Source organism: Prionailurus bengalensis, chromosome D1 (genome assembly GCF_016509475.1).
Source record: "Prionailurus bengalensis isolate Pbe53 chromosome D1, Fcat_Pben_1.1_paternal_pri, whole genome shotgun sequence".
NCBI lineage: Eukaryota > Metazoa > Chordata > Mammalia > Carnivora > Felidae > Prionailurus > Prionailurus bengalensis.
In genome coordinates, this window is record NC_057346.1 from 105,366,079 (window position 1) to 105,644,390 (window position 278,312).

Genomic DNA, 278,312 nt, shown 5'->3' on the forward strand with positions numbered 1-278,312 from the left:
AGTGAAGTCATACAGAGAAAGACAGATACCATATGTTTTCACTCTCATGTGGATCTTGAGAAACTTAACAGAAGACCATAGGGGAGGGGAGGAGAAAAAAAAAAGCTATTGAATAATCTTAAGTGCCTGGCAATTGCCCTGGCATCTCCCCTTCTGCCAGGTTGCTAAACTCTCTTGACTGCCCCCCTCCTTTTATCTGCAAAGCAGTTTTGTTCTTGGTTACCTTGTCCAGGACTATGTATTTCCTAAAGATCACTAATGTCCTCTCCCATAACAAAGGCCCATTTCCTTTGGCACCTTAAAAGGACCAGCAAGGCCCTCAGAAGGCTAGCCTCTTGTTCCCTTCCCTTCCCATCAAGTCTCCATAACAGAAGGTTGTAAGACTGAGATTTATTTTTCCACGTATAGGAAAAATCACACTCCGTTTAAAAGGCATAGGAAGCTAGAGTAACTTCCCATTGTGAAACCATTTCCACCCCAAGGTACACGCATCTACCCTGAGTGGTGGGAGGGTCTGTGTGGTAAAGGCGAAGAACATGGGGTCCGGATTCAACTATCTGGACCAGCCATCTGCTGGATGGTCTCGGGTCAGTTATTTAAACTCCACAAGCGTCAGCCTGCAAAAAGGAGAATAATAATAGTTCTGGATGGGCCACCGTGCAGTTAAATAAGGCAAGGTTTGAAAAGCACCCCACACAGGGAGCGGTCGGCGAAGCTGTTGTTCAACCACAGCCGATGCCCTCTCAGACCACCGTTGCCACCACACTGGGCTCATGACAGTGAGTGAGCCCGCCATCTACCGTGCCTGCAGAATACCAGTGTCGAAATAAAGGCACACAGTCCACCTCCCTGTCTTCATATTTGAGGTGGAGCATCTTAGAGGTGCGACGCTACCTTTCGAGTCCTCACCCAGGTGACGTTGGGCTTCTAGCTCAAAGCAGTGAAGATGCTGGTGACCTTCCTCCTTCCCTCCAAAGCCCCCGTGCCTAACGAATCCCAAGGGAAGGATGGCAAGCCAACAAGATGTGCCTGTGGGCAAATAAAAGACAAGGAAAGAAATAATACTTCCTGCACATCTCCTATGTGCAAGCTCGACTGCGTGTAAGGTAATGAATGCCAAATGACCCACGCAAGGCATGGATCAGCTCCTGGCGGTCACCCTTAGGAGGACAGGTAGTTTTTCCCGCTGTTCGTGTGAGGAAATAAAGACCTCAAGAAATTAATCACTTACCCACCTCACATGAGTTTCAAGCCAGAACTGAAAAACCAGGTCAGCTCAGTCCTAGAATCTGTATTTATCTCACTTTGCTGCCTTGTCATATGGTACAAGAGAGCTTGTTCTTCCTTCCTGTCACCCTCCCTGTCTCTCTCCCTCCCTCCCCTCTTTCTCTTCTTTCCTTTTCCTTCCCTTCCTTTCCTTTCCTTTCCTTTCCTGTTTCCTTTTTTTCTTTCTTTCTTCCTCTTCCTCCCTCCCTCCCTCTTTCTTCCCTTCCTTCTACTTCCTTTCCTTCCTTCCCTCCTTCTTCCCTTCCTTCCTTCCTTCCTTCCGCCCTTCCTTCCATCCTTCCTTCCTTTCCCCCATGTTGAGTTGGAGGTCCCAGCAGAGGAACCTAGTGTGCATGAGAGAATACGTGTGACCAGAATCATGGAAACCTGGAGACGGGGCCCTAACCTCTGACCTCTTTCTAAACCCCCACTCTTCTGTGCCAGTTCATCATTTCAGGATCCCTCTCAGTGTCAGCCGAAAATCAGCCAAAATCCTCTTACCTGGTAAGTCACCTCCCGACCCGGGCTCTCCCAGCGGGACCTATGGGAGACACACACGGTGGGGAAAGGTTAGCTCACAACCCCCCTCATCCTTGCACTTACTTCCTTTTATAAGGCTTTTTTTTTTATTTACATAGTTTGAGAGAGTGTGTGGGGGGAGGAGGGGCAGAGAGAGAGGGAGAGAGAGAGAGAATCCCAAGCAGGCTCCACACTGCCAGCCCAGAGCCCGATGTGGGGCTCCATCTGTGAGGTGATGACCTGAGCCGAAACCAAACGTCAGACACTCAACCGCCTGAGCCACCCAGACGCCCCTCCTTGTGCTTACTTCTAACCAGACACAGACGCTGTCACATGTGCTCACTCATACTCACACACAGGAGCACGTGAACCTGGCCAGAGTCATGGCAGGAAGGAGTCCAGAGGGTTCAAGGGAAGGAAGGACAACACAGCCCTGAGTGAAGGCATCAGGGTGTGGAGGCAGAGACAGAACAGCATCCGTCCCTCAGAGGCTCGTGCCGGAGGGGGCACAGAAGTCCCGGGGGCTCACGCTCCCCTGCAACAGAGCGGACACTGCCAGTGGCCGTGGCGCACAGAGCGGGCCTCTGGCCCTCTCTGCAGGGAAGCCAGGGGAGGCCCAACCACCCGCTTCCCTCAGGAATCCGGCCAAGCGGTCTCTGCCAATCCCACGAACAAGACTCTGAGGTCCCCTAACAATGGGCCGAGAAAGCGCCTTGGTTCCCCTCGCGGCAGGTTGTCTAGGGTGAGGGGCCTCCGGATGGCCAGGTCCCTGTGCCTCATGAGATCTGGGCATGTCTTTCTGCACATGGCCCAGAATCATGGGACATCAGAGCCTGTCGCATCCCAAGACACTGGGCGGAGCTTCCTACCTATCCCCAGTGGGATAAGCAAGTCGAAGATGGGTAGGTAAACTCGGGGAAACCGCGATTGAGTAGTCCCCTCTCCACAAGATCCGTGATCCTTGTTAAAGGCTCTGAGAAGTCCTACAGCAAAGGCCTGTTTCACTTTGTTCAGCCCAGCTTTTCTCAAAGCTAACTTACACCCACACTTTTTTGCACAGAACATCACTTTACTTGCCACAGAACTGAGGTTCCAGGGATTCACATTAAGAAGCTCGAGTCTCTGTTCATCCCAGCTACAATGATTTTCCTCTCCCACCCTGACCCTCTGTGTCTTCTTCAGCGGAATGGCAGTTTGGGCTTGAACATTGTCAGCGCAATCTGTTCTGTGGTTGGAATCACACTCTTCATCATGGATATGAGTCTCCCTCCCATCTATGCCCGCCCTGACTCTTATCCCTACTATGACACCTGGGGTGTGGTGAGTACCCCTCTGAGCCAACATCCCCCCACAGGTTCAGACTCAGCTACATTTAGAAAATTGTTAGAAGGCCCAAACACGAAGCTTCTTCACACAGCACTACAGCAGAAGGAAGTACCATCAAGAATCAGAAGAATGTTTAAAGTCCCCAACATGTCGCTTTACTGTTGTGTTACTTTAAGCACGTGACTTTTCTCAGCCTTAGTTTCTGCCTTTACAACAGAGTAATCTACCTTATGACATTATGAGGAGAATTAAATGTGACAATAACACACACGTGCCTCTACCTGAATCCTTGCTCACGTTCTCACCTTGCTGCCCATGACTATGGACAAGGGGTCAGCAAAGGTTTTCTGTGAAGGGCCAGAGAATAAATACTTAAGGCTTTGCAAGCCATCTGGTTTCTCTCTCTTTTTTTTTTTTTTAATGTTTGTTTGTTTGTTGAGAGAGGGAGACCCAAGCAGGCTCCAGCTGTCAGCACAGGGCCCAACGTGGGGCTCGATCTCACGACTATGAGATCATGACCTGAGCCAAAATCGAGAGTCAGATGCTTAACCGACTGAGCCACCCAGGTGTCCCAGCCATTTGGTTTCCACGGCAGCTACTCAACCCTGCCCTGTAGTGGGAAAGCAGCCATAGAAAATCCATAAGCATTGAGCATGGATGTGTTCCGATAAAACTTTACCTACAAAAGTAGGCAGCTGCCAGGAGTTGGCCCATGGATCGTAATTTGGCCCATGGACCAACCTGTGCTATGGAACAGGGCTGCCCGGTAGAAATATAATGTGAGCTGTGTGTGTGATTTAAAATTTTCTAGTTGCCGCCTTAAGAAAAAAGAAGAAGGTGGTGCCTGGGTGGCTCGGTCAGTTAATCGTCCGACTTCGGCTCAGGTCATGATCTCACGGTCCATGAGTTCGAGCCCCGCGTCGGGCTGTGTGCTGACAGCTCAGAGCCTGGAGCCTGTTTCAGATTCTGTGTCTCCCTCTCTCTCTGCTCCTCCCCTGTTCATGCTCTGTCTCTCTCTGTCTCAAATATAAATAAACGTTAAAAAAAATTTTTTTTAAACAAAAAAGAAAAAAGAAGAAGAAAACAAAACAAGTGAAAATATCTTAATAATATGTTTTATTTAACCCAATATATCCCAAATGTCATTTCAACATGTAATCCGTGCAAAATGAATATATATATATTAATTTGCTATTTTGCATTCGGGCTACTCGGTCTTTGAAATCCTGGGTGTATTCTGCACTTAGAGCACCTGTCACTTTGGGACCAGCCACATCCCAAGTGCTCAGCAGCCACACGGGACTCGCGGCTACAGGGCTCGTGGCTGCCGGATTGGTGACTGACTGCAGTTACAGAGGGGTCCGCGTAGACGCTGTCTCTGCATCTGCGCAGCCGCCCCTCCTCTCCCTCCCCGCTCACGTGATCCAGGTGTTTTCCTGAAGGATGACCACCCTTCCCTCTAGAGGAGCCCTGGCAGTGAGTGTCAAAGGACCAGGTCTCGTCCACACGCCCTTGACCCTCACACGAGCCTGGTGAGACATTGTCCCCACAAGGCTGAGACGAGGTTAGGGGCCTTCCTCCAAGCCACAGGGACAGTCCACGGCAGAGCCACATTTGGAACACCCCGGCCAGCACTCCTGACCTCTACCCGCTCTGGTTCCAGACCCCCGGAGTGGCGATTTCGGGCGTGCTGCTCACTTTCTGTCTCCTCGAGTTCGGCATTGCCTGTGCATCCTCCCACCTGGGCTGCCAACTGGTCTGCTGTCAGCACAACGTGAGTCCCGAGGTTCCTGGGTGGGAGGGAAGACGCCCGGAAGGGGGCGGAGACCCCAGGGTCACCATGCTTCCCCTTCCGGCCCAGGAGCAGAGAAGTCTCCCAGGGCCTCAAGGCCCCCGCACCTGCCTGGTCCCTCTTGCACCCCTCCCAGCGCCCCTCCTGTGCGCCTGTGTTTTCCAGGTGGGCGTGGTCCTCCCGAATGTCTATATGGCAAACCCAGTGGTCGTCCCAGAACCGGTGAACTTGCCACCGACTTATTCCAACGAGGCCCAGGGCTCCAGATAAGCAAAGCCACAGCTTCTAAAAGCATCTTTCGCTGAGACCAAAAGAAGACCTCCCCGTTCTGGGCTTCTGAAACCCAGGATCCTCCTTCCCTGACAATGTTAGGGAAATGTCTCTCTAACGGGTGTGCATCGTGACTTCGTTCCATTCGGCCTGGTAAATGGTGCAATGACTCTATTAAAAAGGAGACAGAAATTGAAAGTGGATTTTAATGAAGAGATCCTTCCCCAGGGTGTCTACACCTGGGGCCTTGTGTGCTTACCTGTGTGAGCTCATGGTTGGAAAAGCAAATGTCTAGACAACCCAATATTCATTCTTTCAATCATTCATTTGGTGATTAAATATGTCCTGAGCATTTGGTATGTTCAAGGAAGTTTAACATTGGTGAACACAGCAAAGTCCGTGACCTCAGGGAACTTCTGGCCTCACGGAGAGGACAACGTGCAAGCAATTTTCCCTAACACGGGACAGAACGTGGGGACACACAGAGATACAATGGAGGGATATGATTTATTTTATTTTATTTTACTTTATTTTATTTTATTTTATTTTAGAGAGAGCACACGTGAACAAGGGGAGAGGGGCAGAGGGAGAAGGAGAGAGTTTTTAAGTGTATTTATTTTGAGAGAGAGACAGAGAGACCGAGTGGGGGAGGGGCAGAGAGAGGAGGGGGGGAGAGAGAGAGAATCCCAGGCAGGCTCCACACTGATAGTGGGGCTCGAACTCCCATACCATAAGATCATGACCTGAGCTGAAACCAAGAGTCAGACACTAGACCGACTGAGTCACCCAGGCACCCTGAGAGGGATATGATTTATTCTGGCAGTGATGGGGAAAGCAAAGAACAAGTCTGGTCGAGGAAGCAAATTTGAGGGGGGCATTAAAGGAGAGAGCAGGGGTTTCCAGTGCAATAAGGAGCCACACCATTGGGAAGACCTTGGAAGAAAGTGAGCCATGGAAAAAAAAGCTCACAAAAGCTTGGAAAGAAAGCTCACAAAATGATCACTCCTTTTATATGCTATTACCCCGGATGCAACAGTACTCATGAATAAACATTGTCTTCAGGCAATGCTAAGGTATCTTCCAAAATTATGAGGCTCACACACCTTTATTTATAAAGGCAAAGAGAATAATCCAAAGAGAACTGGCTATGTCTAGAACTTCTAGGTTTGCACACATTAATTTAAATATTTATTTAAATATACATGATGGCAGTTGGTTTCGAAAAGGTTAGAACATGATTTTACTCTTGTAAATATATTTAGCCTCTGGCTTTCTCTAAAAAGTTTCTTCTCAGTGGCTTGTTCAGAATTCTTCTGCATCTTCTCTGACAGGGATCCTTGGGATGCCCATCGGCTAATCAGGTTCCAAGGCTGCGGTGTCATTTGCTAGAACTGACCAGGTCTCAGGAAATCATGGACAATCAAAATGTAATACGGGGCATGTAATATCCTGCTTCTAGACCAGCCCTTCACTCATCTGTTCTGTAAGCTGAGATGTTAGTACACTGGGCTCCCCAAAAGGGACTGGCCCAGTTAGATTACTCTTCGAGGTCTGGGTGAGCAGAGCAAGTCTGGCCTTCTTTCTGCCCTCTTCCTTACTGCTGCCTCTCACTGCCCTATCTCATCCCACACCTGCTCCCTCCACAGACCTCAAACCCTCAACCTTGATCTCCCACTCGGTCCTCAGAGTCTCTTTCCTGACTTGTCCGACCTGTGAGTTAACTTAGACACTCCTGACAAGCCTCACCTCCTACATTGTGGGTCATCTTGGAGATAGAATCTTCTCGAGCACCTGGTGCATCTCAGGATATGTAGCACCTGCCACCTGCCACGTGCTGAAACCATTATGGAGCTTGTTGGAGCAGAGCCCTTTTCCCATCCCACCACCTGCCCTGATAATGTGCTGGGAGCTAGACCCCTCATCCCAGACGGCCTTCCACCTGAAGTGACAGCTCACAGCTTCCTGTGGGCAACAAATGTTTATCCTTGCTCTGCACCACGTCATAAGCGGTCCGTCTGCACAATGCCATTCACTCCCAGCCTCCCTAGAGCAACGGAGCATAGAAAATGGAAGAGACCTTGGCCATCTAGCATCATCAGAGCAGCCAGGAGCCCAGACAGGACTGGAACCCAGACTCCAGATGGCCGGTCCAGGGCTCCCTGCAGAAACAGGGACACATCATAGGAAAACAAGGTGATGACAGTCAGAGACACCGTCTCTGCCTCCTCAGCTGGCACCTCCCCCCAACTGGCTTTCTCCCCCAACTCCCTATCCAGTGACAATTTTGCTATCACCAAAGTCACCAATGCCCTCCAGGGGCTTTGTTCCTGTCCTTCTCTTACTTGACCTCTGTAGGATTTGACCCAGCAAACCGCCCTCTCCTTAAAACACTAGGCTAGTTCCACTCCAGCTTCTCCAAATGCCTTCCTCATTCTCCTGCATGAGCTCCTCTCTCTCCTCTTGGGCCTCCAGCATTGCTCTCCAATATGGCACTGCCCTTGGCCCCTTTTCCCAGCCCAGGTACTCAAGCCTGTCTCCTGGGAACTTGAGATCCAGCTCTCGAGTGAGACTGGGATTCAAATGTGTTCATCACTGCACAAAAGCTCTATAAAGTGTTTACACTGCTTTCCAGCCAGGTCTTGAATTGAGGGCTCATCATCCCCCAAAGTGGGATTTCTTATGGAAAAGATCATTCTGTTTCCTAGTTGATATGCCTGCCCCCATCTCCTCCACTGGTAAGTTCAAGTGCTACTTCCCCAGGGAGGCTGTCTTAGGTTCCTAAAGCCTGAAGCCTCCAAAGGAAAAGCAGGCATCTAGAGTGGGAGCAGCGGAGAGGTGCGCAATGTGACCTGGCAGTGATGACGTCCAGGGCTTAACTTCGCGGGCTGTTGGTTTGTTTTGTTGTGTTTTGTGTTTTGTCTTAACTGGAAAAAAAAAAGCCTGGTGTTTGTGTTGCAGTTGAAAAAATATGACTGTGGCTATGTGTCACACTAGCTAATTCACACTTGCGACATTTATAGCCCCTCTCGACCTCCCTAAGAACTTTGCGACCTTCCATTGGGAAAGCGGGCTCACTCTTTGGAAGGTGCATTACAGTGTCAGTATCTGTGTGGGTGTCAAGGAAAGGCACCTGTTTCCCGGGACCCCAGCCCCTGTGCCGTGAGGCAGCCCATACTTCCCTGACATTTCCCTCCCAGGACTCGTGCTGCCCACAGTTTATAGCATCCACGTGGATGTCTCCCTGGGTGCAGACCTAACATCTTCGACAGCTCCCTGCTGTCTTGCCAGGCTCAGGATAAGACATGGGACACAGCAGCTATCACCAGACACTCCCTAGAATGAAGAGTATCCTCTTGCTTCCAGGAAAGAATCCCTTACGTACCCACTCCCTCAGTCATTCAGTGACACGAAGTACCTATTGTATGCTGCGGGCTGGATGGAGCAGAGGTAGTTCCCGCCCTCCTGGAGAGCACACCCCCCCCCCCCCCAGCGCTGGACTGGCAAGTCACATGATCAGTTGAGTGCGGACAGTCATGGGGAAACAGAGTGCTTGTATAGGCATTACTGGAAATGGAGAAGAGGGCAGAATTTCTGCATGGAACGCCCCTCCAAAGAGGAGACGTGAAGGCTAAGAATAACTAGCCACACAGAGAAGGCAGTAAAGACCATTCCAGGCAGGAAGAGGAAGCTGTGTGAAGCCGCTCCTGCGGAAAAGAGCTTGGAGTATCCAGGGAACTGGAAAGAAAGCCAGTGCAGCTGGAACCTAGTGAAGAAGATGGAGAATGTCTCAAGAAGGGGCTGGAAATGCTGGCAGGGGCCACAGAGGGCTTTGGATTTTATTCTAGGGCTAAAAGCCATGGGGTGGTTTATACAAGAGAGTGATGTAATTTGGTTTACAATCTGAAAGACCACCCTGCCTGATTTGTAGGGAAAGGATAGGAGGAGGGTGAAGGAAGGAGGCAGGTGGACCTGGGGGGAGATTTAGTGATAGTCCAGTACAGGGGCTGGCAAAGTAAGGCCTGTGGGAAGGCCAGATCTGGCCCACCAAATGTTTTTGTAAATAAAGTTTTATTGGGACACCAGCCAGGCCCATTGGTTGACTGGCTGCTTCTGTGCTACAACAGAGACCATACAACCTGCAAAGCCTAAAATATTTACTATTGGACCCTTTGCAGAAACATGTGCCCACCCTGGAGATAGATAATGATGATGAGGAGGAGGAGGAGGATCGTCCTTTGTGTGCCAGAATCATTATGTTCCAAGCTATTCTCGTGGTGAGAAAGGATTAGCTGTGACCCACTCACCTTCTGTTGCCCTTGGTAATCAGACTGTTCTGGTGAAATCAATTCAGACGGAAGCTGTAGGCACTCAACCACAGTTCCGGGAAGTGCCTGGGGACACAGGTGCCCATTAACAATCCGCTGAATGCCTGAGCTAGGTAGTGACAGTGGGGACAAAGAGGTAGATTTGGGACATGGCTTGGAGGGGAGACCTCTAGGGCTCATGGACTGTGGGGGGGGGGGGGGGTGAGTGGAATCAGAGGGGAAATTGGGAGCAATGCCAAGGTTTCTGTCTTAGGTAACTGGGTGAAGAGCCACTTACTGAAATGGGGAAGGCTGGAAAAAGTTTCAGGAAAAAACCCAAATTTCAGTAATATTCCCCTCAAAAGCTCATAGGCACATAGCATTCCAGAGGTGACCAAGAACTTAAAGATAATCTCCATTTGATGCTTGAATATCCTCTGTCATTGTCCCCATATGTATAATATCAGCATCACCTGGGAGCCTGTTGGCCCTACCCCAGACATGCTTACTTAGGAATTCTGAGGATGGGGCCCCGCAGTCTGTGCTTCCGCAAGTCTGCCAGATGATCCCAACGCTCACTCAGGTTTGAGACCCTTTGCCCAATAGCATCTTCTCAAATGACTGCTCCTTCTGATTTTGAGCCCCTTATATGGTGGCATATATCATGCTGGTGCCTCCGAAGGCAGCCCATACCGTCCTTAGACAACTCCGCTGAGAAGCTTTGCCAAAGAATAAACTATGTCTAAAATCAAGTAAGACACTCCCCGAGTTGTCACCTGGAAGATAGAAGGATAACTCTCCCCTTTGGAGTTGAGCAACCGGAGTGCTGGATAAGACTCAGTCCCAGCCCATCTATTTCCCACCAAAGCTTCCAGAACACCCAAGTCCCTCACCTTCCCTCGGGCCTCCTCTTCTCCCCACTTCCTGCCCAGGTGAGGCCACTGCCAAGTACCCTTTTTTGTGTCTCATAAAGCTAAATCAGCGACCAGGGGTCAATAGGGAGAGCCTAGACAGATGGAAGGGCAACGAAGGCAGGAACAACAAGTTTAGACTTTGCCCAGGTAAGACACCAATAAAACTCCATAAAGGACTCCCCGTGGGGCCAGTCCAAAGGCTGCCAGAAGTCTTTTACCATCAAAGAGTATCCCTCACCCACTACTACTGAACACGGCACAGGGATGTAGGTGCCCAACAATATCTATGGATAGACTCAGTCTTCTGAAAAAGAAGGAATTGATGTCGAGTCCTTACTATCTACTAAATTGTTCTGCTCCATGCCCTTTCACCTGCATTATCCCATTTCACAAACGATACAGAGGGGCACTGTGTTTTAAGAACAAGAAATCTGAAAATCTGGACCTCAGGAAGGGTCGTTTGCCCACGCCCACACCACTAGTAACTGGGGGAGGTGGATTTGAATCTATGTCCCCTGCCTACAAAGATGTTGCTCTTTGGCCACCTCATCCTGCCATGTCCGCAGTGCTGGCCCCGGAGCAGAAGAGAAGCATGTGGTGATGGTGAAGACAACAGTCACTGTCCTCTGTGTACTAGAATCATGATGTCCCCAGCTACCCGCTCACGGTGGGAATGAATTAGTTCTGACCCACCCATCCTCTTGTGCCCTTGATAATCAGAGCCCCCCCTCCTCCCCGCCCCCGGGGACGGGAGGTAATAAAAAGAGTGGAGTAAATAAATGTCAGCAGGGTGCATCCGCCGATCTCTAATGGGACTCTGTGATTGCTTTCAGCGAATATTAGTCAGCAAAATACGTCCAGGCAGGAAATAAGCCAGATGGCCATAAAGAGGATTTCCTCCACCAACCATCAGCCCCACACAAATGAGGGCAAACCCAATAAGGCAGAGGAGGAGAAGAGAAATATGTCTGCAAGACTCGCCTCTCTGCAACCTCCCTTTCCACTGAGTACAAGGAAACTATGGGGTGTCTGGGAGGCCCAGTCCATTACGCATCCGACTCTTGATCTCAGCTCGGGTCTTGATCTGGGGATCATGAGTTCAAGCCCCACGTTGGGCTCTGCACTGGGTGCGAAGCTTACTCAGAAAAGAAATGGAAACTAGTCCCCCTTCCCCTTGGTAATGGCTTCTTCCACCCTGCCTCAATCACTCACTCTCAGGGTCACACGTGAACCCGGTCAATGCCGACCTCCACCTCCTAGCTTTCCAGCTCACCGCCAAGCCCTGTAGTTCCTGCTCCCGCGGGGCCTGCAGCCCATCAGGCTCCCACCCTCTCACCATCTCCACTCCGTGCTCTCCGTGGCTCAGCTCAGACTCCCCCCATGGCTCAACCATTACAACAGCTCCCAAGTCCCTTGCCCCTCCCACCCCAGTTTGCTCTGCAAAACCCCAACCCTGGTTCAGCCCAACTGGCTGCCTCCCTGGTGCCTGAAAACCCGTCTAGCTATTCTGTTTCCTTCCCTGGTCTGTACTCTCCCGACCTCTAGACGACAACCTTGTATCTTACCTTCTCTCTGCAAACCCCAAGACCTCCTCCCCACTTCGCTCCTAAAGAGCTTGCTTCCCGTTTCCACCAAGTAACTGAATGCCTTCGGAAGAGAATTATAAGCCCTGACCAAAGCCCTCGCTGAAACCACGGCCTGCCTTCCCTCCATTTATTACAGAGAAAATGTCCCAGCCCCCCCCCCACCCCGCCACCTGCTTCCACCTTCCGTTTCACTCTTATCCACATCATCACTTTTCACAAGCTACTCAATTACCCCCCTCAACAACCCCCAGACATGTGATTTCTCCCCTCTGCAAGATGAAACCCTCTCCTGATGCCAGAGCCAGCTAAAGATGCTGCCCTGTTTCTCCATTTCCCCTTACGGGGAAGATTTCAGAACAATTTCTGCAACTCTGTTGTCTGCAGAACAACATGTCTGCATGCCCTTCCCATCCCTCACGAACTGACTCTAGTCGGGGTTTTCCGTCTCTTCACCAAAAACCTCTCTTGTCAAAATCCCCGTGATGCCCACGTGGCTAAATCTGAAGCAGGTTCTCAGTCCTCAGCCTCCCTGACTTATTAGCAGCATTCCATTCCCTCGGCCACGCCCTTCTTTCTCGAGCCTCTCTTCCCTTGGCGTTCAGGACACCACACTCGCCAAGTCTTCTGGGTTTTTCCCACGTGGCCATATGCTCTTTATTAGAATCCTTTTCTTTTCCTGTTTATAATTGTTTTAATGTTTATTTTTGAGAGAGAGAGAGAGAGCATGAGCAGGGGAGGGGCAGAGACAGAGGGAGACACAGAACCCAAAGCAGACTCCAGGCTCAGAGCTGTCAGCACGGAGTCCGACGCAGGGCTCGAACTCATGAACCGCGAGATCATGACCTGAGCCAAAGTCAGACGCTTAACTGAGTAAGCCACCCGGGCGCCCCTAGACATGCCTCTCTTTAAGATCTACCCACATCAGGGCCCCTGGGCGGCTCAGTCAGTTTCGCACCCGACTGTGGCTCAGGTCGTGATCTCACAGCTTGTGGGTTCGAGCCCGCGTCCGGCTCTGTGCTGACAGCTCGGAGCCTGAAGCCTGCTTGGGATTCTGCGTCTCCCTCTCTCTCTCTGCCCCTCCCCTGCCTGCTCTCTGTCTTTCAAAAATAAATACATGTAAAAAAAAAAAAATTCTCTTTTAAAAATCTACCCACATCTGTTTGGGGACTTGGTTTTGTCAGTCCGTGCACCCAAGATTCTTAGAAGCTTCTGAGTCTAGCTGAAGGGGCCCACTGCCACTGTGCAAGTCTTCCAAAGACCCTAACAACAGCTGTATAGACCCCTCCTTGAGGTGATCTTTGTTCTCGGGTCTAGTTTTACTTAGCATATCATTTCTACATTGGAGACCCAGGAAACAAGAGATGATGTGATTTCCTGACCCACCAAATTCCAGGCCCTCTATATCCCTGTAACTGCCACTTGCAAACTGAATAATTCTCCGTCTGATCCCTTTCCTGCAGTACTTGATCATACGCCTCCAGGAGCACCTGGCTGACGTTCCCAATGTCCTGCCTGATGGTCTCCTCAGCCAAATCCAAACGCTGTCACGTGCATTTCTTGTCTTCCAAAACGGGACAGTGTTCCATCACTGCCTACCGTGGGTAACCGTGGATCCAGCCTTCCACGGCAGGGCTCTCACTGTTTCTCCAGACCCCTCTTGCCACCTAGTCCCGAAGACAATGCATGCATTCAATTTTTGTTACCCCACTTCCAGCTACCAACTTCTCTGTCAGTTGGCCCTTGCTACCTGTCAAACAACCCCAAAACTTATGTGGCTCATGATTCTCTGGGTCTGTTGGGCCGATCTCCGGCCTGGGCCAGCTCAGCTGATCCCTACTGTGAGCTCCAAGACTAGCTGGTGGCTAGAGGATCTCAGATGGTCTTACTTGCAGGTCTGGTGGTTGGAAAGCTTGTCTGTCAACAGGGACAACCGGTCCGCTTGTCTCCTTGTCCAGCAGGCGAGCCCGGGTTTCTTTACAAGGCAGCCTCAGTAGTCCAAGGAGCAACAAGACAGAATGAGCCCCAACACGCAAACGCTTTCCAGGTCTCTGCTTGCATCACACTTTTACCACTGTTCCGTTGGCCAAAGAAGGTTACGTGTCCAAGCCCAGCATCCAGGAGGGAAGGTCCACCCAAAGACACGGAAACAGGGAAGGGAAGAATTTGTGCCCATTTGTATAATTTATGCCAGAGGAAGGTGATGGCCTCAGATCCTTTGCCTTTCAGACAATTCCAACCATATTCAGTGCCAACCCAGCCAACAACCCTACCACTGGCCCAGCCAACATTACAGGCCCTGCCAGCCCTTCCTTCCCCAATGACACTCCAGTGGTAAAACACCCCGAAGGTGTAGCTCATTTTGTCCAGCAATAGATGACACAGGTTGCCCATTTCAGCGCCAAGGAGGAGCCATTGTGGCAGAAATCTCCCCTTCTCCTGAAACCACTGTGCCCATGGCCTTAACACCATTGCTGGGCCCAGACAAACAACCATTTTCTCCCTTCTTTATTCCTCAGCTTCATTTCTGTTTGTTATTGATGTCTGTGGGTTTTTTTTTTTTAATTCATAAATAATGTCCCCCGGGCTCTAGGCATCTTTTGACCTTGGTGAACTGCAGGGTGCATTTGCCCCCGGGCTCCTGGTGTGTGCGCACACGGAGGGCTTGGAGGTCCAACTCCGGCCCCTTCCCCAGGCACGCTGTCACCCCCAAGAAGCAGAGGGAGCAGCAGGGGGGGCGCACACTGCGGCCAGCACTCGTGGGGGAATGAGTGGAAGAGGGAAATGGACACACACGCCGCCTGCTGGAGCTCTGGAATCGTGCCCCACCCCCACCCCAAAGGGCGAGCTATTCGATGTGCAAGACATACATGCTAATTTAAAGCACGACTCTTCCTTGACAAGAGGTACCTTTCCCCGTTGGCACAAAGAAGCCTTATGGACTAACAGGGCCCCCGCATGTGCCTTTCACCCCATCGACAGCTGTGGGAGGCGCCCCTTCATCTCTGCCCTCCTCCAGAGCCCTGGCTCTAGTCTACAAGCAGGGACAAGGTCAAGATGCTGGAAACTATATTCCTGGTGCCACGCAGGAGGGCGGCAGGGCTCCTTACAGACTCCAGGATGATTTGCAACTGATGCATCGAGGAGAGGACCCACAAACCTTTCTCTTGCTAACGTGATATCTGCTCCTCAAAGAACTTCAACCAATAATGATGCTCAGGCATTTCTTTTCTACCAGGAGTAAAGAAGAGTGGGCAGCACAATGCGTGGAGAGTCTAAACCCCATCCTATCACACCTGAGAGCCTGGAGCCTCCCAGGCCAGGACTTCTGGGTGACACACTGTTGTCACCAATCACCAGAGGGCCCTGTGACCGCCATGGACCCCTTCGAGTGTGTTTCCAGACACCATTCTAATCCAAGAGCTAGAGGGCTAGGAGGGCAAGTGGGATGGGCACCTAATATGTGTGCGGCACCTACGTTTCACGAAGCTTGGGTATTTAGTCCCCAACAATAATCCAGATAGGTATTCTCAGCCCATTTCACAGGTGAGGAAACAGAGACTCAGAGAAAAATCCTTCTCTGAGCCTCAACCACAGAGCAGTGGACACAAAACAGGCCCACACCCCAGAGCTCTTTCGACCACCCTGTTTTCCAGTTCCTTCTGCTCCCTTTCTTCTCTAAAAGGTTTCAGTTCCCATGTATACCCCACAGGTAGGGAAGCAGCACTGCTGGCCTGAGAGCAGTGCCCGGGCATGGTGCTAGGGAGGGTAGGGGGGAGGAACCCCTGGGGGAATCTATTCTCACTCCACCAGGGAGGAAAACTTGGAGGCGGGGATCCAAAATGCCAGCTCAAGGCTGCACCTTCTTCGTCATCCCTACTCAAGACCTGCACCCCAAGCAGCCCCTGGGCTGCATCCCTGATTCAGAGCACTGCCAGGACAGTGAAAGAGGAGGGGAGGGACACACGACCATGTGCTGGGCACCACGTAGATACTGTCATCTTGTATAGATAGGGGTTCAGTACTTGCCATAGGCCAAGAGTACACCCAGGTGAAAATCCAAATATTTAACAACTGATACACCAATGGCACCAACAAATTTGGATAAGCAAAGGCCCCAGTGATGGAACAGGGTTCTGAAGGCGCACGTCTCTGGCCAGGCATTAGTCCTTTAGTTGTTGGATCAAGAGGAAGTGAGAGGGCCTAACCACTGGACAGATGAGTCTGGAGGTCTCAGGGGCCCATGGTGACAAGAATGAAAGCATTTCCTTATTACAGTAACCAGTATGCTGTGCATCAGTCTCCCCTGGTGCGGCATCATCCCAGGTACAAAATGGACATAACCAACATGGCCCCCATCCTCTTAGAGCTCACCATCCAGCAAGAACTCTTACAATAAAGGAACTCTCTACCCCTGCTGTCTTGTGGAATCCCCAAAACATAACTTACAGATGAGGAAACGGAGGCACAGAGAATAACTCACCCAGAGTCCCACCATGACAAAGTCAGTGGAACGAAGTACAAAGAGCTCCTGATGCTGTGTAGTTTCCTATCAATATATATAGCAATGTTTCAGAATATATAAAGGATTCTCCACACTCAATGGTAAGAAAACAAATACTCAATGGTAAAGAAAACAAATGGTAAAAAAACAAATGGTAAGAAAACAAATCATCCACTTACAAAATGGGCAAAACACTTGAACAGGCACTTAAAGAATATAGAATTGCAAATAAGCAGTTGAAGAGATGTTCAACACAGTCACCACGCCATGATGAGACACCACCACAAGTCTACTAGAATGGACGGAATAAAATATACTGATAATGCCCAGTGCTGATGAGAGTGAGGAGCAACTGGAAATCGCATGCATTGCTGGTGGGAATATAAGTGGCATTGCCACTCTGGAAAACAGTTTGTTGGACTATTACGAAGTTCCATATCATGCTTCCTCTGTGACTCAGCAGTCTCTGTCCTGGGTATTTATCCTAGAGAACGTGAGATTTATTTTCACACAAAATCCTGAACACACATGCTCATAGAAGCTCTATTCAGAATAACCAAAAACTGCAAGTGACACAAATGTGCTTCACTGGATGAGTGCTGGAGCTACCTTATCCGTCCAGTGGAATACCTCTCAGCAATGAAAATGAGCAAGCTGTTGATACACACAGCTTGGATCTCAAAGGCATATCATGAGTTTTGAAAAAGCCCATCCCAAAGGATTGCATCTTGTATGAGCCCATGTATATGACACTCTCAAAGTGGTGAAATTACAGATGGAGAACAGATCAGTGGTTGCAGGGGTTATGGTTAGAAGGAGGCTGAGTGGGGTGCCTGGGTGGCTCAGTCAGTTAAGCTCCGACTTCAGCTCAGGTCATGATCTCATGGTTTGTGGGTTCAAGGCCTGTGTCAGGCTCTGTGCTGACAGCTCAGGGCCTGGAGCCTGCTTCCATTCTGTCTCCCTCTCTCTCTGCCCCTCCCCCACTCATGCACACCTGTGCTCTCTCTCTCTCTCCCTCTCAAAAATAAAGTTAAAACATTTAAAAAAATTGTAGAAGGAGGCTGTAATAATGGCCCAAAAGAGGGAGCATCTTTGTGGCAATGGGACAGTTCTGTGTCCTGATTGTGGTGACAGGGACATGAATCCACACATGTGACCAAATTATATAGAACTATACACCCAAAAAGTGAAGTTAAACACTGGGAAAACCTAAATATTCAAAAGCCAGGCACTTTTCTTCTAATATTAAACAAATTTTGAATTATAAATACAAAAGTAGGGACACCTGGGTGGCTCAGTTGGTTAACCGTCTGACTTCATGATCTCACTGCTCGTGGGTTTGAGCCCCACATCGGGCTCGGAGCCTGGAGCCTGCTTCAGATTATGTGTCTCCCTCTCTCTCTGCCCTCCCCCACTTCAGTCTGTCTCTCTCTCTCTCAAAAATAAACATTTAAAATTTTTTTAAAAGAAAGCAATACAAAAGCATATTTTATTTCTCACCATGAAAAAATAGCTCTCCTCACTGAAAGCCCACTAGAAACAATAGCAACTCAGCTTGATAAATACCCTGATGCTCAGATTGTAGCCTCTAAATATCATTTCCTGCCAAAAAGAAGCGGGGCTGGGGTTCCTGGGTGGCTCAGTCGGTTAAGCATCTGACTCTTGATTTCACCTCAGGTCTTGATCTCACGGTTCATGAGATCAAGCCTCACATTGGGCTCTGTGCTGACAGCGAGACACCTGCTTGGGATTCTCTCTCCCTCTCTGACCCCTCCCTCTCTCTCTGCCCCTCCCCCACTCATGCGTGTACATGCTCTCTCTCTCTCTCTCAAAATAAATAAACTTTTTAAAAATAATAAAATTAATAAGATAAAATAAAAAGAAGCAAGTCTCCTTGAAGAATGGACTAAAGTATAGGAATGCGTTGGACCAGAAAGAGGAAACAGCCAGTGGCCACAGCGATCATCTCAGAAGGATGCCAGAACCAGTTAGAAGGGGCTCCCACTGGCCAAAAAAGGAATAATCTGAAAATCAAGAATAATGACAACAGCAATAAGAATCACAAAACAATGCCTGTGATGAACTGAAATACATGGCCTCCTAGTGGTGGTATTTTTAAAACTGGTCACCTTTATTCCTAGGCATTTTTACGGGGTTTGGTGCAATTGTAAACGGGATCGATTCCTTGATTTCTCTTTCTGCTGTCTCATTAGTGGTGTATAGAAATGCAACTGATTTCTGCACATTAATTTTATGTCCTGCGACTTTGCCAAGTTCATGGATCAGTTCTAGCAGGTTTTGAGAGGAGGCTTTGGGTTTTCCACATAGAATACCATGTCATCTGCAAAGAGTGAAAGTTTGACTTCCTCCTTGCTGATTTGGATGCCTTTTATTTCTTTGTGTTGTCTGATTGCTGAGGCTAGCACATCCAACATTATGTTGGGTAACTGTGGGGAGAGTGGACATCCCTGTCATGTTTCTGACCTTAGGGGAAAAGATCTCAGTTTTTTCCCTATGGAGGATGATATTGGCAGTGCGTCTTTCATATATGGCTTTTATGATCATGAGTATGATCCTTCTATCCCTACTTTCTTGGGGGTTTTCATCAAGAAAGGATGCTATATTTTCTCAAATGCTTTCTCTGCATCTATTGAGAGGATCATGTGGTTCTTATCATTTCTTTTATTAATGTGATGTATCACGTTGATTGATTTGTGGATATTGAACCATCCCTGTAGCCCAGGAATATATCCCACTTGATCGTGGTGAATAATTCTTCTAAATATTTTTGGATCCAGTTTGCTAGTATCTTGTTGAGAACTTTTGCATCCATGTTCATCAAGGAAATTGGTCTATAGTTCTCTTTTTTGGTGGGGTCTGTCTGGTTTTAGAATCAAGGTAATGCTGGCCTCATAGAATGAGTTTGGAAGTTTTCCTTCCATTTCTATTTTTTGGAACATTCTAAAGAATAGGTGTTAACTCTTCTCTAAATGTGTGGTAGAGCAGCACTATCGACAATAGCCAAATTATGGAAAAAGCCCAAATGTCCATGAACCAATGAATGGGTAAAGAAGATGTGGTGTATACACACACACACACACACACACACACACACACAATGGAATACTACTCAGCAAAGAGAATGAAAGTTTGCCATTTGCAAACTTTAACTAATAACTAGAGTTATTATGCTAAGTGAAATAAGCCAGAGAAAAACAAATATATGATTTCACTCATATGTGGAATTTAAGATACAAAACAAATGAACATAAGGAAGGAAAGGAAAAATAACAAAAACAGAGAGGGAGACAAACCAGAAGAGACTCTTAAAGACAGAGAATAAATTGAGGGTTGCTGGTGGGGTGTTGGGAGGGTGGATGGGCTAAAGGAGTGATGGACGTTAAGGAGGACACTTGTTGGGATGAGCACTGGGTGTTATATGTAAGTGATGAATCACTTAATTCTATTCCTGAAATCATTATTACACCACATGCTAACTAACTTGGATTTAAATTTTTTAAAAAAGGGCACCTTTAAAGGTTTCCAAAGGCCACACCCTCTATTCTAAAAACTGGCAAATAACAGGAGAGAATGGAGCATTCCTAAAAGGAAAAGCAAGGGTAGGAATCACTCTGCTAGAGAGCAGGGCTGTCCACAGATCATTAGCGGGGACAACAGCTCCAAGTGGTGGGTGAGGATGGGGTCGGGCTTCACACTGGGCTCAGTCTGGAGCTTCCATTTCTCTTGCTATTTCTAGTTCTTAGAGGGCCAATATAGCTTGTCTGATCCCTGGCCTATGGTCACTGATGTGGGAGATGAAAGAGCCACCATAAAGACAGGAATGGCTTCAGTTAGCTATCACCACAACAGGGCTGTGTAACAAACAACTATGAAACCTCATGGGCGTACCACAAGCAGCATCTATTTTTGCTCACGGGTCTATAGGTCAGCACAGCAGTTCTCCTGATCTGATCCGGGCTTGGCAGAATTCCCAAGTGCGTTTGCATTCAGCTGAGGGTCAGCTACATGGCCCTGCTGACCTTGGCAGCACTCTCTCACACGCATGGGGCCTCAGTGTGGACAACTGGGCAGACTGGCTTTGCAGCCCGGGTCTCATCCTCCAGCAGGCCAGCCTGGACATGTTCTGTGGCAAATGTAAATTTCCAGGACAGAACAGAAGGAGCCAAGGCCTCCTGAGGCCTCAGGTCAGAACCGGCACATGGCCGTGTCTGCCTCTTTCCGTTGGCAGAGGATGCCTCAAGGCAGCCCAGATTCAAGGTTCTGGGAGAACGGACTCCAGTTCTAGCTGCAAGAGGTGTGGATACATGATGCAGTAGAGAACTGGGGCCATTTTTTCAGTCAACTTGTCACACTTCTGTCCCTGGTTTAAGTGAGAGCTGGCCCAGGCTATGCCCTTTGACCATCTCCTGTGCCATCTTGATGCCATATGTCCCGTGTGGTCCTCCTGACTTTGCAGAGGCCTCTAGGGTGATAGTGACACGAACCTGAATCCGGAAACCGATGCACAAATTCTCCGTGCCTGTGCTACTTGAAGACCACCCTGTCCGCACACACGCACGCACACACGCAAACACGCTCACACAACCTCACACACATCCTTATACACTCATAACATTTTCACACACCCATACATTCCCACACTCACGTGTACCCACGTTCAAATGCACAGTCACTTACGCCAATTCACTTACACACATCACGTGTGCTCACACATACACTCATGCATACTATACATGCTCACACGTACACATTCACACACACAGGTTGCAAACATACTCACACATCCATCCCCATGCCCCCACCGGCTCACATACTCGCCCCTCCACTCACACACGCTGCCCCCTGCCGCCGGAAAGCTGTGCACCTGGCCTCTCTGATCTAACGTGGGGCAAGTTCAGCGGAAGGAAGTCCGGCAGCCTCCTGGTGACTCTCAGAGCGTCCCTCCTCGCTGCAGGAGGGTGAAGGCCAGTGTGGATCCCGCTCACGGCTCTGGTGCTAACAGCGGGACCCCAGCAGCCCACTTGCTTCTCTGGGCCTCGGTTTCCCCTTCTGTACACGGAAGGAAGGAACTAAGCGCTCTCCTGGGCGATTCCTCAGCTTCCTCAGCCCCTGCCAGGTGCGTGGAGGGCTCAGAGCCAGGAGGGGCTTGAGAACCTCCCAGAGGCAGCAACTCCCCCAGCAGAGCGGGTTTCCAAGCCCCACGCGAATAGGAAGCCTTTCACAGGAATATGTGTGAACTCAGAAGAGGCGAGCAGAGGCAGCAGGGAGCGAGCGGCGCGGGCAGAGCGGAGGAGGCAGCTCGGTGAGTACCCGAGGCACAGCGGCCAGCTGCCTGGTCCCGGGGGGAGGGGGGGTATACTGGGAAGTGGGGCAGGGGCATCGGATCCCACAGGGATTGAGGAAGAGACCACTGGGCCAAGAATGCTGTGACCGGGGTTCTTACCCCACCTGGCAGTAAGAGGGGGCAGGACAGCTCCCTCCCGGGCCCCATCTGAACTACTGGCCTCCCGCTGACCAGCACCTGCCGGCTCAGGACCCCCAGTGGCGGGTGAAGGAGGGACATCTGTCTGCTCTCCTCAAAGCCAGTCTGAGATGACTCAGGTATCCCCTAGAGACCCTAGGACCTTAATCATCCTTCTGGGGATATGGAGTCTTCCTCTCCGCCCCAAGTGGGGCAGAAAGATGATTCCGACCCAGACATAGGCACCCTGCCCTTTTGCTTCTCCAAGGGAAAGAGAAGGACGTGCAGGGAAACTGAGCTGGAAAGGGGCTTAGGGCAAATATTGTCCGGACCCCCATTCATAGATGGGGGAAGGGAGGCCTACCCAAGGGAAGGGGCTGTCCCCACCCACAGGTCCTCAGGGAGTAGCAGAGCGGGACCCTGCTGAGGGGCCAAGGGGCGGGCGTGGGCCGCTGTGGAGGGTGGAGGGTGTGGGGAGCGGCGAGGCCCGCCCTCCTCCATCACATGTTATGCATCTGCTGGCGTCCTTTGCAGGCCAGTGGGGCAGATCCCGGAGGGCTGGTATTGGAGGAGCCTGGTCGGAGGGGCCCCCCCTTCCCCCCACCCCCACCCCCACCCCCAGCCCCACCCCCACCCCCACCCCGGCAGCCTGATGCCACAGGGTCAGACTTAGAAGGCGCACATTCCTGCCTGGTCGACAGTGGCGGGGTCTGGAAGCAGGGATCTAGACAGGGGAAGCGGACGGGACATCCTTGGAAGCCTAGAGCACCTCCGTTGCCACCAACATCGTAGCCACGCATTTGACGGATGGGGAATCTGAGACCCGGGGAGGTTAAGCAACTTGCCCCAGGTCATGCAGCTGACTGAGCTGTAGAGTGGTCCGGTGGATTCTTCCCGGGTTAACCCTGGGCCCTATGACCTTCACCACTAGGCAGAGAGGCCTCCTCCTAGTTGTGCAGCCCACCCCCCCACCAGATGTGCTCCTGCACATTTTTACCCAAGTCTTCTTCCTCTCGAGCCTCTCTCCTCCAGATGGTAACACCGTTCCATGCTGTTCCAACTGTGAATGAGCAAAGCTGCTTCAGGCTCCTCGTGAATAAAGGTGATGCCCTGAGATGCTCATGAGACAAGTCCTGGCTGCAGGGGAGCGGGGAGGGTCAGTCTATGACTCTGATTGCAGCCAAAGGCAGTGAGGTCCATGAGTTAGTGCGGTCGAAGACTAAGGACATTGGATCAATGCAGGGAAGCCGGTGCAGTCAGTGCCCTCGGGCTCGCTGACGCCACCTGGGGCAACCTCTTGCCCCAATGGTGTGACCCCTAGATCGAGGTGGAGGCCGCAGGGAGTTGGGGAAGAGCAGAGGGTAGAGTCAGAGGGCCTAGGTCTGTGCCCCCACTCGGTTCCCCTTCCAGACCAGGTGACCCCGGGCAAGCCACCTGCTCATCTTCAAAGAGACAGGTAATGACCCCCGCCTCCTGGGTGGAATGTGCTGGGCCGCTGGGCCCCTGCCTATCCCGGAGGGTCCTGGAGAACAGTCCCCAGCCAGGGCACCGTTCACCTCACCCCAAGCTCCAGAGCCGCAGAATCCGAGTGCTGGCAGGGGATTTAGGGACCCAGCATCCCCCGGCCCCATTTTACAGATGGGGAAGCTGAGACTCATGAAGAAAAAGTGACTTGCCCCCGATCAGACACCTCGCTTGATGTCTCTGAGCTCAGTTTCCTTACCAGCAAGATGGGAAGGAGGATAGTATCTAACTCAATAGGTCGTTAACAACAGGAGAAGCTGGACCGGCCCTGTGCTGGGCGCCAGGTGGGGCACCCTGTCTTATAAAAACAGTGACTGTGTCGGGCAGAATCAGGGCAGCCCCGTGGCTTTTCTGGATGCTCTCAGAAGAGACAATCAGCCCCAATTTGCCCACCTGGGGGCACCGGTCTTGTGTCATGGCATGGCTAGATTTAGGGCGCGTGGTCCTCAGCCCGGCACACCGCATGTAACAAGGGGACTTGGTGCATGTGCTTTTCCACCGGCTTCCCCTCCCTCCCCCTCCCCCCAGCTGGGGAACAGCAGGGTCTGGGTAATGGGAAGGAGAGGTGGGGGCAGGGAGACGGGTACCTGACCGCTGCTCTAGTCAGCTGGCTTCACCCTCCCTGACACCGATTCTCTGCAGAGGGGTCTTATGGGATCTATGGAGACACCCCCGTCTCCTGGGAACCCCCCACCCCAGCTCCTCCCTCCGGTCCAAATTGCAGGGGATGCCTATCAGTTTCTCCAAGCCTCCCTAAAGCCGGCAGTCATTCTTGTCTCCAGGTGAACACACAGTGCCCAGATCACTCTAAATGTTCCCTCCCAAATCCTCTCCCAGTCTCCACTCCCCACCTTGCAGATGCAGGTATGACATCATCTAGCAGCTCCTCGGCCCCCTGCTTTTCAAGTCCCCCACCCCAGGCCATCCGTGGCATAGCTCACCCTTAGCATGGTCTCAGCGGAGACCTCTGTTTTAACGTCTCTGACAAATATGCCCAAGGGCGAGGTCCACAGCCTGTCCCTCTCGACCACATCGCTATTTCTGACCCTCCGTGTACCGGTCTGCAAAATGAACTAACACCTACCTCGCAGGGCTATTGTAAAGGTCCATGGCTCCCGTACAGATGACAGTTCTTTACAAACTGTAAAGGGCAGTGCCTACGAGGGGCCAGCACTACCCCTGCTCATTCAGCCACTCGTAACTTGCCTATTGGTGATGTCTAGGTGTCTTCTGCATCTGTCACAGGCAGTCATGTCCTCTGGTGGGCACCTTGTAAACTCCTGGAGGCAGGGGACCATGACTCTCCCTCTTTTCCACCTGCCTGACCTTGGCACACATGCACAGTGTTTAGGCGAGCTGGCTGATTGGTTGGCAAAGAAAGAAGAATTCTCTTTCTGGGTGTCACAGAGCTGGCAGCACGGCCCAGGTGCAGCAGCGGGGTGGCCCCCAGCCTGAGGGTGCCGAGGTGCTGGTCGAGGCTGCAGGGGTGGGTAGAGAGGAGAGATTGCAAGTCTCAGGAGCTATGTGACACATCCCGAGGGTGCCGAGGTGCTGGCCGAGGCTGCAGGGGTGGGTAGAGAGGGGAGCTATGTGATGCGTCTGTGCTCGGGCAGCCCCACCCCGCCCGCCTTCGCACCCGAGACCCTATTTCTGTAGGTGTTTTCTCTTCTCCGGAGGAGGGCGAGGTCTCACCTCCCGCCCCGGAGACGTGTTGTTAATTCCGACTCGCTCCCTTCCGGGGGCTGCTCAGCGCCCAGGAGGAGCCCCAGGGAAGGCTCCTACATGAGCCACAACCTGCCCTGGGTGTCTGGGCAGTGTTCACCGTCCCCGTCCCCAGTGAAGCGACAGTTCCACAGACAAAGCAGTGAGGTTTGTTCCATTGAAACCTTGTGTCTTTCTACCCTAAAATCCTGTCCTTCTCTGCTCTCGGGTGTTCCCGATCCTTTCTAGATGCTGGCTAGAACATGGGTGGTTGCCAGTGAACTGCCTTGGGGAGGCAGAAGGTTGGAGGCTCGCTTGCTCGGTTGTTTTGAACGTGCTTGCTGCTCTGCAGACTCTAAGCATTTTAGAAGCGTCACTCCAGGGAGTGGGGCTCCGGCGCTGGCCCCCTCCCTCTGACAAAGGCAGGGGCCAAACCCAGGAGTGAGCGAGTTCCTCAAAGTCAGAGCTCCTCCTCCAGGGAGGCAGGAGTCCAGGGCCCAGACCAGTTCTTCCACTGAGGTGCTGTGTGACCTTGGGAGACACCCTCACCCTCTCTGAACCTCCATTTCCTCATCTCTAAAACAGCTAATAGCCCAGGACTGTCTCTCCCTTAGAGGAAGAAGAGGGTTCAGTGTTCCATGTTCACACACCACACGGCAAGGACCTGTGGGGCCGGCGGTCCCCCTCGCCCCAGACTCCCATCCTTCCGGGGCCATATCCCTTCAACCTCCCTCCACCAACCTCTCCCGGCACTGGCCCTGCTCCCCACTGCGAGGTGCTGTGAGGGCAGGACGCCAGTCTTGACTCACCTCTGTATTCTCAGCCCCTATATTTGGTGCTCATGATAAATGCTCATTAGCCATCTGTGGGACTGAATGGCAAACTTCTCTTGCTTCTCTTAGACGCTAGGCTCCTTGGAGGACGTGGGCTCTGCGTCTGACCCCCAGTTACATTCATTTCTCGAGAGTGTAACAGTCAGGAGAAGCTAGGTGATGCTGCTGTAACAAACAGCTCCATAAAGGTTTATCTCTGCCTCGTGTTCCTGTCCCCTGGGAGCTCTTCTCTCTGTCGTCCTCACTCAGGGACCCAGGCAGACAGAGCAGCCTCTGTCTGGGATATTGTTAGTCACTGTGACAAAGAGAAAAAGAGCCCTGTGGTATCTTTCTCTGATACCTAAATGCCTCCATCCAGAAGCTGTGTGTGTGTGTATGTCCTTCCAGCCACATTTATTTAACAAAAACAAGTCATGTGGCCACACCAAATATATGGTGCCCAGATTGGAAAAGCTAGAACAACGAGCAAACGGTAACCATGGCTGCCACTAGGGCAGCAACAGGGGGACACGGGCAGGCTTTGGAGACGGGCTAACTTGGACTTGAACGCTGGCTTTGCCATTTAGCAACCTTGTCACCTGGGGCAATCCCTCTACTGCTCAGAGCCCCTGTTGTCTCATCTGTAGAATAAGCCTCCAACAATTATCAAAGCATCCTTCTGAGGATAAGAAATACCACTTATGAAGTGCCTAGAAAAGAGTAAGCCCTCAAAAAAAAAAAAATCTAAGGGCACCTGAGTGGTTCAGTTGCTTAAGCATCTGACTTGTGATTTCTGCTCAGATTATGATCTCACAGTTCGTGAGACCGAGCTCCACACTGGGCTCTGTGCTGACAGCATGGAGCCTGCTTGGGATTCTCTCCCTCCCTCTCTCCCTGCCCCTCCCTGCTCAGGCTCTCTCTCTCTCTCTCTCAAATAAACATTAAAAAAACTTTATTAAAAAATATATCTATTATAAGCTCTTGTTAACCTTGTAGCCAGCAGCGTGAAGCAGGATAGAGCTCCATCACTGTGAATTGGTTTAGAAAGTTCCAGAGACATTCACGATGAGATGGGATCGTACCAACATTGCTTTGAAACGGGAACCCGGAAGGGGCCCCTGACACCCCCACAGCACTTTGCCAATTTCCAAGACTCTCTTATCCATCCATGAAACTCACCATGAAACTCTGAGGCAGGTGCACACCCATCATTATGCCTGTTTCGTAGGCTCGTAGACTGGCTTGGAGCAGTTCAACATCCTGCCCCAACGCACAGCAAATAATATCAACAATAGTTGAAGCAGTAGCCAAAATTTACTGAGCATTTCTTATGCCCGGCACCATGCCAGGCAGTGTTTTGAGAAAGGGTTGGCAACCTGGAGCCCACAGATGAGATCCGGCCCCGTTTGTCTTGGTAAATGCAGTCCGGGCATGTGTGGCCTGTGTCCACTTAGAGCTACTGTGGAAGCCTCAAGATTGCAACAGAGGCCCTGGGGCCCCACAGAGCCCAAAATATTTACGGTCTGACTCCTTACAGACATTTGCCAGCCCCGTTCTAAGCAGTTTTCGTTATCTAGTAATGATCATTTCAGTGTGAGTTTCTAGGAACGAGAGCCCCAGGAGAGTGGGCGCTTTATGGGGAAGTCACAGCATAACCGGTGTGCAGCTCGGTCCTTGCCACCGCACATTGTCACTCCTCCCAGGGTGCGGGGAGCCATGTTCGGAAGCCCTTTCAAAATGACAGATGACTTCCGTCACCCCCTAAACACCGGCAGACGTTTGCCCTGTGTTCCCGCATCTGAGTCCTTGGCGGGGTGCCTCCAGCCGTGGAAAACTTTGCGTAACAGCCTGCGGGTGCTCGTCACTCTGTTTTCTGTGCAGCAGGCCCTACACCGTCCACCGATGTAGGTCGGACGCATCGCAAATAAGTGGCTCAGAGGCTCTCCAGGAGACACACACGTGTTTCGAGCACGGTCACCCCAGGACAGGGAGGCTTGAGCCCTCGTCAGCTGAGCCTTTGCAGAACCACAGAGAATTTGCTGCTTGGTCTATGTGCTGGCTCTCCCCCAGAGAAACGGGTGTGATAGCACTCAGAGCACAGGAAAATAAGGCACTACAAGTAACTTTTCAGGGCGTCTGGGTGGCTCAGTCAATTAAGCATCCAACTGTTGATATCGGCTCAGGTCATGATCTCACAGTTCGTGGGATCGAGCCCTGCATTGGGCTCTGTGCTGACAGCATGCATCCTGCTTGGGATTCTCTCTCTCTCCCTCTCTCTCTGCCCCTCCCCTGCTCGCTCTCTCTCTCTCTCAAAAATAAATGAATAAACATTTTTAAAACATTTTTTAAGAGGTAAAAAAAATTAACTGTTCATTGTGAACTGTTTACATCTATTTTTTTTAATGTATTTCTTTTGAGGGGTTGGAGGGGCAAGAAACAGAGAGAGAGGGAGACAGAGGATCCCAAGCAGGCTCTGAGCTGTCAACACAGAGCCTGACATGGTGCTCGAACCCCTGAACTGTGAGATCATGACCTGACCCAAGGTCAGATGCTTAACTAATGAAGCCACCCAGGTGTCCCCATACATAATATTTAAAAAAAAAACATTTTATGCAAACAGCATTATAACACATCAGTCTAAAAGACGGCTTTAATCAATTTGGTGTGCATTATCTCATCTAATTCATGCCAAACCCTATGAGATTGATCACAGTGGTATTATCCCCACTTTATAGATAAGGAAACGAGGCAAGGGAAGGTGGCCGTCTTGTCCCATGTCTCAAGTAACAAGGGCAGCCAGGATTCAAACGCTGATTTCTGTCTCCTCAGCCTGCACTGAACCAACCGATGCCAATGAGAAGGCTGACTTTTTAATGTCTCCGTGTGATCTGGCAGATTCGTTGGTCGCTCTTCTGTGCCCGAGTAAGATCACCTTCTGACAGCTGGGTGCTTCTCCCCAAAGTGTTCACTCGGGTCAACCACACACAGCGCTTCCATAAGGCATGCGTTTCTCAGCTACATTAATAGCAGTTGTTTGGGTGGCCAGAGAGAAAGCGTCCATGGCCAGAAATGACCCAGGGGCATTACTTACACAAGCTCATGAGCCCGGGCTGAGGGACGGGAAATGGCAGGTGGGTAGATCAGCTCTGCCTCATACTAACTGTGTGTCCTTGGGCAAGTCACTTGCCCTCTCTGGAGAAGAGAGGCGGTTTAAGTACATGGTCCTCCTAAAGGTCCTTTCCCTGCAATACAGCACAGAGACTGAGAGCGGGGCCTCTGGGGTCAGAGACGGGAATTCAAGTCTTGGCCCTGCCTCTCCTAGAGGCCTTGATCTAGGACATCCCTTCACTTCTTGGCGGGCGAAGCTTCGCCAAGGACAGTCGGTGACTCGGGTGCCATCGTCAGGGACCGCAGTGAGCAGGCACGTTGTTTATACACGAAAAGGCTCTCTGCAAACGTGTAACCAGCAGCATCGTCATTCTCTCCCGAGCCTTCGTCGCCCAGGCCGTCCAGCACCATGTCCGCAGCTCCCGCCAGCAACGGCGTGTTTGTCGTCATCCCGCCCAGCGACGCCGGCAGCCTCCGCCCACCTCCAGCCATCCTGTCCAGCCCCTTGTGCCAGCCTCCCGGGGTGATGCAGTTTGAGGAGCCGCCGCTGGGGGCACAGACCCCAAGGGCCACCCAGCCGCCCGACCTGCGGCCCACGGAGACGGAGACGTTCCTGACGGGAGAGCCCAAAGCTTTAGGGGTAAGGAGATACACCCCGCCCCCCCACCCCCCTCCCAGGCCACCTGAGGCCTGTGCACACAGGTGCCGGGAGGGAGCGTCCCAGCACTGGAGCACTCACGGACACCTCAGAAAGGGGCAGGCGGTCCATCTATACTTAGTGAGGACTTGAAGATTCCCCTGTGCACCAGACAGACAGACCCACCCCCCCTGGAGCTCACAGAGACCACACCAACCAAGAAATGGTGAACATGACTCCAAATAGGGTCATTCGGTCAAGAATGACGGATGTGGGAGGGACGACTCTAGTGATGGGGGACAGCCAGGTCTCCGTGGGGAGATGGCAGGGAAGCTACAACCTGGAGGCTGAAGCCACGGGAACACAGGGAGCAAGGGGGAAGGGCTCATCAGGTGGAGGGGGCAGCAGGTGCAAAGGCCCTGAGGTGGGAACGCATGCGGCTTGTTCAAGATGAAATAGAAGGTTAACATGCTGGAATGAGAAGAGGGAGAGGAAGAAGGGAGAGGAGATGGAAGCTGGAGAGGTGGGCAGGGGGCAGCTCCTGCGGGCCCATGAGAGATGTCCCATGAGGTCTTTGCCAATCTCAGATGGCCTTGAGTTGTTGGTCTCCGGGCGGGAAGAAAATATCAAATAGGTAGATAGACGGACAGGCAGAGAGGCAGACATATTCATCCTCATACATACATATATAGTGTCTTCGGTTTGTCCCTTGGCCTCAGTTTCCCCAAATGGAAGATGTAAGCATAGCTGAGGCAATGGCGGTGGTGATGACGGCAGTGATGACAGCTGTCGTCTCCCGGGCACGCACTGAGCATGGAATTTGCAGGCCCTGGCTCCTTAGATTCCCATCACCACCTTGTGAGACGGTGACCATGGCTCCCGTCGGACAGATTAGGAAACAGAGGCTTATCAAGGCTAAGTCACTGGCCCGAGGCCACCCAGCTGCTGCTAAGTGGCATCCTGTACCCCAGGATGGCCTGACCGTACAGTTCTGTTTCCAACCCCACCGCTCTGTAGCACGCAGGAGCTCTGGCTTGAACAAGCTGGAATTCGAGATTCTACGCTAAAGGCTGCACCACGTCTACTGGTGTGCAAAGGGACCAGACACCGTGCACAGAGACGGGGTCATCAGCCCCTGGAATCCCGAAGCCTCAGAGAGACCTGGGAAGCCATGACCTCCAAAAGAATCCAACAAGACAAATCCACATTGCCGGAGAACCCAGAGAGTGGAAACTACGCATGGGTGTTTGGGAGTGTCGCCAGTAGACGAACACCAGCTTTCGAGGTGGCTGGCCAGCCACTTCTGCCCTGGGAGACCCCAGGCAAGTCGCTGGACATCTCTGAGCCTCAGTGTCCTCATCTCCAAATTAGGATAATAACACCGACCTCACCGTGTTGGGATTCGAGGAGGCCACGTCTATAAAACACGCAGCACGTTGCTTAGTGAGGATGGGCATGGGGCCGGAGGTAGCTGGTGTTCCGTGAGCAGTAATGGCAGGGGTGGGAGTGTCCAGGAGCAGGAGAAGAGCCCGCAGAGGACAGCCGGGCTGGCGGCGGGGACCCCGTGCCACATAAGAAAACTGCAAAGACGAAAGATGTGCAGCTGAAGAGAGAACAGGAGAGAATATCCGGGAGGGGGGGTGCCTATAAATATCCAAATCCTTGGCACGCGGAAAGACATGCCTATTCCACGTGATCCCAAGAAAACGTTCCCCAGTCATCTGCTCCCAGTCAGCACTGCCCGTAAACGGACCACAGTGGTTTGCGTGGTGGTGGGCACCTCCCCACTGAGGGTTGGGGGGTGCTATTAACAAGTCAGGAGCTGGAAAGGGCTCCTGAGTTAGGCAGAGGTTGAATTGGGGGGGGGGGTGGCCTTCAACGTCCCTGCTCCGTTCTAGAACTCAATCGTTACCGAAAACGTATGGGGAAAAAAAAAAACGTGGCGGAACTTAGCAGAAGCCCACATGTCCCCTTCCTTGGGAAAACCGTCCTACTTCTGGGAATGGATCAGCTTCGAAAAACCCAAATCCGAGTCCAGATGTCAGCTCCCAGCACACAGCTGGAATGGATCGGTGACAGGCACTGAAATGAGAGAGATGCTCGAGGAGATATTCTCTGCAGGATGCAGGGCGACGAGGAGGGAAAGGGTGAGGCATCCGGTGCAGGGAATCTTGTGCCATTGAAACGAGAGCTCAGAAAACCAGGTAGCAACCCAGCGGTGCCGGACATCCACGGGTCAGAGCACAAAGCAGATGCAGATCTGTAGAAACGCGGCAACAGGCGAGGGGTGGGGGGGGCCCTCAGATGTGGGAGCTGGCTTTCCTCCTTAAGACAGTCCTTGATGGTTGCTATAAGGATGTCTCCTCAAGAGAGCAGAATCGGAGTTTAGTTCCAAGCATCACGGTGGGGGCGGGGGGGGGGGAGTGGAGCGCAGGTTCTCCCCGCGGCCGGCAGGGGGCGGTGTGGAGCCCGCCCTGCTGAGCCGCGCCTGCTCCCGCAGACCGTCCAGATCCTCATCGGCCTCATCCACCTGGGCTTCGGCAGCGTGCTGCTCATGGTGCGCCGCGGCCACGTGGGGATGCTCTTCATCGAAGGCGGCGTCCCCTTCTGGGGAGGAGCCTGCGTGAGTGCCGGGGGGCCATCTGGGGCTCTCCTTTCACCTCCGCACCCGCCCCCTCCCACATTCCCTGGGGCACAGCCGCCCCGGGAGGAAGGGGCCTGAATCTAAATCCAGCTCCTAACTGCAAACCCTACTCCAGGCGCCACTCCTGCCTAGGAAAAGCTCCCAGCCAAGAGCCAAGAGGATGGGACGCAGGGCTAAAGGGCACTAACCACCTGGGTATTACCTGAATGCCAAGCCTCACCCCCAGAAACCCTTCTACTCCCCCTCATGGGTCCCAGCCCCGCAAGAGCTCCGTCCCCTGGGAGTCTGATCAGCTCCGAAACCCCCCCCCACCCCCACCCCAGCCCATTCCTGTGCTCACATCGCGCCCGGCCCGCCTGCCCTTCCACTCCAGCAGAATCAGGGAGCACGTGGCCAGTGGGCAATCTCGAACGTCAAGAGAGCACCTCGGGGTTTACATAGCCCCATCCGAGACCGGAGTCTCCCAGCTGCCCCGGGGAGGGGGTGTGGGCGTGCAGACTTGGGAATGAGGCCAGTGGGGTCTGAATCCCAGCACCACTGTGGGCCACCATGGAGTCACTCAGTCTCCAGGCCTGGCGTCCTCGTCTGAAAAGCATAGTCCTGGCCCTGCCTGTCCTCTAGTTTGAGGAAATCAAAAACTAATGCGAGTAGGAGCTAATTACCAGCAAATGGTGACCATCACTTTGCAACAATTCCCCCTTTAGAGAGAGCCAGATTTGCATGAGATGTGAATGATGTCCCTCGAAAACATGCACCTCACCAGCTACCGCCCTAGTTCCCGGGACAGGCCCCTAGTAACCAGGGGGCACCCTTACAGAGAGATCCCAAGGTTGCTGGCCGGGAGGCAGGGAAGGTGACAGCCAAGGGGCCGCTGCCCTCGCCCTGGTGCCCACGGCCTTGACAGAGCCCAGGCATGGTGTGACCTGCCCCGTGTCCCGGCCGAAGCCTCACCGGGGTCCCCTCGTCTCCACGCAGTTCGTCATCTCAGGGTCCCTCTCCGTGGCAGCCGAGAAGAACCACACCAGCTGCCTCGTAAGTCTGAATGGGGGACCCGGGGCCACGGCTGAGTCCTCTCCACTCTGCCCCTCCTGTCCATTCACTCACTCAACAAACATTCCCTGGGGGCCTGCTGAGTGCCCGGTGCCCGAGGACAGCCGGACAGCACGGACACAGGACAGGAGGAACCAAGCAAGATACACTTTCGACATACAATACAGGGCAGCAAGTGAGGGTCCACAGACAGAGAGCTCGTGGCCCTTCAGAGAAAAGGTCTCTTGGAAGAGGAGGAGGCTAAGGGAGGCCTTGGTGGGCTGGGAGGACTTAGAAATCTGGTGGCAGGAAAAGCATGAGAAGACAAGGAAAAGGCCTGGGCAGGGTTGCTATGGAAACCATGTGTGGCTCCACGAGACCGGGGCAGAGGTCTGGGGAGACAAGTGGAAAGAAATCAGACGGAGAGACACATGGAAAGAAATCAGACGGAGAGACGCGCTTGGTCATCATGGGTAGTGGCTGGGACCCCTCTGCGGGCAATGGGAGGCGATGTGGGCTTTGCAGGGGAGCGCATCCAGCCAGCAGGCTCCAGTCTCAGCACAGCAGGGAAGGCCAAGGCCCTGCCCTCCTGGGGCTTACACTCCAGTGTCTGGTAACAGTTACAGACAGTCTGGTAACAGTTACAGATCTGTAAGTAGTTACAGATTGTGAAAAGTGCCACAAAGAAGCAGGGCAGGGGGCGGGGGGGGGGGGGGGGGGGGGGGGGGGGAATAACCGGTGTCATTCCGCTCAGCCCGGACAGTCTAGGGTCCTGGGGCAGGTGCCACCGAGCTCGCTGTTCAGAGGGAGACAGCCACAGAAGAGCCCGGGGACCAGTATCCCATGAGGAAGAGACTGGCCGTGGGGACAGAAGCCAGGGCAGATTATAAGAGATGAAGGAGGCAGAGAGGGAGGACACAACAGAGAGGGAGAGGGGAGGGAGACGAATCAGGGCCTAAAGGAGACTGTGGGATTTATTTTAAGGGCCTTGATTTAAGGGAGGCCACTGCGAGCAGAAGCAGGGACCCGTTGTCCTATTTGGACTCTCGGGAGCCGTCCGGTGCTGGGCCAGGTGGAGAATGGGTCACAACCGGGCAGGACTGGACTCGGGGACCCTCAGGCTGTGAAGTCCAGGAGCTCAGGGACCTGACTTGTCTCCGCGCTCACAGCGCCTCTGACAGCATCTGGCTGCAGCACATACTCAACAGCACTTGGTTGGATTAATTGACCAATTAGTTGATTTCCCGTGAGGCCACTCAGGGCCCCATGACCTCCTCGATGGCATAAAAAAAGAGAAAAGCAGAAGAAGAGTCAGGGATCTTTGAACCTGAGTGGGTCCCACAGTCCCAATCCCCCGATGTAAGGCCAGGGCAATGCAGCCAGAAGGTTCCAGCTGCTGGGTCAAAAGAGCATCAGGTTTCGGCTGCCGAGGAAGGTGAGCCCTGAGTGACCGTCTGGACCACCCAGACATCCCCTTGACCCGAAGCCCGGGGCCTCTCCGTGAGCAGTTGGCCTACCCTCACCTCAGTACCTGCCCCTAGACTCTCCCCTGCCCCCTGCGCCCTGGGGTCTGCAGTGTGGAATCTCAGGGAAGCGACCCCATCACCCTCCCAGCTGGGCCTCGGTGTCCACAGCAGAGGGCCTCCCTGACTCTTGCTCCTGGGGCAGCTGCACCCGCAGGGCACAGGCCTGGGGGGGCGGGCACCGAGAGGGTAGGCAGGGACCCTGCTGCAGACCCCACCCACGGTGAAAGCGGCAGGGCGACCTTGAGGCGTGGGAGGAGCACCGGAGAAGGGAGAGGGGTCAGAAACGCATGCGTCGCAGGGTGGCCACTGAGCCCTGGCCCAGGGAGGCGGGGGCGGAGGGCTGTTGCCCCTTCCTCTGTCCCTTCTCCTCCTGGCCTCTTCCCTCTGCTCCTCTCCCTCCTGCAGGTGAGAAGCAGCCTGGGGACAAACATTCTCAGCGCCGTGGCAGCCTTTGCGGGGACAGCCATTCTGCTCATGGATTTTGGTGTCACTAACTGGGTGTGTTCTCAGACGCACCCCCCCCCCCACCCCCGGAGTGGAGAGCATGGGAGAGCCACATCCAGGAGGTGGGGGGAGGCGAGAGTGAGCGGCACCCGGAGCCCCAGGGCCCTGGGCCTGGGCGGAGTTTGTCAGTCCCCACAGACCCCATGGGGGCATAGACCCCGTGACCCCATTCCCAAGAACAGGCCTGGGGACACGGAGGGGCAGCCCCCCAGAGGGAAGGGGAGGGCACAGGACGCACGGCAGGAGGCCTGGCTCCAGCTCCAGCTCCAGCTCTGCCAGCCTGGCTGTGGGACCGCGGGCAAGTTACCGTCCCCCTGGGGCCCCTTCCTCCCATAGAGCCCCGGGCTTGCCTTGACTGTGGGTGTGGTCCCCAGGATGTGGGCAGGGGCTATCTGGCCGTGCTTACCATCTTCACCATCCTGGAGTTCTTCATTGCGGTCATTGCCACCCACTTCGGGTGTCAAGCCACCCGCGCTCAAGCCAACACGGTGAGTACCCCACCCCCATCCGCCCACCCCACCCGGGGCCTCTGAGGAGGGCTGTTGGCTGGGAAGGCTCTGCTTCCAGCCTCTTCCTTCTTCCTTCGGGAAAGCAATTGGGAGCGGCAACGAGTCCCTTTTCCTCCCCTCTGCGCCTCCCCGCCACCCCACTCTTGCACATCTGGGGACCCAGCGAAGTCTTTGGGGAGGATGGAACTATTCTCCTCGCGACCACAAGGGGGCGCCAGGACCAAGGGACCAGCGGCTCTGGGAGCCTGGTTGCAGAGCCCGGGGAGGTCCTGGAGGGCAGTGCTGTGCACAGAGGCAGTTCGCAAGCCGTGAGGCACAGACAGGGGCATCACAGAGGGCAGCGCACTTCAGGGGGAGATTAGCTTAGCTTCCCCAAATCTGGAGGACAGTGAAGACAGGAAGGGGGGCGGGTAGGGCGTTGGTGGAGTAAAGGTGGCCTCAGGCGGGAAAGGCAGGCCATAGGGTCGGGGGTGCTGCTTGGGAGGTGGCTTTGTGCAAACTGGGAGGTGAGGCCACTGAAAGGCTTTGCGCGGAGGAGTGTGCGCTCACAGGGAGGGAAACTAATCCGGAGGGTCGGCCTTGAACCTTGAACACCCAAGGGAGGGAGCCGGGGCAGGGGCCGCCCAGGGAGAAAGAACGCCCGAACTTTAGCTCCTAGAGAAAGGCGACTCTTGTCTCTTTTGTTCACTGCTGCACTCCCAACGCCTAATCGGCCCCCGTAAATATTTTTGAAATATTAGTGGAGCCCGTGAGTCAGCCTATTCTTCCCTTACGGAATTCATTACTAGGGCGCTGTTCTCAGAATGACCACAGGGGGGCACTGTTGCAACACCGCCCGGAGGCACCAGAGCCCTCCAGGACTGTCGGGGGTTCTTTCTTTGCAGCCTGTGATTTTCCTGCCCAGCGCCTTCAGCGCTGACTTCAACATCCCCAGCCCCGCAGCCTCTCCGCCCCCCGCCTACGACAATGTGGCATATGTGCCCAAGGAGTCATCCGAGTAGAGGTCACTCCGCCGGTTGGAGTCCAGCCCGTGGGCCCAGCCTTTCCCCCACCCCCACCGCGTTAATCTGGGGGCAGCCCATCCCCCCACCCCCATCCTCACACATCGCGGCACCCAGGTGAAGTGTTCCCCGGGGACGTCTGTCCCACACATCTCCCTCAGTGGCTTCTTTCCTAAAAGAGCTAGTTGATGTCAAGGGTGAGTGTCCCTCACTCAGCTCCCTGGGCCCTGTCACCCTTCTGGAACTGTCCCCATGTGCTGCTCTGCATTTCTCTCGGTTTCCTCGGGGGAATCCCTGGCCTCACTGGCAGACAGGTTCAAGGCTGCCCTCGGGTCTTGGGAAGACCGTTAAGCTCAGGAGCCCAGAATCCTCCAGAAAAGAGGCCACACAGCTGGCTGTGGCCTGACCTCAGGGCTCCAGGCCCCAGGACCAGCTCTCTGCTTTGCAATCATGGCAATGTCATGAGCCTCACTTTTCCCACCTGGAAACTAACGCATTAACTACATGGCATCCGAGGCCCTTCCCAGGGCTCCCCGAAGTCCTGGTCTAAGTCAGGTGATGTCCCCCCAGGCCCCTGGAGAAGCTCATTTTCCTTATGTATTAAATGGAGTCAGGTTTGGGGAGGGTGCAGGGGAGGGCTGAGGCCAGCCCACTGCACCCCAGTCAGCATCCACAGGTGCACAGCCATGGCAGCCCCTCCCCCCCGGGGACCAGAGCTTCCCCTGAAGGTCACTGTGAGCTGAGCTGGGGTCTGAGGCAGAGGACACACCCCTACCAGATGTCAGAGGTCCTGGTGGGTGGCTCGTCTCATCCATACCACAGAGGGAAATAAACAGTGTGGCTTACACTTTGAACTGGTCTCACTGCAATGACTTTTTCTTTTTAACCACAGGGGCTTCGAAGGCTTGTCCCATATTTATCAGAAGATCTGGGTCCCCCTGTCACAGAAAGGGGGCATCTGTGGGAGCTGGGGTCTGGGTGGTACGATCCCGGCACTTGGTCTGGCCCCACCTGAGCCCAGACGAGCAGGCATCCATATCTCCGTTCTACAACTGAGCTAGAAGAGATCGAGTCAAGTGCCCAAGGCCACTGGGCTAGCGAGAGGCAATGGTGGGATTTGAACTAGCTCCCGCTAACGTCGGAGTCCGTGTGTCACCACACGGCTCTCCAGGTCCAAAAGCAAGTGCTTTCCACCAACCCCTGCCCCTCCTGCCTCCTGCTTTTTCATCCCAAAGACGGGTTGGCTGCGTTTCTCGGCACCCACACTTCTTCATCTAACAAACTCCTGCTCCTGCCTCAAGATGCTATTTGACTGTTGCCCCTTCCGTGAGGTCTTCCCAAAGGCAGGCAGTTGGCTGGTGCCGTTCAGCCATCTGCCCCCTTTCAGGAAGCCCCCGGCCCCCAGGTCCTGCGAGTGCAGAGTTGGGGTGGGGTTACAACCAGCTCTGGCTTTCAAAATCCCTAGACCAGATCGGAGGACTCACAGCGGGGAGTTTTGTGCGGTTTAATTTTCCAAGTGTGAAAATTGCAGCGTGCCCCTTCTCTCCCAGCTTGAAAGCCACCCACCCCAAAAGCCTTCAACTACAGGCTTCCTTTCTCTCTTTTTGATGGAGTCTGCTTCCTCCCTTCCCACTCGCTCTGCTGAAATTGTTCTCTCCAAGGCTGCTGCCATGCTTGGTGACCTCCTTGTCACCAAGATCAACGGGCTTTTAAAAAGCCTTGTTTTAATAACGACCGCTCCGTCCATCCCTTAAAATTCACCTCCCCTGGACTCCTCTGGGCACTGCACGCTCTTCGGCAAGTGCTTCTTGAGCACCTGCTGTGTGTCCGGGCTCTGGGGACACCGGGAGTTGGCCAATGTGTCTGCCCTCGTGGCGCTTACGTTGGCTTCCAAATCTGCCTCCCACCCAGACCTCTCCTGTGAGCCAGCTCCAGCATTGGCTTTCCTCCCAGACAAGGAATTTGCAGCCTCTGTTCCAGCTCAAACCATTTTCCCTCCTGGGTCCCCTGTGTCAGTCAGTGCCCAAGGCAGAATCCGAGAGCCATCTTGGTCCCCGCACATTCACCCCCACGTATGATCACCCACACGATTCTCCTGGCTCTTTCCAACTCGGACCCTCCCTCCAGCCTCCTCCCAGCACCTTTGGACCACTGTCATCTCTCACCCACGTTGTGACATCCGTCAGCTGACCTTACAGCCTGTGTCCCCAGCTCTCAGCTGGCTCTGCCCATCTCTAGGCTAGATAACAGCCAGAGGGAATTTTCTAAGGCACAAAAGCCATGGGGTTACTGCCCTGCCACTTGGGGCTCTCCTTTGCCCTGAAGCTAAAGTCCAAGAGTCCCAGGGAGGTTTACAAAGCCCTAGAGACAGAGCCTGCTCCCCTCTCTTGTCTCTCCCCATCCTCCCCTGGCACGTGACCCGCAGCCGTACTGAACCTGGGAGACCCTTCTGCCTGGAGAGCAGTCCCTGCTGGCCCCCCATTCTCCCATCTGTCCCACTGAGCTCCCACCCTCCTTCAGACCTCCGTGTAGACGCCACTTCCTCCAGGAAGCCTTCCCTATCCCCATCCTTCTCTCCCCCGTCTAGGTGAGGTGGCCTCTGCTGGGCTGTTCACACAGCCACACATCCAGGGTCACATCTCGTCCCCGCCAGGCAGCTGCCTGCCTCCCTGACCCTCTTCCCCGCTGGGCTCTATCAGTTTCCTGCAGCTGCTGTAACTAATTTCTACAAACTCAGTGTTTTCAACAACATATTCATCCTCTGGAGGTCAGGAGTCCTGAGGTCAAGGTAATTGGCAAGGCCAAGTGCCTTCTGGAAGCTCTAGGGGAGAATCCGTTTTGCTTGCTTTTTCCAGCTTTCAGGGCCCTGCGGCAACCCTTGGCGGGTGACCCTGGCCTCCACCTTCAAAGCCAGAAGCCCTTCCGGTCGCTCTCACCGACTCAGCTCCTCCTGCCTCCTTCATGGAGGGCCCCTGTGATTACATGGGGTCCACCCGCTAGGCCAGGATGATGCCCCTTCTCAGGACCCTTAACTCAATGGCATCTGCAAAGTCTTTCTACGGTAGCAGGTAACCAAGTCATAGGTTCCAGGATTAGGATGTGTACATTGCCGCGCGGGGGGGGGGGGGGGGGGTCCTATCCTGCCTGTCACAGCCCCCAAGCTCCTCAAGGGCAGGGCAGACTCCCCGCCCCTGCGGGACCTCCAGCCCATAGCAGCGTGACCGGCCCATCCTAAGCGCTCCTTAACGCTTCTGAGAGTGAGTCGGTTAACGCACGACGGTGCGGGGAGGGGGGGACGGGTGTGCCTGTGTGTGTGTGCGTCGCGTGTTTTTGTGACTATGTGGCGAAGCAGAAACCTCTAACCCAGTGAAAAACCGCAGCTTCCAGAAAAACATTCATCCCACGATCAAGGGACTAAAGGTGTGGGTGACGAATCGGTGCAAAGCGGGGACGCACAACACAGGAGGTCACAGGGCACCAACCAGCCTGTAGACGGTGGTGGGTGGGTGTCCCGACAGGAGAAATGGACCTTCCCGAGCCGCTGATGGCCCGGCCTCGCCTCTCGCAGAAAGGCTGTCCAGTCCGGCAGGTCTGAGAGGTGAGTGACCTTGCAGCGGGCGTGACGGCTGGGTGTGAGGGACCCCTGGGAGCGCACGGTGACTCTAATACTCATACACAGCCCCTGACACGGGGCAGGCACGGCTGGAAGCATTTTAATATTCTAACTCATTGAACCCTCTAGCAACGCCTTCCAGAGGTATTGTGATCCCCGCTTTGCAGAGGGAAAAACTGAGGCCCAGAGAGGTCAGATAATTCACCGGAGCTCTCACGGCTACAAAGTGGTAGAATCAGAGGTAACAAGATGCTCCTGACACGATCGGAGAAACTGGAACACTGACCAGACGTTTGACGCTCAGTAGGTAGCAAGGGCTGGGCCAGAGGAGCTCTCTCTGTGCCGCACGGGAGTCGTCGCGAAACCGTACTGCCCAGGGCTCCGCAGGGTCACCGCTCTGAGCTTCAGTGCAGCCCAGTGGGCACCAAAACCTCACATGCTTTAATTGTTTAGTTGTGACACAGGATCGTCGTCTTTTTAAATATTTTTTAATGTTGCTGATTCTGTGTCTCCCTCTCTCTCTGCTCCTGCCCTGTTCGCATTCTGTCTCTGTCTCTCAAAAAGCGAATAAATGTTAAAAATATATATATATATTTAAAAAAAACGGGGTGGGGGGCGCCTGGGTGCCTCAGTCAGTTGGGCGTCCGACTTCATCTCAGGTCATGATCTCACGTTTCGTGAGTTCGAGCCCCGCGTCAGGCTCTGTGCTGACAGCTCGGAGCCTGGCGCCCCAGGATCATAGTGTTTTTAAAGAGTCCTTATCTTTCAGAGATAAATCCTGCCATGTTTACACATGCAGCTGTGGGACCCCAGAGCACTGCTTCCCCGTGGGGAGGAGTGGGGGCAGATGGACAAGGTCAGCTACAAGCCCATGACCGCTGCAACCCAGGCGATGGTATGCGGGCGTTCACTGGACCATTTTCTCTACTTTTGGAAATGTCTGAAATTTTCCAAAGCTGGAAAGTTTTTTTTTAACTTTATTTATTTATTTGGAGGGGGGGAGGTGCAGAGAGAGAGGGAGAGAAAAGAATCCTAAGCAGGTTCTGCACGGTCAGCACACAGCCGAATGAGGGACTCGAATGCACCAGCCGTGAGATCATGACCTGAGCCGAAATCAAGAGTCAGGCACCTAACCGACTGAGCCACCCAGGCCCCCAGAAAGATATTTTAAAAGGCTCAACCGTGACTCTATGAAGATTTACAACCTTCTTCACCCCATCTGTCCCGCGTTGTAAACAGGTTGATTTGCCGAAGGAAATTTGCAGCTGTAAAGAGGGTGCAAGGATTTCTACCTGCCTGGGTTTGGGGGGTGGGGAAGATGCTGACAGCTCACAGGCTGCTGGGCATGAAGCAGAAGGCGGGGCCAGGAGGGAAAAGATCCAAAGTCTAATGTCATAAAGATGTTCTGATGTTCTGGCATTGTCTCTGTGGTGCTGAGTCGGATCCAGAGGGCAGAGCATGGCCGGAAGCTCCCAGTGGAGGTCCCAGGGCCAGGTGAGTGGTCCCCTACAGCAGGAATAAGGAAGGAAGTGTCTTCAGTCAGATTCTATAGAAGCAGAGCCTGAGACAAGGATTTTGTGCAACTGGTTTATGAGGGAGTGCTCTGGGGAGAAGAGCAAAAAGCAGGAGGGGCAGGTGAAACAATCCAAGGACAGATGTGGTTTCAGCTGACCACTGGCTTCAGCCTGATCCCACGCCAGGGGTGCTTGGGAGCACAGGCTTGGTCCTGCCCTGAGGCAAAGGGACTGTCCTCTTATACCCTGTGCCAGTCATTGACTGCAGATTGGGGGAGGGGTGTAACTAAACTCCCAGAGGGGAGCAGTTAGGAGCCCTTAGCACCAGCGATTACAGCAGCTGGCAATGGGTGCCCCACCCCCGGTAAATGGGGAGCGGGGGGCACCAACAGCATTTGCCCCAAAGAGGAACCTACTGCCTAGAACCCATCTGCCACCATTGACCATTAGAGGTGGGAAGGGCTGTAGCTGTTTCCATTCCAATCCCAGAAGCTCTCTCTCCCTCTCTCTCTCTCTTTCTCTCTCTCTCTCCCACACACACACACACACACACACAAATTATGAGAAAACAGAGCCCCAAAGAGGGGAATGGATTTGCCCAAGACCACGCAGGGCCAGTGCTAGAATCCAGGCCTCCTGACTCCACCCTAGAGTGGAGGCCTCCATTTCCTGCTGGCCCCTGGGCTCCTTGCTGGGGACTGTCCCCTTACACCAGCATGCTGTCCTGAAACACTAGGGGAAGCCGGCTTCCAGGAGCTGAAGGAACAAAGGGTACCTCGGCCCTGGTTGGCTTTCCTGGAAACGCCAGGTTGGCTGGGCCTTCGGGGCCTCAGCTGGCTGCGGGACAGGGGAGGGACCAAGGCCATCGCCCCCCTGGGTCTCTGGCTGCCCCCCACCCCCACCCCAATCAGCCCATCTCCACCCAAGCAGCTCTGTACCAGGTTCTGGAGGAATGGGACATAGGGCGGGGGGCGGGGGCGCGGAGAGGGGGGGCAATAGTGTGTAAGCCCTCTAAGGGCTCGTAGCCCACGCCCTCCTCAGAAAGTGGGAACCTCACAGCAGACAGACTGTCCCTCTGGTTCCCCCAAGTCCCGCCCTCAGCACCCCTCCCTCCCGGTGGCAGGACATCCCCACAGCAGACCCCTGTCCCGAGAGAGAGTTGTTTGAAATTGGAAGTGGCACCTAGGGATCGCAGTCCAATCCCCACCCCGACCACACATGTTATGCGCAGGAGAAAACCAAAGCAGGGGCAAAGAAGGCCAAAATCCCCTAGAACCAAATGTTTGCCAGTTTAAGGCCTCTCGGCCCAAAAAGCGTTCCACACAGAACAACTGTAGGGTCCATGGACTACGAGAAAAAAGGTTCCACGGCCAATTCAGTGTGGGAAATGTCCTTAGTGTTAAAATCGGTGCTCCCCTACAAGAATTCTCAGGCCCTCCGCTCTGCTAAAGAGGGCGAAGTCGATAACCAGGATTTCCCAGAATTTCCCTTCTGCTCCTTTTCTGTCCTTGCCTGTGTTCCATGGAATACATCTTGAGAAGGGCTACTCTGCTTCCCTGAACACAACCCCCAAGTGGATATTTGAACCCTTCCCACCGCCACATTCTGGGAAGCGAAAGCCCAGATACGAGGCGCACCTCCGGGGACCGAGGTCTCACGATCTCCCCGGACGACCCAGTCCGGCCGGGGCATCTTCCTTCTTTCGTGCTCCCCAGTGGCGTCCAGGCTCAGCTCTACGTCCCGCCTTCCCCTGGTACACCAGAGAAGTCTAGTCGCAGTGGGTGGCTGACTGGATAGGCCTCTGCCACCAGCTGCACCCCCCACCCCGCGCCCCCACCGGTCCAGCTGGCTCTGTCGGAGGGGCTCTGCCTGAAATGCTGGGAATCGAGAGAACAAATCCCCAGACGTAGCTGGGTCAGGTCACCGAAGAGTCACGTCATGATGTAGTGCATCATGGTGAATCTGGGCTCAGCTGCTGGGATCCCCAGCCTCTCCGCTGAATCGGGAACCAGGCCAACGGAGACATTTGTCAGAGGGCCCAGCAGCCAGGGCAGAGCAGTGGCATCCAACCACACAGAGACCCAAACCTCAGGCGCTTTCTTGCTGTGTGACTTCGGCCAAGTCCTCGGACCTCCCTGAGGCTTTGTGTCTTCGTTTACAGAATGGAGCCAACTTCCCGGGGACTGAGGCACGTCACGTAGCATGGAGCCCGTGCCCCCCGTCTGGCCCTTTGGCCCTTGGACACGGTCCCTTCCTTTCCTCCCCGTCTGGAATTTAGCTATCCGGGCCCCTTGTCCGTCCCAGCCTCCCCAAAGCTCTTTCCCCCTCCTGCTTTCCACACCCCCACGGCAGGAAACCTGCAAAAATGGGGGTGCTCAAGCAGCACCTCCTGACCTCATTCAGTTGGGATTAAAATTGAGAATTAAAATGGAGGGGAAGGCGCCCCCCCTTTCTTTCTACCAAAAAAGAGTAAGAACGGTCCACTTCCGTTACTTGTGAGTCCCATCGGCGTGGAAACCGTCTCCTACCTCGATTTCCATAAACTGCCTCCCCTCCCCTCCGCACCCCACCTCACTCCCGTTCTCCTGGGAAAGACCAGCTTTTCTCACTAAGTCCCCAGGCAGCCCCCAAGCCCCACGTGCCCCAGCATCCATCGGTATACAACATCGTGACTGGGACCCTCAGCAAGTGGTGAATTCAGTCCCCCGCAAGGTTTTCCCTCAACCTCTCTCTCACGCCTCTTAAACCATCCAGAACGTTTCCTTTCATTCACTGAGGCAACAGTGTGTAAACGATTTAAGCGCACGCACTCGGGAGCCAGTCTGCCAGGCTTTGAGTCCCAGTCCAGTCATTTCCTGACTGTGTGACCTTGGGCAAGTGGCTTAACCTCTCTGGGCCTCATCTGCAACATGGAAACAAGCCACAGGACTTCCCCAGAGGTTTGGGACAAGGATGACATCGGATAATGCATGTAAAGTGCTTATCCCACTGCCAAGAATGGAGAAAATGTTTGTAAATGTTGACTCACTGTTAAATATTGACTTCCTGGCTCAGTGTTGACCTATAGCAGGTCCTCAGCAGAAGTTTCTTTCCATCCTCTTTCCCATCAAGAGGAACCACCATCACCAGTTTGGATGTGTTCTGTCTTGCAATGGCTGGGAATTTGACCCTTTCTTCTGCCCCAGAAGGAGCGGTGTCCCTGCAGTGCCACAGAAGCTATAAGCGGCCGGTCCTCCCCATCCCCAGAAGCCAGGTTATTCCAGGTCAAACCAAGTTCAGGGGTTACTGAGCAGGGCAGACTGTTCTGGAAGGCCCTGGCCCGGAGAACAGAGGTGACACTGAGTCTGACCAGACATAAGCCCCAGAAATGAGATGCGTTCTGCCCCAGCCTCTCTCCCTCATCCGCAGCTAAGGTCCTTGGCCCAAGTCCTGGCAGCAGAAGGCTATGGAGTGACCACAACTATTCACAGACCGGAAGTGAGGGAGCTCCCGCCGTGGCAGACCCCCAGCCCAACACAGCCCGGCCAGAGATACCTGCCCCAGGAGCCGAGCCCACTGGGCTTCCTGCCTCCAGCCTGGCACCAGCAGAAGCCCAGGAAGAGGAGCAGCCTTCTCAAGGAGCTGGGCGTGAGTGCCCACTTCCTGGGGCCCTGGAAGTGGGGGAGGGGGACACCCGGGGAGCCCCGAGGAGGGAGGGAGAGAGGAGAGCCTCCAGCTGCCCTGCTTCACACTCCTGCTCGGATTGAAAACTGAAAACGCCACCAAGGGGTGGGAGAGGCTGTCTACACCTGCACCAGCACTGGCTCTGTGTCACTCACAGCAAGTCCTCAACAGAAGTCTCTCCCCTTCCCTTCTCTTCCGTCCCCTCCCCCCACCCCCCCTCACCCCCGCCCTGGGAGGCCCCAGCAGCACCACAGGCGGAGGGACAATTACTGGATTCCCTCTCCAAGGGGCCAGTCCTTCCCCGTAGACCCACCAGTATCCCTTAGAAGGTGGGCAGTGGGCTGGGATCAGCCAGCTGGTGCAGGGCACCAGCGGGACCCCCAGCAGTGGCTGCCTGTTCCCTCCCGCCCCCAGGCTTTCCATGTTGTCATCGCTCTGCTGCACTTGTTCTTTGGGACTTACCTGGTCTCTACTGTCACGGATCTTCACCTGGTGGTGCTGAAGTCTTGGTATCCGTTCTGGGGGGCTGCCTCTGTGAGTAGGTACCAAAACACGGGCCGGATGTGGGGGTCCGTGGGCAGGCCTGGGGGACCCCGGCATTGGGGGCTGGACGTAGGTGGGTCAGAATGAGCTACTGGGGGGGGGGGAGCATGTGCCCACCCCTTTCTCCAGCCTCCCTGCCGCTGCTTCTGTCCTCTCGGCCCCTCCCAGGAGGCCCCTTCAGGCCTGCATCCCAGGGGAGCACTCCCGGGCTGTCTGCACACTCCCCTAACCTGACACGTGCATCGGCAGGAGGGCGAGCACGAGCTGGGGACTTGGGAGGGGTCGGGAGGCGCCAGGCACAGCTGCATCCCCGGTGTGGGGGCTCGGGTGCACAGGGGAGACCAGCATGGCCAGGGCAGGTCCAGGATGGGCCACGTGGTGGGCAGGGGGAGCTCCTTGCCACCAGAGCTCGGCTTTCTCAGACAGTAGCCAGAAGAGAGCAAATTTGTGGGTTTCAGGGGACCCCGACCTCCCTCATGACTGTTGCCAATCTGGCCTGCAGTTTCTCATTTCAGGGATCTTGGTGATAACGACGGACATGGTCTTGAAGACTTATCCGGTGAGTGGAAACAGTGAGGTCACTCCCTCCCGTCCCAGTCCCCAGTCCTCTGTGAAGGGCGTCCGTGTGGAGTACAGATTCGGGAAGCCGTTCTCTGGGATTCGCTGGGAGCAGGCACGAGTCTTCCCGACAGCAGAAGGGTCCCCGGGGCCCCGAGGTCTGCCCCTCCCCCACTGCCCTTCCTGGGCCCCAGTTCTGTCCTCACGTCCGGGCCGTCTGGCCTCACGTCTGCACACCGCAGCCCGACCCGTTGTTCCTCAGTGCAAGTCTGACCCCACCCGTCCGTGGCCGTCCACCTCCTTGGTGCCCAGGACCCCTGCTTGCCTCCAATAGCAGCAAGTCCACGAGGCCTGCGGGCCCTGGCCCGCTTTCTATCTGCTTCTCATCTCCAGAGACACCACCGGCCAGACAGGACTCTGTCCTCCTCTGTGCCACCCTGTCCACGGCCTGAGAACTTTGCCCACTCCGGGTGGCACGTTCTCACCCCGCTTTGGCTCACTCCTGATCATTCTTCAAAACTCAGCCTCCGTGCCCCATCCTCCTGGTAGTCTTTCCCCACCTGCTATGGCTGGCTTCTGCATCCCCACAGCTTGTTGGACTTACCTGTCTTCTCATCTCTCTGCGGTACACTAAGCCGTGGGGTGTCTGAGCACCTTTCTAGGCACAGGTGGGCTGGAGCAGCCCGGGGTGGCCCGAGTGGGCCCAGAGTAAACACCGACACAAGACTGGCCAGATGGACGGACATCGGTGACAGAAGGACCCTTCCTACCCCCTCCTACTTCATGGCCTCAGCCCACCTTCTGCCCCACAAGCCCTGGCCTGGCCCACATTTGTGCTCTTCCGGCCGGGCTGGGCTGGGGCTATCCCCCTGCCTTCTCAAGAGGCATAGATAACAGGGCAGTGTGCTGCCATTTACCCACAGAGGCAGGGGATGCATGGCAAAAACCTGCCATTCCTCCTGGGCTGGGCCCCTTTTGGAACCAGAAGCCTCCCCCTTCCTACGCCTGGGCAGAGGGAGGCTTTACTGCAGGGACGTCCGTCCTGGTACAAGTTGGAGTTTCCATATGTTCACACTCTGTCCATTACAAGGGTTTGCTCTTGATAAGAGGCTCACACCCAAGACGGTGAGGAATGGGGACATTTCAGGGACCGTGGCGGGTGGGGACGGAGGCAGACCCAGAGTGTGTGAGCGTGGGGCACCTTTGGGGCTCCTCCTGCTCTAGCCTATGGAGAGGGGGGGATGGGTAAGGGGCCATTTGGACGTCCAGTGCCCTGACCAGGTGACATATTTGACGCCAGGATGGTCAAAACCAGCTTGGAGAGGGAGACAGTGGTGGGAACATCCCTCTTCGGTACAAAGTCTGTGGGCCGGGAAGCAGCCCTTGGGTTCCCCCAATCCTGTCCCATAGAAGGTGAAAGCCACCTGGGGCCTCCCCGGTGGTCAGCTATCTCAGAAAGTCACATTTAAATGAGGAGCCTCGGGTCCAGAGACAGGCAGAGTCTTTCCTGAGGCCACGGAGCAAGCACCTGGCAGGCCTAGACACAGAGCCTAGATCTGGGTCTCTAACTTTTGGGCGACGGTTGTGACTTTTGCTTGTAGAAGATACTTTGCCTGACAGCACACGGCGTCAGCTTCTTCTGCGTGCTAGCGGGCCTCTTTGTCATTGCCAAAGATCTCTTTCTGGAGAGGACGTTTGATTTCCCGATCTGGACCCCGTACCCCAACAGCACAGTGAGTGCCCCAGCCCCGAGGGTCCCCTGACTCCCAGGAAGGTGCGGCCTTGGGCTTGGCCAGGAGGATGCTTCTGGCTCTCAGGAAACCTTCCAGAGCCCAGGCACCGGAGCTGAAGCCCTCAGCCAATCTGTTCCCACCCCGTCCCTCCTGAGGCACAGGGCAAAGGGGGGATGCTGGCTTCTCACTGGTCTGCGGCAGGGAGCTGCGGGAGGCCTCGGGTCACTGAGTCCGAGCCCACTGTTGCAGGTAGGGGACCTGAGGCCCAGGAGGGAGAGGGGCCCGTGTGAGGCTGAGCAGCAAATTCAGGACCCCCTTCTAGAATGGCCAATTCCCTGGTCAAGGCTCTGTAAACGACATAGCCCCAGTGACCCCACTATGGGTGAGCCTCTCAGCAGCCCTGCAGAGCAGGCTGAGTCTACTTCATTACCCCCGTTTTAGGGGAGTGAACACTGAGGTCCAGAGAGGTTAAATTCGTAGACCGAGGCCACACAGCAAGTGTCAGGGGTGCAGCGAGGCCTCAAAGCTGGGCCTACAACTCCGAGCCCAGGGCCCTTTCAGCACAGCGTGGGGCCCCTGGAGCAGAAGGTGGGCCCGACACTCCACGTGGTGGCTGCCGGCCTCTGGACCAGGTCCCTGACCACGGTGGTGGGGGCTGGTCCTTATCGAGCTCCCCCATGCACACGCATGTGCAGGCACACAGGCAGGCCTACTCACACACACACACACACACACACACACTCCCCATCCACACGCTGGTGCCCTGTGAGATGTCCCAGCTGCTTGGTGGTCCTAAGCCCAGCTCCCCCCACCCGCTCCTTCTCTCTGAGCCTCAGTGTCCCCATCTAAGTGGGGCTGGATGAGATGGCACTTAAGGCCACCTGCGGTGCCACCAGAGGCCCACAAGATTCTCCAGCCCTCCAACATCAGACAAATAAATGCTCGCTGAGGACCTACAGATGCCGGGAGGTGGGGGTAGAGCAGCGCCTAAGAAGGACCCAGTCCGGGCCCCGTGGAGTCCCACCCGCCCTCCCCCAGGCACACCTGGCGGCGGAAGCCCTTGCTGCCCCCTGTTGGCTGGGTCTGACCCCGCCTGCGCCAGCCTGAGGGGTGCAGATACCCAGGAGGCCTCTCTCCGTCTCCCTCTCTCCCCCTCCCCTCCAGGTCTACATCCAGAGGCTGGAGCTGGCTCTGCTCTGCTTCTCCTTCCTGGAGTTCTTCCTGCTGAGCTCCACGGCCGTCACAGTCTGCAGGGCTGGCCGCCGGTCTGCAGAGGTGAGGCCCTCCAGAGACGGGTGGGGACACGAGGTTCAGGAAGGGGCGGGGGCAGGCAGGGGTGTTGCTGAGCATTTACTCAGTGGGGGCCACAGACAGAGGCGGGGCCACAGTCCAGCCGGGGAGACAAGTCCGGGGGGAGCAAAGGCTGATTGAAGGTGAAAATTGCAGAGTCTCTGAGGAGAAAACATCTGTGGGCCAGGGAGCTGTCACAGGGAGATGGCTGGAGGCTGGGCGGGATCTCGACTTGCAGGCAGGGTGGGAGCAGGGACCTCCAGCAGAGAGAAAGTCATGGACACTGGCTTGGGGCCAGGAAGGGGAAGGCCAGGAGAGCTATAGCATGTTGTGGGGTTTGGCTGTGGAGGGAGTAACTGAGGCGGGATGGGGGGGGCGGGGTCCTAGGAGACTGAGCATTTCAAGCTACAGGCAATCCCATTATGAGCACTTTAGAAAAACATGACTTGAAGATTAACACACACACACACACACACACACCCCCAAAAACCCATACCGTGATTTAGCTTAATCTTCTCAACAGCCCTTGGAGGTAGGTAGTTACTTCCCCATTCTTAAGATCAAGAAACTGAGGCTTAGAGAGTTTCCTTCACTTCCTAAGGTCAGTCAGCCCGTAAGGAAATCCAGGAATCAGTCCGAGGTGTGTCCACCCCATGGCCAAGTGCTGGTCCGCCTGCAGGGGGGGACGGCAGAACAGCAGGCTGGGGCCAGGTACATTCTGGAATAGATTAGCTTCGCCCCACGCCAGTGACCCTGACCCTGACCAGAGGTGATTTTCCTAGGCTCATTTCTTTAAAGGAAAAAAGTTCCCATTATAATCTGAACTTTCTGAACACTAAAAACATGTGATCCCGGTGATCCTTCGAGTTCAACACTCGGTCGAACTCGTTCGAACTCATTCGACGAGTGTTTTCTCGTTAGTGCCATCCGTTTTTGGGGTTTTCACCTGGCACAGATAGGATCGTGTGGCCCTGAGCTTTACCAAACCCCCTCTGGTTGTCCCAGTTACTGCCTGGCTGGCTGGCAGGAAGTCTTCTCGTTAAGACATCAGAGAGCTGGAAGGGGCCTTGAGTCACTGAGGCCAACCCCGCCCTACAGGATGGGGACACCGAGGCCCCCTCCCCGGCTGGGGGAATTCACAGTCACCGCTCCCGGATATCAGCATCTGCCGTGTGCTGGGCACTGTGCTAAACACTGCAGGCGACTCTCTTGGTTGCCCATTGCCGTGGCCACAAATTGTCACTAATTCTGCTTACGCATATGGAAGAGGAAGCAGGAGGCTCAGCAGGGTTAAGTGACTCCCCACTGTCACACGCGGTGAGTGGCCAAGCTGGCCCTCCCCCACACGCCTCCGTGCCCCCCTCTGTCTGAGAGAATGGCTCCGGGCACAGGCTTTGCAGCACCCTGGTCACAAACGAGTGGTGAGGACAGGACAGCAGTCACCGGGGACACTGCCAGCGTGGCCCCTGGAACGTGTTCTGGCGAGGAGGGACCCTGGCAAATCAGCTGGCTCAGCCCCATCAGGGAAGCCGAGGGGCAAGTGATTTGCCCAAGGTCACCTGCACACTAGTAACAGGCTCAGAACCAGGGGCCAGTCCCCCTCTCCCTGCTCCCTCCTCGACCACAAGAAGGCGGAGAGAGAGGCACACACTGGTCTTCTGGAAATCCCTTGATCGTCTCTCAAGCCTCGGTTTCCCCATCTTTGGGGGAACCTTGAGCACATAAGCCCGTGGATAAGTGCTTTGTGAATGGCCACTCACTCCCCAACTGTAGCAGCAGGGACGGTGGCTTCTCTTTTGCAGGAAGGTGACTTATCCTTTGCTCCGGACACATCGTCGTGGGGGCTCCGGGGGCCACCGATGAGTCCTCCACCAGCCTATGGGGATGTGACTATGACTTGGGGTGACATGTAAGACGAGCCAGAGCAGAGGTGAGGAGGCCCCGGGCTCCCCAAACTGTCAGAATTCACCGCCTCCCCCCGGGTCCCTTCTCCCTGCACAGTTCCGAAGAGGCGGTTGCCAGAAAGGGGCAAACTGGGCTATTGCTAGAAATGTCTGCCCCGTGCTGGTGGCCGAGGTAGAGGCGGCCCCCATGCCCGCAGGCCCAGAAGGGACCCCTGGGCCCCACCCCCTGTAACATGTCAGCTCCTCAGCTGGACCAGAGCACGGCCAGGTCCTACCCACCCAGGAACAGACCCCAGCCCCCACTCCACCCCTCTACCCTCCCTGTCCGCTGCCCTCCAGTCACTGGCGGACACACGGGGAGCTCGTCCACGGGGGGCCGTGGGGCGAGTCACAGAAGGGAGCCTCAGAGCCCAGGGAGGCCTGGCCTCCAGACTCAACCCACCGTGAGGTCTCTGGGGGAGCGTGGGTCTGAATCCCTGGATCGAGGGTGGGCGCAGCCGGGGCCTCGAGTCGGATGGAAACGGGGCCCAGTTCTCCCCCACAAACGGTTAACGCATCTCCCTGCCTCCCCGGGCCTCAGTGTCTCCCTCCACCTGTACTCTGAGGGAGAGGTAGATGACGGGACCTGGGCCTCGCAGCTGGAAAGCTCAGAGATAGGAGTCAGGTTCAGGATTCCAGCCGTGATATCCAAGGCTGCGAGTGAGGCGTCAGGTCCCAGGTCCACACTGGCTGGCGCCGCGGAGTAAGCCAAGCGAGGGAGAACCGCCTTCTCCGTTCCTGAATGTAGCCTTCCCGGGACAGTCTGTGATTCCTGCGATTTCCGGACTGTATTCTATTCCCCTCATGTTTCCATAAAGTGATTTTTCGCGCATTATCGTCGAGGGGAACTTTGTGTCAGCAACACACAGGAAGCCGATACGTTTCCACGAAAAGAAGCAAAGCACAAAAATGATGGAAACGCTGCAAACATAAGACGAAACTCGCTTGCCACCCCACGCGGTGATCTCAGCACCTGCTTCTCTGCCTCTCGCCACCCCGGCTTCCCTGAGGCTCCACAGACACTGAGTCATCCCCTTGCCTCTGCCTGGACTCTCTTCCCTGGAGAATCACGGCACTCACTCTGCCCAGTAGAGACGGGGCTTCTGACTCTGGGCCACAGCTCGTGTCATTTGCCCCTCCCATCAATCTGTGATGTAGGTTCTGTCACTATCCCCGTGACACGCAGGCTCAGAGATGTTAAGCAGGCTTCCCGAAGGCACCCAGCTGGTAAGCAGTAGAGCCCAGATTCGGACCCGAGCACCCTGACTCCACGCTGACGGCGCCCAGACGTGGCGACAGGATGGCCCCTGCTCTCCAGGAGCGCTACTCTCACTGGTCAGATGAGACGTGCCCGTACGACAGCCACCACAGTCCACACGGCAAAGTCAGCCCTCAAAGTTCACGGGAACCCCGTCTTCCCAGATGGGTCGTTTGCCGTGTGGTAGCCCAGGTTCGCAGCTGTCCGGGATCGCAGTCCTACAAAACCCCAGGGTGCAGCGATGCCCTCGGGGTCCCCGAGCCTCGCTCTGAATATTCCCGGGGTTCAAGGTTGTCTGAATTCTGTCGTCACTTCCCTTGTTGCCGCTCCTGGCTGTCACCTCTGGTCTCAGTTAGTGACTTGCCGGTAACCTCTGGTCTCTGCTTCTGTTCTGCTGCTTCTGCGGGTCACAGCTGGCTTTGGAGCAGAATGTCAAGCGTAAGTCCCTGGCCTTGGACGGAGCATCAGAGGGCCCAAAGCCATGCCGATGTGTGGGACAAACGGTTAGGACAAAGAATCCGAAGAAAAGAACCTCAAAGCCTGGCTGTCTGGAGATCCCGGGTGCAAATTTCCGCTCGGGCGGTCGCTTCCTCTGTGACCTTGACCCGGCCCCATCCCCTTACAGGGCCTCAGTTTCCTCATCTGTAAAATGGGATGTTGTACTGGACCAGTGGTTTCGTTTCAACCAATCTATGAAAAGGAGACTAGAGCAACTCAACTAGGGTGTCAGGTTAGCACGCTTGCTTCCTCTTTCTCCATGTGTATCCGTCTCGTGCATGCACGTCCACACCCAGGCACCCTTGCATCTCCGTGTAAGCCTTTGTGTGGAACCATCCGGAAGTGGCAGACACCAGGACCCTCCGTCCCCAGCTTCTTCTACTGGCATTTCTTCCTGAGAATGTGAGCATTCTGCATAATCACAATAGTATTATCACAGTAAGAAAATTAAAGATGATTCCAGGGTGGGGCGCCTGGCTGGCTCAGTCAGTTAAGCATCCGACTCTTGACCTCGGCCCACGTCGCGGCCTCGCAGCTCGTGACTTCAAACTCCACGTCGGGCTCTGCATTGGTGGCGAGGAGCCTGCTTGGAATTCTGTCTCTCCTTCTCTCTGCCCTTCCCCCTCTTGTTCTCTCTCTCTCTCTCCCTCCCTCTCTTAAAATGAATAAATAAAGATAATTTTTTTTTTTTTAATTCCAGGGCGCCTACATGGCTCAGTCAGTTGAGCGTCTGACTTCGGCTCAGGTCATGATCTCGTGGTTCTCGTGTTCGAGCCCCGCGTCTGGCTCTGTGCCGACAGCCCGGAGCCCGGAGCCTGCTTCGGATTCTGTGTTTCCCTCTTTCTCTGCCCCTCCCCTGCTCACGCTGTCTTGCTCTCTCTCAAAGTAAATAAATTAATTAATAATAAATAAATATATAAATTAACGCAAACAAAGATGCTCTTACTGTCCCCTGTTCTCTCTGGACCTCAGACAGACCTCAGAAGACGTGTCTACCCTTCCCAGGAGGCAGAACAAATGAGGCTACAGACTGGAGGAGAGGAGGGGAAAGGCACGGTTCATTTCTCCAGCAGGTCCTTCTGCCCCCCTCCACCCAGCATGAGAAGCAGTCCCCTTGCTGGCCCGGGGGGAAGTCCAGACTCCCGCTCCTGGCCTTTGACCAGCAGAGGTGCAGGGTCAGGGTGGACAGACAGCCCTGCAGGGTCAGGGTGGACAGCCCTACAAGGTCAGGGCGGATGGACAGCCTGCAGGGTCAGGGCAGACAGCCCTGCATTTAGCCATTGTTCCACTGCTACAGAGCAGAAACCGAGGCCCACGAGTGTGAGGGGCCTGCACCAGGTCCCCGTCTGGCGGGCGTAGGGCGTAGAGCGACACCATCCGGCCCCAACCCCACACTCCTCCCCCCTGCTGTCCCTGCTCTGTGTCCTGTGGCCACCACTGCTCCCTTTCTGTCCCGGCCTCCCGCTTCCACTCCAAATCCTGGAAAAGACTCTTTCTGAGGAGTTCCCAGGGCCGGACCCTTTGTCTCATCTGGCAGAACGTGGCTGAGGGGGCTCTGAGGAGAGGGAAGGGAGGAGGGTGGGAGCAGAGGGCTCCCCAACAGCCACCCTTATCTGGGACCCTCTCACCTGTGATTCCAGAGGACAGGTGAACAGCCCCAGGGGCTGCTTTCTGGAGGGGGAAAGCCTGGAGGAGTATGTCTCACCCACCCTACCCTCACTGGTTGTCTTTGTGGCCGTGGCCGTTAGAGAATCCCTCCAGCCTCCTCTCCTTTCCAGAACCACCTTTCTCCAGCCCCATCAGGTTGCGTCTCCACTCCCCCATCTGGCTCTTTTGCCTGGAAAGTTCCCGGGCTCACCTACTCCCCCATGGAGCCAACCATCCCTCCTCCCCACCAACACACTCCTCGCCCGCCACCGCACGGCTCTCACGGTGGGCCCTTCATGTTTAAGGGTCTCAAAGTCCCAGCCCTCCAGGAGCCAAGTAAGCCGCATAAACGAATAAAGAAAGTGAGTGTTAAGTCACGAGGAACTGGCCGCCAGCAAGAAGGCTTCCCTCCTAAAGCCACTCATTTCCAAGCACTTCATACCCTGTCGGTGACACAAGGCCCAGGAATCAGGGAGTTCCGTCCAGGGCCCCAAATACTTGCCCTTGGTCCGTGCACGTCTTCCCCACCCGCCCACGAGCTCCTGCCTCGCACGGTGTCTTTCATCGTCTGCATAACAACGCAGATGATGAGAACAACAGTGGGCAACCCCCAGTGGGTCTCCGCCGTGCTCTGGGTACAAATTAGAAGCCCTGGAGGGTGACAGCATGGTCGGCAGAGTTACTGAATTTCCAAACTGGCGTCTCAGCTCTCCCGGGAGTCTCTGCTCCGCGGCCTTCCTGGGCACCAGGGTCCGTGCCCTACAGCGACCTGGCCGGGCTCCCTGCTCCCTGGGTGTCCCCAGCCGCATCTCAAACCACACGGGCAGGAGGACTTTATTCTCCTCTGTTTCCATGGCAACAGGAGCCAGAGAGGTGCTCTCTTCCCCCCCCCAACCCCCGCAAGAAACATGCATGGGGTTGACAGCCTCACTCAGAACTCTGACGATACTAATCACTCCAGCTCATCCCCATTATCTTACAAATGGGGAAACTGAGTCCCGGGGAAGGGATTAACTGACCCGTCGTCACCCCACAGAACATTAGTGGCACAGCTGACTTGAACTTTGTGATTAGACTTGAACCCATTATTGTTCCTCCAACAAGCTCTTGGGGCCCAGACACTGGGGCTTATGCGTCCGTCTTTCTTCCTGAGATGACCCAGGAAGGAATTCCCAACAAATTCCTATTCTTTGTGAGCCTTTGTCCCCCTCCCTCAGGTTCCAAACACTCTGTCTTTGTCCATTTCCTCATGGGGGATGCGTGGCCCTCACACGGTGGCTTCTCCTGCCCTGAGACCCTCCCACATCCTCTACCCCATTTATGAACTACCTTCGGGGGCTAATCCTTTCCTAAGATGTCCGTGCTTGGCCAATCTCTCCCTTTTTAAACTGAATCTGGTCGGCTGCTCTTCCGTAGGTGTTAGCCTGACCAGACGGGGGAGGCTGCTGGGATTTTTCCGGCTTTGTATCCCCGGGCATGTGCTGACTTTGTCCTCCTCTCCGGATGTGTCTGGGGAAGGCTGAAGGAGGCCAGAGCTACGTGGCTGGGGTTCGGCTCAGACCCCTCCCCAGCTTCGATGGGCAGAGGGGAGACAGAAGGAATTGATTTGGCACCCAAGGGGCCCCGGGCATGAGGATACACTCCCCGCCCCCCCGCCCCGTACATAGATGAGGAGGCCGAGCATCAGAGGGGTGACATTCCCGGTCACAAAGCAGCATATTTAATGGAACCCCAGTGCAGCCCTTACAACAATCACTGCTTAACTCAGGCGAGCCCCGGAGCCTGGCTAAAAGCTTCCGTCTTAATTCAGCTGCTGCATCAAAAACACTATAGACTGAGTGGCTTAAACTACAGACATTTCTCACAGTTCTGGAGGCTGGAAGTCCAAGATCAAGGCACTGGCAAATTTGGTGTCCTGTGAGAGCCCCCTCCCAGGTTCACAGACTGTCTTCTCACTGTGTCCTCCCATGGCAGAAGGAATAAGGGAGTTTTCTGGGGCCTCTTTCGTAAGTACACTAAACCCATTCGTGAGGGCAGACCACCTCTCAAAGACCCCACTCCCAAATACCAACACATTGGGGGTCAGGGTTCAACATACGAATTTTGGGATACAGTCGATGGAAGGTAAATTCTGCGGAAATACAGAGTCCAGGCAGGACCCCACAAATGTCAGGCATGGAAGTCACACCCACCTGGACGATGGACGCATTTTTTTCCCTGCGTCACTAACAATTATGCTAGGAATGTCTACTTGATCCCAACATGAGACTAAGAATGTCAGTTAGAGTTGGAAGTGGCCTTGGGGCTCGTGAGCTGGTCCAACATCTCCATTTTACAGATGAGAAAACTGAGGCCCATGAGGGGAAGCGTCTTGCCAAAGTCACACAGTAAGTCAGTACCTTCACAGGAAGAAGCTACGTCCCCCCCCCCCCCCAGCTGTTCCTTCTACCGTCACCAGCCAGCTCCCACTGAACTCAGGAGAAATTCCCTTCCGCCAGCTCCAACGCCTGCCTTCCACCCCACGCTGGCACCGCCCACAGCTCCTCCACAGTCATGGCCCCCAGAAGTGGCGAAGGAAGTCTAGGAAAATAATCGTTGCGAAAATAAAAGAGTGAAGGTGGCCATGAGCTTGGAGGAAGGAGAACCCAGGCCTGACCTTTGAGGGGCAACAGCGGCGCCCACAGTAAGCTTGGGGAGGCAGTGAACGTGGGGCTCTGGATGCTTCCAGCAGGTGGAGGGGTGGGGATGCTGGCCTGACCAGCACCTGCCTAGGTCCAGACATGGCCCTGAGCTGATGTGAGACTGTCGAGCGATCGGCAGGCACCCATTTATATTTTTATTTTTATTATTATTTTTTTCAATATATGAAATTTATTGTCAGATTGGTTTCCATACAACACCCAGTGCTCATCCCAAAAGGAGGCACCCATTTATAAAAGGAGGCCCCCTGAGGCAGGTCTACAGGACCCAAGTGGGGACCATACTTTCAAGCCTCAGGAAGGCCCCGCTGGTCCATGCTTCCCGCACATGGTTTGCGTCTAGCAGAAAAAAAGCAGCTAACACGTACGCAGCCAGACCTCATTGGTGCCGCAGAGACACGGCAGGGGCCGAGGGGTGGGTGCGTGGATGCAACCCGCAAGCTGGCCTGAGTGGAAGGATCACCCGAGGGGGTGCTCAAAGCCGGGATTCCCGGGCGCCTCACCTGGAGATGCTGAGGCCCAAAGTGTTGGTTATTTTTAGCAGGCACCCAGCCGAGGGTGGCGGTCAAGCAAGACTGGGCCACAGGGGATGGGAGAAGGGAGAAGGTGGCAGGTTGTGGATGCGGTTGGAGCAGGGGCCGGGCAGCCCGATGGAGCGGGGCCCTTTTTGGAGCAGGGAGAGGCTGCAGGCTCGGTAAGAGAAGGAACCATGCGGCGGGAGGGGAGGAGGCGCCCAGGCTGCCGATGGAGGCCCCCACGGTCAGGGGAAGGCTCCAAGTCTCAGGCCTCCGACTCTGGGGGCCTCCCAGCTCTCCGTTCCTGAGCTCACTCGTAATTTGAGGTGTTTGGGGTTTCTGTTGTTTATTTTTAAGGTCCCCCATTTTTGCAAAGGGAGGCAGCGTGAGCCAGTGGACTGAACACAGGATGTGGGGGTCAGAAGGCATGGGTGCTAGCGTGGGCCCACCCATTTCCGTCCGTCTGACCTGTGATACTCACAGCCCTTCACAACTGGGGGGGGGGGGTGGGGATGGGTAGTAATTAAGCAGGGGCACCCACCTGAGGGAACTAGAGACGTGGTTAACTGGTTAATGAGCCGCAGAGACAGGCGTGAGCTGCAGAGTGGGTGGGGTTATTAACTAGCCTGGCAGAGCAGGAGGGGGAGGGGGAGGGGGAGGGGGAGGGGGAGGGGGAGAGGGAGGGGGAGGGGTGGGGGTGGGAGGGAAGCCCCAAAGCAGGAACAACTCGGGTTCCGTGGCCAGCTGTCCTGCCTCGGAGGCCAGCTCCGGTCCCTATGAACGGTGTGACCCAGGCAAGCTAGTACTGTTTCCCATGAGTGCGACGGAGATGGGGGTTATGGAATTGTGAATGCTCGTTGGTAAGCCTAAGCCTAAGGCAGGTGGTCCCAACCCGGCCCCCTCCTGCTTCACCTGGTCCCTGTACCCGCCCTCCCGGCTCTCATCCTCCAGCCCCAGGCAGCGCCCTCGGGATGTTTTGGCGCCCGCGTGTGTTTGTCCGGGGAATCGTCCGGTGTGCAAGGATTTAATTTACACAAAAGGCATTGTGACGTCTCGCTCGGTTTCTGGCTTTAATTTCCTACTCAGCCCTGTTTAAGATGCATACGTATCGCTCTCTGCAGACAGCCAGACCTCTGCTTTTAACGGCTGCAAGTTGCACACGCGTAAACACCCATGTCTTACCAATGTCCTCTCCTGGCAATGCAGATGGAGAAACTGGGACCCGGGACATGGGGATCCGCTTGGGAATGTTTTGCCGCATCCTTGGATGACACAGGGGTGTGCCCAGGAGCTCCACGGAGAGGATGTCTGAGGCAGCAGGCTCCGAGACCCCAGCTCTAGCTCCCTCCCACGAGCTTGAGGCAGCCCGGCCCCCGGCCCAGCTGCCCTTGGAAGTCAGCGCATCAGGGGTGACAAGCCAGGAGCAACAGCCAGTGATGCCCCCTCCTCCCGAAACCCCAAGGGTGTCAAGGCAGAGCCCGGAGGAGCCTCCCCTGCAGCCTCAGACCCAGGAGACCCCCCCCCCCCCGCCCTGGCAGGAAGGACCTCTTCTTCCGGGGACGGCCAGCCACCTCGGGGGTAAGTGGACCACTCAGTCCCCACAGACCCTCCTCTCTCCAAGGTAGACACGAAACAGCCACTGCCAGTCCCAGCAGCTACGGAGTGGGCAGGAATTGCAGGGCCAAGGGCATGTTCCAGCAGGAAAGTTAGAGCAGCCGGAGAACAAGACAAAACTGCAAGGCTTTCCCTGCATGGCCTCCAGCTTGGGAAAATAACAGGAAGCCTGGGGCTGCCACCGCATCCCGGAGGGTGGCTGCTTGAACCCAGAGCCAGCGGGGTGACCTGCTCCTGGGGCCACTCTGGGGTAAGCAGTCAGCTTCCCTCTGGTTCCCCTTGACTGTCCTTTGCTGATGTCCCACACCTGCAGGCCGTTCTCCCCACCAGGCCTGAGTGGGTCTTGGCCCGTGGTCAGCAAGTGTGGGCTGAGGATGTTTGTCCGGCACTGAGGTCACAGTAGCAGTTGAACCGCACGTTTGAATCCTACATCATCCGGTCACCAGCTGGGAGCTCTGAGCCTCTTTCCAGAATGGAGGCTCCCTCACCTTGTCCGTGGGCAGAGAAGGATAGAAAGAGCGGAGAGAGCCTGGGAGAAGCTACGTCTCTTGGGTGACACTCAGGGATGCAGCATGTCAAGGGCAAGGTCACGGTGCTGCTCCCGGGGTCAAAGAAGCCGAGAACAAGGTCACACCTTGGAACAAATGACCACAAATTTGGGGCAATCAGCCGAGGCAACCCAGCATTCTGGAAGGCGAGGTCGAAACCATCAGGATGCTTACACAGAATGCGGGACACAGCGCGCAAGGAACACGGGCTTTGTGCTTGGGCACAGACAAGGGTGCCTGTCTCCCCGGGTTCTGACAGCTCAGTGAGTTGACGCACAGAGAGTGCTTAGCACGCTCGGAGCCTGGTCCCTTGGAGGCAACCCACTTACTAACTGCTAATCTCCCGCGAAGGAGGACCGGGCTGAATCCCCAAAATGGACCTACCCTAAGGCTTCCAAGAGTTCTACAGACCAGTGGTGCCCAGCTGGGGGTGGGGGGCCCTGGGTCTGCCTCTAACTGGCTGTGTGACCCTTGGTCAGGCATTCCAGGCCTCTGTTTCCCTCACTGCCAAGTCAGGAGGTGGATGAAGAGGTTTGCCTAAGATCCCTTTTGGCAAGTGACATCCGGACAGACGTCTGCTCAGCTCCAGCCACTTAAGTGCTTGAAAGACGAAGCCCCCCCAGAGACCACCGGGGTTTAGCTCACCCCCACCCCCACCCCACAGGCCCTGCAGATCCTTATTGGCTTTCTTCATGTCAGCTGCGGGGTTATCCTGGCTGCGGCCCCAAACCTCGTGGCGTCTCCCACCACTTACTGGCACCTGCTGGCCGGCGGACTGGTGGTAAGTACCCTGGAGATGCTGCCCGGTGGTGGCCAGAGGCAGGCTTTCTGCCGAGCCAGGGAGGGTTACGGGGACCTGGGAATCCTCCTCCCTCCTTGGGCCCTCGGGGGAGAGAGTTTGAGTCTGAAATGGGGTAAGGATTCAGGATGCGGAGCCGTCCTGAGCTCCAGAGGAAGATCTCATTCACCCCACCTCACACCCCGCCCCCTGCAGGGCTGGGTGCTCCCAGGTTGGGAGCTGGGCTTCTGGGTGGTCAGCCAGAGGCTGCCGTTCCCTTGCACGTGGGGTGGCGGGGGAGGGAGCAGGGGACAAGGGTCTCCTGGCCCAGTAGGTTCGGCCCAAGGAAGAAGGAAGGTGAGGTTCCTGAGGTGGGGTGGGGTGGGGGTCCCACATTTGGCACACAAGTCAAGAAATAACAGCCTCTGCGGTGGAAACCCTCCCCCTCCCCAGGATGTAGAGTCAGACACCTGATTTCTAGACCCAGATCTATCACTTGCCAGCCCTGTGACTTAGGCGGAGACAAGGGAACAATCCGCCCTGGTCTCTTCATCTTCCTATTAAGAGACTGGTCCTTCCTTAAAGTGTGATCTACAGACCAGCAGCGCTGGCCATCCCCTTGGGAGGGTGTTAGAGATGCAGAATTTCAGCCCCCCCCCCCCCCCCCCGCCACGACCAACTGAATCAGTCTGCATTTTAACGAGTGCCTAGGCTACCTGTATGCTCATATAGTTGGAGAAGTAGTGGGCGAGGCACCTAGGAGTCTTTACTGGTCACCTTCTAGAATTCTGTCCTACCAAGTTCTGCAGAGCCCGGTGGGAGACCTCCTGCCCTTCTCTGTAGCCATAGCCCTGTCCCTCCCTGTTAATTGGCCACATTGTGATGAGCCATAGACCTCCACCCCCAGGCTAAATCCTTCACAGATGGCAAAGTTTCCAGCGAACTTTCCAGAGCAGGGGTTTTACCGGGAGGCAGAGCCACCGGGATTCCCTGGGACCGTGAATCTTCCCGCCCCTCTCTGCAGGTCTTTATCACAGGAGCGGCCACCCTGATGGCCACGGCAAATTACACGACTCCTAGGATGAGTTTCTCAGCCACCGTCTCTACCTCCGGGTACAAGGCATCCTGGGAAAGCTCCTCGTGGGAACCTTTCCACAGGATGGCGGGGAGGGTGCAGAGGGGGCTTGGTTCTCAAAGCTGCCTGCCTGCCGTGGGACACCTGATTACCCTCCTCCCCTGTGGGGGCCTCCCGCATCTGTGCCTGTCAGTAAATGTCCCAGTCCTCCACGCCTTGCGTACAGCAGAGCCCTTCCCGCGACCGCCATGTTGCCCCTGCTGGGCCAGAACTTCAGAGGACACCACAACGGTGATTTCGAATCGAGGGAAGCGAGATGATGTGTTCATCTCCGGCTGCCAGAATGTATTAGCACAGACCAGGGGTGCTTCAAACAACAGAAATTCATAGCCTCACCATTCTGGAGGCCAGAACCCCCAAATCAAGATGGCGGCAGGATCACGTTCTCTCTGAAGGCTCTGGGGGAGAATCCTTCCTTGCTTCTCCTGAGCTTCTGGGGGTTGTTGGCAGTCCCTGCCCTTCCCCCGCTTACGGCTGCAACCCTTCGCCCCCTGCCCCCTTCATCCCATGACGTACGTCTCTTTCTTTCTGATAAGGACATTAGTCATATTGGTCTAAGGGTCCACCCCAATATAGGAAGACCTCATTTTAACCTGATGACGGCTGCAAAGGCCCTATTTCCAAATGGGTCCCATTCACATCCATAGGAATTCAACCTATCTTTTTGGAGGACACAAACCCACAGCAGACGGCGGGTGGCTCTTATACTGACGCCTGCTCTGGTGGATTACCAGGGTTGATGCGTGCTGTCTGCCATGGCACAGGAAGGAGGGACCATACGTGCGTCATCTGTGCCATTGGCACCAGAGCAGTCAGGACCAGCAGCAGCTCTGGGGGTCTGTGGCCCGTGGGGTCCATGCTCAAAGCAGAAATGTCTTTCCTACCTCCGGTAATCAGCTCCTAGTTCCCCGGGGAAGGTCAACAATTCTCCCCCCGATCAAGAGCCCATGGAGGAAGCCTGTGACTCCCGAAGCATGTGAGGCCAGCACACTCCCTTGCTGGCTGGGCCGTGACAGATGCTCTCTGATCTCCTGCGCAGGTGAAGGTCAGCACAGGGCTGAACCTGGTCAGCTTGCCGTGCGCCTGCCTCGGGATGTGTGCCTTGGTGGTGCAGCTGGCTGCCAGGAGCAGGAACCCCCGGGCGAGTGCCCCGGGCCCAAAAGGTGGAGCAAGTGGAGGGGCCAGGGAAGCAGCACCTGCCCTTTTGCACACCTTCGAACCCCGGAAACGACTCCCCGGAGCTGTCTTCTTATTCCGCACTTACCGAAGTGGGAGCCAGGGGATGCGACTGAATTGCTTTCTCAATGAGCTCGAGGTCACGTACCTACGGAGGGACTGCGGTGGAACCCGACCCCAGATATGCCTGCTCCAGACTTACCGCTAGACCTGCTCTTTTGCTTCGAGTGGTATAAAGAATGCCTGCACGGAGCGAGAGGCTCCAGCCCGTCACCTCCTACGCAGGGCGCCCTCCAGAGAGCATACAGAGCTGGGAAGACGGTGAGGCTGAAGGTAACTGGGCTTCACCAGTGAGCGTCACCCTCTCCCGACTGGGGTCCAGGTCCGATCTGCAGGAGGACACACAAACACATGGTGCGGTCACTACCGTGGCCCCCGATGTGACAAGAATAGGGAGCGAGGACACTGGTCGGAGTCCTTTCTGCTTACGTCCCGGGGGAAGGCCAGGAGGGGCCAGTGCCACTCTTCCCAATGGGGTCCAACACCCCACGTGGGCACGGGAGGGCGGACACACACCGTCCCGTCCACTGCCGCTCTGTCCTGACCACCTCAGCAGCCCTACTGCCCGTGACTCCAGACCTTCCCCCAAACCCCCAAGACTCCACTTCCTGCCCGTGACCTCACGTGCACCTGAATCTTCACATGGCCCCCCTCCGAGCTGTCCTTACCAGTAGAGCCCAAATTGTTCCTCCTACCTCCCACCCCGACCCTTGTTCACTGCTCCCGCCTCCCGTCTTCCTGAGTGCTGAGACCATGGTCCTCCCTCTCTCCCCTTTCACGGCCAGGCATCTCTTCCCATCTCTACCTCCTCACCTCCCACCCGCCCCCCAGCTCTCCTGTGCTCCAACGCCAAATAATCCTAGACGCTCTCCTGTGTATTTTCTTACTTGACCTCTCTATACTTTTTGCTGTGAGAAGTCTGTCTGAGTGGCTGATCTTGTGGAATTTGGAACTGGATGGCTTTAGCTCCCCCACTGTGTGGCTATGTTTTTCTGAACCTCAGTTTCACCCTCTGTGAAATGGGGCTAATAATATTACCGACCTGATAAAGGGATTAGCAGGTGTTCAACGGATGGCTGATGACTGCCACCTCCTTGGAAGCTTGTCTTCCTTTCCCCGTCCCCGTACCAATCTTCAGCCCAGTACCCAGTGCGTGCCCTCCCGGTCAGATCTGCTGGACTGACTCTCAGGACCCGAGCAGGGGTGCAGAAGGGAGAAGGGACAACAAGAACATTGGGGTGGTAGGAGGGGACAGAAGCCTCTCCCCTACACCCAATGTGCAGTGGCCAGGGTGAGCCCCACTGGTCTACACTGGGGGGCTCCTGTGCAGCGGCCAGGGTGAGCCCCTCTGGCTCCATGCTCGGGGATGCTGCTCTGGGGAGTCCCTGAGAACGGAGAAGAGGGCTGGGGAAGAAGATGTCTATAGGAGCTTAAAGGCCAGGGCCACTGTAAAACTGACAGGGGTAGGTAGAGGGGCGACAGCGTGTGGCAAGGCCAGACAGATTGGGGCAGCAGATGCGACGGGAAGAAAGGGCAGAGGGGTGACACCTCCGGGTCCTGGCTGGTGCCTGAAGCTGAGCCTGCCCTGTAGAGGCTGGTGATAAGCTCGTTGCCCTGGCCCCTCACGACCGGCCTTCCAGGGAGCAGGAAAGGGATTCTGTACCATGTCACAGAAGAAAGTGAGGCTCAGGGAGTTGACGTAACCTGGCTGAGGTCACAGCCAGCTCCGGAACCCAGATAGAACTCGTGGGCAACCTTCTTTCCAGGGGATACCGGGGCTATAAGAGGAACTCAGCCCCGAGCCCATGGTCTGGGGGTCACGCAAGTGCTGCCTGGCCGGCAAGCGGGGAGGCCTGGGTCACAGGGGAGCAGACACAAAAGGATCTTAAGGGATCATGGGATTGCGGGGGCTTCAGGACGAGCTAAAGGCAACTAGCCTGGCTCTTCCTTCCTCTGCCGACTCTAGCACCTGGACCCAGGCCATGCCCATGGCTATAGCAGCGCCTCCTGAAAGCCCACCTCACCAGGGGCAGGAGCCCCCAGCCGCTGCGTGAGCACAAAGCACCTGCTGTTCCTGGGAGCTGAGCTCAATATGGCCTGCGAGGACTCTTCTCTGGCACCCGGCCTCTCTGAGGCTCTGTGGTCTCTCCATTCCTGTCTCTGGGGGTTTGGAACTCCCAGCTTCATAGATCAGTCCCCCAGTTGCACACACACACACACACACACACACGCACCGTCATGGAGACAGAGCTGCTCGTGGTGTCTTGGAAACATCCCCCCATGTGGCTTCTTTGTCATCAATAAAAGGTTGGCACTCAGCTGGGATCACATCCGTCTGGACGCAGTGCCTAAAGTTGCATAGCTTACCTGTGTGTGCAAGTCTGGGGACCCCGGGCATCTCATGTCCACACGGGTGGGTAGACAAGCAGGCAGGATTATCTGTCCGTTCCTCATGTGGCGACCCGATTTTGTTTCCCAAGACCCCGATGCTAAATGAGAAGCCATGAAAGGAAAATATTTTCGTGAACATGAGTGGAGAAGTTATGATACTTCCATCCATTCCCACCCAAGGAAATCAGGCAACTCTCAGAAAAATGCTCAGTAAAGACAAGAATACAGGTAGCAAGCCCTGAATGTAAACACGCTTATAAAAAAAAAAGTATAAATTGTTTCATTATCCCCACCCCCCACCCCAAGGAAGGAAAGCGTTGTAGATAGATGGCAGGTGGAGGAGGAGAAAGTCCCTCCCGAGATTTCTTCTTCAACAACATCTTTACCAATTTCATGTGATTATGGAAGTTTGGTGAGTCTAAAACTCTGATGGGGTAGACCAGCAGGCTGGAGATTCAGAAAGAGTTGCAGCTCCCATCTGTGCCTTCTAGCCAGAGGCAAATCAGTCTTTGTTCTGTTCAGGCCTGCAACCGATTGGACAAGGCCCACCACATCATGGAGGACAATTTGCTTTACTCAAAGTCCACTGATTAAATGTTAATCTCTCCCCCCTCCCCAAAAAACCACCTCCAAAGAAACATCCAGAAAAGTGTTTGACCAAATATCTGGGCACGGTGGCCCAGCCCAACTGACACACAAAATTAATCATCACAACCCCCACTTACCCCAGGCCAAGGCAACCCACCCTCTATGGTGAAACCCCAGTCTCCACGGAAGAAGCCGATAGAAGTCTCGGGAGGTATACTCTGTGCTCTCTGACAGATTTGCTGGGGAAGAATCCTTGTGGGGCAAATTCTCGTGGACAAAATGCATGTGCACCCGCTCTGGGCCAGACCCCAATGCAGGTGCTTAGGGAGGCAGGAAAGGGCCAGGCAGAGTGGTCTCCCCGCCACACATCTCGACATCTAGCTCAGACCGCCAGGAAAGCCATTCCCGGCCCTCGGGGGACTCCAGAGTGGAACAGGAGTACAGAGGAAACTATGCTAAAGCTGGCATCTGGGGAAGGAAGGGAAACTGGCCGGGCAAAGCGAAACGGGGGTCCTTCAGAAGGAGAGGAACACGTGCTGAGGACCCACAGGAGATCGCACAGTCAAATCAGAGGGTAACGTGGGAGAGGTGGAGGCTACCCCTTGCCCCAAATATTCACACCCCCGATCCTTCCAGAAAACAGACCCAGGTTTGTTCGGCTCACCTGGTTTACGTCTGAAAACAGTGCGAGGGAAAGAGCGTGTGTCTGATGTCAGGGACTCTGACAGGTCCAGTGATGCCAATGATGGCTTCCATAAGGTTAGCGGGCGTCACTCACCAGCAACGACCGGGCGCCAGGGCCCTACCCCTGGTCTCTACACGCGTACCTCAGTCCCTCCTCCCACTATGGGACATGGGTGCCAACCTGCACCCCATTTCACACCAGAGGAAACGGAGGCTGGTGCTCCCCCCATCACACAGCAACTGCTCCCCCCATCACACAGCCTGGTTGCCCACGGCTGAGACGGTCGGACTCAGCAGCCAGCTGCGCTAACGCTCCGGGTGTCGCTGATTCCAGAGGACCCGAGACCGGTGGCGAACCGGCGTGAACCAGAGGCCTCACCCTGGCAGAGAAGGTACTGTCGACCTGCTGATAGACATTCAGACGCGTGCCGCTTCCTGGTGCCCACCTCCATCAGAGGTGACAGCAGGTTGCAGAATGCACATGCCAGTACCTGGGACGAGCAAGGTAGAGCGCCCATGTGTCCTTAGTACAGGTCTAGTTACACCTGTCTTCGTGATATGCCACCCAGACCAAGGCTCCCATCTGGGTGATAAATTATCAGGGCACAGGAGCTCCTGAGAAAGTTGCTCTCAACCCTCAGCCCCAGAGACCTATGATGACAGGCCACCAGGAGGTGGTGTGGAATCAGGTACCGAACGTGGGCAGTCACTGAGGCAGCTGTCCCAGTGGATCGGCTCTGCTCAAGGCTGCACTCAGAAAGATATTTATTTGGGGTGCCTGGGTGGCTCAGTCGGTCGAGCATCCAACTCTTGATTTCGGCTCAGGTCGTGATCTCACAGTTTGTGGGTTCGAGCCCCACATCAGGCTCCACACTGTGCAGAGCCTGCTTGGGATTCTCTCTCTCTCTCTCTCTCTCTGCCCCTCCCCTGCTCTCTCTCAATAGTCCTGCCTGCCGTGCAGATCAGAAATACTTGGTACCCTTCAAATTAATAATCTTCCAATATTTGTGCAACGTTAACTTGGGGTGGGAAAAAATCATTTTCCCATAGATAAAAATTGTAACGCTCTTTCTTCATGGTCCAAATGGAGTTGTATGCACCGACCAGAACTCCGGTTTATTTGGAATTGTCTTCCCTGGTTCTCCTCTCCCGCATGTAACACAAAGCTGGATGGAGCGTATCACTCAGTTGCCAACGGCAGAGTGACTTTCCGGGGGAGCAAACATGTCTCTTTCTACATAGAGTCTCCAGGGGTCGCCTGGGTGGCTCACTGGGTTAAGCGTCCAGCTTCGGCTCAGGTCATGATCTTGCGGTTTGTGGGTTCGAGCCCTGCGTTGGGCTCTGTGCTGACAGCTCAGAGCCTGGAGCCTGCTGCAGATTCTGTGTCTCCTTCCCTCTCTGCCCCTCCCCTGCTTGCGCTCTCTCTCTCCATCTCTCTCTCTCTCTCTCAAAAATAAACATTAAGAATTGTTTTTCAAATACAAAAATAGTCTCCACTTGTCTGCAGGTGTTCATGGTTTACTCTCTATAGTTATTCTTTTTTTTTTAATGTTTTTTCAACGTTTATTTTTATTTTTGGGACAGAGAGAGACAGAGCATGAACGGGGGAGGGGCAGAGAGAGAGGGAGACACAGAATCGGAAACAGGCTCCAGGCTCTGAGCCATCAGCCCAGAGCCTGACGCGGGGCTCAAACTCACAGACCGCGAGATCGTGACCTGGCTGAAGTCGGACGCTTAACCGACTGCACCACCCAGGCGCCCCTAGTTATTCTGTCTGTAGTTTCTTTGCAACCAAAAACTTTTGTGGAGACATTTAAAGTCTCGCGGATGCGATCTTGGTAAACACCTCTTTGCTGTGCATTAATTGGTTTCGGAATCTGGGCTGCCTGGCAATGCCCGCCCCAACCCCCGGGGGCTGCCAGCGGGCTGGTCTCATGGCTGGACAGGCCAGTGGACACAGTAATTTGCGATGCACATCAAAAAATACCCCCCTACCCCCACTGACATGTGCCAGTGCTAGGGAGGAGAAAGCTTTCTATTTAAGGGTATTATCCACTTATGTACTTACTTATCTGTTTAAGAGTATTTTGGCGAAAGGGACACGGATTTCCTTTCCACCAGCTCCATGAGGACCTACAGGTGGAAACCTGAGTCAACAGGCAGCAGATTTCTGGTAAATCCCTATGAGGTTTCAGTGTTCCTCTGAGTCAGTGCCTGGGGAAGCTGCCCGCCTGGACCTGCCTCCTCCAAGAAGTCCTCCCTGATAGCCCCTCATCCTCAGGAACCTCAGCTGGTGAAACCTGATCGGTTTTGCCCCTGGGCCTAACTTGCCTACTTGGGTTGGCTGCCTCACAGGCTTCAGCTGGTCTCAGCTAGAGGACAGCGTCCCCGTCTTTCACTGGTTTGTGCACCCGTGACATCCAGAACATGCCAGGCAGCAAAGACAGTTTGCTGGAATCGATCTCTTATGTGTTGACTGATTCTAAATCCCTCTAGAGAGTGTCCAGGAACAAAGTCCTTGAACAAACCCCTTTCGTATGCACCTAAAGACCCCCTACCACTCATCATACATTTAACAATTTTTTTTTTAATTTTGAGAAAAGGTTGGGACTCTTAACTATCCACTCTTAATTCTTTTATTTATTTATTTATTTTAGTTTTTTAAATGTTTATTTATTTTTGAAAGAGAGAGAGCACGAGTGGGGAAAGGGCAGAGAGAGAGCAAGACAGAATCTGAAGCAGGCTCCAGGCTCTGAGCTGTCAGCACAGAGCCCGACACGGGACTCGAACCCACGAACTGGGAGATCATGACCTGAGCCAAAGTCTGGCGCTTAACTGACTGAGCCACCCAGGCGCTCCAACCCTTAATTATTTTAAATGTTCCCGATTCTCATCATTCTCTATTCTATTCTCCACTATGGTTCTCAAGAAATCCCCACCACAGTGTGAGCTGGCCGTTGTCCAGAAAATAATGGTACATTATCATAACAAGTATCCCAGGTAAAGTTAAGAAATCTCTCTTGAGAAACCATCATCCAAAATTGTGCCGGCTTGATGTGTCATCTTTATCGACTCATTCATTCAATAATTATTGGGGAACTACTAAGTGCCAGGTATTAGTCTGGACTCTGGGAATACAGTAACAAACACGATAGGAAAAAAAATCCCATCCATAGGGCACCAACATGCTAGCCGGTGGGAAATAATAAACAAGTAAGCGTGTAATACATATTAATTTATTGTAACTAAAGAACAAGGAAAGCTTGCCCACCCAATCTGCTTCCAATAAAGTCATCAGGCTGATTAGGCACCATCCCTGCCAATCACATCTGCTCCAAGAGAGGGTGCAAGACGTTCCCCCTTGAGGTAGACACCTGATTGTAAGCAAATACTTTCTGTTGCAGTTACCATTGCTTCGTAACAAACAACCCCAAAACCCAGTGATGTAAAACATCCATTTGATTATGCTCATAGGTCCTGTGGTGCAGAACCTGGCATAGCGGGGAGAGTGGCCTCTGCTCCATGATTTCGGGGACCTCTGCTGGAAAGATGCAAAATCGGGAGTCACCGGACAGGTGGGGGCTAGGATTATCTGGAAGCATCTTGGCTCATGCCTGGCAGACGATGCGGTTGTCAGCTGGAACACCTTCACCGGCCTCTCCGTGTGGTTGGCGCATAGGACGATTGGGGCTTCCTTACAACATGGCAGCTGAGTTCCCAGAGTGAGCGTGCCACGAGAGCCAGGCAGACGTGCATGACATTCTTACGATCTGGCCTCAGAAGTCACACACCAGGGGCACCTGGGTGGCTCAGTCGGTTGAGCGTCTGACTTCAGCTCACGTCATGATCTCACAGTCTGTGAGATCGAGCCCCGCATCGGGCTCTGTGCTGATGGCTCAGAGCCTGGAGCCTGCTTCCGATTCTGTGTCTCCCTCTCTCTCTGCCCCTCCCCCATTCAAGCTCTGTCTCTCTCTGTCTCAAAAAAAAAAAAAATTAAAAAAAAAAAAGAAGTCACACACCATACTCTTTTGGCCAAAGCAATCACAAAGGTCCTTCTGGGTTTGGATGTAGGAGAGACGAAGGCCCCGCTACTCAAGGGAAGGGGTGTCGAGGTCACACTGGAAGAAGAGGACGTGGATAGCAGATACTGTCGCTGCCAACTTTAGAAAATGCGGTCTCCCACCCCTTCTGTCTCTAATCTCAAAAGGAAAAAAAAAAAAAAAAAAAAAAGCAGGGTACCCGAATCTGCCCAGAGCCATCTCGCAGGTAGAGGGCTAAAACCACTCCGGCAGAGAGTGATAATATCTGAGCATTGTGTGATATTTTATTTTGAACTGAAAGTAACAGAGCCTGCTCTCTATGCAAGGTGTGCAATTTCTTAATGACCTAAAATGTCTGCCTCTGGGCTTATTCTTTTTTTTTTTTTTTCAACGTTTATTTATTTTTGGGACAGAGAGAGACAGAGCATGAACGGGGGAGGGGCAGAGAGAGAGGGAGACACAGAATCGGAAACAGGCTCCAGGCTCTGAGCCATCAGCCCAGAGCCTGACGTGGGGCTCGAACTCCCGGACCGCGAGACCGTGACCTGGCTGAAGTCAGACGCTTAACCGACTGCGCCACCCAGGCGCCCCCCGGGGCTTATTCTTGATGTAGGTCCAATGGCTAAAACACAAGGGCAGGGAGGTGCGGGTGAAGGCGCACACGCTTTGGGGGCAGAGCACTGCGTTCAAATCCTCTCTGTGCCTTTTGCCAGCTGCCTGTTCCTGGACAAGTTCCCTCTCTAAAAACCCGGGTGGTGGGAGCAACTTCCCGAGGGGGCTGTTGCCACACCCTCCATGCTTGGTAACCACTCTGACAGAATCTCGGTCATCTGAATTTCCAGGGGCGCCTGGGTGGCTCAGTCGGTTAAGCATCCAACTCTTGATTTCGGCTCACATCACAGTCTCAGTCGGTGGGGTCGAGCCCTACATCTGTCGGCACAGAGCCTGCTTGGAATTCTCTCCCTCTCTCTCTACCCCTCCCCCACCCATGCTTCCTCTCTCTCTCAAATAAAAACATAAAATGTTTAAAAAAAAAATAAACTTCCAGGGACATTGGTATGGTTTTGTGTATTTTCCATCCACTGCAATAAAATACCTTCTCGTAAACTGCTACAATCTTTATGTCCTGAAAATTCACCGTAAACGATACGCTTTTAAAACCTGCGAACGTCTGTAAACAAACAGACCTGTTTGTTTCTACAACGGCTGTTCCGCAGAACAAGCCTTGGGGTGGGAGATCCAGAACGAGCCTGGCGGATCCAGCGGGGGCGTCAGGACCATCTTGCACCTGGGGAGTCTGAGGTTCTGGAAGGCGCGTGAGAAGAACAAAGAAGCAAGACCGTTGGCTCGGGGGACACCTCATCTCACTAATCTGACACTGAGTGAGCCAGCTCAGTCTGATTCGGGGCTGGTCGCAGCGCACAGCTGGAGGGTGCAGAGGTGGGGAGAACTGAGATTTCCTGGCCACGGGGCCTGCAGACCCCACCTTCACACAGGGACCACCTCGCTGGTCTGTGCTTCAGGAAGGGAGCCTCATACTTTGCTCCTTGGTCACCAAGGCCAGGTGTCCAGGGGTTGCCATGGAGATGAGGACTGCCATCTTGGTTGGGGGAGGCATCCCTCCCTGGAGCAGATATCCCGCCAAGGAAAGGCCAGAGCCTAGAAAGACAAATAAAACGTTAGGGGAAATGAAAGGAGAAGAATTAGCGATCGGGGAGGAAGGGAGGGGAGGTGACTCACTGTGAAACTCTGCAGTCAGGCAGATCTCGGAACTGAGCGTCGTGGGTGGGGACATGGGAACATCTCTCCGCCAAGTTCTCCATCCCCACACAAGGGTGAAGCCCCCAGCTGTCAACCCGCTGATGCGTGTCCAAGGCCTGTAGCCCTGCCTCCTAGACACAACCTTCAGGAGCAGAGATGGCTCCTGGCCAGGGCCGGGCAGCCAGATTTCGACTTAACACGTCCTGAGTTCAGGTTCTGCCACCTTCCATTTGCGCGTGGGCCGGCAGGTCACGTGACCTCTCCGCGATGCTATTTCCTCACCTGGACACTAGGGAAAATGATTCCCGCTCCGCCTTCCTCCGAGGAAAGTTTCAAGATTCGCGGGTTGAATATCTGCGCCCCCAAGACAATGCAGCGCCCTCCCGGGAGAGGCCACAACTGCCCTGCTCGCTGCTATACGCAGAGCTCCGGCCACAGAGCAAACACTCAATAAATATTTGGTGGATCACTAAATGACAAGGTGGTGGTGAGCCTGGCCCCACCCCGTCTGGGAAAGTGAAGCAGGAAAGCTCTTCCTGCACCACTGAGCTTAGAGAAATGCGGCCTCTCTGGCCTACTCCAGACCAACCGAATCACAATTTCTGGGGCCAGGGCCCAGACTGGATTTCAACACCTCCCTAGGGTTCCGACGCTCCCCGACATTTGTTTGCTGTTTGCAATGCTTGCCGGGGAGAGCTCAAGGTGGGGTACGAGCTGCCGTGGCCCCCTCCCCGGGGACTCTCCCTCCCACCTGGCACAGGTGTTCATTCCCCAGCCCACCCCCACCCCTTCTTGGACCTGCCTGGAGACAGGGGGACATGCTGTGGTGGCTGGCGCAGGGAGGAGGTCTTGTCTTCTGGGGGGGCGGGGGGGGGCAGGTCTGCCCCTTCCTGTTTTAGCAGAACCTGCAGCTGCCGTGGGGGATGAGGAGATAAGCTTTGAAGGTACCCAAGAACTTTGCAGAGTGGCCCCTTCCCCATCCAGTCAGCTTCTCTGTCCCCCAGCAATGCCCCGTGGGACAGCTGGGAGGCCTCACACCAAGGGCCCCAGGTGCTACTCCCCCCAACCCCCACCAACACCCTCTTCCCCGGCCCCTCTGCTGAGGTCTCTGCCCTGCTCCTCCTGAGGCCCTGAGAGTCAGTGCGAGCTTCTGGGAACACACAGGAGATGAGCGTCTGAGATAAGCACCCCTGATAAGAACTGACACCATAACCCTTGTCCTGTCGCACGTTCTCAGTAGGGTCTGATTCAAGGTTTCTAGAAGCAGCAGTTCACACACGCAAAGGGGGAAGGGAGCAGACACTGAAGGAGGGGGAGAGCTGGATCTCCAGCAGGTCAAAGCCAAATGCAGCCAGGCCAAGTGACAAAGCCCGCACCTGTCCAGGAGAGCCAACGCCTCACATCCAGGATCCAGGGGATGGCAGCTGGAACGAGACTGAGGGTCTCCGTTGATCGCTGGCCATCAGGAAGAGGATGGGGACCCAGCCACCCTGATGGGAGTCGTGAGACAGGGAGGCGACAAATGCACTCAGCTCTCCATGGGGTAGTCAACCCTGGGGGCCTGCGGGAGCACTGGACACCACATTCTGGAAGGTTGTAGAGCACTGCTGTCTCTCCCGGAGGTTTACTGTGTTGTCTGAGGACAGCTGGAGGAGAGGGAGACATTTGGCCCGGAAGAAGACAACCCTGGGGAACTACAGGAAAGCTGCCTTCAAATGCATGACAGACCTCTGAGTGGAAGGGCGGCCCAGCCCCGCAACACCTCCACCTGTCCTCACTCCAGCCACAGTGGGCCACGTCCCACGGCCAGCCGCCCACCCACCTCCCCCGACTAAGGAACCCCTTCCACGTCCTCAGCTCCCCCTGCCTCCACTCCTGGCTCAGCGATGGGACAGTAAGAGTGTGGGTGTGGCATCAGGAAGCCCCAAGCTCCAGTCCTATCCTTCCCTCCGTGTCACTCTCCCCAAGTGTCACCCTCTGCCAAATCACAACCCCTCCCAGCCTTGGATTTCCCTGTCAGGAAACCCGGGCCTTCACCTCCCACCTGGCTCAGGTGTCCGGTCCCAGCCCACCCCCCCGCAGGGCGGCCGTGAGCTTCTCCCTTTGTTCCCTCATTTGGCAAGTGCTCGTCTGGTCCCAGCAGTCACCCGCTTGCACCGACATCCCACGGGACCGAGTAAGCACCCAGGAGAGGCCTGGCACTTGGGGACTGCCCGGTTAGTGCTGCTGGTGACCACAGGACCCGTTCCCTGGCCACCTCTGATCTCGATGCCGAGCAGAGGACCGTACAGATACGGGTCCTGACATCTGGAGATGGCCGAGTCCTCTCACTGCAGCACCTGTGGCTGGCTGGGGACCGATGGCTCAGAGGAGAACACCCGATCCATATCTCTGTGGGTGCACGGTTTTCTGCAGTCAGCAGATCTCGGGTTACATAAGTAAGGCGAATAGTGCCGATATAGCACGCTCTGCCCACTGTGCGAGGCGCACAGAGCCACAGCCGGCCCGCGGGGCAACCAGGCGCCCAGCACCATGGTGCACGGACCAGGATCAGCGTGAAGAAGAGGCGAGCAAGGCCGCTAAGCATCCCAGCTCTGGAACTGTAATCCTAGCACCTCAGTGTGTAGCTGTGTGACTTCAGGCAAGCACCTTGGCCTTCCTGTGCCTCGATTTCCTTAGCCAGATAATGGGGAGATTCACTCCTTTAAAAAAAAATTTTTTTTTTAATGGTTTATTCATTTTTTGAGAGAGAGCACGAGCAGGGGAAGGTCAGAGGGAGAGAGGCAGGCACAGCATCCGAAGTAGGTTCCAGGCTCTGAGCTGTCGGCACACAGCCTAACACGGGGCTTGAACCCACAAACCACAAGATCATGACCTGAGCTGAAGTCAGACACTTAATCAACTGAGCCACCCAGGCACCCCACCCCCCCATGGAGATTTACTCTTAAGAGTTGTGGCTCTGTGGTCAGACAGCTGGTGTGGATCCCCCTCCACCACTTATTTGCTGTGTGACTTTTATAAGTGTCCCACCCTCTCTGTGCCTCAGTTTCTTTATCTCTGGGAAATGGAGTAATATCAACAGCACCTGCTTCACAGGGGTGAGGATTAAGTAGGTTTGTATAGAGCAAGCCCTTGAAAGAACGCCGGGCCCAATAATTGCTCACCCCAGTGTTTTAGGCTGGGTTCCTCCACAGCGACTCGGAGACAAGAACTTACATGCAAATAGTCTATTCAGAAAATGAGCCCAGCAGGGGCACCTGGGTGGCTCAGTCGGTTAAGCAGCTGACTGTGGGCTTCAGCTCACGCATGGTCTCACGGTTTGTGGGTTTGAGCCCCACGTCGGGCTCTGCGCTGACAGTGCAGAGCCTGCTTGGGATTCTCATTCTCTCTCTCTCTCTCTCTCTCTCTCTCTCTCTCTCTCTCTCTCTCTCTCCACCCCCCCAAATAAATAAATAACCTTAAACAAGAACAGAAAATGACCCCAGCAACACCTATAAGGGAGTGGGAAAGCAGGGACCAGGAAAAAGCCAAAAGAGGGTGTCTCTGCAGACCACTGGGGCTCAGTCCTGCTGGGGGCCTCTGCGGAGGGTAGATGCAGGGGGTAGAACCCCTCAGCATCCTTTCCCCGCCCCCAAGGGCAAGGAGGCTGGGATGGTTGCAGTAGGAAGCAAGGGAGTCCCAGCAGTGACCACCGCATCAGGCTTCTCTGAAAACTTCAGGCCTCTCCCCTGGGCCCCTGAGCACCATTTATAATGACACTGACAAACTGAGCTCAGGAGGGAGTGGAGGGTTCTGGGCCAGAATTCACTTGATGCCTAGGTTGATGAAGGGTCTCCACGTGGATTCAAAACATGTCTGTAAAACATCTCCCTTTCTCACACCACCCTAGTAGGGATCTGACGCCACCCACTGAAGTATTTTAAGCAGGGCCTGTGGGGATCCGATCCAACTGGCATTTGTGAGTGACCCCTCCAGCTGAGGACAGGAGTTCAGGACGCAGGGAGCAGAAACTGGCCTGGAGCAGGCCTGGTCCAGTCTCCACCAGCCACCCTGGTCATGCACACTGGGCTCAATTCTGAATGGCGGGCCATTTGCCCTCCAGGCTGGAGCAAAGAATTTAAGGAACCAAGAGCCGGGGGCTAGGAGAGCTGGGTGAGGAGGGGTCCTAGCTGCTTCTGCAGTGAGAAGCTGAGCCGGGCAGGGCCACTGCAGGGCCTTCCATGGCCCGGGAACAGGAGGGTGCTGAGCCTACAGATGGAAGGGCCAGGAAGGTAAGAGGCTGACACGTGATTACCGCACGAGAGTGCAACTATTTCTGATGACATGAAGGGATGGTGGAGAAGCCTCCCTAACCCTTAGGGAGGGGGTTTCAACAGGGTGAACTCACCAGGATGCATCTTGGATGCCGTGGGGCACCAGCCAAGGGGCAACGGGTATTAAGGGATTCTCAGTCCACTTTTCCATCCTCCAGAAACCTTTGTCTGGGTTTTCCTCCTCCTCACCTCCTCCTTCATCAGCACTCAAGACACCCTGGGCCCAGTCTGACACTCACTCCCGCTCCAGTGTCAGCAGAGTGACTCAGCGGGTAGGGGCAGTGCTCAGGGCCTGGACTTCTGCTCTGCCTTCTGAGTCCCCTGAGCACCCCTGGACAGCTTCCCAGGCCCTCTCATAACCCCTCAGCTGGAGAAAGAGTGATCTGTAAAAGAAGCCAGTGGGACAGCCGGACAGGGTCCTGGGATCCCTGCGGGCCATCCCCAGGCAGTTCTAAGGAAACACTGAAGATCTGGGATACAGCTGGGCAGCTTCTAAGATGTTCGTCATCAGACTCACGCTGTGAGTGAATCAAAACTTCCTCCTGGGTCTCTCGCAGCAGAAGGGAGAAGGCAGGCTCACACCCTGCAGCAAGGACCTCTGCCTTGGCTAAAAAGCAGCTCAGTGATGATCTGAGCACTGTTTCCAGAACTGGGGCTGAAGGTGCAATTGGGCCACAGGACAAAAGGTGGTGCATCTTACCAGCTCCTCAACTTCACGCATGAATGTTGAAAATGTTGAAAAGGGAGAGCCATAGATACTTAAGCACGGGATGGGAGAAGGAAGAAAGGGTTACCTTTAACATGCAACTCAAGACTCACATTTCCCGCTTCTGGGATTCGCTACAGAGCATTAACTCTGGTGGTTATGAGTACTCCGTCAGGATGATTCTCGATATACCTAAGCTCGTGCAAAATCACCCATATTACAAATGAGAAAATTGAGGCCCCGAGGGTGGGACCCCCGTCCAATTAATGGCACAGGAGTGAGTTCGCCGCAAAGTTTCCACCCAGCCTTGCCTACAGGCGCCCTGGACCTCTTCCCAATCCTCGTCTCCCCCGGGAATGGGTCACCCACCCCCTTCCCTTCTCTGCCTGCACACTCTTCTCCTCCACCCCGGGGGAGTAAGACTGCACGAAAGGCAAACGCACCCCACGAACGAGCCATCCCCGGGGGGTAAATGCGCCAAAGCGCTTTGCGCACGCGCCTTGTAAGCCCAGCCCCCTCGGGCCGTCGATCCCGCCTCTCCGCCCAACACCGACCCGGTCTCCCCGGCAACAGCCCCTCCTGCCCCACGCTGATAGGGCGGCCCCTGACGTCATAGGACCGCGCCGGTAGCCGCAGAGACGGTCGCGGCTGCACGTGGGTGAAATTTGGAAACTTACAGGCGCCACCATGGATACACCGCTCAGGCGCAGCCGGCGGCTGGAAGGCCTAAACCCTGAGTCCCCCGACACCCCCAGCTCAGTTTTACAGGCGAGACGGGCCCTTGTGGAGTTCAGGTCGGACCCAGAAGAAACGAGGGAGCCCGGGTCACCTCGGAGTGCGCGGCAACCCGGCCTGGAGTCCCCCCGACGTCAGCCGGAGACAAGCCCGGGATCGCCTATTCTACCGCAGGGTGCAGGCTTGGGGTCCCCCCGAAGGGAGCCAGAGCCGGGCCCAGGGTCCCTCCAGCGCCAGCAAGATCCAGGCCCGGAGTCGCCCCCAATACTTCCGGAGTCGGGTCCAGAATCCCCCGGATTTCAGCCAAAGCTAAGTGGGGAGTCCGCAGAGTCCTCCCAGGCCCAAGAAGAACTGGACTCGGAGTTGGCCCTGAATAAGAAGGAGCTGGCCCCGGGGTCTCCCCGACATCAGCTGCAGCCGGGCCCAGCATCACCAGAGCCTTACCTGGGTCAGCAAGCGCCGGGTCCGGAGCCCTCGCGGCCACTACAGGAGCTGACAGCGCAGTCACCCGGCTCCCCCCGGGGTCAGCATGAGCCGAGCAAACCACCTCCGGCCGGCGAGACGGTGAGAAGCGGCCTCGGGGCAAAGAAGCGGACGAGCTCTTCAGCCCAGGCCCCAGCGTCCAAGAAGTTGAAGGAGGTGGAGGAGGTTCCTGTAATCCCTAAGGGAAAGCCCAAATCGGGGCGGGTGTGGAAGGACCGCTCCAAGAAAAGGTGAAGTTGGAGACCGCGGGGCAGGGTTGTGGTTCTCTGTGGTGTTGGGGTGCCAGTGCCGCCTGGAGACGGGCCCTGGGTTGGAGAGAGTTCACATTTTGGGGGTCTCACACAAACAGCTAATTATAATCAGAATGTGGTAAAATGCCCCGGGAACCCAGGGAGGGTGAGACCGTGCCCTGGAAGGTTATGTGATGCTTTCCTCCTCAGACTACCTGTGGACCTCTCCTGTAACACCTTATTTGTGTTTTCCTTCAGCAAGCATTATCTTTGCCCTCTGCCTAGAGAGGGAAGCAGAAGCGAGTAAAGCAGCCATAACATGATAAAAAGCCGGGGGGCCTTCACCACCTTGTACCTGTTAACAGTTATTTGTCTCTGTCATAAGAAGTATTACCAAGCCCTGAGTGTATAGAATACTGCTAAGCATCTTGGTGAGGGTTGGCCAGGGCAAAGGCCTTGCAAAGAGAGGGACCGGCACGCGTCGTGGCATTTAGTCTGCACATCAGTACCGTGAAGCAGCTGGTGTTAAGATTCTGCTCGTTTTGCATATGAGGAAATCAAGGCTGTGGGGAGAAATGGGGGGCGGGGAGGGGATATCCGACGCTAGGAGGTCAGGGGTGAAAGCCGAGAGACCAGTAAGGAGGCAGTTGTAGTAGAAATACAACAGGTTCAGAAGCTGCAGGCCGGGCTTGTGGATAAGAGCCAGAGGGCCGTTGAATTGATGTATGGGGTCTTTGAGGAAGCAGCTTCGGCGGGTGGTGAGTGGGCCCAGAGACCGGCGAGGTAGCATCTGCAGCAGGAGGTATCCGAAAGGAGGCCTGCGGAGGGACGCAGTCAGCTGGGAAGGCCTGGCCGCAGCCCCACCTTCCAGACTGATGTCAAATGACACCTGCACAGGACTCCTTGGGTGTGCCGTCTTCCTTCTCTGAAGGGTGGCGTTTATTGGGTACATACCATGCGCTAAATGCTTCTCCAGCCTTGTCTCCATTGATCATCCCACACCCTTCGGAACAGGAGCCATTCTCGTCTCTGTATAACGTGGGAAGTCGCCGAAACCCAGGCTACCTCGCCCAAGGTCACTCAAGTAGTAGGCAGTGGATTCAGGCCCTGAAACCCAGGCCGGCCTGCCTGCCTGCCTGCCTGCCTGCCTTCAACCTCCAGGTAAAGCCAGTGCTCTGGAACCGCACCGCCCCAGTAGCTAAGCCGCCGGGCACATGTGGCGATTTAAATTTAAGTGGATTAAAATTTAAGAACCCCCAAATTCCGATTCCTCCGTCACACCAACCACATTTCACGTGCTCATCTGACAGAGCGACTGGAGGCCACCTTACAGGACAACGTAAATACAGAGCATTTGCAGCATTACAGACAGTTCTGCCGGGCTGTGCTGCTCTAGAAACATGCAGCATTGTGTCCTGGAGCTCTGTGTGCATCCAAGTCCCCACTTTCTTGTCCCTTTGGGTTTCTCGCAACTGGGGTAGGGAGGAAGTCTGTGCTCAGCCCCGTCCTTTTGGCCTTAGGAAGCCAGGTCTTCAGCACCGGGTCCCTGGGGAGAGGGCGAAGGAGCAGTGTGTGTGTGTGTGTGTGTGTGTGTGTGTGTGTGTGTGGAGGGGCAGGCGGGTGTTCTCGGGTCAGAACTCGGCCGAAGGTGGACAGGCCTGGGGTCAAGGTCCAGGCTGTGCGTACCAGACTCCTGCGGAGCAAGAAGGTGGGGAGATGACCCAGGAGAGCAGAATTGATTGACCTTTCCCCACGGTGGGGAATGGGCTCTGCCCTGTGTGCACCACAGCCTTCAGAGGCTGGGGCGGGCCCGCTGACCTCCTGTGACCACTTGGGGTCCCATATAAGGGACCAAGAAGTGGATGAAAGTGGATGAAATTTCAGAAGTCAAGAAATGGGTAGGGGAGGCAAAAAGGCCACTAGGAGAGGATCTGCTAAGGAGAAAAGGCCCACGGGACACCCAGGAAGACTTTAGATAGTTCTAGGAGAAAGACCTATGGAAAAGGGGAGAGCATAGCTAAGTGAACCCCCATGGTCTCATCACCTGCTCAACTTTCTTTTTCTTCCTGCAGTATTTTCCAGCACATCCTAGATGGATCATTCCACGTGTACATCCTTGCAGTATGCATTCTAACAGAGACCATCCCGTTTGTCCTGTGACTGTAATGTCACTCTCACACTCAGGAACACCAGGACGTCCCCGATACCTTCTAATGCTACTGCCCCTTTTACATTCCCCCTACTGGGGAGAGAGATTCTGAAGAGTTCATTACAGAGGCCCCTCACCACCCGCGCTGTTCTGAAACAGAACAGGCCGGCCCCGGAGGGAGGGAGCCCTATCTCCAGAAGCATTAGCACCCAAGCTGACTTTGCTTGGTGGAAGCAGCAGAACTTTACAGAAAGGCTGTGTGGTCTGGACTATGGTCATAGACAGCCTTCAGTCTTGACTGCCGTTCAGGTACAAGGTGACCTTGGGCGATGATTCAACCTCTTTGGCCTTGGTTTGCTCCTCTGTTGAATGGAGAGGACAAAAGTACCTGTCCCAGAGACCCATAATAGGGCTTAAGAAATGGCAGCCGGCATGAGTGGGGCCCATTCCTGCCCCAAGTTTCTGCAGACCCGGAGGGCTGACTGCCTGGCAAGCAGGCAGGTAGGGATGTCATTCTCCCTGGGTTCTGGGGTAGAAGGTCCAGAGCCGAGAAGAGAGTGGGCATTGGTGCCCCCCACGGACTACAAGAGTGCCCGTCATCTCCCACACAGGTTCTCCCAGATGGTTCAGGACAAGCCCCTGCGCACATCCTGGCAGCGGAAGATGAAGGACCGGCAAGAGAGGAAGCTGGCCAAGGACTTTGCTCGGCACCTGGAGGAGGAGAAGGAGAGACGCCGGCAGGTGAGGGGCCAGCCAGCCGGGCTGAGGCTGGAGCTCAGGGGCCTGATCCGGTGACTGCTGTGATAGGCCTGGGTGGGGGAGACGGGGACTCCCACCTGTGCCCAGAGGGAGGCAGGGCACCAGGCTAGAAGCAGAAGTGGGGTCTGGGACCCCAGGTAGGGAAGCCCAGTGGAACGTCCAGCTTTGCCCAGGGCTCCATATGACACTCGATGATGGGGAGGAGCCCGGGACAAGGCCCCCCCAGTGGCCCTCACTGATGATAGAAGCATTTGGTGAGATGGGCTTAGGGTCCTTGCTCAGGTAGAAAAGCTTCATCCCCGGAGTTGTTGCCATCATTCTCCAAGAAGCAGCCACCATGCGTCAGCAAAGTGGATACCCCACACATTCCTCCGGCTGTCTCCCGGACGTTCTTCCCCAGGCCAGAAATGCCCTCTCAGAGGTTCCCGATCTCCGGGAAGCCCCAGGGTGGCACACAGAATATGGGTCAGGGACCATCACACCAGGACTGGCATTACTGGAGGAATGTCACTTGCCTAGTGATCCCAGGGTCACGGGAGGAGTGAAGCACCTCACCCCGAGTCTGCTTACTGAGGGAAAGGGCTGAGCCAGTCATTCCGTCATCCGTCGCCTGCTTCGAGCCGCCCCAGCTTGGCCCGTGGCCGAGGCCCTGCAGATACTGAAGCGGCTGCCGTGTGCCAAGTCCTTGTCTCACTTCCTGTGTGGCCCTGACTCCCTCTTGGGCAACACAGGCCTTCTTGTCACCGCCCCTCAGGAACGCCCCTGCCCAGCCCCCAGCCCAGCCGGTCCCCTGATGGGAGCCCAAGTCTCACTTCTCCTTTCTCCCCGGGGGCCCAGGCCACCCCTGTTCCGCTGAGAGGCCAGGCGAGGCTCCTGACCATACAGCGGCCTCGGGGCCGACATCCCCTCGGGCCCCACCAGGGACAGCAGTCACCACAGCCAGAAGACACTGGACTCCCCATTCCCAATACAGACTCCAACTAGATTCATCTTCGAAGTGCTCCCAGGAGGCCGGGTACCATTCCAGGGCCGGTGCATGTACTCATTCATTTATTCCTCAGGACAATCCTATGTAACCCTCCTCACTTTGAAGATGGGGTGTTGAGGCACAGAGAGGTTAAACGAGTTGGCCAAGGTCACCCATCTGGAAGTAGCAGAGTTGAGATTTGAGCCGGGGCCAGATAGCTCGGGAGCCTCTTCTCCACAGCCTCCACCCTTCCCAGCCCCACGCCTGGACGAACCTTAGGGGAGACCCTGAGGAGGTGGGAGTGAGGGAGAGGGCCAGGCCACCCCTCTTCCCTGGCATTTGATGAGGGGCTGGTGCCAGGGGCCGTGGTGCACGTGCCCGAGTTTCCAAGTAGGGAACCACCTGTGTCTTCCCTCCCCCGACCATCCTCCTATCTAAGCCGCATAACCAGGCACCTGCCTTGTCCGCTGCAGTCAGGAACTTCCCGCCGTCGTGGGCCTCTCGTCCCACGGGCATACCTCTTCGCTGGCCCTCCCCCGGCCACACCACCAGCGACAGTCGGGCCGGGGTGGAGGGCCTTTCCTCCTCCCTGGGAACTCAGCCAGCTCTCTGGGGCCTAAGAGACCGGGGCTGCCTCAGCTCCTAGACCCAAATCCCCGTCCTCTGTGTGTTCCAGGAGAAGAAACAGCGCCGGGCCGAGAACCTGAAACGCCGCCTGGAGAATGAGCGGAGGGCAGAGGTCGTCCAAGTGGTGAGTGTTGTCTGGCTCGGGGGACCTGAACCACGGCCAGGCTGGGCGCTGTGTTCGAGAGACCTCGGCAGCCCTGCCTCGCGGCCTCCACTCCTGCTGCGTATGACCCAGGCTCCCGTGGGGAGGCCTCCCTTCCCGGGGCACAGGGCAGAGACTACAACTGCACTGACGCCTTCTCCTCACCCCACCCCCAGATCCGAAACCCTGCCAAACTCAAGCGGGCAAAGAAGAAGCAGCTTCGCTCCATCGAGAAGCGGGACACGCTGCCGCTGCTGCAGAAGCAGCCCCCCCAGCGGCCAGCGGCCAAGGTCTGAGTCCGGGACACGTAGAGGCCATCTGTGGCCCACCACTGTGTCAGACACCGCACTTCTCCAGCCGCTGTCACGTGCCTCTGCGGGTCTCGGCCCTGTAACTCTAGCCCCACTCCACCCCACCCCACCCCAGAGGGGCTCTGAGCCTTTGAGGACTCTGGGGCCCGGCAGAGACTAGAGGAGGGAAGAGGTTCAGCACCCCCCGCCTCCTTCCCCCTCCTTCAAGTGCCTTGCAACCAAGAAGAGTAAATTCTCTGGTTCCTCGGGGAGCTAACATCTGGAAGGTGATTCCCCAAATGTGTGTTTCTGTCTCAAGGTCATGGGTCCAACCCAGGCCAGGAGGCTGCAGTCAGGAACCAGTTCCCCTCACACCATCCCAATGGTTGCTCTAGGTCCCTCTGCAGCCCACTGACCCTGTCGCCCGGCAGACTGAGCCCAGCTCCCCTTCCTTTTCCACACTGAAAGATTAAGGCGGGGAGGTTGCAGGGAGCCAGGTTCCCCCAGCTCCCTCTCACCTGTACCGGACGCTGCAGAAGCCCCAGAGATTGGCTTCACGCCACGCAGTCTGCATCAAAGATATTTATTGAAACACTGCTGTATACTGGCTCAATTCTAGGTATTGGGGAATATAAAGGCCCCTGCCCACAAGGAGCTTTCATTCTGACGGAGAAAATCTAATAAACAAGAAAACGGCATTGTGCGTCAGGCGGCGACAAGTGAGGGGAGGCTGGCAGGGCGCATGGCGAGGTGTTAAGAGGGGTGTCTGTTCAGCCAGCTGTGCATCTACTACTACCCGTTTGCTGAGCACTTACTGTGGGCAAGGCCCAGCACCGTGGCAAACGGTAAGCTGGCCAGCCCAGTCTCCAGGACCCCAGCCAGGAGTGGCACAGGCAGCACTGGACCGAGAGCCCAAGAGGGTTTCTCTGCTCTCCCACAGACGTTTCACCCACCAGTTACTGGCAGCAACTCTGTGCCTGGCCTCGGGGCAGACCTAAGCACAGCGATCTTTGTCCTCCAGTCCATGGTGGCAGAGGAAGCACGCGGCACAGTGGATGTGCTACAAGGGAGGGACGAGCTACCCCTTATATCTGCACATTGGAAGGCACGGCTGTCCAGTGGCTGCTAGTCGGGAGGTGGGTTGCAAAGATTTGGGGATTACCAGCATTGCCCACAGGGCATCCCATGGAATACCAGGCCTATACAGGTGTCAGATTCGCAAGGAAATGTCCCGTGCTGGGGTCTCCGAGGCTGCCGTACACGTTGAAATACTAAACAATGAGAAGACCTTCAGCAAAGATGCCCGTTGCATTTGGGTTAGCCCCGGTTGACCACGACAGCCCTCGCTTTTGCTACTTTATAAGAAAAGCCTTATAGAAAAGGCCTTGCTTTTCTACCTGGGGCAGGGGAACGTGTGATGGTTCATGGTCAGCGTGCAGACCCTGCACTTGGGGCACGTGGATGAACCTCCACGTGCCTCAGTCTGATCATGGAACGTACCGTCCAGATTGTGAGATAAAGCGTCTAGCTCAGTACACGGTGGCTGAGGGACTAAATGAAGAGGTTAGACCAGGCCAGTGCTTCCCAAACCTTTCCCCTCTGTCTTCTACCCCAAAACCCATCACTGGTTTCATGTGAAAACACTCCCCTCCCTCCCCCTCCCACCATCTGACAAAGTTGAGCTTCAGGGGGAGTGTGTCCTGCGTGCCTCGGGAGTCCACTGCCCAGTCGGAGAAATCTTGTGGTTTTCACTGTGTGTTGTCCCTGCGCCGACTTCGTCTCCAGGGAGCTTGCTAGAAATGCAGAATCTGGGCATCCCGCCCCGCCTGCCGCCTGCCTAGGATTCTGAGAAAGACCGAGGAGGCCCAGGAGGCCGGGCGCTGCAAAATGCAGATCCCTGGGTCGCTGCCTGACGTCGCCCTCGGGACGCTCTCGCTCGGCATCGCCGCCCTCCTTTGCCTCCCGGGCCGGCGAGCCCCGGCCGCCCTCTTACCCCGAGGTGGTGCTCAGCGCCCGGTTCAGGGGGCCGCTCTCGTCCTGGGACCGGGCCCGGGCCCTCTGCGCGGACGCCAGGCGGCCGCCGCACAGCCAGGCGAGCAGGCGCGGGGGCCCGGCGGCCGGGCGGCCGGGGGCGGGGCGGGGGCCGGAGGCGCGGCGGCGGCGGCTGCTCCCCAAGCCGCCCAGCTCGCTGTCGTCCAGCAGCACGCTCTCCAGCACGCTCCGCAGCGAGCGCCGCAGCTTGCGCAGCACGTCGGGGCACGTGAGCACGTAGAGCAGCGGGTTGACCACGCTGTTGATGAAGGCCAGGCTGGTGACGAAGGGCAGGCCGCGCCACACGAGCGGCCGCAGCGTCGCGTCGGCGTGCGCGCGCGCCTCCAGCAGGCTGAACACGTGGTAGGGCCCCCAGCAGAGCGCGAAGGCCGCCACCACGGCCGCCACCAGGCGCACGAAGCGGCTGGGCCGCCGGCGGCCGCGGTGGCGCAGCTGCACGCTCACGACCGCGTGGCTGGAGGCGATGATGGCCAGCGGCACGACGAAGGCCAGCAGGAACTTGCTGACGGCCAGGGCCGCCTGGCGCGAGTTGCACGTGGCGTCGCGGTCGGGCCCCGGGTTCAGGAGCAGCACGTTGTAGTAGCACATGATGCGGCCGTCCAGCCGCGGGATGGTGTCCCGGAACAAGAAGTAGGGCACCGTGTTGAGGACGGCCAGGGCCCAGAGCACCAGGCAGACCCTGTGGGCCGCGGCCACCGTGCGGTGGTTCTGCGCCCACACGGGCCGCACCACCTGCAGGCAGCGGTCCAGGCTGATGGCGCTGAGCAGGAAGCCGCTGGCGAACATGTTGAGGAAGAAGACGGAGGAGTGCAGCTTGCAGAAGGTGGTGCCCAGCTCCCACGAGTGGCCCACGGCCAGGAAGTAAGTGAAGAAGGGCAGGGAGGCGGTGGCCAGCAGGTCGGACAGCGCCAGGTGCAGCACCCAGGTGGTGACCACGGTCTGGCGCATGCGGCAGCCCACCACGAAGAGGATGAGTCCGTTCTCCGCCAGGCCCAGCAGCGAGGCCAGCCCGTGCAGCAGCACCGACACGTGGTCCATGTAGCGGATGCTGGAGTTGCTGTGGCTTTGGATGCGGCTCATCTGCTCCAGGATGGGGCAGAGCGGCTTCAGCGTGACGTTGGCAGACATGGCCGGCTCTGCGGTGGAGAGGAGGGGGTGCTGAGGTAGGCAGAGCGAGGGCAGCAGGGGACCCCCCCCCTCCCCAGGGGATAGGAACCTGACCCGTGAATGGTATAGATGAGGCCACCGGGCACCAGTGACATTGAGCCAAGGCAGTCAGGTGGGGGAATAACATCCCAGCTGCATGCCCTTGGGTGAGCCATTTAACCTTCCTGGGCCTGCTTTCTCCTCTGGGACATGGGCATCTGTCATAACAAGACCTAGCTCATAGGGCTGTTGGGAGTGTTCAATGAGCTAATATACATAAACATTTAGAGCAGAGCCTGGCACACAGGAAGCACTGCGTCAGTATTGTGACTGTTGTTAGCAGGTCCCCTAAGGTCACACGCGAGGCCAGGCCATGCAGGACTCCCAATCCCGCGGGGCCACTGGGGCACAAACAAGGCCCCACCTGAAGGACGGGGGTGAGTCAGCCGGCCTGGGGGATGGGAGTGGAAGGAAGAGGCTGTGCCTTTAAGACATGCGCCCTCCCTGTCCACAGCACCCCCAGATCTTGCCTCTCTGCAGCTTCTCTGTGCAGCCCTTTGCTCCCACAACCGTGGCGTGTGGGGTATGTTGACTTTGACCGGTGGAGCCAGCCCCTCCTCTCATAGTTGGAGAGGAAATAAGATAAGAGGAGGGAGAGAGCTAGGCATGAGAACTACCAGACTGGGACTCTGGAGGCCCAATGGGGCTGAAAGACTGCCATCTGCCCAAGGGCGCCGGGCCACCCTCCTGCCCCAGGAAACCCATTCCTTTACTGACTCACGCATTCATTCAGCAGGTAGTGATTGAGAAACTACTCAGGTGAGCGCTGGGGAAGCCAGCCTCTGGCAGATGTGCGGACACCCCAGATGTGCACACCCACAGCTTCATCAAAACCCCAAGACTTCCTGATGTGAGGCTGGTTGAGATCCACAAGGGCAGGGGGGCAGGGGCGTGGTGGGGGAGGCTGCCGGCAGGAGGCATAGGATGGCTGGCAGGGATTGGGAATTCAGATTGTCCTGGGGCCCCACTATGCGCCAGAGATTCCAGTAGGTCCTTTACATAAGCGCTCTCTTGCTCAGGACTCTAGAAAAAAGGCACTAGACCTTCACTCCATCCCATTTTACAGGCGTGGAAGCCGCGGCTCAAGCCACCCAAATAACAGACAAGCGGGGAAGCAACAGTTTAACGCTCACTGTGTTCTCTTTCCTCTACCTCTGCCGTAACCAAGAAGAGAAGGAAGCGGGGGGTGGTCTTCAGTACTCACATTTCCAGGGGTAACACTGTTGGCCGGGATGAGAAAACCCACAGTCTTCTCCAGGTAGCATGGGCCTCTGGAAGGCGAGGCCCCAAGAGATCAGACTAGACTCTTCCAAGCAGATGAGCCCCAGGATCGCAGGCAGGTCGGGGCGGGGGGAGCAGTTGGGCCCGTGCTCCCCAAGAATGCTTAGGCTTCTCAAGCTTTACAGTTTGCAGAACAATTACGCTCGCGGTGACCCTGTGAGACCCCATTTTTCGGAAGAGAAAACTGAGGCCCAGAGAAGCATAGCAACTTGCCCACCATTCCTCAGCTGCAGTGGTATAGCTGGGACTCCACCCTGCAGACAGATGAATGCCATCCCCTCTCTGCACTGGAACATTCCCTTCAGCGCAGCAGCCTCTTGCCAGTTCTCATGGGGATGCTCAGAGAGCACAGTCCTGCTACACCCTGGGGACCCATCGGGATCAGTCTTTCTGGCTGCATGGAGTCGGCCCCCAGCCTCCCGGGAGTCTTGTGGAGCCCAGCAGCCAGGGTCCTGCTTTGGGCGGGGGTTAGGGGCAGGGAATGCAAGCTTTTAGAATCAGTTACCCTAAGACTGCCCCTGTCATCCTCCCACCCAGACTGCTGTGAGTCTGGAAAGAGAGGCTTTTGTGCTTACCCCTGTGCCCTCTGCTTCTCTGAGCAGTGTGTCCCCTCCAGTCTTCGGGAAACCCAGCCCTCTGCCATCCTGACTTAAAACTGTGCCTTCGTGGATCCAGAGAGGGCACTAAGGCTGCCGAGCCCCTGGGCTATTATTGCTTCCTTACCTGGGCACAGAAGGAGCACAGGATTCCAGCCCCAGAGACAGCTTCTGGTGGCAGCCAGACAAGTCACCGAGTCACCGAGTCACCAGCAGGCAGAGGCAGGGGAGTGGGGCTGAGGGAGGAAATAGCTATCAGCTCCGGAGTGTGTGTGTGCGTGTGCGTGCGTGCATGCATGTGTGCGTGTGTGTGTGTGTGTGTGTGTGTGTGTGTGTTTAGGGGTGGGGTCTGGGGAGGCGGGGACAGCGGAGGCTGACTTGTCACACTGGTATTCCAGTAACATTTATCTCCATCAATGGGAAAGGGACGTAACTGCCAGCAGCCCGTGCTCAACCCCCTCCCTTTACACAGGAGATTTGGCAGAAGCCCCAGGTCGGTACGCATGCCCGTGGGGGAATGGGAGTGTGCATCAGGGGCTGCATTTTCGAGCGACCGCTGTGTGGGAGAGAGGCATGAGGAAGAGGACATCTTGGGCACATGTCCACCGTCCTGGCTGCCCTCTCCTCACCCCAGAATCCTCAGGAAGGCAGGGCGCGGCAGTGGGCAGAGCGGGGCCGGGCCAGCCCTGCAGCCGCAGCTGGGAGGTGAGCCACTTCCGCTTGCCAGACCGGGTTTGGCCATCCGTGAGCAGAGCGACAGCGTCTACCTCGAAGGCTTGGCAGCGAGGTGCCTCCGTTCACAGAGCGCCCTGCACACGGGAGGTGCTCTTAGAACTCAGTCCTTGTCCCTTCCGGGGAGGAAATGGGTAGAGGCTATAGGGCGAGGGCAATACAGCTTTTATTTAAAGTGGGCTGTGAGCTGACAGAGCTTTATAAATTTGCATTTAATTGCTCCCCAGGTCCTTGCTGACCAAGCTTCCTGGGGTGAGGAACCGTTCCTTCAAACCCAGCGTCCCAGCACGTCAGAGGGTCTCAGTAAAACATGTTTAAAACCCCAGTGTCCCCCGTATCAGGGCAAGGCACCCCCTCCCACGGGATTGAGTGTACAGGAATCTTCCACTTAGACACAGGCTTAATTTCAGGGCCTGGAGCTTCACGAACTTGCTGAGAGCCTGCGATCCTGAGTGAAGAATGTATAAAATACCAGGACCGTGTGATGGGGATAATATTTCTCGCTGCAGCCCAAGGTGGCAGATCGGTAAGAGCCTTGATTATCCAAAATATGAGCGCTGGGAGGCATCCTTTCCTGTAGGTCACAGGGGGCTTGGTCTTGGAGGCAAGTGCCTACAGCCCTCCCAAGAAAGTAGGCAGGTGCCTCCACTCTGCTTCGGGGAAAGGAGCACCCACCCCACCCCTGCCCTGCTGACCCATGAACATCCTCTAAGGTCATGCAGTGGAGGGTGGTGGGTAAGCTCAGGGACTCTGGGGCCCAACCGCCTGTGTTTGGATCCGGCACTGCCACTCCCTGGCGTGTGACTTGGGCAAGTAACTTCACGGCAGTAGAATTTTTACAAAGGACTCCTGCCCAGCCCCTTCCCCAAAGTGCAGAAGTCGATGCACAAATTGCTTTGGGGGCTAAAAAAGAATCCCCCCCTTCACCCCCCTCCCTCCCCACTGGATCTCTGCCCTCCCTTGCCCCCTTGTGCAGTGAACATCTTGCACAATCTCTCAGGGCAGCCCCGCTAAGGGGCTTCGTACCTGAAATCTTCATTCCTCAGACCTTTCCCCCAACCCTTGTTTCCAAGTGGCTCAGCTCATCTCCCAACCCTCCTGCTTGAGGACAACTTAAAAGCTGCTAAAACAAACAAAAAAGTACTCCAGATGAACAGGGCCCTAAGGCATTTTCTAAAGAAGGAGGCAGTGACGTTTGTCCCTGTGGGGCCCCTCGGCTGCACTCCCACGGTGGAGACAGACCTCTGGGAACGTATTCCCAGAGCCCGTGTGCCACCCACAGTCTCTACGTGTACGATGCTGGGGTGTGACGAGCCTCCTCCCGGCTGGTTGCAGGAACCAACAGCCTGTGTCTGCCCCTCTGAAAGCAAGCCTCGGGAGCAGAGGGGGCCTGGGGCGGGGCCTTGCTGGCTGGAAGCAGAGGACAGGAGCCTACAGCGACCAAGTGTCAAGAGCACAGGCTGGGGGCCTCAGTCAGTTAAGCGTCCAACTTCAGCTCAGGTCATGATCTTGCGATTCATAAGTTCGAGCCCCGAGTCCAGCTCTGTGCTGACGGCTCAGAGCCTGGAACCTGCTTCAGATTCTCTCTCTGCCTCTCCCCCACTCTCTCTCTCTCTCTTTCTCTCTCTGTCTCTCTCAAAAATAAACATTAAAGAAAAAATTTAAAAAAAGAAAGAGTGCCAAGGGCCCTCACGGAGAGCAGGGTCCGGAGGAGGGTGACCCAGGCCTTTGGCGAGGGCCTGAAATAAATAGCAGAGACCAGTAATGTGCAGCTGAGTGTACATCTCCCAGAGGGCTTGTTGAACCCAGGACGCTGGGCCTTACCCCAGAGCGTCCGGTCCAGCAGGTTGCATTTCCATCAGGTGCCCCGAGAGATGCCCGGGCTGCTGGTTCAGGGGGACCACAGAGATCGCTGACCCACTGGAAAGGAGAATCAGGGTCCTTGGGGTCTGGTATTAGCCGAGGGCCTTCCGTGACCTCCCTCCCTCCTGCTTCAAGGATCAGAGGAAATAATGAGCCAACTGCTCAGCTCACGGTCCCCACGGGGCAGGGATGCACAAACCAGCTGCCATTTAGTTATTTTCAGTGCCGTGTGCTTTTATCTCAGTCTCTTCCTGACTCCAGACAGATTGCATTTGCCTTTCCCACTCACATATTGGCTGAGAACCTCATTCTGGAAGCAACTGAAGGCCACACCGTAAGCGGTGAACCACAAGATCTCTGTGAAAGAAAAGTCAAGCCCTGTGCTCCAGCGACCGTCAAAGTCGGTATTGTTATTACCTGCTGTGGCTGCGTTCCCCGTTTCCAGGGCTTTCGCCGCAGACCTATTTTTTGAGGGGTCACCACCCAACCCACTACCGATAGCACTAGCTAACATTTATGGGGTACCCGCTACGTGTCAGGCACCCCGCTCGGCACTTCACATGTATCGGTCGGGAGAGGCCCCGTCCTCCCGTGGCACCCTCCTTCTGTCCCTGGCTTTCATGAGCAGGAGAGACAGGACGGAGAACTCAGTGAGCCCGTCTGGCTCACGGCACCCCAGCGAGGTTGATCTTTATCTTTTTCTTTTTTTTTTAAGTTTATTTCTTTATTTTGAGAGAGAGAGAGAAAGAGAGCACAAGCAGGGAAGGGGCAGAGAGAGAAGGAGAAAGAATCCCAAGCCGGCTCCAGGCTCTGAGTGGTCAGTGCAGAACCCAACGCGGGGCTCGATCTCACAAACCGTGAGACCATGACCTGAGCCGAAACCGAGAGTCGGACGCTTAGCCGGCTGGGCCACCCAGGCGCCCCTAGGTGGATCTTATTCTTAATTCCATTTTACAGATTAAGTAAGTGAAGCCCCGTTTTAAAAAATGAAATGTAAAACGGTAAGAAGAAAATAGAATGGTAAGAAGAGATGAGCAAACTGAGGTTTAGAAAGAGGCCAAGTGGGAAGCCGAAATCCCAAGTCTGGTCACTCTGATCTGACCCTCTTCCCTCCGCAGTAAGAACAGTGGTGGCTTTTATTGCCACTGTGTTCAAGTGATGCAGGCTTTGCTCTCAACGCTGCACGTGGGTCTTTTCATTTCACCTTCACGGCCAGCCTACGAGTTAGGTAGTTATTGGCCCCATTACACAGATGAGGAAATCAAGGCAACACGGTCTCCAATGGGTGAGCAGAGGAGCTGACATCCTTCCCAGGCTGATGAGCTGTGGTGCCCGTGAGCCTTTGCAAGAATTGGAATCCTAACCAAGGGTTCAGGGCTCCCCCTCTCCAGGACAGCTTGGCACAACTTTTCTCAAAGGCATCCTTCCGCCCTTGGCCGTGAGGAAGTTCCCTTGCTCTTTTCCTGCCTTTCCAGGGCCTCGGGAGACACATTGCCTTCGTGTGCAGGGACCTTTCTGTATATCAGATTCCATCCCTACCGTAATCATTCCCGTTTCTACTTTACTGGTGGGAGCAGGTCCCTTTGGCCCTGAGCAGTGAGCACAGGACAGAATCCAGGTTCTCCGCTCCTCTGGCGGGGGTTGGGGGGGGGTGGTGGGGTTTCTCCACCACCTGAACCCTGTTTCCTCCTCGCAGGGAGACCGCTCTGTTGTGGCAGAAAAGCAGATACACGTGGAAGGAATGATGGAGCCAGGAAACCACCGCACCCGTGGGTGACTGTTTGCTAAGGAGCAAGGTGGTCACATACCCAGTCTCAAGGTGTCTCCTATGTTCAAAGAGAAACAGTAACTTGACCGCAGAGGCACCTGGCAGACCGCATCCCACCCAAGTGTTTGGATTTATATCAGCAGCGATAGGATAAACCAGTATGATGAGCCTCCTGACAGAATGCCCTGAGGACACAATGTCACTTCTAGGCTATTCCTGCTCGTTATGGGCTGAATTGTTCCCCCCGCCCCCCATTCGTATGTGGAAGCCCAACCCCCCAGCACCTTGGAATGTGGCTGTATTTGGAGACAGGGCCTTTAGGGGGTGATTAAGTTAAAATAAGCCTGTGAGGGTGGGCTCTAATCCAGTCTGACTGGTGTCCTTATAAGAGGAGGAAATCTGGACCCACAGAGAGCCAAGAGAAGACCACATGAGGACACGGCGAGGAGGCAGCCATCGGCAAGCCAAGGAGAGCGGCTGCAGGAGAAACCAGACCTGCCGACACCTTGGCCTTGGACTTCCAACCTCCAGAACTGTGAGAGAATAAATTTCTATTGTTGAAGCCGCCTACGTGGCTGTATTTTGTTACAGCAGACCCAGCAAACTAATACACCGCCAAAAATGCAGAGCCTGAATCTAAGCAGGAGGAAACGCCAGACAAAGCCGAGGGAGGGCCATTCTGTAAAGAAACTGGCCTGTACTCCTCAAAACATCAAGGGTATGAAGAACAAAGAATCACGGACTGTGCCAGGTTGGAAAAGCCTAAAGAAGCACCATCTTGGTCTTGTATTGGATCCCAGTCGAGGAAAAACAAACTTTGCCCTTTGCTATAAAAGTCACGATTAGGACAGTTGGGGAGCTGAGTAAGGTTTGTACGTGAGACACTGGTGTTATGCCAGTGTTGATCTGGTTTGGATCATTTTCCTTGTGTTTTAGGAAGTACTGTCTGCAGTGTTTGGGGGTAAAGGAGGACCATCTGCAACCAGCTCTCAGATGAGAAGGGAGAAAGTGTGGATGTGGGTGTCTGTGTACATAACAGAAAGAGCTAAGAGGAAGAGCTAAAACAAACGTGAAGAGACACAGCGTTGAAAAATAAAGTGCAACTGAGTACGTTTTAAACGTCCCCTTGGCTTTCTGCGACCATTCATTCATGAATCCGGCAACATCCAGTCTAACAGGAAGGCGCCCTGAGGAGCATTCCAAAAAGACTTTTCTAGGCAGAAGGGAGCGAGGGCTCGTGTTCACCGGAAGCGGGGCTTGAGCTCACCTGATGTGGGACTCGAACTCACAAACCATGAGATCATGCCCTATACCGAAGTCAGATGCTTAACTGACTGAGCCACCCAGGCACCCCCTTTTGTCTTGTTTTTAACAACAGCTAACATTCAAGGAATCTACGTGAAGGGTATAGGGAGATTCTTTTCAGTAAGTCTGAAATGCTTTCAAACTAACTTTAAAGCCTTCCCTTGTCCTTCAGGAAAAACCCACCTCACCAGCCCCGCCCCCTCCAGGGGCCCAGACCAGCCTGAAGTCCACGTTTGCAGCCCTATGCCTTCATCTCCCCCAATTCCCTCTGCCTCGACACAGTACCCCCACCACCACCCCCTGTGCCCCCCACACTTCTGACCACCCCTACCCCGGCCTGGCCCATCCCTTAACCCGCTCTGTACCCTGGGTGACCCACCGAGCTTCCCCCACGGAAACTCTCGTCACGGCAGACCTCGTCACCGCCAAGCGCTAAGTCGTGACCACAGAGAACTTGTCCCGCCCGTTCTTCGTCGCCGTCCGTCTTTCTGTCCGCACTGCGAGGTTGGATTATCATCCCCAATTCACAAGCCGGAAAAGGAAGCAGAGAAAAGTGACGTGGCCCGGCTAGAAAGAAGCAGGGGCTGGGTTGGAGCCTGACTCTTAAGGACCGAGCCACCACGCGCCAGCTGCCGTGGCCCACGCTCAGCGGCATTGGCTAAGGCTGGTGGGGCCGGGCCGAGGCGCTCCCCTGACATGAGGACGGCGGTAATGAGGCTTTGGGACAGCCTGGCACGTGGGGAGCCCTGCCACCTGTGAGCCAGTCTGCTTGTGGTTAATAGACTTTACTTCTCTGAACTGCCCAGGATTTAGCACAGAGGTCCCAGGTTCCCCGCACCCAGGGCCCCGTACAGTTACCATCTCACATTGGGGCAGTACGTTTATTGGTTGATGAACCACTGTCGATCCACTGTTACGAACCCAAGTCCATTTCCTTGGCCTCTACCTAAAGTCCTTGTTCTGCGCCAGGATCCCGTCCAGGAGGCCCCGTTATATTTATTGTCTGCCCTTGTTATTTTTCATTAGTAACAGCCACGGTCCCATTGATGTCCTGACCCTCAGGACAGCCCCGTGAGGGAACACTAGACTGTTTAACCAACCTGTCTGCCCACCATCCATCTGCACACTCTTAGGGCAGGAGCAGTGTCTCGGCCTCTGGGGCCTGCACAGCCGTCCGAGGGCCCGGTTAGTAAATTAACCCAGCCTGCTGCCCGCCCCCACGGCCCCCGCAGCTCTCGGTGGCCCGGAGGTCCCAGTGCAGACAGGAGGCCCTGGAGAGCCAGACTGGGCAGGGAAGGGATGATGAGGGACTTGGAACCACCCCCTCCACCTGCCTGCAGCCTCAACCGTACCAGAAGATTCCCTCCTCCCCACCTCCCAGCCAGGATCACTCAGCGGAGCCAGCATCAACCCCCAGCTGGAAGGCAGGAAGTCAGGGTGAGGGGCAATTTTCAGAGCACCTTCAGGGCCCAGGCCTGGGAGGGTGCCTTCTTTGACCTTCAGGGAGGGAATTTCACCAGAGCCCCTGGTGGCCAGGCTCCTCCAGGTGGGCCCCCTTTGCCCCTAGAAGTTTCCAGTCACCACCTCCCCCATATAAGGCCTGGGCGTCACCAGGCCATGAGTGAGTGGGGATCGTTATGGTGGCCGTGGTGTATTTGATGACAAGAGCCTCGGCCATGGTCTGGGATGGCTGTATGGCATTGCTGCTGCTGCTGGTGGCCGCTCTGGGGCTGGGGCAGCGGCCGCACCCTGAGCCTGGTCTCCGGGGCCTGCGGCACAGCTCTGACTGTGGGATCAAGGGCATGCAGCTGCTGGTGTTCCCCCGGCCGGGCCAGACCATCCGCTTCAAGGTCGTAGGTGAGCGTGGCCGAACGCGGGTCCCCACCTCCCGTGCAGCAGGACGAGGAGAGGCCCCTCGGCCCCCCACTCTGTCACCACACTGGGGAGGGGGAGGAGGAGGGAGGAAGGTGAGTTGCCAGCCTCAGTTTCCCTGGTCACCCAGGGCCTCGTTTCCCACGGCGAGTGTTCACGACCATCTTGCTGAGAGGCAGGTGTTGGTTTCACTAGGGCCCAGGCTCTGCGTCGGTGACCACGGTCAGCTGATGCCCAGGCTGCTGGCCCACAGGCCCCTCTGAGGGGCAGGGCCCCGGTGGTTGTGGCCTGGTACGGAGAAAACGGGAGTGGGTTTGGAGGGGGATTTGAATCTGCAGCTTCTCAACTTTGTGTTCTTGAACAAGTGACCTGACCTCTCTGAACCCCTGTTTCCTTAACTGTAAGACGGGAACGGTGACCCCAGCCTCGCCATGTGCCCTGAACAGGAGTTCAGGGGTCATACCCGCCCCCGAGGGGTGCCCTGGTGCTCTGGGCGGGCAAGGTGGGTGGACACCCAGCAGGTGTTCCCCCCCATGACTGCAACGGCCAGTGAACCTGGCAGACGGGTCACAAGATCCCAGTTCCAAATCCTTCTGCCCCTCATTGTGCGCAGCTGAGAAGACTCACACTGAGCGCCTCGGCCACAGAACGGGGATCCCTGACTTTACAAGAACAGGTCTAAAATCCCCAGCCCAGGGGCACCCGGGTGGCTCAGTCGGTAAAGCGACTGACTTCGGCTCAGGTCATGATCTCACGGTTCGTGGGTTCAAGCCCGGCATCGGGCTCTGTGCTGACAGCTCAGAGCCTGGAGCCTGCTTCCGATTCTGTCTCTCTCTCTCTCTCTCTCTCTCTCTCTCTCTGTGCCCCCACTCACATTCTATTTCTCTCAAGAATAAAGAAACATTAAAAAAAACTTTTTCAAATAAATACCCAGCCTGCTGCCTGGGACTGTACTAACCTTTTCTCCTCCGAGTTTTCATTCCTGCTTGCCGTCCAGTACTGTTAACGGGGAACCACAGCGGGAAGGATCCTAAGACCAGCTGAAGCTATTCCCTTACAGATGGGCAAACTGAGACCAGAGGGGAGGGGCCTGGCCAAGAACACACCGGCAGCGAGTCGCCAAGCTAAGGCTGAAGCTGGGGTCTCCCGCTCCCGAGTGGGGTTTTCTCAGTGGTCACCAGCAGCCCCTGGCTTCACCCTTCAGCACCGCTGGCCCTCCCAAACTTCCATCCCTGTCTCCCCTGCCTCAGATGAATTTGGGAACCAATTCGAGGTCCACAACTGCTCTGTCTGCTACCACTGGGTCACCGTCAGGCCCCTGGGACCCGCCGTCTTCTCTGCTGACTACAGAGGTTGCCACGTGCTGGAGAAGGTAGGGATCGCTGCTGAGCTCGGGGCAGGCCCCACGGCTGGGAGCCAGCTTGACCTCACACAAGCCCGAGAGGGAGCTCGGGATCGCTGTGCTGGTCACGCCCGCCTGTGGGCTGGTGACCGGGGCTGGCCCACAAATCCAGCTCCCTGCCTGACGCCCTCCTCTGCCTGGGAGGCCCGGTGGCCTCACCTAGCTGCTCTCTGGTCACCTTCTCACCTGCAGGATGGGCGCTTCCACCTGAGGGTGTTCGTAGAAGCCGTGCTGCGCGACGGTCGAGTTGACGCGGCAGGAGAGGTCACCCTGATCTGTCCTAAACCTGGCCACACCTGGACTCCGGAGTCCCACCTGGCCTCACGCACAGGCTTCTCCCTGCCTACCCCTCATACCCGGCCCCTCCGCCCCACCCAGGAGCACAGCTTCACCCGTCCCACCCCTGCCCTGCTGCCCCTTAGACCTGGAGCCACCCGTCCCACCCTGACTCTGCCCCAGTGGGACATCTTAGAACACTGGGGGGTTGACGAGCCCCTTCACCCAGGTACGTAGGACTTCTCCATACGCGTACTGTGTCTGGGCCTTCTGGAGCAGCGAACTGCCTGATCGCCCTTGACTGGGCCCAGGAAGCCAGCTGCCTCTTTCCCTTGGAAGTCTCCTGCCCAGTGTGGCCCTTTCTTGTGTCCTCACCGCTCTGTCCCCTCCCCAGGGGCACCTCTGACCTGGGAGCAGTGCCAGGTGCCCTCTGGGCACATCCCCTGTGTGGTGAGAAGAGGTTCGAAGGAAGCCTGTCAGAAGGCTGGCTGCTGCTATGACAATAGCAGAGCGGTTCCCTGTTACTATGGCAACACAGGTAGGCCTTTCTACACCTGAAACCGGAAGCCATGAGGACGGGAGGGCTTCCTCCCCTGCCCCTCCCCCAACACTGCAACTGCTTCACACCTCGTCCCTAGGAGAGCCCGAGCCCCCGAATGGAGAATGGGCCACAGACGGTACCTTTAGATGAGGGGACCACAGGTCCCAGCTTGCCTGATAACCGTTGTCCCAAGGAACTAGTAGCAGTTCTAGCTTTTTTTTTTTTTTTTTTTTTGTAACATTTATTTATTTTTGAGAGACAGCGCAAGCAGGGGAGGGGCAGAGCGAGAGGGAGACACAGAATCCGAAGCAGGCTCCACGCTCCGAGCTGTCAGCACAGAGCCCGACGCGGGGCTCAAACCCACGAACCATGAGATCACGACCTGAGCCGAAGTCAGACACTTAACCGACTGAGCCACCCAGGCGCCCCCCTAATAGATCTGTCTTTGCACGTACCCCTACCTTTTAGATCTAGAACATTCCAGTTTACTTTTTTAAGTTTATTTAAGTAATCGCCACAACCCAATGTGGGCCTTGAACTCCTGACTCTTAGAGTCCCATGTTCGTCCAGCTGAGCCAGACACCCCTAGGGCATCCCAGTTTAGATGACAAACTCAACAGTGCCCCTACTTTCGTAGTTTATTTCCATGCACGAGAAAATCTGGGTCTGTAAAGGGTTTGCTCAAGCTAACACAGGCACAGAGAGTAAGAGAAGCCAGGTCTCCCGACTCCCAGGGCAACACCTAAGTACCGTCTCCCAGTCCACCCCCCCATGTCTGCCGCACAGACACTAACTCTGAGGTCCTGGTCGGCCTCTTTGATCTGCCTTCGTCCTAGCAACTGTCCAGTGCTTCAGAAATGGCCATTTCGTCCTGGTGGTGTCCCAAGAAACAGCCTTGGCACATGGGATCACGCTGGCCAACATCCATGTGGCCTATGCCCCCACCAGCTGCTCCCCGACTCAGGACACGGGGTCCTTCGTGGTCTTCCAATTCCCTCTGACCCACTGTGGGACCACCGTCCAGGTAGGAGTGGGGCCATGGCCTGGTGCCCAGGACCACCCCCCTGGGAGGGCCTCACCCAGCTGTCCTTCCTCTCCCACAGGTGGTGGGCAACCAGCTCCTCTATGAGAACCAGCTGGTGTCAGACATCGACATCCGAATGGGGCCACAGGGCTCCATCACACGGGATGGCGCCTTCCGGTGAGGGCAACCTTTCTTGCACAGGCTGGGCTGTGGGCTTGGGTGGGAGGGGAGCACGGGTGAGCTTAGGACGGGCTGCGGAGCCACCTGGGCTCCTGTCCATGCGGTTCCCTGCTGTGTGATCTCCGGAGAGCCCCTGGGCTCATCCCAGCCTCCCCCACCAGCCCCAGGGTCCTCAGCAGCACTTGCCTTTTTTCCTCCAAGAACTAAGCTCAGAAGCTAAGCTGCAGGCATCCTCATCGAGGCCCCTAGAAAAAGTGGAGGCCGTGAGTGTGGCTGTTGCTACCTCCCCATTTCCGAGGTCACAAAGCCACAGAGGAGACAGAAGATACCTGGGGGGGGGGGGGGGATTCTTGGAGGGTGTGCTGGGGTGGAGGGAGGAGCAGAGGGTTACCTCTTGTTGAAATGGGCCCCTGCGACCTGCAGGCTCTGGTGGCAGAATGAGCCCGGGAGGCCAGGGTGGGCACCCCGAGGGAGCTGGGCTTGTCACACCTGCCCTTGAACTTATGGGGCCAATACATCTGTGCATAAAATCCTGTGCTTGGCACAGAGCGGAAGCCCAGGTGTCTTTCTCTCCACCCCACCAGCCCTGAGGGCCAGGGAAGGGTGCTGGTGTGAGGGTCCAAGTGTCTTTTGCTTTAAAATTCTAAGTGCCTCTACAGGCCAGGGGGTAGTTGGGGGTGGGGATAGATCGGCTGTGCTGTAGACCCTTGGGTTCACAAGTGGTGGGAGCTAGTCGGAACCCAGCAGGGCTCCAGGGATTCCCAGAGGAAGGGGGCCGTGAGGGGGAACAGCTGTAGCCGGTGGGAATAGGCAGGTGGTCAGACAGGGTCTGCAGCTCGAACGCGGGCCTCGCTCTCAGAAGTAAAGGGAGAGCGCCTAGGAGCTGGAGGTGAAGGTGGGTGGGGTAGGGTGGGGTCCACTTCCCTAGCAGAACACCAGGGGGCCGGACGTGGGCTCCCCACTGGGAGCGTGTGGTGTCACGTAGGCCAGAGAGAGACCCCAGGGCCCACCATCTACCACTGCAAGCACAGTGGTGACACTGGGGCGCTATCTGTGACCAGCTTGTGCTGTCCTGGGCAGGTGAGTGGGGCAGGGGGCACAGGGCCCCCTAGCGGCTTGCTCGGTGGGGTCCGGCCACCCTGCTGGGCCGCGCGCCCTGGTTGTTGCATCCACGTAGCTGGCGGCTGGTTTACTAAGTGAGCAGGCCATGCTGACTCTGGGTCTTCTCTCCACCCCGTGCTGTTGCACTTGGACTTCAGGCTTCACGTGCGCTGTACCGTCAACGCCAGTGACTTCCTGCCGCTCCGGGCATCTATCTTCCCACCCCCCTGGCCGGCCCCCGTGATCCAGTCCGGCCCCCTGCGGTTCCAGCTGCGGATAGCCACGGGTACAGTCCCCGGAGCCCTCCTCTTCCTGCCCCGCGTCCCCACGCACAGCCCTCCAAGGCTCACGAGTCCCTCGCCCTGCAGATGAGACTTTCCGCTCCTTCTACGAGGAGGGGGACTACCCCATCGTGAGGCTGCTCCGTGAGCCTGTGTCCGTGGAGGTCCGGCTCCTGGACAGGACAGACCCCGGTCTGGTCCTGCTGCTGCACCGGTGCTGGGCCACTCCCAGTGCCAGCCCCTTCCAGCAGCCTCAGTGGCCCATCCTGTCAGAGGGGTGAGCGGCAGTGGGGGCTGGGGCTGCCCTGGGGGCTCCCTCCATCCCCCTCCCTGGTCCCTCTGCAGCTTCCTTGGCCTCTTTCCTTCTCAGGTGTCCTTTCGACGGTGACAGCTACAGGACCCGAATGGTAGCCTCAGACGGGGCAGGGCTGTCCTTCCCATCACACCACCAGCGCTTCACCGTCACCACCTTTGCCCTCCTGGACCCTGGCTCCCAGAGGGCCCTCAGGGGACAGGTGAGAAGTGCCTCGGAATTCCTGCTCCCCGAATGTTCCATGGGATAAGCTGGTCCCCGAAGTCCTCCAGCACCCTGCAAGCTATGGGTCCCCGGAGGTCCCCAGACGGGGCTTCGTGGAGGGTGGTGAGCCAGGTCCTGGCCACCTCCAGACCACTCAAGAGGGAGGAAGGGAAACCCAGAGTATGGATGCCACCAACCCTAAATCTGCACCCTGTTCACGGTGTTCTAGAGTGACTTTGCTTCTGACTCTAGAAAGCGTGCGTTTCAATTCTGCTTGGAATGTTTATAATCTCTCAACTTCTCCGGGAGGTAAATGGGTCCACTTAGGGCATATTTAGGTTTTCTGCAGAATGCACAAGTGACCCCGTAGGCCCTAGGCTTCCATGGAACTTGTTCTACTGAAAGATGCTCTCACAAGACTACATACAGCCAACTCTGGATCTCGAAGCAGCCGCACGTTATTAGCCCAGGTGCAGACAGATGTCGCCGGTTAGCACTGTGAGGGTGGCTTCATTCTCCTCTTTACCTCCTGCCTCTTGGGAGCCAAGAGCCTCTCGCCTGCTGGATGAAGGCACATCTGCTGGCTGGGCCTCCAGGGGCTGGCTCAGTTCCGCTCCGCTCCTCCGGCTTCTTCTCCTCCTGGGAGCTGCCCCTGGCTTTGTTTCTGGAAGCGGCGATAGCCCGTCCCCCGGCTGCCTGGCGGAGCCCCACCTCCTCGGAGGCCAGCACTGCCGGGGGACTCTGCAGTCGGGGCCACACTGGAGAAGCTGAGGGCTGGGGCCAACTCCCAGGCCGAGCTGCCTGCCCGCAAGGAACCCGGCTGCAGACTTGGGCCACCGGGAAGGAGGGGAGGCACAGATTCCAAATTAGGAAACAACGGTTCTGGCGCTGACCCTCAGCAGGCGAGGCCGTGGTTTTGGTCTTGGTCTACACAGCCAGACCTCAGCCCGCCTGGCGGCCGGACAGCTGGCAGCAGTGTGGACTCCGCCTAGGTCCTGGATTCTGGGTGCTTCCTAGGTCTGCCCGTGGCTCCAAGCCGGCCCCATGCTCTTGACCGTATTCTCTTCCCACCAGGTTTACTTCTTCTGCCACTCCTCTGCCTGCTCCCCCTCGGGGCTGGAGACATGCTCGACCACATGCAGCTCTAGGCCCGCTAGTGAGTCTGGGGCGGGGCAGAGGGGTCTTCCGTCCGCAGGCCTGTTCCTGGCTTCTGGGCCAGAGACCGGCCAACGATGCCACCCCTCCCCCGCCCAGGACAGCGACGATCCTACACTCCACACGGCGAGGCCACCAGGCCGCAGAACCTCGTGAGCTCTCCAGGGCCAGTGGACTTTGAGGATTCCTCCGGGCAGGAGCCTCCGCTGGGGCCCACAGGTACCGGCAGGCGTGTTGCTGCCGGGGGACGCTCGGCCACAGTGCAGGCGGGAAAGGGTGTGACAGCACTGGGGGCAGGGAACTGAGCAAAGACAGTCCACCTGACCTGGGGGGAGGGCAGGCTCAGCTCTGCCGGGCGTCCTCACAAAGGTCTGGTGGGTGGAGACGGTTGGAGGCACCTCGCTCAGCCCTGCAAGCCTTCAAACCCCTTCTCTCCCGCAGGTTCCCCCAGGAACGCTAACCAGAGGCCTCTCCTCTGGGTGGTCCTTCTGCTGGTGGCTGTGGCCCTGGTCCTTGGGGTTGGGGTTTTCGTGGGCCTGAGCCAAGCCAAGCCCAGAAGCTCCAGGAGGGCGACAGAGGGCGACTGGGCTCAATAAAGCACCGTGTCCAGCCTGCCCAGCGGGTGTGGAAAGCTATTTGTGGCGACTAGAAAGATTTGGTCTCAGAAGCGTGTTCCTTCGTGTCAGGTCTGTCGTGTCAGAACCGTGACCTCTTCGACAAATACTTAATACGGGCCGCACCCTGGGCAGAGTCCGGCGTCTCCCAAGGCTGATTCGGGAGACTTTGCCTTTCAGCAAGGAGAGACGGCATTCCAGAGAGAACCAGATAAGCGAGGGTAGAGGAGGGTACAATCACAGCAGAGTCCGAGCCCCAGTAGGTAGGAATGGGGAGCCCCGAGGGTGAAATGGCCTGTGAAGGCCTGACCCCGTCGCCCAGATGTGGGAGTTCTGACTTTCTCACAGCATGCTGCTCAGCTCCCCGTGGGGAAGGGGCACCCAGAGCTCCTGGGGCCTTGAAGGAACTCTTCAGTCTTGCTCTGAGCCTCAGCTTCCCGCTAAAGGATGCTGGGGCCCGCCAGCCTCCCTCTCCCCTCCTTCAGCACACGCCCCCCCCCCGCCCCCCTCCCCCCCCCCCCCCCCCGCCAGACTAGTCCACTCCCGGGCTGATACAGCAGCCTCTTGGCCCTGATGCTGGCTGCCACAGCGAGCCTGCCCCCCCCCCCCCCAGCTCAGTACCAGCGCTGGTTGTGTGGCTGACTTTCATGTGCCCCTGTAGGACCTAGGCCTTCATCTCTGACTTGGCCACAAAGAACTTTCCAGACTGACCTGTAGATCTAGGCTGGGAAGGGGTAGCAGTTGGGAGGGATTGGGGGGTGGGGTAGGGATCAGCCTCTGGTGACAGGAGAGAATAATCTGATAGGTGGGTCCAAACTTGACTTTCGATCTTTTTTCTAAAGGCCTTGGTGGGGCATGAGCTGTGACAGGGAACCACACAAGTGAGGCCGAGGGCCTTGACACTAGGCAGGGGCTCCTCCTTTCTGGCCCACTCCACCTTCTCGGTCTGGGGATACTGGTCAAATAGAGGGGCTCCAAAATCAAGCTGCTTTGTTACAACCCCAGTTCTGTCTCTTACTAGCTGTAATACTGAGTTACTGAACTTTTGGGAGCCTGTTTCCGCCTCTGGAAAATGGGGGTGATCCCCATCCCCACAGGGGTGTTAGGTAAATTAACAGAAGAATCCCTCAAGGAGCACATGACAACATTTACTGAATGCCATAAACTACTAGAATTGTTCTTCTCTGCCCCAAGCTTCACGCTTTGCTTAAACTCTGAAGACCAGTTTATAGCCCAGAGGAGGAGGGGCTGGGGAAAAGGCTCGCTGGGGGTGGCAGCATGGATCTTCGGACCCGAGTGTTCTAGACACTTGCCGTGGGAGTTAGCCAAGGAACTTCCCTTGTCTGGGGCTGCCTTCCCGCTGTGACCAGGGATGGCCAGTGCTGTCCGACCTCCTGGCCTATACTCGGGGCCAGGGTGAAATTATGAGGATTCGTAGCTTTGGTGTTGGGTGAAGGAGCCAGACTGACTTGGTCTGAAGGGGTCAAGGTTCTGGTTCTTCCATCCAGGACCGACTCTTCTTTCTTACCACGGCCTTCATCATCCAGGCTCACATAGGCATTTCAAATGGCACAGAAGGGTGGTTCTATGAATTGCATCGATGCTGTGCTTAACCACGATTCTGTAGATCCCACATGGAATCACATTATGTAACTTTAAGGGTGTCGTGTGTGTTTTCTTACCACAAAGGTAGACCTCTTGAATTATTCCCTATTTTAATAGCTGCCGCCTCTTCCATATCGCCATTAAACTGATACATTTGATCTCCTTTGGGTAGAATTCAAATCTATGAATGCGAACCCTTGTTATCTAAGCATGTGATTCTTTGTATACAGTTCTCTCAGAAGTTCTCAGAACCGCTGGATCAAAAGCTGTGCGCCTTCTGTCAGGCTCTGGGGGAACACACGGGGTGCCAGTAGCCTGCCCCCCCACCCGCACCCCACTCCACCTTGCTACCCCAGATCAGTATCGTTCTAAAGCTTTGCCACCCGCGCTGCCTAAGGCAGATAGCGTTGCTGGCCTAAAATGTAACTCTTTGGGGGCGCCCGGGTGGCTCAGTCGGTTAAGAGTCCCACTCTCGATTTCAGCTCAGGTCATGATCTCCTGGGCATGAGATCGAGTCCATACTAGGTGTGGAGCCTGCTTGAGATTCTCTTCCTCTTCTGCCCCTTCTCTCTCTCTGATACATATTAAATTTTTTTAATAAAATGTACCTCTTTGATTAGAGGACAAGCATCTTTATAGCCTTGGGGTCTTATGAACTTTCTCTTTGTGTCTCTGCCCTCCTGAACTTCTCTCCCTGTCTGCAGAGAGCTTCCCCAAGTCAGGGGGCAGGCAGGGTCTCCATCTTCTTTCCCACCAAGTCTGCCCCTGCTCCCTTCCTCGGTGCAGTTCTTCTGTCTTGCTGTTCGAGAGGATTATGCAGCTGTCGTTTTTCCCTCCTATTTGTATCTTCGAATGTGGCCAGAACCTCATTACCCTATGTAATCACGAAAGGATCCATTTGCTCTCTGGATGTCCCAACGTGGCGCTTGAGGTGTTTCTCACCCACTGTCAAGTGTATGCAGGTGTGGGGATTTTGACAACTTTGGCAATCGGTACTTGTCCGCGGAGTTTGTCAACACTCCCGTGTCCAAGGGCTCCGTTGACAGGAGCGGACGTACGTGAGCAGTGAGGGTCGCTGCGGCACGAGGTTCCCTTGCTTTCCCCAGAGAGGGGCAATCTCGGCTTTGGCTTTCGCAGATCTCAAAACCCCGTCCAAATTCTGCCCAACGTAGAACTTCTTTCCTCCCCTAAACCACCTCTGAGCCGGAGCAGGAACTCGAGCCTTGACAACAGTTGGGTCAGACCTGATGGGGTTGATAACAAACCACTTGTGCTGACCTGTGGCAGGAAGCAGAGCGGCTCAGGGGCCTCTCAGGTTCTCTCTTCCTGCCCTTTTAGGGAGGGGGTAAGGGCTAGGGCTGGAGCTGGGTGATGATCCCCGGGCTCCCTCATGCTTCCACGTTGGCAGAGAGCAAAGCCACGTGCTCTACCTTAAAGGGGCACGACACCTCTCAGCCTGTCGCCTCGACTTCAGCAACCTCTGACTCCCTGAAGAGTGGCCGCGTGCCCAGGCATTTCTGTAAGAGCTTTTCCTAGAAAAGTGCCACTTCTGTCCCAGCAGCAGGAAGACTAGATGCCCGATCAACCTTCGGAAGGAAACCACTAAACTGTCAGATGATATGCACATCTGTTAAAAACCTGTTTACATCATCGCAAACAGGAGACGGGGGAAAACATGCACATAGGCCAAAAATAAAAGCAAAAACTCTGAGAAGTAAAACCAACTTCTATTCTGGGGTTTCTGCAGAACCCTGGAGACCTTGATGTTCTGTTTTAACAAGTCCAGGGGAGCAGAGGTCAAGCCCAGAGCCTGCCAAATGTGGGACATCTCGAGCTGGGCCTCCTATGGAAGCTGGGACTGGAGAGGGCTTCATCCTCAATGCAAGACTGAAGGAGAAATGAACCCCTTGCACAGACGGGGGCAGCAAGGGGCCTTGCCTATTTTCAACTCCGTGCTGGATAGACAGACACAAACAACAAAAAGCACTCCCCTGAGAGTGACAATTCCGTCTTCTCTAGGGTGTGCAGGCCAAGTTCTTAGACGAGGGTAGGGGTCTAGGGAATGCTCAAAGTTTCAGTTGAAAAAAAGCTCAATGGCTAAATTTAATTTGAAGTGATCCCCGGGCTTCAGGCAAGAGCAAATAAATGCAAATCCTGTCGGGGGGTGGGGGGGCCGCAGAATGTGGTTTCAGCCAGTCTCAAAGAATTCTCATAACTTCCAAACTCATGAGATACTATAGAGTGAAAAGATAAGGCACACACTGGGAAGATAGTTAACACCTTGACAAAATGATCAAACACAGAATGTGTGGGGGGGGGGGGGGGCCTGGACGTGGATGAAAAGAGGCTCCACCCCATCAGTAATCACGGATGTGAAAATTAAACTTCAAGGTACTATCACACACCCACGAGACTAGCAAAATTTAAAAATCAGAAAACACGAAGGGGTGGTGAAGGGTATGAAGGCTCGAACACTCCTCCACATGGTTAATGAGAGTGCAGACTGATAATGCTGTGTGGCTAAAGGGCTCGTCGTTACCTATGGTGCCATCTATACCCGTCCCCTCCTAGGTTCACTAATAGCCTAGGAAAGACCCTTGCGACAGAATGTTCACAGAAACATTGTTTGTGATAGGCAAATTGGAAACAACACGTGTCAGGCGTCAACAGGAGGCCGCAGCAACGCACTGTGGGTGTGAACCTATGACCGAGTCCCACAGTGAACGAGAGGGTTTATCTGTTCGGGTTTATCACTCGCAGGCTGGCCTCCCTGAAAAGGGAACTGTCCTCTTACAAGGCTCCGTGGAGTCCGGCCACTGCCAAGTGCCTAAGGCGCCGATCAATTACAAAGCTTGGACCCCAGCCCCCTGATGAAGCGCTTTTCTGAGGATGAAGGCGGCACTCATCAGGTAACTCCCGCCACGCGGGCTGGCCACCACGGCCAGCTGCAAGAACAGTGTGGACCCTAGATCCGCGACTGTATCGGGGCAGGGTCGGTGCAGCCCCCCAGACGGTGAGCTTGCAGGTTAGGGCTGGAACAAAGGTTCTGCTGCGTCATGGCTCCCGTGTCCCCTCCCCTGGTGACCGTGGCAGAACTGAGCCTCGTGACCATGCAGCTGAAATGCACCACAGCCCCACGTGGGCACCTCCCGCGCACAGCGCACTGCCCCGCAAGGGGCAGCTGGGTGCTGGATACAAGGGTGTCTAGCTAGTATTCTTTAAACTGAAAAGGTATGTTTGAGGCCCTTTTGAGCCAATGTTTCACCATAAGCAAATTTCAAAAATGTCAAAGGTCTGTTCCCATGGCTGCAAACCTCCCGGTGAGATCTTCGACTTCAGGCTGCTGGTTGAGACTCCAGTCTGCTGGGCATTTCTCCAGGATTCTCATCGCCCGACTGTCCACACCGTCTGCTCTCCCCTCCCGGCTCCTCCGTGGGCCCGCTCCCCCGCCCCTCCTCGCTTCAGCCAGGCGGTGGGCAGCCGAGTCCTCTCCTTCACCGGCCACCCCCACTCTGCTCCTCTGCTCTGTGTCCCAAACCTGCCTGTCACCTCTCCTCAGACCTACCTGACTTGTGGAACGGCCACGACCCCTCCTCCATGTCTGCGCCTCTCAGAACTCGTCTCGTGGCCGTGGTCATCCGCACGCTGCCACCTCCCCGACTGGCCTATGTCCCCGGTCACTCTGTGTCTCCTGAGCCTTAATCTTTGTGACACAGCTGTCGAGCGTCAGGGGCCACTGCGACCCTGAGAGTGTCACTGGATGCCAGCGCAGACAGAAGCAGGGAAAACAGCAGCCAACAACGTGTGCTCTCCACGTGCGTTCGCGCCATTAACCGTCGGCCACCCTCTGAAGCGGGCACCCGTTGGCCAGGTTTTCAGATGCGGAAACTGAGACACGGACGCGGGCACAGAAACCTGATGAGCCGGGATCCAAACCGGGTTGGACCCCAGAGCCCACACTTAACCACGACTCTGCACTCCTAGAAAACCAGAGCGGGCTGTCAGCTCCCGGTGCCTGTCTTCACAGATGACAGGGTAGTCAGCTCGGTCTCTGCAGCCGGATGGCTTCAAGTCCCAGCTCCATGACTCGCTGGGCGGCCTGAGGCCCAGGCACCCCGAGAGCTTGTTTCCGTCTGTACAACGCGGGTAACAGCACCTGCCCGGCACAGTTGTCCTCTGGTGCCGAGCTGCCCCGGTGCCCCTGTTGCCGGAGAGACTAACGTAACCACAGTGCCCCCAGGTGGCCGCCCTGGCCAGCGCCCCAAGGCCAAGCAACCTCCAAGGGCGGAGGAACATGGGGTGTGGACACACTTGGTCCCCAGGCACGAGCCCAGGCGTGGCTTGCCGAGGGGCCAAAGTTCATGCTGGCTGCAGTGAGCGCCGATTACACCACAGACCATTTCCCTTCAGACACCTGGACTAACGACTCCTCGATCCTGAACACAAAACTCAGGAGCCTGACAACACGAGTCCAGAAGAGGTGAGCCCTCTTAGAATCCACCAGAACCCAACCCACCCGGCTGAGAACTATTGCCAGAAGGTTCACCTACAAGGCGGCTGAGCCCACAATGGAGAGAGAACGGCGGAGGGTGGGGGGTAGGGGGGCAACTCTCCATCCCATTTTGGCCGAAATAACCAAGTCTGCCATCCCCCTGCTTCTGTGTCCTAGGAGAGTCAGAGCCTGGGCTCTGGACTGAGCCCCCCGAGTTGAGTCCGCCTGTCACTGAGCAGCAACGTGACGTACAGGAAAGGGGGCGTGCCAGCGGTGAGCACACGGCCCCGCCCTTAGAACGAAAATCTAGTTGAGAAAGACAAACGCACGGACACCCGCGAGATCACAGAGCCGTGCTAGAGCCGGGCACCGTGGCCCGGTGAGGTCGCTCCCCTGCGGGGCTTCCTGGAGCGAGCCCATCTCTGGGGAGGGACCCCGGAGAAGAGCACGCAGGGCGGGAGGGCGGAGGTAGCTGGCGGAGGAGTAACGGGGGCAGTACCAGCAGTGGCGTGGGAGTGGCAGTGCCGGGCAAGCGGTCAGGCAGTGGGGACAGCGCCCCCACTTGGGAATACAAGCGTTACGGGGGACCCTTGAACAACGCAGCGGTTAGGGTACCAGCCCCCGGGGAGTTGAACATCCGTGTGTAAGTCTGACTTCCGGGGTTTAACTACTCACAGCCTATCGAGCGGAAGCCTCACGGTAACACCGAAGCTGACGCAGACGCGTCTTCATCATAGCGTATCGCAAATGCACACGTCCACGTATTGTATACCTTCCTCTGACAATGAAGTCAGCCATGGAAAACGGTACACGGAAGATTGTAAGAGAAAATACGCGTAGGGCACCGCACTGTGTTTACCGAAAAGAAGTCTGCGTGTGAATGCACCTGCACCATTGGGGTCGTTAAGCTAGTAGTAAACTAGGAGGAGGAGGACGACGAGTGGGGGCAGGGGTGGCAGAAGCAAAGGCAGGAGAAGCAACGGCGACAGAACTGGCGGCGGCGGCAGAAGTGGGACGAGTATCAGCCGCAGGAGCTGGAATGGTAGGAGTGCTGACAGGAGCAAAAGTGGTGGCAGTGGCAGAAATGGTGGCCGCAGGTGGCAGGAGCAGTGGGGGTGGTAGGAGTGCTAGGAGGGTAGGAGCACTACAGGTAGCCGGAGGAGGAGGAGGGGAGCAGGAGGAGGGGAGCAGGAGGGAGAGGGAAGCAGGAGGAGGGGGAGGGGAGCAGGAGGAGGGGAGCAGCAGTAGGAGGGGAGAAGCAGGAGGAGGAAGGGAGCAGGAGGAGGAGCAGGAGGAGGGGAGAAGCAGGAGGAGGGACAGCAGCAGGAGGAGGGACAGGAGCAGGAGTGGTCACAGTTGAAGCGGCAGCACCAGACACCACATACGCAGTACGTATCCCGTGCACCCCCATCCGACGATCTTTCGTCCGTCCTAACTCACTTAAGCCTTACAACATCCCTAATAAGTACAGTATCCCCAGCTTATGAAGAAACCGGATCAGAGAGAAGTTAGCAATATGCCCAAGGGTCGCACCCTAGTGAGGGCAGGGCTGGGATTCGGCGCTCTCACCTCGTCCCCTGGACCCCAAAGGAAGAGGCCTGAAGCCGCAGGGGGATGCAGGGCAGCTGCTCAGATGGCGGGTGGCTAAGGGCGAGGCTGCTTCAAGAATAAAATGAGACAAAGTAAGTACGGCGTCCAGCACTCACTTGATCCAAGTAGACAGGCTGGCAGGAAGGAAGTAACATCTCAGGACTTAAAACCCAAACGCGAGGCTCCCCGAGGCCAGGACAGCAGGGGTTAAGGCCGGGTTTTAGGGCAGTGGTCCGGAACTGACTGGGGGTGGGGGGGACTGCAGTCCCTCGGAGATCCTTCGAGATGTATTCCCAGCCCCACCCTGCTGAGAACTGCACCCGAGCACGGACATAACACATGCTTCATACCATCGGAGCACGGCCAGTGTCCCCTCCTAACCCAGGGATCCTCCAAGAACCTGTGTCTTCATCTCTGAAACAGTTTTCCTGGAAACAAAGCCGACCTAACCCCGCATATTAGTATCTGGCCAGAAACCAACAGATGGCGCAGTGCTGGGCTAGCACCATGGTCAAGCTCAGGCCCAGGATGCCCCTGCCTTCCACCCATCCCTGCCTTCAACACTGCTGCTCTAACACCTGCAAACCACAGCTCTACACCTCCTCCTTTCGAGGTCTGTCCCGCCTCAGGAGAAGGGCTCGATGCTTCTTAACAAGGGATAGAATCCCACCCTCTTCAAACCCAAGATTGGAGTTACTTTGGCTAACGTTGCAAAACCTCTAGGTGTTCTGAGCGCCGCCTCCTCTCTCCCCTCCTGGGAGTCTCCGGTAAGAACTAACCCAAGAGGCTGTGCGCTCGAAGATGCCCACAGCTGCGCTATGTGCGAACTACAGCTGTGGTGCATTCTCCAAAGGGGGGGTTCCGTGGACAATCATATACACACACACACACACACACATATGCTGTCCAAGTCAGATGAGCAAGCTGGGTTAAAAAGTTAAAGGGTTTCTTTTCTTGCAGTTTTCAAAGGTTTTATTGGCCAAGAAGCATCGGGACCCTCCAAAGGAGAAAACAGCATGCCCCAACTTTCTCGAACAGGGAACAGGGGCCCAGCAAAACACACATGGAGCTCTTGGGTGGCATCGACATGGACCCTGTGCTTCGACCCAGGCCCCCGCCCCAGAACATACCCTCATCTACAGCCACGGACCCCCTTTCTCACCTCGTATTCCCTTACTGGCTCCCATCAGGTCACGGGACGGCTCTCATCCAGGGTCCAGAAGACCTCTGTGGGCCACCCCGGGTCACACACCCTGGCCTCCCTCCTGCCCCTCCCCGGGCCTTGTTCACTCCCCCTGGGAAACCTGGCCTCCTGGCAGCACCCTTCCCCCGCTTTTAGGTCCTAAGCAAGAAGACTGTAAGCTTCTTTATCATGCAAGAGAGGCCACCCAACCTTCAGTGGCAAGAATCCTACTCTCACCCCCTACAGCAGCCTTCACCTTCACTATCTGATCTTCCATGTTTATTTATGCTCTGGAGGTCTCCCCTGGAATCAGCTCTACTTCAAACATTCAAAAGCCAGAGCTTGGAATGTCTGATTTAAGCCAGCCTGGGACAGGTTTCACAGCCCCCACAGCGGAGGGAGTCCTTCCTGGATGCTCACAGTTCCTCACCAGCAAGAAAAGGCTGTTTCTCCCTCCCTTCTGGGCTGCTGTGGAAGCCAGTCCCACAAAGAAAAGATGTGGCGGTGCCAGTGACAGGAGATCCTCTGAAACCCAAGGTCAACAAGGCCTGCAGGGGCATGAAAGAATCCTTCTGGCAAACGTGCTTCCTCCCCCTGACCGTCCCGGCTTAAGGCTCCTTTTATAGACACACACAGGAAGGTGCTAGGTTTATTGTTTTCTTTTTTTAATGAAACTAAATCACTGCTTACAAAAACCTGCAAGAGCCCTCATGCCCATCCCTTCACACGTCCCTTGGCTCGGCCTCTCCCCATCTCCCAGGAACTGGAACACTCCACGAACGCCATGAGGGGAGAGGCCCTGGGCTCCGACCCGAGCCTTCAGAGAGTGACAGTTCTACCTCCCATGATCCTTCCTGTCAGGCCTGGAGGTTGCATGGATGAGGGTGGCCCCCGCCGCCGTGACTCTCAGGTCACCACCCGGACCAGAGTGAAATGATGTGAATGTCCCGCCCCAGAGATCCCCCCCCCCCCCCCCGCTAGTCTCTCCCCTTCCTCCCCCCACCCCCCACCCTAATTCTACCCCTCTACTGAGATGAGGCCCAGCTCCCAGATCAGAAGGGCCAGGGCCTACAGGCTGTAGAACTTGAGGCTCCTGTCCATGCCCGTCGAAGCGATGAACTTGGCGTGGTGCCCAAAGGCCACCCCTGTGGTCAGGCCGCTATGCTCTGAGGAGAGAGACGAGAGGCAAAGGTGAGAAGGCTTCTCCCCCTCGGGTCTGCGTGCGGATCCTGACGATCTACTCCCAGTCTGTCCAGCCCTCCCTGGGTCAGTGCTCGCTACTTCCCAGTGGACTCACGCTGCCGAGAGCAGGGCGCTAGTCCAGCCTGCATGACATCCATCCCCAGGGCCTTACTCGGCGCCTGGCACACAGCGACAACTCAGGTTTTTGTTGTGGGGTGAGTGAACAGAGGAACGTCACTCCTCCTTGCCTGAGCTTTTGGGGCAACTGCAATTCTGCGCAGTTCAAGTCCTAGAACTGACTGGGAGCCGGCAGAGGGCGCGACAGACCAAGCAGACATGGTCTTGTTCTTCCACTTCTCACCACCTTATTTTTAAAAATTGGGCTGAGTTTTCAGTTCGCTTTAAAACCTCAGTCCTCAGCTGACTCGTATTTATTTATAGCATATATTTAGTTCCAACTCCTTGCTTATGTTATAATCGGAACCGTCCGTTAGCTTGTCCTAGCTCAGGGGGTTCCGACTTAGGAAGCCTGGGCCCCCGGCACAGGGCAGGGCTGTAGCAAGGGCAGAAGGGGCTGAGTGACGTGCCTTGCTGGATTGGGGTAGTTCAGGAGCATCAGAGCAAACTCCTTGAAGGCTTAGGACAACGCCTGGAGCCCCCACTGCAGAGCCCAGGCTGTGCTTCCGGCCCACTGCTGCACCCCGCTCAACTCCGAAACACCGGAGCCCAACGAAGGGTTCCAGTTAGGCCTGGGCACCCCCGGAACACACACACCGAGCCGGGCTCAGGAGAACACGGGGGTGGGAGAAGCATCTTGGGTCTTGCCCACAACGTGCTAATGAGGATGAGAATTTCATCAACAAAGACAGCTAACAGCTGCCATTCACTCAGCACCCAAGTGTGCAGCAGGCACTCTGTCACCACGCAAGCCATTTCTGTGTCACCAGCTGGCACCATCTGCAAAGCAGCGCCAATGTGACCATTTTAAAAAATGAAAAAGCTACGGCTCTCAAAGAGGACGTCACGTGCCCAGGGCCACGCAACTATCAGGAGGTTAGTAGCCCTACTATCCGCAGTCTCAGCATTTTATGCTTTTCTTCTCTGACATTTACAATCGCAATTAAGTAGGGGCGCCTGGGTGGCCTCAGTCGGTTGAAGTGTCCACTCCTGACTTCGGATCAGGTCATGATCTCACAGTGGTGGGATCCAGCCCCGTGTCGGACTCCGTGCTAAGCGTGGAGCCTGCGAAGGATCCTCTCTCCTCGCGCTCTGCCCCTCCCCCGCTTGCACCCCCACAAGCGCTCTCTCCCCCAAAATAAATGAACTTCAGAAACCAATTGCAATCAAGTAATTATTTGTGAACTCATCCCACATCTACCCTCCTAAACTGACTGGAAATTCCATCAGTGCAAAACCTGGATCTTAGTCACTGCTCCAATCCCACAGAAGACAAAGACACAATGCTGAACAATGGCAAATCCAAAACAACCGTGCCAAACACGGTTCTAATTATTTATGCACGTGTGTACGTGTGTGAGTACACAGCTATTTCATCTGTTTATACGTTTATGTGCATAAACATGACTTCATACATATATATCTATATATATATAAAAACTCAGCTAAACCTCACACACTCACCGCACTGAGTATGCCCTATTATCGTTCCCCAGAGAGACTAAGTAACTTGTCCAACGACGCACAGCTTGCAGGGGTAGAGCCAGCCTTTAAAGCCCAGAAGTCTGACTCCTGAGTGCAGTTTCTTAGCCACTGAACTTATCGCCTCAGGAAGGGATTAAAAGCTGCCTAGGCAAACTCAGGCCTACTCCCTGGAAATTCCTAACCTCGTGGTATTTACCCTCTTCCTTCTGGGCCAGGACACTCGGAAACCTCAGGATCCCAGAGTCAGACCCTACCTGTGAAATGAAGGATCTCTGTCCACTGCTTACAGATGTAGATCTGGACGTCTGTGCCCCCAAGGGCCAGGTAGGTACCACTCTGATCGAAGATCAGTGACTTCACCTGCCAGAACCAGGAGAGAGGTCACACGAGAACAGAAATTATGGGACAATTAGGGATGTGCAGAAGCAGTTTAGACTGATTCACTGAAGAATCAACAAGTGAGGAGAGGCAACCGACAGAGCTGGGGAAGGGAGGGGGCGCACCTCAAAATTGTTATCCAGCTGCAGTGTCTTAAAGTTCTTAAGTTTGCGCAGATCCCAGAGCTTCACAGAGGAGTCATCAGCCGCCGTAGCCAGATAATAGCCATTCTCTGAGAAGGCAATGCTGGTGATGGGGCCCGAGTGGCCAGGGAAGTTGGCCACGTTGGTGCGCTCCTACAGGTGGAGGACGAGTGGTACAACGTCACCCACTGGTCACGACCCGGAGAAAATGGGGAGTTCGCCAGATGCCTACCTCTGAGCCATCCTCCACCGTCCTTTAGGGAAGGACAACTAACAGGAATCGCAGAGGTAGATGGCCCAGCCCAAGACCCCGGGCCACATCCATCACATCACACACAGGCGCGCGCGCGCACACACACACACACGCACGCACAGCCACCGTGTCTCTGCCCTTGGGACACCCAAGGGCCGGGTGCACTGGCACTTATCACACCGCATAGTCACGAGCTCACACCCTGGGCCTCAGATGGAGGCTGCCATATCCCACCTTCAAGTCCCAGATCTTGATCTGCGAGTCCATGGTGCCTGTTCCGAAGATGAGTCCATCAGGGTGGAACTGTGCACAGGTGAGAGCTGTGGGGGAGGGACAGGGAGCTGTGGTCAGAGCCCACGGGAGAGGCCGGCACAGCAAAAGGGGCCTCTCTTCACATTGTTCACCGTGCCCGGTACAACGCCTGGCACCCGGCCGGCACTGGTGGTAAATAAATCTTAAGAACAAAGAAGCAAATGATTAAGTAAAACACATAAATAAATGATAAGCAGCCAAAGGACAGACAGAGCCCAGCGCCTCTATGACAACTTACAGCAGCCAGAGGTCTCATCTGTCACCTTGGTGAGCACACGCCCTGTCTGGATGTCAGAGAAGGCCCAGTACTGAAAAAATAGAGACAGCGAGCCAGTAAGAAAGTGGGTGCCCAACAGGAAGGTGTTCCCTCCTCCCCGGATGTTCAAGCTTGGAGACCAGCAGGCCTCTGCAGGGTCTGGGCTGGGACCGCACCTGGTCATCGGAGGAGCTCAGGAGATAGTCCCCAGTGGCATGGAGGCTGAGGCCCGTCACTGCGCTCTCATGGGCCCGAACAACCTGCACACAAGAGGCATTCGGGACCGACCAGATCCTGATAGTAGCATCTGGGGAGGCAGAAAACACCAGCTCCTAAAAGGAAAACCAAGAGGCAAAATATCAGAGGCAGAAGAGATCGACCCCAACAGTCTTACAACAGGGGGGTGGGGATGGCCATGAGCCCAACAACTGCTTCTCTTTCAGGCCTGTCCTGCCCAGAACCATCCACCCAACTGGTGATGCGTGAGAGCCAATGGTAAACGCCATTTAAAATGGTAACTCAAACAGCACTGGCCTAGAAGAGAAGGCTTCACTGTCTAGTGGTGAGAAGGGTAACTGTAGCAGAGAGCAATCTCCCACGCCCTGTTTCTAGTACCAGAGAGAGAAAGGTGACCGGTGCAACTGAGGAACTGAGTTTTTTTTATTTTAGTTTATTTCACTCTGTTCAAATAGACACATGTAGCTAGCTAATGGCTACGGTCAGGAACCGCGTACTTCTGAACAGCAGAGGGTCTGCAAGGGCCTATTTTGCTGCGTCACAGACTCCAGGATTTCAGGAGCAAGTTAATCCTCAGAAGGATTTGGGGCAGAGAGAGAACTTCCACCGTGTACACACACCAATTATTTGGGTTAGGACATTAAACACTATAAGGTAAAAACAACTACCATCTTTCATCGACACGATTTCCTAAGAGAAACAACTTATCAACACCTGGCCGCAGGAAAGGAGTGCCTCCCATTTTAAAAACATTTAGTTTTATGAAAAATCCACAGTATTCACCTATTTCTAATTTCCTTAAGGGACAGGGAAGAGGCTAATTGGGAAGCACAGACCCAGCCACAATCCTACAGTCTTAGACCCAAACCGTCCCAGACCTAAAGACTCCAATCCCACAATGTCACTAATCTGGTCGAAAGGCTGCCTGTACCCTCTAAACCAGCAACTCCATCAATTTTAGCCCGCACCATGTTCAATGGTTGATGTCAAGGTCCCCCCGACCCCGCAGGACCATGGGAATGTGGACGCACCTGTCCTTCCCAGATACACTAAGATTTTGCTCAGCTTTGTTTTCCATAGTTTGTACTACAAACACTACAGGACTTTCTTCCTTTTCCTAACATGCCACGTGCCTATGAGTCTGCTTGTTCCAGCTCTCATTTCCTCCCTTTCCCTGGGCTGAAGGCCACTGCTTCAGGGGCTTCTGCATGGAGGACAGGGCAACCCACGGCTGTAAACAAAGGCCTTGAAGGGCCCACTCTGGACGCTCAGTGCTCCTCCTCGGGCCCACTTCACTTCGCAAGGACACGGCACGGCGCTGGGTGACTGGGTCTGCAACCCTAAACCACCGAAACCAGGGCGCAGGAATGAGGGACCCAGGGTGACTGGCAGGACCCTTTACCTGGGAAGGGTGGAACACCACACTGGTGACTTTCTTGGTATGGCCTTTGAGGGTGGCCAGGATTTGCTCAGAACTCTTGTCGAAGACGACAACATTTTTATCCGCCCCTCCTGGAAAGGACCCAAACGAGATCCAACAGTGAGTCATGCCCACCCGCATCCCTCGGCTGAAGACGGTACTTTTGCAACCCCAGGCCCATGCAGAGGACAGGAGCGTGCCCCTACCCTGCCGCCCGCCCCGCCTCGGCCCGCGGGGCCAGACCGGCTCTCACCAGTGAGGATCTTGTTGGTGTCGGCAGGGCAGAGGTCCAGGGCGAGGATCCCAGGAATGCTGGCACTGTGCAAGCCCTGAGCGGAGGGCGCGACACCAAACCCAGTCACGGCCGAACCGAGGCCAGCCACGAAGCCACGCAACGCCCCCACTTCCACCCCGGGCCCAGGGGAACAAGAGTGACTTCTGTTCCTTATCCGCTGTGCTTGGCCTTCTGCCTGGAGGCGGCACGTCCCTCGCCGCACTACTGGGAAAGCCAGCCCCGGGCAAGAAGACAAGCCCTGGGACGCAGTGGCCGGGGCCCCCAGGCAGCTCTACAGCCCCCCCGCCCCCCCACGCTGGCCCGCCCACCCCAGCAACAGCTGCAGCGCCTCCCAGTTAGCGGGGACCTGGCCACTCACCACGTGGGATGCCACCTGCCGGTATTTGCTCAGCTCCTCCGGCTTCACCAGCTCCTCAGGCACAGTCTTCCCTCTCTGAGAAAAAGGAAAAGCGCCCCCCACAAAAGCAGCAGTGAGTGCAGGATTCGGCGAGCCCCCTTTCCCCTGAGGCGCCAGCCGCCTCCACCGGCCAGCCCTCTCCTGGCTCCGGAGGACTCACCTTCTTACGCTCCGTGGTCAGCACGGTGGCCTTGTCTTGGAGCTGGGGAAGAGAGGGGAACAGGCACAACGTGAGACCAAGCACTCTGCCAGGCCAGCGGCACGCCGCACGCCGGTCACATCTAGGCCTTCACAAGTGGCACCCACACCTGCGATCTGCCAAGTTCTGTGCTAAAGGCTCACGTGCATTATCTCCGCTTACTTTCCCCCCACTGATGAGGGGGTGTGATGACCTTACTTCACACAGGAGGACACTGAGCCTCAGGGGAGTGAGGTCACTTGCCCAAGGCCTCAGAGGGGACAAATGGCTGAGTGAGCACCTGAGCCAGCAGTGCAGGGCTCCCAGACCCAGTTCACACGTGTGTACCAGGAGGTTGCAAGCTGAGCAGGGAAAGTGCTCGGACAAGACACAAACGAGCAGCTCCGACAAAAGGAGAGGCCGTGAGTACGACAGAGGCGCTGGCCCTGGAATCGGGCCCGCTCGGCCTCTTGGGAGCCTGCCTTTGAATCCGAGCCTCAGATTCTCCATCTATCCTGTCTCCCTCGAAAACGTGTAACAAAGCGTTCTACGACCTGAAAGAACCCCGATAACAGTAAGAGCTCCAAGCTGCACTACCAGTAACTACAATCTTGTAAATTCCATGAGCCTAGAAAATAGACACCGTTTACTCTCGGTCTGGAAGGGAAACGGGACATGGAGTCGGTTGAGTCGGCCCAAGGTCCTGGGCTTGTCAGCGGTGACCTCAGAGCACGAACGCAGGCAGTACGGGCCGAGCCCGCACTCAGCACCACTCTGCCGAGCCGCACACGGAGCGGTGTTTCTAGTCACACCGCACTCAAGGCAGACGGCAGGGGGCACCGAGGGCTGACCCATCCCCACCAAGTGACCTCCAGCAACTCACCTTCTGGATAATCTCGGGGGTCATTCCCACCAGCTCGCCCAAATCCATCGGCTCGCCTGCACCCTGAAGACAAGAGAGGTAGAGGTGAGGAGGGCACAGAACGCCAAAGACTCCTGCAGGAGAGCGGCGTGAGACCACACACACCAGGGGCTGCTGACGGGCGGGGAGGGGTGGACACTCACCGCGACACTCGGCTGCGAGCTCGGCACGGCCTGGGGCACGATGAGACCGGCCTGGGGTTTCAGGGTAGCCAGAGCTGGGAGAGAAGAACATGTTAGAAACGGGGGATTACAAAGCAGGACCGGCCCAGAGGGGGGAGTGGCGGGGCGGAGGCTGCACCTTCTCGGGCAGCAGTAACTTCCTTGGTGAGACGGGCAATGACACGGCAGGCGGCGTCGTGCTGGTAGAGCGCGTGGGACAGCTCCTGGCGGGTCGTCTGCAGCTGCTGGCGCAGAGTGAAGCTGTGCAGCATGACTGCATCCTGGGGGGAGGGACACGCCACCGTGAGGGGTGGGGAGGGTCAGGGAGCACCCAGCAGGAGAGGCCAGGTTAGGAGGACACGGCCTCCTCCTTCCACGGCCGGGACCGTGCATGCGCTGGCAGCCGCTCCGGAGCTCCCGCCCCACGCCAACACGGGGCGCCGAGAGGAGTGGCAGCCGGCTCTCTCCCACCCCCGTCTCCACAGATTTACTGGCAAATCTCAGTGCCACGCGGCCGCCCCCCACCCCGTGTCGGGGTAATAACGCCACTGCCGACATTTAGGACTGCGCTCATTGTGTCGGGTGCCGTGCAAGACGGTTGCTCAAGACGTATTCATTCCTTCATCTTGCAGAGCACCTACTAAGTACCAGGTGCTGCTCCTGGCGCTGCGGATACACCCACAAATGAGACAAGTCCGTGATGTCACGAGGGTGACACTCTAACCTTATTCTAATTCTCCCCAAACCCGGAGAGATCGGCCCAAGTTCTTGTCACGGTCAGGAAACCCAGCATTCACATCGGAGTGAGGTGCCCAAGGACACGTGGCAAGTGAGCAAGGGAGCTAAACCGGGACTCCGGACCTGTGCGACTTCGACAACCGGCCACCGCCTCCTCCATGATCGTCCTGCCCCTCCAAACAAAACACGAGGCTCCGTCCTTCCCACCCGAGTCCTAGTGCCGTGGTCCACCCTCCTCAAGTAGGGAGCCGTCGGTTCCCTTCCAGGGACTCACCCACTCATCCTGCAAGGCTTTCAGGATGGCTGGGATGCTGGTGGCGGAGGGAGGCTTGGGCCGGATGGGGTGAGCAACTGCCAAGAGAGGGAGAGTGGATGCGAAGAACCGTAAGGCGGGGACAATTCCTCTCCCCGTCCCCCCCCTCCCCCTTCAGCCTGCGTGAACAGAGCACTATCTCCCTCTCTGGGGGCCGGCGCCACCTCCCACCCTGTCAAGCTTGGAGTTACAACAGCCCTGGACGGAGGCCAGCCGCCGGGCACCTTTGATGTCGATGAGCTGCTCCTCGGACAGGGGCTGGTTGTTGATGGGGTCTGTGCCATTCTCCGCAATATACTTCTCAATGAGCCGCCGCTCATAAACATGATTAGAGACAGGGGACACGCATGGGTGCTCGGGCACTTCGTTGGAGACTGTGGAGAAAAGGCAGGCAGTGAGCTTGGGGTGGTGAAAGGGACCTTGGGACAAGGGGATGCCTCACAGGCTACTGGCCCCAACAAAACATGTCCCCACACTGAACAGAAAGCAGGACGTGACAACCAGTTTTGTAGCGCCCCCGTATCTGTACGGCTACACGACTAGCTTCTCCATCGCTCTCCTGACAGGCAGTCAACAAATGATTCTGCGCGACTACGATGTGTCACGCACCTACAGAGCAGTCGATAATCCCCACCCATCTCCGTTTGGAACAAAGATGCTTCGGCACCCATTATGCTCTATGACACAGATACAGACGGCCACTCAAATCTCTACCTAGAGCCTCGGTGGATTAATAGACAAAGAAATCACACAGCAACGTGACAAGCGTTATAACAAGAAGAAACATTTACGTGGTGTTTATCAGGTGCCACGCATGACTGTAAACACTTTCCGTTGATTAACTCATCCTCACAACCCCCAACAGAGGTATCATTTACATGCCGGCCCCAGTAGACGATGCACCCCTTGAGGATAGGGATTATGGCTGGTCTCTGACTTCCAGTACAATGCAGATGCCCAGCAGGCACCCAGTAAACATCTCGTGTAAACATCTAAACGAAGGATGGTGCTGGGAATGGGGGTGGGGGGTGGGGGGGGAACCTTCCGCAAGACTGAGAGGGGACAACCAGCGAGAAAACACTCTGCAAGCTGCAATTTCTTCAATATGAAAGATTCCTTTTTCTAGCCCTCATTTCCCTTCCTCCCTGTTTTTGGATTAATGGAGGGGTTCCGAGAAGAGCAGGGCGGGGAGGAGGGGGGGGCGGCTGGAGAGCTGGAAGCAAACAGAGAAAGGGATGATCTCGTAACCTGACGGAACAATGAGAATGCAAAACCGATGCGCGCCGCATTAAAATACCAAAAGGAAAGGCTGCGCAAGGCATGAAAAAGGCATGGATTCAGGGGGCAGAGAAACTAGCCCCACCGCCCATGCGACACTCTCCTTGAGCCTTGCATCCTCATCTGTAAAACCCGGATCGTCACATCTGTTCTGGAGAATTCTTGTGAGAATAAAATGAGATCACAGACTTGGAAGCGGGGCGTAGACCAAAAGGCTTTATAAATGTGCGCTGTGTTTGGTGGCCGTGCAGCCTGAGGCTGGGAGCCAGGGGCCTGGATTCCAGCCCTGTCACTGCCTCCAACTCACTGTGTGACCTTCGCAAACTGCAGAATCTCTGACTACCCGCGCGGGACCTGCGGCGTCAGCCCGTGCAAATGAATGCCCTCTTTCCACAGATGAGGAAACTGAGGACCAGAGCCTGCGCCAGATCACAAAGCCAATCGGGAAGGGAGGTCCTGCACAAGCCCGATTCCTACACCACAGCTGTCTCCCTGCACCAAGCTCCCTCCATCCAGGCCTCAGTTCACTGCGTAAACGAGGTGGCTGGCCTCAGTGACGTCTGCGACAATAAACTTGAGGCGTTATGTAAACTGTGAAGCGCTGCGCAAATGCACCCCACGCTGAGGAGGAGGAGGACCCCCGCGCTGACAAGCCGCCGCCCTGCCCCCCGGGAGCCCTGCTGTCGCCTCCGCCCCGACCCCGGCACCGCAGCGGGCCGCAGCTCCTCCCGCTCCGCGCTCCGGCCCCCTGCGACCCGCGATCGGCCGCAGCCGACACTCACTCGAGCAGATCAGGGACATGGCGCCGTCGCTGCGCTCCGAGGCGCCTGGCACCGGGCTCCGGGATTCGCTTCTGCGCCGCCGCGGGCCGCTTCCGGTCCCCCGCTGTTTCCGGGACGCTCCGCGGCTGGCGGGGAGCGGCCCCGCCGAGCGATGCTCGCGTAGAGCTTCACGTGGGGCTGCGGCCGGTCGCGCGCCTCAGCCTCCAGCACCTAACGGAAACTGCCCTTTCCCACAATGCAGCCGGGCAGGAAAGGGCCCGCCAGGGAATACTCGGCCATTTCCGGACAGGCTCGGCTCCTTCCGTAAAGCGCTCCCGGGGGCGGACACGAAGTCGGAACTACACTTCCCACAATGCAGTGGGAATTTAAAGCCAATGCGAGGAACGAGGTTTTGTCGAGACCGGCGCTGCGCTGGTCCGTGGGACCGTGGTCTCGCAAACTTCTTAGCGTATGAGAATTTCCTGACGAACTTGTTAAAATGCATATTCCCGGGGTCTGCCTTAGACAGTATGTATTTTCAGGGCGTACTCCACGTGATTCTGAGGCAGGTGTATCTAGGACTGCCCTTTGAAAGTCACTGCTAGGTGACCGGGGAAGAAAGCGCGGATACAGAGGGATAGAGAAACTAGCACTGGCTAAGAAATGGTTCTGGTCCTGCCCCTACTACCAATTCGCGCTGTGATCTTGGGCAAGTCATCACCTTTTCGGCCCCTTTCCTGCACGACTTAGCTAGGCTGGAAGAGCTCAGATCTGTCGGTTCTAAGTGGATACCTGTAAGATAAGATTAAGGAATCATGTACAGAACACGTGGTGTGGACTATAAGGGATCCAGACAAAGCAGGACAGACGGGTGTGATCAGTGAAGTCTTCTTGGCTGAAAAGGTGTGAATGAGCTGGATTTTGACAGGTGGGCAATATTCAGATAGAAGAGAGCAGAGGGCATCCCAAGAGGAGGAAGAGCACGCACACAGGCTTGGAGAGAAGCACGGCTGCAGGTATATAGGGCAGTAAGGCATAGTGGTCAAGAGCATGGACTCTGAAGCCAGCCTGTGGGTGCTCTAATCCCAGCTCACCCAGCTAGCAAACTGTATGACATTCTCTCCTTAATTTCCTCATCTGTAAAATAACAAAGGTTGAACTAACTCACAGTGTTGTTGTAAGGAGTTAATATTAAAAAGTGCTTTGTACTTTGACACATAATAAGTACGATACACGCGTTCATGTTTGTTATCATTATCCCTGAAGCCAAGCAAGATCGTCCAAACCACTATTATCTCTCCCTTGCAGCAGTAAAATAGCAGCCTAATTGGTCTTGTTTCCAGCCTAGCCTCCTTCTAATCCACTTTTTATAGAACAGCCAGTGATCCCCTTTCCATGAAAAATCTATTTCTGCTATTCCTCAGGCTTTTCATTCATTCAACAAATATTGATTGGGTGCCTCTGTGCCAGACTCTGCTCTGGTAACTGGAGACACAAATGGTGATGGCGAACAAGGTTTCTGCTGTCTTGGAGCTTACGTTCTTTGGGGGAGGGGGGTGGCATAGACAATCAACTCTAAGAAGAAAATTCCAGAGAGTGGTAAGGGCCAAGAATAACACAAATCAGAGAAAGACGGATGGGAAGTGGTGTGGATGGGAGAGATGGGCTGCATTACGAGGGGTATTCAGGGAGGGCATGTCTGAGGAGGTGACATTTTTGCTGAGACCTGAATGAGGGAGAGTATCCCTGGCAGAGAAAACTGGCCCCCAGGTCCTGTACCATCTAGCCCCTACTGACCTCCACCACCTAATCTTCTCTCCAGCTTCCCTTTCAAGTCCTCAAACTTACTCCCTCTGGCTGGTTTCACTACTTGTGCCTGGCACACCTCCCTCCTCTCTCCTCCCCTCCTATTGCCTCCAAAGGAAACTTCAATCTCATTTTAAATGGCACTTCCTCTGGAGCCTTTTTCTTGACCCTTGACTCAAGTTCAGTCCCCCACAGTACCCTGTAATTCTCCAAGCTATTCTGGTAGCTATAATCACTTACTTATATCATTGTTTACAAGTATCTGTTTGATATCTGTGTTCTCCACTAGACGGCAAGTGCTGTGATATCAGGAACCGTCATTGTTCTGGTCACCGTTGTTCCTCAGAGTCTAACACAGCCCCTGACACACAGCAGGAACTTCATAACTGTCCTTGGTTGAATGACAGGCTGCCCGTCAAGCCAAGCATCCTGCATCTTTGGATGTGGTAGGAAATAAAATGGATCCTTTCAGGCAGGGCCTTGAACCAGAGGCAGTTAGACTTGGGGCTGGCAGCTGACCAGCAGCTGACCTGGTCACTTCCAAAAGATTCCTCTGGAAGACACTTACTGGACGGGTTGGAGGAGGACAGACTGGAGAAAGAGAGAGCCAGTAACGATCCTTACTGAGTGCCTACCGTGTGCCAGGAAGGCACACTACTAGGTCTTAGAGATACCACTGTGAGCAGAGGCAGAGCTATCCCTATATTGGAGAACTTACGGCTATAGCTGAAGAATGGAGAAAACAGGGAATCCTTTCAAGCCTTGTGAATTTCAAAGGCTAGAAAGGATATAGGGAAATTGATTTTGGAGTAAATATTACAGATAAGAACTTGATCCCAGATTCCTCCCCACTCCCCCCAATCTCCACCTCCCACAAAGGAGGTAAAGATCCCCTAGGCAGGGAAGGAAGACACAGAAAAAAAAGAAAGAAAGAAAGAAAGAAAGAAAGAAAGAAAGAAAGAAAGAAAGAAAGAAAGAAAGAAAGAAAGAAAAGAAGGGGGGGGATATATACATAGCTGTAGGTGGATCCTGGAGAAAGGAACTCTATACACCCTAGGCCATGGCTGTTGCTACTTGGGAATTAAAGGGACATATTGGCCAACAACCCAGAAAAGCTCCATTTCCCAGGTAGATGTAGTGGCAGCCTGTGTGGAAAAGTAACAGAAGAGCAGGTAAGACAATGCAGTTAACTGACAGTGAGGATTAGATGACTGCCCCTACCCTCTGCCCCCACACTTTGGCCCCATGTGAATTTTCCAGTGTGTACACTCTGAAGACTAAGGGTGGGAAGAACTGAGATTATTTCTTCTTCTTTTTTTATGTTTATTATTTTTGAGAGAGAGAGGGAGACAGAGTGCGTGTTGGGGAGGAACACAGACACAAAGAGACCCCGAACCCAAAGCAGGCTCCAGGCTCTGAGCTGTCAGCACAGAGCCCAATGCGGGGCTTGAACTCACCAACCTGAAGTAGGACGCTTAACTGACTGAGCCACCCAGGCACCTGTCTGAGATTATTTCTACTGCTCAGATAGAAAAGGTTTGAAAAGAAAGTGATTTGTCATGGAGGGCGGCGGGGGGGGGGGGAGTTACATTTTTTAAATGTTTATTTTTGAGAGAGAGAGAGAGAGAGAGAGAGAGAGAGAGAGCGAGCCGGGTAGGAGCAGAGAGAGGGAGAGAATCTAAAGCAGGCTCCACGCTCTGAGGTGTCAGCACAGAGCTGACATGGGGCTCAAACCCCTGAACTGCAAGATCGTGACCTGAGCCGAAGTTGGACACTTAACCAACTGAGCCACCCAGGTGCCCCAAAATGTTACATTTCTTGCACAGGAGTCTGGGAGATTGGCAGTCCTTACAGATCAGAAACATCTCACAAGCAAATGTAAAATTGCAACTGTTAGAAAAGCTACAAGGTGAGGCCCAGGGTGCTGCTAGAGCCTGTTCTGGAAGAGACCCTTAGCTGATGCAGGGAGTAATGAGGGTCCAGAGGAAGATGGCTGCAGCTGAGAAACATCCAAAGGAAAGAAACAACTGGAGGAGAGGACAGGCTGGTTGCTGCTGAGTTGTGTAGTGTGGGAAGACAGAATTGGAAGACTGATTCAGGGAGGACATGAAAAGAGTTCTGTTTTAGAGTGTTGAGTTTCAGGAAGTGTTTTAACACCGAAGGGGAGGTTACCTGTGGCAGCCAGTGTCAGAGAGGCAACTTGGGTGGGTGTTTTTTGGGTTTTTTTTTCAATGTTGGCTCTTGGTACTTCATGGTTATCTCCACACCCCACTGTGAAGTGAAATGGTATTTTAGGACCTTCTAGGACTGGATAGTAAAGATGAAACAGCTGAGGTCAAGAGGGATGAAGAAAAAAAGTGCCTAGAATCACAAACCAGCCAAGGGATCACTCACAATCTTGCTTTTGTGTGTGTGGAAATGGGGTCTGGAAGTTGGCTCCTTTCCTTCTCTATAACTGAATGAACATTCGAGAGCCATCAGCAGGGTTCGGGTGCGTAACTGCTCTCAGAGGGGGCGGACGCATCTTTCCAGAGCTGGTACCTCTTACTGCTCCCCTAATACCTTTTTCCTTTGTGCCTTTTTAGCGCGAAAGTTCCTCAAAAAGACCAGGTGCCGCTTGGTTAGAACTACATTTCCCACAATGCCCGGGAGGTACTGGGTAGCTTGAAACTACGTGGACCGAAATGCTGAGGGCTTGAAGAGACGGCCCGGCTTCGACTCCGAATTTCAAAGATTCAGTTTACTTACTGCACAGCTCAGATATAGCCGCTTCTTCCCCCTTTCCTGCCAGAAACTTCCGTTCCCAGCTCGAACTTCTGATCCCACTCTTTTTGGTGGGAACGCTCGGTGGGGGTGGACAGTGGGGGGGAGAAACGTGATCAAGAGGGTAGGGCGCATGCGCCCACGGCACGGTGTTTGGGCGGGGAGGAGGACCGGCAGGTCCCCGGGCTCCTCCCGCCTTGCGCGTGCGCAGACGATAAACCAACGCCCCGGAGTTGAGGCGCGGGTTTGGTGGCGCGTTTTAGCGAAGTCGCACGTGAAGGGCAGTAGTGGCCGGAGCCCGGTGAGTGCCAGTCGAGACCGGGGCTCGGGGACAGAACGCGGGCCGGGGAGGCGGCAGCCGCTGCAGGTGGGAGCAGGGCGGAGTCGCGAGGCCTGGCGGACACGGGTGGGGAGGGGTCCGACGGCCCCCAGCGGGGGAAACAAACGGGGGATCCGAATCCTCGTTGCTATGCAACAGGGGGCGTCGTTACTAGGTAACAGGGGAGGCACGCGTTTCCGGGGTGAAGAGGGTTCGGAGCGCGGCTCAGAGGTCCGGCAGGGGCGGGGCGGCTGTCAGGCTGGGGTAGGAGGCTAGCGCTGAGCCGGTCGCCCCCGCCCCATGGCCCAGCTTCCCGCGGCCTCGCTTTGAGCCCCTTGGGGTATCCCGAGCCCCTTGGGGTACCTCGAACCCCTGGGCCGCGCCGCGTCCCTTGCCAGCGACGCCACCCAGCAGGGCTTGGCAGGGGACTTGCTGTTCGAAATAGCACATGCGACTGACACCCTGTCTGGGGGGAGGCTGGGCCCTGGGGAGGAAGCTGCCCCTTTGCCCGTCGCCCTGCCCCCAAACAGTTGCTGGGCAGCAGCTGCCAGGGGTTTAGCGGGGGCTGCCCCCACCTGCCGGGACGCTGACTTCATTTTCCTCAGTGGCAGCTTCGCCCCGTCAAGGAGCTTCCTTTCGACGCAGCTGTGCTGCTCCGGCGGCCGCTGCGTATTTGGATCAACTTTAAAATAAGCCTCTTCTCCCCGCTTCTCCCTTGCTACCTTGGCGAGTTTCTAATATTCATTTAACAAGCATCCATTAGTCATCGTTCTGCGCTAGGCACTGGGGATTCCAAAAAAAGTGAAGTTCAACCCGAGGCGCGGGAAGTCTAATGGGGAGGCCGGCATGTAAACCTGCTGAATTATGCTACAATGTAATGAGCGGTGTATTGGCAGTTTGTGAACGGCAACATTCCTACTGACGCTTAAGGTTTAGAAAGTTCTTGCAGAAACACGTAATAATTCTTAAGCCTGCTTAACCCCATTTGACACTGAGGAGACTGAAACTCAGGTTAAGTCATAGGCATAAGGCGGTGGCTTCTAGTTTGTGGCAGAATGGAGCCTGGGAGGGAAGTCTAGGTTCCTACGCGCACTGCCACACTTTAGAGACTTTGCCTAGAATAGACTTTTTCCTTTGCTGCTGATCATTTCTGGCAGCTGTCTGGTTATGCATCAGAAATCCTCAAGGGGCTCTACAAACAAAATCCTGAGCCCCTATTTGGGAGCGTCTAAGATGGCCCCGATTGGGACAGACATCCTTGCTTGAACAGGCTCCACAGACTTTTCTGCTGGGCGACCAGAGCCGAGAACCACTGCTCCACTGGGGCAGCTCTGAGCAATGATGGGGGAAATCAGGGCCAGCAGAGGGCACTAAGTCAGCTGCCCCTCCTGCCACGTAGTGATTCATGGTGGGAAAGAAAGCTATCCTGAGGAAGGAGCCTTGGCAGGGGGTGTAGGGACTGCCCCACCCTGCCCTCTTGGCAAACCACAGCTAAACATATAGTGCCTTCTCACTACCATAGTTAAGTGGAGCAGTTTCCCCAGCTGAGCCGGGTTCTCTTGGCCCTGCCCGAGCCATCTTCCAGGTACCTGGACAGAAGTGGCAGGGCTGGCCCCAATCTTTTGCTGTCCTCATACCTCTTGGTACAAAACCATGTGCCGCAGGTGGGTCAGCTCCTGGCGGGACTCCGCATCTCCTCTCACTTTGAGCTCATTCATACTTGGTGGAACTCTTAAGTGCCTTCAGAGCCCTGTGTTTCTGAGGCAGCACAGGGGTTGGAACAAGCAGAAGGGCGAGATTTAGATCCTGGGTTCCGGAGGCAAGTCTCACCCAGTTCAGCCGTGCGAGCTTGAACAACTCCCCTGACCTCTCTAAGCCATAGTTTTCTGAGTAAAATGTAGAATAGCAGTACCTTGTAAGATTGTTGGAAGAGTTCAGTGAGATCGCGAAGTAACCGGCATTTTGTAAATTATAAAGCACCACACACGTGCAAGAAATAAACGTCTATGCTTAACATCATTCACATACACGCTGAACTGGGGCAGATGGCTGCTTGTATGTGTGAATATGAACACACATACACACACACACACACACACAATTTGTTGAGTGCCACTATTTGAGGCCAGACACTGCAGGAGGTGAATATATTTAAGACCTACTTCCTCTCAGAGCTCAAGGCTGCTCCGGCTCTTGACTGCCATGGTTTCTCTTTATGAAAAGTATTTGGTTGGGCCGCAGTGAGGAGGTGTGATGACAGTGAGTCTGGTTCTTGCTGTGCAGAAAGAACCTGGGAGACATGAGAAGGGATCCTGTTAAATAAAACAATTTGAAGAAACGGACCAGCCAGTGATCTTCAGTCTCATCTGCAAAGGGCACCCTCTAGAATCCTGTTAGATTTGGTTTCTGGTGCACTTCGGAAGGTCAGCTGGGGAGCCAGTGATGGCCTCACTGTGGAGGGTTTATTCCAAGGTCCCCCAGCTCCTGTTGACTGAGGCAGATGTCTGCTTGAAAGTCGAGGCTGGCACAGAATGCAGGAGGCCGCCATGGGGGGAGCAGCTCACATCACCCTGACCTTCTAGAACCGAGGAGACGACATCTGATCCCTCCTGGTGGAGGTCCTTGGATATAGGATCCAACCTAAGATAGCAACCCTGCTCTTTAAGTCCCCAGTGTGGTTATGACCCAGATAGCTCAGGAACTGACCTGTGCTTCCCTCCTGTCTGACCACTGGCAGGCAGGAACCATCTGGTTCTTGATTTCTGCCAAAGAGGGGAGAAGAGTAAAAGCCTTCCCAGCCTGAGGCCGCTCCACATGAATGCATGTTTTTGCAGCCCTGCTTGATTCCACAGACCTCAAGAGGAACTCAGGGCAGGTGTTTCTGGGCCAGAAAGTGCCCCGGATAGGATATTTTTATAACTCTTTCTTGGACTCTTCTCCTTTCTACAAAGTAAGAATCCCTCTCCACCCTGATGGCTCTGATTTCTGGGTAACTCCCAGAGTGATCTGGTAACCTGCAAAAACTTCAAACGCCTGGCTGCTCCTACATCAGGGGCATGGCTTAGCCTCTGATCATTGGGTCTGAATCATGGAAAACTCCCTGGAGCTACAGGTTCATTTCTGACCCTGGGAGAGAACAGGGGATTTGCTGGTGCTGTTTGACATGTCTCAAGCACAGTGGTAAACAGCGAACTTGCAAACATTTTTTTTGGCTGGTCCACACCTGCTTCAATGAATCTGTGCTTGTTGGGTCTTAACTTGCCTGTGGCATCATATTACAGATGAGCTCAGAGTACAAAACACAAAGTGGGTAAGTGAATTGTCACCAGGAGTCATTCACGGAGATGATTGCTAGATGCCAAGTTTATTTTAGCCCATGAATAATCTATTGTGTGACTCTCCAAATCCCTTTTTTTTTTTTTGAGTGAGCGAGCGAGTACTCTTGAGTGAGCAGGTGAGAGGCAGAGGGAGAGGGAGAGAGAGAATCTTAGGCAGGCTCCATGCCCAGCACGGAGCCCAACTCGGGATCTATCTCACAACTGTGAGATCATGACCTGAGCCGAAATCAAGAGTCAGACGCTTAACTGACTGAGCCATCCAGGCGCCCCCTAAATCACTTTTGAAACTGACTTCAGAGATGATACGGCAGGGCAGTATGTGTGAGGGGTCTGATATCGGACGCACCTGGGTTCAAATCCTGGCTTCCCCCCACCCACCCCCCCCCCCTTATTGCTTATCCTACCTCAGTTTCTTCTTCAGTAAAATGGAGAACAGTAACAATGCCTACCTGATGGTGGTGATTGTATGAGATAGGGGGCACATGGTTAGCTTTTTATTAATAATATCTTTCCCTAAAGGCTGTGCTCTAACCCTTTGCCTACATTGGGGGCTGGGGAGTTGATCGAGGTCATTCTGTGTCAGTGGGTCTCAGCTCAGCACAGCGAAATTACCGGGGAGCTTTTGCAGGTTCAAGCCTAAACCACTCCCAGACAGTGACACCAGAAAGTCTGAACTTGGGACGGAGGCATCAATAGTTTGTGAAGCTCCCCGGTGGCTCCAAAGAGCAGCCACAGTTGAGATCCACGGTGTTAACCTTCTCTCCCAAATAAGTGTGCGATTTGGAAGCAGAAGCCTGGCTTCAAACCCTGACCTTTCTACTTAGCCCAGTGACCTGGGGCAGTGCCTAACCCCTGAGTCTGTTTCTTCTCATCTGTTACCAGTAGGAGGTTAATACCACCTCCTGTGATGGTCCTGCAGGGCAGGAGGCATATATGCAGTTTTCTCTTGCTTGAGCACATACCTGAGCACTTCTCTCTACATCTTTACATGGCAGGAATCTTATTTGTGTGCTATTTCCTAAGTTGTTTTTTATGTCTGCTTGATCTTAAGTAGATGATAACCTCCCTGGGGACAAAGCCTTATATTTGTTTTATGCCCGTAACACCTAAGACCCAGAGACGGGCCTTGAGATTTTTAGAACTGGAACAATCCTAGATCTGGTCTCCCCTAAGGCGTTGGAGAGTACTTGCCGGTTAACGAACGAACGTGCAAGTGGTAAAGAATGTGAAAGAGGAACCAGGGAATCAAAAGGTCATGCTCAGCTGAAGTTAAAAGGCCCACTTCTGCCTTTCTCGGCTAACAGGGTGGGGGTAGAGGAGGGCATTCGGGGGTGTCTGTGCCCGTTCTGGCGCTCCGCTCACCCTGTGCTGCTCTCCCAACAGACTCAGCCATGGCAGGCCCACCGCGGGGCAAGCATGTGTTCAAAGTCATCCTGACGGTCCTGGTGGCCCTCATCCTCCTCCACTCGGCATCATCCCAGTCCCACGCAGACTTCGTGCCACCAGGCCAGCAGAAGAGGGAGGCCCCGGTTGATCTCTTGAGCCAGATAGGTCGATCTGTGCGGGGAACGCTGGAGGCCTGGCTCGGGCCAGAGACCATTCACCTGGTTTCAGAGGTAAGGAAGGTGCTTCCTGCTGTGACTACACACACCGAAGAAAGACAAAGGAGGAGACGTTCATGGCCACCCCGTCTTGGGTCCACATCCTCTCTGTGTCATAATCCCTGCTGCAGAGAGCCCCACATTGTACAAGATGCAGCCAGAGAGTTCCCGCGTTTTCGCACTCCCATTGTTCGATTCCTACCCTAGGGCCTGTAGCTCTCCTGAAATTTCCCTTATTCCTGCCCTCTCTTGTCAGAAAGACGAGGAAACGGGCCAGTCCTTATAAACCCATGTCACTGGATGATGACAGAGTCTGCCTTTGGTCTAAATCTGACCGAAAGTCTTAAATTGGCAAAATGTCAAGACCTGAAAATTCCTTCCCCTCTAGAGGTAGAGGTAGGCCTGACTCAGGGGCTTAAGGCAGAGCTGTCTTTGCCAGCTAATGACATCCTAGGTGTGGCATCACATGCTTTTGATAGGTCATTCTAAACACTTGAGATGATCATTTATAAAATCCATAATCCAGTAGACCCGAGGGACTCCTCCTTCGTTGAAACATCCTAGCCCTTCACAGATGTTGCTTCCACGACTTCATGATTCCGTGGGAGGACCCCAGTTCTACAGGGTGACAACTATAGAGATTTGATGACCACCCCCTCCCCTCCATACACACACACATTCACCTACTACCATCACCAAAATATTCTAGCAAATCGGTTGAATTAGGGCCCAGATGTCCTGAGTTCCAGTTTTGGAAGGAGACACAGCCTGCTGTCCAGGCTTGGTTCGCAAACCTCTGGCTGAGAAGGAGGTGAGGGACGTTCCCTCCTGGCCTTGCCTGCTCAGTGGTTGGAGGCTTAAAGGAGAAGGGCATGATTGATTATAAGCTTATCTCCTTGCCCTGCTCTTTCCACAGACCTTGTCTCAGGTGATGTGGGCCATCTCATCAGCCATCTCGGTGGCCTTCTTCGCGCTGTCTGGGATTGCTGCGCAGCTGCTGAATGCCTTGGGGCTAGATGGTGAGTGGCAGAGTACTGGTTCGGTCCCCTGGAGCTTAGCCTGTCACCTCCTATTTGTGGGAGCTTATCTTTTCAGGGCGCAGACTTTTCCCCAGGTGCTTAACCCCTGCCAGGTGTCGCCAGAGGCAAACATAAGAGCAGGCTAACGGTTGCCCCTACTTACCAGGTGTTTGCTTCCTGTCTGGCTAAGCCATAGTATCTCATTTAATTGTTACCCGCGGCCCAGAGCATCACTCCCATTTTGCAGATGAACCGGGTTTCAGGCGAGGGAAGTAATCTGCCCCCAGCCAGCAGGAACAGGAGCTGACTGACATTCAAGCTCCTACCTTTGTGACCCTGTGGGGAAGGATTTTTCCTTTGCAGGGAGTTTTAGCTCCTTTTTTGGTTCTCCCCCCCGCCCCCCACCCCGTGCCCTCACCACTCCAGATTGGCTGATTCTGTGGTTCTCCCTCTTCCAGGAGATCACCTCACCCAGGGCCTGAAGCTCAGCCCCAGCCAGGTCCAGACCTTCCTGCTGTGGGGAGCAGGGGCCCTAGTTGTCTATTGGCTTCTGTCCCTGCTCCTTGGCTTGGTGTTGGCCTTGCTGGGGCGGATCCTGTGGGGCCTGAAGCTTGTCCTCTTCCTGGCCGGCTTTGTGGCCCTGGTGAGGTCAGTGCCCGACCCTTCCACCCGGGCCTTGCTCCTCCTGGCCTTGCTGACCCTCTACGCCTTGCTGAGCCGGCTCACTGGCACCCGGGCCTCAGGGGCCCAACTGGAGGCCAAGGTTCGAGGCCTGGAGCGCCAGGTGGAGGAGCTGCGCTGGCGACAGAGGCGGGCGGCCAAGGGGCCCCGGGGTGTGGAGGAGGAGTGAGGGGGCGCCGGGACAAGGCCTTCTGCGTCGTCCTCGTCGCACCAAAGAGCTGCACTGCTTCTGGATCGCACAGCCCTCCTTCCAGTACCCTGCCCCTTTCCTGCCCCGTCTCTGAACTGTCAGAACCTTCCTGTCTTCACCAGACCCCCCACCCCCGGCTGAGAAAGAGGAAGACCATTCCCCACGCGGGTCCCCGGGGGCCCTGCCTTCTGAGGTTCTCTGTCTGGGATTGGGTTCTCTGTCTGTCTCTTAACCCTCTTGCTGCTCCCAGCCTGCCTCAGTCGGGGCAGGTTGGAACGGCCTCCCCGTGGCTTGTGCGTCTGCTCTCAGTGAACATCACTGCCCCTGGTCTCCTGTGACTCAGCTGGCTCCCCTCCGCTGCTGCCTTGCCTTCCTCCTGATGCTCTCCTAGCTCCTCCTTTGCCAAGTCCCCAGGCTTCCTTCCTCGTGTGTCTCCTTCCGGCCCTGCGCTCCACCCAAACCACAATCCCTCCAGGCATGCTCTTCATTGCCTAGCTCTGGGGAAGAGGCAGGGCATGTGGGACCTGAGGGGAAGGCAAGGGGGAAGTTCCCACCCGGGGCTGGGAGCAAGGATGTACATGGAGTCTGTTCTAAGTGCCTTAATCCGAGCCAGCAGGGCCCTTTGCCTGCCCGCCACTGTACTGTATGTAGGAAAGTGCACTGTGGCTGCTTTGTGTCAAGAAGAGAGTTTTCCCTCTCAGATTCTTGATTCCCCTTCAGCCAAAGCAAAAGGTGACTGCTTCATAGGCCTGTGCCTGCAAGTTGGACCCTGCGGTGGCCATCAGATCCCCTGTGGGGATTTCAGAGACACTGGAGGAGAAAGGAGGACTCACCTGTCTGCCCAGCTCCAGACGGTTCTCCACCCCTCCCTCTCCCTCCACTCCTGCCACTAAGGACTTGCCGATCAGGGTCCACCCTGGTGGCCCCGGAGGCGTGCGGAGCAGACACACTAGAGCCGCACATCGGGGCCTCTTCCCTTCACAAGCTCTGAGAGGGGCAGCGTGAGCCTGCTACCCGAGCCCTCTCCTCCAGGGCTCTCATTCTTCCTCTCTGAGGTTCCGGGGGAGGTGGGTGTCCTCCGCCAGGCCCAGCACGTGATGTGAAGAATGAATTAAACTCCCAGTTCTTAACTGTTAAGGTTTGATGTGGAATCACCGCTGCAGTGAGATATATTTTTATCAGCGCTTGGTTGGTTTTAAATAAAATGCACGCTATTTTATTATCTTGTTCCATATAAAATGTATTTACTCAAAGTCTGGATTGCTTTCATTACTCCCTCGGGCTAAATCCATTCCTGTAGAGCCCCTCCATGTTCTTGACTTGTCCCTGCAGGGGCAGTGTGAAGCTGGTAGAGAAGGAGGGAGGGGAGGGGGGCAAAACAGAATTGTTAGTACTGGGTACCCTTCCCTCGTGGACCATTCCTTCCTGAGGAAGGCATGCGCCCTTTACAAAACTTCCGGGAACTGACCAACCGCGTGGATGTGGGGGAGGGCCATGAAGATACCCCTTCCCCCACTGAGTGTAAGAATAGGAAAGGCTGGTGGGCTGGCAGCCAGGAGATTTGCCTGTCCTCCCTCCTCCCCTCATCAGATAGGATTTTCCTGCACTATGGTTCTCAACCTGGCCTATGTTAGAGCAGTTGTTTTGTAGAGGGTTACAGGCATGTCGTTTCTGCCCCCCCCCCCCCTCCCCAGTTTCTTAAACTGCCCGGGAGATGCTAATGTGCAGCCAGGTGCTCTGGTCTGGACCTCTCCTAACTGCCTGGCAGGCAAGGCTGGGCCAGGAGGCCAGGACCTGGGAGGAAGGACTTCCCTCAGGAGCAGAGGGGCCCTCGCCCTTCCTGAGGCCCACAGACCCCTCCCAGAGCTGGGGCTAGGCAGGAAACTCCAGCTGTCCGCCCCTGAGAACTTCTTCCACAGGAGTGGTCCAGGGCTCTAGCAGCGAAGGCCCAGGTGATGGTCACCTGGGCCTTGTTGGCCCCTCTCTCCCCCTTTCCACCCTTGCAGCTCAGTTCCGCACATCCCTGAATTCCTGATTCAGGTGTGGATGCCTCTACAGGTGAGTTGCTTGTGGGGCGGGCGTGAAGCAGAGGAAGTGGCCGTTTCCCCCACGGGCAGGAGCTTCCGAGAGGGAGCGACCCGAACGCCTCGAGTCCCTCTCGGTAGCGGCGGGTCAGCCCCTGTGGCTCCGTCCCCCAGGGAAGCGGCCTTCTCCCCGACCTGGTGCACGGGGGCGCTCGGGGCTTGGGGATCCGTAGGGCACTAGGACCCGGCGGGGCGGAGGGGCAGCCCGTGTGCCGCGCTCGCTCCCTCCCACCCTGCTGCTCCAGCTCCCGCTCCATTGTCTGGGAGCTGCGGCCGCGGGCGGGCGGCCGGGCGGGCGGCGGCGGGGACCCAGCCGGCCGGGTCGGGGCGGCGCGGAGCGGGCGCGGGAGATGCCGGGCGGGCGGGGGCCACCTGAGCCGCCCGCCTAGTCCCCGCCCTCCACGGGACGGATGTGCGCCGGGATGGCGGGGCGCGCGGCAGCTGCTCCCCGGGGGCCCGGCGGCCCCTGGCTCTGCCTCCTGGTGGCCCTGGCCCTGGACGTCGTGAGAGGTCAGCGGGAGGGGAGGGGCGGGGCGAGGGGCGGCCGGGGCCGGACTGGAGGGATGCGGCGAGCCCGGAGCTGCGGGTTCCCGGACTGAGCCCCGAGCGGGGTCGCCCCACTTTGTGCCCTGAGGGCTGGAGGTCTCACCCCCAGGATCTTGCCCCCCAGCCGCGCTCCTCTGTGGCTTCCCGCACTCGCGGAACCCGGCAACTCTTCCTGACCCGGGATCGGCCGGGCCCCGGGCGCTCACCGCCAGCCCTCCCACCCCCGCCGGGTCCCCGCACCTTCCGCGAGCTCCCCTGCCGCCCGGGCTTTTAACCCGGCTGCCCCTGACCCAGGCGCGCCGGCTCCCTAATCTGCGGTGCCCACGGCTGCACCCCAGTGGCTCCTACCCTCCTCCCCCCGCCACCAACCCAGCCCCCACGGGAACGGGGAGCAGCCCCTATGCCTGGGACCTGCGAGGTGCGCAGCCGCCCTCCCCTTGCCCCAAAGAGCAAGCTGACCTTGGAGTCTCCAGGGATTGCCCCATCCGTGCCTTCCTGAATCCTGCGGCGATCCCTATCACTGGAGGAAGGAGCAGCGACTCTCCTGTGCCCGGGGTTGGGGTGGGGGGGGGGGGGGGGGTCAGACTGCCCTTGGCAGGGCTGTGGCTGCTAGGTGGATGACACCACAGAAGGGTGGGGGAGGGATAGTGAGGCATTCTCTACCCCCCTCACCCTCCCCGTGAGAGCTGAGCTCTGGGTGCTGGAAGTCCGTGGGTGTCAGGCCACATAGCATCTTATAATTATCCTGGCAGTGAAATAGGAGGAGGACCGGAGGTCAGGGGCTGCCCCCCCCCCCCCCGGAAGCCCTAGTCACTTACCTGTTACACTTGGGGGCAGGACGGCTGCAGCCTCTCAGACACAGGCTCCTTGGTGGGGAGGGTCTTGAGAGAGGTTGAAACCATCTTTCAAGCCCAGGATGGGGCACCGAGGAAGCTGGCTCCGGGGCTGCTTTCAGCCACCTGCTCCCCTCCCCAGGGGACCCAGCAGGAGCCCTAATAACCCCTTCTAAGAGATGAGGAAGGCCTTGTCACATCCATTATTCAGTAGCAATAACCCCTCTCCCCCCAGACAGCACTCCGCACTTTACAAAGCCCTCCCCTCTTCACGGTGTCACTAAATGCTCATTCTACAGGTGAGGAAACTCAGGCTCTGAGATGTTAAATGATGGACCCAAGCTTCACGGAGTCAGAATTAAGATGTACACGCAGTCCTCCAGGCTCCCAGAGCATCATCTCCAGGGAGAGCTGCCCAGCTTGGGGGATTCTGGAATGAGTAGAACAAGTCCCCCTGTGAATAGACAGGAAGACAACTAACTCAGATGAGGCGACTAGCCGGGGAAAGACTGAGGGTACTGGTGAGAGGTCCCGCAATCAAGAAGGGCCTTCCTTAAAGGAGGAGGAAACATTCACCCCGGACTCTAAGGGAGGAGGGAGAGACCCACAGTCCAGGGAGCGCAGCCGGCAGTGGTCACCCTTGCAAGCAGCACAGGGAGCGGAGGTGAGGTATCCCTCTGGGTGTAATGCCTGAGCTCTGACTCCCGGCAACACCTGTCTCCAGCCGGGTGACCCCAGGCAAGTCCCTCGACCTCAGCCTCATCTTCCACACCGGTAACGTGAAAATAATAGTGACAGGGCTTGGGTCTCAGAGTTAGTACACAAACTGAAGAGTTAATATACGTAAAACGTTTTAAATAGTAGTCTGCATGTAGTTAGCGTTCAAAAATATTTATTCTTATTGGGGCTGACTAATAGTCGGTACAAACCCAATATGGTCTCCGGGGTCCTTTGCCCCTCTAGTCATTGAATATTTTGACTCTCTCCCCAGGCTCATGGGCCCCCTCCCCCCCCCCCCATCCCACTTTTGCACTCCAGTACCCAGTACTGGGTACAGAGGCAACCCTTGCAGGGTTGCCATGGTGATGATGGAGGGGAAGGCTGGGTGGATGCCCAGACAAGTCTGGCCAAGGACTCGGGGACAGACAGCATCTCTGCTTCTACAAAGCCCACCTTGTCGCCACCTTTTACTGCGCAGGCCCTGTCTAGGGAGAACTGTACCCTACAGATGCCTCGATATCAGAGGCAAGTAGGTAAGAGGGCAGGAATGAGGGCGAAATGCCGAGAAGGTTCTGCTCAAGGGAGGAAGGTCTGAGTCTATGGAAGGTAGAAGGAGGAATGGTTTGGAAGCTGGCATCCTGTCTGGGATATACCTTCAAATCCTGGCCCTGTCACGTGCTACCTGTGTGAGGCTCTTTGAGCCCCCAGTTTCCTCATCTGTGAAATGGGACAACTGTGCCCCAGAACGGAGCTCAGTTCAGCCCTGCCAGCTCTGGAGCTGTCACCATCCCTATCCCTTCTTCCTCAGTGGACTGTGAACAGGACCCCTTGGATCCTGTCTACCTGCCTGCGGCCCTAGAGCTCCTTGATGCCCCTGAGCACTTCCGGGTGCAGCAGGTGAACCGCTATCCACCTGCCAACTCCTCTCTGGGCTCCAGATCTGAGACCTTCCTGCTCCTGCAGCCGTGGCCCAGGGCCCAGCCACTTCTCCGGGCCTCCTACCCGCCCTTTGAGACGCAGCAGGTAAGGAGACGGCACCAGGGACTCCCCAGCTAAAAGGATTCAGAGCTGAGGGCTGCCGTATGTGGCTCTGGAGTCCCCCCAGCCCCAGCTGTGCTCCCCATCATCCAGAGGCCTGCAAATGCCCTCTCCTGCCAAGCTGGGGCTGGAGGCCTGGCATCCCATCTTTCCAGATCTTGCTTCCCTCAACCCCCTGCTTTGTCGAACACCCTTATTCTCCCTCTAGGTGGTCCCTCCACGGGTCACTGAGCCCCACCAACGGCCAGTGCCGTGGGATGTGCGGGCTGTGTCAGTGGAAGCGGCTGTGACTCCAGCAGAGCCCCACGCCCGCGTCCTCTTCCACCTCAAAGGGCAGGATTGGCCGCCGGGGCCTGGCAGCCTGCCCTGTGCCCGGCTCCACGCCATTCACCCTGCAGGCACTGCTCACCGAGCCTGCCACTTCCAGGTGAGTGGGCGGGCCCTGCCTAAGCTGGCCCGGCCTGCTGTGCCGACCAGAGGACGGCCCTGGGGTAGGGAAGAGAGGGCTTACCACCCCCGGGTGGTGTGGGAGTCACAGACCACCTGACTCCCTTCCTGCTCCCCTAGCTTTCATGGGGACCCTTTGAGAGGGTGGTTTAGGGACCCTTAAGGAAGTCAGTCCGTTGGTGGTGCCTTTGGGCAAGTAACTTAATTTTCTTGGGACGATGCCTACCTCGTGTGGAGCTGGAATAAAGAATGAATGAAATTGGGGCGCCTGGGTGGCGCAGTCGGTTAAGCGTCCGACTTCAGCCAGGTCACGATCTCGCGGTCCGGGAGTTCGAGCCCTGCGTCGGGCTCTGGGCTGATGGCTCAGAGCCTGGAGCCTGTTTCTGATTCTGTGTCTCCCTCTCTCTCTGCCCCTCCCCCGTTCATGCTCTGTCTCTCTCTGTCCCAAAAATAAATAAACGTTGAAAAAAAAAAAAAATTAAAAAAAAAAAAGAAAAGAATGAATGAAATGAAATGAACGCAAGAATAGCTTTTAGCCCAGCTCCTGGCACAGTGTGATCACCCAGCAAGTGTTCACACTGTTGTTAATATCACTTTTATAATGGCAACTTCCACTGTTTTGGGGGTCTAGCACAGGGATCCACTGGAAAGAGGTATTTTGAGGGCTTTGGGATTCTTAGAAGGCTGGGGTGTAGTCAGGGTGGTCCCAGGGCGTAATTAGGGGGGAGGCATTGGGATTGGCTCGCTTTGGAATGAGGCTGTTCCCACAGGCAGAAGCGTGACTCTTGGATGAGTTCCGAGACCGGGCCCCAGTCACGTGACTGGTTGGCTGTGTCACTGTGGCCGCTGCTGGTCCTGCAGCAGGAGGACCCCTCCAGCTCTGCATCTCCTATCGTGGATGCTGGGACTCGCCCCCCCCCCCCCCGCCCTCGCCATGCCAACCGTTGGCTGTCGTGTGTTTGCAGCCATCCCTAGGCGCCTGCGTGGTGGAGCTGGAGTTTCCCTCCCACTGGTTCTCCCAGGGCTCCAGCACGCGGGCCGAGCTGGCCTACACGCTGGAGCCCGCAGCTGAGGGCTCTGGGGGCTGTGGCCCCGGTGGGGAGGAGGACGCCAGGGAGCAGGCTCTTCCGGTGGGCAGCGTGGAGCTGCGCCCCGCGGACCCCCCGCGCTACCAGGAGGTGCCCCTGGATGAGGCGGTGACTCTGCGGGTGCCCGACGTGCCCGTGCGGCCCGGCCAGCTCTTCAGTGCCACCCTCCTGCTCCGGCACAACTTCACAGCCAGTGTCCTGACCCTGCGGTGAGAACGGGGCTCCTGGGGTGGGCTGGAGGCAGGGGCACCTTCTCCTTCTGGGGTCCTTACTGGAACCTTTGATCTCTGCAAACACGAGCCCACCAAAACCCCTCCAGGCCAAGAGCCGTGACTGTCCTGGCAGCAGGCAGGACCCAGCAGTGGGCACAGCCCTGAACTTAGAGTCAGAATAAGAAGTTCCCCTTCCCCTGTCACCTCCTTGAGACTCCTTGTCCAGTGGGGCTGATGTTGCCTTCTTCACAGGGCAGCTGTGAGGGCTTTAGGGAGGGAAAACAGGAGACGACTTGGAAACTGGAAAGTGCGGTGCCTGGGGGTGGTTAACGCTCTAATGGGATGTTTGCCCCAGTCACATTCATCTGCATGTTCTCCTGCCTGCCCCTCACCTTTGGACAGAGCCTGCTCCTCCCCCACAGAAAGGCTCTCCTTTTTGTGTCCCCTTCTACAGGAAGTTCCCCAAAGTAGCCCCCCCACCCCAATTCCACTGATGAGGATTTGCAGAGTATGACGTGCCTCTCTCTCATATTTGGGTTTGTGTGTGTCCTGTCCCTGTGCGTCTCCCAAGTGCCTGTCCCGTCCCCGTCTGTCACACTGTCCTGTGCTCACTTGCACACTCGTTAGATCTTTCGTAGACACTTAAAAAATATGCGAGCCCTGTGTCTCCACTCTGGAGCTACAGAGAGTAGCAAGGCCTGGTCCCCACCTGGCACTAAGGGGACCAACGGGTAGGGAAGGGAGCTGTACGGCATGCGCTGGGGAATATGCTCTGGTGGAGGCACAAGGCGCGGTGGGGGCCTGCATTAGGAGCGGAGCAAGGGAGAAATCCATCCTGCCCCCAGAAGAGCTTCCTAAAGGAAACTCTTCGAGTTGCTGGAGGCTTGAAGAACGAGCAGAGGCAGAAGGCTGAACGCACCGCCTGAGCAAAGACTCGGGCATAAATGGGCTGTGCGTGGGGGAAGAACTTTCGGTGTAGCCGGGGCAGGGTGACAGAGATGTTACAGGCCAAGACGAAACCAGAGCAGATCCTGGAGGGCCTCGATGCCGGGATTAGACTTGACGCTGGGGGCAGCGGGTCTTTGGGTGCCGGGGAGAGCTGTGTGGCATGACGCGCATCGAGATGGGGTCCTTGTGGATGGGAGGATGGTGAGCAGGAGGTTCCGATGGGAGTCAGGGAGGCCAGACAGGAGGCCGGTGCCTGGAGCCCCTTGAGTTGCTCCTCGTTCGGTCCATAGTCTGGCACCCGCCTCGACACACTGGGCCTGCGTCCTCTCCCCAGGATCAAGGTGAAGAAGGGGCTGCACGTGACGGCTGCCCGCCCCGCCCAGCCCAGCCTGTGGACTGCCAAGCTGGACCGCTTCAAGGCCTCCAAGCACCACACGACTCTCATCACCTGCCACCGTGCCGGGCCCACGGGGCCAGACTCCAGGTGGGCAACTCCCTCCCCGGAGGAGCAGGGGAAGGAGTGAGCGGGTTTCTGGGGCCCAAGGGAAGGGGGCTGCCACGCCGCCTCCGTAGCCCCACGGGAGCAAGCACAGAACAGACTCCTTCAAGGAAGCAGCACAAAGCAGACAGTCATTCGTCGAGCTCCTACGTATCCGTGTCTAGCTGCTCCTACCTGCAGGGAGTGTCCGTGAGTCTTAGTCACGTGATGCCAGCCTATCCCGGCCCCTCACAGCCCCTACCCTGCCTCCCGCAACCACCAAGTGGGGCCCTTTTTCTGGGCCATTGATAGTTCCAAAAAAGCTCAGCTGTGGTTAACATGATCTCTGATTTACTCTCTGAGCCTGGGCCGAGGCCGTCAGCATGGTAACACCTGTGTGAGTCCTGGTTCTGACACTTTTGGATGAATAATCACGAGCAAACCAGTTCACTTCCCCCTTTACCACCCCCCACCCAAGCCTCAGGTTCCTCACCTGCAAAATGGGGCTAATAATGCATCCCTCAGGGTTTGTGAACATGAAATAAGATCCTCTATGGCAAGCATCCAGCAAGTGGTTTTTTTGTTTGTTTTTTTAATGTCTTCTTTATTTTTGAGAGAGCACACGCTGGGAGGGGCAGAGAGAGAGGGGAAGAGAGGATCTGAAGTGGGCACTGCGCGGACAGCAGAGAGCCCCACGCAGGGCTCAAGGTCACGAACCGTGAGATCATGACCCGAGCCGAAGTCAGGCGCTCAACCGACCGAGCCACCCAGGCGCCCCAGCAAGTGTTTGATCAAAGGAAGCTGTGAGGGTTATTATTCAGGGGGTCGAGTGCCGATCCTGGGGCTTCGAAGTGACTCTTCCTGCTTGGTAGAAATTGACACAGGTGCTGTTGCCACCTGAATGGCCATGGAAAGCAGAAGTCTGAGTGGAGAGGGCCTAGGAAGGCAGGAGAGCAAGCAAGCTTTCCAGGGGGGTGGTGAAGTGATTATACGGACCTTCCAGAAGCCAAGAGCATGTAAGAGCTTGGGCCCTGGAGCCAGGATGCTTGAGTTTAATCCCAGCCCTGCCGCCTTTCACTCTGTGACTTTGGGCAAGTTCTAGAACTTCTGTACTTAAGTTTTCTCATCTGTAAATCGGGGATTGTCTTAGGACCCACCTCATGAACATAGCAAGTGCTTACAATAGCGTGTGGCCACTAGCAAGCACTCAGTCTCTCTCTCTCTCTCTCTCTCTCTCTCTCTCTCTCTCTCTCTCTTCTGGCCAGCAGCCCCCTTGAACTATCCGAGTTCCTGTCGGTGGACTTTCTGGTGGAGAATGGCACTAGTGGGGGTGTGGCGGTCACTCGCCCTGTCACATGGCAGCTGGAGTACCCAGGCCAGGCCCCCGAAGCAGAGAAGGACAAAATGGTGTGGGAGATCCTGGTGTCGGAGCGGGACATAAGAGCCCTTGTCCCCCTGGCCAAGGTAAGGAGTCCCCCACCTGTGCTTGGCCAGGCCCGGGGCCAAGTGAGGCAAAGAGGCTGGGGCTAAGCTCCTCCCGCACCCCCAGGCTGAGGAGCTGGTGAACACGGCTCCGTTGACCGGAGAGCCGCAGCGTGTGCCCGTGCGCCTCGTCACTGTGGACGGTGGGGGTGCCCTGGTGGAGGTGACCGAGCACATCGGCTGCGAGTCGGCCAACACACAGGTCCTGCAGGTGAGTGGCACATGCCAACCCCGTGTGAGCGTGCCCAGTGATGGACCTATGCCTTCCCCACTCAGGTCCCCGAGAGAAGTTTCTTACTGACACCAGAAACCTCAGCAGGGGAACCCCAGATTCAACTTCTTTTGTTCCCACCGCCTCTGTGCACAGTCAGGTGGGAGCTATGTAACCCCAGCAGCCCCAGCTTAGGCACCTTCACGTTCATTACTGCACTGACAGATGAACTGAGCTGGGAGAGCTCAGAGCACTTTGGGGGCGCCTGGCTGGCTCAGTCAGTAGAACACGCGACTCTCGATCCCAGGTTTGTGAATTTTAGCTGCGTTTGATGTAAAGCCCACTTAAAAGAGTATATACCTTGAGATCAACAGATTTTAGTTTGAAAGCCATGTTTGTTATCAGTTAGCTGTGTGATCGGTTAGCTGTGTGATCGTGGACAAGTCTCTTAACCTCTCTGAGCCTCGGTTTTCTAAGCTTTAAAACGGGAATATGTTATTCTGCTGCAAGAATTAAAAGCATCAGTGATGATTATTAGAGCCTGGTAACGATCCATGAGGTAAAAAGACAAAAAGGGGAGGGTGACTTTCCACACTTTGAAGTTCAAAGAGGAGAAGCCCAGAGCCCGTGTTTCCTAACTCCTTGCTGCCTGCCTGGAAGAGGCGTCTTGCCATTTATGACGCCGCTTTGCCCCTGTGCGCGGTTCCTTCCTGAGGGCTCTGGGGTGGGTAGGTCTGGCCTGGCTCTCTGCCTGCCTTCCTGTGGTGGGTTGCCAGGTGGCTCCAGCAGGAAAGCCAGAGGCACTAATGAGGAGCCAAATCTGTGGGCTCCAATGCTCCTCGGCCAGGAGAAAGACTTTGTTATATGCGGATAGCCAGTTTCCCCAGCTGAACCCCCGGGGTGAACTTGGGGGATGGCTGGTTCCTCCAGAGCGGATCTTGACTGCATGGCGAAATCTTCGTAATCTTAAAACATGCCAGTGACATGCATCACGAATTTCAGCCCTGCCCCTTCTCACCGCGAGGGGTCAGGGCAGCCCTCTCTGGTCCACACCTGTCTTCCACGGCCTAGCCCAGCTCCTGCCCTCCCGTAGGTGTCCGAGACCTGCGACGCTGTGTTTGTGGCTGGCAAAGAGAGCCAAGGCGCTCGCGGGGTGCGGGTGGACTTCTGGTGGCGCCGGCTGCGGGCCTCGCTGCGGCTGACAGTATGGGCCCCGCTGCTGCCCCTGCGCATCGAGCTCACCGACACCACCCTGGAGCAGGTCCGAGGCTGGAGGGTCCCCGGCCCAGCCGAAGGGTGAGTGGAGGCCTTGGCGAAGTCGCTCTGGGACCGAGAGGGGTTGCAGGGAATGTGGCCTTGGTCCCATGCACCAGGGCGGGGGGGGGGGGGGGGGGGGGTGGTCTAAAAAACTACCCGGTTGCTTCCGGTTCCTCCTACCCACCCGCCTTTCACCACCCAGCCTCTGACCACTTCATTTGTAGTTGCAGACCTCCACCCTCCCTGCCTCCCTCTCCCCCTTCCACGCCTCACTTCTCTGAAGTATTTATCACTTTCTAATGACTGTAGAACCTTGTTCATCTGTTTGCGGTCTGTCCACCCCCTTCACGCTCCTCCCCGCGACTGTTAAGACTTGAAGGCAAAGGTTTTTGTCTAGCCCGTTCACTGTTGTGTCCTCAAAGCCTGAGATGGCCCCTAGCTCGGTGAATACTGAGAGTCCCGCCAGAGCCAAAGGTGAGGCTCCTCCTCGCCTCCCCAGGAACCAAGAGTTCCAGTTAGGAGCAAGAGGGCAAGAGTGGCTTGATGGACAGGCACAGGCACCAGTTAGGAACGGGGTTGTGGCGCCTCGCCAGCGGGTGAAGTGTGGCTGTGCTCGAAGAATGGTGCCACCAGTGTGTGTGTGTGTGTGTGTGTGTGTGTGTGTCTCTCTCTCGCTCTCGCTCTCGCTCTCGCTCTCGCTCTCGCTCTCGCTCTCGCTCTCGCTCTCGCTCTCGCTCTCGCTCTCCAGTGGGCGGGGCCCTCAGAGGCTGGGGGCGGAGCCCGAGCTGACGCCCCGCCCCCGGGCCCTCCCCTCCCTACAGGGTGCCGGAGCCCGACGTTCCCGCGGTTGCAGAGGAGGCGGAGCGGCGCGCCCGAGGCTGCCGCCTGCAGTACCAACGCGCAGGCGTGCGCTTCCTTGTCCCCTTTGCGGCCCATCCGCTGGACGGCGGCCGCCGCCTCACCCACCTGCTCGGCCCCGATTGGCTGCTGGACGTGTCCCACCTCGTGGCGCCGCACGCGCGCGTGCAGGACCCGCGTGTAGCCTCACTGGAGGGCGGACGCGTCCTGGTGGGCCGGGAGCCCGGTGTCACCTCCATCGAGGTGAGCAGACCCCCTGGCGAGGGTGGAGGTGGTCCCGGGAGTGTTCGTGGGCAGGTATGAGCCCAGTGGGATTGGGGGCTGGGGGAGAATAGGGTGGCCCTGTAATGGGGGATATCCTCCAAGAATGAAGGGCTGGGGGTGGGTATGTGGGGGCCAGGTCTTGGAGGAGGAGGAAACTGTCCCTGGGCATGGGATTGGGGTCCAGGTATGTATAGGGCATATGGGGTGCAAAGGGTGGGGAGAAGCAGCCCGTGCAGATGCTGGGCCCAGGGCGGAGGGCCCAGGGAGGACCCTCCCGTTGACTCAGACCTGTCCGTATACCTACCACCCCCCCAACTTGTAGCTCCCTCTCACCCTCAGGTGCGTTCCCCACTGTCTGACTCCATCCTGGGGGAGCAGGCACTGGCCGTGACGGATGACAAGGTCTCGGTGCTGGAGCTGCGGGTGCAGCCGGTGATGGGCCTCTCACTGGCCCTGAGCCGAGGCACTGCCCACCCCGGGGAGGTCACAGCCACGTGCTGGGCACAGTCAGCCTTTCCCGCCCCAAAGCAGGTGACAGCTGGGGGTCAGGGGGATGAGGTCAACATCTCCAGATGGGGGCTAATGACAGGGAGGTGGGAGGTACCTGGACCCCTCACCTTAGCATTTTCAGAATGAGGTCTGACTGCCCTATAAGCCAGTGAGCTCTCTGCAGCTGGAGGTGACCAAGCAGTGGCTGGCTGGAGTGTGGCAGTGGGAGGTTGATTAGATGGCTCTGAGGACCCTCCCGATGACTCAGACCCCAGGGCTGAGTGGCAGACAGGTGATTGACGCACGTCCCCTCTCTCCCTGTGTTTTGTCCATTTGCCTGTGTCTGTTTTCTCTCTGATCTCTCCTCCGTGTGGCCTGTCTCTGTGGGAGTGGTCTCTGTGTGCATGCGTGCGTGCCCTCGCATGTCTCTGCCTGTGTCCGTGTGCCCCACAGGAGGTGGCCCTCTCCCTTTGGCTGTCCTTCTCTGACCGCACCCTGGCCCCCGCTGAGCTCTACGACCACCATGACCTGGGACTGTCTGTCTCAGCTGAGGAGCCCGGTGCCATCCTGCCAGCCGAGGAGCGGGGCGCCCTGCTCGGGGTGGTGGTGAGTGGGGCGGGTGTCGAGGGGCTGCCCCTGCACGTGGCTCTGCACCCGCCGGAGCCCTGCCGCCGGGGCCGCCACCGTGTGCCGCTGGCCTCCGGCACCGCCTGGCTGGGGCTGCCCCCTGCTCCCACCCTGGCCCCCGCCCTCCCATCCAGCCCTGCCCGGAGCTCTCCAGCCACGGAGGCCAGCACGGGCCGTAAACGATGGGAGGCGGGCGGTGTTGGGGACAGGGGGGGCGTGAGGGGCAAGTTTGAGCCAGCAGAGGAGGAGGCCGGAGGGGAGGAGGAGGAGGAGGAAGCGGAGGAGATGGTCCCCGCCCCTCAGCGGGTCACCGACCTAGAGCTGGGCATGTACGCTCTGCTGGGCATCTTCTGTCTGGCCATCCTCATCTTCCTGGTCAACGGTGTGGTCTTCGTGCTGCGCTACCAGCGCAAGGAGCCCCCCGACGGCGCCACCGACCCCGCCTCCCCCCAGCCCCACAACTGGGTCTGGCTGGGCACCGACCAGGAGGAACTGAGCCGCCAGCTGGACCGGCAGTCCCCCGGCCTGCCCAAGGGGGAGGGGGGCTGCCCCTGCGAGAGTGGGGGAGGAGGGGAGGCCCTGACCCTGGCCCAGGCCCCCGCCGGGGCCACCGCCGGCTCCTCGAGCACCCTGGCCCGGAAGGAAGCCGGGGGGCGGCGGAAGCGCGTGGAGTTTGTGACGTTTGCGCCAGCCCCCCCAGCCCAGCCGCCTGAGGAGCCCGTGGGGGCTCCTGCCGTGCAGTCCATCCTGGTGGCCGGCGAGGAGGACATCCGCTGGGTATGTGAGGACATGGGACTGAAGGACCCCGAGGAGCTGCGCAGCTACATGGAGAGGATCCGGGGCAGCTCCTGACCCCTCCCCGCCTGCCCGGCCTGCCCGGCCCAGCACCATCGGCCGCCAGCCCCGGCAGCCTCCTGCCCACCCTCTGGTGCTCGCTGATCCAAGTCCCCCGCCTGGTCACTCGAATGGACTCCCACCCAGGCCCCCTCTGCCCTGCCCCCCCCCCCCATCATGGACCATGCTCGTGAGGAAGGGCTTATGCCCCTTATTTATGGGAACCATTTCATCCTAATGTCGGGTACAGAATAAACTCAAGGAACCCCCACCTGGGACTGCTGCTGTCTGTGTCCTGGGGAGAGAAGCGAGGGGTCGGGGGGGAGGGGGGCAGTGTGCTCAGCCCCTATCCCTGCTGGGACAGCTTTGAGAGACGTGGCCCTGAGCTGCCCTCTCGTAGCGACCAGCGATCCAGATAAACAGGAGGGCCGTGGCGGCCTGAATGCTGGCCAGGAGGAAAAAGTAGAGGTCCATTCGGCAATTGTTGATGTTCCCTGGGGAAAAGGAGGGGTTGGCATTTGGGTTGAGTCGGGCAGGGCTCCCCTGGGACTGGCCGCTGAGAAGGTGTGGGCAGTGGGCTGGCAGACAGCCCTCTAGCATCTGGCCTGTTTCCTGTGGCTTCTGTAACTCCCTGGTCGCTAGCTATTCTTTACGGGGCTTCAAACACCAACACCACAGGGAAAGGTGGCCCTTCAGCCAGAATGACAGACTTCCAGATGCAGGAAGGAGCCTTGGAGGCCTGCTGAGTACACGGGTTCCTTTTTGACAGTTAGGGAAACTGAGGCCCAACGTGGGGAAGCCACATTGTGGGCGACTGGCCAAGTCTGGGCTAGAACCCGGTTCTCCCGAGTCTGGCCTGCGAATTTTCATTCTGCCCGGGGTCAAGGCACTTAGCAGCTGCCACGACCCTTCTGAGCCTCCCACCCCCAGGGAGGGCCCCACACTCACCGAAGTCCTTGGGGCAGTACAGCCAGCCCCCTGGCAGTGACAGGAGTGCCACGAGGCTGGAGCCCAAGAGTGAGCCCACTCCTGACAGGCAGAAGAAGATGCCCATGATGGCACCCTGCATGGAGCGAGGAGCCTCCGAGTAGGCAAACTCCAGGCCTGCAGAGTTGGGGGGGTGGGATCAGGCCGGTGCAGAGGCAGAGACGGGGTCCGAGGCCCCCGGCCCACACTCAACAAGCCCCACCCTGGCCTCCCTGGCAGGACCGCCCACTACGTGGCTAGGACGACACCCATGCACCACCGACCCCTTGCCTCCGCCCTGCACTTCTGTTCCCCTCCACCTGGACGCCCCCACATTGCTCTGTCTCCGCTCCTCCTCTTCCCTCTGCCCTGGACCAAACTGCGGACGCGGTTATTTCCTGCCCAGCCTCTGCAAACGCCTCTTAAACTCCCCTGCCTCCTGCCTTCCTCCTCACACACTCAGATGGGTCTAAAACACGTCTAATGGGATCCTTTCCCTGCCAAAGTCTCCTACACTGGGGGGGGGGGGGGGTGAGACTATGGCCCCCAGGAGAAACTTCAACATCCAGGTTTGGCCCTGCACCTGCCAGCCTTCCGGACACTCCCCACAAAGCTCAGCTCTTTGCCAATGCTGTTCCCCTGCCTGTGACCTCCTTCCTGCCACCTGCTGAGTCCTGCCCCCGCTGCCCACCTGCCTCCTCCCCACCTCGTCCCCGGGCTTTCCCAACACCCTAGAGTCCCTTCCACAGTCCTCCACTGGGTTTACCGTCTGAGTGATGCCTCCCAATTCTGAGTCCCCCCGAGCCTAGCCCTGGCCGGCAGCTGAGTAAGCTGCTCCCTGGCTGAGTGAAGAGCCCACGCCCACCCTACGGCTCTGGCTCACAGCCCGGCCGGGGAGACAAACACGTGCTGCCTTTCTGACAACGCAGCACCCCGTGTGCCGGGACAGACATTGGCAACAGGAGGAGAGAACGACTCCCTCTGCCCGGGGGCCTCGGAAAAGGCCATACGGAGAAACTGGCATTTAGGCTCAGAAGGGAAGGGGAAATTGTTGTTCACTGTGAACCTGAGGCAGAGGGAACAGCACATGCACAGACCCGGGGGATGAGGAACACGGCACCAGGGACTGTGTGGGAAGTCCTTACGGGAGCGTCTTAATCCCCTCCAAATCTGCAGTGCCCATCATGGTGCCCAGCACAAACCAGATGCTGGGAAGTCCCCACTGGGTGAAGGCAGCCCCACTTAGGGAACCTGGCCTTCCTCCACCCGCACGAACCCGAGAAGCTGTGGCCGTGAGGCCGCTGACTTGGCTCGAGGCGGCACCAGGCAGAGCCCGTCACTGGTGCAAGAGCAGGGGGAGGGGTCCAGCGTACCTGGGATACTGGCAAAAATCTCACTGATCCCGATGAGCAGGTACTGAGGGACCTGCCACCAGATGGACAGAGGTGCTGCATAGTACACATTCTTCCCGATCTGCTGGGACACCGTCTCGTTCCGATGGATGTACTGTAAACGCTCCATCTCTAGGCCTCCTGGAGTTGGGGGAAGGGGGGGACTGGAGTCAGGCCCACTGTGGGCAGCTTAGCCCATGGCAGAGCTTGGCATGTAGTAGGTATTCACTAGGTAGCCGAAGACTGAGCAGCAGGTAAGGAAGAGAATACTGGCCCGGGGGCAGGGTGGAGGTCCCAGATCTGAGTTTCAACCCTTTGATTTTTGCCTTGGCTGCTAGGAAGCTCAGATGAGGTTTTGTAGTCATTCACAGGGACAACTTGCATTAATTGAGAGCCTGTTATGTGCTAGGCATAATCCAGTGAAGAAATGAGCAGAAGTCATGAATAGACACTTTTCTAAAGAAGACATCCAGATGGCCAACAGGCACATGAAATGATGCTCAACATCACTCCTCATCGGGGAAATACAAATCAAAACCACACTGAGATATCACCTCACCCTGATCGGAGTGGCTAAAATGAACAAATCAGGAGACTATAGATGCTGGCGAGGATGTGGAGAAATGGGAACCCTCTTGCCCTGTTGGTGGGAATGCAAACTGGTGCAGCCGCTCTGGAAAACAGTGTGGAGGTTCCTCAAAAAATTAAAAATAGATCCACCCTATGACCCAGCAATAGCACTGCTAGGAATTTACCTGAGGGATACAGGAGCGCTGATGCATAGGGGCACTTGTACCCCAACGTTTATAGCAGCACTCTCAACAATAGCCAATTCATGGAAAGAGCCTAAAAGTCCATCAACTGACAAATGGATAAAGAAGTTGGGGTTTATATATACAATGGTATACTACTTGGCAATGAGAAAGAGTGAAATCTGGCCTTTTGTAGCAACATGGATGGAACTGGAGAGTATTATGCTAAGTGAAATAAGTCAGGCAGAGAAAGACAGATACCATATGTTTTCACTCATATGTGGATCCTGAGAAACTCAACAGAAGACCCCGGGGTGAGGAGAACGGGGGGAAAAAAAAGTTACAGAGAGGGAAGGAGGCAAAGCATAAGAGACGCTTAAATACTGAGAATAAACTGAGGGTTGGTGGGGGGTGGGAGGGAGGGGAGGGTGGGTGATGGGCATTGAGGAGGGCACCTGTTGGGATGAGCCCTGGGTGTTGTATGGAAACCAATTTGACAATAAATTTCATATTAAAAAAATAATATGCAGTCTTGCATATGAGATAAAATAAAATTAATTGAAAAATAAAATTTAAAAAAATGAGGTTAAGCACCCAGCCCACAGTTACACAGCTAATGAGTAGTTGGGGCTGGATTTGAGAGCCCCGGTGTGTCTGATTTCGCTGCTGGCCCCGTTTCCGTGCGACCACACGACTCGTGTCCACTTGCAGGATCAAGTGTTACAGAATGGTTTTCTAACCTGGCTTGCAAAGCTTCCTTTTCTCTCCTTCCCCTTCTCTGCTTAGGAGGCAGCTGTGCCATAGTGGAATGAACGCTGGATGTGGTGTTGGGCGACTCAGGTTCCAATCCTGGCCCTGCCACGCTGGCTAGCTGTGTGACCTTGGGCAAACCACGTAAGCTCTCTGAGACCCAGTGCTCACGCGCAAGGAGTGAGAACAAAATTCCCGGGGTTGCTTTGAGGATGAAACGGGACAGGGTGCATTAAAGCACGGAACCGAAAAGAAACGTGGTTTGGTTTTCATCCTTGTTAACACGATACTGTTTATCCAGCTTGAATTCCCCCCTGCCTCCTATCTGTGATCCAGGCACAGTACTGGGGGTTTTACAGGCTTTTTTGAATCCCCAGAACACTCCTGCTAGACTACATTCCGTGAGGGCGGAGCCCCGGTCCTGCACCAGGGCTGAATCCCCATTGTATCCCCATCGAAAAGATGGCACTCACAGACGCTAAGTAACTTCACAACCATTCAGTTTCTAATTGAAGAGGACTCAGGTTTGTGCAGTAGCACAAAAGGCTTCTTGACCATTTTATAAATGGCTGCAAATCCTTTAGAACCGGAGGAAAGAAGAGAATAAATGATAAATTCTTTCTTTTTTTTTTTTTAAGTGGCTGAGTGTCTGCAACATTCATCGAGCCCATTGACTGGGTGTCCATGGGCACCAAATGAAAAAGAAAGAAAGAACCCTGGCTTTAGGGAGCCTACATCCCACTGAACACCTTATTCCCTCTCTTGGCGTGAGTTTCTTCACTAGTCAGGACGAGGGGAGGCTGGACTGGAGGAGGAGGGTCCCCTTCAGCTCACACCCTCTGGGAAGCCAAGATGGCATCCGTGGCAGGAAGGTGTTCTTGGCCCCAGGCCCACGGCTCCAGCATTAGCCCGAAATGGAGCCAGCCTCCCCCGACCCCAGACAAAGGCCAGCTTCCCTCCCGGAGTCCCTCCACTCACCTGCCACAACCACAGAGGCGAAACCAAAGAACATCCCCAGTGCCATCTTCTGCAAGGCCGAGGGCAACAGCTTGCAACGCAGCAGTAAAGGGTCAAGCAAATGATCCTTCACGGGCACCAGGATCAGCACCACCACGACGTTGGCCAAGAGGAGCCAGGCTTCCGGGATCTGGGCAAGAGGGAGCCAAGCAAGGCAGGCTAGCAGAGCAGAAAGGGCTCTGGGCCGGAGTTGGGAGAACTGGCCTCCAGACTGTCCCTGGGTGGGCCAGGGTCGGCCCTCTCCCCTCTCTGAAATGCACATTCCTCAGCCGTGGAAGTCGCTGATGGGGTTAGACCAGGGAGGGCAGATGGGTTCCTCTAAGTCTACCAATGGGGAGCGGCTGCCGGGTACATTCTTGGGCCCAGCATGAAAACATGTCAAGGTTCATCAGTGATGTCTTCCCTGGGCCGGGAACAAAGGTATAGCGGCCAATGTCATTTAGCTGCCAGCTCCTAGGACCTTTGATGAGTCTTTGAGATGCCAAGGAACTGGTTTGGAAAGTCCCAGTAGAAGGCAGATATCTGGGCATCCGGGGGTCCCGGAGAGTGAGGGGACTCAGGATAGAACTGAGGGTCCCTGGCGCGTCTATCTGAGGGCCTGGTGGAGACGGGTGGGAGCAAAGCCGGCCTGAATTCTTCCGAGCAGTTGAGCATCTTGGCAGGATGCCTGGGCTGGGGCACAGCTTTACCCATCCCCCAGGCGCTTTTCCCATTCCCTGAGGACCCCCTGCCCCCTGGGTGTGGAAGCTGCTTCATTTCCTTCTCATCTCAGAGGAGGAGGCACCCAGCGGGGCCTGAAGTGGGGGGCTGGACGCCCACGCGGTCTCTTACCTTGTAGCTGCTGCCCTCGGCTCTCAGAGCCACGGAACTGTTGGACGGGTACTCAGGGAAAATGTTCGGGATGTGGAGGTGAAGACCTTGCAGGACATACGTGGACTGCATCTGCCAAGAGAGGTGGAGGCTTCACCTTCAGGCCGGGAGACTCCCAGCTCCCAGAGGGCCATTCTGCAGCCGAGCTCCCCGCGGTCCCCTCCCCCAGCCTGGGTTGGGGGGAGGGGAGCGGGGGGGCTGACCTCCCTCCCCTCCTTCCTCCTCGGGGAGCCAGGCCCCGTAAGGGAGCTTCCTGCCTTCCTGTGCTCTGCTCCCAGGCCTGTGCGTTGCGTGTGCAGCCTTGTCCCAGAGCCTGGGCACAGCTGGTCCGACTCACATTTGTGTCTCCAGGGCCTGGCACAGAGCGGGCGTGGATAAGTGGTTGTTGACATAGGGAAGATAATGACATGGCTGTCCCCACGGGGAGCTCGCATTTGACACCGAGGCCAGGCTGAGTCCCACAGGCTGACACAGCACAGACGCCGCATAGGCACGAACCCACCAGAATGTCACTGGACACAGGTGCAGGAGCAGGCTCCCGGGGGGCCCCACTGCCCACTGATACCCACAGGTATCACCCCTTTGGTTGCTGTATAACACAGGGGAGTCCGGGACAATCCCACAGGAGGGGCTGGGGAGGGCACTTGGGTCGCTCAGGACCGCAGCTATTTACCTGGTGGTATGTGGGATGTCAATATTCTGACAACCAGTATGACTGACAGCCACGGGCACCTGCACCCCATGTCCTGTCCCATCATGGACACCTTGTCTGTGCCACCCCCAAGTAGCAGGCTGGCCCTGCACAGCCCCCATCTTCTGTAACTCGAAACAAGCTTCTTACAAAGGGGACATGGAAGGCGATGACCTTGTGGTCTGGAGGGTAGAGGCTGGGGTAGGCTGCTGTCCACCCTGTGCGCACACACACACGCACACACACACACACACACACACACACTGCTAACCTTCCCCTCAGGAAATGGTGGGGAGTAGCAGCTCTCTATCCTGGCTGAGTACCAGCATCAGTTTCTTATTCTAGAGACTTCCCCCAGCGATTCTCTTTCAGGGGTCTGGGGTAGGACATGGAATCCGTTTTTTTAAAGCTCTGCAGGTGGTCGTGAGACCACTAGGGTGGGGGATCACTGCTGCCATGTATTCAACCTTCACCCCTAGCTGGCCGTGAGGCATTGAGCAACGGGCACACCTTCTCTGGGCCTCAGATGCCACGGCCGAGAATCTGAATGCTGTAGCGCTGTTACAGCCTCGAAGCCACCTGTTTCACACATGAGGCCCAGACAGATGGGGTGACATTCACGTCATGGGGCCTCAGACCTGTCTCCAGAGTTCCTCATGCTATTAATTATCAGGATGGTGGGCCCGGGTCGGTGGGGGGGGGGGGCGGGGGGGGCACCTGGGCGGTTCAGTCGGTTGAGCATCTGACTTCGGCCCAGGTCATGATCTCGTGGTTTTTGAGTTCGAGCCCCATATCAGGTTTTCTGCTGTCAGCACAGAGCCCACTTCAGATCCTCTGTCCCCACCTCTCTCTCTGCCTCTCTCTCTCTCTCTCTCAAAAATAAACATTTAACAATTATTAAGATGGCTTTGTGCCAGGCCCCACGTAGCCCCAGTTCACTCTGTGAATCCCTGACCCCCTTTTCACATGCTCAGTGAGAGCCGAGCCCAGTCGGGGGACTGGGGAGCCAGTGTCGCCAGGACAAAAGGTCAGGACGCTCACCTGGAAGTACACCATCCAGTAGGGCACCAGGGTCACCATGACGGGCAAGATCTTCACCAGAACCTGGAAGTTGGCCATGTCCTCTTGCGGGGTGGGGCCAGGCTGGGGAGACCTCTGCGCAGGCAGCGTCTGGGTGCCTTGAGAGTCTCTGTGGGGCCACGGCAGCAAATAAAATAGCAACCGTCATCACCACCACCACGGCCATCACTAGCCCCTAATTTAATCTTGCTCCCCTCTCACCAGTGACCATAGCCATCACCTCCAAAATGACCCATCTCCTCCCTCCTCCAGGAGCACCACCTTCTCCATCCTCACCATCCTCACCGCTGCCAACATCCTCACCATTCTCGTCGTTAGGGAGGCGATCGCCCCCCAGAGCCAGCCTCCCGCAGTGTTCACTACACTCCCAGTCACCGTCCTCCCTATTACCTCCTCTCTCGCCCAGGTGGCTGATCAAGACCCATCCCACCCGAGCCGTGGCCCCGTGGTCCTGGAGAAAGTAGACCAGTGACTGTGGCGAGCAGACTCTTGGGGGATTTTTGGCTCGCAGCATCAGTTTTCAGTGGGAAGCAGGGAAGTCCCTGTCCAAGCCTGACTCAGAGAGGCTGGCCCAGGTTTGATACACCCCCCGAAACCCCCTGCTTGCTGTCTCCAAGTCCAGACTCCTCCACAGACAACATTACAGCCCTCTCCCTACTGGATGAGGAGGGAGGGAGCAGAGAGGTAGGGGTGCAAGGGAAGTGATCGGGGAAACAGGATAGATCAACCACTGCTATGACCTTTACCCTTTGCCGCATCCTTTGAAAATTAAAACTTTTCCTTAATGCTTATTTATTTTGGGGGGGGAGGGGCAAAGAGAGAGGGAGACAGAGAACCCGAAGCCAGGTCAGGCTCTGAGCTGTCAGCACAGAGCCTGACACGGGACTCAAACCCACGAACCGCAAGATCTGAGCCTTTGAGATGCCAAAAGGGATAACACCAGTGTGGTCATTTCCAAAGGAGGGCCACCATCACCTTCTCCCCTCCCAGTATGTGATGACACTCTTCCACTAATGGGTGATTAGTTCCCCTGCCCTTGAATCTGGGCCAGCCGTGTGGCTGTGCTGACCAAAAGAATGAGCAGAAGTGATGCTCTGGGATTTCAAGCCTCCTGAAGGACCAACAGCTTCTGCTTCCTTCCCTTTGGAACATTCTCTCTTGGAAAGCTCCCTCCTCTGGCAACCCAGACACCTTGTTGTGGCAAGCTCCAGCCACAGGCGTGAGGCCACATGTCTGTGCTGACACCTCAGAGCCTGGAGCCTGCTTCGGAGTCTGTGCCTCCCTCTCTCTCTCTGTCCCTCCCCCACTTTCTAAAATAAATAAAACGTTAATTTTTTTTTTTTTAATTTTAAAACAAAACCCCGCAGCAATGCACCGGCTTGGAAAAACATGTTCTGCACCTTTCCCGCCTTGATCCTACCCACAGGATCTGTAACTGGCTCCAAGGCCTCCAAGTTGGCTTGGCGAAAGCAGCCAATTAACTTAGGAAGGAGAAGAGCAAAAGGAAGGCATTGTGCATTTGCAAGATCAAGAACCATCCTCCCTGGGATGCCGGCTAGTGGAGTAGGAGCAAGTTTGGCTGATTTCTTAGACGTTCTTATACCTAATGTCAGGGTGGTGTTGTATCCCAAGAGCCTTTGCCGGTACCATCCCCGTCATCACCGCCTCCACTGCCACGGTCGGTCGCCATTGATTCGCTAACACACACCACCATCTCAACCTTCACAGGCACCGTCACCGTCAGGACCATTAACATCCTCTCACTTTCTACAGTTCACCCACGGCAGTATCACCATCCACCACCTTGACCTCCATCACAGCGGGCAGCTCTGGTCCCCGGAGAGCAGGTTGTCATAAAGGGCTACCGCGGGAGGTGGAGCGGAATGTTCTTCCAACTGGACTGCGCCTCCCCAGGAGGAACACCGCCCTTCCCCAGGCTCCGTGGCCCCCTTCGCCACGAGCCCTCTCCTCACCTGGTGGAGTGTCGGTGCCACAGCCGTGGACAGCAGTTTTGGAGAGCAAGTTTAAGCATGGAGGACACTTGGCTGCCTGCGGGGGGCTTGGTGACGAAGATGGGGGTGGCAAAGAGGAAGATGAAGAAGGCCAGGCCCACGCAGCCCACGGTGATGCCGTAGCCCAACAGGAAGTTGACGTTCTGTTGGATAAAGGCCACCACCAGCAGCGACAGCACGGCACCCACGTTGATACTCCAATAAAGCCAGTTGAAGAAGCGGCGACTGGCATGGCGGCCAAGATCCATCACCTGCTGGGCGGGCGTGAGGGTAAGGGCCCAGGAGGTCCAGGGGCACCCCGCCACGATGTGCCTGCGCCCCCTTTCCCACAGAGGCACTTCCTGGGTCAGTGGGTGAACATTCCAGCACTTTCCTACTGCCGGATCACTAAATAGACACTCAATAAATATTTATGCATTGAATGAATAAACCTTTCCCTTGGGAGTCACTTGTTAATGACCAGGACATTTGGCACAGCTGTTTTTTCATGCTCACGGCTCACGGCGCCTTTTTATGTTCACCAAGTAGTGCACACAACAGATGTCTGATGCCACTTTGCTCGTTTCCGGTTGATTTCTCCCTTTGTCTTTGACTAAACAACCTTTATGCGCATCACCTTTATAATCGGAAGAAGGCCAATAAAGATCAGGTCTGTTCCGCATTATTAAATATGATGTACATGTCTTACTGAAAGAACAGTTAAAAGTCTAATTGAGAATCTCCTCTGTAACTTGGAGATGCAGAGTTTTCTATTCTGGCCCATCCCTTCCCCTCGACTTGCTCCCTCTGATATACGGGCAGTCAAACAAGGTTGGCATATCAGCGAAAACAGAGGTGGGCTTGGACACAGCCCCAAGAGAGGGTTCTGGCCTGGTGAGAAAAAAAAAACCAAAAAAAAAAAAAAAAAAAAAAAAACCCCAGGCCCCCCAGCAAGGGCAGAAGGACCGAAAATCTTTACCCAGGATTTGGATCAATCTGCAACAGTCAGGCCCCAGGCCCCCTTCCGGTCTGCTGGCTCGGGTCAGCTGCACTGACTGATCCCACCTCTCCCAGACCCCGGTCCCAGTTCTGACTCTGTAGATCTGGGGCAGGGACCAGGCGTCTGCATTTCTAAAAGGCAGTGAGGACTAGAGGTCAGTTCTCTAGGTGATTCTGTGCACATTACACCCGTCGCCCTTTCAACAAACCGCCACATCTCAAAACCCAAAAAAAAGCTCTCCTTTTTGTCAAGTTTTACTTTCTGTAACTGCGTGGGGGGAAAAAGTAGGTATTTTGTTCCTTTTCCAAATATAAAATTAGAGTCCATAGGGATGCATCCCCTCGGAGGTTCTGAGGGGTCCTCTCGGCAACGGAGAAGGAGGGGCTTGTCCACTCAACGAGAATTTTTGCTGTCGACTTTCAAGCAGAAAATTAAATAAGTCCTATTACGTGCAGCCACTTCCATTTAGTCATTGGAAGTAAATGAATATGACAATTGCAACTCTAATGGGAAGACCAGCAGCCCATTCAGGATATAAATGAGCTCTCCCAAAATGAGCACTTTGTCAAGAATGATGGATGGCCCTTTCTGAAATCAGCAAGGGTGTTCAAACCGCAGCTCCTGGGTATGGCTGTCTGCCAGACGGTGCCAACTTCTCCCACCCACACATCCTTCATCTGACCACCCCCCTAAATTCTGCAGCGGCCCCTTACCGCTCCGATGTACCTACTCCTGTTACCCCCATCCACTCTCCACCGCAGCCAGAGACACTTTTAAAGAACTCAAATCCAGTGAGGTCCACCCCTGCCTGAAACCATTTCAGTGTTTCCAGCCTGTCCTACGTCAGGTTCGGACCCCAGGGGGCAGCCTTCCAGTCTGGCTTTGCCCCACCCAAAGGCCAAGCTCAGAAAACAGGAGAATGTGCGAGAGCAGTTATCACTGTTGATGTCACTGGAGTTCTGCCACCAGGTGGAGGGAGAGACAGGGGGCACTGGATGGCTGAGGCTCTCTGGAGGTCAGTGAGGTCAAGGGCACAGATTAAGGGCCCCTGGCAGTATACTGGATGTCAGTGAAAAAGTACAACGAAGGGAAGAAGAGGGATTCCTATTGGTCGAAGTTGGGGATCTCCTAGTCTGAAGGCAGGTCGACAGCATCCAAGGACTGGACAGGCTGCCCAGGGGGCACTGAGTTCCCCGTCACCAAAGAATCCAAACAGGCCGGATGAGGAAGTCCTTGGCAAGGACACTGGAATTGTGGATGCCAGCTGGATGCAATGATTCTTTTTAAAATGTCACCCTTTATGGTGGTGAATACATACAACGAAAGAACATTTGAAAAACAGACACAATGAGGGAAAAGTACAATTAGCCCAGTGGCCTGATCACTGCTACAGTTTTTTTTCCTGTTTCCCGTTTTAGCTGATTCCTGGTCTTTTTTCCTATGGAAGGGCTGGAAGGCTGCCCTCCGGGCTATAATCACATTCTGCATGCAGTTCTGCCTCGATTTGGCTCACTAACACCATAGCTGGTTGTTTTAATCATATTACATATTACTTAAAATTATTGTCTAACATCCTACTGAGGAAAGCTATGAAAACATAGCCACATGGTTAGGCATTTACTCATTTGTTTAGTAAATATTTACTGAATTTCTCCTATGTGCCATGCTCTGTCCAAAAGCATACAGAGAAACACTCATCAGTTAAAATATTTGCCCCAATGCTCCTGGGTAGTGAGTAGCAGAGCTGGGATCTGGACAAACTGGCTTGAACCAACCTTTGCACTGCTGGTCAGATAGAGGCTTTCTCCTTCCCTAACCACCCCCCCATAACACATAAAGATGGGGCTCATGGGGGCGCCTGGGTGGCTCAGTCTGTTAAGCCTCCCACGCTTGGTTTCTGTTCAGGTCATGAGCTCACAGCTTCATAGGTTCGAGCCCCATAACGGAGGCTGCGCTGACAGCACAGAGCCTGCTTGGGATTCTCTCTCTCCCTCTCTCTCTCTCTGCCCTTCCCCCCCGCCCCCCGCCCCTCAAAATAAATAAATAAACTTAAAAAAAATATGGGGCTCATGGTGGGGCCTGAAGTCCAGCTTCCCACTCTTTGATCTGCTCTCTGTGTGACCTTGGACAGGTGGATCAATATCCCCAAACCTGTGTCCTCACCTGTAAAATGGACACAATAATACCACCTACCTCCGGGATAGTTAAGAGAATTAAAGGAGTTACAACAGTGAAGGTGGCTCCTCGAGAAAAGCAACTAACCGCTACGGCCATCGTGGCCATCGTGACTGTTAGAGTTGGCTCCCCCCGCCCCTCTTCTTTCGAATAAGGAAACCGGGCGCAGAGTGAGGAAGTGGTTTGCCCGAGGTCGCCCCTGGCTCCCGGTCTCAGCCCCCACGAACCCCGCGGGCCCCGCGCGTCGCCTGGGCCTCCGCCCGCCGCCACTCACCTGGTCGGCCCCGAAGGAGGTGAGGTTGCTCCGGATGGAGCTGGCGGCCAGGGCGAGCAGCAGCAGCCCCGAGTAGAGCGTGGGCGCGCAGTACGGGGTGGGCGAGGCGCGCGGGCAGTCCGGCGACGGGCAGGCGGGCCCCAGCGACGACTCGGGCACCTCCCCGCAGAAGGAGCGGCGGCCGTCGAGGAAGGCGGTGGCGGGCAGCAGGCTGGAGGCGGACAGGTAGAGCAGCAGGCTGAGCGCGATGGCGCGGTGGCGGCCCAGGTAGGCGTCGGCCAGCCAGCCGCCCACGGGCGCCAGCAGGTAGGACGCGCCCAGGAAGACGAGCGCCGCGCGGGACGCCTGCTGCCCGTCCCAGTGGAAGCGGGCGCTGTTGAGGTAGAGCACGAGGTTGGCCGAGACGCCGAAGAAGGCGGCGCGCTCCAGCGCCTCCACCAGCAGCACCGCGGCCGCCGCCGTCCGCCGCCACCGTCGGGGCCCCCGCGGCCTGCGCGCCAGCAGCGGCCGGCGCTCCTCCCGGGCGCGCGGCGCGGGCATCCTCCACCTGCGGCCCCGGAACGGGCGGCCCTCCCTTCTCACCCGCTGTGGCTCACCCCCTCTCCCCCTCTGTCTCCCTGACCCCCTCTGCCTGGTTTTCCCCTTGCGGCCTCTGCGGCTACCCGGTCTCTACCTCCCCGTCCCTGACCCTCAACTCTCCCCCTGTCCCCTCCACCCACCCCTGACTCTCCCTCCTTCCTCCCGCGGCTCTTTTTCCCCCTCCTCTCGACCCCTCAGGCCCCCCTGCCGATCCCTTTTCGCCCCACTTCTCCGCCCCTCCCCCTCCTTTCCTGTGGGTCTCCCAGTCGTCGCCCCGTCTGAATTGTCTCCCTTCCCCTTGACACCTGGCGTGTCCTCTGGGGGAGGGGGCCCTCTCACAGGGCTCGCTCTGCCCCCACCGGCCTTGCTGTCTCCTCCACCTCCTCCTTGCCCCCTCCCCCGCTCCTGCCTCCCCTCCTCCTTGGCCCCCTCTGGCTCTGGCTCCCTGCTCCGCTGCCAGCCGCCTCCGACCAGCTTTGTGCTTCTTGAGAAATTCTGGGCTCTCCTCGCTTCCCCTTTCTTTGGCCAGGCTGGGTCACATGGTGCTGTGGGGTGCTTGGGCGAAATGAAAGCCTGGGTCACAGGGTCTCTGCCGGCCTGGCTTTCTAAAAACCTCCCTCCTTCCCCAGACTACTCTTCCCACCCGCACCTCGGGAGCCCGGGAGCCCGGAGGACTCTTTTCCATCTTTCACTTTCGCTTCTTCCCTGGAACCCACTTTGGCTGCATCCTCTTTCAATCACTATCCAGAGCTGCAGTGAGGGAACTACCAAGGCCATTTGCATCATGTGGTCCCCACCCCCGCCCCCGCCCACTTTACAGATGCAGAGGCCGAGGCCCAGAGGGAGGACCTGTAGGCAGGGAGGGTGGGGATTACCGGCTCCCGCTAACTGAACCAAGGGTGAACCACTGTAGGGGCTCGTGAGTGACAGGGGAAGCTCTCCGAATGCAATTCAGATTGTGTAACTGCCATCGGGAGGAAGGAAGCGGGGACACCTTCAGGAAGCATGTGGTGCCACAGAGGCCCCACGAGTGAGTCGAGATTTAGAGTGGTCTGGACCTCAGACCAAATCCAAACCGGGCCTCAGCACGGCCTGCTCAGAGCCCTGCGATGCACTGGGATTAAGAGCTGGCCCTCAGGTGCAGCCTAGAAGCCCAGAGAGTTCTCACTCCCGCCCTCCTCCAATCTCACAACAGCCCCGGGGACCTTCTTTCCATTCCCCCCAACTGCTGAGCTCTGCTTTCTGCCAGAACTGCTCTCCCTCCGGAGCTCTGCATGGCTGGCCTCTTCTCTTTATTCGGATTTCAGCTGAAATGTCTCCTCTTCACAGAGACCTTCCTGAAGGTCCTAAGTAGTTGCCTGCTGGATCCCCAGCACCCTCCATCTGTCACACCGTCTTGTTTTCCTGTCTTCAGAGCACAGAATTCTTGTTCCATTGCTGGTTTATTGTCTTCCCCAATAGAGTAGAAGTTCCATTCGGTCAAGGACATTGTCTTTTTTTTTTTTTTTAAGAATTAATTAAAAAAAATTTTTTTTAAATGTTCGTTCATTTTTGAGAGAGACAGAGAGCATGAGTGGGTGAGGGGCAGAGAGAGAAGAGAGGAAGACACAGAACTTGAAGCAGGCTCCAGGCTCCAAGCTGTCAGCACCGAGCCCGACGCGGGCCTCGAACCCACACACCACGAGATCATGACCCGAGCCGAAGTCCGACGCTTAACGGACTGAGCCACCCAGGCGCCCTGGATGCTTCCAAGTTTGGGCCATTATGAATAAAGGTGTTTTGAGCATCTTTGAGCAGGTTTTCACGTGGATGTCATTTTTCAACTCCTTTGGGTAAATCCCAAAGAGCGTGATTGCTGGATCATACGGTAAGAGTATGCAGAGTCGTGCGAGAAACTTGCCAAACTGTCTTCGAAAGCGGCTGTGCCGTTTTGCATTCTCCCCGGGGATGATGGGGAGCTCCTGTTGCTCCCAGTTCTTGCTGGCGTTTGGGATTGCCAGTGTTCTGGATTTTGGCCATTTTAATGGGCGTGTAGTGGCATCTCATTGTCGCTTTGATTTGCACTTCCCTGATGACAGGATCTGAAGCGCCTTTTCCTGTGCTTGCTGGCTTGCTTCCTTTTTATTTTTTTTAAAAGACTATTCATTTATTTTGAGAGAGACAGAGACAGCGTGAGTTGGGAGGGGCAGAGAGAGGGGGAGAGAGGGAGAGAGAAAGAGAGAGAATCCCAAGCAGGCTTCGCACTGTCAGCGCAGAGCCTGACATGGGGCTCAAACTCTCGAAACCATAAGATCGTGACCTGAGCTGAAACCAAGAGTTGGACACTGAACCAGCTGAGCCCCCCCTCCCCCAACCAGGCGCCTCTCATATGCTTATTTCTGATCTGTTTCTCTTTGGCAAATGTCCGCTAAGGTCCTTGGATTTTTTTTTTTTTTAATCAGGTTGCTTGTTTTCTCATTGTTGAGTTTTAAGAGTTCTTGGTATATTTTGGACAACAGTCCTGCATCAGATGTGTCTTTTGCAAATATTTCCCCCCACACTGTGATTGTCGTCTAATTCTCTTGACGTGGTCTTGCACAGAGCGGAAGCTGTTGGTTTGATGAAATCCAGCTTATCAATGATTTATTCTGTGGATCGCATCTTTGGCGTTGCATCTAAAAAGTCATCACCATACTCGAGGTCATGCAGGCTTTCTCCTGTTATCTTCCGGGAATGTCATAGTCTTGTGTTTTACATTTAAGCCTATGATCCATTTTGAGTTAATTTTTGTGAAGTATGTAACGTCTGTGTCTGGATTCATTTTTTAAATGTTTATTTATTATTTATCTTGAGAGAGACAGAGAGAGAGAGAGAGAGAATTCCAAGTAGACTCCCCACTATCGGCACAGAGCCCGACGCGGGACTCGAACTCACAAATCGTGAGATCATGACGCGAGCTGAAATCAAGAGTCGGCCACTTAACCTCCTGAGCTTGCCTAGTCTTTCACTGTTTTATTCCCCGTGAGTGTCTAGTGTTTGGCCCCTAGTAGGTGCTCAATAAACACTGGTTGAATGGAGGAATGGAAAGAGGCTCCCAAGCCAAGATTTGTAAGAATAGCATCAGAAAGGCTGAAAGCCAAAGTGAACAGCTGTAGATGGCCACTGAAGACTGGGTTCTTAAGCTTCCTATCAGACGACAAGCCACGCTGGGAAGGATGGACAAGTCCACGCAGGGTAGGGTGTGATGCAGGGCAGCAGAGAAAAGACAGTGCTCTCCACCCGGGATTCTCTTTCAGCCCCTTCGGTCAGGGACAGGTGCTTTGGATGGGGCGGCCAGACCCCGGGGTCTCCTAGCCTCTTCCCGAGGCTCCAGTGAAGCTGCCTCTGCCTCTATGTGGAGGAAGCTTGGGATCGTCAGGGTGTGATGAGAAAGCGCACGTCACATCAGACTCAGCTGTGACCTTTCTTGGCAAGGTCACTAGGGTGGCGGATCTGACAAACACCAACCCAGGGGGCTGAGCTTTGCAGACGAGAGTACTGATCTGCTGTCAGTGACCTTCAGGCACTGGAGGATGAAGGGCAAGTCCCCCGCAAGCAATGTGGCCAGTGGAGAAGAGCCAAGAGAAGGAAGCATCAAAGAAGAGACAGGTGAAGTTTCTTCCTTTCTGTCCAGTCCCTGCTCCCGAGGTGCCTGGGGGCCAGGAACTGGGGAGTGGGGGTGGGGTGACTAGAGAAGGTCCCGGGACCTGCTTACTTAGGGAGACCGTGGGGACAAATTGCTTCTTGCAGGCAGAGGAAGCAGCATTCTGAACAGAGACGTGACTGTCACCTGAACACGGGTTAAACATCGATCGCCCGTGTTTAAGGGAGCTGGAGAGTAGACTTACAGTACTGAGGAGACCCAGAGCTGGCGGCCCATGACCATGACCCACAGAGGCAGCTGGGTCCAGAGAGAATTTGGCCACATGGCGTGAAGTTTTTGTCTTTGTTTCCATTATTGTTTTTTCATTCAAAACGTTTTTAAAAATTATTTATCTCCTGGGGCTCCTGGGTGGCTCAGTCGGTTAAGCATCGGACTCCGGCTCAGGTCATGATCTCACAGTCCATGGGTTCGAGGCCTGCATCAGGCTCTGTGCAGACAGCTCGGAGCCTGGAGCCTGCTTCGGATTCTGTGTCTCCCTCTTTCTGCGCCCCTCCCCCGCTCATGCTCTGTCTTACTCTGTCTCTCAAAAATAAATAAATGCTCAAAAAATTTTTTGAAAAAATAAAATAATTTTAATTATCTCCTTTAAACATTAAGAAATGTTCGTGTGGGGGATCTTGGGTGGCTCAGCCGGTTGAGGGTCCAACTGCAGCTCAAGTCATGATCTCATGGTTCGTGAGTTCGAGCCCCACATAGGCTCTTTGCTGTCAGCTCAGAGCCTGCTTCAGATCCTCTGTACCCCACCCCCCGTTCACTGCCCCTTCCCTGCTCTCTCTCTCTCAAAAATAAATAAACATTAAAAAAAAAAAAAGAAATGTTCATGTGAAAATCTAGATTTCCAGCTACTTTTGAAATCGGGGGGGGGGGGGCCGTGGCAGGGGGTCTGGGAACTCTGGGCTGGCACCCTTACATGGAGCCAAGCGGCAGCTGCCCCGTCTAGTAGGACACGTGCTGAAGTGGCCCTGTAGACGCCTCCTTCAGAGCTGGTGAAATGAGTCTTTTCACCTACACATTTGCTACCGCTGAGTTTGAGAAACGCAAGGGCTGTCCTGGGAGCGAGCTAGGGACGTCTGCTGGCAGTGGCTTCTCCTCGATCCTCCGGACAGCACCCTGCAGGGCCGGCGAGAGGTGCCAGGCTGTGGGAAGTCCCTACCTAACCCCTCAAGCCCCCAGCCTCACCTTCTAAATTACTTGTCACCGGGCAGTGACACCTAGATCTCGCTCCTAGTTTCCAGGTACCGTTTCTCAGTAACGCCCCAGGGCCGTCCTGTCACATGGCCCACAGACCGCAGGGTCTCTGTCAACAGTGTACAGGTACAGCCTCTCCCTGCAAGTTCGTTAAGGATGGCCAGGGCATGGCCCCTGAAGTGGCACCGGCTGATCTCCCAGGTCTACCCAAGTCCTGCCTCGAACATGCGGGACAACATGGGTTTCTCTTATACGTGGCCAACTTACTCCCTGTACTTGTAGGGGTTCCTGGGCTTGGAGATAGGGGGAAACCACGACATAGAGCTGCTTGGACGAAAGCTATGACAGCCATGGAGTGGAAAGGGACCTAGCAGAGGGAGGGACAAGGACAGCCCGGGGCAACCCCGCACCGCTGTGCAGGTGGCCATCCGCGGCAGTCTTCTGTGCCAAGGGCGGCAAGTCCGGGCACATGCTGGTGTGTGCGGGTGGCCGGGAACTGCACATCCAGGTGGCTGAAATGTCCGTGCTGGACCCCCGTTCTTGAGGAGGCGGGCAGCCCCACACGCAGTGCCCTTCCTCGGCCATGTTGTTGCAGGACACGGCTGTTCTATTTCATTCCAGGGAAGCCGGGTGCCTTTAAAGGCGAGGGACAGAGCAGACACCTTTCCAAGCCCATGAGGCCAGAATGAATGAGCAGGGCACTCCCAGGGCCCCAGCAGAATGTGGGACATGACTGTGGACAGGCCGCAGGGGGAGATGGCAGTAGGGGACATGTTCCCACATTGCCTTCCCTGCCCCCTTAGCAGCCAGGAGTGAGAACATCCGCAGATTGGGGATGGCCGTGGGGTGGTAATGTGCCACCAGCGATCGTTGTTACGTATTATTTCCTTTTACTAAATGCCCACGCCCACCAACCTTTTAGAAAAATGGCTGGCCGGCATGCCTGCCGCTGTTCCAGAATCCCTGAGGGTCCTGCCCCCAAGTCATTGGTCTTGCCTGGCAACTGTCTCTCGTGTCCACCCACTTCTGTCCCATCCAGGAAGCCATCCTGCCCTGCCTGGACCACCGCAGCAGCACCTTTCAGTGCACGGACCACTGAGGACAGAGTGCTTGAAACCCTGCGGTGGGAGGGGGGGGTCCCCCGTTGTCCAAACTCCTCAGTCCCCTCCCCTGCCAGTCCCTGAGCCTCATCCCTGGCATCTCCCTCTCCGTACCTCCCGCTCCCATGAGGCCGCGCGGCCGCTGTCAGCTTCCAGTCCTGTCTGTCATCTGGAACTTGTCACAGACTGCTCCCCCAGCCTATTGCCTCCCATGACTAACGAATCCTGCTCCCCCAGGACTTGACTGAGCTGTCACCTCTTCTGAGAAGTCTCCCCCGGTTTCCCATGTTCAGGTTAGCCCCCAGAGTCCCCTGCAGGGACTCATGTCACAAAGGCTTTGCTTACTTGGCTATTTCTCCCACTGGACCAGTACCGTCTGAGGACAGGGGTTGTGTCTTCATCTCTGTGTCCCAGGGCCTGCCACCGTGCTGGGCGTAGAGTAGGTCTACCCTCCCCAAGGGGATCCACCCTGGGGCTGGACGCCCGAGAAAAGGCCTTGTCTTGACCTCTCGGGAGCTAAGTGATCTTCATCGAGTCCCTTAACCTCTTCGGTTTCTTTATCTGCAAAATGGAGAATGAAAATACTTAACCGTACAGGTTTTTCTTCGAGTATCCAAATGAGATAACCCAGCCCGGCGGCTGGCATATCGTAAGAGCTCAGGAAATGTCTGCACCTTAATGAACTAATAAATAAATAAAAACAAATGTGTAGAGATCGTTTACTATGTGCTGAGTGCTGTTCACGGGGCTGAGGAGACAACAGGGAGCCAAATGGAGACAGTGGGGATGCTCCAGTGCTGGGGGAGACAGACAGGGAGCAAGCGAAGAGAAGGGAGTCAGATAGAACGGGGTGCATTTAATGTCACATGTAACAAAGGCTGCAGTGAAACATAAAGTTGCAGCAAGACACAGGGATGACAGTGGAGGCTTCTTAGACGGGGTAGAAAATAATAAAAATTTATTATAAAGTCTTTTCTCAACCTTGCCACTATTGACGCTTTGGACCAGATGCTTCTTTGTTGCGGGGCCTGTCCTGTGCATTGGGGGGTAGTTAGCAGCATCCCTGGCCTCTGTCAACAAGATGCTAGCTGCCCTCCTCCCCCTCAGTTGTAACAATCGAACTGTCTCCGGACATTACCAAACGTCCCCTGGTTGAGAACTGCCAATATGCAAATGTCTGCGGTTAAAGGATATGGCGGGCTGATGGGTGGCCCCCCCAAATGTGCCCACATCCTAATCCCTGGAATCTATGAATATTGTCTGATATGACAAAAGATGTCATCAAATTAAGGATCTTGAGAGGGGGTGCTTATACTGGGTTATCCCGGTGGCCCTAAATGCCATCGACAAGTGTCCTCGTAAGAGCAGGGCGGAGGGAGGTGAGACAGGGCCACACAGAAGAGAAGGCACGGGGAAGACAGAGGCTGAGAGTGGACTGATATGGCCACAAATCCAGGAAAGCCAAGGAACTCCTGCCACCATGAGACAAGGAGGGGGCAAGGGACAGACTTTGTTTTTTGTTTTTTGTTTTTAATGTTTCTATTTACTTTTGAAAGAGAGACAGAGACAGAGTACAAACGGGGAGGGGCAGAGAGAGGGAGACACAGGATCCGAAGCAGGCTCCAGGCTCTAAGCTGTCAGCACAGAGTCCGATGCAGGGCTTGAACCCACGAATGCCAAGATCAGAGATCATGATCTGAGCCAAGTCGGACATTTAACTAACTGAGCCACCCAGGCACCCAAGGGACAGACTTTGTGAGGGCCTCTGGAGGGAGTGCGTCCCTACCAACGTCTTGATGTCAGACTCCTGGCCTCCTGAACCGTGAGAGCATACATTTCTGTTGTGTGTCACCTGATTTGTGGTCCTTTGTTAACAGCAGCCCCAGGAAACGAAAACAGAGGACATACATCATCAGTGAGTGTTTCTCAACATCGAATGTTCTAATCTAAGGTTCAAGTTGCCACATGGAGAATTTATGAAAGGGGTTGCTGATGTTGGATGAGGGTGATCTCATTTGCAGGTCATCCGAAGCCGGAAAAATTAGTAAAAACTTTGGCCACTGGACTCCAGACCCCAGAACCCACTGTCCACGGGGCAGTGGACAGATCTGAAGGTCAGGCTGTCTTCATGGGACACTGCAGCCCCATGCGGAAAGGGCCAGGATGATGTGGCTTAGCTAGCAGGACAAAAAAAAAAAAAAAAAAACCTTGGGGATTTCATCAACAGATTCAGGATGAGTCAACATTTTTGGAGCTACGGTGTAACAGTGGCTGTCAAGGTGATGAGATTATAGGGCTTTGTTTTCTTTTCCTAAATTTCCTGGGTTCCTCTAATGTAGTTCTGAGGCTTTCTTTGATTGTGACACAAAGGTCAAATTCGGTATCACCTCTGCTCCAGTTGGGTTCAGCAGAATATTGGGTCCAGTAGGTTCCACACTTAAAGATTCAATGGGGAGCGACCAGGAGGAGGAAGGGGCTTGAAATCCTGCCCACGGGAGAGAAGAGACAACGGGGCGGAATGTCCCGGTTGCCGAATGTCCACAAGGCTGCCCCTCAAAGAAGGCTGACGTGTCTGGGGCAATGCTTTAGCAAAGAGCTAGGATTTCATGGTGATAGGTTTCAGCTCTGAGCACCGTGGCCCTTTCCTTAGAACCAGCAGTTTACAAAGTCAGGTCCATGGACGCCCCTATGGGTCCCCGAGGCCACTGCCGGGATCTAGAGGGTCAAAACGATTCTCATACTAACATTAAGACAACCTTCGCTTCTTTACTGTCATGATCTGCCTCGTACAAAAGCCTTGATGGCTATAACTGCAGTGGCATAAAGTTGTCCTAGAAGTCACAGAATTCTCCAACCCCGTGCTCAGAGGACAAGCGGGAGACGCATTGCTAGCTTTACTTAAGAATGTCCTCAACGAAGCAGCTAAAATTACTAACGTTATCAAATCACAACTCTTGCGTGCACAATTTTTTAGTATTCTGGGTGACAAGAGGAGAATATATAAAGCCCTACTGCTGAATCCCACGGTGCAGTGGCCACTACTGGGAAGAGTCTCGTGTCATCTGATTTGCCAGTGAGCTGGCTGGGTCGTCGTTTTCGGGGGATTTTTTTGTTGGTTTTTTTTTTTGTGTGTGTGTGTGTGTGTGTTTTTTTTGTCATGGAATGCCATCTTTACTTGAAAACTCTGGTTATTCAGACTGGAGAATTTGGCAGATAATTTTTTGAAACTGAGCAAAGGAAGCCTGTCACTTCCAAAAAACACAAATGGCAGTATTTGCTGCCAGTCGTGAATTTGGAGCTCTCAAGTGAAATCTCGAATTTGAGAGAAACTCTTATCTACCACTGCGCTCTTGACAGCTTCGCACTACTTAAAGTTTTCTGAGGAGATCAGAGACGACATTAACGAAGGCGACTTTTTCCTATCATATAATGCCACATGTCAACATTTGGAAGATCTGCATAACTTTTGTGAGCCAGCATGCTCCAGAATGATCGATGCATGTTATTACACAAACATGCATGCATGAAAGATCCGTTCAAAGTGCCAGGTAGGTCAATGGATTTTAATTTAACAGCGGATTATAGTTCATCAACACAGTTCTTTTTTTTCTTTTTTTTTTTTTCAAAGTTTATTTATTTTTTGGGGGACAGAGAGAGACAGAGCATGAACGGGGGAGGGGCAGAGAGAGAGGGAGACACAGAATCAGAAACAGGCTCCAGGCTCCGAGCCGTCAGCCCAGAGCCTGACGCGGGGCTCGAACTCACGGACCGCGAGATCGTGACCTGGCCGAAGTCGGACGCTTAACCGACTGCGCCACCCAGGCGCCCCAACACAGTTTTAGATCCAGCTAACCTTTAGAAAACATCACTCGTCAAACTTTGTTGCAGTATCGGCGAAGGATATCCAAGTTATCTTTAAAAGGTATAAAAATATTTTTTAAAAATAAAAGATATAAAAATACTCCTTCTTTTTCCAACTGCGTATTATGAGGCCAGATTTTTTTTTCCATATACAGTGTGCTTCGACCAAAACAACACATTTCAACAGACTGAATGAAAAAGGTGATATGAGAGTCCAAACATCTTCTATAAAGTCAGACATTAAAGAGATTTCAAAACATGTGGAATCATGCTACTCTCCCCCCCCCCAATTTTTTTTGGTTTGGAATATATGGTAATTTTTCATTGAAAGTGTTATTTACATTGACATGTGATGAGCTCATTGTTGATACTTTTAAATGACTTAAATGTTTAGAATTTGTCAGTTTAATTTCTTTTTTTTTTTTAATGTTTATTTATTTCTGAGACAGAGAGAGACAGAGCATGAGTGAAGGAGGGGCAGAGAGAGAGGGAGACACAGAATCAGAAGCAGGCTCCAGGCTCTGAGCTGTCAGCACAGAGCCCGACGCGGGGCTCGAACTCACAAACCATGAGATCACGACCTGAGCCGAAGTCGGTCTCTCAACCAACTGAGCCACCCAGGCACCCCTATCAGTTTAATTTCTAATACGGTAAGTATCAATAGATACAACCCACGTAAACAAAAGTTCTTTGGGTCTTTGATAATTTTTAAGAATATAGAGGAGGCTGGAAGGGGCGCCTGGGTGGATCAGTCAGTTAACTGTCTGACTCTTGATTTTTGGCTCAGGTCATGATCTCACGGTTTGTGAGATTGAGCCCAGTGTCGGGCTCTGTGCTGACAGCGCGGAGCCCGCTTGGGATTCTCTCTCTCCCTCCCTCTCTTCCCTTCTCCCACCTCTCTTTCTCAAAAGTAAATAAATAAACAAACAAACATTTTAAAAAAAATTGGAGGTGCCTGGATGGCTCAGTCTGTTAAGCATCTGATTCTTGATCTCAGCTCAGGTTATGATCTCAGGGTCCTGAATTCAACCCCCTTATTGGGTTTCATGCTGGGCATGAAGCCCACTTAAAAAAAAAAAAGACCATAAAGGAGACTTGAGACCAACAAGGTTGAGAACTGTTGCCCCCTGTGTGCTAAAAGGTGGGAGACACGCCTTCCCCCAAAGATTCAGGTGGCTGCCATATTGGGCAAGATTTTAGGTGTCCAAAGGTCTGGGGCATGCTGGGACACTGCCTCTATGGCAAAGACCAAGACTTTGCACCTGCAGCCCCTCCCACCAAGAACAGGGCCCAGTACGCAGTGGGCCTTTTGGGAACTTGGAATAGAGACCATCCTTGGCAATTCTGTTCCCACCCGTTTATCATGTAACATGAGGGGCTGCCAGTTTTGAGTGGGGTCCAGAGCAAAAGAAGACTTTGTGGCAGTTACAGGCAGTGGCACAGGCTGCTGTGCCCCGCCCTGGCCCCCGGCTGTGAGACCCGGACAGTCCAGTCATGCCAGAGACACCAAGATATATACGGATGCTGTGTGTAGTCTCTGGAAGGCTGTAAAGGGGGAGACCTTGCAACACAAGCCTCTAGAGCCCCGGATAAAAGAGGTCTGACTCCTGCAGCAGAGAACCACTTGTCATCTGAAAACCATCTCCTAGGGGCATCTGGGTGGCACAGTCGGTTAAGCATCTGACTCTTGACTTAGAATCAGGTCATGATCTCATGGTTCGTGGGTTCAAGCCCCGTGTCAGGTTCTGCATTGACAGTGCAAAGCTTCCTTGGGGTTCTCTCTCTCCCTCTCTCTCTGCCCTCCCCCTGCAGAATAAATAAACTTAAAAAAGAAAACAACAAAAAACCATCTCCTGCTGGGCTACCAGGCCCTGATAGAGACTTGTGTCTGATGATGGGTGGCCAGTGACGAGGCGACCTAAGTGCTGGTCATCAGCTGGAGACTGTAAGATCTGTGGGGCGGGCAGCAGGGATTCACTGCACGCAACAGCTTCAGGCCCAAACAGGCCCAGAAGGTGCAATGATGTTCCAAGAACAGATGGCCCCGACCTCTGTGGCATCCGTGTTTCTCTTTGAACTCATACCTCTGGCCTGTATGGAGCTGCCATTGATGGAAGAGAAAAAGCTCAGCCCTGGTTCACGAACGGGACAGCAGAGTAGGCCGTTAGTGAGCAGAAATGGGAATCTTGCCGGTGGGCAGAGATATGAAAGTACCTTTGGTCATCCGCTGCCTGTGGAAGGAAGTGGCTGAAGGCATGGGTGTGCGTGAACCCCTGGGCAGGGCCTGTGGACAGGTCTGGGGGAGCGGGCGCCCTTGTCTTACGTGAATGCCCAGCACAGAAGGTCTACCCAAAGGAGGCTCCAGCAATCCGGTGGGCGAGATGCCTTTTCCTGGAGGTGTTAGCCAGCTTCTCTGCTTCTGTCCTTCATCGCTGGTGCATTGGGAGGCGGGAATGGGGGCTGGACCTGGGGCGGACTGTTCTGAGAACCATCACGGAAGTCTGACATCCAGTACCACTCGCTGTAGTGGGGCCAACCCAATGGTGCGCCATTTTATTGACTTTCCTTCTTCTCCTTTGTCATCCCTGCACGTTCCTCTCTGTTCCCTGGGATCACATTCCCTAATAACCCATCTACAACAAAGGCTCATCTGAGGGGGGGGGGCGGGCAGGCTAAGCCCCTATTTACAACTGTAACCCTTTCCTGGCTCTCCTAGTCCCCCTGATTCAGCTCGACTTCTTTTCTCCATATAATTGACTTATTTGCTATGTCCGTTGTCTATAATGGGACTCTCCCACCAAGAACAGCAATGTTTGCCCGTTTCGCTCAATACTGTGTCCCCAGTACCCAGAACACACGACATCCGTGCTGAATGCGTGACCAAGTGATGTGGGTTACTATGTGTACGTTTAAGGACCGGATGTATAGATTGTGGTACAGAACGCTGGGCCTCAGGAAAGACGAGGACTGGCCATGGACCTGCTTCGGGGATTGTCTCAGGACTCCGGAGACTGAGGAGGGGGCTTGACTTGAGCTGGGGCAGGACTGGTCCAAATTCAGAGTCCCATAGAGCCAGAGCCTTCCTGGCAGAGATGCTGTGTCTCAGCCAAAGCATTCATGCTTAGACCACTCCCCCCCCCACCCCCTCCATCGCAACAAGGCTGACCTGTCCAAGGCTAAGAGCTCAGGGTCTTGGGTTGGACAGACCTGAGTCGGGAGCCTAGCTCTACACCACTCCTTAACGGCGGGTCCTTGAGCAAACTGCCTAACTTCAGTTTCCTGATCTGCACAGGCGTATTAAGGACAGTACCCGTTTCATTGTGCTCCTGCGAGAACTGGGGTGTGTGTGGTGGGGGGTCCCATGTGAAACACTGGACACAAGACGATGAGCTCACTAAGTGCCCGTCAGCATGAGGCTTCCCCCCTGCGCCACATGGCGGGGATGAAGCCTCCCTTCCTTCGGGCCAGAAAGGCAGACTTACTTCCCTCAATAATATTTCTTATTCTACTTTGCTGGGCCAAGGTCAGGAGAGAGACACAGTGTGGTTGGAAGATGCCAGGGGCACTAGGTGTCCCTGCAAATGGAGTTCAAAGGGTCTTGGCTCCAGGGTGCCTGGCCCGCTCTGTCAGTAGAGCACGTGACTCTTGATCCCGGGGGCCGTAAGTTCGAGCCCCATGTTGGGCATGGAGTTTACTTTAAGTCAATACATCAATAAATCAATACATAAAATCTTAAAAAAAAAAAAAAGGTCTTGGCTCCATGAGTTATAAATAAAAACGAGCTCATTGAGTTGGGTATCCAGCTGGGTTCATTTTCTAGGGTTCTGTTCAGAGCTTCACGTCCGTGACACGTTCCTGAGGTACGTCACATCAATTCCCAAGGATGCTCCCACCACGACGTCCTGCCTCAACTTACCCCATGCCCTCTGCCAGGAAACCTGCCATCCTTCTGTTCGTCCTGCTTGTCTTATTTCGTTTCTTTTCCTTCCCTTTCCTGCACGTCTTTCTATCAGGCTCTTCAAGTCATTCCATGTTATTGTTCCGCTGGCTTAACATGCACGTTTAATTGAACAAAATCAAAAGCTAGTCGATGTTTTATGGGTCTGCCACATAACAGATCTTTCCAACTCTGCGCACTCCTTCCTCGTTCATGCCATTATCTTCCGGTTCTCTGTTTTTATCTTGTGTTTCCTAACCCCACAAATTAGACGTTATTGTAATTGTTACATACCACCCATGCTTATTTAATTTGCCTCCGTGTTGACGTATTTCTTTCCTCACCATTCTTACTTGAAACATATACTTTCCTTCTCGGATTCTTTTCTTTTCTTTTTTTTTTTAATTAAAATTAAAAAAAAATTTTAATGTTTATTTTTGAGAGAGCAGGAGAAGGGGAGGAGCAGAGAGAGAGAGGGAGACACAGAATCCGAAGCAGGCTCCAGGTTCTGAGCTGTCAGCACAGAGCCGGAAGCGGGGCTCAAACTCCCAAACCGCAAGATCATGTTTGAGGTGAAGTCGGATGCTTAACTGAGCCACCCAGGCACCCCTTGGACTATTCTCCTTGTTCTTGAAGATTGTCCTTTAAAATGTCCCTAGCTGGGGGTCTGTTAGTTGTAAATGCCCTCAGTGTTTATCTGAAAATGATTCTGTTCAGCCTCATTTTTGTTTGAGTCTGTAGCAAAGCCATTTTGGTTTTGTTTTTTTTTAATTGAGGCATAATCGATCTACATCATATTGGTTTCAGGTGTCCAAGGTAATGATCTGATGCTTGTATACACTGCAAAATGATCACCACAATAAGCCCTATCGCCATCTGCCACCATCGCAAGCTACAAAAAAAAACTTTTGTGTTTTCCTTGAGATGAGAGTGTCCAAGATCCACCCTCCTGGCAACCTTCAAGCCTGCACCACGACACCCCTGCCATGGTCGCCCTGCTGCACACATCCCGATGACCCGTTTGGTCCACACCTGGAGTCTGTACCTCCTGACCCCTTCATGCATGTGTGCACCTGCAAGTGCATCCCCTAGCAACCACCGCTCTGTTCTCTGCATCCATGAGTTTTGCTTTGTTGGTTGGGTTCGGTGTTTGGATTCCACACGTAAGTGAGATCATGCGGTATCTGTCTTTCCCTGTCTGACTTATTCCACTCAGCGTAGTACCCTCGAGGTCCATTCGTTGTTGTTGCAAATGGCAAGATCTCATTCTTTCGTATGGTCGAGTAATATTCCATGGCCTATACGTAGTTTTTATTTTTGAGGGGGGTCTAGCGGGGGAGGGACAGAGAGAGAGGGAGAGACTGATGTTCGGAAGCAGGCTCCACTCTGACAGCAGAGAGCCTGACGCGAGGCTCGGACTCACAAACTGTGAGATCATGACCTGAGTTGAAGTGCTTGACAGACTGAGCCACCCAGGGACCCCTATCCCGTTGTGACTTTAATTTGCATCTCCCTGATGACTGGTGATGTTGGCATCTTTTCATGTGCCTGTCGTTCGTTCGAATGTCTTCTTTGGAAACATATCTATTCACATACCCTGCCCATTTTTTTATCAGATTTTTTTTTTTTTTTTTTGGCTATTGAGTTGTATCAGTTCTTTACATATTTTGGATATTAACCCCTCATCAGATAGATATATGATCTGCAAATCTATTCTCCATTCAATCTCCTTCTTGAAACATAGTCAAAATCGACTGTTATTTTCTTAGACCTTCGAGATGTCATTCCATTGTCTTCTGGCTCCCATTGTTACCATGAAAAAGTTAGCGGTAAATCTACTTTGTAGTTCATCTTTCTAGATCAACAATTTTGTTACCAGAAGTAATTGGTGTAGATTGAGTGATTGATTGATGTGTGTATGAAAACATTTTCATTCTTTTAAAATTCTTTTTCCTCCTGGCTTTAATGAGAGAGATTTATTTTTATTTAACAGCTGGGGGTTGGAAGGAGCTTCTGGGATCGGAGGGCTATGTATTTCATCAATTCTGAATTCGAGCCATTCACCTTGTTCCGTCCTCTACGTTAACTTCTTTTTTAAAAAATGTTTAATGTTTATTTTTTATTTATTTTTTTTAAATTTTTTATTTTTTCAACGTTTATTTATTTTTGGGACAGAGAGAGACAGAGCATGAATGGGGGAGGGGCAGAGAGAGAGGGAGACACAGAATCGGAAACAGGCTCCAGGCTCTGAGCCATCAGCCCAGAGCCTGATGCGGGGCTCGAACTCACGGACCGCGAGATCGTGACCTGGCTGAAGTCGGACACCCAACCGACTGCGCCTCCCAGGCACCCCAATGTTTATTTATTTTTGAGAGAGAGAGCGTGAGCAGGGGAGGAGGAGAGAGAGAGGGAGATACAGAATCCAAAGCAGGCTCCAGGCTCCAAGCTGTCACCACAGAGCCTGATGTGGGGTTCGAACTCACGAGCCGTGAGATCATGACTTGAGCCGAAATCGGACACTCAACCAAGCTACCCAGGTGCCCCTGTGTTCTTAACTTCTGTTTCATAATTTCCTTTTTTGTCTCTCTGGGTGGCATTCTCAGTAAGTTCTTCAGGTCTACTGTCCAGCTCACTTGTTCTCTCTTCAGCTATGTTCATCTGCTAGTTAATCTGCCCATTACATTGCTAGTTTTGAAGGTTACATTTTTCATTTATTGTATTTTTTTTTTCTGCAAATCTTCCTGGTCACTTAGTGTCTTATCCATAGTCCTTTGTTACTTCTCTATAGCCTCAATGATCGACTTTATTTTTCTTTAAGTATATGAAACAACCCTATTTGATATTATGTATACCATAATTCCAGCAGCTAAAGTGTTTGAAGGTCTGAGTTTACTGCTTCCTGCTTTGTGCAATTCTCACCTCAAGGGCCTTGTTGTGATGCTTACTTTTAGATGTCAGTTTGACTGATTCATAGGGTGCCCAGATATCTGGCTGACCATTATTCTGGGTGTGTTTGTGAGGGTGTTTCTAGATGAGATTAGCATTTGAATCAGTGCGCTGAGTAAAGCAGATTGCCCTCCCCACTGCGGGTTGGCTTTATTCACTGAGGGCTTGAATAGAACAGGAAGGGATAATAGAGAATTGTCTCTCTCTGCCTGTCTTCAGATTAGGATGCCAGTGTTCCCCTGCCTTTCAGCTCAGGCTCCAACCGGAACTCATACCAATGGCTCTCCTGGGTCTTGGGCCTTTGGACTTAGACTGGAATGGTACCACCAGCTCTCCTGAGTTTCCAGTTTTCCAGCTGAGATCTTGGGGCTTAGTTTCCAAAATCACTTGAGACAATTCCTTATAATAAATTTCATATAAATTCCATTAATTCTATTTCTCTGGAAAACCATGACTAATACACTTGTGTCCTATGTTTTATGTCTTCTCCTCTTCTCTTCTCTCCCTTCCCCTCCCCTCCCCTCCCCTCCCCTCCCCTCCCCTCCCCTCCCTTCTCCCTTCCCTTCCTTTCTCTTTTCTTCTCTCTCAGACTCATTGCAGGCAACCTTGTGGTTAGGAACATTCAGGGTTAGCATTTCTTTTTCTTCCACTCAGAAGTCAGTGCTGAGCCAAGCACATTCTATGTCGGATCCTTTTGAGAGGTTTCTCTTTCCTGTTCCTCCACAGTGGGTGTTGTTTTTCATTGTTTTGCTTTAGGTGGGAGATTTCTGATTTTGCTTTTCATTTGCTCAGGCGTTAGGTTTTGTCCCATTAAACTGAAGTTCTTGGCCACCTGGGGTCAGCGGGTACCTCAGGGCACCCTCTGCTTCTGTCGTCAATCACGTCTTCGGATTTGTGCTTTCTTGTCCTGTTGGTCTATCCTTACTTTCTTACCACCTCACCTTTGCATTTCTAAAGGCGTTTAAAAATAGTTCTTGTAACAGGAGAACTTCCAGCATATGCTGGTTACCGTATTATCAGAAAGGGAAGTCTAGCCTCTCCTCCAGCCCGTTCGGACGTGTCTCTCTTAGGACACTACTCATCAGCAGGAGACCTCTCCTGTGTTCGTCTCACCCTGGCCTGTGGTTTGGTCCTCTGGGCTTGTGAACTCTGTTCTCCTTGAAAGCAGGGGTCTGCTTTCTTGCGTTCACCTTCCACAGAGTTCCCCACACCAAAGTCTCCCTAAGTGTCCGTTAAAGGGAAGTGAACCCAGGAGGTAGAGGTCCCCATCCCCTGCCTGTGCTACCAGTGACCCTCCACAAGAGGGCAGCGTCAGCTGGTGCCAGGGCCCTGTCCACCCCACAGGTCTGGGCCGGGTTTACGGTGGAGGGGCCTGGCTCCCCATCGCTCCCATACCGGCAACATCAGAGGCGCCTTTGGACCGGGATCCAGTGGAGAAATCCTCCCCATTCCACAGACGGGGAAATGAAGTCAAGCAGGGAGGGGGGGGAAGCGTCAGGCCAGGCCAGGTAAATCTGAGATGAGGTCACACGGGGAAGGGCCAAGATAAAACCAGTCTCCTCCGGACTCAGTTTCTTCAAGGGCTCTGTTTATACAACCAAATTAAATTGTCCATTCTTTCCTTCACTCAGCATTTATTCAGCGCCTACAGTATGCCCTGCAGGGAGTGCCCCACAGGGAGGGCAGTGGTGAATGAAACACACAGGTCCCTGCTTCCTTCCTACAGCGTTCACCATAGACCAACTGAACAACTCAGCACCTCCCAGCAGTCCTGGCCCTTTGCTCCTGCTGTTCCTTCTGGCCCTTCCAGACACTTTCCACCATCTCTGCCTGTTGAAATCCTGCTCATCCTTCTTGGACCAGCTCCCCTGACTGACTCTCACCAGGGAATGAACACCCAGCCCATAGGTGGGGGCGGGGGGGGGGGCACTGGAGCCTCCTGTGCCATCTCAGGGGACAGGTCCAGCCTGGGAGGATGTGGGGGACACCCCATCTCTCAGACCCTTCTCCATTTACAATTCTCCAAAGGGCATCTGGGACTTTCCCCTCTCAAAAGTGCAGGACCCCACCCTCCTCCTGACCAGCCACAAACACACCCAAGGGCGAGGTAAATGTCGCGATTTTATCCCAGAGGAGCTGGCTTCCGTGGACCGGGACAGGGGGTGGGTCATGCGCTCACTCTTCCCACATGGACTGATTGATCATCTACTGTGCTTCAGGTCTCCAGAAAGGAAGCGTGTCCGCGTTTCCCTTTTCTTTGGGAGACACTTGGAGGAAGTGTGCGTGTGTGTGTGTGTGTGTGTCCCTCTCTATGACTTCTGGGGTTCAGCAGGGCTGGGTGGGCTCACAGGCAGCTGGGCTCTCCCCCTCAGCCCCTGTGATACCAGCCTGGCTTCCTGGAGACCAAAACCACAAGAAGAGAGCACAGAGGTGTGAGAAACACACTCACAGGCTGGTTTGGTCGCATGCGTGCAAAGGAGTGCTCTCTCTTGCGGAGAGAGAGTCATAAACAGGAGCAGCCAAGGTCCGAGCGAGCGAGCGGGTGCGAGGAGCACCCAGCAGCCACGTCCACCTCCTGGCCCGGGGATGGCGCTTCCCGCTGGCAGGCACGCATAGCAGCCAGAGATGGCCCCGGACATGTGGCTGTTCTCTGCTATCCTTGGATTGCTGTCGGCAGCCCTCTCAGGTAGGGCCCCTTTCCCACCTCCTGCCGCTCATGCTGGGCGACCTGGGTCCTGGCCTCTTGCTTGGCCCCCTTTCCGGTCATTTTCTCACTCACCTTTCTAGAACCTTTTAGCCGAGACGGTACCAGGGAGGCCCCAGCTATGGCAACAGAGGCTGGGACCTGGAGAGGGGCCAGGATCCCCCTGGGGGAGCTGGGCTGTGCCTGGACGGTCCCAGAAGACTCAGCATGCGCGCGTGCTGTCTTGTCAGCGGGCTCCCAGGGTCTGAGGAGGGAGACGCCTCCCACCATAAGTTTGGGAACTCCCCCATCCCCATTTCTCGGCGACTCTCAGGGAGAGAGAGAAGGGTCCGGAGACAGAATTCAGGGAAGCCAATGGGAATTGAGATCAGCTGGGGGCTTGTGGCTCACATGCAACCAGTAAGGGGTAGTTTAGGGCACAAGTGAATAGGAGAGCTCTCGAGGGCCCCCTCCTGCCCCCTCCTGAGCTCCCCCAGGGTGCCAAGGCAGGGGCGTCAGGCAGGCAGTTTGGGGGCTGGCTGTGTTCATCAGACGCCGTTGGCCTCTGTCGAGTGCGGGGTCCAAGCTGGCGGGAGCTGGGCGGGGGCCCAGAGTTGCTAGAGATCCTGCTCCTATTGGGACCTTTCGGGGGATGGGGAGACTCATGGAAACAGAATTCTGGGCCAGGGAGCCCGGGTCCGCCTGGCAGGGGAGATACCAAGTGCTTTCACTTTGCTTTCACAAGGGGACCCAGAGAGGCCCCATCAGGAGGGCCACCCAAGCCCAAGCCGACTCGGAGAGCTGAGAGAGGCGGGGAGTTATTTGGGATGGCGGACAACTCCTCTCTCGGCCTCCATCTAGAGGCATGTGCTCCTGAACTCACCCCGGGTCGGGGAAAGCCATTTAGCTGGAACGCGTGTGCCTTCAGCTCCGTGCGGGGTCGTGTGGTCTCTCTCGCTCTACCAGGAGCACCCGGAACTCAGCCGCCTTCTGCCCCTGAGCTAAGAGCTAAGACCTAAGACGGACAGAGGGTCAGAGTAGGGGCCCCTCCTTCCCCATCTCCACTGTCGCCACCCTCCGTCCTTGTCCATGAGCCCCGACCGCCGGCCTAGGCTCAGAATGAAATCTGGGACAGAGAGGGTGGCTGGCCGGCCCCTGGGCCCTGGGAAACCGGCCTTGAGTGGTGCCGCAAGCAGGTGGGAACCCAGGGCCCCGGGAGAGCCCAGGAGGGTGAAATGAAGGGACTCCTGGAGCCAAGGTCCCTACACCCCAGCCCTTTTTGTCCCCTCCTGACACTCCTGCCCGCCTCACCCCGCTCCCAGCACAGATATTTCACTCCGTGTTTCTAAAGCCACATTCATATTCAATGGTCTCACTTGTTACTAATACCAGTTTAGTCTTGAAAGGAAACTTGATGTCACGATTCTAAGTGGAAAACCGACATCATGTGCCATAAATAAAAGATGAAGGTAAGCATAAAAATAAATGGGGGTGGAAACCAATTTCTATTACGTGCTAGCAAAAAGTTGAAAGAAAGCAAAGGTCCTTGAGCCTGAAGCCGACACCTGTCCCCTCTGTTAAAGGGGAGATGGGGTGGCGATAGAGGTACCCTGGCTCCAAATTGTTACTTTCTTCTTGATCTTTCAGGGGGACTGATAGCACTCGGAATGGGGAATAGTTTCCCTTCCGTGTGATTTAATGGCACTAAATGCTGCTTCCCGAAAGCCTCCTAAAGGGTCCCCAGAGGCATATGTCCTACCGCTGACAAATAGGGCCTGGCAGGAAGAACATTGCCGGCAGAAGGAAACGGTGTCCCCAGGAGTAAGGTGGGGAAGGCCAGAGCTAGCTGGTGTAGGGAGGCTGCTCCCCGGGCCTGCCAGAATGTTCTTCCCCGCCCCGCCCAGGTCCAGCAGGCCCAAACCCCAGCAGAGCTGAGCCCTAGGCGGGCAAGACGGACCCCGATCTGCCTGGGGGGTTCTCCTTGGCGAAATCAGTGTGTTGGGCCGATCAGATTTGGGGAAAGGAAATGAGGGTCTCCAAGGAGAGAAAGAAAAAGAAAGAAAGGAAAACAACAGAGACGAGGGAGGAAAGGATCCTGGAAGAATGAGGCCCCAGAGGGAGTCCCAGGGCCTTCACTCTGACAGCTGCATGGAGCCCCGGAGGGGTTAGCGGGCTGCGTCTGGGACCGCAGGAGGCCGGAGGCTGGCCGTCCTGGGCCCCGGAAGACCCAGCCATGGCTCTTTCGCGTTCAGCAGGCCTCCCCTCTCCTCTGTCCTCTGCAGTCCTAGCGCCAGGCTCCATCCTGGGCCTCACACAGCCATTTCTCTGGCCAGGCTGGCCTGGGGTCTGGGCCCTTCTCTCCTCAGGTCTGGGTGCGTGCTGTTCAATGACCAGGGCAGGGACCACGCTTTCCAGTTCTGCGGGTGCTCCCTGGAGACCTGGGTCCAGGACCAGTTTGTCCACATACCCTCCAGTTTTGTGCCTCAGTTTCCTGATCAGTCATCTGGGGACAAAGAGGGAGAAGGAATGGACTCGAAGCCTTTTTACTGGGGAGGCTTGGGTGGGGTCAGGAGGCCAGGGTATTGCCTGGGCCCCGTCTCTGACTCACCCCGTGTTCTTCTCTGATCTGGACTTGGGTTTCTGCGCCAGTGAAATGGGGTGCTTTGGGTGGACGATCCCTAAGGGCTCGGTCAGACCTGACATTTCTGTGTGCAGAGCGATAACATAGAACCAGGCCTCTCCCCCAAGGGCCGTGCCGAGGTTGGTGACTCTAATTCCATCTGGACGGTGGTGGGTTGAGGGCTTCTGTTGTGCACTAAAAAGGCTGTTTGTGGTTACTTTATAAAAAAAAAAAAAAAAGTTTCTTAAATTAACAAATTTTTTAACATCGATTTTTTTCCCTTCGCTTGTAAATTCAATATACAAAAATCACTTTATTTATAAGTCCAGTAATTTTCGACAATGACTCTCAGGAAGCCTTTGATGAATATTTCATCAAATCAGGTTGAACGGAGTAAGCGCCTTAAATAATAAATACCACTCACAAAGGTAGCTAATTAAATTCCCTTAGATCTGTAATGTCTAATATAGCGGCCACGGGAAGTTGCATTTGAAACGCGGTAGTCTGAGTTGAGAAGGTTGGAAAGGTAACATACACAGCAGATGTCGAAGACGTGTTCAAAAAAAGAACACAAAATACCTCGAAGACGTGTTCAAAAAAAGAACACAAAATACCTCATTAGTAACTTTTATGTGAATTGTATGTTGAGATGATAATTTGTTGGATATGTTAGGTTAAATACATTTTATCATTATAATTAGGTTGATCTATTCCTTTTTCACGTTTAAAAAATGTGGCTACTAGGACATTTTAAATGGCCCAGGTAGCTTGCATGGTATTTATATCAGATAGCACTGCCTTACCTAATCTAAGCTGCATTTGTACATCTAACGAACTCGATTGTCTTATAAATGCTTCAAACAGCTCTAAGAAACACAACTGTTCCAAGGATTTCAGAGAATACTTACAGATCTAAAACCCTAACTTTTAAACAAAGTGAGTATTAAGTTCTCTGAAATATGCCAATAATGTTTACAGACATTACCAAACTCTCTTAAGTTTTTAACTCAAAATTTCAACTGAAGTCAATTACTCGGTCACACACACAAGAAATTCCAGTGGCCACGTGTTCTTAAACATCACAGGTAACAGGACTTCATGCAGCAACACAGGGAAATTGATCCAACCGAAACTTAACATAAATGTATAATCACTCAGGGTTTCCACGTCTTTCCATCATCTTTATTTTTCAAATTCTAATCTTCTTGGGCTTCAAAGCCACTTACCAAGGAGAAAAGCCTTGTCCCATAGCAGATAACACGGATTATCCCCCTGGAGACTGGAGGGTCTGTCTTAGTGCATTGAGAGGAGGTCAGCTTTTCTATTGTTTTGCCGAAATAGAAGATTAAGATTCTCCTGTGCTGCTGATGCGTGTGAGATGAGCTTTTGGATAGGCTGTGCCCTCCACTTGAGCCAGTCCCTTGACCTGTGACCTCTGGACCCAACTTCTGCAAGCCTAATTCTCTATGTGTCCTGGATCAGATTTAATCCAATCCACCCGATTGGATTAAATCAAACAAATGTGTTTGCTATTCTATTCTTCTTCTTTTTCTTCATTTTTCCCCCCTCTCATTCTTCCCAGCTGGCAAGACAGATGTATAAATAATATATGACTGGCATCTGTGTATTTCTCCTGGCTTAGTCTGGCTCTCTGGTCACAGGTCAATGACTGGTGGGGGACGTTGGCATGACGGTCACCATCGTGGTGATGTGGGATGACGCAGCTCCTAGGGTAACGTGGCTTATTACAGAGGCATCTAGAATGAGTAAGAAACACTGTCCACTGACTGCCTCACTCAGTCTGCGTTTATTGAGGCCTGCTGGGAGCCAGTCTCATTGCCTGATAGGGAAGCTCAGGCATCACATTGGGCCCCCAGCCGTTGGATTCAAAGGCTGAAGAATCAGCCCTATTCCTGGGGACAAGGGAGGGATTAAGCAGGTGGCCCCAATGGAGGCTTTGGGACAGGGGCTTGGAGGAAAAGACTAGGCCATGTGGATGGCTGTGAAACCACCGACCTGTACCCATGTTGATGCTCAGCCCTGCACTGAACAGACCCTGGTGGGGGCTGGAATCCCCAAGCCCATCTCCTCTCTACTCACAGTGTCTTCAGACTCTCCATCCCAATCCCTGGCACTGCCTCCTACCCGCCCCCCCAAGCCTCCCCCAGAGTCAGGGCTACCAGAGTCCCTCAGAGCAGGACTTCCTAGGGGCCCTCATTCCTGTCCCTTCCCAAGGTTTTCGAAAGCTGCCAATTCACTGATAATTTACTTAATATTTTCAGTGGATATTTTATTTTTGTTTTTATTTTTTGACAGCAGAGATCCCAATGCAGGGCTCAAATTATATTTTTGAGATCATTTCCTGAGCTGAAGTTGGATGCTTAAACAACTGAGCCACCCCAGGTGCCCCTAAGCTGATGTTTCAAGGTGTAAATACTTTCGTTTTTAGAAAAAAACTTTATCTTGCTCCCTTAAAGATAAAGCCATTGTAAATCACCTTAATGGTGGTAATGGTGAAAATAAACATCATGGAAACAAAATGTCACTAAATTCTAGCCAAATGTGTTGCTGCTTTCCTTGAGCTCAAATGGGAGGGTTTCTAGATGTCAGAGAGGCATTAGGGACTAGCGCCCTGAGAGATTTTCTCCTCCAAGTAGTCAGAAAAGCTGAAAGGGCATAACTGCCTTCATGTAATTTAACACCATGTCAGTGACCACCTAAATCATTTCTCAAGGCTTCAGCTCTGGGCCTCACCCTGGTCCGGAGAAAGGACGAGGGTGGTGGGCAATCTGTTCCCCTTACGGGACAGAGCCTGGGGAAGCCTTCTGCTTACCTTCCTGGTGGACATCCTAGAACATGGCGACCCCGTTTCGGGATGTCCCCAGGCCCCCAGGACAGCCCCTAGACTCCTGGTGAGCCTTGCAGTTGAGAATGGTGCCCAGATTCACATACCCCCAGTTTACCTCTGGGAACGAGCCCCTGTAGTGTGGGGACAAGGAACCAGGAAGACGGGTGAGCGTAGGATTTTAGAACTCACTCTGGCTCTCGATTGCGGGGGAATCTTGGGCAGGCCCATTCCTTCCTCTGGCCTTAGTTTCTTCAATGGAAAAATGGGCAAACTGAACACTAAAAACCCAGCCTAAAAACCCTCGTACTCTGTGGCTTTACCGTTTGTGGAGCAGGGCAGCGGAGATCCAGCTGTTAGAAACCAACTGGAGTATGGGCGCGACATGGTAACCCCCGGCCGGCACCTGCCACGCGGAATCGTGGACCCTGGCCGGAGGCCGGCTTGGCTTCTCGGTCCCGGCTCTGGGTGACCTGGGTTATTTCTCAGCTTCTGCGTGCCTGCAGGCTACAAATAAAAACACCCACCTCACCACATTATGAAATTTAGATAATTGCATCGGAAAATGCCTGAACATAGTAGTGCTTAAAAATGTGAGTTATAAATGTTACACAGCCAGGAGAAGGGTCTTGTAAATGCGAGTGCAGGGTTTAGCGGTTAACACGCCGTTTGCACAGTGAGCTCGTTTACCCACATGACAAGCCCAGGGTATAGATGAGGAAACCAGGGTTTATCGAGGCTGAGAGACCGGTCCAAAGTCTGTAGCTAGTAAGTGACAGGACTTGAGCTTAGGGGTCGCAGCTCTGGCTCTTTCCCAAGGAAGAGCGGCCTCCTGGAGGGCTGTCCTTGGGGCTCCTTGCAAATATGAGGTTCTCCCCCAGCTCCCCCATCCCCCCCAGGCTTGCAGCCTGAGGGGCCTCTGAGGTTCCGGGGTCTCCTGGAAGGCTTCTCAGGGACAGATGGGGTCAAATGTGGCTGCGCCCTTGTGGGGTCCTGCTGTGCACCCACCCTGCCTGCCTAGGCCAGAAATGAATGAAGGGGAAGCTGAAGAGGCACCGCGAGCCTGGGGACGGTTTGTCTGGCGGGAGTTTCCATCCAGTCACATTTATTGGGCGCCTGCTGCGTGCCAGGCCCTGTACAACACCAAGATGTGAGATACGAAGGTTTGTCCTCGAACACTTTACGTGCTGTGAGGAAGATGATAAAACACACAGGGTCAGCCTGGGGTACGTGTGACAACAGATGCAATCCGTTGACAGCCGTAACCACCATTCATTGCAGGGGACTTACTGTTCTGTAAGCATCGGCTGAGCGGATGCTGTCCCGCCCTGACATTGGGTCATTTTATGGTTGGGTCAACTAAGGCTCAGAAGTTTATGTATTTGGTCCCAGGCTGGGGGCGGATCCGGAGTTTAAATCCAGGTCCGTAGGTCTCCAAAACCCACATTCTCCGTCACGGGGCTACACTGCCTTCCAGAGCTGGGAGTCTGAGAGGAGGAGGGCCCGAGCCTCCTGGAGACACTTGGTGGCTTCTCAGATGGGCGGTGGCGGTAGGGGCAGGGGGGTGGGGTGGAACCTGGCTGTCCCAAGGGGGCTGGACATACAGAGAAGAGTGGTCCAAACATCCTGGGCACAAAGTGTGCAAAAACTAATGAGGCCTGAGGAAAGTGTAAATGGTCCGTTGTGTTGTGGCAATGTCAGCTTCCTGGTTTTGGTAAGTTACTCTGGTTAGTTACATAATATGTCATCACTGGGGGGAAGCCGGGCGATGGATACACGAGACTCGTCTCCATGCTATACTGGGTGGGAAACATTCCTTGCAGAAGGACCGATTTGAGCACAAGCCTGGAGGTGAGGCAGTCAAGGTGAAAGCCCAGGACGGGCTGGCTATGGGGGGGTGGCTGACCAGCCGGCCCTGCTGGTCCTATAGGGAACATTCTCTTCCTCCTGATTCATCTGGACTGCTGTGTGGCGGGGATTCGATGAGCTGATATTCATGAAAATGCCAAGCCAGCGGCTAGCCCACAGAAAGCACACACATAGACCGTACACACGTTTAAGGATGTTAGCCGGGCAGTCACAAGGGTAACGGCTTCCCAGACAGCACTCTGTAAATTCGTAGATCTATTTCCTCGTTGCAGCCCTATGGAATAGGAGTTATTACCACCCCCATTTTGCCGATTAAGTGGCTGAGGCTCCGAGAGGCGAAGGGACTTTTCCTAGATCACACAGCTAATAGATGCACAGCTAGTGGATCTTTAACTTGACCTTGTGACTCCTGATCCATGTTCTTTCCCAGCCCTGGAAAAATAGGCAGGGTTTGGGCCACGGACCCCGTCCACTTCAAGATTTCTTCGGGAAAGGTCTCCCCATTCTCTGGAGACTTTTCATCTCACCCACTATCGGCTGGGCGGTCATGGAACCCGGTTAAAAAAAAAAAAAAAAAAAAAAAACCCTTGAAGCTACTCATGAGTCAGAAGCCACTTCCTGGCCAAGGAGCCACTCTGAGCCTCAGTTTCCCTGGCTGTAAAGCAGGGTCGATGTCAGCTTCCAGAACCCGGGTCTAGGATGAGGCTCCAAGAGATGTTGGCTCTGGAGTACTTGGGAAAATATGGGGTTCGTGAGCATGCTGAAGAGTCCCATGGCCATAACTGCTGCTGGGCCAGGGGCCATGACAGGAGCTCATGGGGACGGCAGAAAAAGAAGAAGGAAGCCCCAGTTTCCGCCCACCATTTTGTAGAGTCCTGTGGCCCAACCGCCTTCTGCCAGAAAATGGCAGCTGAGAGAGCCTCTGAGATGCCAGCCTGGACAGGGAGAGAGGGCGGAGGGGTTGTAAGAAGAAGTTGCCAGGCCCTTGGGGGATGCTAGACTGGGATCCCATAAGAGGAAAGTGATCCCCTGGCTTTCCCCTGTGTCTCCACCTATGTTAGAAGGTAGTGGCACACGTTAGAAGGTCTACCCTATATGTCTTCATGCCTCCCCTCCATCATGGCCAAGCTGAACTGGGCTCTCCAGGCAGTGCTCGCAGATGCCCAGGGGGTCTGTGCATGGGGCCGCAGGCTGTGCGAGTGAGGAAGGGCCTCAGCGCTGGGAGCTTCTCAAGATGTCTTGGGGGTCCCACCTGAGCACCCCACTTCCTATCTGGAAGTCAACTGCTGAGGCCTGAGCGAGGGAGGGCACAGAGGTGAAGTCACCGTGTCGCCACAGCTATGTGCAAAGCCAAGCACAAGCTCTGTCCATTTGACAGAAGGACAAACTGATACTCAGAGAGCTCCAGCCATGCAGCCAGTCGCTGAGAGAACTGGGACCCTAGCCACCTGCTGGTCACCAATCCACCCCCACCAGCTGCCTCTTTCTAAATGGAGCTTAGGGGAAAGATTTTGATCTATGCATTTTTTTAAATTCTTTTTTGCTAGGGTGCTCACCTCATCTGGGAGGAGTGCGTGAGAGCTGGGCTGGGCGGGGGTGGGGGGTGGGCAGAGGTGGGAAACCATCCCTGGACCGTGTCACCCCCCACCCCCTGCCGAGTCTGCTCAGGGAGATTCACTTTTCCCTACTTCCCTTGACTAAACTAAAGTCACTTGCCAAATGAATTCAACTCCTTGGAGAAATGTGCCACATTCTCCAGATAGGATTCTAGAAATATCATGACAGTATCTGGGCAGGAAGAAACCCCAGAGGGCTGCCAATCATGTACTCCTGTTTGTCAGAGGAGAAAACCAAGGCGCAGAGTGGTGGGGTGGGGGGTGGGGGGAGCGGAGACGGGATCAAGGTCACGGAGTGGGAGTGGAAAGTGGGGCCTGCAGTGGGCATAGTGGGGGTCCTGTGCTCTCCCCAGTTGACATCAGTACGAAACTAACCCTCATCCACAGAACTTTTTCAGATTTTTCCAGTTGTGCCAGTAACGTCCTTTAAGGCAAAAGAAAACTCCAGTTAGGGGACTGTGCTTTATTCTCATGTCTCTTTCTGTTCCTTCAACCTAGAATAATTTCTCAGATTTTCTTTCTCTTTCATGACATTGATCCTCTGGAAGAGTATGGTCCAGTTATTCTGTGATCTGTATCCCAAGTCGTGGTTTGTCTGATGATTCCTTGTGATTAGCCATGCCTTCTATGGCAGAAATAGCACAGAAGTGCCGTGGTGCTATCGTCGGCCTCTCGTGTCAAGGGGCGCGCCCCGTCGGCTTGTCCCATCTCGGTGTTCTAATTTTGACTGCGTGGCTAAGGGGATGTCTGTAGGTAAGGTTGCTCTTTTCTGCTTTGTGACTCATGTGCGTCCTGGGGGCAGATTCTGTGAGAATGTGTAAACACGTTAGCTCCCCTCAAACCTCTACCCTCTAGTTGTGACATTAGTGATGACCCTGGCCTGAATCGGTTACCATCGCTACCGTTTCTCCATGGCGATGTTACGACGCCATCGTTCCTTCTGCAAGTTTAGTCACTGGCTTGGCTTTCTTGGCTCAGGTTCAGGGGGTAGGAGCCAACTGGTTCAGCGCCTCGAAGGCTGGAGCTGAAGAGGCCAAGGTGTGGGCCCCTCAGGCTGGGCCTCTGGCGGCGGCCATCTTGCTCCACCTCAGAGGTTAGAGCTTGGTTCAGTTCCTCTCTGCTTCCGGGGCCGCTTCCCTCCCCGCCTACAAGTTTTGCCATCCATTTGTAGCTCCCGCTACGTGTCGGGCACCGTTTTCAGCCACTGAGGATACGGGACACAGCCTCAGACTTTGGGGAGCTTATAGTCCAGAGGGGGGAAAGCAGACAAATGAACAAGCACGTTTCAAAATCAGTATCACATCAGAAAGGAAGTACCTGCAACAAGGGAAATAAGGCAGAGTCCGAAGGACAGAGAGTGGCTGGGGTTGGGGTCCAGGTAGGGCCTCTGGGGGCATTTGAGCAGAGATGTGACTCATGAGATTAACCTGGAATCGAGATGGAGAGATCAGGGAGCAGGACCTTCCGGGCGGAGGGAAGGCAGGTGCAAGGGCCCTGAGGTGGACCAGTTGAGGTGCTGGAGGAGATTGCTGAGGGAGCGGGGAGCAGAGAAGATACAGACGGACAGGCTGCAGATGTCAGGGATCATCAGTCACGCAGGGGCTTGGAATGAACCCGTGGGAAATGGGAAATCTTCAGAGAGTTTTAGGTATAAAAAGACGTGACCCGATCTGCATTTAGGCATATACAATTATTTAACAAATATGGTTTATGATCAACTCCACACTTAAACCTAAGTCAGTTTGTTTGGACCTTCTGTCCCCATCATCCACTTCCAACAAATATTACTTCGGTAAACAGAATATGTCCGTATAAACAAAACACTGAAAACAAAGCAGCTTTAAAGAGCCTGCTATCCAAGCCTGAGTCACTCTCCCCTTGGTACGAAGTGTTGGGTGTTCAAGGCTGGGCGGCACCAGCCAAGACTTGGAACCCCAAGCACCGAAGGACTGGAGAAGGACTAATTTCCTTTACTGTGGGATTCGGTCCTAGTTAATACCCACTCTCAAATGGTCTGGGGACACTGGAGGGCCATGCCGTGAGGGAGGGAAGTGCAGTCTGCCGGGCACCCTCAAACCAGCCGTCAGAGGCAAGGGAGCCCCCTCCCTCCAGCCGTCAGACCCCATCTGGCCCGGTTGGCCCATTTTACCCTGGAGAAACTGAGCCCCCTCCCCACCCACCGCCCCGTCCCATAGGGACTTACCCAAGGTCATAATCCTAGCTGGTCTCACCTCTGCCAAATTCCGTTGTCACTTCCACCGGGTTCCAGCCGAAAATGCACACGCGCCGTAAACATTAGTCATCCTTATTGTAAAAATCGTTCTAACAACCACATGAAAAGAACTGTCACCCGGCACAAAACTCGGCCTTTCGTTCTTGAAGGAGGCAGGCTGCAAGTCCCTGGAGCGAGGCACGTGTTTCGTCCCTCATCAGCATGACGGTGGGTGCGGGGGGCATCGTGCTGCCTCTGATCAGTGTTTGTCAGGACCGCTGTGAGCACGTGGAATCTGGGGTCCGGGAGACGAGCGTTGGATTCCAGGCCCCACCACCTCCTCGGTGGCCCGGGGCGAGGTCCAGAACCTCCTGAGGGGACACGGGCCTACGCCCCAACGCCAGCTCCTCCATTCTTACCCTCGAGATGGACTTTCCACCTTCCCTGAAGATCTTTACGGACCATTTCTAGCCACCTGCACGTGCATGGATGGTCACGGTTCCAGCCATGTCAACAGAAGCCATGAAACAGTCCCGGGAGCACTTGCGGGTTTAGGGTCTGGCCCTCTGGAAGTGAAGGAGGGGGCACAACCATGCATCTTGCAAGTTGCCCCCTCCCACCCGCCTCCTGGAATTCCCTAGAAGTCCCAGGGGCCCTCCCCCCGCCCCCAGCCCCTGCCTCTGGAAGGCCACCTTTGTTGCAAGTATGTGTGACTTCGTTTTCTAGAGCTACCATAAGGCAGCGCCACGGATTGGTGCGTGAGCAACAGAAGTGTATCCTGTCACAGCTCGGGAGGCTGCAAGTTCAAGATCAGGGTCTCCTTCTCAGGCAGGGAGGGAGCATCTCTCCCAGGCCTCTCTCCTAGCTTCCGATGGTTTGCTTGGCGTTCTTCGCCATTCTTTGGCTTATAGAAGCCCTGATCCGATCTCGGCCTTCGTCTTAACGTGGCATTCTTCCTACGCGCATACACCCGTGTCCACACTTCCCCTTTTCATGAGGACCCCAGTCCTCCTGGACCAGCCGCCCCTCCCCACCCCCGCCCCCACCAATGACCTCGTTTTAACTTGACTACCTCTGTGAAGAGCCTATCTCCAAATAAGGTCACATTCTTAGGTACTGAGGTCAGGACTCCAACATATCTTTTTTGGTGAGACACAATTCCACCCATAGCCGTGTGTGCGTGTGTGTGTGTGTGAGTGTGTGTGTGTGAGAGAGAGAGAGGGAGAGAGAGAGAGAGAGACTCAGGGGTAGAATTTCTGGGTCATGACTATGGAAATGTTTTTAAAGTCGTTGTGTGGGCTTGGCTCCTGCCAGCAATCTACAGAGTCCCTGCTGACCCCCATTCTCAATACTCAGCATTACCCCACTTCTCAATTGTGGGTGTATGATACCGTTTTCCCGTGGCCTTACTTTGCATTTTTCTGATGACTGTGAGGCTGGATACTTCCCATGAGTTTATGGGTCCCGCGTGTTTCCGCTTCCGTGAAGTGCCTATCCAGGCCGCTTGCCCAGTGTCCCATCACTTGCCTTTTCCTTATTGATTTATAGACAATCTCCTTTTCTAAGGAGGGTTTCCTTTAAGGGGAGGCGAGGAGAAGGGAAGGGGAGGGGGAGGTTAGGGCATCTTTTGTGGCCTTAGATGTGGAGGACTGACCTGCACAGTTACTCCTTCAGGAGAGAAACAGAAAACTACTCTGGGTCCTCTGTCTCCTTCTGGAATCCGTGGGGCCGGGTGTGGTTCAGAACCGAGACTGTTTGGATTTCTTCTCTACTTTGTCAGGTCTCAGGCAGGGCCCGGTCAGCCACTGGCATCGAATACATTAATATATTGCAGCAACAATGTGTGATTGTCCACACCACACGGAATAAACAAAGACCTTGCTTCGGTAAAGGTCAGGTGCCACCACCAACAGAGTTATGAAAACACTTTCAGTTTGGGGGTCTCTGGGGCTCCCAGACCGCGGTAAAGGAGTGTGCACGGAAACCCCAAGCTGGGCCCCCTGGTGCCCCCTTTATAGGCTAATCCCCCTGACTGCTCCAGGGAGGTGACATGACCATCCTCATTCACGTTGGAGAAGCGTCGCCGAGGCACGGAGAGGCTAAGAAATCCAGCTCCTGGTATGAAGAGGAAGAGGGGGACTTGGACCCACATCGGTCTGACTCCAGGGCTCACAGACGTCCAACCCTCTGGTGGTGGCTTCTTGGTTTCTCCGTTCCCCAGGACTCGAGAGTTTAGAAACAAAGTCACAAGCCAGAGGAGTGGATTGGGAGGGCAGAGCACAGCTGGGAGTGAGCGGTGGCTCCGTTGGCTGAGCCAGACCCTCACCCCAAAGCAGTGGGTGCCGGTGGCCGGAGCTTGGGACGCCCGCCCCAAAACTCTGCCGAACTTGCCAAGTGCCCATCGTACTCTGGTACTGACCAAACATTCAGCCGGGCCTCTGTGTATCCTGGTTTGAAGCCTAAAGGCTTGGGGAGAGGTGCAGATCAGAGATCTTAGCCGTCACTGGGAGCAGGGGCTTGAGAAAGCAGCATGTCTTTCCGGTGTATAAATCGGGGCTGAAGCACCTTGGCAGAGAATGATGGGAAGGCCTGTGAGGCCAGGCCACTGGCCGGGAGAACGAGGCGGGTACAGACAGAGGAATGGGTTGTTGCTGCCCTTGGTGATCTCTCCTCCTGGCCCACTCACCTCTGGAAAGGTGCAAGTTGGGTCTCTCGAGTCCTTTGTCCAAGGCTTGGATGGCTCTCTCTCTCTCCCCACCACTTTCTCATCCCTGAGAACTCCTACACATCCTCTAAGACCCCTCCTGATGGTCCCCTGCTCTTTGGAGTCCAAGTTATTCCCACCCACCTCTACTTCTCCTAGAGCACTTTGCTCTGACCCCTGGGACAGAAATTCTCCCCGACTGTACTGAGCCATGAGTACACGTGTGAGCCCTACCGCGATGTGCGCACAGCTTGGCCAATGGTGAGGAATGAACGAAGAACCGAAAGAATGCACCTTCTTGGCTAAGGGTTAAGATAGGCGGAAACATGGGAGGACTTTGAGCCCCCTCAAAAGCAAGCCTACGTGTGACTTGTGGAGGGAAGCGTGGGGCAACCGTGAGGCCTGGCGGCTAAGACTGTGGGCTCGGACTGGATCTGAAGTGATATTCTGTCCCCCGCCCCCCACTCCCCCCAAGACATTCCAGTCCCAGCCTGAAGTCACGTGCTCAGGAAGGGGCCCTGGTTCCTTCCTTAGAGGGATGCCAATGGCTTCCAGCAGCTCTGGGTGCCTGACATCTGGGGGGCCCTTCTCCTAAGGGGGCTTTAGGCCCCCTCAGAAAGGTGTTAGCACCGCCCTAGGAGCTGGGGGGATTTTCATCCCGTGCCCACACTCAAGCTTCATTCACCCAGAAACTGCTGTTCCAGCAGCTCTCAGAGACTCAAACCAGAGTCCCTCCAGAGAGCCAGTGGGTGGGGACAGGCCCCCTGGAAAACCCTGTGCAGCCCAGCAGGGTTTCGGCTTCCACTGAAACCCAGAAACCTAGCCCTGAGCTTTGCACAGGGGGCCATGCTCTGGAGGATTCTATTCTTGAATCTCATTCTGCCTTTACACACCAGTCCCTGACCTGCCCCGGGGCCTTCGCTCGTGCCATACTCCCGACCAGAATGCCCTTCTGCCTCCTCTCACTGGCTGATGCCGCATGAAGTCATGGAAAGAATAAATATGGGGAGCAAACATGCATTTGCATTCTGGGTCTGTCAACACCAAGCTTTGTGACCTTGGGCTAGTAACTTAACTTCTCCGAGCCTCTTTGTCAGGAAGACGGGTTTCCTCACAGGGTTGTCATGAGGATTCTGTACAATAACGTATGGAAAGCACTCGGCACAGAGGAAGCCCTTGGTAAATGTGCATCTGCTCACCCGGTCCTAGTAAAACGCTCCTTGACCATCAAGGCCTCGCCCAAATCCTCCTCCCCTGCAGGAACTTTCTAGACTCACCCTCCTCAGGGTTCCTTGGGGACACCCTTTGTGCAGCCAGAGAGACAGGATTTAGCCAACTCTTGCCACCTGGGCCTCCCGGCTGGACCCCAAACTGCAGGCCGGCCTGGGGCTCCCTCACCTCCACTTTTCTACAGTAGAGCCCAGAGAGAGCCTGGCCACGGGCATGACCCTGGAAACGTGGGCGGAGGTAAGGCGACTTATACAGACTTCTATTAAAAATAACGGGGGGCGCCTGGGTGGCTCAGTCGGCTAAGCATCCGACTTCGGCTCAGGTCATGATCTCATGGTCCGTGAGTTCAAGCCCCGTGTCGGGCTCTGTGCTGACAGCTCGGAGCCTGGAGCCTGCTTCGGATTCTGCATCCCCACTACTCTCGTTTAAGAAATGTTTACATTTAAAAAAACAAACAAACAAACAAGAAATGTTTCCATTTTTGCTACATTTGGCAAAATGATCTATATTAATAAGAAAGAAAACCAAATAGATACTGTTGAAATACGTATTATTCTTTTCCTTCCTTCCCCAGAGGATTCACACACTCCAAAGTGTGACATGTATATCATTGTCTTCCGTGCTTTCATATTTTTATTACACAAAAATGTATCAATACCCAATGGATGGGCACATGTGCCATATTTTATATAAGTGTTAGCATGCTGGACAGGCTGTTCTAACACTTACTTTTCTCATTCAATATATTATGTTTGCAAGATCTATCCAAGTGGACAGATAAAGATCTAGTTCATGCTTCTAGCGAAATAATCCAGTCTATGAATATAACACAGTATCTTTAATTATTTCCTGCTGGTGGGCTGTTAGATTACTCCTAATTTTCTTTTTTTTGTTGTTTTAATTTTTTTTTACAGTTATTTATTTTTTAAGAAACAGAGTGAGACAAAGCTTGAGTGGGGAAGGGGCAGAGAGAGAAGGAGACACAGGATCCGAAGCAGGCTCCAGGCTCTGAGCAAGCGCTCAGCACAGAGCCCGATGCGGGGCTCAAACCCACGAACTGTGAGATCATGACCTGAGCTGAAGTCGGATGCTCAACCACTGAGCCACCCAGGCGCCCCACTCCTAATTTTCTTTCTGCAGTAAAAATCCCTGTGGATGTTTGCATGTGAACATGCCAGATAATTTTTTCTAGGATATGTATGGAAAGGAATAGGTTTGGGGGTCAAGGTCTGAACATCTTCAGCTTTTTGAGGTATTATTGGCCATTTTTCAATCTGTTATATGTGTAACGATGTGACCATCCTGCGTGATGTGTTTATAATCCGCTCTATCCACCTCCTATGCCCATGTGCACACACACACACATCTATCACATATACACGTTCATACTCTTTGCCCCGGCAAGATCTTGAGTACTTAACCAGGGCCGGCGTTGGGTCTCTCTTGTGATCGTACGTCAGTCACACGAGACATTTACATCTGTGAGGTGGGGGAAGCAAGGCTGGCATATAATGAGATTGGCCCAACACGCCCATGGCATGGAGGCAGCTGGGTTCCAAACCCGGGCAGGGTTGGTTCAAACACCCCCCCCCACCCGAGACCTACTAGAATCAGAATTCTAGAGGAGGGACCGGACGTCTGCCTCACGCACTCAGTGGTCTGAATTCTTATGGGGGATCGAGCAGGTGGGACCTGTGAAAGGCCAGTCAGTGCCTCTGGCCTGCTGGGCTCTCTTGGAACCACATCCCTTCTGTCACCCCTTGGGCTTAGTATGGAGCTGCTCATGACTCTCCATGGGTGGTGGTGTCTCGTCTCACCGGGCGGTGGCGGCCCAGAAGGTAGGGTCTGGCGGAGGCGCCTGTGGGGTCAGGACCACGGGAGCCTTTGGTTTTGGAGGAACTCCTGTTACCATGGCAACCACAGGCCCCGTCTCGTCTCTAGGACCACCGGATGAACATCTCTAGGACTTGCAGAGCCAGGGAAGGGGGCAGCAAAATGTGAGTGTGGGGCAGCTCTGCTGAGGTTCATAAGAGGGATGGGGAGGAAGGAGGAAATAATGAAGTCTTTGGGGAGCTGGAACTGTCCCTTTGCAGAGAAGGCTGAAGGGCCCTCAGAGCCGTCTTCGTGTCTGGGACGGAACGTGTAATCGACGGCCAGATGCCCCCCCCACCCCGCCGTATCCACTCAGCACCGGACAAGAGAAAGTAGGCCAAAACCTCAGGATGGGGGGTCATCACGACAGCTTCCAGATACCACATCCGAGGCATTTCACGTATGTTCTCCCTGCAGCCCTCGAGGCAACCCACAGACCTTCCCAGTTACACGCTCGTGTCCCTGACACCTGCTCCCGTCCCGGCACGTGGCGAGCGGTCAACGGGTGTGAATGGAATTGAACGCAGGCCAGCCACAGACTCATTTCTCAGCTCTCGGCACAGTGTCACTCACACAGCCTCGCTCTCTGGAGCAAGAGAGAGAACGGGGGACTTCCAGAAATCTAACGGGCCCCAAAGTGGGTTATGTTGAGTTGTTCCTATGGTTGAGCTTCCCTTTCGGTGGAAATTATGAGCAGCCATCGGATGTGGCGATGGAGGGGACAGAAATTCCAGCTGGGTATGCAGGGAGGGGGTCATGCAGATGAACATCCTCTGTCGTGTGACAGGGTGACGCAAGAAAGTTAAAAAGGCTGGATGTTCTCTACCCTGAGGGAGTGGAGTCCTCTGGAGCTCTGAATTCCCATCAATCATGTGCTGTCTCAGCTTGGGCTGCTAGAGCCAAATGCCACAGACTGGATGGCTCAAAGTACCAACGTGGTCTCACAGTTCTGGAGGCTGGGAAGTCCAAGGTCAAGGTGCCTGCAGGCTCAGTGTCTGGTGAGGAACCTCTTCCTCGTTCATGGCTGCCCCCACTTCCTGCTGTGTCCTCACATGGCAGAGGGACAGAGTGCCTGTCTCCTGTTCTTTTTTCCATCAGGAGGTCCCCACCCTCATGACCTCATCTAACCCAAATTGCATCCCAAGCACCACACCTCCTGAACCATCACACTGGGGAGTAGGGCTTCGATATACAGATTTGGTGGGTTGGGGGGGGACACAAAGGTCCAGTTCATAGCGTGTGCACTGAGTTTCCTCTGTGTCCCCAAGATTTTCCTAGGTAGAAGAGGAGAGAGTGAAATCAAACAAAAACGCCGGTCAAATAAAATAAAGCCAAAATCCCAAGTCATTGACTTCCCCTTACATTTTCTTTTTAATTAGAAAAATTTTTTTCTTTCAGTTCATTTAGTTTGAGAGACAGAGAGACTGAGTGGGGGAGGGGCAGAGAGAGAGAGGGAGAGAGAGAGAGAATCCCAAGCAGACTCCGCACTGTCAGTGAGGAGCCCCATGCAAGACTCGAACCCACGAACCGTGAGATCACGACCTGAGCGGAAACCGAACGTCAGATGCTTAATCGACTGAGCCACCCAGGAGCCCCCTAACTTCTCTATAGGTTCCAAAGGGAGGAAGGTCACCCCAACCTTCTTGGACTTAGAGATTCCCAGCGGGTACAGCCTGGTCTGTTCACCACAGCCACCGACACCAGTGAGCAAGGGTTGTGCTGTCCCACCAAGCCCTTGGGCCAGCCTCGGTCTCCGTGACAAAGTAAACGCAGCCCGACTGGATGTCACAATCTCCCCCCAAGTCCCTTCGAAGACAGAACACAGCTACTGGCTCTGCCTCCGGTTGCAAGTTGCTTGTGTAAACGGGCACCATGCTTCTTTCCAAATTTAATGGAATTGTAGCTTGTTCCTTTATTCTGTCCAGCCGTTCGGCGGATCGCTGCCCAGTAACAACCTCCAGGGAATTTCTTGAAAGAGAACCAGTTGCCTAGTCCTGGCCACCCCCCCTCTCCTGGCTGCTTCCCCGATACCCGCCCCACCCCACCCCGGTTCCACTGGTGGTTGGTCTTCTAAGTGTCCCTTTCCTCCTCACAATAGAAACGGGGGGGGGGGGGGCAGATGGTACAGGACCCAGCCTGGGTTGGGGAGCTGGTGGGAAGGGGCAGGGGCAGCTCGTGGCTCAGCCGGCAGACTTGTGTCCTCCGTGTTATGAGGGCAGTGGGACAAATGCCACCCCAGGAGCCTCTGCCCCAGGAAGGATGGTCTCTTCACGGTGGCAGCTCACCCTGGGAGTCAGGACCCCTTTCGGAAATTAACCCCCGGAAGCTGTACCACCATTATGGGGGGAGCTTTCATGTCTGAGTTCAGGGTTTGCTGAGCGGTGCAGAGGTGGGAGGAGTTTGGGAGATCCCCTGGCTTGTCAGAGCTCCCTCCCCCTCCCACTCCACTCCCCCCCCCCCACCACTCCCCTGCCCCCGGCACTGTCACTGAAGCCGAAACCAGGACCCTGGATTCCGACCAGTGGAGTAGAGCGGTTGAGAGTGTGGGCTCTGGAACCAGAGAGCCTGGGTCCAAATCCCAGCTCCGACATTTTCTCACCGTGTCGTCCTGGGTAAATTACAAAACGTCTTTGTGCCTCAGAGTCCCCACTTTGCGGGCTTGCTGTGGGAATGAAATGAAATTAAATGAGTTCTTCTAAAGTATTGGAAGGGGCGCCTGGGTGGCTCAGTCAGTTAAGCATCTGATTCTTGGTTTTCGCTGGGGTCACGATCTCATGGTTCATGAGTTCAAGCCCCGAATCAGGCTCAGCGCTGACAGCACAGAGCCCTCCTAGGATTCGCTCTCTCTCCCCCTCTCCCACTTATGCACGCGCGCTCTCTCTCTCTCTCAAAATAAATAAATAAACTTAAAAAAAAATAGTTAGTAAGGGCAGGGCTGGGTCTCCTGTCCAAGCCTGTGGATGCAAGGCCCATGTTCTCCCCCACATCGTGCTGTCTGATGCAAATAGGATGTGAGCCACATTGGTCGTTTTAAATTGTCCTGTAGCCACATTTTAAAAAGTGAAAACAGATGAAGTTAACATAATGATATATTTTACTGAACCCATATGTCCAAAATATCATCTCAACATGCTGTCAATATAAAAAGCTATTAATGAGCTATTTCACAGTCCACTTTTTTCTTACCAAGTCTTCGAAATATGGTGTATTCTTGGCATTTAAAGCCCATCTCAGTCTGGACCCTAAAGTTTCATCAGCAGTACTTGATCTGTATTCAGATTTCATAAAATTCGCTATGGCAAAGGTAGGTTCACGTATCTAAGCAGCTCGAACGGTTTTTGAAGTTTTCCAACGACTGGATCGAGTATCAGTTTGTAAGATGACGTTTAAACGAATTGCATTAAAATAAAATGAAAATTGCAACCGTATCGGACAGTGCAGCACAACACAGTTCTCCATTTTGGACAAAAGGATCTCTAACATCTCCAGATTTCTACTCCTCTTGCCGCATTGGTACATACGAACTCTTTGCATATGATGAACCGCCCCCTGTAATGATAGACTGAGAGCACAGGACACATTTTCCATTTATATCGATAGGATATTGGAAGTCGTACGATGTAGTGGTTTAAGAGTGGCTTCTCAAGCCAGACTGCCCAGGCTCTACGCTTGCCTCTAATGCTGACCAGCTGGGTGGCCGTGGGTGATTTGCTTAACCTCTCTGTGTTGCAGTTCTCTCTGTGATGACACAGGGAGGCTGATAGTTCCCACTTCATAGGATAGTTTCAGGATTCGAATAGATACTACATGGGATTAAAGCGCATTGATAATACTCATCATCTCTGGGGCATACAGTGAGTGTTCATTAGAGTTGCCTTTCATTATGTATTTTATCTAATTATAATGAAAGGATCGAAGGACTAGAAGAGACCAGAAAGCTATCAGTCTGTTGTCTTGCAAGTGAGAAAACAGGTCCGGGGAGTATAAAAGACCCATCCGAGGTGACACAGAAAGCTAATGATAGAAATCAGCCCGGACCTGCCTCCTCTAACACTCAGCCCCGGTGTGACCCCTCCACTCTGCCCCCAACAATCCTGACATTTACCAGAGAAGAAACGGCTTGACCCACGGAGCACACGAGCTCTTTGTTTCCCCTCCAGGCGTGAGTGTGGCTCTGGCTGACACGGCGACACTGGCCACGTGGTCTGCCGGACCCTCACCACAGGCTCGGGTGAACGGAATGAGTGGACAGCTGGCTTCAAACTCATTGTGGGGGCACCTGGGTGGCTCAGTCGGTTAAGCGTCCAACTTCAGCTCAGGTCATGATCTCGTGGTTCATGAGTTCGAGCCCCGCGTGTCGGGCTCTGTGCGGACAGCTCTGCCCCTCCCCCACTTGGGCTCGCACTCTCTTTCTCTCTCAAAAAGAAACGAACACTAAAAAAACTCATTGTATTAGTACTGCGAGCCAACCACATGTTCTCCCCGAAAAAAAGGCCCGCTTGTTTCTTTGGAGACCTTTAATTTTTAATTTGTCGTAGAAGATTTTAAAAATTTAAAGCAACCAAAAGAGAGAGAAAACAACAAAACTCGCCGTATGGGCATATTTCCTGCTAGTGTTTTTATTTTTCCTATGCTTTTTTTTTTTTTCTGTAGTAGAGATCACATTTCATTTATTTATATCCTTTTAGCATCTCTTCTGGGCAAGGCACTGTGCCAAGTGTCGGGGATATGGAACATCCCTGTCCCTGTGACCCTTAGAATCTAGCGGGCCTGATGGGAATCAACAGCACATCACTAAAACCACCGTAACTGCATGCGACTGGGGCCACGGAGGGAAAAAGTCCAGGGTTCAAGGAGAGGACAGAATGGGGGACCGAACTCGGGCTCCTTCTGGGTCTCAGAAGACCTTCAGAAGCTTAAAACCGGGCTGGGTGGGGGCGGGGGCCAGAGGGAAGAGCCCAAAGTATTTGTAGTTTTCCCCACATCATTAAAAACTCTTTGTGCATATCTTTTTGCAAATATTTTTACTGTTGATCCTCCTAATCGATCCGCCAGTTGCTTTTAGACAATTCAGTTGTCCCCAGTTTGGAGGACTGTAAATTTTGTTCCTATTAGAAACAAGGGAAGGGAAGGCTTTGTCTAACGTGTGTCGTATATTTCCATGTTCACGGTGAGCCTGCACTGGGGGTCCTTCTTGCTCCCGTCTTACAGAGGGAATTTCCGAGGCTCTGAGAAGTTAAATGATTTGCCTGCATCGCACAGTTAGCAAAGGGCTCGGGGACACCTGGGTGGCTCAGTCAGTTAAGCCTCCGATTCTTGATTTAGGCTCAGGGCATGATCTCACGGTTCGTGAGTTCAAGCCCTGCATCGGGCTCTGCGCTGGCAGCACGGAGCCTGCCTGGGATTCTCTCTCTCCTTCTCTCTGCCCCTCCCCCACTCACACTCACTTAAAAGGAAAAAAAAACAACAACAACAGAAAAGGGCTCAGGTGGGGAAAGGAATCTAGAACTTTCCAATTCTGACACATGGCCTCTAATCTCTATGGAGTATTCCAGATTATTTCTTTAGGACAGGTTTCCAGAAACGAAATGACTGGATCAAAAGGGCTTTGCTGTTGTTGTTCTCAAGGCTGTTGACGTGGGCTCATGACACTTTATACTGATGTTAAAAAGAAAACAATGTGCTTGTGGCAGGCGACGCATGCTGCCCTCTGCGCGCTGGTTCTCTCTGTGGGCCCCCTCCACGTACGTGGCTGTAGCCCTCCGTCTCCACCCTGCCTTCCCCCAAACCCCGGCCCTGCAGCATCATCCTCTCGGCAAACACTTATTACGTCTATGCCTTTCTCGGCACATCTTTGGAGCCTTCAGCTGGTGTTTCTCTCACCCTGTGTGCCGGGCGTGCCCAGGGCGGTGTTCTGGTGACCCCGAAGGGGCCTGACAGCTCCCCTCCCCCACTTGCTCTGACACTGGGCCTCGGCCTCTCCTTCAGTGTCTACGCCTCTTCCTTTTCCATGTCCCCCAGCTCTCCAAGCCCCAGGGAGTCCCACGGGCCTGGGTGACAGAAGAGGAGGACAAGTGTCTCTCAGCCTCCAGGCAAGGTGACTCTTCATTTTTCCTGTCCTCGGTCGCCTACATTTCACGTTCCCTTGGCATCTTCCCCTGGCTACCCTGTCCAGGGTCCTGGCCTGTTCTGCTCGGGGCCGTCTGGAAAAGCTGCTGTCCGTCGTCCTGAGCTGGGGGGGGGGGGGGGGGTAAGCTTTTCTCCCCCCAGTCGGAGCCCTCCCCTCCATCTCTCATCCCTGTGGGTCCATACTTTTGCAGAACGGGGAGGGGCGCACAACTCAAGATGATTTTGTGGGGCACACAGCCTAACCGAGTTTAGTATCCAATAACACGGAGCCGCGTGGGAAAAAAAAAGATTCAATTATTTTAATGATTTTCTCTTCGAGGCTCTGTCATTCTTTCTGAGCCTATCAAAGAGACCGTCTTTATTCGATGATGACGCGTCTTTTAATATTTCTCATGTGGCTTTCCTTTTGGTACACTTAGTTTCACAGTTAGCTTCCATGTGGGGCACGCCGTACTAAAAGTCCATTTGTGCTCTGTATTCGCCAAGTTTGTGCACGTCTACCTCGGTACCTGATTTTATAGAAATGCATTCATAGCACACATGGTTTCCTAAGTACAGCCTTTTATCTCCTTCTTTCCTTGTTTGCTTTCTCTCTCTCTCCCTCGCTTCTCCCACCAGCATAAGGCTCGGCCCCAGGACCAGTTACAAAGTGTGAAGGCCCCCCCCACCCCAATGCAATAGAAAAATGTAGAGCCCCTTGTTAAAAAACTGTTAAGAATTTCAGGATGGAGACAGCACTGAACCACGTCCAAGGAACCTTCTGAGTTGGGGGCCTGTGAATGCACAGGTCACACGCCCATAAATCTGGCCCCCTCTGTCTTTCCCCCCACACTCTTGCCCGTGTCCATATAATCGTACCAGTTCATAAAAGGTGTTTTTTTTTTCTTTTTGGCCATCGCTTTACCAAACTTGTATCACATTACCCCTCCTTCCCTGCATCTTGCTTCCTTACTCAACACAGGATGGAAACCCCTCCAACCGGTGTGTGTCCATTTCATTCTTTATAAAGGCAGCATCAGAGGACATGCTGTAAATGGGCCATAATTCATTCCATTTCCCCAACGAATGAGCATTCACTCTGTGTCTAGTGATTAGCCATCCAAGACACCGCAATCAACACTTTTATAGTTGAGTATCTTAATGCTGTAGAGCAGATTCCCGGGAAAAGGTAACGGTTCCTTTTCAAATAAATTTACTCCAGCAAAAAGTGAATCAAATGCAAAGAAAAGTGTGAAACGCAGGACCAGTCAAAGGCAGCAATGATGCCTGGGACGCACCAGTGCTGCGTTGGGCCCCGCGTGCCAGCCGAGGCCTGGATGCAAGGAGGGTGGGAGGGAAATTCTTCTTTTGTTCCTACAGGCACAGGACTCAGAGAACACAAAAGCCAGGATCCCTTCTTGGGATTGGGGGCAGGAAAATGCCTGGGACACAGGAAACAAACCCTTGAGCATGAATAAACTGCCTTGGTGACAGCTGTCCTTAAAGCTGGCAGGTCTAGGGGCGCCTGGGTGGCTTAGTTGGTTGAGTGTCTGACTTCTACTCAGGTCATGACCTCACGGTTTGTGAGTTCGAGCCCCGCGTCGGGCTCTGTGCTGACAGCTCCCAGCCTGGAGCCTGCTTCGGATTCTGTGTCTCCTTCTCTCTCTGCCCCTCCCCCACATGTGCTCTGTCTCTGTCTGTCTCTCAAAAATAAATAAATGTAAAAAAACAAAATAAAACCTGGCAGGTCTACTCACTCCTCCATCAGCCAGTCAATCAGCAACCACGGGGTTGGACAGCCTGGGACACAGGGCTGGTTCAGTTTTGAGCCCCGCCCTCCAGGGTTTTCTGGTCTAACAGAAAGCATGTGTGTTTTTGCACACGAGAGTGGTTTCCCAGACCCAGAGAGACACACACAGTCGATCTAGGGCCCTCCACACACACACACACACACACACACACAAACACACACACACACACACAGAGACGCTTGCACACAAATGGTCACAACCACACACTCACACACCCACCACAATCACAAGCACACACACGCCACAGCCAAGACCCCATTCCCCACCCCGGGCCCTGGCACACGTATTGAAAACTGTTACTCTGTGGCACTGGGACCATTGCTGTGGGAACCAGGATTCTGCAGTCCTAACCTCGGGGCGTCTGGATCCTGGTTCTGAATATTCCATTAGCCACGGAGTTTGTGCTCTGAATTCTGAGTCCTTTCCCTCCCCGGGGGTCAGGCCGGGCAGCCAAGCAGGGAGCTGGCAAGGACAGGCAATTCTAGGCGTGATTACTTTCTGTCTGAGTGATGGAGTGGCCCACATGGGTGCCTACAGGAGAGCTGTGTCTGCAGGCCTGAGCGTCGGGTGCGCCTGCGCGCACGACTGGGTACGAGTCCGGAGAAGCTTCTCAGAATATGTAGCAGCCGTGCCTGAGTCTGCAGCCCCCAGATCAGTCAGGCCAGGCCAGGCTGGGCCGGGGTAACAAACATAGGGTGAAATCTTCATGGCTTACCCCAGCAGAGGTTCACTTCTGGGTGTTTTGGTTTTTTTTGGAGGGTTTGCGTATGTTTTTTCGGAGGGGGCACCAGGATGTGAACCGGAAAAAAGGTTTACTTCTTACACAAAATTCCAGTTGGGTCCGCATTTCCCTCCATCTTGTGGTTGCATCAGGGCCTCCAATACTGGGTCAAAAGAGAAGGAAGGGACGAAGGAGGCTCGCTGCCTCTTCCCCACATCGGCCCATCAGCGAGCACACGCCCTTCTGAATGCAGGGGAGAGACCCTGAATGCAAGGGCGCTCCTTTGGGAGCACAGCGGCCCTGGCCACAGCCCTCCCTTTCTGCGTCTGCAAACTGGAATATCCCTGCCCAGCACGGAGCCCATTCCTCAGAGACTGTTCAAATCCAAGCTCTGCTTTTTCTCAGCTGGGGCGGGGGTGCCTCGGGCCAATATCAGTCGGGGTCCCAACAGGAAACGGGAGGCGCTTTCAAAATAGGAGACTTTGAAGGGGCTTATTTACAAAAAGACTATTTACGGGGGCGCCTGGGTGGATCAGTTGGTTAAGCATCTTCAGCTCAGGTCACGATCTCAGTTTGTGGGTTCGAGTCCCGCGTCGGGCTCTGCACTGACCGTGTGGAGCCTGCCTGGGATTCTGTCTCCTTCCCTCTCTGCCCCTCCCCTGCTTGTGTGTTCTCTCTTTCTCTCTCTCTCTCTCTCAAAAATAAATAAACATTTAAAAACACACAGAAAAACAAAAAGACTATTTACAAAGGATAAGGTAAGCAAGAACCAGAAGTGGCTGAGCTGTTGCCACTCTGGACCCAAGGAGACAAGACCAGGGAGTGGTCAGTGAGACCTGGAAGGAGAGAGTCAAGGACAGGAGAAGCCAGGGGAATAAGCACCTACCACTCCACGCTCCTCCCTCCCTCCTACTTCTGCTGGGGCTCCCCATTGGCTGAGCCAAGCAAAAGCTAAAGGGCCCAGGGAGATGCTGGTGTAGCCCAAACAGGTCAGCCCCCAGGGGGCCAAGAGGACAGGGCTCTGGAAGGACAAAGGGGTACCATCTGGGCCAGGCGATTGGTTTCTATTCTTTGGGCCTCCCTTTGCTAATTTGTAAAAAGCAAACGCTAATATCTATCTCACTGCCTGTTTGGAGGAAAATGGAATACTATCTGCGAGGACCTTGCATAACTTCAGCTTTTGGCAAATGTTAGTTTCTCCGCATCTGAAAGCTCTGCAGTCTGATGGTCCCGCCCCCAGATGCAACGATTACCCAGAAGCCTGGTGTGAGTTTCTCAGTTTTCCAAACAACAATGCTCTTCCTGACAATAACTCCCATTTGAGCTTCTTCTGTAGGTCTAGTATTTTATAGGTATTGACTCCTTTTAGCCTCACAATACCTGCCTGAGTGCTACTGCCAACAAACTGGGACTCTGACCCAGAGAGGGTAGTAGCCCATCCACGGTCACTCAGCCAGGAAGTGTGTCCCCAAAGCCCCCAGTCACTCCTCCCTGCTCTACTCTGATGTCTGAGCACGTTTGCACAATTCAAAGGGGAAGTGGAAAATGCCCCAGAAGAAAGCTTGAGAATTTCCCTACCCCTGAATGGAGGCAACTATGCCCAAGGCCCAGGGCCATGTCGTGTCAAGGTCCCCACGTAGCCACAGAAAGTGTCCCCTGTCCTTGAAGTCACCTCTGTGCCCTCTACCTCTGTGCTCACTCACCCACCATGGCCGCTGCTGGTTAATTTCAGGTCACCCGACTCCAACCCCATCCGGCCAGCCCAACACCAGCAGCACAGAGACCCAACCCTTGGAGTCAGGTAAGGAAACAATCTTTCTGGGGCGCACAGCCAGCTTTCTGAGACCACGCGGGGGGTGTCCTGAGTGATGGGGAAAGGAAACAGACTTTTAGGGTATCAGGGAGGCTCCCTAACATCCTGGCTCAGTGCCTGAGTCCCGCCATCACCTTCCCTCTGAGATCTTAGAACTGCCATCTTTGAAAGGCCACTGATAAAATGTCACATATGCTTGGGGCACCTGGGTGGCTCAGCCCATTAAGCACCTGACTCCCCATCTCAGCTCAGGTCTGGATCTCAAGGTCATGAGTTCAAGCCCCACGCTGGGCAAGGGGCTTACCTTAAAATAAAATGTCACGTATGGGAGGTCAAAATGTTCAGTAAGCATTTTAAGGAGACTTGCTGAGAACAAGCTGAAGAACTCTTGGGGGGGGGGGGGTTCTGCCAAGTGGGTCCTTGATTAACTCAACACATATTAAGCACCTACTCTGTGCAAAGCTGTGTCCTATCCTGAGGGTGTAGTCCTGGGCAAAAATAGGCAGGTGACTCCCCAAGGACGGTGTCTGGGTTACCACCATCCCAAGAAGCCCGTCTTCAACCCCATCACCAACCCCATATCCATCCTCCAGGGCTTCAAGGTCATGATGGCGGCCTCAATGGTAACTCTCAGAACAGCAGAGGGGCCTAAGAGTGGACGCATGGCATCCACAGTACAAGGGCAGGGCCTGGCACCCAGAACTCTGCCCTTCCTTCACACAAGGGTGCCCTGGAGACAGGGGCGAGAGAGGGAAGTTTGCGGGGACTGGACTCCTGGTTCTCTGTCACCCTAGATGGAACAAAGGCATCCTAACCTCTACAGTCACCCTCAGCCCCCGTCTCCTGACTCTAAGGAGAACCAGGTCAGGCCCCAAAGGGGGATTGTGGATGAACCAGCCCGGCCCCATTCTGCAGATGGGAAGGCTGAGGCCCAGAGCCCAGGAAGGTATAGTCTGAGGTAACACAGCAGGTCAGCGGTGGAGCCCCTGGAAGCCGCCGCCCCCCACTGCCATCCCTGGGGTCTGCAGAGTCCCAATCGGTGGAGGTCTCAGCTGGCTTCTGGCACTTCCAGGAGAGCCGCTCGGGATCCGCCTGGTGAATGGGAGCAGCCACTGCAGCGGGACGGTGGAGGTCTGGATCCGACAGTCGTGGGAGCCCGCGTGCGCGGCGTTCTGGAACCACAATGCCACCGAGGCCGCGTGCCGGGCGCTGAGCTGCGGCGGGGCGGGGGCAGCCGTCCAGCCCACCCTGCCGCCCTCGGAGCTGCCGCCTGGTCCAGGCGCGGGGAACGCCAGCGAGGCCCTGAACGCCACACTGGCCCTGGCGCCCGCCGTCCTGTGCAGAGGGCCCGAGTGGCCACTCTGCGACGTGGTGGAGCGTCCGTGCGACAGCGACAGGAGGCCAGCTGAGGTCACCTGCGCAGGTACAAGTAGACTGTCATCTTGGCCCTGCCTGCCCTACCCTCAGGCCTTCAAGCCATTGTCCCTCACTCCTGTCCCCAGCCCTGGCCACTGGACCCAAGGCCCGCCCGCCGGACGCTCCCTTCCCCTACCCCCCCACCCCCCGCCGCCCGCCACCGGCCACCCACCACCAATGCAAGCACAGCTGGTTCCCACACTGGTGGACTGCAGCACTGTCTCATTTCCAGCTCTGAGAAAGTCCTCAGATCTGGACGCCGGACCTCTCCCCCTACTGGATCTCCAGCTCCGCCACTGTGGTCCCCAACCTGACCCCTTGGCTCCCCAGTCCTAACTGGGTCTCTAGCCCTTACCTACTGGTCCCGCCTCTGCTTTCTCTCAGGACCTCTATCTCTACCCCTACCTCCCATGTGCATAAATATGCCAGGTTCCCTGTGTCCCTTAGCAGCGCGGCTCTCCAGCCCCGAGGACCGCCTGCTCTTCGGGCTCCGCCCACCAGGCCTCTAGCCCCACCCACCAGCCTGCAGCTCCGCCCACCCAGTCCGCAAGCCCAGAGATTTCCCCTGTCCCGCCCACCAGGTTACTAGCCCCTCCCACCGGCCCCATAGCCCACCCACAGGTCCTTAGTCCTGCGGAGTCCCCCACGTCTGCCCACTAGGTCCTCAGCCCTGACTGGGTTTTCCAGTCCTGCCCACCGAGCTACCAGCTCGTCTCATCGGATCCACCGCTAGGACCACCCTCCCCCCTCCCCCCACGCTCTTCCCAACCACCCACAAACCTCTTCTCCTTCCCCAGAGAACCGCGCGGTGCGGTTGGTGGGCGGCAGCGGTCCGTGCGCCGGCCGCGTGGAGATGCTAGAGCGCGGCCAGTGGGGGTCGGTGTGCGACGACACGTGGGACCTGAAGGACGCCCACGTGGTGTGCCGGCAGCTGAACTGCGGCTGGGCGGTCCAGGCCCTGCCCGGCCTGCACTTCGCGCCCGGCCAAGGACCCATCCACCGGGACCAGGTGAACTGCTCGGGGACCGAGGACCACTTGTGGGACTGCCGTGGGCTGCCAGGAAACGGCTACTGCGGTCACAAGGAGGACGCCGGCGTGCTGTGCTCAGGTGAGCCGGGGGTCATCTACCCGCACTTACTGGGAGCCGGGAGGGATGACCCCTGCCGGAGCGAGGTCGAGTCCTCGCAAATACGGGGACAAGCAAGTAAGAGACAAGCAAATAAGAGACAGGCAACATCGGAGGGAGAGAGTGACAAGCGCCCTAAGAAAGCAAGCCAGGTGGAGTTTAGAGGGAGCCAGGACTCCAGAGTTGGAGGGTAAGCCTGCCCACCTCCTGGAGGAAGCCACATCGGTGGTGAGACTCTTCCCCGGGGCCAGCCGGTCACCGGGTTCAGAGCAGCAAGGGGAGCCGGCCGGAGGAGGCTGTCAGCCTTCCAGATGAGGCCACGAAGCTCTGGTCCAGCCAGTGTTTCTTTCTACTTGTGTGCGGGCACGGGGGCTGGGGAGAAGGGGTCTTGGTAAATAGGGATTCTGACTCAGTAGGTGCGGGCAGGGCTTGAGAGTCTGAGTTTCTGACCAGATCCCACGCCACGCCGATGCTGCAGATCCACGGACCACAGTTTGAGTAGCAGAGCAGCATGGGCCAGTGTAGATGCGGCAGATGACCGCCGGGGGATGTGTGGGCAGATATAGACGGGGAAGGACACGGATTCTGGAGACTGGTTGGCTGTAGGGTGTTTGCATCCATGAGCCAGGCCTGCTTGGGGGGGGGGGGGCGCGGGGGGGTTCAGCCCGAAGGGTCCTGACCTGACTCTGCCCCCACCCCCACCCCCCGCACCTCTCCTCTGCAGAGCACCAGTCCTGGCGCCTGACTGGGGGCGCCGACTCCTGCGAGGGGCAGGTGGAAGTACATTTCCGTGGGGTCTGGAGCACAGTGTGTGACAGTGAGTGGTACTCCTCGGAGGCCCAGGTGCTCTGCCGGACCTTGGGCTGTGGGACCGTGGCCACAAGACTCCAGGGGCTGCCCCATTCCCTGCCGGGGAAAATGTACTACTCATGCAAAGGGGAGGAGCCCACCCCCTCCGATTGCTTCTGGAGGTTCAACAACCCCTATCTCTGCAGACAGTCGAGGGCAGCCAGAGTCCTCTGCTCAGGTATCCCTCCTCCCCACCCCTACCTCACTTACCCCCAGATGTAGACTAGGATTCCACCCGAATCTGAAGCCTGAGAACTGGCAGGCCAGGGACCACGGCTTGGACTAGGTCAGGAATGACGACTACTGGCCTTCCAGGGACCGTTGCCCTTACCATGCCCAGGGAGACACGGCTAAATAATCAGGGCACTCTTGCCCCCAGATTCCTCAATCCAGCCCCCAGATCGTGACGTCCAATATTTGGTGAGACATTCCTGCATGCTAAGCAATGGTCTCTGTTGACCGGAACTGGCTCAAGGACATGAAACCAACTGCTATCCCAGGGCTGGTGGCATCGAAGGATAACAGTGGGAGACACTAGTAGTAACATCAGCGACAGAGTCTGGGGCCCCGATCGCGTGCCAGGCATCGGGGAGCACCCGGTGCTGCTTATTTCCGCAGCCTCATTTCCCCACTAAGAATCGGACTCTGCCATATTTCGCCAAATCTAAGGCGGCATCAGGAGGTCACAGTTATTGTTTTATGTACCATAAAGGACAACAATGCTGCCAAAATAAACTCGTGGCACGCCAGCAGTTGTAACAATGGATGCCATCGCCCCAATTTCGGAGGTGTTAAACTGTGACAAAGCCAGAGCGTTAGACCCAGAGAAACATGGCATTAGGTGTCGCGGGGGAGCTCAGACACCTGTCTACGAAGCCTAGCTCCACCATTTACCCACTGGGGCGGGGGGGGGGGTTCAGTTCCATGACCGTGTGGTTGCCGATCCTTGCCCTTTTGCAGGGTAGCTGGGAAATCGGGTGATATCCACCGAGGGACTTTGTAAGCCCCATCCCTTACCTGTCAAGCGATTATGATAGTGATCGTAATGTCGGCTTCCCAGCTCCCGGGGCCAATGTGAAGAACGAACCCAGGACTTGACAGAAAACGAGATTTGGGGTCTGTAGCAGATTTTACAGAAAGAAAGGATCGTTCTTTTCCCATCAGCCTCTTACTCTAACCCAAGAAACTTCCCAGCATGAAGTTTCCTTAGTGTGGGGGGTGGGGGGTGGGAAAGGCAGGTTTTCTTACCCATATGCACCCCCAAGTTCCAGGTCACTTGTCTGTCTTGCTCAGTTTCTAACACAAGGACTGGCACGCAGTAGGTGCTTGGTAATACGTGTTGAGTAAGTGATCGGTGCTTTCTGACAGGCTCCCGAAGTCTGCTCAATCTGTCCACTTCTGAAGCCCCTGCAAGCGTTCAGCCGGTCACTGTGGGTGAGTGTTGCTGGGTGTGCGGTTTCTCAGGGAGGTGGGTGCACACCTCCCACGTCCCCTACCTCCAGCCGATGGACTTGCCGCTCCCTCCACCCCCTCCCTGTCCTCAGGCTCCATTCTGTGGGTGCTTTTGCCCCTCTCCTCTCCCTTCCCTCCCATGTAAGCTCCCCAGCTTTCCCGAATCCTGGTATTTCATGGACAGGAGCCCACTCTCCTGTCGGGCAGGAGAACAGAGCTGGAGAGAGCCAGCGCTGACCTGGTCTGACACGGGCCAGTGTAGCTCACAGTGAGTGGGTTAATAACATCCCGGGCACCGATCCAAAGCTTTGCCATCATTAGTTCCCGGCCCTGTGATGCTCCTGGTGTCCCCATCGGGGAGGTCTCATTAGAGCCTTTACACGGAGAAAAAAGCTCGCGCTCACAGGATGAAGGCGCAGCCAGCCGGCATTTGGCCGGAGTTTGCATCCAAGGCTCTGATCTGAACCAGGCTTGGTCTGCCCGCCAGCTGTGTGTAGCTTGGCTGACTTCCAGGAAGACTCCTGAGGCTCAAAGCCCAGCCGTGTCCCCTGCTAGCTGGGTAATGTTGGGCTGAGTCTCTCTGAGCCTCAGATCCCTTGACTATAAAGTGGGGATGATAATCGCCGTAGCTTTCTCCTGGCTTTGCTGTGAGTCTCCAGTGAATTCATGTTTCTAAAGCACTTAGAACAGGGCAGAGCACACGGTAAGCACTGTCAGAGCATTAGGTGTTCTCGTGATTATTTAGTCCGGGCACGGAGCTCCTTGGCAACCCCGGGATAGGCAGGGGGTTCACCGGCTGGGTGCCGTCCCCTGCTTCCACTGGAGGAAGGTAGACAGGGGCCTGGGGACGGAGTGGAGGGGCACTAAGTCCTGACAGACAACTGGCAATGGATGAAGGCACAGAGAGGGAATGGGACGCTGGGAAGGGTACGGGCTGTAGGGTGAACTCCTGCCAGGACCCCAGACACCCACTCGCATACTCTCTCTCTCTCTCTGAGGTCAAGGTGGGAAGCCTCATCAGCCTTCAAAGAGCAAAGAAAGATCCACACTCTAGCCCTTGGCCCCACAGCCCTGCCTTCAGCCTGTCCCTCTGGGCCCGAATTCACTGGTCTCTTCATGGCCCCCGCAGCCCAGCCTCCCTCTTACACCCACTTCCTGCTGCTAAACCCACCTCCCACCCTGGTTCAAGTCAAGCCCTTTGCAGATGCAGGGGAGGGGAAAAAATGAGAACAGGGAGAGGGTAATTTGTTGGCAGTGAGGAGCAGTCACTATGCCCAGCCAGGGGGTCAGGATGCTCGCATCCCACCAGCCCCCTGTGGTGCTGTCACTACCCTTCATCCAGCCCTGTGGCCTAACGCCGAGGAGGAGATGAGTCCCGTCTCTCCTCTCTCGAGGGCTCCAAGCACCTGCCTCATTATAGCCTCTTTGCAGGCTTTGGGTTCTTTTTTAGCAGGGGTGGCACCGAGAGAGGGGTGAAGACAGGAAGTCACATCAGGGCTGCGGAGCTGGGAGGTCCAGAATCACGGCCCTCACCTCTGCCCTCAGGGAGTACGTGTCTGATGGGAACGATACATCCAGGGCACAGAAAGGACATCTCGCCCTCCTGATGGTCTGTTCGCTGCCAGAGGTGGCTCCACGTCACCTTCTCTGGAAAGCCAGCCTCGGTGTCCACCTCCCACCCTGCCCTACCAGAGAAGGCCCCTTGTAAGGCCTCATGCCTGCCCATACCTCCTTCCCAGTAAGCCTGGCGCCATATTGGATTGAGTCAACGTGTTGATCTCCCCACTAGACAGTGGCCCTCAAGGCCTATGATGCCGATGTCGTATTTGTATCCCTAGAGCCTAGTGGGCACACAGTGGGCACTCAATGATTACTGAGCGGGTGGCCAGGGGAAAGGCTCACTCAGCTAATTGTTCATTCAACATTTCTTGGGCACCTCCCAATATAAAGTGTCTAAAAGCAGATGGGGACATTCGGAAAAAAGAAGAGAGGAGGAAGATAAGTCCAAAAGGGAAGTAGGTCGGCTGCAGAGATGCTGGAGAGGCAAGAAGTCTATGTCCGTTCCTCTTTCTGATTTGGGGTTCTTGCTTCCAGAACCTACTATGATCCAGAAAGCAGAAGCCTGGAAATCGCGAGAACTAATGCTTTTCATCCTCTGCATCATCCTGGGAATTCTCCTCCTTGGCTTACTCATCTCCACAGCCTTCATCTTCTTGAAAGTTAAAGGAAAATACGGTAGGTGCAGAGTTCTGGGAGCCACAGGAAAGGCCCAGAGAGGGAAAGCAGCAGGCCTGAGGTATGGCCTTCTCAGGGGGATGGGGGCCTCAAGGGACTCAGCAGAATGGAGCACCATCCAGCAATGGCCACCCAGCCCAGACCCCTGGGAGCACCTCCCGATGGGCAGGATTTTCCCAGCATGCCTGGCGGAAGTGGTCCATGGGAGGACTAGACTGTGTGCGTGCGTGTGGATTTGAGGGAGAGGTGGGGAGAGAGGCATCTCCGTGAGCACAGGACCAGCTAGACCGGGAGAGACCAAAAAGTGACTTATAGCATCTCTGCCTCTCCTCTCTCAGCCCTGCCCATTATGGTGAACGACCAGCACCCACCCACCACCACCCCAGAGGGTATCAATAGCTATCAAGATGTTCCCATCACCATTTCCAAAGAAGAAGGTACGATGTCCACCACCCTGGGAGTGAGGAAGGCTGGGGAGGACAGGAAAGGAATCCTTTTTTGGAGGGTCAGAACTGTGTAGGTCAAAGCAGCACCCCAGTTGGAGATGAGACCTCAGCCAGCCCACTGGTGCCCGTGGGACCTTGAGCATGTCGTGCCTCAAATTGGGCAGAGGACCCTCCAAGGCAGTCATTCTAGACTAGGCTTTAGAGTTCTGGAATAATACAGGGCATTTCTCAGAGGAAAGTTCTGCCCTGCTAATCGGCTGGTAGGTTTGTGATATTATCGCCTCTTTCAATAGCCTCGATCAGCCTTCCTGCAGAGCCCCATCCAGGTTTCCTGGAACATAATTTTATTTCATTTTTCTGAATGAAAAAAAAAATCAGATCAGTCATCCATCTTTTACAACGTAGGGATTTATACCTCTTGAAAGTCTTGTAAAGGAACTCGAGTTTCATCGCATTGCATTATGACTGTATTAAATCACCTTTATTTGAAAGCATTTGGTGACTGGAAAAGCAATACAAAACTCAGCCAAATTATATACATATTCTCTCTGCACGGTATCCGTGTATTTGAGAAGAGACTATGAATACAGAACTTAGCACACAAGTTGGGCCCAGAGCATTCGCTCACTGAATGTTATGGTCTCGAGGTTAAGAGCCACACTGCCCGCTTCTCTGGGCAAGGTGAGAACCTCCCTGTGCCTCAGTTTCTTCGGCTATAAAAGAGGGACCGTAATGCACCTACCTCACAGAGTGGTTCCGAGAATCCAGACGAGATCATGTTTTAAATGTTAGAACAGCGCCTGACATGTAGTGACTGCTCCGTGCTTGTGAAATAAACACGTGTTATTAGTTCCCCGTGTTTGAAGGGGGGGGGGGGAGCTTGGAAAACCCAGGCTGGATGGGCTTGTACAAGATGGGCTACCCCGTGCTCTCCCTGCCGCTCTGTCTCTGGTCCCCCCACCCACACTCTCTGCTGCCTCTCCCTGCGCCTTTCTGCCCACCACTCCCCCGTGCCCCAACTCTGCTCTCTCCCCAGTTCCCAAGCTGCCCATCCAGGTCCAGGCCCTACCCCCCAAGGACTCGGACTCCAGCTCGGACTCAGACTATGAGCATTATGACTTCAGCGCCCAGCCTCCCGTGGCCCTGACCACCTTCTACAGTGAGTTCCTGGGCTCCCGAGGGCCCACCCGCCCCTACCAGGGAGAGGGCCCATGTGGCTGGGGACCCTCCGTAGGTTCCATCTGGTGACCCCCGCATGACATGGGTTGAATGCCCCTTCTTACCCACTGGATCCACTGCAGATGGTCCTACACTGAGGCTCTCACAATACTTTGTGACCCTAGAGACCTCTCCATGGCTCCAACTTCCTTCTTTCCCACGTTTGTCTCTGGCCACGTGGGGTCTTAAGACCCGCCCCTCGACATTCACCGGAAGGTGGCTGTGGCTGTGTTAGACAAGCAAGTCCAAGCAAGAGACATTCATTCAGATGGTTTCTCCCACACCCCTTCTGTGTCCCATTCTGCCCATCAACCTGGCACCCTCCCCTCCCTTCATGGGCAAGCCCAGCTTGAACCTCTCAGCCGGCTTTTCCAGCTTTCCTTCCCGCCTGCTGGGGATAGGACGAGGAAAGACAGTGCTTAAGGCAGGGCCCATGCAATGCTGGAGGTTAGAGCACAGAATCCCATGCCTGTTGTGAAGTCCCTTGGGAGCTTGTCAAACATTCCCCGGTTCTCCCCGGGACCCACCATATAAGCGAGGATGAGAGTTTGGCTGTGTGTGACGGAGGTCCCCAAATGACAGCGTCCTAAGAAGTCGGCAGGGGCCCAGGCTCCTCCTTTCTTGCCGCTGTGCAATCCCTAAGCTGTTGCCCTTGTCCACATGGTCCAGCGTGGCTCACTACAACATCCACGTTCTGGGCAGCAGGACGGGAAGGGAAGGTGGGGCATGCCCTACCCTAAAAGGCAGGATGCCAGAGATGCCCACATCACGGCCACCCACATCACCCCGGCTGGAACTTAAGCCCCCCCAGCTGTAAGAGAGGACGACAGACGAAACCTCTGTCCCAAGCAGCTGTGTGTCCAGATAAAGGCCAGAGGGGAGAATGGATATTGGGGACCACCGGTTGTCTGTGCCCCACCCGGCACACCAGGGCCTATGGGGTGGGAGGTGGGTGATTCCACTTCTGCTCTGTGCCACAAATCAGCATTTGGGAGCCACCGGGATGAGGCATCCTTAGAGCCCGGGATTCTGAGCCCAGGCACGTAAGAGGCAAGACCAGGAGTCCAAAATCCTGTGACATTGTGACGGAAATTCAGGGGTACCGGTTCCGAGAGAGCTGACGGCAAGGTTCCAGACCCTCAAGTCCTTAAGACTCAACAAATCCACATCTCTCCAGTTCTGAAACAGGGAACTGGATGTAAGCAAGGCTTCCACTCCGGAAAGTTCTAGGTGCTCCTAGAAAGTTCTAGGTGCTCCTAGAAGGCACCGCCTGCCCCTTTCCTGCCCAGAGTCTCCAGGGCATGAGCGGAGAGCCCAGGACTCTTCCTATTTCCTTAAGGAGGAGGAGGGGCAGCTGGCGGGCCAGAGAGGCGCGAGGCACTGGGGTCTCTGGCCAGAAGCAGCCTGTCCCCGTGCTGGTTAGCGATTGAGGTTTGGGGTCTGGCTGGACAAGAGCCTGGGGTGTGATGGGAAATTCTAAGCCCCTCGGTACCCCTGGGCTTGTCCTCCTCCACTGTTCAGCCTCAGGGCCCCCTCCCAAGTCCCGAGGCCCACCCGCCCCTCCTCCGGGCTCCCAGGACCAGGAGGTGGGCCTTCACCCCTCCTCACCACCGCTCTGCTTGTAGATTCCCAGCGGCACCGGGTCACGGAGGAGGAGATCCAGCAGAGCAGGTTCCAGATGCCTCCCCTGGAGGAAGGTGAGTCGGTGATACGGGATGTTGGCCCCGACCGAGTTGAAAGCCCCCTTGATGCATTGCCGCTTCTTTCCTCACCATCCTCCCTTTCCTGGCCCAGGACTTGAAGAGGCGAGTGCCCCTCAGGTCCCACCCACCAGCGCTGGACACTACGTCGCAGACACGCCCTCCCTGGGCTCTCAGCGCCACCCAGGAAGCAACAGGGGATCCAGCACGTCCTCTGGGGAGGATTACTGCAACAGCCCCAGTAGCAGGCTACCTCTGTGGACCCCTCAGGTGTTTTCTACAGAGAGGAGCCCCTTCTTGGAGCAGCCCCCGAACTTGGAGCTGGCTGGCTCCCAGGCTACCTTTTCAGGTAAGCTGGGCCCAGGAGGACTCTGCGTGTACCCCGGCCTCCCATCCCGTAGCCGGCCTGGCTGGAGGAAGCGTGCAGCCGGAAGCCCTGAGCCAGGCTGAGTTCGGGATCCCGGCCCCAGCCCTGCAGCCACGTGCTGTGTGACCTTGGGCAAGCCTCCACCCCTCTCCGGACCTTCATTTTCTTATTCGCGGTCAAGCCAGGGACGTCACTCTTGTGAGTCGGGAGGGCCTCCTAGCCCTGGCAGCTCGTGAGCTGGCTGTCCCCAGGCAGAGAGTGACCGGCTCCGGGGCTTTCCGGCAGGGCCCTCGGCTGACGACAGCTCCAGCACCTCCTCCGGGGAGTGGTACCAGAACTTCCAGCCGCCGCCCCAGCCTCCCTCGACGGACCAGTTTCAGTATCCAGGTGCCAGCGGCAGGGGAGGTGGGTCCCGGAAGGGGGGGGGGTGGTCAGGGGCAGCGGGTGCACGCGTAGGGGGAGCTCTGGATCCATCGGATCCGTCGGCCCAAGGGGAAAAGAAAGGAAGCAAAATGAGGTGGGGAACATGCATGGGGATGAGACAGAGAAAGACTCAAAGAGTGCCTTGGGAGGAAGTGAGCTCCCCATTAGCGGAGGCATTCAAACAGAAGTAGCCGATGGTCCCTTGGGGGGACACTGAGGTGGCGGGTGTCTGCCAGCACTCAGTCGCCCAGCACGTCCTGTGCAAGCTTGGGGACTGCAGCCCTACCCCGCACAGACGAGGCTCTGCCTTCTGGGCTGACAGGCCAGCAAGGGAGCTGGCCGCGACCAAGAACATACAACGGCAGTCTCATCACTGCACACCGCCCGGCATCACAGGGGAGGGGGCGGACTCGGACCCGCTCGGCTCCGTCCCATGCGGCAGGAGGGGCGGTGACCAGCCTCCCACTAACCCGAGCCCCCTGGCCACACAGGATCCCCCAGGCCCCAGCCTGGTTCCACTGGCAATGAGGACTATGACGACATCGGGGCATCCTAGGCCGGGCCCACGAGAGGCTCCGGGGACTCCCTTCCGCTGGACTCCTGCTCTACCTGCCCCCGCTCTCCCACCCCGTCCTCCCAGCTCGCCACCCCCCCCAGGGGGCTGAGAAGCCTCCCCCGGAGAGATGCAAGGAAAGCCCTCACCTTGCACCGCTCAGTCTCCGTCCATCAAACAGAAGCTGCTGGCCCAGCCCTCCCCCGGCCCCAAACAGCCACAAGGTGGAGGGTGCTGCCTTGGAGAGGTGGTGAGCTCTCCGTCTCAAGGATGAACGAGCCGCCTGGGCCACCTCTCAGCAGGCTGCAAGGAGGGGCTGAGCTGAATGACTCCTGAGGCCCCCTTGGGTCCTCGGGCGTCTGCGATGCGTTTGCTTCCCCGGGTTCTCCGACGACTCCGGGCCCAGAGGTGCTGAGAGAACAGAAACAGGCCCGGTCCCAGCGCTGCCCAGGGACGCCCCATGTGCAGGGGCTGCTGGGCTGCTTCGGCAGGTGGATTCTGGGGCTGGGGGTGGCACACCCACTGGCCCAGGTTGGCAAGGGCCCGGGCACGGAGTCCAGCCTTCCTGGGAACCGCCAGCTGACCGCGAGCGGGACGACTGCCCCTCCCCCACAACCAAGGTGCTGGCGCCCGCAGCCAGCCCAGCCTCTAGAGACCCTCAGAGCCCACCGGGCCACAGCCCTGTTCTGCGGTGACCGTCCCTGGACAGAAGATCCTAATTCTAAGCTTCCCATGGCTTACGACGATGGCCTTATTAGCCCAGCTCCCCCATAGACCCAGAGCTGGGCACCAGTGCCCACGGCAGCAGGAGGGGCCCAGAGGCTGTGCGAAGTACCTCGCGCCCATCTGTCTGCTTGGATTGCTGGGAGCTTCCCCGAGGAGCCCGGGAATATACAGTGTCGCACCCAGAGCCACAAACACGTCCCGGCAGCCTCCAGAGAGAGGCCCGAGGGCTCGGGGCCGGCTGCTGGTGTCCTGTTCCGAGTGTCCTGAGATTAAAGTAATTGCTGAATAAAAATGGGGCATTGAGTGACAAGTCCTTGAACTCTCGCACGTGTGTGTGTGTGTGTGTGTGGAGGGCGGGACAAGGTGGACACAGACATGCCCGTGAGGGAGGTCAGTGGCTACGTCCCTCTCTTCTCTGCCCCACTCGGCCGACGCTGGCTCAGTAGCTCCACGGGTTTCCAAGGCAGGGTCATGTGATTGACGCTCAGAGCTGCCGCCTGGCAAAGAATCGCTCCCAGGCCCGGGGGAGTTGAAACGAGCCTGGCATATGCCCGGAGGGGACAGGTTGCGGAGTGGCTTCGTACAGAGGAATCCTTTTCCTCCGTCGGCCCAGAGGCCGCGGTTTGGGCCCAGTGGCAAGGGCCAGCGGCCGGCTCTGCCCGGGGCTCAGGTTTCCTCCCAGAGCGGGCAGATGGTACAGGAGGCTGGGCTGTGGGTCCTGCCCAGCGGGGCTGAGGAGGGCCTGTTTTCCGTTCACCTGTCCCAGACTTGGAGAGAAAGCGAGCTCTCCCCAGGGCAACTGTCACAGGATGTGGTTCCCGGTGATGGCCCCCTTCTGGCCCTCTGAACCCTCCCCAGCCTTCGGGTTGAGGTGGGGGGGGGGGGATTTCTGGGGGAGGAGTCAGGGCTGGGGTGGGCCGGGACAGAGTCCCAGGGTGGTTTGTGAAAGTTTTTTGGTTTTTTGCAGCCTGGGTTCAAATCCCGTCTCCTCCCTGTGTGGCCTCTGGCAAGCCACTCGGCATCTCTGAGCCTTTGCTGTGAAGTTCATCTGGAAAGGGGGCATGGCAGTGATACCACACAGCTGGCGGCGAGGGTTAGAGGCTTAGTTCTTTCTCAGTGGAGGTGAGAGAGCTCCTTAAAAGGAGAGAGGGGGGAAGGAGAAGAGAAGACAGCCACCAATCCCTGGGTCTTAGCACCGTCTCGTTTTCCAGATGAGGACGCTGAGCCCCAGGAGGGAAAGGACTCGCCCAAGGTCACTCAGAGCATTAATAGTCAAGTCACAGTTCAGCCCTATCCCACCTACGCCCCCACCCGGCCCCCGCCGCCACCCAGGACTCAGACAGGGGGCTGTTGACGCCCTCTGAGTTCTGGCTCCTCTCTGACGAGAGCCACCTCCCCATCCCCGGCCCCTTCTCTGCCCACACACACCAGTCTGAGAGAAAGTGGGAAGCTCTGAGACGTGTCTCCCTTGCCCCCTTGCAGCCTGGTGGCACCAGGGTCACACGCGTCAGGGGGACTTTCTGACGGCTGGGGTCCAGAACCACAAGGCCTCCTGCGCTGGGTGATGGGGGCTGCTCCCAGAGCTGGCCTTCCGCAGCCATCTCTATGCCTCCGGGGGACGTGGAGGGTTCCTTATGGAGCCAGACTGCGCCCAGAGTGGAGAGGCAGAGATCCGAATGGCATCCAGCTTCGATCCGAAGAGGGGAGGGGGTGGGAGCCTGGCAGGGAAGCGTCCCTAACATAAGCTGGTGTGCTCACCGTCCACTCTTCAGAGACCAACCATTATGATAAGCCTCAAGGATCTGGGAGAGGAAACACCAAGATGTTAAACGGATGTGGCAGCCGCATCCCAATTTCAGAAACGTCGATACAGCGGGAGGGGCTGTCTCCGAGCACGAAGGCATGGCAGGAATTCATCGGCTCTGCAAGCCAGCGAGAGAATGAGCCCCGGGAATGTTCGGGGGGGCCCGGGGAGCCCCTGACCCAGCTGGAGGGAGGCCATCCAGAAAGATCTGGGCGAGGTGGGGGTGGGGGTGGGGGGCGCTGCTGCCTGAGCTGGGCTGTAAAGGATGAGTAGGAGTTTGCTGTCTGGGAGAGGAGAGGAAAGGGCATTCCAAGTCAATGCAATGGCACGAGCAGAGACAGCACAGGAAACCAGGTCGCTCACAAGGTAAAGGGTGGTCCCGCCTGATCAGAGGCTGAGGACAGTCAACTCTCACACCAACTCAGTTTTGTTGGTAAGAAAACCGAAGCCCCGACGGGTTAAGTCAAATGCCGGAGTCACACAGCTAAAAAAGCGGCAGCTTTTACGGGCTGTCTAGCTTCAGAGTCTGAGCATTAACCATGGCACTTCCGGTGGAAACCTATTCTTGTCCCCGTGCCCCCTGGAGTCACACTGCTGGGCACAGCCAGAGCCCCGGCCCAGCTCTGAGATCTGGAAACACCAGCACTGGCACCTGCTGGGTACTGGGATTCCTCGCTCATTACCCGGGCACCTGTGTGGAACCAGGCACAGAGAGGAGGGAGACTGAGCCCTTCCCTTGCGGAGTTGAAGGTCTCTGCGGCAGACACACAGAGACCAGTAGCCACAGTATGTCACCATGGATACGGTGGTGATGGCGATGGCGGGGGTGAGTGGCATTTGCTACGTCCGAGGCTTAAATCATTTCACGCAATCCTCCTACGAGCTCTTTGAGAAGGTAGTATCCTCCCTAATTTACAAAGAAGGAAACGAGGTCCAGAGAGGTTAAGTGACAAGCCGGAGGTCACACAGCCCGGCAGGTAGTACGACTTTTCTACCTAATTCGAAAGCCCCAGTGTGAAACCAACCATTGCACTGCACAGTGAGGGCCCACCATGGCCATATTTAACCCACACAAACTTCAGTGTATCTGCCCAGCAGCAGAAGAGAAAGGAAAGGAACGATGGAGCCCACAGTCCCCCTCAGTGAACAAACACCCGGCGGGAAGGAGGGAGGCGGGAGGGAGGAGCCGGGGGCCCTCTGTTCCCTCGGACCCTGAGAACAATTCATCACCTGGGCATCCTGCCACATCAGATAAGACTTTAGTTACTAACAACTAAACCCTCATGCACAGTGGGCCCGAACACAACCCCCCACCCCCCCTTCATCTGGGTCAGCCAGCGCCGGAGGGGGAAACATCTAAATTGGAGACGATGCACGACAGACTCAAATACGGGAGAGCCTTCCTAACAGCGTTTACTTTTCCTCTCCCTTCCTCCGGCCCTCTTTCTTTTTCCCCTTCTTTCGTTTTCTTTCTTTTTTTTTAATTTTTAAATGTTTATTTATTTTTTGAGAGAGAGAGAGAGAGAGAGCACGAGCATGAGTGGGGGAGGGGCAGAGAGAAAGAGGGAGACACAGAATCTGAAGCAGGCTCCAGGCTCTGAGCTGTCAGCACAGAGCCCGACGCGGGGCTCGAACTCACGAACCAGGAGATCGTGACCTGAGCCGAAGTCGGACGCTTATCCGACTGAGCCACGCGGGTGCCCCTTCGTTTTCTTTCTTTTAAATAGTCACGTGGTTCAAAACTGCAAACAACATACACATGCATATCATTAAAATCTTGTTACCCACCCATCCGCCCTCCCCCTCCTCCTGCCCCCTTCCCAGGTGAACAGTACTGTTTCTGCGATACAAAGACAAGCAACTGTGAATATCTCTTGCTTCCCCCACGTCCCTGCTTATTAAAAACACAAACAAACAAACAAAAACCAAAACCAAAAATGGCATTCTACCCACAGTCCTGGGCTCCTTGCTTCTTTTCACTTCTTAAAGCATGCGAGAGAATTCTCCCGAGGGATCTTTGAGAGTAACGTTGACCATATTTGAGTTTTGTCCCATGTGCTAGTCAAGCATACGATCTCTATTTCATGGGTGACTCCAACACAGTGCTCCAGAGGGCTGTGCAGACAGAGAAGAAGAAGCCACTAACTTTGATGGAAAGCTGGGGAAAGCAGGACAGAGGAGAGAACAAATGAATTGGCCATTGAAGGATGAGTAGGAGTCGGATGGACAGAAAAGAGAGTGAAGGGTGTTCCCAGAGGCAACATGTGTGGAGCGTGTTGGCTGAAGTGTGGGGAGCAGGGAGTCTACTGCACATGGGCAGAAACACTGGGGAGCATCTCAGAGGGTCTATAACCTCAGCCAGGGGTTCGGTCGTGGTCATACAGGCACTGGGGAGTCGTGAGTAGTTTCTAAGGCAGGGAAGTGATCAGATGGGACGGATGCTCTAGAAAGATCACCGCTGTGAGTTGGGGGTGGGTTGGAGGGAGACCAGTTCAGGGGTCACTGAACACTGATGGCCAGGACTGGGGGCTGGAGAAGGGTCCCAGGACGTGGAGGGTGAGCACATACACGGGAGATGACTTTCTGACACGGTACCCCCAGCCACAGTGATAATTATGATGACAGTGACAATAAAACAGCCTCCATTCCTGGGATGCCTGGGTGGCTCAGTCGGTTGAGCGGCTGACTTCAGCTCAGGTCATGATCTCAAGGTTCAAGGGTTCGAGCCGCACCGGGGTCTGTGCTGATGGCTCAGAGCCTGCTTCAGATTTTGTGTCTCCCTCTTGATCCTTCCCCCTCTCATTCCCTCTCTCCCTCTCTTTCACCTTCTCTCTCTCTCTCTCTCTCTCTCTCTCTCTCTCTTTTGTTCTTAAAAATGAATAAACATTTAAAAAAAATTTTAAAAACAGCTTCCATTCCTGAGTACTCCGTCGGGTGCTGTTCTGGGCATTTTCCAGGTACTGACACATTAATGTTCTGCGAGGTATTAATATTTATCTCCATCTCACAGCTAAGGAAACCAAGGCTCGGAAAGATCCAGAGTTTTCGCCAGAGCTGTCCGCTGGTCATGGTGTGGCCGGGCCGTGGCTCCCCCTCCACGTGGCCTCTTGAGGTGGGACGGGCCAAGCTAAAGGCTCATTTCTGTGCTTACTGATCTGAATACCCAGCCAGAACACCATACCACTTACTCTTCAGGCCTCGCAGCTCATTTGCATCCTCCAGGCATTTGGGGGACCCTGAGGGCTGAACCCAGAAGGAGGCCTGGGCTCGATTATCCTGCCAGAGGCCCGTCCCTGGGCTGCAGCATGTGGCTCTGAGGTCACTCCCAGGGGCACGGGCTCTGGCTTCCCTGCCTTGCTGGGATCCGAACTTTTCCACTGGAAACCTCAGCCCCAGAGTGCATCTGCCAAGCCCTGCTCGGGCCCCCATCCTCCCCGCCGCCCCGTCTGCGGTCTCCACTTCCACCCCTCCCCTGGAGGCGGGCAGAAGTGGCCAGGGCCCCGTGCGGCTGCTCGGCGTGGGCCTCTCTTGGCCGTGGCCCCAGACCCCCGTCCTGGCTTTGCAAAGATGGGATGGAGTCTCCACAAGGCGGGGGGAGCAGGGAGACCCATCGGGGAAGGGGTAAGTTCAAAGTCGCCCCAGTGGAAAGTTCATCTCCCACCACATCCTTCAGCTGTTTACCAGTTTGACGCGGTGCTGGCATCCTGACATGAAAAGAGGCTCACCCCTCACCAGCATCGTCGAGGAAGGACCAAAATAGCAACAGAGGAAGACAAAGAACAGAGAGACAAAGGCGGGGAGGAGGGAGAGAGTGCGTGATGAGACAGAGAGGAAAGTAATCCGGAGGCAACGCGTGGGTCGCAGCAGGCAGCCAAAGCTGACTTTATCCACCCCCCCTCCCCTGGAGCGGGGCACCGTCCTCGGTCCCTTAGCCTTGGGCATCCCTTGGACCTCAAGGGCCTCTCAGGGCAGCAGGATATTCTAATCTCCATTGTCTTCCAGGTGAGAAAAGTGAAGCCCGGAGAAGTCATGGGACTTGTTTGAGGTCACCCAGCTAGGACCCGGATGGAGAAGCCAGTCAGTAGGCTGGAAGGAGAAAGGAAAGATGATGGAAGAGTGGAAGGACTGGAGAATGAGACAGGACGGGTTGGAGCCCAGGAAGGATCGCGAAGCGTCTTCTCTTGGGGAGGGACTGCGCCCCACCAAGAGGACCCCAGCCCTATCCTGGCTGAAGGCAGGTGTCCCTTCCTGGCTCCTTCTCTCCGGGCTCACCCCCCGCCCCCCACCCCCACAAGTGCAGAAGGAGAGAGGAGGAGTCATCCTCCAGCCGTCACTGCCTTCTGAGCAACCCCCTCTGCCTGTGGGGTCTCCTGCCCGCCCCGCCACGGCAGAGGGGGGCCAGGCCCTTCTCGACCCCCTCCAGTCTCTCACAGCGGGGAGAGAAAAATGATCCCCATCTGTACCCGCAAACACATTCTCCCTCATGGACCTGTGAGCCACACTCCACTCGAGCATGAACATGGGGTCCCACTCCCCTCCCCGCCCCCCGCCGAGGCCTCCCCTCTGAGGTGTGGCCACCCCTCTCGTGGGCTTCGCTCGGCCCCCCCGGGGCCTGGCGTGAAGGCAGGTGGAGGCCTGCTCTCGTCTGAGGAGACGCTAACATAACTGGAGTCAGTAACCCCCAGCTCTTCTGAGTGACTGAGATGTAGCGATAGCTTTTGTCACACGTCCACGACAGCCACCCTCTTCTCTGCACCAGTGCCCCGACCTCCCAGGGCTTCCTCCATTTCCCTCACTCCTTCTCCTTCCCGGGAGCCTACAGGACCACCCCAGCTCATACCCACACCCCTGCTCTGGCAAGAACAGCCTATCCCTGGAGAAGGTCCCTGTGGGGTCTCGGGTGACACAAGACCATCTTGGCCTTCTGTCCCCAGGCCACCTACCCTGGGGATAGTTAGCGCAGGACCCAAAGTAGGCAGGCCATCCGGCTCCTCCAACATCTGGGGAACACTCCAGAGTGTGGGGGAGGGGAGGGGGGTGCAATAGCTGTGAGTCTGAGGCTGCTGAGATACCTTCCTCTGCTTCCAGAAAACTCTCCTATCCACATTCAAGTCTTCCTGCTGCCTTGTTGGGCTGTTTCCTCCATTCTCCATGTTATGAACCATTCGTTCAGATCTGAGCAAGCCTTCCCCCCCCCCCACCAGCCGCTGACCAGCACCCAGGAGGGAGCCCAACGCCCTCATGCCTGCCCCCTGAGGCTGAGTTTCTGCCCAGCGTGACTCACAGGCTCTAACCCAGCCCCCCAGGCCCGAACCCCCCCCCCCCCCGGAGGGGACGAGGAGCCAGGGGCAGAAGGAAGTTGATCGAAACCATCAACATTTCTTAAACCTCAGTTTTCCATGTGTCTCCACGGTCTTGCTTTATCGGGGGACCATTTGTTCTCTGGTTGCTTAATGCGGGCGCATCTCCTTTTATCGCCATTGGCTGCCTCGCGCTCCGCAGATACGTCTCATTTGATTGCCATTCTCAGTATCGCGCTCCGTAGATAGTGCGTGTTTTACAGACTGAAGGTTTCCTGGCCGCCCAGCAACAATCAAATGTCTTCACGTGCACACTTTTCCAAAAGCACTGGCTTCACTTCGTGTCTCTGGGTCACATACTGGTCGTGCTCAGAACATTTCGACTTTTTCATTATTGTTATAGTTGCTATGCTGGCCTGTGATCAGTGATCTTTGATGCGACTGTGGTACCTGGGGGTACCGTGACCCGCGCCGTGCAAGACAGCGAGCCTTATGGATAAATGTACGTGTTCTGACCCCTCCGCCCACCAGCCGTTTCGGTCTCCCTCCCTCTCCTTGGGGCCTCCCTGTTCCTTGAGAGGCAACAAGAGTGAAATTTGGGAAATGACTAAGCCCACAACGGCCCAGAAACCTTCAGGTGAGGAAGACTCAATCAGCGCAGCAAACCTGATGGTCTCATTTTAAGAAATTGCCTCCAGCCACCTCAGCCTTCAGCGAACCACCACCCTGATGGGTCAGCAGCCAGCAACATCCAGGCAAGACCCTCCACCAGCAAAAAATGATAACTCACTGGACTCACTGAAAGCTCAGGTGACAGGTAGCAATTTTTAGCAATAGTTTAAATTAAGGTATGTACATTGTTTTTATTTTTAGACATAACGCCGTGGCACTCTTAATAGACTATAGTATAGTATGAACATAACCTTTATATACACTGGGAAACCAAAAAGTTCATTTGATTCGCTTTATTTCAGCGGTGGTCTGGAACGAATCTACAATATGTCCTACGTATGCCTGCAATTTTTCTATAGATGGATTCACAGTTTTGAAAACGTAAATGTAAAGGAAATAGCCATTTTACAAAACATCGACTGTGTGCTTCTCAAAAATACTAACATCACCCAATACAAAGTTCCAAGACATATTTCAGACCAAAGGAGCTGAGGAGAGAACAACTGAATTCAAGCTGTGATCTGGGATTTCCTTTCGCTATAAAGGACATTACTGGGGCAGACGGAGAAATAGGAATGATGTCTACAGTTTAGAAAATAGTGCTGTATCCAGGGACGCCTGGGTGGCTCAGTCGGCTAAGCATCTGACTCTTAATTTCAGCTCAGGTCATGATCGCACAGTCGTGAGATCGAGCTTCGCGTGGGGCTCTGTGCTGAGTGTGGAGCCTGCTTGAGATTCTCTCTCTCCCTCTGCCCCTGCCCCGCTTGCGTGCGCTCGTGCACCCACACGCTCTCTCTCTCTCAAAAAATAAAAATAAAGGAAAACAAAGAGAATCAACTCCTCTCTACCTTCAAAAAACAATAGTGTTGTATCAGTGTTAACTCCCTGATTTTGATATGTGAACTACGGTTAATGGAAGAAAAAATTCTTGCTTTTAGGAAATACACACTAAAATATTGATGTATTTAGGAGTAAAAGGACAGCCTACTTTCAAGTGGTTCATAAAAAAAATTTTCTGTTTGGGAAAGGGGTTAGGTAGGGGGAGGGGGTAATTACGTTGTAAAATATTAACATTAGGGGATATCCAGCAATGAGCAGTTTCCAGGAATTTCATATGTTTTTTTTTAATTTTTTTAAATGTTTATTCATTTTTGAAAGACAGAGAGAGACAGAGCACAAGCAGGGGTGGGGCGGAGAGAGAGGGGGACACAGAATCTGAAGGAGGCTCCAGGTTTCGAGCTGTCAGCACAGAGCTCGACGTGGGGTTCGAACTCACGAACCGCGAGATCATGACCTGAGCTGAAGTCGGATGCTCAACCGACTGAGCCACCCAGGCACCCCTATATATATATATATTTTTTTTAATGTTTATTTATTTATTTTTGAGAGAGAGAGAGAGCATATGCACGTGCACACAAGGGGGGGAGGGGCAAAGAGAGAGAGAGAGAGAGAGGGAAAGAGAGAATCCCGAGCAGGCTCCGTGCTGCCAGCACAGGGCCCGACGCAGGACTCGAACCCGTGAACCGTGAGATCGTGACCTGAGCCAAAATCAAGAGTCGGACACTTAACCGATTGAGCCACCCAGGCACCCCTCTTTATATTATTCTTGCAGCTTTTCTCTAAGTCTGAAATTGCTTTAAAATGTAAAACACATTTAAAGGAAGCATTGTGTTGCCGATGTGAGGGGGAAACCAGTTTCGCTCGCTACAAATTGAAGGTCATTCTTCAAGGGCAACGCCACTCCTCTTGCTAGATACATCAGTCAGCTGAGTCTGAGCCTAAGACCCGCCTGTTCTTGGTTACATGTGGGGATGGGCAACAGATGGGAGGTGCAGGGACGTCCTCCCACTGGCCTGAGGTGTTCCTGATGTCAGAGAAAAGCTGGCACAGGGCTGACAAGGGCGTTGCTTTCTCACTCTGTGATCTGATGGTATTTAGAGCCCTGTCCTATGGCTACGAGCTCAGGGACACCCATTTCGTGACAGTTTAATGGGTGCCCTCAGGGCCCTGGCCCTGAAAGAAGACAGGGTCCCTGCCCTCAGGAAGCTCACTGTGGGACAGAGACAGTTATGGGCAGCACTAGAATGGAAAAGTGCCCGGGTAGGGCTCGCTTCTCTGAATCCAGTGCTCCCGAAGTTTCCAGAATCCAGAGGCGGTGACCCCGGGGCCAGCAGGTGCCAACGGAGCAGGCACACAGCAGCGGCCACTGGGAGCTGGAGAAGAAAAGAGAACATCGTCAGTGTGTGAGAAACGAGGTGGCAGGACCCAGCCTCACGGTCTGTCCCGCCCAGGAAGACAGAGCAGATGAAGCCGACTCAGTCTTTAGTGTCTTGTTTTGATTGCCCCTCTTAGTCCGCACCCACCCTGCTCCCTGCTCAGACGGCAAGTGAGGCTTTCCCCCCATTTTTCTTATGGCATATCTAATTTTTAGAAAGTCACTTTTTATTTTAGGGGCACCTGGGCGGCTCAGTCGGTTGAGCGACTTCGGCTCAGGTCACGATCTCACCGTTCGTGAGTTCGAGCCTCGCGTCGGACTCCATGCTCACAGCTCGGAGCCTGGAGCCTGCTTCCGATTCTGTGTCCCCCTCTCTCTCTGCCCCTCCCCCTTCACGCTCTCTCCCTCTCTCTCAAAAATAAAATAGAGACAGACCGTGAGGGGGGAGGGGTAGAGAAAGAGGGAGACACAGAATCCGAAGCAGGCTCCAGGCTCCGAGCTGTCAGCACAGAGCCCGACGCGAGGCTCGAACTCACGAACGGTGAGATCGTGACCTGAGCCAAAGTCAGACGCTCAACCGACTGAGCGACCCAGGCTTCCCCTAATATATTTGTTGAGTGTCCACTATGAGCCATTTTCTCTGCTCATCTCTAGGGATGCGAAGACGAGCAGGATGTGACACTGACTCTCTAATGGCTCCCACTGCCGATAAGTCCTCCTTGAGCATTGAACGAAAGCTCTGGGCCCCTGCCTGGCGTGCCAAGACGGCCACATCACAAGAGGAGGGCCCCAGAAAAAGGAGACACAGACTGCCGCGTCAGCTCCGGGCAGGTAGTGAGTGTTGCCCCCTTTGGTTCCTGGGGTACCCGCAGGACCCAGAGCAGAGTCTGGCCGGACTCAGGACCCGTGTCATGAGTTCTCCCCGGGGGCTGGGAAAGGATGGAAAGACGAGGCGCTCCCTGGAGTGTTTGTCAGGCACAACAGGGACACCTGCCTTTTGAGGAATAGACTCAACAGCTCTTACGGGGCCTCGGCAGGTCTTTGGTTAATTGTCTCTCTGTTTGAAAAGTGGGCTTGCTCCTTCCTTGGAGGTGTTTCTATAAATAGATTATGCTGCAACCTGAACATCTGTGTCCCCAAAAGGGTTGTTTTTTTTTTTTTTTAAGTTGTGAATGGTTTGTCACTGTCATCCCTCATTTCTGCCCCAATTTAAAACAATAAAGGGGCTGGGCCTCGCTCTTCTCTCGCTCCCTCCGCCCCTCCTGCCTGCCCGCTCCTGCTGTGCACCCCTCCATCATCCTGCCCTCTGGGGGACACACCGGTTTCCTGAAGGTCCCAGACCCACACAGGGGTTGTTCTTCACTGTCACTGAGCCCCATGCTATAGGAGCCCAGGCCCCACCTGAGGGAGCTAGAAGACCCCCTCCTGCAGGCACGGAGCCCCGCGTGAGCTGGGAGTGATGCCTCTGAACACCAAAGTCTCCTGGGTACCACCCTTCTTTTTATTTTTTTAAAAATATTTTAACGTTTATTTATTTTTAAAAATGGGTTTTTTTAGTATTTATTTTTGAGAGAGAGACAGAGCCCAAGCAGGGGAGGGGGAGAGAGAGACAGAAACACAGAAACGGAAGCAGGCTCCAGGCGCCGAGCGGCGCGCACAGAGCCCGACGCGGGGCTCGAACCCACGAACCGCGAGATCGTGACCTGAGCCGAAGTCAGACGCTTAACCGACCGAGCCACCCTATAGTAACTTCTTAATTAGGCTTAAAGTAGGCTTAATTAGGCTTAATTAAATTAGGCTTAATTTCATTAGGCTTAATTGGGCTTAAAAAAACGAAAAGATGCAACGGAATTAGAGAACAAGCCTTTGGGGCGTGGCGATGGGGATCGAACGCACTCCCCAAGCAGAGAAAAGTCATTCTTGCGCCATCCGGGGTTTACAGCAAACGTTCCTCCTCACTCATCCGTTCGGTGCCATCCCCATTCATCCTGCTCCTCCTCCAGCGGCCCTCCCTCTGCACGCTGCTCTGCGGGCGGGATTCAAACCCGGGTCCGCCAGCACCCGCCCGGGCCCCCCGACCCGGCCGCACCCGGGGCTGCGCCCCACGAGGATGGCCTCGTGCGGTCACCATCACGGTCAAGGCACCTGCGGCCGGGAAAACGTGGTGGACCCACCTCTAATCTTCCTCTAAGGGGAAAACGCCCACACGAAAACCGGAAAAGAGTCACCCTCGCTGCAAAACTCTTATCAGGGCCATCTCAGCAGCCCCCCCCCCCCTCCCCAGGGTGGCGATCAGTGGGATCTAAGCATCTCCCGTCTGACAGGCTTCCTCGGGTGGGTGGAGGTGCCTCAAGGCAGTGCCTGAGAGGGCAAGACGAGACAGTTACCCAGGTAAGTCCCGCCCACCCTTCCAGAAGCATCCAGAAATGGAGCGGTGGGCAGCACAGCAAACCCACCCTACAACCGGCCCCTTCATTTCTCTTGTCATCAGGAGACATGGCCAGTTTCCGAGTCAGGAAAGGAGGGACGCTCATGAGGACGCCCGTGAGGACGATCATCCCACCTTGGAAGTGAGGAAATCGATGCTCTGGGGGCCTCAGTCGACCACACTGGCAGAGCTGAGGCCCACCTGGGCTCCCAAGTCCAGAGCTTAGGCTTTGCCCCCTCACAGGCCTTGATCTTGCAGCCTGGAACCTAAATTTGACCCATAGATGTGCTTTCCTGAGAGACCAGCTCGGTTTTTTAATGTTTTTGAAACGAACTGCCAACATTTGGAAATCAGATTTCCCATTGAATTCCAGATTTCCGGTTTCTTTAGAAAATTTGGAAATGCTGGCAACCCCAGACCTGGAATTTCAACAATCGGCTACAGACGAGAGCCAGACGAGGGGCCCCTTTGAGATGGGACAAGGCTGCCTGTCACCCAGACTAGGACCCTGTTGGCACTGGGTTCGTCACCCCTCCCCCACCCCACTGGCCTTCCACAAAAGCCAGCAGGGCCACGTTTGACCCATGGGGGAGCAGGGCATGCTGGCACCTTGGCTGGGGAAGCTGGGGGAGTCAGAGGGAGACCCTGAACGCCCAGCCCTCCCTTCCTTCTGTGGGAGACCCCAGTGCACAGCCCGCTGGAGTGGGTGGGGCCTGCACAGCATGGCCTGCCTCACTCAGTGTGGCCTGCCCCTGGTCTGCCTGTAACCTTGCCCTCCCTGCAAGCCCAGCATGAAACAAGAGCTCTCCATAGACAGAGACAGAGGGCATGAAAAGTGCCCACTCTGTCCTGCATGTGCCCGGCCTTCCTGAGGCCTCTACAGGAAGTCGGTGGGCTGGGAACGAACCAGGAGTGGCCTCTAGGGGATGTTGGTGGATGCTTTTCACTGGACAGATTGATTTGTTCAAACCTTTGTCTGTTCACCACAAACACTGCAAATGGACGATGCTGGAAAGAACCCCTTCACCAAAATGGCGGCCACCAACCCATGGTGGGGTAGCACCCCACCTCTTTGGGTTAAGAAGCTGCCTCTTCCGGGGTCACTGTCAAAGGTGAGTACTCCTGGGACGTATTGGCCATTAATACCTGAGTGTGCATTGCTTTCCCAAGCTTGCCAAGTTTTTAGAGATGATAGAGAACTCAAACACGACTTTGTCCAAGTGGCACGTTTCTTTCAGATGAGAGGCCCGAGTCTCAGAGCCCTGGAGTGGTTTGTCCATGGTTGGGAGCAGAGCCGGAACCACTTCCCCGATTTCCTTAGTCTGTGGTAGGCAAACACCTTCTGCAAATGGCCACATAGTAAATATCCCAGGCTTTGCGGGCCATATGGTCTGTGTCACAACTACTCAACTCTTCCTTCGTGCTGGGAAAGCAGCCAGGGACGAGACGTAGATGAATGAGATTAACTGCGTTCCAATCGAAGTCTATTTATGGGCCCCGAAATTTGAATTTCATACCATTTGTATGTGTCACAAACTATTCTTCTTTTTACTTCTTTTCAATCCCATAAAAATGCAGGAGCCCTTTCTTAATTTGCAGGCCATGCAAAACCAAGCCCCGGGCCCCGACCGCCCAAGGGCGAGAGTTTGCTTCCTCTCTGGTCTCGTGAATGGTTTCGAGAGAACTGCATCAGACATCCTGGGACCTTTTCTGCTTGTTTTCTAAAACGTGGCATCAAGAGTCTGATGAGGCAGGATGTGATTCATATTTCATATTCAATGTCACATTTTAAATACTGACATGTTTAAAAAAAAAACAGTTACCATTATCCTTTTCAACGAACCTAGTGGAATAGAATGTTGACATCCACCATCCTCCTTTTCTCTTTCCAAATATTTTTATTGTGGTAAAATACACACAAGGCACGTTTTACCATCTTCTCCATATTTAAGTGCACAGTTCAGTGTATTAAATACATTCGGAACGTGGCACGGCCGTCCCCACCAGCCATGCCCATAGCCTGTGTCATCTCGGAAAACTGAAACTCTGTCTCCATGAAACACTGGCTCACCCTCGCCCTCTCCAGCCCCAGGCAGCCTCCATTCTGCTCTCTGTCTGTATGATTTTGACCACTTCCAGTCCCTCACAGGAGTGGAATATGCAGTAGGATTTGTTTTTTTGCCACTGGCTCATTTCACTTCGCATAATGTCCTCAAGGTCTATCCAGGTCATACCAGGTGTCAGAAGTTCCTTCCTTTGGGGCCACCTGGGTGGCTCAGTTGGTTGAACGTCTGACTTCGGCTCAGGTCACCATCTCACAGTTCGTGGGTTCGAGCCCCGTGTATGGGGCTCTGTGCTGACAGCTCGGAGCCTGGAACCTACTTCAGAGTCTGTGTCTCCCTCTCTTTTTACCCGTCCTCCTCACCTGTCTCTCTCTCTCTCTCTCTCTCTCTCTCAAAAATAAATAAACACTAGGGTGCCTGGGTGGCGCAGTCGGTTAAGCGTCCGACTTCAGCCAGGTCACGATCTCACGGTCCATGAGTTCGAGCCCCGCGTCGGGCTCTGGGCTGATGGCTCAGAGCCTGGAGCCTGTTTCCGATTCTGTGTCTCCCTCTCTCTCTGCCCCTCCCCCGTTCAGGCTCTGTCTCTCTCTGTCCCAAAAATAAATAAACGTTGAAAAAATAAATAAATAAATAAATAAACACTAAACATTTTTTTTAAAAAGAAAGAAAGAAAAATTCCTTCCTTTGTACTCAGCCTTTTGGGCCAAAATAATACTGTAAGTACAGGCCACATTTTGCTTATCCATTCACATCTGTCAAAGGGTTGCTTCTACATTTTAGCTGTTGTGAACAGTGATGCCAAGAACATGGGTGTTGGAGTACGGCAGAATATACCACCCTAAAATACACCACTTTGGCATAAGGATTGTTTTGAGTTAAAGCCACTTGGAAAACAGCGAATGCAAGAAAAACACTCTGGCCTTCTTTCCTTTTCTTGAAAGCAGGAGATGAAATCTCCATGTGAAAGACGTCTTCCTTCTAAGACCAGAAGGAAAGTAACTTTCTTATCATCAAGGACCAGAAGTTGAGATGGGGAAAATTCTGTCTGAACAGAATCTGTTAAAATAATTCTCATCTCCCTTTAGCCTCTCGTCTGGTTTAGTTTCTTTCCCACCATTGCCGCTCTTTGTTCAACCTGTTACAAAAGCACGCATGCTTTTTTCCTGCTAATTAATTTATTTTAAGTCAGTTTCTCAAGCCCAGCCAGAAACCTAACAGGCTTGGAGGTGAAACTTTGCCTCCCCCGGGGGCCCCTGGCTGGCTCAGTCCACAGAACGTGTGACTTTTGATCTTGGGGTTGTAGGTTCGAGCCCCACGTTGGGTGCACAGATTACTAAAAAATAAAATCTTAAAAACACATTCGCCTCCCCCCAGTGTGCAGCCATCATCTATTTAAAAACTACAGTTGATGGGGCGCCTGGATGGCTCAGTGGGTTAAGCGTCCGACTTTGGCTCAGGTCATGATCTCACAGTCCGTGAGTTCGAGCCCCGCGTCGGGCTCTGTGCTGATGGCTCAGAGCCTGGAGCCTGCTTCGGATTCTGTGTCTCCCTCTCTCTCTGCCCCTCCCCTGCTCATGCTCTGTGTCTCTCTGTCTCAAAAATAAATTTGAAAACATTAAGAAAAATAAAAATGAAAAAATAAAAACTACAGTTGACTCTTGAACAATGCGGGGGGGGCTAGGGGGACCAACCCCCCTCCCCACATAGTCAAAAATCCACATATAACCTTGGACTCCCCCCAAATTTAACTACTAACAGCTACCATTGACCAGAAGCTTTGCCATTAACAGAAATAGCCAATCCACACATATTTTGTATGGTATATGCATTACATACTGTATTCTTATAATAAGGCAAGCTAGAAAACAGAAAATATTACTAAGAAAATCATAAGAAAGGGAAAATACATCGATAGTACTATTCATATAGCGATAGAAAAAAATCCGCATATTCGTGGACCCACACTCAGTTCAAACCCGTGTCATGCCAGCATCAGTTGTATGCGAGTAAAGCCTCATAATAATCCTCCGACCATGTTTTAAAACAACGATATAGGGGCGCCTGGGTGGCTCAGTCGGTTAAGCGCCAACTTCGGCTCAGGTCATGATCTCGGGGTCCTTGAGTTCGAGCCCCGCGTCGGGCTCTGTGCTGATGGCTCAGAGCCTGAAGCCTGTTTCAGATTCCGTGTCTCCCTCTCTCTGACCCTCCCCCGTTCATGCTCTGTCTCTCTCTGTCTCAAAAACAAATAAACATTAAAAAAAAAACGATATACATAAATTAAAACATTAAAACTTTACCACTTCCGCGGTCATGAGGCTCTGATCAAATTTCCCCCCCTCCACCAGGTGGTCATTACAATTATTCTTAGCACACAAATCACAGTAATGTGGGTATTACAATTTTGCTAAATGATGATTAGCCACAAAAGGCTAAATGTTATTAGAAAGGCATCTCTCTCGTAATGAGGTGTTTAGGTATTTTCTCCTCCTCATTGAGTCGATGCACCCACGGATGGATGTTGTTTATTGCTAAAACCAGACAGACACCAGCATTCCGTTTTGCATTTTTACAGGATGCACACGCTGGCTGGATGACACTGGAAGGGATTTTTTTTTTTTCTAGTGAGGTCCGTCCATTTTTTCAACTGTGTCCAGCTTAGATCCCAAACATCACAAAGTAATCCAGCGTCAAATTCGTTTTTAATTTTTCGGATTCTGTTGAGGATAAAAACACGAGAACCCATCCTTCTCGAGAAGTGATTTGTTCTCTCGGGGTCACTTCATTCCTTGTGCTGTTTGCTCCGGCCGACACGCGTAGATGGCTTCCTTTCCACGGAGCATTTATTGGGAAAAAAAAAAAAAAGCTTAGAATCGTAAACCTTTTCTCTGTCCCTCCGAGATGTACCCACATCTCCCACCACCCAGGGCTGTCTTTCTCAAGGACCCGAGGACCATCCCTTTGAATGCAATTGTCAGGAAGGACGGGGCCTCTGCCTCCCTGCCTCAGAGTAGAATCCGGGCTTTGATAAAAGCCGGTTAGCAGACTCCGGCTGACCTGATCAATTGACATTCACCAACCCCCCTACCTGCTCTTGGGAATCTGTCGCTCCCCTGACTCCGGCCCCCTCTCACTGCACCCTCACCCTCTCTCCGGACTCCGCAGTCACGCTGTGTGACTGGCACCTGAGCTCGGTTGATGCTCTGGACTGCCCTCCCTACTGCAGGAGTTAGCATCTCCCTTCCCCCCAGCAAAACTACTGATGCTCTTTGCCAAGGGATCTGAGGCCACATGGGGCCCGAGAACCCTTCCCAGGAGTGCTCAACGCCCTCGTGGACACTGGACCCCCATCAGCCCGTCCAGCCAAGTTAAAACAACGGACTTCGAACCCCCCAACCTCCCACCCTAGGGCAGACTCCCTAGAGAACATGCTGCTGTCCTTCTAAGCTGAGGAAAGTGCGTCCCGTCTGGAGGGGGCAGACAGGACCCTCACACTTGGGGCCTGGAAAGAAACCCGAAAGATGCTTCCAGGTCGTCTGGTGCAAAGATCGCATTGTCCAGCAAAAGTGGAAGCTGGGGGGACCAGGTGACTTTCCCGGGCCGCAGAGCTAGTCACAGGCCATCACTCTCTTCCCTTTCAAACAAGCCTGGCGGTGGCAAACGGTGCTGAGTGGCCTGGCATGTGACTTGTGCCAAATTAATGCTTGCCTAACTGACAGAGGGCGGCTCCGGGCGCCTCACACGCCTCCGTTAACCTCGGCCCATTCTGCAGCCAGCGGCGGGAGGCCTCCGAGACTGTGCTGGGCGTGGAAAGCCCACACCGAGCTGTATATGGTAAAAATGTAAGTTGACACTTCCCTTCTTTTGAAATGTGGCAGTGTCTGTCCCCTGTGGGGATATAAAGCTGTCCTCTCACCGTAGGTTCTGGAAGCCCCGAGGCTCAGTACACGTCCTAGGGCCCGGCAGGGCTGAGGGAAATTCAGGGAACGTTTAGGGATGATCCTGCCGGCAGGAGCACGGACTGCTTGGCCCTGAGGAACCCCAGTTGTACAGCTTCTAGCCTTGTGGCCCTCCTTCGGGGCCTCTGGAGTGACAGGCATAATCTGGGCACAGTGAGGGGTCAGGGGCCAGGGTTCCCTGGAGGGGGAACAGTGGCAGAAGCCTTTAAGCTAAAGAAAGTTGATTGGAGAGACCTACTCACTCTATTTAAAGCTCAAGAAAAAGAAAGAAAGAAAGAAAGAAAGAAAGAAAGAAAGAAAGAAGAAAGAAAGAAAGAAAGAAAGAGGGAAGGGAAATATGAAAAGCAAACAACCTTTAGGTACATCAGAGATAATGCCTTGGCGGGGAGGGGCCCCGGCTTCTGGGAAAGGGCCTAGAAATTTCTGTGCACAGAGCCCCATACAGTGGGGGTGGGTGCCAGTTCTGGTGAAAACAGAAAACACCCTCAACACTACCACGAGGAGATGGCTTACTCAGTTATGGCACACCCCACCGTGGAATGTTCTCTGAAGAACGATGTGCAGCTGGATTTACTGGTTTAGAGAGGAGACCTCAGCATATTTTTGAGGGAAAAAATAAATTTAAAAACAGCGTTCTCAGTGAGATCCCATTTATGTAAAGTAGTGTCACACACACACACACACACACACATGGGTGTCTGAGAGTTTCTGAAAAATCAGAAAACAGAACCAGAGTCGGCCTCATGTGCAGGACCTGTGCAGGGTCCCACACCCAGAGGGGCGCTAGGCATGCTTTACTGGTCTGCTGCCCCCTTCTTAATGATGTAGCTGGCTCTGCATAGAATAAACTCACTTTTTAAAAAATCAACCTTGCAGAGGTATAATTTACACACCACAGAATGCATGCATTTGAAGCGGACAGGTGAACAAATGTTCACAAAAGTATTCACGTAACCACCACCACAGGCAAGACAGAGAACATCTCCATCACCCCCCAGAAAGTTGCCTCCTGGGGCACTTGTCAGGATGAGCACTGGGTGTTGTATGTTACCGATGAATCCCTGGATTCTACTTCTGAAAGCAAGGCTGCACTGTATGTTAACTAATTTGAGAATAAATAAAATAAATAATAAAGAAGGAAAGATGAAAGAAAGAAAGAAAGAAAGAAAGAAAGAAAGAAAGAGGGAGAGAGAGAAAGAAAGAAGGAAAGAAGAAAGAAAGAAAGAAAGAAAGAAAGAAAGAAAGAAAGAAAAAAAGAAAGAAAGAAAGAGAGAGAGAGAAAGAAAGAAAGAAAGAAAGAAAGAAAGAAAGAAAGAAAGAAAAAAAAAAAAGAAAGGAGGAAAAGAAAGAAAGAAAGAAACATCCCTCCTGCCCTGCCTGGTCACGCCCTCCATCCCAGACCCAGGCAACCACCCAGAGGCTTTCTGTCCCTCTGGCTGACTTTGTCATTTCCAGACTCCTATAAAAATAGAATTGTGCAATATGCACTCCTGCGTCTGCTTTTCTTCCTCAATGCCATGTTCTGAGGTCCATCCTGCGGTAATGTTATCGCTGTCTGTCCTTTTTTATTGTTACAATGACGTGTGGATATATACCAGTTCTGTCCCTCTACCTGTTGATGGGCACGTGGGCAGTTTCCAGCTTGGAGCTGTGATGAGCGGTGCTGCTGGGAACATTCATGGGCAAGCCGTGTCTGGACATAGCTTTCATTTCTCTCGGGTAAACACCCAGAAGCGGAATTATTGTGCTATCTGTCACGTGAGTGTTTAACTGTACGCAACAACATCAAACTGTCTTCCAAAGTGTGTATTTCCATGTGTATAGTTCCACCAGCGAAAGTCGTTTGTAAACAGCATGTTAAATTTTCAAATACTTTGCTAGATGTCCTCAGGTGCTACAGAGGGTCCAGAAAGTCTGGGAAAGCGATATTTTATTGCACTTTTTTTCCACACTAACGATTGGACTCATTGTTTCAAGTTTACAGGTATTTCAGGAGAAAAAGCATCTAGAGGTTGAAGATTGGAAATGTAACTAACAATGGTTTAAAGTAAGTTTATACTGTTTCCTGGGATTGTGAACACCCTGAGCATGCAAAAATCACTAGGGGCGAGGGGGGGGGGGGTCACCTAGACGTTCTAGACGTTCTATAATACCAGCTGTGGTTCACTTCCTAGCCATGAAAGCTACACTTATTATATAGAAAATTCAGAAAATATAAAAAAGAACAAAAATACAGCTCAAAATCCTCATCATCGACATGCCAGAATTACTTCCTGCGTGTTTTGCTAGACGGCTGTGTGGGCGTTCGATGATGCTAATTGTGCTTTGTTAACTTCCTAAAACAGCTCCTTATTTACAAAAGCATTACCTCCTCCTAGCAAAAATTCAAAAACAAAATACTGGTTGTAAAAGAGAAAGAAGAGGTCTCCCCCAAAGCCAACAACCGGCTGTGCATCTTGCCCACATGTATCACTTCTGTCCAGCCCTTTGCATACACACACGTGTAGGAACACTGCGTGCTTTTAAAGACGTATAATTTGAAAATTCATAGGATTTTTACATCCTAACGTTTTCTTCACCTAGTAATATGTCATTAAAATTCCTTAGAAAACAAAGTTTTTAATGTCTACTTAAGGTCCACATACAGATGCACCTTAATTTATTCAACTATTATTCAAATGTTGAGCACTTTGGATGAGACCCTTTGTGTGTGTGTGTGTGTGTGTGTGTGTGTGTGTGTGAGAGAGAGAGAGAGAGAGAGAGAGAATGCCATAATAATCATCCTTTTCAGTAAATCTTGCCTGCATCTCTGATTCATTCATCTTGCTTAAGATAAAGTCTCAGTTAGAATTTCTAGAATTTAATTTAATAATTTAAAAAAAACCCTATTATCTCTAAAACGTTTTCACCAGTCTCCTCTTCAACAGATCAAAACTCAATTGAATTGTTCTAAAACATTTAAACTATTTTTAGAGTGCAAAGTTATGCCTCCTTGTTGACTTAACTTGCAGGTTCGCGATGCTCAGGCTGGGTGTTTAGAATCTGCTGATCTTCCGTTACTATCTTTTCCTTTGCAAATCGCTTTTATGTTCACCTACTTTTCCGTTAAAGTCTCATCTTTTTCTTATGGAACTATGAAAGTATTTCATGTATTTGTGGATCTCCAGCATTTATAACAATGCCTCAACCATCATAAGCACTCAGTAAATGTGAAGCAAATGAATAAATCCCAGGGATATTAGTCTTTTTTCCTACATGTTGCAAATATGTGCTCTCACTTATCAGCTTAAATTTTTGCTCACGATGCTTTTTGGTTGTGCTCTTTGTTTATATTACCTCTCTTATTTTGAAATAGATTGACTCGTTAGCTATTGCCCAAGTAGAGTCCCTGTGGGCCCTTCAAGCTCTCCCCAGTAATAGTCTCTTAGATAACCAGGATACGTTGTCAACAGTGGGAAAATGTCGGTGCAATATCATTCACTTCAATACAGTGTATGACTACTTTTTATTATCATTGTACAATATCTGACACATAATTAGCTCCACATCGACATTTTAAAATATTGATCGGATGAGAATATGGAGGAATCCTATTTTAATCTAAATGTCTTCGTCTGTGAAAGTCCAAGACTGTTGGACAGAATGCCTGCACTGGTATTTTTCTTTTTTTGATTCCCGTCACCCGTTTCTCCCACCCCCACCCTCACCCCACCCCACCCCACCCCACCCCCTCCTCTGGCAACTGTTCTCTATGTTTATGATCTTGGGGGGTTTTTCTCTTTTTTTTAGATTCCACCTATAAGTGAGATCATACAGTATTTGTCTTTTTCTGCCTGACTCATGTCACTTAGCATAGTGCCCTTAAGGTCCATCCATGTGGTCACAAATGGCCAGATTTCATTCTTTCTTATGGCTGAATAATATTCCATTAGATATATATTCCATTAGATATATGGATATATATATATTCAGTATATACTGTATATATATTGAGTATATATATTCAGTGTATATATATTCAGTATATATATATATATATATTTCAGTATATATATATATACACCATCATTTCTTTATGTTTTCATCCACTGATGACACTTAGATTATTTCCACATCCTGGCTGTTATAAATAATCCTGCAATGTACATGGTGGTGCAGGTGCCTTATGACACGTAGTGTTTTCATTTTCTTTGGATGTATACCCTACAGCGGGATTTCTGGATCATGGGGTATTTCTATTGTTAATTCTTTGAAGAACCTCCATAGCAGCAGTTTGCATTCCCATTACATGTTGCAAATACATGCTTAGTTATCAGATGGCTTACATTCTTGTCCACAATGCGTATTTATTTACAGAACTTTAAAATCTATTTCTATTTTCCCTTTGTGTGTTTTCTTTTTCATTATTGGGTGTTTAGCAAGTCTTTCCTTTGTCCTTAAATCAGATAAACCCTGCCCTGTATCACCTTCTTCTCTTTTTGTAGAATACTAAAAGCTTAAGAATTAGAAAGGCGAGCTTTCTTTCACCACTCTCATTCTTGAAAAATGTCCCTGGTAACTCTCATCAGTTTATCCTTTACGTGAACTTGAAAACGAGTTAAGTCCACCCTCCCTCCCATCACACACACATCAATATTGTTTGGGTTTGGGGAGAATTGCCTTGAGCCTGTAAGTTATGACCCTCGGTCTTTCCATCCAATATTTCAGGATGCCTTTGTGACAACCCTCCTTTCATGTCCTTTGATGTTTGTTGGATCAAACTGGAAGGGATGCAGGAGGTCGTGAAGCCAACCGTAGGTGACGCCCACAGCACCCAGGAGCTCTGCCCTGGCCTCCCGATTTTCAGCCTGCGCAAAGATGACTAATTTAGCAAATATTTTTAAAAGACGGCTCGCAAGTTGGAATGTAAATTGATAGGCGGCTTTTTAAAGCAATTGGGAAATACTTGCCGAGAGTAGAAATGCCTGTGCTTCTGCACAGGAGACCCACGTGTAGGAGCCGCTAAGAACACCGTGTGGATGAACGTATATGCACAAGCATGTCCTTTAGCATCTGTATCACAAGGAAAAGCTAGAACCAGGTGCCCACCATCTAGGAGAACCATTCAGTCAACTCCGGTATGCAGATCAGATAGAATTTGAGGCTGCTCTCAGAAGTGATTCTTTTTATAAATTCCAGCAAACGATGGACAGCAAATAAGGATTACCCATGATACTCTGGGTGGTAGGGCTGGCTGGGATTCTTGTTTCTTTCTATTTAAAAAAAAAGTTTTGGGGGCGCCTGGGTGGCTCAGTTGGTTAAGCATCGAACTTCGGCTCTGGTTATGATCTCACGGTTCGTGAGTTTGAGCCCCACATCGGGCTCTGTGTTGACAGCTCGGAGCCTGGAGCCTGCTTCGGATTCTGTGTCTCCTTCTCTCTCTGCTCCTCCCTGGCTTGCGCTCTGTCTCTCTCGCTCTCTCTCTCAAAAATAAAATAAAAACATTTAAAAAAGCCAAAAAACAGTTTTCCAGGGCACCTGGGTGGTTCAGTCAGTTAAGCATCCAACTTGATTTCGGCTCAGGTCATGATTTCACAGATCGTGGGTTCAAGCCCCATGTCTGGCTTTGCGCTGACAGTGCAGAGCCTGCTTGGATCCCTCTGTCTCCCTCTCTCTCTCCCTAGCCTGGCTTATACTCTCTTCCTCACTCTCTTAAATAAATAAACTTAAAAAAAATAGTTTTCCACGATGTATTTCTTTGATGATATTTAAAACCTTTTATTTTTTTTGAAGTTTATTCATTTTTGAGAGAGAGAGAGAGAGAGAGTGAGCAGGGGAGGGGCAGAGAGAGGGAGACACAGAATCTGAAGCAGGCTCCAGGCTCCGAGCTGTCAGCACAGAGCCCAACGAGGGGCTTGAACTCATGAACCGTGAGATCGTGACCTGAGCCAAAGTTGGACACTTAACCAACTGAGCCACCCAGGCGTCCCTCAAACCTATTTTAAATGAGCCATTAACGGTTTTCAAAATTAATACACTTTTATCGTAACAAATCTATACATGGGGTACCTGGGTGGCTCAGTTGGTTGAGCACCCGACTTCAGCTCAGGTCATGATCTCACAGTTTGTGAGTTGGAGCCCCATGTCGGGCTCTGTGCCCACGGCTCAGAGCCTGGAGCCTGCTTTGGATTCTGTGTCTCCCTCTCTGTCTGCCCCTCCCCCGCTCACATTCTGTCTCTCTCAAGAATAAGAAACATTAAAAAAATTTTTTAAATAGATAGATATTACACACACACACACACACACACAAATACTGTTTTGCAAACTGCTTCTTCCATTCATCAGTACATCATGGACATCCTTCCACATCCATAAATGTCAATCTACTTCATTCTTTTTTTAATGGTCTGCATTAAAATATTCCCACCCAGTCATCTTGTTGGTGAACGTGCCATTATTTATTTCACTAATGCCCCTACTGATGCACATGCAGGTTGTTGGCAATGTTTCCCTTAGCAATTAGCGTATCAGTAAGTGAGCTGGACTGGGAGTCAGCCTCCGGGCTAGTTCGTCACATCTACTGCGAATTCACTATCCCCCATCATGTCCTCAGTCTCCTCCTTGGCAACGCGAGGATGTGGAGGACATCAGATGAATTCTGAGACGCCTCAGCTGCAGCAGTCTGATTTCGTGGGATGGCAGCTGATTTTTCAAGAACACAAAGTGCTCAGTGTAATTTCGAATAAATGGCACAGCTCAAAATAGGGTTCCTCTCTCAGATGATACTGTGAAGGGCCCCAGATCCCTGCCAGGCTCACTTCCTGATCCAGAGAGTGACTGGAAAGTGACTTCCAAAGCCCATCTTGGGCCACAAACCCTCGGGAATGCAGCCCTGTCTTCAACCAGGCAGAAGCCGTGTGACGGTGATACAGCCCCGTGCTGCCCGCCCCGTCACCCGCAGACCCCTCTCAGCCCCCCTCTTCTTCCCTGCCATCTTTCCCTGAACCTCGAAAATGCACGCATTAGGGTGTCTTGAGTTCGGTGTTTGCTCTGCAGCAAATCTCTCAATAATCCCCCTGCCAGCATCACCAGACCCTCTCCAGACGCTCTCGAAATGAGCCTCTCCTTTGCAAAGAGCTTCTGATGTTGCGTAGCAAGCACGAGAGCGCGCTTCGACTGGGCACGACCGCGCTGGCCCAACGGCAACAGCGGAACAGCCTAACTGAGCACCTACTACGCGCCAGACACTGTTCTAAGCACAGCTCACGCGTCACTTTATTTCTGAGGCCTGGGCAGTGCCTGAGACCCTTAGGGAAAACCCTCGCCAAGAATCCCAGCTTTACACAGTGTCTCTGACCCTCAAAACCAGGCCTTGACAATAATTAAGGCCTCTTCCGAGAGCATGTGTTTGCTTTGGCCCCTGACGAATTGCTTTCACCGAATTGTGCTTTGGGGCAGACCTTTCGGCCTTGAGGGAGTTCATGAGAAAGAGCCCCATGAAACTTCCTGTCCACTGCTCATGTTGGCTATGAGAACTTCTTTTTTTTTTTTTTTTAATTTTTTTTTTTCAACGTTTATTTATTTTTGGGACAGAGAGAGACAGAGCATGAACGGGGGAGGGGCAGAGAGAGAGGGAGACACAGAATCAGAAACAGGCTCCAGGCTCCGAGCCATCAGGCCAGAGCCCGACGCGGGGCTCGAACTCACAGACCGCGAGATCGTGACCTGGCTGAAGTCGGACGCCCAACCGACTGCACCACCCAGGCGCCCCTATGAGAACTTCTTTAAAGGCAGTAGAGATGGCCCTCAGGCCACTGGATTTACCTCTTTGCTTTGGCCACCAGGAAACTCAGAAGCAAACAAATGGTTCCCCACCTGTCAGATGGACAGACCTTTCAGCACTGGTGGATCATGGGGACAAATTCATCTTATGTTCTAGCCTTCTTTTCCTATCATGCAGGTTTTTTTTCTTTTTTTTAAAATTTTTTTAATGTTTTTATTTATTTTTGAGACAGAGAGAGACAGAGCATGAGCAGGGGATGGACAGAGAGAGAGGGAGACACAGAATCCGAAGCAGGCTCCAGGCTCCGAGCTGTCGGCACAGAGCCCGACGCGGGGCTCGAACTCACGGACCGCGAGATCATGACCTGAGCCGAAGTCGGACGCTCAACCGACTGAGCCACCCAGGTGCCCCGTGCAGGTTTTTCTAATTTTTCATCCCATTCCCTTTTATCCACTGCTGCCTCATATTCTTGGGGGAACGAGAAGGGAAGTAACTGAATGTCAGAAGTCAGGGGCAGGACAGAGGACCGGTCACCCGATCATTGACTCAGTGATTGGGTCACCCAAGGAGGAGGTGTCGTCTTATCAGTCATACAATGATCTGAGTCACAACTAGTCGATAACTTCAGAACAAAGGGCGTCACCGGCCCTTTCTACGGTTTCTTCAGCCATCCAAACAGACCTGTTCTCCTCGCCCACCAGGTAAAGCCACAAAGTCAGGCAATCAAAATTGCCCTTGAAAGGCCACCTGTGGATCCAGAACTCTAAACCAGTGACCTACCTGGCTCTAAGGTGGCTGAGAAAAAAGTCTCAGTTAAAAACACAAAACAGGGGCACCTGGGTGGCTCAGTCGGTTGAGCGTCCGACTTCGGCTCAGGTCATGATCTCACCGTTCGTGGGTTCGAGCCCCACGTCGGGCTCTGTGCTCACAGCTCGGAGCCTGGAGCCTGCTTCGGATTCTGTGTCTCCCTCTCTCTCTGCCCCTCCCCGACTCACTCTCTCTCTCAAAATAAATACACATTAAAAATTCTTTTAGATAAATAAAAAATAAAAATAAAAACACAAAACAAAAGGAACGACACCCTTTCCCCTCTAAAGCTCCCGCACTTCTGCAGAAGAGCAAGTAAGACACTCAACTCAGGGTGCACGTCTGCCCGGCCCCGAACAAACAGCCCCCTCCTGGCACTCGTTAAGCTGTCCTGCTGCTGGCTGTCTCCCGAACCTGGCATGCCCTCCCTCGGGCCCAGCCACCAGGTGAGGCCCCAGAGTGCGCCCCTCCCCCCCCACGAAGCCTCCCCGACCCCTCCAGGCCCCGTGGGCCCTCTCTTTTCTCTTCCATCATCTTTCCACCTATTGTAGGCTCAGCACAGTTGGGCAGGTCATTGCTTCCAACTCCCAACCTCCAACTCCAGGCAGCCGGGGGCTGGTGGGGGCGCGCTTTTTTCTGGAACCCAGTAGCTGCCTGATCTTAACATGCTAGCATGGTTTGAAGTGACTTCATAGAAAGCTACCTGCCTGGCTCATTGCCCTGTTCTTTGTATCTAAATCTCAAAGCTGTCCTTAAGACCTGGCCTCGGCAAAGAGGGAGTCAATGCCCCACACTGCAGGGTCTGTCGGGGTCAAGGTTGGGACGAACCCCAACACGCAGCCAAGCATCACAGAACAGTGCTTCTAAAGAAACGCTCTGAACTACCACATGTCCCGGCCACACACTCATTCACTCATGCCACAGACGGGACAGCTGGCACACCTCTGACCTTGAGCTATGACTTTGCCCGCTTGGGCTTCTAACTTCTCACCCGGTGAAACATGGGTAATCATGGCGCCCACCTCACATGACTAACTGGCAGTTTACTTCCCTTCTCGGTCTGTTTCCTCAGCTCCCTGGGTGGTTGTGCTTCTAAGTGAGCTGGGGCGTGAGAGGCCCTCAAGGACAGCGCTTGCATCCAGCAATGACGGTGACAGCGGCCATCTGGGACAATGTGGCAGCTCAGTGCCCGGCAGATAGTAAGTGCTCAATAAATCCTAGCTGTTGGTGCTCGGCGGTTATTACTACTTCTAAGTTTTCAAAGCCCTTGAAATGTGTTTTTCACACACTCTCAGAGCCCGTTCAGCTGAATTCTGTTTTCTTTGAATAACCAACCACCGCAGTTTCACCCCCGGGGGAAGAGGATGCTTTTCTTCACTAGTCTTTTATATTTGGTAATGAAACAGGGCTTTGTGATGGAAAATCATTCCTTTAATTTGATTTTCTTTGCTGTCCTTTTTAAAAATGAATTGATTGAGGCTCCTCCGAGTTTTACAGTCACAGTGAGGCCTGCACCGCAGGAGTCCAAAGCAGAGAGAAGCCACCAAAGCCCGCTCTGTGTCCCCCAGAGGCCACTTTGCCCTGAGCCTGGTCCCTCTGGTGCTGCTCCGTGGAACTCTGTTTCCCCACATGGCCCCACTGGGTTCTGCCTCATGTCGCATCCTGTCACATCCCAGGACCTTCCCCGGCTGCCTTACCACCACCCAGCCTATCTTGTTCTTGTTTTTGTTAATTTTTTAAATGTTTATTTACTTTTTGAGAGAGAGACAGAGCACCCTCAGGGAAGGGGCAGAGAGACACACACACACACACACAGAATCCGAAGCAGGGTCCAGGCTCTGAACTGTCAGCACAGAGCCCGACGTGGGGCTTGAACTCACGAACCGTGAGACCATGACCTGAGCTGAAGTCAGACGCTTAACCGACTGAGCCACCCAGGCGCCCCGAGAGAGAGAATCTTAAGCAGGCTCCACACACAGCACAGAGCCCGACTCTGGGCTTGATCTCACGACCCTGGGCTCATGACCTGAGCTGAAATCAAGAATCAGGTGCTTAACCGACTGAGCCACCCAGCACCCCAGCCTGTCGTTTTTAATGGCTGCTTAATCTGAGCGGCTTTTCAGGCCTTCCATTAGTCACATGTTAGGGGGCACGTCGGTTTTCCTATCCGGTAGGCAAGTCCATTGTGGACATTTTAACACATGGATCTTTCTCTTTTGGATCGCGTCCTTAAAGTTAGCACATTTAAAACAAGAAATGTAACCACATGTATCCTGATTTAAAGGTAATATAGGGGCACCTGGGTGGCTCAGTCGGTTAAGCATCCCACTTTGGCTCAGGTCATGATCTCATGGTCTGTGAGTTCGAGTCCCACGTCGGGCTCTGTGCAGACAGCTCAGAGCCTGGAGCCTGCTTTGGATTCTGTGTCTCCCTTTCTCTGCCCCTCCCCTGCTTGTACTCTATCTCTCTCTCAAAAGTAAACATTTTTAAAATTTTTAAAAATAAAGGTAATATACGGTAAAGGGAGATCGGAGCATACCTCCCCAAAGTAAGCCACTTTGGCGTAAGGATCGTTTTGAGCTGAAAGCAATTGTCTCCCCGCCCTCCATTTTTCTGTCTGAAAGCAGGGCATACATTTCCTGTTGTAGAGGTAACATAAATTCCCACCTGTAAAGGTGTCTCCCTCTCCCGTACAGGGAAGAGGACGGTGACTCTTAATCACCAGAGACGCGTCTTATCAACGACAAAGCCACCAACTTGACCCCAGATTACAAACCGTACTAAGTAATCCTTATCTTCCATTAGTTTCCCTCATATACTTACCTTCCCACAGCTAACCTCCCTAGAAGCCCTCCTTTTGTCTAGTTACTTCTCCGCAGTTTATCGCCGTTTGTCAAAATGGTGTATAAGCTCCTGAGTCTAACTTCTGTGGGTTTTCACCTCTTTCCTGTGAAGCCCTCGGATCCATGCAAAATAAACCTTCTCTCCTATTAATCTTTCTTTTCTCCTGATTCACATGCCCCCGGGACAGAACCTAAGAGGGTAAAGGAAAGTTTTTGTTGTGTTTTTTTTTTTTTTTTACCTCCCCTGCATAGTCTTATGTTGACATTTAGAAGGTGCACAAACATCTAAAAACCAAAACCAAAATTGCCCATAAGGAACCTCTCCACCGCTGAGACAATGAGTGTTCCCACATAGACATCGCTTTTTCTAGCCTTCCCACCCCCTTTCTGCATCAACACACATGAAGTGTGTGTCTATAGAACAGCGTCAAGATCAGGGGAGTTGGAGTCGCAGAGACCCGGGCACTACTGCTCCCGTGACATCACCTCCTAGACATGCGACCTTGGGCGTCTCATCTCACCTTCTTAAAGCTCATGTTCTCATCCGTGAGATGGGGCAGAGAAGATTTGCCTCACAAGGTTGCGAGGATTGTACAAGACAGGACGCAGCTTCAAGGGCTGATTAACAGTGCCTGGCACACGGTGAGGGCCCCCTACGAAGGCTATTTCCCACCCAGGCTCCCTTCAGCCTCATTAAAGTCTTGACGAAAGTGGTTTTCCGCGCATTTGGGCCCTTGATTTATAATCACCAGCTAAAATGAACAAACCATCCCCTAGAGGAAATAACACAAATTTCAGCACCAACTGCTTACACAGAACTGTCCTCCTCCTCTTCTTCCTCCGGGCCCTGCAGGCACCCACAGTTACCATTTCCTGGGGCCTGGGATAGAACCCCCCCAAAACGAGAGGCCTAGGCAGGCCACACTGCAATCATGAAATGTCTCAGGCTCGAGCGGCCGGGTGCTCGAAACTCCCTGGGGCGTTGGTTCCCATTCTACAGGTGTGGACACTGAGGTTCAGAAGGGTGAACTACTTGGACCTGGGTCACGAGGGCAGCGACAGAGCCAGGATTCCACGAGATCTGGCCAGGCGCCCTGTCCAATGCCCTCCCCTACCCCACGAAGAGATGAATATCCTCCCAAGAGAGCTTTGAGACAGGAGCTCGGTACAGCCAGTGCACGGAGGTCAGGGCTTGAGAACCCTCATCAACACTCACACTGCCGATCCTGACCGGGGCCCTCCCTGCCAAGACCGCAAAAGCCAACACTCAAACACCAGGTCGAACCGCACGTTGGACCGTATCTCATCTCGGGGTGGCTCCGGGCAGGCCCTTGTTCCCACCCAATGCTGCCTCCCTGGAACAGATCTTCCAACCCTGGGGGGATGAGGCGAGTCTAGGCTTTGCCCCCCAGGGATCTGGGCCGAATGGCGGACCCACAGATGGGGACCCCTACTCTGTCCCATCTCCCCAGCCGTGGCCCGATCCCGGGACCCTGGAAGGGTCCCGCCCTGGGGGGCCAGAGACCCAGGTAGGTAGATGTCCTGGGCGCAGTGCTGGCACGAGCGGTCAGTCACCAGCATGGCCGGCACGACGTCCCCAACACCGTGGAAGGGGAAACAGAGACCCGAAAATGCCGTCCGTATGCCCTAAAGCGGCTCGCTTCTGGGTTTAGTTTCTCAGCACCTGAGAGATTTACAGATGAACACCAAAGAGCCGCGGTGTCTCGTGCGCTTCTCGCTCTCCTAACTGGGGGAGCTGGGTCAAGCCCCAGCCACACATCACTGTCCCCCTTCCCGCTGCAGGAAATGAGCTCTGTCTCTCTGCAGGGAGGGAACCACTATTCAATTGAAATTGATTTCCAGGCCTCAGCAACCTCGGGAAATGGCTGGCCTGGCCGTGGTCGCCCCTGGTGGCAAAGTTAGGGGGGAGGAGGGGAAGGGGGGGAGGAGGGGGAGGGGAAGGAGGGGGAGGGGAGGAGGGGGAGAGGGAAGAGGGGGAGAGGGAGGAGGGGGAGAGGAGGAGAGGGAGGGGAGGAGGGGGAGAGAGAGGAGGGGGAGGAGGAAGGAGAGAGGGAGAGGAGGAGGGGGAGGAAAGGAGGGGGAGGAGAAGAGGAGGCGGAGGGGGAGGAGAGGGAGGGGAGGAGGGGGAGGAGGAAGGAGGAGGGGGAGAGGGAAGAGGGGGAGAGGGAGGAGGAGGGAGGAGGGGGAGAGGGAAGAGGGGGGGAGGGAGGAGGGGGAGAGGGAGGAGGGGGAGAGAAGGAGAGGGAGGGGAGGAGGGAGAGGAGGAGGGAGGAGGGAGAGAGGGAAGAGGGGGAGAGGGAGGAGCGGGAGAGGAGGAGAGGGAGGGGAAGAGGGGGAGAGGGAGGAGGGGGAGGAGGAGGGAGAGGAGAGGGAGGGGAGGAGGGGGAGGAGGGGGAGGGGAGGAGGAGGGAGAGGGGAGGAGGGGGAGAGGGAAGAGGGGGAGAGGGAGGAGGGGAGAGGGAGGAGGGGGAGGGGAGGAGGAGGGGGAGGAGAGGGAGGAGGGGGAGAGGGAGGAGGGGGAGGGGAGGAGGAGGGGGAGGAGAGGGAGGGAGGAGGGGGAGGAGGGGGAGGGGAGGAGGAGGAGGGAGAGGGGAGGAGGGAGAAGAGGAAGGAGAGGAGGAGGGGGAGAAGGTGGGGGAGGAGGAGGGGGAGGGGAGGAGGGAGAAGAGGAAGGAGAGGAGGAGGGGGAGAAGGTGGGGGAGGAGGAGGGGGAAGGGAGGAGGGAGAAGAGGAAGGAGAGGAGGAGGAGGGGGAAAAGGAGGTGGAGGAGGAGGTCGAGGGGAGGAGGGAGGGGAGGAGGGGGAGAAGGTGGGGAGGAGGAGGGGGAGGGGAGGAGGGAGAAGCGGAAGGAGAGGAGGAGGAGGGGAGAAGGAGGGGGAGGAGGAGGGCGAGGGGAGGAGGGAGGGGAGGAGGGGGAGAGGGGAAAGGACTTTGAAAACCAAATGGGAAAACAGCTGCGAGGCTTGCTGCTGGAGCGAGGGGTTTTCGGAACGGGTTCAGCACTGGGCTGACAGAGTCCGGCTCTGACACTTCTGCCAGGTTAGCCGGCAAGACTTCAGCTGTACAATTGGGGCAGTCACAACTCTTGGCCCTCAGCTTCCTCTGCGGTGAAACGTCACGGTGACAGCGAGAGAAGCTGGTGGCAAGATTGGATGGGTGGCGGCCTGGAGCCGGTGGGCACAAGGGATCTTCTGGGGGTGACGGAGACGCCGTGAACCTGGATCGTGGCGATGGCGGCACAGCCTTGCAAGTTTGCTGAAGTTTATTAAATTGTGCAGGTAACGCAGGTGGGTTTTGTACCACACTCGTCAGACCTCAATAGAGCGGTTTTTAAAAAGCACCCGGGGGGGCGCCTGGGTGGCGCAGTCGGTTGGGCATCCGACTTCAGCCGGGTCACGATCTCGCGGTCTGGGAGTTCGAGCCCCGCGTCGGGCTCTGGGCTGATGGCTCGGAGCCTGGAGCCTGTTTCCGATTCTGTGTCTCCCTCTCTCTCTGCCCCTCCCCCGTTCATGCTCTGTCTCTCTCTGTCCCAAAAATAAATTAAAAAAAATAATAATAATAAAAAAAATAAAAAGCACCCGGGGATAGAGCGTCAGAAGGTAAGGATTCGGTTTGGAGACCGCGTTCAGAAGTGCCTTGAGGCTGTACCGCGCCGTGGAGATGCCGGTCCTGTTGTAGCAATAAGACCGCAGCAGAGTGAGTGTAACCACAGCAGACCGGGACCCCGCGCGGGGGCTTACGAGCCGGGCCTCCGCTCCTTCGTGTCTAGAACGAGGACAGGAGCAGTTTCGGGGGCTGATGGGCCGATGAAATGAGTGTAAGGTGAAAGTACGCGGCCACGTGCTCGGGAACTGGCAGCTCATGACCACCTCATCCTCGCTCTTAGGATCCCAGCCGCTCAGAGGAGGCCCCCCAGGACCAGGGCTCGAGACAAGTTCCCTTCCTCGCGGTGTCCCTCCTGTAGCTCACGGCCACTTGCCCCGTCCCTTGGGCTTGGGATTCGACTCGGTCCTTCATCCCGAACTTCCTCACGGCCACACATCAGCCCAGAGCCAGGCTCTGCCCACCACAGTACTGTTCCCCAAGGGCTGGCCATGTGGGGTCTCTGGGCGGGGGGGAGAGGGGGGTCCCTGGGAGGGGCGGAGGCTGGCTCTGACACCAAGGAGAAGCCTCAGGCCGAGTGGCCTGGAGCCCAGGTGGCACACAGAAATGTCCCCGTACCTGAGCAGTCGCCCTACAGTCAAGAAAACCGGGGTTCAGAGGGATAGGACACCTGCGAGACAGCGGTAAGCACGGGTCACACCTGCTCTGTTTACATCAAAGCCCAAGTACCAACGCCCAAAAGACATGGAAAATACGAAGGGAAGGAAAGGAGGGAGTGGGGGCTCCGCTCGCCTCCCCCCCATACACTGAGCTGTAGAAATCATTCAGAGAACACTCGTGCGAATGCAGGTTCCCGGGCCCCACCCCCACTGCCACCCCCAGCTAACTGAAACACAGAACCGGCGTTTTAAAAAGCGTCCCCAGGCAATTCGGATGAAGGTGGAGAACCACCAGCCGCAAATAATACAGGGAAACAGAAATGCAAATAGAGAAAGATCCAGAAGTCAGCAGAGCGCGAGTTCTCTGTGGCAACGGTAATAAAGGCTTTAGAAGCATGCAGCTGAGATGCCGCAAAGTGCATGGCCGAGCAGAAGCCTTGCACCGGCCCCTCACGCTGGCAGGCGCGCAGATCCCCAAGCGCAAAGGAGGAAACTGGGGCCTGGACTGGGGAAGCCACATGGCTGGCGGCCGACAGCCCTGAGCCGTGGGCCACGCGAAGCCAGTCACCACACCCTTGGGCTGCAAGTTCGAGCCAGTGCAAACCCCAAACCCCAGACCAGCATCACGAAGACCCCAAAAGTGCTTTTCCTCATCTCATCGAGGTCCCATTACCCCCACGTGTGACCAGACGCAGGGGAGCAAATACACGATGAGTAAACACGGAGGCAGGGCGCCCGGTTAGGTTCATTTGTCAAACGAGTGTGGCCCTGAGGTCCTGGAGGCTGCACGGACGGACTGACCTCATGCCTGCACGGCCCCTGGTGGCTCACACCGTGCTTTTCCAGCATTATCCGCATGTGCTCGCAGTCAGAATTCGCAGTCCCGGTGACGAATGGGGTTGGACCCTAATTTGCAGAATGGGGGCTGAGCTCCTAGCCCCCGGACCCTGATGTCTGTGGTCACACAGGAATGCTGACTTGGCTGGTCTAGGGTGCAGCCTGGACAGAGGGGTTTTTAAGCTCTTGGCAGGGTTCTGGGTACTTGGCCCTGGGCTGCTTGGAGAACACCCTCAAACCCACACGTCCCATGGGCCCTGAGGCCCTGGCAAGCCCCCCTGCTCCCGCCCTTCCTTGCCCCCAGCCCCTCCTGTCCTGTCTGTGCCCTGACAGCGACAGCGGTCCTTGGGGAAACACATCATCGCTGGATCCCAAAGTGTGCCCCAGTCAATTCTCCGCCTCCTGCTGCAACAATGAAAGTGGAAACCTGCCTCCTTAGGGAGACAAGCAGCGTCACAAAGATCTGCGTGGGCCTCTCGCCTCCCCCACTGCACCCAGCGCCCGAGGATGTGGGGCAGCGCAGGGCTTCAGGCCCCGAAAGCAGGTCAGGCCGTCACTCCTCACCACCGGGCGGTGACAGATTTGGCCATGAACTGCCCCGAACACTGGTCGACCACCCCGTAGTAATTAATGATGTCACCGCAAGCCACGAGCTGAGCGGTTTCCATGCATTCTGTCAGTTAATCTCCAGCTCGAGGCTGTGAAATAGCCGTTATTGTCAGCCCCCTTTCACAGATGTGGAAACTGAGGCTTGTGCAGGTAAGTGGCAGAATCCGGATTCGAACCCGGGTCAGACAGGCGCCAGGGTGGACGCTGTTCTTAACAGCTGCACTGCCCCGCCTCTCCCCAGGGTTCATATCAGCACCCACATCACTGTCCCTCTGCTGAGGAGACGGCAGAGGAGAGAGCTCCAGACAGGAATCAGGACTGCTTGGCCAGGTGCTGGCCGTGTTGTCTCAGAAGGTCAAGGAAAATGGCCAAGTCCATAGCCCACGGGGACCTTACGGCTAGTGCGTGATTAATCCCCTGAGTCACGGCACTTTGTGGAGTAAAAGGGGACAATAACGATGGCCAGGACTGTCCAGTGCAAGCAGGACTTAACGGTCACCCAACACGGAACCGAAGTTGGCTACTCTGCACTTCAGTCCCCTCACATTTAAAGTGAGGATGTTACGGGGCGTCTGGGTGTCTCAGACGGTTAGGCGTCCGACCCTGGCTCAGGTCATGATCTCATGGTCCGTGGGTTTGAGCCCCGCGTTGGGCTCTGTGCTGACAGCCCAGAGCCTGGAGCCTGCTTCAGATTCTGTGTCTCCCTCTCTCTCTCTGCTCCTCCCCTGTTCATGCTCTGTCTCTCTGTCTCAAAAATAAACATTTAAAAAAATAAATAAATAAATACTAAAAATGTTGTAAAAAAATAAAGTGAGGATATTATGAGGACCCATTAAAATAATTTGTGTGACCACACTCAATACATTCTAAAACCTTATGTGCAGTGAAGGTGTTTTGTTTTGTTTTGTTTTAGTTTGCAAGACAACGCTTGTGTTCGTGAATTTATTCGCGGTCTGCCCAGACGGTGGGAAATCACTGCCCCTAAAGACCTCCCTCCCCCCCGGTGGTGTAGTGAAGAGGTCTGGCCACATTCGAGCTGTGGACCAATGACACATGAGCCAAATGTGCTCCGTGTGACGAGTTTTGTTCGGTCAGTGCAAGGTACTGACGTTTTTGAGTTTGAACCCCACAGCCCTGCCAGTCCCTGTTGGCTTATTCCTAGCCTGATTCCCGTGGCGTGGCCACCTGCCCAGCCCCTGTGGGCATCTGAGTTTGCCAGCCTGGGACTGGACACATCCAGAAGCCCCTTCCGGTCCTGACATTCTAGGTCCTTCCTCACCTGGGTCTCTAGCACGGATATAAACTCTAATGGACGCTCTGTAGGTAGGCTGATTGCCGCTGACGTCTGACATTACCCTATCGGACAGGCAATGTGCAGCATTAATCAGAATACAAGAAGACCACCCCTCACACCATGCCAAATGCTTAAGCCAACCGTCAACTGGGAAAAAGAGAATCGCAAAATCAAAGGGTCAGTCACCACGTCTCACATGGGCAGTTTGGTTTTCCACCACTTGAACCACTGTCAACCTCTTCGGGTTAACCGTGAGCCAGACAATGGCGGAGAGAGGGGGAGGGGAGGGGAGCGCCCCTGAGTTCAGTCTCCTGTTTCCCCCCCTTGGAGAGTAATGGGCTCCCGGGTGGGCTGAGAGGACGTGGTGACCCCACCGGGCACAGAGCGCGGCACACGAGCCCCCACAGTAGGTAGTTAAAGCGGGGTCACTCTCTAGAAAGAGCAGATCCTGGTCAGCAAATCCTCCCTGGTCTTTCGTAGGTGCAGCTTCCTGGAGACGCAACAAGGCAGCAGGTGAAAACCCTGTATTTGGAGTTTCGATAACGCATTTGAATGTTGCTATGCTTCTCAGCGGCAGCATGACCTTGAAAGAGCTCCTTGACCCCTTTTGGTGTGTTTGTGCACCTGCTAAAAGGGAATAATGGCCCGTGTCCTGCCCACCTCACGGCCCCCTGAAACCCTACCTGTGAGGTCTGTCACTGGGCCACGTGTGTGTTAATAGTCACGGTCAGCAGACAAACTCCTCGGGGAGAACCAGACCCTGCACACCTCCTACCCTCTCCACCACTGAGCTAAAGGAGTATCACGTCCAGCCTCTCACTTTCCAGCCAGGACTGTCCGCCATTATTATCGACACAGGTTGGCTGGTCCCCGGGGCTCTGATTCTCCTTTGGGGTATTAAGTAAGTACTTTTCATAACAACCACAGACAAGATGCACAAAGAGGTCAGTAGCTGGATCCCTATCTACAGATGGGGCCAAGATTCTAACCCAGAGTCAAAAGACACCATCCTTCGTTATCCGTGTCCCGGGATCAGGGATGGACCCAGGTTTTCTTGGGCCTGAAGTTTACACAGTGGGGGAGGGCCCTCTTTGAAAAGGATCCAACAGCACACAAATAAAATTAGGGAAAAGGCCGTGGAAGAATCGGGAGCCAGCCCCGAGGCTGACCTTCCCCAGCTTCTATGGGCTGAGCTGCCTGGAGCGTGGGGAGGGACTCAAGGGCATCAGTGATGGCAACCACACTTCACCCTCTCCGTCCCAGAACCCGTCTGCACATCGGCCCTCTAATTTCTTCCCACTGGTCCTGTATCACACGCGCATTATTATTTTTTTTATAAAATGTTTTTAACGTTTATTTATTTTTGAGAGACAGAGCACGAGCCGGGAAGGGACAGAGAAAGAGGGAGACACACACAGGATCCGAAGCAGACTCCAGGCTCTGAGCTGTGAGCACAGAGCCCGATGTGGGGCTCGAACCCATGAACTGGGAGATCATGACCCGAGCCGAGGTCGGACGCCTAACCCACTGAGCCACCCAGGCGCCCCTACACGTGCGTTATTAAAGATACAGACTCAAGCTCTGGGAGGTCGTCCAGGAAGAACCAGACCCCACATCTCATGTTCTTTCAGCCACACCACATAGCTCCGGAACACATATTTCCCACATGGTGTGGGTAACAGGCCATGATGAACGGAACACAAATTTGGGGCAAGTTTCAAGTTCAGCCCATCCATCCCTCACCCGACTCCTACCAGAACTCCTGAATATCACAGACATTCAGCCAGCAACCCCCCCCACCCCCCACAAAAAAAAGTCCCGGGTCCTAACCGTATCAGAGTCATGGAAAATGAGACAATGGAAAACCTCCATCATTCCCAGCAAAGACCTGACCGTGCGCTCACAGGGCTCCACCTCGTCCCCACTGAGGCAGCTTCCGGCAAGTGCCTGTTTGTACGAGCAGCGAGAAACAGAACTTGTGCTGATCTGAATGTCTTACCCCCACTCGCTTGGCTCTCCTGCGACAGACGGCCCGGCTGAGTTTCGCAGCATCCCCGAAACGTGCCAGAGTGGGCTGGGCGAGACTCTCGGGGCTCAGAGTCTGTCATCACATCTTGGTTGCGACCACAGAGGGGTTTTTGTTTTTTGTTGTTTCTTTTTTTTTTTTTTTTCTTTTAGACGCCAGCTCAAGGGCAGAAGAATTAGTCACGGCTCAGAGGTTGAGGAACGCTACTGTATGGGACCATAACATCACCGTCAGGCCCCACAGCTGGGAGACCAGAAAACTCCCAGGTACTTTACCAGACCCAGATAGCAACGTCCTGTTTGGGACACAGTCATCTGGTGCTAAAAGTTCTCAACCCATGGTAACAGTGCTTTTGAAACTGAAAGATGCATCCAAAAAATCTCGATGGCACACCATGACTCCCCATGCACCCCACCCCCACCCGGAGGGGGGTGCTCGGTCCCTTTCATTCACGAAGTGAAACCAAGTTGGTCAGCGTCTGTCAATTTCACTTCCTGTTTCCTGGCTTCCACCAGCGAGTGAGGGGAGGGGGGTACTGGGGGGATGGGTGTCACGTCACCCAGGGGCCACACAAGCCCACCTGCCGTGCCCCCAGAAGAAGCACATCCTTGGCCCGGCACTCAAGGACGACCTTCCCCCAGGGGAAGACGGAGAAGGCAGAGAGGCCGACAGACTGTCAGTGCAGCAAGATGGGATGGGGTGGGGGCCACGGGCGCTACAGGATCCAGGCGGGTGGGGACGTCTGTCCCCAGGGAGTCTGCGAAGAGGTCTCCGACAAGACCGCCAAGAGAAGGATGACCGATTAATGACGACGACAATGTTAGTGGACACTGGCTTAGCCCCTTTAACACGCCAGGCACTTTCTAACACGTGGCGTTCATCAGCTCACAGGGTCTTCCTTCCCAGGGAGCCTTTGAGACAGCTCCCATGACACGTTTACCTTATGGAGGAGGGAACAGAGGCACCAAGATGTTAAGTCACTGGACCAAAGTCCCACCTCTGGCATGAGGACAAGTTGACCTGCCAGACAGAGCAGGGATCGGGACGTGGGAAGTCGCAGAGACGAAAGAACATGACATTTAGGGAGCGCCACCGACATCTTGTGAACCTGTAGCGATAGGGCAAAGGTCACAACACGTGGGTATCCGGCCCACAGAAAATGCTTTGTGAGTGGCCCACGTGGCACTTTTTAAAAAGTATAGGGGCGCCTGGGTGACTCAGTCGGTTAAGCGTCTGTTCCAGTCATGATCTCACGGTTCATGGGTTCGAGTCCCACGTCGGGCTCGGTGCTGACAGTTCAGAGCCTGGAGCCTGCTTCGGATTTCTCTCTGCCCCTCCCCAGCTCAAACTCTGTCTCTCTCTTTCTCCTTCAAAAATAAATAAAAACATTAAAAAAATTAAAAAGTGTAAAGCAACCTTTGAAAATTGGGAGATTTTGGGGCGCCTGGGTGGCGCAGTCGGTTAAGCGTCCGACTTCAGCCAGGTCACGATCTCGCGGTCTGGGAGTTTGAGCCCCGCGTCAGGCTCTGGGCTGATGGCTCAGAGCCTGAAGCCTGTTTCCGATTCTGTGTCTCCCTCTCTCTGTGCCCCTCCCCCGTTCATGCTCTGTCTCTCTCTGTCCCAAAAATAAATAAACGTTGAAAAAAAAAATTAAAAAAAAAAAAAAAAGAAAATTGGGAGATTTCACATAAACACCCAGATTTCCCAGGCTGTGTGGAGAAATCGGGACCTGGGAACACGGAGCCCGTATTCTTCTATGACAACGGAGTTGGGATGGTCCCCCTTAGATGGGGTGCAGCCACCCTCCTCCATCCAGTTCACTGCAGCCCCCCCCACACACACCCCCTTGTGTCTCCCCTGCCCGGCATTACCTGCGTGCTGACCAGGGGGCTCAAGATCTGGGGAATAAAGATCTGGGAATAAGTCGGGGGGAAGGCAGGGTGCCTGGGTGGCTCAGTCGGTTGAGCATCCGATTTCAGCTCAGGGCACGATCTCACGGTTTGTGGGTTTGAGGAGCCAGCTTTGGATTCTGTGTCTCTCTCTCTCTTTCTCTCTCTGCCCCTCCCCCACTTGTGCACGCGCTCTCTCTCGCTCTCTCTCTCGCTCTCTCTCTCTCCTTCCCTCTCTCTCTCAAAGATAAACATTAAATATTTAATGTAAATAAACATTAAATATTCCATGTAAAGAAATAAACATTAAAAAAAGTTTAAGTTGGGGGAGACTTAAACCAGATTTCTGTCCAGATTTCTGTCGTCCAGAGAGCACTCCAGCGGCTCTGGGGAAAAGCGATTGGTCGAGGAGGTAGGCAGAGGATTCGTGAGCCTAGTGCTGCCCACGCAGGATCCAGATCGGGAGAGGTGTTGATAGAGGTCCTGCCCCTCCGCTGAACTCGTCTGGGGAGAATCTCTGCCGAGAACCTTTTCTCCGTCTTCTCCCTGGGGGCTCAGGATGTAAGTCTCATTTCGAAAGCAATGTATTCCCGGATGGAAGGAAGCCTGAGGTCCACAGAGTACCTACCAAAATAACTCAAAGTCAAATGGGGAAATAAGGAAGGTGCTCTGGGGAGCTAAGCCCAAGGGAAATGCAGCATTTAATAAGGTGACTGTCCCCAGGGCTAAAGCAAACCAGCGGCAGAGGCCAGGTCGACCGCGTGCTTCACTCCCAAGCCCCAACACCTCTCCTGCCTATGTTTTCAACTCGAAGCAGCATGTAACCAGGGAGCAGGGTCTGGAAAGCCATTGGTAAACGGAGGAGAGGACCCCAAGTCACTTCCCACAAGGAGGGGGGATGCGGCTGAGCCCCACAGTGAGAAAGACAGGTCCCGTCCCCATTTTTATTTTTTTTTTTATTTTTTTCAACGTTTATTTATTTTTGGGACAGAGAGAGACAGAGCATGAACGGGGGAGGGGCAGAGAGAGAGGGAGACACAGAATCGGAAACAGGCTCCAGGCTCTGAGCCATCAGCCCAGAGCCCGACGCGGGGCTCAAACTCACGGACCGTGAGATCGTGACCTGGCTGAAGTCGGACGCTTAACCGACTGCGCCACCCAGGCGCCCCGGTTCCGTCCCATTTTACAGACACCATTAATGAGCTCGGTTCCAGGCAGACACGCCGACGGCAGGGTCAGGTAAGAGGTAGAAAAGGAATTCGAGAACTGGGGGATCGATGAGGACATCTCGCTTGGCAGAGGGAAGGTGGTGGCCACTGGGGTCCCACGGGACAATGTGGTCCATTCTTAGCTGGGTGGCACTGTGTGCAGCATTGAACTTCTCTGTGTCTGTTTCCTCACCTTTAAAGGAAGGACGATGAGGGGTGCCGGGGGGGGGGGGAGGGGCGCTCAGTCGGTCAAGTGTCCGACTTCGACTCAGGTCATGATCTCATGGTTTGTGAGTTTGAGCCCCGTGTCGGGCTCTCTGCTGTCAGCGCAAAGCCCGCTTTGGATCCTCTGTCCCCCCCCCGTCTCTCTGCCCCTCCCCTGCTCATGCTCTCTCTCTCTCTCTCTCTCTCCCTCAAAAATAAACAAAATAAAACAAAATGAGGACAGTGATACTTTTCGGGGTGGATGGAGTCAGTGTCCGGGAGAGCCCTTCGTGACTATAAAGTGACCTACAGACTCGAAAGGCACATGGCCCTTGTGACGTACGTCATGGTTGGTACCTGTGGGTTCGTGAATCCCCAGCTCGCTCCGACTCAAGGGAAGGATGCCAAGACAGTCAGGCCCTCCGCCTTTCTTCCTCTCCCTTCCCAAAGTCCCCACCTCTGATGTCCCAAGACCCTAGATCCCCCCGCTTTCTGGAGTGGTCCTGTGTGTGCTGTGCATTTGTTACCAGTGTAGACGGAATACGTAGCCTCTTCATTGGGACTCACCCCAGATGTTCAGACCGCGTCGAGCCAGCCTCGGTGTATAAAGGCAGAAGGTCTGGGGCCTGTGGGAAGAACCCTCCCCTGCACAGAGGGCCTGGTTGTAACAACCCGCCGAGCATTTACTCCATCATCCACCGCACTTTGTTTTCTATTGAAAGCACCCTGTCATCTTTTATGTTTCCACCCAGGAAACAGCGACCACGGAGCAGAAAATCGAGATCCCATTCACCTTGATGGATTCATTTCGATACAACTTCATTCAACAGCTAGCCGCTTCCTGATTTCGCATTTCACCATCAAAGACGACGGCCAGGGCCGGGCAGGGAGGGGGGGTGGGGGGCGCGGTCTTATCGGCAGCACACCCTGGCCGAACAACAGCTTCCCGCCTGGAGGATTCTGGGACGGCGGCTTTGGACCCCAGCGGCCAACAGAGCTGAAACGTCCCCACTTGTCCCACCCTGCAGGCTGCCACAGCCAAGCGGGGCAGCAGTGGACGGAGGTACCGAGAGAACCCAGAATGAGGCACAGTCAGACTGCCGGTACAAATGAAGGAAGCAAGGCCCAGAGAGGGTACTGGTGTGGCCGCGGTCACACAGCAAGGCCTCAACAGCCAGTCTCCTCACACTGGCTTAGGTATGTCACCGGGGCAGCACGCATTGCCTCGGGGATGTAGGGATGGGTCTCCACCCCCCACCTTGGGGACCAAGGGATCACATCAGGGGCTCACGCGACCCCAGAACCAGGATCATAATGAGGTGGTGGTCTGCTATGGGCTTGATGGAGGAGAGGACATGCCCTCCATAGCGTAGTGTGGGGAGGGACGACGACTGTGGACTCTGGGTCCTCCCCAGAGGTTTTCCTGAGCAACTACTTGGCCCCTGATAGGTAACCCAGCACGGCTGAGAGACCGTCCACGGCTGTGGCGACCACGCACTGTGTGGCTCGCGTCCAGACCTGTCTAACGTCCCCCGAAGAGAATGGTGATCCGTTCGCTTATCGGACTAACTCGGTGCCGGGCTGTGTGGCTACGGGGCTGAAACGGACACAGCATCTAGGGCCTCGCGCTGCTTAGAGCAAAACCATCGACCCGAAACAAAATCGGTATTCGTACGGCGGAATGCAACGCGGCAACACAAAGGCACAACCGGCTGCTGCGCTCAGGCCCGTGGATGGATTTCACGGGCAGAGCGATGAGTGAAAGAGCCCAGACGCACTCGGATTCCGTTTACTGACGCCCCAGGGGAGGCAGAGCTAATTGCTAGTGATGCAAGTCAGGACCGGGCTTGGTTCTTGCTGGGAGGCAGCTGCTGTGGGCAAGAGGCACCGAGCAGCCTTCCAGGGCGGATGGAAACGCTCCACATCCTGAGCTGGGCAGCGGCCACATGGGCGCGTGCGCGCTCGTGGGTGGGTGTCGTGCCTCACTGTACGTTTTTTTTCAAATGTCTGTTTAGCCATCTGTTTCAGAGCTAACCCGCTATATGCAATATGCTTGATCAAAAGGGAAAAGGCTCAGCCAAAGACAGTCTTGCCTGAGCCTGGATCCTTCCTGTGAAATAGGACACCAGGGACTCTGCGATGTATGGCCCCGCGATCAGGGGCGCAGCCGCCCTCCTGCTCTTCCGGGGAGCAAGTCTGGCCGCAGAACTGCAATGAACACAAGGCCTCTTCCCACGGCAGACGTTTGGAACCACTGGAGTCTGAGCTCCAGTGAGGCGACCCGAGCCCAGACGGCACTTGCTGGGAGCGGGGCCACACGAGTCTCGGATCGCTGACAGATATGGCCCGGGCCCAGGGCGTGGAGGCCCCGGGGTCCACGGTGACCTCGTTTTGGAGCGAGCTGGGTCTGGCATTGATGTCCTCGGAAGCTCTTTGCTCTGTGCGGTGGGGGTGGAGGGAGCCCAAAATAGCAACCCCCTCCACAACCCACACAGAGACAGCAGGTGCCTGAAAAAAGAGGTGTGGGGTGAGGAGTGGCTGACGGGCACGGCCAGGGGGGCACCAGGTGGGACTTCGGGCTCCCTTCTCTGAGGCACAAATGAGGGGTAGAGGAGGGCCGGGCAATGGCTTCACATGACCGCTGCCCTCTCCCTCACAGCCACGGCGATGACACGGGTACGTCCCCAGCCTGGACCTCTCTTAGGCCCCACATTCAAACCTCCCACGTCCCACTGCCCATTCAGCAACCCCATGTGGGGGCTCGATGCCATCTCCAAACCAAACCCCTAAGAGTCCCCAGCTCAGAACAGGACTCCTCCAGCCTTCCGGAAGCCCTGGCCAAAACCCGACGGTGTCACTCCTGGCTCCTCTTTCTCTCACGTCCTACGTGCAAGCCACCCAGAAATCCTGCCGATTCCACCTTTACGACCTTCAGGGCATTCTCCCGGCGCCCCAATACCCTGGCCTTTTAACTGTACATCCCTGTGGCCCCATAATCCCACACCTAGAGATCTACCTCGAGGACATCACACTGGGACCGCACAGGGGTACAGTCCCGGAAAATGGGAACCGTCTGAGCGTCCCCGGCAGGGGATGGGAGCAATAAATCATGACTTCCTGAAAACAGTCAGTGGGATCTACGTCTCCTGACTGGGAGAGACGGCCGTGCCACGAATTGCGAAACCATGTGTTACAAGAGCCCGTTCTTGTTTTCTAAAACGGACACACGTTTGCACAGAAAAGTATCTAGAATGTATCTAGAAGCGTACCTGTGAATGTATGCACAGAAAAGTATCTAGAAAGACGTGTCTCAAGAGGAACAACAGCTGTGGTCTCTAGGTAGCGAGCCCAGGGGTAGCCTACTCTTTTTTTAATTCTCTTCCGTATTGTATGAATAATTTACAATTAGCACATATCAATATCCTTACTAGGTAAGACAGGAAAAAGTGCATCCATTTTAGGGAACAAGAGCACTAAAACCTCCAAAGGCTTCCCCCAAGTGCCCAGCACATCGGCGTCACCTTTGCGGCTGGACCTGGGCACCCACCGGTGCAGGGCGATCCGAGCAGAGACCCTGTCCCGCTGGCCCCTGCTTCTCCTCCCCATGGCGCTAAGCCCCTGTGTGTGACTGAAGAGGGGGAAGCAGAGAGAAAAGAACCACTTCCTGCAGAGCTGGTGGTGGGAGCACCTCTGGGGGGGGGGGCGGGGAGGAGAGTTGTCCACCTTAGGTGAGAACCAGAAGCTCGCTTAGGAAATGCTGAACATGACCTTGGGGGCCGCCCTGATTCACGAGGGCAGTGCAGCTCTCCGGGGACGACCACACGCCGAGCAGATCATAGGTAAGATGTGGCCGGCAGCACTGTGGGTCCCGTGGAGACACTGCGCCCAGCCGTGCCTTAGGGAATATGGTCTGAAGCCAGTGCGAGCCCAAGGCCACAGGCAATGGAAGCCCCCACTGGTCTCCAGAGCCTCCGGGTGGGATGCTATCTGACTCCAAAGAGCACTTGGGCTTGTCCCAGGCAGCCCCGGGGGGAAGCTGACCAAACCCCCTCCTGCCACCAGCAAGGGGAAAGCATTCATCCAGGTCGGATCCGAATTGGTGAATTTGACTGTGTTCCATCCACCTTCATACACAGGGTGCCCAGCCCAGGCCAGGTGCTTGGGGCATACTTATTCAATGAAGGTATGAATGAATGAATGAATGAATAGAATGAGCCATCCACAAAGACATCACTGCTTGGAAAATAAACATCTCAGTTCACGAGCTTCTCAGGGTTGGAAGTGCATCTATGTCGTGAAGAAAAAAGCTGCCTTTAACGAGAGAGAAGATTAAGGACCCAGACCTGGAGTCACGGGGCCCGCTTACAGGAATGGGGCCAGAGGACTCCACCTACCTCACCGTGGAGGGGGAGTGGGAGTCGGCTTCTGGGAAAAGATGGGGCCTCACCTGGGGCAGTCCCAGAGGAGGGAGGTGATGATGACAGAGCAAGGCCCCAGCTTCCTGCCTTTAGTGGGTGAGGGACAGTCCACGGGGCTTCAGGATAATTAAGCCCAAGCCCCATTCTCCGTAGGCCATCCACCCAGCACCCAGCCCAGCAGACTCTGGGCTCCTCTGCCTAGACTTGGAAGTGGGGGCTTTCAGGCTTTCTGTGAGCCCTTGCCCGGGGCGGAAGGGGCAGCGATTGAACTCAGGTGGTCCTTCCCTGCGTTGGGAATCAGAGAGGCAGATTCCAGAGAGCTTGGTGCCGTCGGGGAGATGGGCCACCTGGTGCATCGAGATGGCCTCTCCATGACTGCGAGTGTGTGGCTGTCACAACCCTCCCACCCCCAACTGTCATCAACACACCAGTACCTACTTCGGTCACTGCCCCCCACCATCCCCCAGCACACACGGCCTGACCGCGGTCACACTCAGGCCAGCAGGATGGGTACACAGAGTCGCGGACCCCAGCTATGGTAGAGACGCGGGAGAATACAGAAAAGCCAGCCCCAGGCCCCCGAGGGAAACCCACAGAGCCTTCCCCGAATTCTCCTGGCTTCAGTTAACTGTGGGACTCCGGGCGAGTCCCTTCCCCTCTCTGGGACTTTTCCTGGTCGACGCGATCAAGATGTTGGTCTCTGAGGTCCCATCTGATTCTGAGAAGCTGTGAATGTCCGAGCCTGGACACATGCTTCTTGTGTCCAAGCAAAACAGCCCGTCACAAACTAGCTGGTTACTAAAAGCAGAAAGGTACCCAAACAGGTAGGCAGGTGCCTGGAAACTTAGATACAGGCACCACTGTTATTTTATTATTATTATTTTTTTTTGCCTGAAATATCACTAAAAATAGTGGACATTTGTGCCATAGGCAAAACATTCCCAAGGGGGTTATCGACCAGTGGACTCCACAGCTCCCTCCATCCGTTTATTTTTTTTTCTTTTATTGCCTTTTGTCCGTGAATCTAGAATGCATTAATTTCGCCTCCTGCCCATAATTTCTTGCGCCTGCTGAACCTCCCCTTCAGTGAAAAGCCCCCGGAGGAACAGGATTTTGTCCCCTCCATCTTTGTGGGCCCTGGTGCCCAGCGTGACACTTTAGGCTCTAAAAATGCTATTATCACTGTTGCTGTTTCCAGTTACAGAACATGAGGAAAACTTCACCTCCAACCCAATCTTCTCTCTACAAACGGACAGCCTGAGGACCAGCGCATAAATTTTACTTAGTCTAACACCAGAGCCTCGACAGGGCGAGGGCCACGTTATTCATGCTAATTCTGCTTCAATCAATAGGTACGTTCACTGAAATTTAAGCCTAGTGGGATTTCTCAGGGGTGGGAGACTTGACACGTGTATTTGAAAATGAGGGAGGATAAGAAATGTTTGAGAAGGACAACATCCTTCCACATACCGAGAGAATGTGTATCTACAGATTTGCAGGAATTAAAACTGTGTGTATCATTTTGGGAAATAGATCAATTGATGGGAAATAAGAAAGAACTCCCCCCTCCCTCAAAAGACCCAAATTTATAAGGAAATTCAAGAACACAGTAGTGTTTCTCATCAGTTGGGGGGAACACGCAGTTTTCTTTTTTAATTTTTTTTTTATGTTTTTATTTTATTATTGACAGAGAGAGAGAGAGCAAGCAGGGGAGGGGCAGAGAGAGAGGGAGACACAGACTCCGAAGCAGGCTCCAGGCTCCGAGCTGTCAGCACAGAGCCTGACGCGGGGTTTGAGCACACGAACCCGAGAGATCATGACCTGAGCCGAAATCGGACGCTTCACCGACTGAGCCACCCCGGGGCCCCTGTAGTTTTCAAACAGTAGTGACAACAACTGCTTTTCTTCGGGGGGGGAAATAAAATGTAAAACCTTTCAAGATGATTTTGAATAATTAAAACCAAACTCAAAACCAATGCAGGTGGGCTAAAGGTGTCTGCATAATAAAACAAAACAATACCGGAAGGAAATCTAGAGGAAAATTTTTATAAGTTCAGTGTGGAAAAAGTTCTTTCTCGGCACGACCTAAAAACCAGACGCCATAAAGAGAAAGAAAAAGAGTTTTGACCACATAAAAACTTAAAGTTATGAATAGTCTAAGATACCATAGAACTAAATTGTTGCAAACAAAAGAGCAGGCTGGGACACGATACTTGCCACATGTGTAACAAACAAAGAATTAATAGCCATTATATTAAAGAGCTCCTTATGAATCAACCGGGAAAAGGCAGACAACCCAAAAGAAAACCAGGCCAAGCATATGAATAGATAAATAAGCAATGAAGAAATATAAATGTTCACAAAACATATGAAAAAGGGTTCACTTTCCCTGATAATTAAAGACATCAAACTGTAAAACCCAACAAGACATTTTATACCTGTCATCGCCGTAAAAGTTAAAACAGTCAATAGCATCCAGAGCTGAGGATGTCAGGGGTGATGAGGGTTCCTACCTTGACAGTAATCGTGTATTAAAGGATTCTGTTCTGCTGTCTTAAAGGAACCACTTGGGCATTGGCTTTCAAAATTGTAAATGTTCATGTGCACGAAGGAATGCCGCCTCTGGAAATCCATCCTAAAAAATAACTAACACCCGCCTAAAGATGTGTTTGCTGTCCTCTCCTGGTAGCAGGGGACCAGACAGATGTTGATGGAGAGAAGGATAAGAGAAACCATGGCACGTTCCGATGGCAGAGGACCGAGCAGATGTTACTGAGAATGACACAATCCGCGTGTCCTGTCATGGAAAGTCACTCACAATTTATTGGGGAGGAAAAGGAAGCAATTTTATAGTCGTAAGTAGATTGTGACCCCATTTGGTAAAGTAAACAAATGAATAAAGATTCAGACCAAACTTCTAGCCCTGGTGACACGTGGGCAGCGGGCTTGGTGGAAAATGATAGAGCTGACCATGAATGTTGCTTTTTAAAAATTTAGGGGCTCCTGGGTGGCTCAGCCGAGTGTCCGACTTCAGCTCAGGTCATGATCTCACAGCTCGTGAGTTCGAGCCCCGCATCAGGCTCTGTGCCGACAGCTCAGAGCCTGGAGCCTGCTTCGGATTCTGGGTCTCCTTCTCTCTCTCTGCCCCTCCCCTGCTTGCACTCTGTCTCTCTCTGTCTCTCAAATATAAATAAACACTAAAACAAATTTTTTTAAGAAAAGTTATGTTGGTGCTCTTTGAATGTGTTTCAGTGGTACGTGTGACTTTGCACATACGTGTACTGTGTGTGTGTGTATGTGTGCATGTGTGTGTGAGAGAGAGAGAGAGACAGAGAGAAAGAGAGGGCTTATTTATTTATTTTGAGAGAGAAAGCAAGCACAAACGGGGGAGGGGCCGAGAGAAGGAGAGACAGAATCCCAAGCAGGCTCCTCGCCACCAGTGCCGAGCCCAATGGGTGGCTCAGACTCACCAACTGTGAAATCATGACCTGAGCCCAGACCAAGAGTTGGATGCTTAACCGACTGAGCCACCTAGGCGCCCCCAGTTTTTATTTTAGAGATGAGAAAACAGCTCTGGGCTATGTCACAAGCTACGAATGCTATAAAGGAGTTTGCTCCCAGCTTGTGTGAACCGACAGCCAGGGAGGACCCCTTCCCCACCAGTGCCCACCCATCCTCAACCAGACCATGTGAATTTTGTCTTGGCAGACGGAGGCTGCGGTAGCTAGAGGCCGCAAATGGTGGCACATTGTTTCTTCAAGTGTTGTATTTAACGTTTCTTTAAAAAAAATTTTTTTGGGCGCCTGGGTGGCGCAGTCGGTTAAGCATCCGACTTCAGCCAGGTCACGATCTCGCGGTCCGTGAGTTTGAGCCCCGCGTCGGGCTCTGTGCTGACGGCTCAGAGCCTGGAGCCTGTTTCCGATTCTGTGTCTCCCTCTCTCTCTGCCCCTCGCCCGTTCATGCTCTGTCTCTCTCTGTCCCAAAAATAAAATAAACGTTGAAAAAAAAATTTTTTTTTAATTTTTTTAATATTTATTTCTGAGACAGAGAGAGACAGAGCATAGTGGGGGAGGGGCAGAGCGAGAGGGAGACACAGAATCCGAAGCAGGCTCCGAGCTCCGAGCTCTCAGCACAGAGCCCAACGCGGGGCTCGAACTCACAGACCGTGAGATTATGACCTGAGCTGAAGTTGGTCGCTCAACCGACTGAGCCACCCAGGCGCCCCTGTATGTAACATTTCTGATCATTCAAGTAGTGGAGTCAGTACTTGGTATAGAAATGTTAAGAAGCAGAAAACAAAACAAAACAAAACAAAACAAAAAAACAAAAAACACCACCAGTAATTACTATCAATATTTTGTAATATTTCTTCCAAAACGTTCACCCTACCTTTTAAAAACATAGTTGATATTACATTGTAGGTTATGATTTTGTATCTTTCCTAGAAAATAACATTGTATCAGAGGCATTTTCTTATGTCATTAAGATCTTCATAAACATCACAATCTAAAAACATATCAATGTTTTAAATAGCGGTGTTTTACCCACTATTTAATTTCACCCTGCTAAAACCTAACCCCCACCCACCCAACCTAACCTATAGGCACCAGAGTGCCTCATCTGAGATAAAATGTATTGAGTATATATTCTACGCCAAGCACAGAGATGACTAAAACACACCATACCACATGACACACAGGCAAAATTATTCTGGGTGGATTAAAGAGCTAAAGGAAAAAAAAATCACAGAAAGACTTGAATAAATTTGATGAGAGAATTTATCAAACCTTCGTGAGGGGGAGGACTTTCAAAGCCTAAAGCTATGGAGAAACCACAAAAGAAAAAGATCACGAGATTTGGCTACCTAACATTTTGATACTCGGTAAACAATATGAACAAAAAAGTAAATGTCAGGTAGCAACCTGGGGAAATTATCTGCAACAAAAACAACAAAAGATTAATAGCCGTAATATATAAAGAGCTCATACAAATCAATACAAAACATCCACTGAGACTCCAGGATATAACTAGGGAAAGGCTTAGATCTGTGCTATCCAATATGGTAGCCACTAACCACATGTGGTTATTTAAATTTAGATTTAAAGTAATTTAGATTGAAATGAAGTCCTTAAACTAAATTAAATCTAGATTTAGATTACATTAAATTAAAGTCAGTTTCTCAGTCAAGGTAGCCTCACGTCAAGGGCTCAGTACCCACTTTTGGCTAGTGGCTATCCCATTGGACACTGCAGATACAGTCCATTTCTATCCTCATTAAAAAAAAGTTTGATGGCAAAGCACTTAGACAATTCACAAAAGAAGACATATAAGTGGCCAACCAACACATGAAAAAAATTCTACTTCATCAGGAAGAAAAGGAAAGCAAAGTAAACAAAAGTAATATTTTATGTCATTTATCTAGAAGTAAAGTGGATGCTATTAATTGAAGACAGACCATCTGTAAAATAATTTGGTATAGAAATTAGGAGTGATAAAAACCCTCGCGCCCAGTAATTCAGTTTCTGGGACTGTATCCTAAAAACATAGAAACGCAGGAACCGTTTTATGCAGAAAGTTAGTTATCTCTGGGCTCTAGGTAAATTCAGAAAAAGAACCCAACCTGTAAGTCCAGCTTCCAGGAAGTGATTACATCCACTAAAGCCCTCACTCAAGGGGCACCTGGGTGGCTCAGTCGGTTAAACGTTTGACTCTTGATTTCAGCTCAGGTCATGATCTAACGATCACGATCACGGGGCTCTGCGCTGACAGCGGGGCGCCTGCTTGGGATTGTTTCGCTTCCTCTCTCTCTCTCTCCCCCTCCCCTGATCACACACACACTCTCTCTCTCTCTCTCAAAATAAATAAATTAATAAACATTAAAAGACCCCCACTCGATGGACTGATAGGCATCAATAAAATTTTGCTTTTTTCAAGAGGGTCTGATGACTTGGGAAACACAAGATTTTTTTTTTTTTAATCCTTCAAAACTGGCCAGCTAGGATAATATCTGTTATAAAAATGCGGGGACTATATAGGCACCAAATGCTGACAGATGTCAGAAGTAAACATTACAGTGCAATGGGATTCTGAATATTTTTTATGCTGTTCAGAAATTTCTGACTCGTTAACGAGGATCATTTGCTGCTTTTCTATAGAACTAGAAACATTATTAAAAATTTAGAGGAAGAGACAGAATGTAGTGATTAAGAACACGGACCTCGGGGCAGGGGGGCTAGCTCTCCAGCCTCAGACAAGGTCACCTCAGTCTCCTCCTCTGAAATTAACAACAGCCCCTGCCTCAAAAGGTCATGAGAAAATTAAGCGAGCTGTTGCCTGCACGTGCTGGGCAAAGTCTGAGCACACAACAGAGCACATAAGCCACTGCTTTTATTAACATGAGAAACGGTTATTCACACTGCTGCAGGACAGACCTGGACCTAAAATCTTCTACATAACACGCTCTCAGCTTGCAGAAACATACACCTTCAACACATGCTTTTAAAAATATCCAAAAAGATGAGAAGGAGCTATTCCAGACGAATAGCGGTCACGTCAGGGTGGTGGGATTATGAGTTTTCTTTCTTTGCTAAAGAAGAAAAAAAAAAAAAAAAAAATATATATATATATATATATATATATATATATATATAATCTTTCTGTGCTTCTCAGATTTTCCTCAATGAGCATGCAAATTTTACAATAATAAAAATGCTCTAAGAACAAAGAGCAACACTGAAATAAATACGTTTAACTAGCTATGCTAAGGGGGTCAGATTTAAGATTTAAGCTGGGGGTGGTCAAGTGCACAGAAATGACAGCCTGGGCCAGGGGGCATGGGGGGGGGGGTCTGCTGCCACTGGAGGGGACCATGGGGGTCTCTGAGCAATGGGATTCTGAGAGGTGATTTAAAGTTGCTTTCTATGTATTTCATGCGTCTTCCAATCTTTGTAGAAGGGGTCTTGAAGGTAGGAAGTTTTCTGATCACATAAAAAGGTAGTTAAAAAAAGAAAACCAAGTCCTCTGACCTCAATTGGGGAAGGAAACTGAGTCAGAAAGAGACTGGTGCTGAGGGGTGGGGCTTGAGTGTTAGGAGGGAGGGTGGCACAGGGACTGGGGACACTCGAGAGGGTCCCACGCTGCTGGGTCTGCGGCTGGGGGCTGGACCCTGGACCCTGGAACACCACACAGCTGCAAACACGCCCAGGTGGTGTCCCCGGGTTACAAGGACTGGGAAATGATCCCTTTTTATTTCCGAAGCTCCCCATAAAACGTCTGTGAGTTTTTCCACTGCGGGAGTTTTTCACTGCATAGGAAAGGAATGTGCATTTCGCAGTCCCGGTAGCTGATCACAGATCTATCACATTTCGGTCACTTAGCCTTCCCGCCCCACCCCCAGCACCTGGGAGTGGCCGTCCCCACCTTGCCCCCATGACCCCTCCAGAGCTGGACCTAGTCATCCCAAGGGCTGCCAAACGCACCCACACGTCTCAGGCCACACACACAGGTGAAGAGGAAAAAAAAAAAAAAAAAAAAAACACTTAACTTCCAAAAGGGCCACTACGGGAACAGGGTCAAACTCCTTCTCCCGACGTGGGGTCCGGCCGCTCCCTGTTATGTGAGTCCCTCTCCTGATCCCCGAGCTCCCCAAATTCCACAGGGCCTCCTGCAAAGTGTGGGAGGGCTCTTTGTCAACCAAGAGTGGGGACCACCCGGCTTGGTGTCGAATCTGCTGGGCCTGCATGCTTCCGCGACACTGAAGGTAGAATTTGGCTTGAGATGAGTGGGCGGAGAAGCCCGTGCTGGTGCAGAACAAGGTCACAAAAATGCAAGGCAGCCGCACGGTTTTGTGGGACACGCAGGGGCTCCGGGCTCAGAGAATGGCACCGAAGCCTGGTTACCCATCCACGCTGAGCAGTGACCATAAAGTGGAGACGAGATCTGGGCTTGCAGGACTGTGGTGAGCAGAGGATGCCTGGAAAGTGCTCGTAAATATTAACTCCCTCGGCCTCTGGTCTCCTGTTGTCATGGCAACGTGGAAGGCAGCGAGGTTGGGAAATAATGGGATGAAAGGGCCTGGGACGCACAACATCAAGTCCCAGATGCCATCTTGGACCAGCTGTGTGGGCCTGTGCTGGCCGCTTGACCTTGGGGGCCTTCTCTGTACAAGGGGGTTCATTTCTCCTCCGAGCCCCGGCGGCCTTCTAGAACCATGCCGGGGCTCCTCAGCGCAGGACTCAGGGAGGCGACGGAAATGCAGGCGAGCTGAGCTATCGTCTCTGGCGGAAAGATCGATGCACACAGAGCCCAGCAATAGAGACAGAGCACACAAAGCCTGGGTCCCCACGCGGTGGTTTGCCAGGTGGGGGAGAAGGTACGTTCTCTGCAGCAAAACCCAGCAAATCAACAAAACACGAAACCACACTTCCATGTTGCAAGGCTTGTCCTGCGCTAGAGGTTCTAGGACCTTATGAGGTGCAAGGGAGGCATCAAGACTCAGACTAAACGTATGGCCTTTTGCCCCGAAAAAGGCGCAAATGCACGCACGTGACATCCAGCAGCTGGTGGGAC

At 54.5% G+C, this 278,312-nt stretch overlaps 11 protein-coding genes across 19 annotated transcripts in view; 8 read left to right on the forward strand and 3 right to left on the reverse strand.

Annotated features, from left to right (window-relative positions):
* Nucleotides 1-5,262, forward strand: part of LOC122482846 (membrane-spanning 4-domains subfamily A member 8-like) — a 9,467-nt gene extending 4,205 nt beyond the window's left edge. Inside the window, exons 3-6 of the mRNA XM_043579138.1 lie at nucleotides 1,711-1,770; nucleotides 2,968-3,105; nucleotides 4,775-4,885; nucleotides 5,069-5,262. Of these exons, the coding sequence (XP_043435073.1) occupies nucleotides 1,711-1,770; nucleotides 2,968-3,105; nucleotides 4,775-4,885; nucleotides 5,069-5,173 (414 nt within the window). The 3' untranslated portion in view covers nucleotides 5,174-5,262. The remainder of the gene's footprint in view (nucleotides 1-1,710; nucleotides 1,771-2,967; nucleotides 3,106-4,774; nucleotides 4,886-5,068) is intronic.
* Nucleotides 5,263-28,635: 23,373 nt separating this feature from the next.
* Nucleotides 28,636-37,809, forward strand: MS4A15 (membrane spanning 4-domains A15). The gene is made up of 6 exons (XM_043579139.1): nucleotides 28,636-29,745; nucleotides 32,243-32,365; nucleotides 33,362-33,418; nucleotides 35,347-35,439; nucleotides 35,820-35,933; nucleotides 36,839-37,809. The coding sequence occupies exons 1-6, from the start codon at nucleotides 29,515-29,517 to the stop codon at nucleotides 36,953-36,955; spliced, it is 735 nt and encodes a 244-aa protein (XP_043435074.1). The 5' UTR covers nucleotides 28,636-29,514; the 3' UTR covers nucleotides 36,956-37,809.
* A 4,217-nt stretch (nucleotides 37,810-42,026) lies between these two features.
* On the forward strand, nucleotides 42,027-63,888 carry MS4A10 (membrane spanning 4-domains A10). Its single transcript, XM_043582321.1, has 8 exons — nucleotides 42,027-42,062; nucleotides 45,491-45,709; nucleotides 46,160-46,279; nucleotides 46,791-46,847; nucleotides 48,448-48,579; nucleotides 49,744-49,854; nucleotides 61,256-61,372; nucleotides 63,544-63,888. The coding sequence occupies exons 1-8, from the start codon at nucleotides 42,027-42,029 to the stop codon at nucleotides 63,886-63,888; spliced, it is 1,137 nt and encodes a 378-aa protein (XP_043438256.1).
* Nucleotides 63,889-78,671: 14,783 nt separating this feature from the next.
* CCDC86 (coiled-coil domain containing 86) lies at nucleotides 78,672-85,303 on the forward strand. The gene is made up of 4 exons (XM_043581270.1): nucleotides 78,672-79,671; nucleotides 82,432-82,561; nucleotides 84,223-84,297; nucleotides 84,492-85,303. The coding sequence occupies exons 1-4, from the start codon at nucleotides 78,911-78,913 to the stop codon at nucleotides 84,609-84,611; spliced, it is 1,086 nt and encodes a 361-aa protein (XP_043437205.1). The 5' UTR covers nucleotides 78,672-78,910; the 3' UTR covers nucleotides 84,612-85,303.
* PTGDR2 (prostaglandin D2 receptor 2) lies at nucleotides 85,173-90,006 on the reverse strand. 2 transcript variants are annotated; one of them, XM_043581267.1, is made up of 3 exons: nucleotides 89,868-90,006; nucleotides 89,068-89,134; nucleotides 85,173-87,793 (listed from the first exon to the last, which is right to left on the reverse strand). In XM_043581267.1, exon 3 carries the CDS (start codon nucleotides 87,783-87,785, stop codon nucleotides 86,595-86,597), a length of 1,191 nt encoding a protein of 396 aa, XP_043437202.1. In that variant the 5' UTR covers nucleotides 87,786-87,793; nucleotides 89,068-89,134; nucleotides 89,868-90,006; the 3' UTR covers nucleotides 85,173-86,594. The 2 variants fall into 2 exon arrangements, with proteins under 2 accessions (XP_043437202.1, XP_043437203.1); XM_043581268.1 differs by lacking the exon at nucleotides 89,068-89,134.
* A 114-nt stretch (nucleotides 90,007-90,120) lies between these two features.
* ZP1 (zona pellucida glycoprotein 1) lies at nucleotides 90,121-106,608 on the forward strand. Of its 3 annotated transcripts, none has more exons than XM_043581265.1 (13): nucleotides 90,121-90,233; nucleotides 90,883-90,998; nucleotides 98,531-98,652; nucleotides 98,875-99,187; nucleotides 99,353-99,496; nucleotides 100,336-100,523; nucleotides 100,603-100,700; nucleotides 101,963-102,090; nucleotides 102,173-102,362; nucleotides 102,456-102,600; nucleotides 103,677-103,758; nucleotides 103,857-103,976; nucleotides 104,199-106,608. In XM_043581265.1, the coding sequence occupies exons 2-13, from the start codon at nucleotides 90,932-90,934 to the stop codon at nucleotides 104,351-104,353; spliced, it is 1,752 nt and encodes a 583-aa protein (XP_043437200.1). In that variant the 5' UTR covers nucleotides 90,121-90,233; nucleotides 90,883-90,931; the 3' UTR covers nucleotides 104,354-106,608. The 3 variants fall into 3 exon arrangements, with proteins under 3 accessions (XP_043437200.1, XP_043437198.1, XP_043437201.1); XM_043581263.1 differs by having other exon boundaries at nucleotides 90,149-90,445; XM_043581266.1 differs by lacking the exon at nucleotides 90,121-90,233 and adding an exon at nucleotides 94,032-97,265 and having other exon boundaries at nucleotides 90,886-90,998.
* Nucleotides 106,609-113,885: 7,277 nt separating this feature from the next.
* On the reverse strand, nucleotides 113,886-124,428 carry PRPF19 (pre-mRNA processing factor 19). Its single transcript, XM_043581271.1, has 16 exons — nucleotides 124,149-124,428; nucleotides 122,313-122,462; nucleotides 122,050-122,126; nucleotides 121,177-121,318; nucleotides 121,020-121,093; nucleotides 120,838-120,900; nucleotides 119,937-119,978; nucleotides 119,738-119,812; nucleotides 119,338-119,413; nucleotides 119,067-119,176; nucleotides 117,604-117,759; nucleotides 117,410-117,479; nucleotides 117,094-117,179; nucleotides 116,589-116,759; nucleotides 116,340-116,445; nucleotides 113,886-114,407 (listed from the first exon to the last, which is right to left on the reverse strand). The coding sequence occupies exons 1-16, from the start codon at nucleotides 124,165-124,167 to the stop codon at nucleotides 114,310-114,312; spliced, it is 1,515 nt and encodes a 504-aa protein (XP_043437206.1). The 5' UTR covers nucleotides 124,168-124,428; the 3' UTR covers nucleotides 113,886-114,309.
* Nucleotides 124,429-128,585: 4,157 nt separating this feature from the next.
* Nucleotides 128,586-137,097, forward strand: TMEM109 (transmembrane protein 109). 2 transcript variants are annotated; one of them, XM_043581272.1, is made up of 4 exons: nucleotides 128,586-128,997; nucleotides 133,737-133,969; nucleotides 134,871-134,973; nucleotides 135,432-137,097. In XM_043581272.1, exons 2-4 carry the CDS (start codon nucleotides 133,745-133,747, stop codon nucleotides 135,821-135,823), a joined length of 720 nt encoding a protein of 239 aa, XP_043437207.1. In that variant the 5' UTR covers nucleotides 128,586-128,997; nucleotides 133,737-133,744; the 3' UTR covers nucleotides 135,824-137,097. The 2 variants fall into 2 exon arrangements, with proteins under 2 accessions (XP_043437207.1, XP_043437208.1); XM_043581273.1 differs by having other exon boundaries at nucleotides 128,867-129,063.
* Nucleotides 137,098-138,249: 1,152 nt separating this feature from the next.
* TMEM132A (transmembrane protein 132A) lies at nucleotides 138,250-150,531 on the forward strand. 2 transcript variants are annotated; one of them, XM_043581275.1, is made up of 11 exons: nucleotides 138,250-138,438; nucleotides 140,836-141,050; nucleotides 141,274-141,492; nucleotides 142,478-142,809; nucleotides 144,095-144,244; nucleotides 145,504-145,702; nucleotides 145,788-145,931; nucleotides 147,025-147,227; nucleotides 148,010-148,289; nucleotides 148,650-148,841; nucleotides 149,253-150,531. In XM_043581275.1, the coding sequence occupies exons 1-11, from the start codon at nucleotides 138,339-138,341 to the stop codon at nucleotides 150,276-150,278; spliced, it is 3,060 nt and encodes a 1,019-aa protein (XP_043437210.1). In that variant the 5' UTR covers nucleotides 138,250-138,338; the 3' UTR covers nucleotides 150,279-150,531. The 2 variants fall into 2 exon arrangements, with proteins under 2 accessions (XP_043437210.1, XP_043437211.1); XM_043581276.1 differs by having other exon boundaries at nucleotides 145,507-145,702.
* SLC15A3 (solute carrier family 15 member 3) lies at nucleotides 150,449-163,817 on the reverse strand. Of its 2 annotated transcripts, none has more exons than XM_043581277.1 (8): nucleotides 163,218-163,817; nucleotides 159,751-160,043; nucleotides 157,739-157,886; nucleotides 155,968-156,078; nucleotides 155,098-155,266; nucleotides 152,600-152,758; nucleotides 151,209-151,364; nucleotides 150,449-150,754 (listed from the first exon to the last, which is right to left on the reverse strand). In XM_043581277.1, exons 1-8 carry the CDS (start codon nucleotides 163,755-163,757, stop codon nucleotides 150,600-150,602), a joined length of 1,731 nt encoding a protein of 576 aa, XP_043437212.1. In that variant the 5' UTR covers nucleotides 163,758-163,817; the 3' UTR covers nucleotides 150,449-150,599. The 2 variants fall into 2 exon arrangements, with proteins under 2 accessions (XP_043437212.1, XP_043437213.1); XM_043581278.1 differs by having other exon boundaries at nucleotides 159,751-160,040; nucleotides 163,218-163,816.
* Nucleotides 163,818-182,952: 19,135 nt separating this feature from the next.
* On the forward strand, nucleotides 182,953-223,436 carry CD6 (CD6 molecule). 3 transcript variants are annotated; one of them, XM_043581279.1, is made up of 13 exons: nucleotides 182,953-183,196; nucleotides 210,534-210,602; nucleotides 211,687-212,037; nucleotides 212,828-213,139; nucleotides 213,882-214,184; nucleotides 215,375-215,440; nucleotides 217,553-217,693; nucleotides 218,032-218,130; nucleotides 219,176-219,298; nucleotides 220,983-221,054; nucleotides 221,152-221,406; nucleotides 221,710-221,829; nucleotides 222,339-223,436. In XM_043581279.1, exons 1-13 carry the CDS (start codon nucleotides 183,136-183,138, stop codon nucleotides 222,401-222,403), a joined length of 2,037 nt encoding a protein of 678 aa, XP_043437214.1. In that variant the 5' UTR covers nucleotides 182,953-183,135; the 3' UTR covers nucleotides 222,404-223,436. The 3 variants fall into 3 exon arrangements, with proteins under 3 accessions (XP_043437214.1, XP_043437215.1, XP_043437216.1); XM_043581280.1 differs by having other exon boundaries at nucleotides 221,710-221,811; XM_043581281.1 differs by lacking the exon at nucleotides 213,882-214,184 and having other exon boundaries at nucleotides 182,955-183,196.
* Nucleotides 223,437-278,312: the final 54,876 nt, after the last annotated feature.

Coding starts and splice junctions, on each gene's coding strand:
- MS4A15 (XM_043579139.1), top strand. CDS start 29,515: ATGTCCGCAGCTCCCGCCAGCAACGGCGTGTTTGTCGTCATCCCGCCC. Junction 35,440..35,819: donor ATTTTGGTGTCACTAACTGG/GTGTGTTCTCAG, acceptor TGTGGTCCCCAG/GATGTGGGCAGGGGCTATCT. Junction 35,934..36,838: donor CCCGCGCTCAAGCCAACACG/GTGAGTACCCCA, acceptor CTTTCTTTGCAG/CCTGTGATTTTCCTGCCCAG.
- MS4A10 (XM_043582321.1), top strand. CDS start 42,027: ATGGCCGGAAGCTCCCAGTGGAGGTCCCAGGGCCAG. Junction 45,710..46,159: donor GCCTTCTCAAGGAGCTGGGC/GTGAGTGCCCAC, acceptor TCCCGCCCCCAG/GCTTTCCATGTTGTCATCGC. Junction 46,280..46,790: donor CGTTCTGGGGGGCTGCCTCT/GTGAGTAGGTAC, acceptor TCTGGCCTGCAG/TTTCTCATTTCAGGGATCTT.
- CCDC86 (XM_043581270.1), top strand. CDS start 78,911: ATGGATACACCGCTCAGGCGCAGCCGGCGGCTGGAAGGCCTAAACCCT. Junction 82,562..84,222: donor AGAAGGAGAGACGCCGGCAG/GTGAGGGGCCAG, acceptor TGTGTGTTCCAG/GAGAAGAAACAGCGCCGGGC. Junction 84,298..84,491: donor GGGCAGAGGTCGTCCAAGTG/GTGAGTGTTGTC, acceptor CCCCACCCCCAG/ATCCGAAACCCTGCCAAACT.
- PTGDR2 (XM_043581268.1), bottom strand. CDS start 87,785: ATGTCTGCCAACGTCACGCTGAAGCCGCTCTGCCCCATCCTGGAGCAG.
- ZP1 (XM_043581266.1), top strand. CDS start 97,046: ATGGTGGCCGTGGTGTATTTGATGACAAGAGCCTCGGCCATGGTCTGG. Junction 102,091..102,172: donor CCAGCTGCGGATAGCCACGG/GTACAGTCCCCG, acceptor CTCGCCCTGCAG/ATGAGACTTTCCGCTCCTTC. Junction 102,601..103,676: donor AGAGGGCCCTCAGGGGACAG/GTGAGAAGTGCC, acceptor TCTTCCCACCAG/GTTTACTTCTTCTGCCACTC.
- PRPF19 (XM_043581271.1), bottom strand. Junction 120,901..121,019: donor GCTCGCAGCCGAGTGTCGCG/GTGAGTGTCCAC, acceptor TCTTGTCTTCAG/GGTGCAGGCGAGCCGATGGA. Junction 119,414..119,737: donor GGCAGGTGGCATCCCACGTG/GTGAGTGGCCAG, acceptor CCCTCCGCTCAG/GGCTTGCACAGTGCCAGCAT.
- TMEM109 (XM_043581272.1), top strand. CDS start 133,745: ATGGCAGGCCCACCGCGGGGCAAGCATGTGTTCAAAGTCATCCTGACG. Junction 133,970..134,870: donor CCATTCACCTGGTTTCAGAG/GTAAGGAAGGTG, acceptor CTCTTTCCACAG/ACCTTGTCTCAGGTGATGTG. Junction 134,974..135,431: donor GAATGCCTTGGGGCTAGATG/GTGAGTGGCAGA, acceptor TCCCTCTTCCAG/GAGATCACCTCACCCAGGGC.
- TMEM132A (XM_043581275.1), top strand. CDS start 138,339: ATGTGCGCCGGGATGGCGGGGCGCGCGGCAGCTGCTCCCCGGGGGCCC. Junction 138,439..140,835: donor GGCCCTGGACGTCGTGAGAG/GTCAGCGGGAGG, acceptor CTTCTTCCTCAG/TGGACTGTGAACAGGACCCC. Junction 148,842..149,252: donor CCTTTCCCGCCCCAAAGCAG/GTGACAGCTGGG, acceptor TGTGCCCCACAG/GAGGTGGCCCTCTCCCTTTG.
- SLC15A3 (XM_043581277.1), bottom strand. CDS start 163,757: ATGCCCGCGCCGCGCGCCCGGGAGGAGCGCCGGCCGCTGCTGGCGCGC. Junction 155,267..155,967: donor CCGAGGGCAGCAGCTACAAG/GTAAGAGACCGC, acceptor CCTCTTGCCCAG/ATCCCGGAAGCCTGGCTCCT. Junction 152,759..155,097: donor CGCCTCTGTGGTTGTGGCAG/GTGAGTGGAGGG, acceptor CCCCAACTCCAG/GAGGCCTAGAGATGGAGCGT.
- CD6 (XM_043581279.1), top strand. CDS start 183,136: ATGGCCCCGGACATGTGGCTGTTCTCTGCTATCCTTGGATTGCTGTCG. Junction 215,441..217,552: donor CGTTCAGCCGGTCACTGTGG/GTGAGTGTTGCT, acceptor TCTTGCTTCCAG/AACCTACTATGATCCAGAAA. Junction 219,299..220,982: donor GGCCCTGACCACCTTCTACA/GTGAGTTCCTGG, acceptor CTCTGCTTGTAG/ATTCCCAGCGGCACCGGGTC.